Below are 288358 nucleotides of genomic sequence, written 5' to 3' on the forward strand. Positions count from 1 at the left end.
AAGGCTTTGACATTAATTCTTTGTGTGTAGGCTAGTCTTGTTGAACAAAATTATCTGAAGTAGGAAAGCAAAATATTTTCTATTTTGGAAAAATTATGCCAGGACTGATTCATGACTGATACTTTTCTCCACTTAAAAGCAAGTTCATCAACACTCAATGCCAGCAGGCCTAAGAAAGAATTTTTTTAATTCCTCTTCAAATGCCCTTTTAACTGAGCATAACTTGCATACCCCCCTGCTATTAATCACCGTCTCCAGAGAGAAATCAAACACGCTTACAGGCTTTAAAGTCCTCATTGTTTTTACTAAACAATCAAAGGCCCCTTGGTATGTTGAGAATCATATCATAAAACCAGACTGATGATTGATACAAGTCAAACGAATTTTTCACTACTTCAAGATTAACTCTCTAGAGTTTTATTAAGCTTTCTCAGACAATTTGACTACTTCTTAGGTATAATTTTATTGAGCCATAGATTATCACTTTTCTGAAGACATCCATTTGCTGTGCATCGAATTCGAGAGTTACTGTCGGATCCGCATGTCTTCTGTTTCAACAAGCAATTTAGCGATCACATAGGTTCTGTTTTCTTGGACAGATGCCACCTCGCTGAGCCTCGTGCTATCAATCCCGTCGAGTGTCCTGACTCATAATTATCTGAGGCTCTGTGACATCAGTTTTTCCATCTGCGGGAGAAAGTGACGATAAGAAATATATGCACGGATCCGGAGGTATGACACACTGAGTCTTCCCCCCAAGCCCCCAGTGTATGTGGATTCACTTCTCAGGGGAAATCGGACAGCATAGTTCAGAGGACACGTTTCGACCTAGGACGTTTCAGGATGATCTTAAGACTGCAGCTGAATGTTTTGGGATCAGGTAAGGTGCAGTCTTTTATTCATCCATTGATTTTCTTCCTTCAATATTAAACATAGCCGAAGGTTTTATGTGCAAGACGTACAGACAAGGGGGGACACACTTCCATGGGGTGTCAGTAGCACAGAAGCCAAGTAGCAGGAGGGACTCCGTTTTCAGTAGCCACTGAACGTGGCCTTGGCCAGTGAGCGTTCTGAGTTAGGAGGAGGGGGACATCCCATAAGCGTGTGCGCCGGGGGACATCTAGGACAGCCGGGAACTGGAGCCGGGTCTGATACGCTGGAATCTGGGGGTGCGATGCATAGGGCAAATGAGGGGAGGAGGGAAGACGGTTTGGGCATGGAAGAGCCCGTGCTTGTTGAGGCCGCGCGGCCGCCTGCTTGTTGAGGCCGCATGGTCAGCTGCTTGTTGAACCCCACAGGCCGCCTGCCTATCTGCCCACGGAAGCTGGCTGACCGGAACCGCTGACACCCCGGAGGGACCCCTGGATGCCGGCAGGAAGGGACCGGCTGGAGCCTCCGCAGCAGAGCCCCGCAGGATGGGTTACTAAGTGCGGTGCAGGGTTCGCAGAACAAGGCTCACACGCGTTCGGTCGGGGCCTTGGCCGCAGGGATCGGTTCGGGGCGATGGAGAGATGCATCAGATGGATCCGTTCAAAGCGAATCCCAGCAGTTTGTGCGGCGCGGGAAGACAGGCCCGTCTCTGCTGTGAGGTAGCTCTGGACCCCGGGAAGTGCGTGGGCGCTGGCCGGGGCTCCCCGAGCTCCTTCCGAGGTTGGGTTCGACGAGCAGGGGCCGCGCTTGCTCCTCGTTGCTTTTCCTCCGTTCCTGAGAGAGAAGTGCTGGACCCCAGAGGCTCCCGGCGACCCGGGCAGGGACCGCAAACACCTGCCCACGTCCTACTGATCCGTGAGGAAACGTGCGGGCTCTTTTTTTTTTTTTCTTTTTTTAAGATTTTGTATATTTGTCAGAAAAGGGCATAAGCAGTAGAAGAGGCGGACAGAGGGAGAAGCAGGTCCCGCGGAGCCCGGGGCGGGGCTCGATCCCAGGACCCGGGATCATGACCTGGGCCCACGGCAGAGGCTTAACCGACGGAGCCCCCGGCGCCCCGACCCGAGGAAGGTAACACTCACCTCGTCGACGCGGGTTCGTCGAGTCTCCGCCGCACGCGGCCAACTTCCCTCCGCGCGCTTCTCCCCAGTCGCCCCGGCCCGACCCCTCCCCCGGCCCCGGAGCCCGGCGGGTCAGCGGGGAGCGACTCCGTCCCGGCCTGTCGCTCGGCTGCGGCCGCGCAGGCTCTTCCCCGACTTCTGTCTCCCTCACACGCGCCTGGCCGAGCCCCGTCCAGCTTCTGCGCCCCCCGCGACGGCATTTGTCCCTCCATCACGTCGCCTGCACCCGACCTCGCCCCCACGCGGGCCGGAAGTCTCCCGAGGTGTCCCTCAGGACGTGTCACTCTCCATCGGGGAAAGCACCCCTCGAAGGGGCGGCTCTGAGGGCGCCGGGCGCGCCGTGCGCTCCCCCACCCGACGGGGCGCCCCGGGGCGCGAGGCTCCCTCCACGTGCGCGCGCGCCCCCTCCCCCGGCCCCGCCACACCCGCCCGTCTGTCTGTCCGTCGGCTGCCCGCGCACTGCAGGCGACTCCTCGACTCCCAGGAAGAGCTTTACTCCGGGGAGGGCCGGAGAGAGGTGGAGCCGGTTCGTTCTTACCTTTCCCGTCGGTGCCATCGTCAACTCAAAAACCAGGCAGCTTGGGCCTGTCCTTTTTCTCTGGTAACGGAACACCGAGCTTGCTCCAGAGTGAAAAATCCAGCAGATTCTGGCCTGTTTTCTCTTGGTGTCAACATTTTTATTGGTTTCTTTTCCATCTAAAAAACAGGGATTGCGACTGGATGGTTTTCTCCACCTGAATTCTCTCCTCTGTTCTCCCTTCTGTTCAAGGAAAGGGTCGGCGCGTTCTCCGGTCTCCAGGTGGGCTGGTGGCAGGGCTGGGACAGAAGCAGTTTAGAGAAGGTCCCGCAGGAAAACCCGAGTCTTAAGGAAGACTCTCTCCGCAGATGAGAAAAGGAGCTTTTGGCCTATTTGGAGAAAGAGGACAAGGGAGAGAGAACGCAAGTGAGCGACAGAGGTGAGTCTGAGAGACTGAGGGCCTTAAGCAGAGGGCACCTGAGCTGATCTTTCTAGAAGCTCTGAGGGGAAATGGCTATAAGGCGCATCTGGGCAAGGGACCACGAGCTTCTGAGCCAACATCCCCTGACCCTAAGCATGTGATGGAAACAGCAGAGGCCACGTGGCCTGCAGCCATAAACAGACAAGAACAATGAACATCAGATGGCCATGAGTGTGGACAACCAGAAGTTGCTTCCCTACCCTACTGCCTTGCCTTCCCGAGGTCTTGGAAGTTCGCAGAATCCAGGAACGATGGCACCTTGCCCTACCGAACTGGGGAGAAGCCCAAGAAGGACGAAGTTGTCAGAACTAGGCATCCATTTGTGCTTGTCGTGTCTTACACAGAAGCACCGGCCGAGGGGTGAGGGCGCAGCCTGGGCAACGTCTGTGTGTCCCCGGGCCCTGCACCCAGAGAAAGGGGCTTTTGTGATTTCTCCGCCCAGGGTGTGTTTTTTGATTCTGTTACCTGGAAGAGGGGTTTTTGGAAATTGCTGGCGAAGTTCTGAAAGTTTACTCCCACCGACCCCGAGTCAGAACTTAGTGTGAGCTCCAGACACGCTCTATCCTTCCGTACTTCTGCCAGAGATGAGACCCATGTCCACTGTGTGACATCCGCCAGGCCTACCTGACAGACTACTGAGAATATCAAGTGAGGTAACAGAGAGGGAAAAAGTGTTTGAAAGCTTGTGAAAGGCACACAAGCTTAAGGCACTATCATCAACAGCTTTGAATTTGGGGGCCAGAACACTTTTTGGTGTGGATTAGCCACGTGATCCGTTTAAACATTTCATCTCTCCTGGTTGCACCTGGAAGTGGGAATGGAGGGCTCAGCCTGCGCGACAGTGTGTGCGCTTCCTGCCGTCGCCCTGGGCTTGTGGGACGGTCATTCCAGGTCACTCACGACGGTGACGCTAAAGTTAAGAATATAAAGCGTCATGAAACACAATTACATTGTTCTTACAAGAATCTGAGAAGCAAACTTTCACAATGCCAAAATAATTTCCTCTGTTGGAGCAGCAGACCGCGTTTAAAATGAAAACATCGTATGTGTAGAAAACTACATGGTTTTGCCCTGTGCTGTCACAGTAAGATCTGAACCTGGGGGACTCTATCCTCGACACCGGACCCAATAAAACTTCTATTTTGGCCTCATAAAGGTCTTTCTCTCTTTCCTGTTCCTGTCTCCTTTTGTTTTTTAAACTATAACTAAAATTACTTAGTAGAAAAATGTTTTGAGACATGTGAATTCATTTAGAAAGTCATGCTGCTGTAAAATATCTTTCTGGCTTCATTTTCAATGAGCTCACTCTCCCCTTTTTCTTCTGTTTAAAGATGATGGAAACCCGTAGGAGGAAGCGCTAATGGCTGGGGGATGGCTGGAGCCCTCAGGACGGCCCAGGACAGGAAGTCCCAGGGGGACAAGCCCCAGTCACAGGAAGTGAGGAGTCTTTCTTCCCAGAGTCTCCTGCAGCTGTGTGGCGCGAGGAGGCCACATTCCTGGACCGACCTCCACTTAATTACTCGGACCAATAAAGCCCCAAACTTTGTCCTCAAAGCTGTAAGAATATTTTCTGATTTTTAAAAAAAAGCTTTTGACTCTTCAGCTCTTCCAGGCCGGCCACTGCCCTGGGCCCCACCCTCTGACGTGCCCGGTTCCCTCCTCTCCCCGAGTGGACAGTCTTCTGGGACTGTTCCCAGGCCCTGGGAGAAGAGCCCCGTAAGAGCAAATAGCCTTTAAATAAAGACTGTCGAACTGAGTCTGCCCCATTCTACACATTCTTATTGTCCTCCATTTTCTCTTAGCAAAAGTGTGAGATCTCAGGAGATTCCAACCAGCTTTGATAGAAACTTATATTATTATTTTTTAAATGGTCACTAGTTAGAGGAAAGGGAGGTTATCTAACACCCAGAATCTGAAGTTACCTGTATTTGTCGTTTTATTATTTGACTTTTCCAATACCCCGGACAGGATAAAATGTCCCAGCAAGGTGTGTTTGCCTTTGACCCACAGGGAAGAAATGGGGTTTGAAGCCTTTTCGATAGGAAAAATTCCTTGAAGCAAAAGGAAACATGTTATGTTGAGAGCGGACGTTTTTCAGGGCTGGGAATGGGATGCTCTTAAAGTTCTCGCCTTTGTTTCCTACATTACAGCGCTCAGCTACCAAATAAATCAGGGCCTTTGGGGAAGCCATAAAAACTCATCACTTAAAGGCACATTAATTCTTGTAGGTCACTGGGTGTCATTAAGTAGATCACTGGCCCAAAACATCTTAAGGTGCCTTTGGGGCCTGAAAGAATATATATGCTTTCCTGAAAGAAGAGGTCAGCCGCTGAGAGCCGGCCTGCCTGCCCTTCTTCCTGGGAAAGTCAGGACCAGTCTCCCGGAAACTCGTATTTAATTCTAGGAGGTGGCTGTATGTCAGGGCCAGGAGGCAGCGTTTGCTGAATTGCAGCTGTGGGTTTCGTCCAAGGGCTCGACGCACTGATCGTTCACCCTGAAAGTTTCCTAACGTTAGACCAATGTTTCTTGACCTTTCTTTCATTATTGCTCCCATAAGGAGCCCTTTTTGACAATTTTTTTTATTTGCTCCTCTTCTCCCCAGGAAATTAAATACCAAGGAACAAAGAAATAAGATTTTTTTCAGGTTAGGGTCAAGACATTGTAATATTTATGTTACTATCCTCGCTGAGAATATATGTTTTAGACCTTTTCTCAGCCTGGCCAGTATTGATAGGTGGGACCAGATGATTCTTTTTGTTGGGGGGTGGCCGACCCCCCCACCCCGCCCCACAGTAGGAGGTCTCTGGCTCTATCCACTGGGTGCTGTTCCCCACTCCTCTGCTTCAGTGTGAGACATAGACTAGCTCCAGACACTTCCAAATGTTCCCGGAAGCCAAAACTACCCCCATTCGAGAACCACTGCATTAGACACAGAAACAGGCAGGAGAGGGCGCCTGGGGGGCTCAGTGGGTGAAGCCTCTGCCTTTGACTCAGGTCATGATCCCAGGGTCCTGGGATCGAGCCCCGCGTCGGGCTCTCTGCTCCGAGGGGAGCCTGCTTCTCCCTCCACCTCTCCCCCTCGCTTGGGCTCCCTCTCTCACAAAAATAAATAAAATCTTAAAACACACACACACACACACACACACACACACACACACACAAAGGAGAAATGTCAATGTGTATGAAAAGTCAGAATAGCATTTTTGGCAAAATTCAGGAGAAACAATCTCTAAAGTGAGAACGAAGAGGAGGACGAGGAACTAGAGGGTGAAAGGCAGAGACAGCAGTGGGAAAAGCCGAGTACAGCGGCCGCGCTGGGGGAGGGGCGGGGGGCAGGGAGGCAGGGAGAGGGGGTGGTTGGGAAACCGGCGGCTGCCCGCTGACTTGACCCCGTCTGCCCCCTCTGCCCTCGGTCTCCTAACACAAGGAAGGCCTGGCGCTTTGTTCATTTATGTTTTATTTATAACTCTGTGGATCGGTTTCTTGACTTTTAATCATTAACTCTGCGACTCCGAGTGGCAGCGTCTAGGGGAAGTATGGGCTGAGTGTGTCCTGGACTGGAGTGAGTTGCTGGGCAGCCAGGCCTCGGTTTACAACTGCAGTTAACTGAAGAGAACAAGAGTCTTGACTTCTTGCCAAATCTCGCTTCACAATCTGTAGTATTCCTCCCCTAAGAAGTGATTCTCAGCAGTAAAGCCATGATCTAGACCAGTGATTTGGCCTATGGCCTCACCTGGCTTCAACGAGTACGATTGGGCTTTGATCTGTGTGAGGTATGCTCACGAGATTTTGATTTTATTTGAAGAAATAATTCCTCCACTGAACATGAAAGCATCGGTCATTTAGAGACAGTGTGTGAGATCTTAGAACCTCCCTTTGCAACGCAGTGCTGAGAGCAGGACTGACAACCCAGCACGGGCCCAAGGCCTTGCGGTACATCCGCCTTATTCCATCTTATCCAGGGAACTCCAACGATCTGAGAGACAGACACCTTTCGAAAGCCAGCAGTGAGATGGTTTTGTCATTAAGGAACCCTGGCACTGATGACAGACTCCCCCAGGGATGGGCATCAATGGCTTGGCGTCCCCTAGAGCAGCCCTAGTTCGATTGCTGAGAGTAATTTCATCTCCGCCTGTAAAAGCTAGAGAAGACCGAGAAGGTTTAGGAACATACAGCAGAAATGGGTAAGAAAGAAGAACCAGAAGGAAAAGATTTTAAAATGTCGGTTTTCTTGAAAGAGAAAGGCCAAGAGTTGATTTAATGTAGAAAGGGGAGGAAAAGAGTTAATCGTTTAAATGCTTTCTAGATATCATGAACCAAAATAATTTAATTTTTACTGTAAACTAGAGAGGAAGGCTACTGTTTGCCCCTAATAGTCACTCTTTCCTTCTGCAGTAATAAAATTTTCAGCAGGGCTCATAGCCCTCCAGATGTAAATACTGCATTTTTCCAGTCAGCTTGTATGTGGCTTTTTATCTGAGTTCCGGTGATCGGGATGAATATTTGCAGTAGACATTGAGCCTGCTTCTGTCTCTGCTTATTTCCTCATTGCTATGGGACAGAGAGTCGACACAGTAGCTAGAGCAGGAGCAGCCATCTTGGAACTTCAGGTGAACTTGGGAATGAAGTCTACAGACATCGTCGTGTGATGATAGCCTGGGCCCCTAACAGCATGGAGTGCCAGACCCACTCGAACCAACCTCCAGCCTTATACATGAGAGAAACTTCTATCTTGTTTGATGCTTTATTATTTGAGATTTTTCTGTCACTCCCAACTGTACCCAGTTTCAACTGATAATCCTAGATATGGACACTCATCACCTCAGGGTAGCTAGTCGAGTCTCAGAGGCGCTGATAACTTAGTGCCGTATCGCTAGTAAAGCTGTTAGTGCTCTTTGTGCAACACCAGAGTCTACATGCTTTGTATGACACTGCATTTCAACTGCCATGTAAGTTTAGTATTGGACAGGTCTTTAGGTAAAGAATAAAGATTCCTTATTTCTATTCTTCGTATCAGGACAGAAAGGATATTGGTTTATCTTCTAGTAAAAGCTTGGGAGACCTATCTTATTGCCTGATTCCTAATTAGGAGAAGTCAAACTCCATTATTGAATTTGTGTCTGTAGTTTTAGTATAGACTTGCTTGACAAAGCGGAATAATCCAAATGGACCCAATCATCTTGGAACAGATGTCCAAGGAGCGTCTTCTAACCGCCAGGCACTGGTGCTGGGGAGAGAGCAGTGAACAAAAGAGAAAAACTTTTTTTTTGCCCGAATGGATCTCATTTTTTTCTAGTGGAAGTATATAATCAACAAAATAGTAAAATGATAATATTTTAGATGGCGGTAAGTATTGTAAGGAAAGCGACAACCAAAAAAAGGAGATAAGGAATGACAGTGGTGCTGCGGTGTGCGGGGGGCGGCTTTCAAGTAGAATGGTCAGGGAAGCTGTCACTGAGAAGGTGACGAGTCATCCAGCCCTGAAGGAGGTGAGGAACTGTGCGGGGCGAACATCTGGAAGAAAAGGGGAAGAGCCAGGACGAAGGCGTTGAGACAGCACAGCAAGGAGGCAGGAGGAGGGACTTGTAGATCATTATAAAGAATTTGGCTGTTATTCTAAATGTAGTCATAAGTAAATAACGGGTTCTGACAGAAAAGTGAAGTGATGTGACCTAAATATTAAAACTCTACCTTGGGCTCCTGGGGAGAAAACAGACCCAAGGGGCAAGCATAGGAGTGGGGAGACCCATCAGGTGGCCACAGTCATGTTCTAGAAAAGAAATGATGCTGTGTTCTGGTTCTGGGAATGATAGCGGAACATGTATCATACTTAAGCTGTCATGGATAATGGTTGTAAACTCTGGACAGTTTTTTTTTAAATGTAAGACATTGTCAAGTGATCAGAAACAGGTAGAAACTGGAAAGAACTAAACCCTTGCAAGAAAAGAATCACAAGAAGTGAGTTTGTGGGTTTTCCCTGCACAGCAGTCTCTAGTCCGTATCAGGGGGCAGCTGGAACTTGCTCAGAAAGCCAGGCTTACTGCTTTGAGGAGTCACAGTTCAGAACTTGGGGACTGCAAGAGAGGCTGGAAATTGAACAGAAAAATCTGAGAAGAAAAGATTCCACAGATTGGGAAACCCAAAAATCTACATATAAATTCCATTCCACATCTTGAATGACCCTTGAACTACAAACATATGGAGTAAAAAATCCCAGGGGAAAACAAAGGAAGAAAACCATAAGAACTGATCAGAGAGGGTGCCTGGAGAGTTTAGTCGTTTAAGGGTCTGCCTTCAGCTCAGGTCATGATCCCAGAGCCCCAGGATCAAGTCCTGCATCCGGCTCCCTGCTCAGCAGGGAGTCTGCTTCTCCATCTGCCTCTCTCCCCTGCTCATGCTCACTCTCCCTCACTCTGTCTCTCAAAAATAAATAAAATCTAAAAAAAAAAAAAAATATATATATATATATATATATATATATATATATATTAAAGAACTAACCAGGAATGTTTACTACTCGCGGAAGGGGAAGCAGAGCTTAACATTTAAGTTTAGCCAAGTGAATTGTTTGCTAGACGAGCTGGATAACAAAATTCAAGAGTCTGTACAATGTATCATCCATACTGTCTAGTTGGAAATCCAAATTACTAGATGTGAAAAAAAGATGAATATGTGACTCATGGTCAAGAGAAAAAGCTCTCAATAGAAACCACCTCTGGCCAGATGCCGGAATTAAATTTAATGCAGCTACTGCATTAAAGAAACAAATTTAGTGCAGCTACTGTAACTATATTCGAGTACTCAAAGGAAAATGGGGCCATAATAATTGGCGAACCTCAACTGAAAAATGGAAACTTATTAAAAAGGAGTAAGTGCTAGAAGTGAAAAGTAGTCTCTCAGATGAAAAATTCACTAAATGGGCTTAACGATAAGCAAGCCAGCAGAAGGAAAAGTCTGTGACTTTCAAGATAGAAATTTAAATAGTCCACAAAATAGAAAGGAAATAATAGAAATTATCTAACCCACAGTGCAGAAAGAAAAAAATCTTTAAAAAATATAGTGTTGAAATGACCTGTGAGACAATGTCAACTGGTGAGTTATCCATACGCCAGAAGGTGACAGAGGACAGAACAGCAGACCCGCGCTTCTAAAATGACAATATATATATATTTTTCAAAATGAAGAGAAAGGACACCAGATGGAAACAGATTTGCAGGAAGGAACGAGAAGCGCTGAAATGGTAAACTGTCGGGTAATTATTGCATGACGGGATTTATGACATATGTAGATAGAAAGTGTGAGGATAATCCAATTGAGGATCAAAATATATACTAAAAGTAATGAAATGTAACACAATGGACATGTCCACAAGTTCCTACTGTTATAAACAAATAGGTAATACATAAATAAATGGGAAATAGGTAATTTCTTCTGCACAGAATGTTGGCAACTAGTCAATGAAAAGGAGTGGTGGATATTGAAAATCAATAGAAGCTAAAACTAGTGGTTGAAGATTTGATGAGAATACCATCTTTATATATAGTCTTAAACATCTCCTTCTGAATTATTTACGAATTATAAAGGTAAAAATTACTTATTAATTATAAGCTTAAATATAACTTCACACTGAAAAAACTGGTAGATGTCACTTTAATCGAGACTCAGAATAAAATATATGCATGTATACTTGTGTGTGTGTGTGTAGGACATGTTTGTGTGGGAAGGAAAGAAAGATGAGTGAATGTAAAGTAATTGGAGAAAACTAGAAAACCTTAATGAATCTGAGTAATGGGTATATGGAAGTTCTTTATACAATTTTGGCAACTGTTTAATGTGTTTGAAATTATACTGAAATAAAAGGCAATGATGACAGGCTCAAACCTCAGTGGTGGTCATGCATGTCTTCAGAAACGGTCAGGTTTCTGGATACATTTTGACAGTCTGAAGTATTTGATGATACATTGCCTGTGGGGTGTGAGAGACAGAGAGACCTCAAGAACGACCCCATAATCTGGGAATCAGGCCATTGGAAGGAAGAAGTAGCTCTCTGTTCAGATGGGAAAACTGTGGGTAGAGAAAGTTTGTGGAGGTGGAAATCAGAAACTTGGTCTGGGACATAATAAGTAGAGCTATTCGTGAGGCTCTTAGACTTACATGCGGACATCAGGGGAGAGGTCTGGGCTGCAGATACCTGTCACTCATCATCACTCATCATCAGTTTACTTAAAGCCATGAGATGCTGCCGGGGATCAACACAGAAGACTGAGTCCGGAGACAGTCCTGCTGAAGTCCTTCCTGCTCTCAATCTACCAACAGCATGTGAGTCCACGGTCTGTGCTTAACTCCACACTCATGACGCAGTGCAATATGTTCTCTTGTCTAACCTAGTCACTTAAACTTTGTGAAACAAACATTCATGGAGCATCTTCAGTATGCAAGACACTGTCTCTGCATACTTGTAGTTCAAGTACAAACACGTCTAAAAGAGTCCACCTAGGTAATAGGAGTTCGTAGGTAGCATAATAAACAATCCAGAGTCATGTGTCTTGTCATGTTGCCTAACTGATTCAGAGAAAATTTATTGCCCTGATAAATTACAAAGACGTTTTAGGTAATATTAGGCAATGCGTTTGCAAGAGAAAACACATAACTCTATTTTCTCACCACTTCTGGGAGAGCCAGGGACGAAGCTTATCACTGCCTTATTTACTTATTTTTAAAAGTAAACCTACTGCTCATGAAAGGTTACAATAAATTGGAGGAAACTTAACCCAAAGTCCCCTAGTAAGTAAGTTTTCTGTGTTGAATCAACTTATGACCTCTGTGAGGCATGGCCCTCCCAAACAAACAGCTGTGGAAAAATTCACTCCATCTTTTAGTTATTTTGTCCTCTTTCTTTTTCATTGCCTTTTCAACTTTATTGTGAAATAAAACACTAATACAGAAAACCACACACATCAAATACATGGCTTCCTGAATCATTAGGAGGCCAATACTTCCAGGGTCATGAAACCGGATTTCACCAGTCACTCTAGAAGCCCTTCAAAGTGTCCCACCTTTCCCCCACAAGGTTGAAAAATGGTGATGTCTGGATACATTTTTCATGTATTAATTAGAATACTTTCATTTATTAATTAGAATACCTTCATCCAATATTTGGTTACACAGCAAGACAGTTCATATAGAGAAGAGCGGATAAATGCTACTTCTCTAGCTCTGTATGCCAGATTTCAAGCTAATGATTTGGCTTCCTATCACCCTCCAAAAAGCAACAATTACTTTTCATAGTTTTATGAGATTGTAGAATTAAATATATTTGATGAATTTCAATCTACTGCCGTTACCATTATAAACTCAAAATTTTCCATCTTTGACCAATGGTAGCCTCTTCAAGTTCACTCCAGAGTCCTTAAGACATAACCCTCATCGTCTTTGACAGCTTCTGTGTCATCTAGTGTGACAAGATGCCCCAGGGTCATCTTGCTCATTTCCTACCTTACACTCAGAATCCGTTATTTCTCCAAGGAGACCCGGTCTCTTGTGTTGAAAAATGGTATTGTGAGACCACAATCTGCATGCTAGAGGTGCTCATTGCTATTGTGTAGTTTGTTCTAGATCTTTCCAATGGACATATCTGGAAGTAAAATAAGGTCAGGTACTTCATGGCTTTACACTGATAACCCCAATTCACTTTTGAGTTTACAGAGTTTTTACTTGGCCTCTTTTCTACTACTTTAATATCTTCTTTCTTTCATATCCAGACTACTGGTTCTCAGGGAACCAGGGATTAATGAGGTAATAGAATTGCTCTCAGATATAAAGGAGATAATAGGATTGAATCTCTAGTTAAGTACTCATTTGTTTTATCCCATATTATACACATAACAGTCTCAGGAGAGCAGTTACAAGACTAATACCAATGTAATTACTGAAACTATTTTCTTCTCCATTTTGAATTATTTGTGTATCTACACTATCAGAAGATTCTGCTCTGAACATTGTCTCTCAGCATTTCGTCAGTCAACGCAGTTCTAGGGAACCTCTATACTGAATGTTCACTAGAATTTCTCATATCAGACAATATCTATCTAGTTATTTTGTTGTTTGAAACTTATTTTCAAGAAGATTTCAAGAGCTCTTGGAAACAACTTGTAAGTTCTATCTGTCCATTATACTTGGAAGTTATGCTCGACTTAAAAAAAACTTTGGATTCACACTTGCTTCCTTGAGAATCTTAAATGTGTTAGTCCATATTTTTCCCACATAGAACATCAGTATCAAAAAGCATAATAGTCTAATTTTCCTTTTCTTATAAATTACCTATTTCTTTCTTTATTTTCTTCTTTTTTTTTTTTTTTTTTTTAGCTATTCAAGGGATATTTTCTTTTTCTTTAAAGAAAAAGTGACTTTAACAAAATTTTTCTTGCTGGTCAGTCGATACAGGTCAATATTCCCAGAGTAGATGGTGTGATCTTTCAATATTCAGTTTTAAGTCCTTTTTAAAGAATTCAGAAAAGTTCTCATACTATCCATAAGTTCTGTCTTCTTTGCCTATCTCTAACATATATCACATTTTCTCAAATCTTTTTATGTCTCTCATTTCTTTTTTCTCTCCTATTTAAAATAAGTGGAATTTAAGAAACAAAACAGATGAACATAAGGGAAAAATAAAATAAGATGAAATCAGAGAGGGAGACAAACCATCTGAGACTCCTACCTATAGGAAACAAACTGAGGGCTGCTGGAGGGGAGGTGGAGTTGGGGGAACTGGGTGATGGACATTAAGGAGGCCACTTGATATAAGGAGCACTGGGTGTTCTATGCAACTGATGGATCCCTAAACTCTACCACTGAAACTGATAATACACTACATGTTAATTAATTGATTTTAAATACAATTTTAAAAATATTTTTCATTGAAACTTTTTTCATTTTAGAGTGATATTTTGACTGAAAAGAAAAAGTTGCAAAAATTGTGCAAAGAATTCCTGTCTACTGTTCACCAAGTTTTCCTAAAAGTTAACATCTTGCATATTCATAGCACAAGGCTCAAAGTCAGGAAGCCAACAGCGGGATCACTCTGTTCTGTGGTCTGCCTCGCTTCAGCTTCCTCCATTGTTCCACTAATGTCCTCTTTCTCCCTGGGGATCCAGCCCTGCATCACGCCTTGCGTTTAGATTCTGCCTCTTCGGTCTCCTTCATCTTTGAATGGTTCTTCCAGGTTCTGTTCTGTTTTATATTTTTGAAGACTATTGGCCGGTTTAGTCTTTAGGCTGTTTCCAATCTGGGTTTATCTGATGGTTCCTTACGATTAAATTTGAGTCCGGATTCTTCAGTTTTGTCACCACTGACACTTTGAGCCACATAAGGCTTTGTTGTCGAAGCTGTCCTCTGCGTTGTATTCATTGTATGTTTAACAGCACCTCTGGCCTTGACCCACTCGATGCCCGTAGCACACATTCAGTCTTCATAATCAAAAAGGTTTCCAGACTTTTAAAAAAAACCTGAGTGAGACAGAGAATCAATTTCAGCCGAGAACTACTAATGTAAGTTACATACTTTTGGCAAGGGCACCACACAAGCGATAGCATCCCACAGGAGGCATGATATGCTCCATAACTGGTGATGTTAACTTTTGATCACTTCATTAAGGTAGTTCTGCCAGAATTTTCTAGTATAAATTTAATATTTTACACTTTATAAAAAAAAAATGTGTCATGTAATATCATGCAAACACAGTGTTTCTCATCATATTTTCACCTACTAATTCTGGCATCCATTGATTTTTGCCTGAAGCAATTACTAATACTATAGTTTTTGCCAACAACTTTTCCTTCTACATTTATTACTTATGTTTCCATTTTAAGAAAGAGCTTTCCCTTTCCCTCCATTTATTTCTTCATTCAATTCTTTATATGAGTACAGACTCGTGTATTCTTATCTTATGGGTTATAATTTGTTACTATCATCACACATTTTGTTGCTCAATTTGTCCCTAATATGGCCATTGGAAGCCTCTGAAATTGGCTTTTTTAAGAAATTCACTAATATTGTTGACATATAAAATGCAGTTCAAGAAAAAAAAAAAAAAAAGAGCAATTTCTCAATCTCCTCCTTCAGTTGCTCCCCAGTCTCTCCCATGTGGGCAGTCTGGAGCTGTTCTGCTGCCCGGCTGTGGGCATTAGAATTTATTCAGTAGGTAATGGTGATGAGAGTCTCTCTCTCTCTTTTAATGTTAAAAGCCAGTTGATCCGGTCTGCAAATGAGAAAACGTGGCTCTGAAACAGCCTGAAGTCGGAGACTGGAGGCAGAAAAGGCCAGCACACTGGAGCAGGGGGAGTGAGCCGAGGGAGAGGGTTGTTTTACAAGAAGGCAGGTACAATGAAGAGAGGTCTGTGATACCCCATAATGCGCAGAGGAACTGCACACAGACGTCTCGCTGTGCCCAGGCGCTCTGCCAAGACCCATCTCACCTGCTCCCAAGACACCTGTGAGCTCAGTACCATCAGCAGCCTCACCAACCACCACCCCCTCCGACGTTCGCCCCGGCACCCTGGGGGTTTTACCCCCAACAGCCGCAGATTCCAATGATCTCTAATAGATCTTGAACCTTGCAGTGCTCCCCAGAGACCCCAACTTCCATGAGAGTCTGGGTCACTGGGCAGGTTCGATGGCCACAGTATAGCTCCCAGAGAGGAAACGATATCTGAGGCTTTACCCTCTGTGGTGGGTCTTGCCTTCCTACTTCCTTGAATTTGCCTCTAAATAAAGGTGTTTGGAGACTGAGCAGTCAAAATGACTGCAATCATTTCAAATGACTACAAGTTTGTAATCCAAAATGATAGATCATACTGAAAGGAATAGCTTAATGCTTATTGCTTACAGAATGTTTTAGACTGGTATGGCGTGTTTTATACATCTAGATATACATAGATAGATGTAGATACACATATACATATATGTAAATATATGCCTAAATCTAGATATATGTAGATAGGTATGTATATGTAAATATAGATATAGACAGACAAATATGTATATATTTCCTTCCGAAAGGATTATACCAACTTGCACTTAATGTTTGACGTCATGAATCCATTGACTCACAGGACTTTTCAATCTCTTCCTCTCTTGCTACTTTCTACTACACAGGCTGGAAAAATAAAACACTTGATTTTTCTGGTGTTTTGCTGTTTGTAGTGACTTTGTGACACGATGTGATACCAGTAGAAGATTGTAGGGAGGACCTTGAATTTTTCCCTAAAAGATCTATGTATTCATTTGAGAGAGAGAGGGAGTGTGTGCACATGTGCACATGGGGGTAGGGGCAGAGGCAGAGAATCTTCAAGCAGTCTGCCTGCTCAGCGTGGAGCCTGATGTGTGGCTTGATCCCATGACCCATGAGGTCATGACCCCAGCCAGAACCAAGAGTCAGTACTCAACTGACTGAGCGGCCCAGGTGCTCCAAAAGTTTTTGTTTTCTTAATATCATCCCAAATTTTTTTCCTGTCTTGAATGCACAGATGGTGTCTGGGGATGCGGTATCCGCTTTGTAACTACGCGGCAGTAAGCATGAGGAAAAGGCCAAGAAAATCAGAGATGCTGCCATGACATGGTTTTTCAAAATAAACCCTTCTTAGTTTAATTTTCTATATAGAGAAACAGAGCCAATAGGAAATGTATGCATATAGAAAGAGATTTATTTTAAGAAATTGATTCACAAAAAAAAGCCAACCAACCAAACAACAACAATAACAAAAAGAAATTGATTCACATGGTCATAGAGGCTGACTAATCCAAAATCTCCAAGTTGGCCAGCAGGTTGAGGACCTAGGGAAAGGCTGCCATTGTGGTTCACGTCCAAAGGCCACCTGCTGGTAGAATTCCCTCTTGCTAGGGGAGGTCAGTCTTTGTTCTATTAAGGCCTTCAGTTGATGGTGTGAAGCCCACTCACATTAGGGAGAGCAATCTGTTCCATTCAAAGTCAACCAATTTAAGTGTTAATCTCATCCAAAAACACCCCCACAGAAACATGCAGAAGAATGTTGGACCACAATTGGTAACATGGCCCCGTCAAAATGACACATAAAATTAACCATCACACTCCGGCTAATTCAAGTGTGTGTTATTTGTAACCAAAAGCATTCCCGGCACACAGTGTATTTGAAAGACCAGCAATTCACATGCTTCTCAGCCTAGTTCACCTCAGTCCCAAATACACAAATTATTTCCCTGCTCTGTCTTGACTTTCTCTTCACCTCCTACCTTCTCAGCCAAGATCTATGCCTCTGAGAATCCCACCACTCCATTGCATATCCCATGGTCCTGGGAAACACTGGTAAATATCTACATATTTTTACACAGAGGATTAATTTTTTTTTCTCACTTTGTTCAAATATTTGCTGTGATATGGGCCTGTGATAATGTATAGGCTTCTCATACAGTGACCACTAGCTTCATGTGGAAATTGAGCATTGAAAATGTGGGTGGTGTGAATTGAGATGTGCTGTAAGTGGAAAATACACATTGGATTTTGAAACTTTAATTCCAGAAAAAAATGTGAAATACCTCAATAATTTTTTACACTGATTTCACATTGAACTTATAAGATTTGGGATACATGGTGTCAAATAAAATATATGAAATGTATTACTAAAATTAATTTCACTTGATTCTTTTTACTTTATTAACGTGGCTACTAGAAAATTTAAAACTACATATGTGAATTACATTTGTGGCTCACATCATATTTCTCTTGGACAGGGCATAGAATTTTCTGGAAAATTCACTCTCATTTTTGTAGTTAATTCATCAATATTGTATGTACATTTTATTTGGATTTAAAATTTTATTAAGGACTACAAATTGACTTATCTGTTTTATTTGTTTAAAAGACAGATAGCTGGAGCATTGTTCCAAGGTCAGAAGAATAAAAATGATAAGGAAAAATCCTGTGTGTAATGAAAGGTTTGTAACAGGGAATCAGCACTTTCTGTCTGAAAGTTTAGCAATTTTCCCAGCTAACTGAATTGTGGGAACTCAGCTTTTCCAGAGAATAAATATGCTATTTTTAACATTTTTATTATACAATTTGTCACAGGCTGTCTCATGAGAGTATCAACAATCAGTTTCAAACAGAATCCAACCACAAACACTTCTCCACATGTGACTTGGAACATCTGGCCCGTTTAAGCCCCATCTACATCAGGCGAGTGCCGGCCGGACTTTGATTCTTAGGCTCCTAAAATCCTTTGTCCCACTTCCCACACTGGGAATGAGGTGGGGTGAAAGCATCTTCGAGGGGCTGGCCTGAAGCCAGTCGGAGCGCTAGGCTGGCGCTTCCCCTCACTGAAGACTGCAGGCCCTTTCTGAGGGAGGCACGTGTCGCACTCCAGGGAGATCAATAATTTATGTGGCATTTTCCCTAATGGGTTGAGAGAAAACTTTTTAAGAAAAACCTTAGCCAGCACCTCCTAGCCAAAGAGATCACCTGCTCTGAGCTGAATGCTTTAAGCAGGAGGTAACAAGTCTTGAAAGGTATAGGGCTGCTCTGTTGACTACATTTTTAAGTAATGAAAAAAAAGGCTCATGACCAGAAAAATGAAGGACAATAGGCTCAGTTGGTCAGATGCCCTAAAGCAATGCAAGACACCGAAAGAGGGTGATCTGGGGGTGGGGTGGGAGAATTACATGAACGCAGGAGTCTTGCCCCCGCCCCCCAACCAATATCCGTCTTTCTGAAGGATGGAAACCCAATATTCAAAGTTCACTGATGTTGCTGGCCACCTATAGGAGCCCCATGGGAAGTTCCTTCCTAAAGGGAAGGAATCTTTAATGAAGCAAAGCTATCTGTAAATTGTGTTTTCCAAGTACAGGTCTCCATACCAGTTTTTCTTCAAACGAGGTGCATGTGTAGAAGACTCTAGTTCATAGAAGCAGGAGAGTCTTCGGAATAATGTGTATTTACAAGTCAATGCTTGTTTGACACTTACCCACAGTCAATAGGGGGACACACCACACCCCTCACACACCATGATCCGCACAAACATGTACACACGGAAGTGTTTGTTGCGATGATAACAAGCCTCGTCCAGCATTTGCCTCAGTTGGAAGCAGATTTCATTTTTAAGAGGCTCATTCCCAAAGGATTTGAAAATATTTAAGCAGAATCGATGTGAATAAAAAAACTGACTGTAGAATTAAGCACATTAGAATGGATATCTGCCATTTCTTCACCATCTTAAATATAGATACACGTGTCGCCTTTTGCCATACTTGTAACTGTGTGAAGTAAATGATAGAGAAGATAGCGAAAGTTTCAACTTGAGTTACGCTCAATTTCGAGTCTTTGCTACGGTAACTTTCACATCCAGTCTTTGAACTTCAGTGACAACAGAACATGCAGCATGAGGATATGTTTTGGACACAGGGCACGGTTTTTATTTTCACAGTCTTGTGGGGAGTGTTATGCACCTTCTACGTTGTTAACTAGTCTTCATAATCTTCCTCTCCGTGAGTTTTTGACACGTGAACAAATAAAAGGATGCAGAAGGCAGGAAAATAAAGAAAAGAAAAGAAATGCTGCAAAATCAATATAACATCTTCATGGGGAGAAACTGTTCACAATACGCCTTTAAATTTTAATACCTAACAAGAGTTCACATGACTTGATGGCAAGATTTGTCTCCTTTTCTAGTCGGTGAATGGCAGGCCACATCAACAGAGGTGACAGAAGTCGAGTTGTGTTCGTTTTTTTTCTTTTGAAGGAGTAGAAATCTGAGTCGTGGGTGACCAGTAACCTGGGAAGAAGATAGAACTCACACCATGCTGTAGGGTCACCATCGAGTTCCTCCCCATCATAATAATATTCCTGGGGCAATGCGTAGCTAAAATACTTGCACCCATTTTTTAAAAAGTCAGGTACTAACAGTCTGCAATGCTTTTTTCAACATTTCGTTGGGTTTTGCCCACGCTGAGATCTCTTCTACTCATGCAGATGGAGTGTATTTCTGGAGTTAAGTTCATTGTTAGACACATGAATATCTTCTCTTATAAAATGTTCTAAACGGCAGTTGGGTTCCCACGCTCACATCCAAAGCCTATTCATATTATAATGTGTCTGAAACACCTCACGTTTGCAAAGACACACGTTGGAAATAATATTATATAATATTAGTCATTAAGAGAGAAAAAGAATGAAGTAAAAAAAGGAAATATTTCCCCTTGAAAGCTGGCACATAGGAGAGTTTTAATTAAAAAAGATAAGGAGATAGAATGCTTATTTTTGAAGGATTTTAGAGCTTGATCATACCAGTTTTTTATGACGTTTATTTTTAGCTGCTTTTTCTTTTACTTAAATGAAGATAATTTGATGCATTTTTCAGTTAGAATACAAGCTTCTGTCATTATATCCCCAGCATCTAGGTCAGTATTGGATATATAGTAGGTGCTCAATAAATATTGCATTCGTCCATTCATTCAATAATTTAGCAAATATTTACTGATTATATCTCTGCCACGTGCCTGCCACTATATCAGAACTGGAGATATTTTTAAAACAGAGGCGTAAGAAAAATCAGTCTCCACCTTTACCAAGTTCCTCTCTTCTAGGGGAGAAGGAAACTCACGAGAGAATCTCACTAATGAACATAAACAGTTAAAGATAACTAAGTGCTCTAAAGGACATTAGCACACATTTTTGGCTCATAAATGTCATAAAGATGAAGAAACAACATAATTCTTCTACGCAAACTGAGAAGCTAAGGGATAAGAAGGAAAGCCTAAGCGTGTGTGCGAGCGGAGAAGAAAACTTCTCAGAGTTACAGTGAACCAGACTGAGCCAATGGAGAGACAGAGAGGAGACGGTATGATGTCACTGGGAAGGAGCGGCTGAGCGGCCGCGGGTGTGGCGAAGGGGATGTCCTCTCCAGGCACAAAGCAATGTGGCCCAGAGTGGGTCAGTGAGAGTCCAGTGGTGGGGGAAGGACAGAGGCAAGATACAACTTTATTCAACCATATACAGTGTTTTGTCCCTTGGAAACTTTCAACATCATCTTTCTGAAAATTTAGTTTTATGATTTAGACAAATTACTTTTGATCTAATAAAATTATTTGTTATGATTGAGTTCCGGAAGGCTCATTGGGAGGAGAAATGTAAGGTGACAGTTTACACCATTTATTAATTAGGGACTGTGGCGTCCAACTCGAATGGCCTCTGCCACCACAGCAGCATCTCCTCCCACTTGTCACCAGCCCAACCCTGCATTCTTATCCCTGGTTGCTGTGACTGGCCTGCCGCTCTGTTCACACAGCCAGGCCACAGCCCGCCCCTGTCTCCAAGATGTCACCCTTGCTTGTCCGTTCTATCCTCTTCTGTCCACTGGTTTGTCAGAAAGGCCTAGAGCCTCGCAGGCCAACACAGCAGTCCGCCCTGCAGAGAGCCACAGAACAGCTTTCGGTCTGCATGAAAGGAAGCTACATTTTTTCCAGTAGCAGGGAAGGAATTAACAGTGACCTCTAGGGGCCTGGCATCTGGGACTTGGGTCAAAGGTGGTGGATACAGTCCAAGCCAGCATCATGGAATTCTATTTTGTTCTCTTCCTTTTTAAAATTTTAACCCAAGTGTTATGATCTTTGAGGGACAGGACGTGTTGTTTTCAAGGGAAGCAGAAAGATGCAGCTTTATGTTGCAAAATAGTTACAAAAATATCTCCAGCACTTCCTGATTAGATCCATCCCAGCTGAGATCTGCCTGTTTGCAGGCTGAGGTCAAAGTGCAAGAAGCAAGCACATAGCAAAGGTTCTTTGTTTTGTTTCGCTCTGTTTTGATGTATACCCGGGTGCATAGGCCCGAGGGTGCCCCCCCGGCGCCCCATCCTCAGAGCTGAGGACTCTGGACACTTTGTCTTCCAGAAAACAATTCAGCCCCAAGCGAGACTGAATCAAATAATATACGTTGGATTGCTCATGGAACTCTACTGCTGAGTTGCTAAGTCAAGAAGGGCCCGTATTCAAAATTTAAATGCAAACGAGGCTTCGCTGTCGAGGGAGGGCCAGAAACAGAAGGCGGGCGAGCCTCTGCGGTTAGCCTCCCAGCTCCGGGCCGCAGGGCGCTCCGAGGGGACGGCAGCGAGCTGACCCCTGCAAGCTGAAACCGGGCAGAAATGAGGCTCTGCAGACGCGACGGTTTCTCTTTCTGGCCCGAGGCAGCAGCTGCGCGGGCCCAAGCGCCAGTCAGGGCGCGGGCGGCCGGTGGCTGTCGTTCGCCACGTGCTGAGGGACGCACTGACGCTGGGCAGCCAGCGTCCTGGGACCCCAGGCTTCAGGAGCCGGAGAGGCACGTCCAAGGCTGTCGCTGGTGCGTTGGTGGAGAACAGATACGGCCACATTAGCCTCATTTTCTTCTACAGCAGGGCTGATTTACCCGCGGGCCTCGGAGACCAAAGGGACCCAACCCAGAGAGCAGCCGCTTCCTCCTGTGCCCCCGCGCCCAGGCGCTCCGCAGGACGCCCGCGTCGCGACCCGACGCTGCTCCGAGAGCGCAGGCCCGTCCTTCTCAGCCCATCTGGGAAGGTTAGCGGGTTCGTAGGGTTCAGGTTTTCTTTCTTTCTGGTCACTTGTTCTTGTTTTTGGTTTTCGTCGCCCTGGAAGCGGCCTCGAGCCCCGCGCTCGTCCCGACGGGCAGAAGCCGGGGGTCACCGCAAAGGCCCGCGCGGCTCGGAGGCGGTTCACGGGGGCAGCGCCCTGCCTCGCGCGCACCCGGGCCAGGCCCCCCGGCACGTTCCGACGAGGACGCGGGGTCCCGGACCCCCACCTCCAGCAGGAGAACCGAACCGGTGCTGCTGCAGGTGGAAGACGGGCTCCCCAGTAGCTTTAGGAGACGAGCCCGGCGGACTTCTCGGCGGCGGTGTTCACGGCGCGGCTCTCCGAGCGGCCTCTTGCAGCGCGTGGTCCGTGCGCCGACGCAGCCCTGGCCGCTGCGGGTCGAGTCGTCCAGGTGCTGAGCGTCGGGTTGGCACGTTCGTGCGAGAAAACCGGGAGGAATCTGCCCCAGGGATTCGGGGCTGCCGCGGGGCCAGGGCGGCGACCGCGGGGCTCGGGCTGCACCTGCGCGGGGGGGGGGGGGGGGGCGGACGCCGGGGAGCAGCGGGGCCAACCGCGGTGCGGGGGGTTCGGCCTGAAGAACCCGCAAGAGCGGGCGCGTGCTGCGGGGCGCCGGCTCTGCGCGTGTCTGTGCGTCCGTGAGCCCGTGCGCGTGTCCGTGAGTCTCTGTGCGTGTCTGTGCAGCCATGTGCATCTGTGAGTCCGTGTGTGTGTCCGTGAGTCTGTGTGTGTGTCTGTGAGTCCGTGCGCGTCCAAGTGTCCATGCACGTCTGAGGGTCCGTGTCTGTGAGTCTGCCCGTGCGTCTGTGAGTCCCTGTGTGTCTGTGAGTCCGTCTGTGTGTGTGCGTCCGCGCGTGCGTCCGTGAGTCCGTGAGTCCGTGCGCGTCCGTGAGTCCGTGCGCGTCTGTGAGTCAGGACGAAGCCAGACGGACGGGCGGAGCAAGGGCTTCCCCGGCACTGTGCGCGGCTCTTCCCGCAGGCGGGACGCGCGGGGCTGCGGGTGGGCGTCGCGCTGTCCGCGCGGTCCCCTCTGCTGTTTTCCGAGGCGGCATCGGCTTGTCGCCGGCTCCGAACCGCGGTTTCCCGGCGCTTGCTAGGGACCCGCGGGGGCCGCGAGCCGCCACACTGCGTGTGCTGTGGAAACCGCGGCTGTGACCGTGCCCCTGCCCGACCCCGCCGCGCCGACATCCGCGCTCCGGACGGCGCCGAGCGCCGAGCACCGAAAGCCTCAGGCGTTCTGGGCAGCTGGACGCGCCTGTCCTCGCCCCTTCCCTTGGGAGAAGCCCGAGTGCGACCTGGGCCCGCGGGAAGGCCCGGGTCACCGGCCCCGCTCGGCCCCTCCCAGCGCTCCTCCTTGGCCATCTCTTGGCTTTTCCACGCAACAAACGAGTCCCCTGGGCTCAAGAAACCATTTCACAGACGTGAGGAAGGCGCCGAGGTGCTTCCAAAATGGGCGATGCCGCGGCAGGACCGTGTTAGCGACAAGATGAAAGATGTGATTTGGTTTTGGAATAGTCACCATCTCGGCGAGCTCAGCGTGAACTAGAATATTAGAAAGAATGGATGAAGACCAAGGGAAAACTTATTTCGTTGCTACTTTCCTTAGAACTGTGAGAGAGAAAGTTCCCTTCTGGAGCACTCGGAAATGAGTCCTTTTGTGTCACTTCGGTCCGCAGGCACGGAAGTGGGTCCAGTAGACGATTACTACACCGTTGGAGTGACGGAAGGTGGGGACAGTGGGCAGAGGTAGGAGTTGAATTATAGATAATTATCTTTGGGAAACGCAAGTTTGAATATTCAACTGTGTAAGAGTGAACAATGACAGAGCTTCAAGCTTGAGGGAAGTGGAGACTCAGGGAGGGCAGAGAGCTGGTCATGGAAAAGAAGTCGTGTTTCCATCTGCTCTATTTATTGAACAACTACTATGGGCCAGGCAGGGCCAGTTTGGGCTTCCGCAACGGGGTCCCATCTTTCCTGCGTACTTTTTGTAGTGTGACATCTTCGATGAATAGCCACCACGGTAAATTCATAAATGAAGACACAGGGGTTTGGGCATATTTTCCCAGTCCTGCTAAGGGAGCCTATGGTGGGGAATGGAAATACCGGAAGACGTTGAGTACAGTCTAGTTCTGCCAGTGACCCCAAAACGTCACACAAATCGCATCATCTCTCGGGGCCCTGACTTTTCTTACTTGTAAAGCAAAGGGCTTGGAGGATAGGGATACACAATTCCCAAACTTTGGTTTTTGCAAGGAATCTAGGAGTCCACATGAACCAAGCCTGTTTGTTGATCGTACTAATAGGACTTGCAGACATATGTAATTCTGTTTCGCAAATGTGTTGAGAGGTGCTATGATGAAGAAAATGCATATTTACTTAAGTCACGCACTTAGAAAAGTTATTGTATTTATCAAGTCAGAAGATGCTAAAAGCCTGTCCCCCACATGCCAGCGGTCATGAATAAATTCAGAAGCAGTCTTCATATTAGAAAATGCTGGGAACCCTAGATGACAGAGGTAATTTCTTAATATTATTCTACTGATATTCTTGTAATACAATTGTGTAAAGGAAAAATTTGGTTTTTAGGTGAGAGCTGAAAGTGTTTTTCCTGCACTGACACTTGTCATCCTCAGCACCCACGTTCGCAGTCAGGACGACAGCCTTTCAGACACACTCCAGGTGCCTTCGTGCAGGCCAGTGTCGTTTCTGTCATGCTAATGGGCAGTTTTGTCTAATGACACACACTGGACGAGACTTGTTGAAGGGAAGTCTAAGACAGAACAAAAGGGACCATTCCGGGATCTGACTTTGGTTTATAAAGCATTTCATAGTTGAATACTGAGTATATTGAAAGGATCGAGTGGTGATGTGGTGACGGAAAAATAGGTGACCTGATGACATCACAGTAGGACTTGGTGGCAAAATCAGAAACTCAAACCTCTCCCCTTGACATACAGCAGTTCCTACTACTAGAATGTACTGTGTCTCAGCAGGACGTCATTAAAGAAATGCTGCAGGGATTGCCTCCATGGTGAAACACTGGAGGACAGGTTTGTGGGGTTCGTGTGGGAGGTTAAGTGGCAACCATGTGGGTAGTGATGCCTTCTGAGCAGCCTTGTGCCAGTTTCCTAATTAGCCACATGTACCCATCACGAATGGCTTTTTGAGGGGGGGTGTGAATGGTGCACCTACATCCGTATGTATTAAACCACACTCGTAAACTCTTTCTCACAGACTTTGTGTGGCTGGTATGGTCTGATGGCAGTTCAAGACGCCACACATGGCATCTTCATCTGTGGGCGGTTTTCTAGTGGGAAGAACAAATTGGTGGGTGGATTTCCTTCCCCTTTTATAATGTTTCAGCAACAGCTCCCAAGTGCTTTTCATTTCGTGTTACCAGATCCCATTTCTTTTTCAGATCCGAGTCCGAATGGTACAAGGAAGTAAAGACAGCTGTTGCCAGACAATCCAAGACCATCACAGACTAAAGTCCAACTATTGCCATTTTCTGGGTCACTATCCTAATTCATGCCCTCTCTGTCTGTAACAGGACCCAGACATAAGAACTTTTTGCCCTGTTCATACTCAAAACTACATTGAAGTGAAGATGTGTTCCAACAGAAACAAATACCAAAATACCTAAGAATATCTTTCTTTTCATTTGTGTTTAGTCACTCAAAATCTACAAAATCAGGCTTAAAGTACAAATAAGTTCTTGCCTTTCCTATGCAGATGGTGTGTTTGAGAGCATTAAGCTGGTAAAGCCCTTTTTGAACTTGATTTTAAAAAATAGGTTGGTCATCTGAATAGAAGCTGATTCTCCCGCATCAGAAAGCATTAGGTCGTTTCATTTGAATAAAATGGTGCTGAGTTGAATCTAAGAGATACAGTCTTACAGTCTGTGAGCTTCTAGTTTAAAAGCTTTTCAAACTTTGGAAATTCGTTTTTGGTTCATTCTTGGGTGCAAAACCAAGGAGAGTAAGGGTTACTCTGCTTAAATGGGACAGTGCCCGTTCGAAGTTGGGACTTACGGATGCCTTCGCTGTGATGAGCACGGGTGTTGTACAGAAGCAACCAATGCCGGTGTAATTCACCTGGAGCTAATACGACACTGTCTGTTACCTACCTACAATTTAAATACAAACTTAAAAAAAGAGAATATATACTTGGGAAAGACAGTATCTTTAAAATGCAACATTCATACTCAATAAATATGCTGTATATGTAGATTTAATAAATGTTGATGTTGGAAATAGTTTCTTTAAAAGAAAAAAAAAAAAGACACCAGAACAGCAGTATCACCATATACATTATATTACCAAATAAAAAAGGAAAGTTGAATTTGTAGGTGAAGGACTATTTTTGGCTTTCTAAATGAAGGAATTTTGAAACAATTCACAATTCATTTTCAGACACAGTTGAAGCAATGTGACACATTGTGTCAACAAGACAGTCTGTGCAGGAGCTTAGATTGATACAAACGTACTTCCCATCTGACTTACACTGGCACCTTCCAGACAACTGATTATTATTGTGGCACATAACATGAAAGGCAAGCATGTTTTCCTTTGCCTACAGTTTGCCCCTCTAGGAAAGAAATGATGCGTGTCTTTAATGCTACTGAAAAACATGCTACTGGTCGCCTTTTCAGTGGTGTTCCTCTCTGTCAATTTAAATTTCAAGCTCAGGAAAGCTGTAGCAATCAGTTTAGAAAAGGCAATTCTGAATTTAGCTCCTAACTGCACACAAGGAATTGGGTGATTACTAGGACTTATTTAGAAACACTTTTTTTTTTTAATTAAAAACATGTGAGGATACTAGAAGACTTCACTTCTAGTGCCAGCTGGTCTTGTCTATAAATTATTATTGCATGAGATAATCAGTTGAAAAGACTGTAAAAATAGTGTGAAAGTTTGTTAAAGAATTAGAAAAACTATTGGAGTTCTCTCTCCACCAAAGCAACCGCATCTGAGGACAGGAGTGTTAGCTGAAAACAAAAGGAAATACTCACATGTGTTTCTGTAATGTAGTAATTTTATGAAGACCTGAGGGAAAACTTAAAATGGGGTGAGGAAAAATATGGAAACTACTGCATCAGTGGAAAACCAAAATAGTGTGTAAAGTTAGAAGTTACCTTACTTTGAGGACATATTTAATGTTCTCCCCGCATGATCCGTTAGGAGCTCCCATGCCCAAAGCCCTGCGGCTAGAGAAGGGCTGACCTTAGGTTCACATATTCAGGACTCTGGTGCACCATCACTACTCCAAATACCTGAATGCGTGTTTATTAGTTTTAATGCCTTACTCCCTGCTTTCACAAGAGTAGAGGACCTCTGAGTTATGAACTTCACTTCTAAGTGACCATCCCAGCAAGTTCTAGAGCTGTAATAATATACATGGTTTAGTAGTGACACAACAAAAATCAATTCAATAGAATAGAAAATCTAAAAACAGTGCAGTAGGGCAAGGATGGACTTTTCTTTTTTTTAAAGATTTTATTTATTTGTTTTACAGAGATCACAAGCAGGCAGAGAGACAGGGGCCAGGGGCAGGGGAGGCCCCCCGCTGAGCAGAGAGCCAGATGCCGGGCTCCATCCCAGAACCCTGAGATCATGACCTGAGCCGAAGGCAGAGGCTTAACCCACTGAGCCACCCAGGCGCCCCAAGGATGGCCTTTTAAATAAAAGGTGCCAGGTCCACTAGCTATCCATTTGGGAAAAAGGAAAAAATTTTTTGACTCCCTACTTTACACCATTCAAAAAAAAAAAAAATCAATTCCAGTAGACTAAAGAACTAAATATGAAAGGCAGAACAATAAAACTTCCAAAAGGAACCGCAAATATCTTTATAAGCTTGAGCAACAACTATTTCTTCAAAAGGACACAAAAGGTATGAACCATAAAGCAAAGAACAGGTAAACCAGACTCCACTGAAATGCAACATCTGTTCATCCAAAGACACTGATAAGAGAGTAAGATTACCGCAGACCGTGTGAAGGTACGTGCCACACAAGTATCTGATAAGGGTCTCGTATCCAAGATAGAACCACAAATCAAAAAGAAAAAAGACAATCCCAACAGAAAAGAAATAAAAGGCAAAGTACTTGAATAGGTACTACACAAAAGATGATGTGCAAATGGCCAATACCGAAAAGGTATTTGAGCTCATGATCATCGGGGAAAATGTAGATTAAAGCTAAGTTCCATTACGGGGACTGAAATGAAAGACTGGAGATACCAGGTGGGGCAGGATGTCGGACAGATGCAAGCCCCGCGCATGGCTGGTGGGACTGTCAACGGGTACTGTGCCTTTGAAGTCAGATTGACGCAGTGTGCTGGAGGTGAACCGGAGCTTCCCCCATGACCTGGCAGCTTGATTCCTAGGGACATGCTCCGCAGATACGTGGACGGGCAGTCACCAACAGACGGGTCCCAGCGACATCTGCAGCAGCACTGCGCACCACAGCCAAATGCCCATCAGCAGCAAAATGGATTACAACATCGCAGTGTCCCCACGCCATGAAGTATCGCACAGATAGAGCAAACTTCTACAAGCAACGATGTGAATGAACGTCCGTCCTAATGCCGACAGAAAAGGCCAGAAGGAAGTGCGGATATTGTATGACTTCATCCACATGACGCAAAAACAAACAAAACACAAAAAACCCCAAACAAAAAGGGCAAAATTAATATATGATACAAGAAAATGGGAGAAAGTTACTTTTGTCGGGACTTATGAAGGGGGTGGACAAAGGGGCTTCTTCTTTTGGGTGCTAGGAACACGGACGTGTCCACTTTGTAAAAGTGCTTTGATAGGTATGTTTACATTTATTTGTGTAAGTCATTAAAAAAATAAATGTTTTTGAAGAGAATATGCCAGATCCACTAATTAGTGAGAGAGAGAGGGAGAAAGAAAAAGAGAGAAAGAGAAAGAGAGAGAAAGGAAGGAAGGATGAACAGAAGAAAGGAAGAAAAGGGAAGTTGGGAAGAATATAAAGTAAGTGAATGACTTCGAGTCATCCTGAACCTTCTCATCACAAGAAAAGACAGACCTACGAGGTGACAGGTGTTAACTTATTGTGGCAATCGTTTCACTATATGCACATATATCAAATCATTATGTTATCCATCTAAAACTAATACGACATAGCAAGTCTATTATATTAAAAACTGGACAAAAGAAAGTATTTTAAGTAAGTGAAATAAGGTGGCTGGTTTCTTTCGCTCAGTACTGCCAGGCCTTTGGGTGAATACGGAATCAAATTCTGTTCCCAGTTTCCTCCGTAAACACCGAGAAGCTGACGGTGTTTTCCTTGGTTACAAAGTTAGATTTTTGCTGGGTTTTATGGCGCTGAGCAGAGGCAATCTGGCCACCATGGCGGCAAAAAAAGCTAATGAGGAAGAGTTTGTGGTTTATGCTGTAACTGTGATTAACTCCAGATTCGGAAAATGATCTTCAGACCAAAGAGAAGGAGGCAAACCATTCCAAGATTTGCAGGAAACCAACTCCAAAGCAATTAATTTTCTCCAGAGTGACTGTTGGAATGGAAGCTGATGAGACAGAAGGCGAGTGTCGGCCCATCAAGGCAGGGGCTCCCTCAGGTTTCGTGAACCAGAGCCCGAGGACGGACAGCAGGTAATGGCATCAGGAAGGGGAGACCCAAAGCAGCCGCCCCTCGGAATAGCATATTAACTCCTCAGCATTCCGTCTCCGAATGGACAATGAAAACTTACAGCCGGGGGGGGGGGGGTGGGGTGGGGGGGGGAAGAAGAGCAAACCGGCTGTCCTGCCTCCTCTTCCCCGTACCTACTGGTTTGAGCGAACTGGAGTGTGGCAGTTGTTAGCAGAGAGCCAACACCCAGCTTAAAAACAAAAGGCTCTTCCTAAAATGCCTTCCTTCTCGTAAAGACTTATATGATCAACACATTAGGAATTCACAAAATCCTACCCCAGCGGTATAAACCATTTTAAAGAGAGCTTGTGATTGGAGTAGCTTAGAACCTAAACGCCTTTTCTTTGAAAAATGGCATATGAAAAAGATGTTGTCTGTCATATTTAGACTAAGAAATTTGAACCGTAGCCTAATTACCATAATTATACTTAAGTAGATGAATTTGGGAATTCTGACTCAGTGCACTAATTGGGATGGCACAGTACAACCCTTTGTCCTAGATTTCAGCCAAATCTCCATCCTGAGGACGTGCCTCTGATTCTCAGAACTCTTGGCCTGGTGCTTTGGCATCCCAGAAATACCCCACAACCCCTGTGGTATGAGAGAAGGTATTCAAACTCGAGCTCAAGGTTTTACATCCAAGTACCGGGTCCAAGTTCTTATTCCAAGGATGGGGAACCAAAACTATAATCAGTCTATTAGAGAGTCGCTTTCCCATGTTGCTTTCTTGCCCCGTGGTATGTGAAGTCAAAGTCAAGGGTAGCATGTCAGCCACACTGCAAATTTGGCCAATGACCATGGTCTGATATTTAGTACTGATGGTTACTTTTTCCAAGCACATCTCTTCGTCCAGTCCTACAAGTCACTCCAGGGGCTGGGCAATGAAGTGGTGGCTAAAGGGCCCTGTGGCCAGGCCCGAGCACCCAGGGAACATGGGAGTGCCGCCAATACTTTCTCTATTGCAAGACAGTGACAGAAATTAAAAGGTAAGGAAATAGGGGATGCTCACCCATTATAATAGGGCAATGCCACAGTTTATCAGTAATGCTTGTCAGATGTGGGGGTGGGGAGTGGGCAGGGATCCTGGTGACCCTGGCCCGTGCTATGGGTGCAGCTAGAGGCACTCTGGGCAGGTTCTGACACCTGAGGGGTCCATCAGAATCACCTCCCAGAGCACTTGTTAAGACACATGGCTGTGTAGCTACAGAGCAGCCCTGGGATTTTTTTCTGGGTGGTTCTCAAACTTTAATGTGCTCAATCACCTGGTGATTATCTTGTAAATTTTAAATTTCAAGATTTTCAAGCTCTCTCCTGGAGATCCTGATTCAGTTGGGAAGGGGGAAGACCCAGGCATATGCATGGTTGGTTGAGTTTTAAAAACAAGCTTTCTTTGTGATTTTGGCCCCACTCTAATCTCATGATCAAAGACTAAGGTTTAATATTCTATTTCTGAGCTGAAAAACCTCAAAAAAATTGCTCGCAGCAGCAATTACATTTACCCTAATCACTAGTGCTTGTTCCCTATGGAAAAAAAAGAAGGCGGGGGGGGGGGGGGATGGGGTAACTGGGGGATGGGCATTGAGGCGGCACTTGATGTACCGAGCACTGGGTGTTATGTGCAACTGATGAATCACTGAATGTTACCTCTGAGACTAATACTATATGTTAATTAATTGAATTTAAGTTAAAAAAAAAAAAAGAGGCATCACTACATGTATTGAAAACATTAAGAACTCTCACTTCCAGTCTGTATTGCTCAAGGATGCTCTCCGTCTCTGTAGCATCAGTGGTTTGGTCAGTTTAGGAAACTCTGAGGAGGCACATTTCACCCTGGAGCGTAAGGAAGTTTTCTTGCTAAGGTTCGGAAAAACTTTATCAAGTTACAACCCACCTAGAATTAAGTTCCTGACCAGAAATTAGTATTTCAATGACAAGACCAGGAGTGATGGATTATGTGCAAAAACACTGTCACTTCAAACTACTTTATAGAGCTATTGTTAAATCCTTGCAGAACTTTTACCACAAAGTTTGAGATTAAATGGCTTCTCTATTGGAAATCAACTCTGGGGAATGTATTGTTGCTAACTGTTACTGTTTCTGATCATCATAGTGACCAATCTGCAGAGACCGTATTTGGGAGAATTTAACAAGTAGACCTATGGAATATTGGTCCTCCCTCTCCTGGACTTAAATTTCCATGTGGGAAACAACCCAGCGACGATCGGGAGGGGCCCGGATAAACAGATCCACACGACAGAAGTCTGTGCCGCAGTAAAAAAGAACCAGCAAGAAACACGAAGTAAAGAACAAAGTCTACAGAGCATTAGCTTTTGTCTACTAAAGCAGGAGGTAAGAATCTATGTTTATTTTGTTTTAGAAGCATATGCACAAAGCTGTGCGAAAGCGAGTAAAAACAATGGTTAACTTGGGGAGGGGCCGGAACTGAGCAGACAGGGGAATGACCGGACGGAGCACTTGCGCTGTATTTCTGTTTATCCTTACTCGCATATTGAACAGTGTGAATGTATTACACATTTTTTTAAACATTTTTTAAGAACATGTCTCAGTTCCAGATTTCTACTCACCTACTTCAGGAACCGTCAATCTACCGCTCTAGGTACATGGTACGCAACACAGAGAGAAAGTAATGCTCTCCTCTACCCGCACCAATAAACACTAAGGCTTCTGAGAATTTCTTTATGGGAGTGATATTTTTTGAAGTACAAAAATTAAAAGAAAGTCACCCCCCAAATACTTTCAATGAATGTTTCTGGTTTATAAAAGGTCAGTGGGATTCAATTACACAGAGGACACAAAATGTTTGAACGATAAAGCTTTTCAGTGTGGTATTACATTGACACACAATGTGAGAACACAGCTTGAAATACAAAAATACAGTTGTGATCCAGGAAATGGCACCAAATTAGAACAGTTTTATTATTTAACATACCAATGTATATACATTATCCTCCCAAAGAAGAAACAATTTGATTCCAAAGTTTAAAATATAGCTTCCAAAATGAATCCTTATTATGAATTTGGGGAAAAAGAAAAAGTCCTGCAAATTAGTATAAACAACTTTGCTCCTTGACTAAAATATGGGCCGTGTACCAATCACCTCTTTCCTACAACAAAATGTGTATTATAAATAAAACTTTCAGAGAAGATCCGGGATGTTCATTGCACATCGTACAGAATGCTGGCCACGATCTGAAAGGCCGTCAGCCCTTAACTGTATGAGCTGTTCAAAATACTTACTCAGACTAGGATGAAAACAACACTGCAAATATTCACTATGTAGGATCATACACAAGGTTTACCAGAAACAGGAAAATATAATCTTACAGGACTACTTCTGCTACTTTTTCTACGGTAAGAATGACTCTGTTTTCTACTGTTAAAAGCAATGATAAGAGCCAAACAAAAGTCCTACTGAAATGTCAGTTTTCTCTTTTCAAACAGAAACCACCTGTAGAGGCATTTCACTTGGTCATCGATTTCTACTTCTAGGGCCAGCCCTTCTTGAAGTGTAGTGGTTGAGACTGTGCTACGGGATTTGGAATAATGGTGTCTCCACTGGCAATAGTTACACTGTTTTGGTTTCAACGTCTTTGACCTTTCCTAGCCCTAGTCAGGACAGCACCAGCCAGAATGCCATGGCCTAAGAAACACAAAACCTTCCTAGTCCGTTTTTATGCCACCCAGCACCGTGCCCAGCCAGGGGGTGGCACTCAATAAATATTTGATGCATGAATACAATTACTTTTTGGGACCATTTCCTCTACTTAGAAATAGAAATGACTGATGAGTAATATGCTGATTGCGGGTACACAGATCTAACATGATGCTAAACAAAGAACACGTATGACATGGCACAGACACTGTTAGCTTCCATATTCCTGTGTATTTTAATAAGGGTTAAAACTATTCCAATAATAAAAATTGATTAGTCAAGTATTTTTTTATTTTGCCAAGGATCTCTAACAGTATTAGCCTTTGGCAACTCCCAAACATACAATGAACCCCAAACAAAACAAAACAAAACAAAATTGCACTATTACAACGAAACAAGTCCGTGAAAGCAGAGAGGAGGAGCCGGTTAAGGAACGGCAACTTCCAGGAGGCGGTTGTTTTTTCGTTTGCATGTTGGGACACTCCCGTTTTTCTGGTTGCCCTGAATGAACTTCACACATACTTTATCCTGTCTGAACTGCACCAGGAACCTAGAAGAAGAGAACAGGACAAATTAAAGTACACACGACAGCGGATGACGACACGAACACAAGCTTCTGTTTCTTCATGGATGTTGACCTTGACGAGCATTCCCGCATTCCCTCGGCACTTCCCGCTGTCACCACCACTTAGATCCAAGGAAACTGAAGTTCATTACCTCACCATGTTCCAGCAAAGTGAGAAGCGCTAAGAGGAATTATTTCCACGCTGCGAATGGAAAGCCCAGCGTGCGGTTCTCCTACTTTCCTCCATTTTTACAGAGCAAACATAGAAACGGGGGACGAGTCCTATTCAATTTCACAAAATGAAAGGAAAAAGGGTCTAGAGACCCTCCAGAGACCATGGCTTCCAAACACTGGTTAGTCACCTATTTCCTAAACTGGTTTTGTGTATCTACATACTGTGCTAATAGTCGTTTCTATCGTAAGTAAATATATTTCAAAAAGCAGTGACCTATGGAATGATACCATAACAACATCACAAGTTTGATCTGCCCTTATATTCTTCTAATATCCACCAAATGGATATTAAGAATATATATATAAACTACAGAGTTTACAAAATCTATCGGTGTACACACAAAGCCACCTCTTACCGGTAACTACCAGGAGTTTATGTGGCCCACCGTGGGAAACCACAGTCTAGTCCCGATCTTTCCTCTCACAGACCACCAGGGATCAAGTGCTTGTCCACAAGATTATTTCTCACACCCTCCTGCCACAAGCATACCACCTTCCTCCGGGGCTGGGTGCTGCGGAGGACCCCCAGATGTATCCCGTGAGGTCCCTGCCCACAAGGACGGCATCCCTGAGGAGGCAGGAGAGTGGCATGGCTGGTCTAGAACCCAGGCGCTCTCACCTCAAAGCCAGTGCTGTTCTCCCCACGGTAAGAGTTAGGACAATGTTACCACTTTCCAGTATGCTTCTCAGGGAAGTTTTCTGAGCTGCTGGCACACAGCTGAGTCATTCCACCAACCACACAGCAGATCACATGCTCACTGGATCTACCACACGTGCAAACATCAAAACAGCTATGTTCTGTGCACACTAGTCTCAGTGTCAAGGTCTACAGAGCCTGTGCTTTGCAGACTTTGATCTAATGGAGTGAAATGTGACACATAAACTCCTGATTTATCACTTGGCTTAACAGGATGGTCCGTCCAAGCTTCTAAATGGGCTGTTTCTTTTCAATGTGAAAGCACTGAAGAAAAGAGCTGTAGTTCCAAAATCGCATCACTGATACATAAGCTTACATCTACGTCCTCAAAGAAGGAAAGCACTTTCCAAGTCTAATGCCAATACACGCACTTAAAAAAATCAGATATGGGGGCACCTGGGTGGCTCAGTGGGTTAAAGCCTCTGCCTTCAGCTCAGGTCATGATCTCAGGGTCCTGGGATCGAGCCCCACATCGGGCTCTCTGCTCAGCGGGGAGCCTGCTTCCCTCTCCCCCTCTGCCTGCATCTCTGCCTACTTGTGATCTCTGTTAAATAAATAAAAATAAAATCTTAAAAAAAAATAAGATACTTGGAAATTTTAATTTTCAAAGACCACTTTTAGTATAATAAAAGTACAGGGAGTTCCTGTCCCCATAACTTTGGCATTGGCTGTCTTCATGTTCATGATTCACACGTGTGATTCGCTCCAGAATTGACGACAGCGAAGACGTCCGAGGTATTTGCACGCACTGCACTATTCCTAGTAAGACACGTGTGTTAATGCGACTTTGAAATAAACCTGCGGGGCAAGTGGTGTTATTTACTTCTACTTTCGAGAAGAATCATTCTCCAGAGAACAATCTTGTTAAATGCATCTTTCCACTGCATCAACGCCAGTCAGAACTTCACAGCAGAAAGAATGAGATGATTTGTTTGATTTGAAATGTTCACAAAACAACTGTCTACATTGAAATGACCATCATGTGTGTACGCATGTACATATACATACATGTGTTTAAAATACCTAACAGAACAAATTCATTTTGTTTTTTTCCAACACGTTCAGGACTTCATTTTCAGAAATTTTTTTAGAAATAGTACACATTTTATTTAACATCATCCTTAAAATGCAATGTACTTACGGACTAAAAAGTCTGGGATTTGAAGGGTTGGGAATTACAAAGCAGGTTAAAACCGCCCTAAGGAGTGAACAGAACTGTGACTCTCCTCCTGGAAATCGATATCCAGTTTCTCCAGAATGACTATGGAGACTGGGTTTATTAAAATAATTACTTCCTACTTCCGAGATCCTTGCTGAGGAAGGTTCAGTCACTGAACTGCGCTCCATTTATAATACTAAACTGTAGAGCCAGCAGTGAAATAGATTAAAGCCATTTCGGGTGAGAAAAATACATCATGAGCACCCCTGCCACTGACTTTGTCAAATTTTGTCTAAATTTAACAGGGTCTCCCAGGAAGTCTATAATCCCTGCCTAAGAGCTGTAGAGGTTATGAATCAGGCCTCCCCGGGCCCTTGTTCTGCCCGGGAGCTCCCCATGTTGCAGGGGTGCAGGGTCCCATCAGCTACTTCATTTCTATGAACCAACCACCAGTTAGGAACTGGAGAAAGAAAGCTGTTACAGACCCGTTTACGGCGCTCCTAGACATTCTGCTTTCTTCACATGACCACCCTTGTCAACTTGGTACCCAAGGATGTTTACTGCAAGGTGACACAATTCGGAACATCATACCACTGTCCTCCCTACCCCGTGACAAGGCAGGGTCTGTGCCACCCATGAGCGAGCTCTCCCACAGGCAGAGCCTCAGCCACACACCGTGAGACCCGCGGGAGGGCTCTGTGGTTGACCACGTACGAGGGCCACAGCTCGCACTCTCCCTCCCACCCAGCCCCTCCGGAGGGTCATGACGTATGACAGGACGGCGCATCTGGGAAGAGCTGAAGTAAGGAAGGATTATAAACGTCCACCGAGCACTTTCCTCAAGGCAGAGACAGTGTCCTTAGAACACCAGCTCGAGAAATACTGAACAGTAGCAATCCTTCGTGCCTGCATGTTCACGCGACTTTCTCTGCCAAGACAGCCTCGTTAACGCGGCGAGCCGGGGAGGAGGCTGCTGCATCCACGTGCCAAGGAGCTCCTGCCTCTGGAACACGGAGGACCTTCCCGGGGTCGGTGGGAACCGTCAGTTCCACCGACACGGAAGCCTGCCTCCCGAGCTCAGACGCATTTCAGCTAAAGGGAGTTTCAAGTTCTAACAGGCCCTGACAGCTTAAAACCTTAACTGACTGGAGCCCAACTGACCACTATATATTTTTTCCTAAGATTCTTTGTTTAATGAGAAAGGACCCAACGACAAGAAGAGTTATTTAGTCCAAACTTCAATTTCCAATGTAGAGGATACATAAAGGTCCATCTTCCACCAACCTGAAGTCGGTTTTAACGTACAGTGAGAACAGAGGGCTCTGGTGTTGTGAATCCCCAAGCACCAAGAAGACTTAGTTTGGCTTACACAGGGATAAGAATGGGTCTGAATTTGCTTTAGAAAGACTTCTAGAAAGAAGTGAAATAGAATACGCTGGTAAAACCTTAATGAGAAAATCAAGTCATTCTTGAGCAATCCAGTTACGTAAAATTCTTACTCTATCCACGCTAAGTATGTAAGCAGGTAGTAAAGAGTCTGTTGAAAAGCAAAGTAACCCATCAGGTATCAGCGTAGTGACTCAAATTCATTCAAGTGATATCAGATCAATAAATTTAGTAAGTGTGTGGGGTGCTCCAACCTGCATGTAAACGATCACTACCTATAATTAGAGTCCTACCGTGAAGGGGAAAAAAAGCAAAATTTCAAATTTATAGTCAACATGGGAAGCTTATTCTATAACTCTACTTCTCTAGTATGAAAAAAAGGCATCACAAATGCAGTATCGAAATCAATATTGAAACTTCAGAGATCTCCTCTTTCCTCCGTGTCATCTATTGCAGTAAATGGTACCACCATTTGGGCTCAGGCCCCAAATCTAACATCTAATCTGTTAATAAGCCCTCTTGTTTCCTCCAAATAACATTTGGAATCTGACTACTTCTCACTGCCTCCCACTCACACCCTAGCCCAAGCCACGTCATCCTAGACAGCTCCGAAAAGCTCCGAACTTTTTTCTGCTTCCACTCTTGCCTCCCTAGAGCTATTTTCCACACCGCAGCCAAAGCAATCTTTGAAAAATCACAAATCGGATCATGCCATCCCCTTGCTTAAAGCTCGCAATGGCATCCCATCACCCACAGTAAGTCTCAACTCCCGACCTCAGCTCCCCAGCTCTACGTGGCCCGGTCTCTGCCGGTCTGTCACTTTCGCTCCCATCTCAGGGCGTTTGCACCTGCTGCCCCCTGTCCTGGATGGCACGTCCCAGGTTATTGCCCGGCTTGCTCCCTTGATTCCAGTCTCGAGTCCAATGTCACTGCATCAACAAGGCTCCCTGACCTCCCTGTCAAATAGAGGACCCTCTGGCCCTCACCCTACTCGCTTCCCTCCACAAGCCCTGTCACGAGTCAAAGCTGCATCACCCCTTTCTTATTTTTGCGTATTTGTCTCTTCCACAGGATGTCAGGGACATGAAAGTGAGCACTTGACCCGCACCTCCACTGCCCATCCACCACCTAGAACCAGCACCAGACACACACTGGCTACTGGGAGGCAGGGCTGTACGCGTGGAGGAGACCGGAGCGCTCGACGAAAGCAGTGGAGCTAAGAGGGAAACGGCACAGTCACCCGAGGAAGCACATACTCATCCGAAATCTCGATATTGAGCTTCTGTTTGGTTTGGCTGAGGGTCGTCCGGTACAGCTTGGTGGCCATTTCAATCAGGTGATCGCTGCTGAAGAGAAAGTCTCCTTTACTAGCGGCCTCCGAGCCCTGCAAGGACAAAGCAGGAGGCAGACTGTCACAATTAGAGACAGCTCAGGAGGTAAGGCTTGCAGGCGGGGCTGTACAAGTGTTTGGTCTCTCGGAAGCATCAGCTATTGGAATTCACTCTTCCAAATACACCACAACAACCAACGCGGCATTTCTTCCAACCTGCCCGGAGCACTTGCAGAAAGGTTACCTAACCTTGTGCTGCCCAAAGCTGGTAGAGGCCCGGAGGCCCCATCAGCATCACCTGGGAGCTTGTTAGAAAGCAGAGCCTCGGGCCCCGCCGCAGGCCGGCCACACAGGAACCACGACAGGATCCCGGAGGGTCTGTTTGCAGTCAGGCTTGAGAAGCGCTGACCTAACTTGTAACTCATTCTGAAAGAGCTGTTGTAAGAATTCCTCAGTGATTTGGCTAAAAGAAAATAAGAACAGCAGGAACACTCCCAACAAATACGCGAGGGCAGCGGCTCTTCACCCAGGCAAGCCCGGGAGCTGGCAGAAAGGAGGGGTGTGCCCCACTCCAAGAAACTGAGGCGGTGGGACTGCAGGGGGAGGGGCGGGGTCGGCCTGGGCTTCGGCATTACAAAGTGTACCCGAGGTTCAGAATCACTGTCTTAGGGCTGGATATGCTCCTTTTAAGTTACGATCCGCAAGCGGGGCAACAGGTTGAACTGACTGTATGGGATTTTCCTAAGTGTAGAAGCCACGAGACAGGCTCCACCAACTAGACACACGTCTCTGAATATGATTCACATTTGCTGGCCCCTGCTTATTCAGGGACTATTTACTGTAGCACAGGCACTGCACACCGTGTCTCATTTAATCCTCACAACAACATTATGCAGTTATACTATTATTCTCTCCATTTTAAAGAAGGGAAGAATGAGGTAGGCCCATGAAGTTAAATGACTTAGCCAAGGTCACTGTAAACGTAGTGAGACAAACTCCAAAGCCTGCATTCTTAGCTACACCGTTCGAATCAGGAGGTCCTAGCTAAGCCAAAAAAGCACAGAAACGTTAAAAAAATCCTGAGGTCAAAATTACTAGGCAGTTGTTTTATTGTGGTTACATTCTTTAATAAAAAACTCACAAATTAAAGATGAACAAAGGAACATTTACGGAGTTGATATATAGATAAAAAACAGGAGAAAGCACAAAACACCCTGATATTTCCAAGCACTATTTTCAAACAAGTGCACGTCACAATGAGTGCACACCCAAGCTGTTCAGTGAAATTAGAATTGACGAACAAGTTAATAAATGTGATTTTATCATTCGACTTCAGTTCATTAATCTTAATTACTGAAAAACCAAGCCTCAGATATTACATGGGAATGAATACAGACAAAATCTGCAAATCATTAAGAAGTTTATACATTACAAACTTCACGTAATAACATTCTTCAGATGTGGAAAAATTTAATCCAGTGGCTCAGGGACTGGGCAAATGCAGAGACCTTTCAGTCCAATCAACAGGTGAACCTTTACCTCTTTGAGGTGGACGGCAAAGAAGCCATCGTTTTGGGAGCTCATGGACACTTTGGTCACATCCACCAAGGGAACCTCGGACTTGATCTGCCCCGACTTCTGATCGGCAAGAAGGAGGTTGTTGTTTGTTAAGAGGAAAATCCGGGATGTGCTCTAAAACAGAACAAAACAAAACAAATAAGGATCCAAAACACCCCAAGTGGCCCATGAGTTTAAAGCGTTTGTTATTTGTGGAAGAGCCCGTCTGCTTCTGTATCTCCCAGCACACAAACCCAGGTGAACTGAGAACACGCTAAGAACAGAGACACTAGATCAAAGTCATATAAGTTTCAGCGAACAAGCAAAATTCCACCTAAATCTAAAGGTAAGGGAAACGAGCTCCCTTTACAGGAACTCTGCTGAGAATACAAAAGCGAAGCCGACTGATCAGAAAGCAGAAGATGGCTGCCCCAACTGAGGAGGGTTTCTTACAGGCCCCCAGGGTGAGCATTTTTACCTTCCCATTGGCACGGTTAATTTTGTTCACAACTTCAGCGATGATAATCTTTTCTTCAATGGCATCCTTGAGTTTCTTATACTTGGGATTCTTGTTGATTTCCAGGTAAGCTCCCTGGAATGGCTGCCCAACACTACAGGAGACAAATTCCCTCACATTAGAAACGCTTCCTGATGAAGGCACTACTGGACAAAGGTAACACCGTGACAGCTGATTCTGAAGCACGTAACTTCATCGAAGTTAATTTTATCCATTTTATATGTCACTGATATGTAATTTGGAAATGAAACCTGAAACCTATTTCAAATATACTTTTTATGGGATCATGGCATTTTACAGGTAGGACTTTGATAAAAATTTTATCGTATGGAAAAATCGCAAGAAAGAGAGTCAAGACCCTCGTGCGGTGTCATGCGAAGGGAAGGGAGTTCCTTCTAATGTGCTGATGGAAAGTGAACAGCTGCCCACAAAGGACTTTTAGTGCCTTTAACAATATGTGGCAATGGAAAAAAGAGCACAGATCGTTACCATCACCTGTTTTAAAGAGAAATTTAATTTTTTTGGAGAGAATAAGAAAACCAAGAGCCCGTCTGGGGGAGCACAGACCCAGAGCGAGCACTGTACAAGAGCATTACAGAGCAGCACTACACTACCACGTAAGTCTGGCCCTCCACAGGCAGTGTCTGAAAGAAGAATCAGGCCTCTCCGCCAAGGACACGGCCCTGAACGGACAAGGTGACCACTGGGAGCCAGAGTGCTTTTCCTTCAAACCCCCTCTTGCAAGTGGCAGAGTTGTGCACTCAGATGCCCATTTCCCTAAAGGCATGCGTGGTGACACTTTCAGGGAAACCTCTTCCAAGACAGCCCAATCCCCGCAAAAAAAAAAAAAAAAAAAAACCCACACAGAAAACAACCACCTAAAAAAACAACTGTGGCTTCATCTTGAGCTATAAAGCTCTGTCAATTTGCAGATGCGACTTGAAAAGCCTGTGCTGTGGGTGGAGGAGGGTCGGGGAAGAAAAACCCACATAGGCGGTCGGTGCTTCTGGGCTCCCAGCATATTAAAAGGCCGACACCCGCCGTAAGGGCTGCGGCTCCGCGCACTGGTGGGAGGGGAAATTAGTCCACCCCTCCGACCGCTGCTGCCTGAGCGCGCCACCGTCCCTGAAAATGGGTAAAACTAGCCCAAAAGGACTTGGCTTGACATTAATAGATTTTTCCTGTTGTTCACATTCAAACATGTTTTCAATCATAAAAAGTGCTAAGAGCCTTTGAATGTTTCTTCACAGATGTATTTTTCTCTTTCCAGTTTCTGAAGAGTCATCAACAGGGAATGTTAATTAAGACAATTACTCTACAATTTAAAAATCTATCAAGAAAGTTAAATGGACTGGTTGCTGGAGAGAGTCTATAGGACATTTTCGTGTTTGAATGTGCTTTACAGAGCAGACACGCTGAACAACTCTGGATTTAGATACTACGTTCGACTTAGAGGGAGTGGAAACCATCACAAGCCGCCAAATCAGCTGACCCAGCAAGTTGGGTCATTTAAAATATTTAAACCACATGAGCCTGGCAACAATGTTTACTTCAGCTTTCAAAAGGAAGAGCCTTCCATTGTGCATAAAGACACGGAGAATATAAACACAGCATATAAAGACATGGAGAATATAAACACAGCATATTGTAATAATTGGGAATATACTTAGCATATAATGATTTTTCATCTCTAGGCCATCCTTTGGGAGAAGCTAAAAGTTGTTAGAGATTTGGCTTGAAACTGTCCAATCTAACTTTTTTTAGAAACATCAGATGAAAAAGGGATAGGAATTCTGGAGAAGAAATGACGAACTTGGGAGATGTACGGATATTCAAGGAAGCAGTCTTTACCGACAACTTCACTGCGCAAACTTCTGAACAGGCGTTCCTGCTTTTACTGAGCACTCGGTTCACAATAAAGGAAGGGATCTGACTGCACAGGCCACTACCATCATGCCCAAGGACTTAGCAAAGACTATCTCAGACCAGGGCTCTGGCAATACTCAGGAAGGGACAGTTCACTCTTCATTACTGTGCAAACGAGCCCCACCCAGCTCATTCACTGGAATGGGGTCCCAGAGGACTGCCAAGAGAAATTGATCAGGCAGGGTCTGAAAATGATAGAAAACTAAAAGGAATTAACAATGTAAATTTATCTTAATAGCCTACACAATTTGTATTTTAAAGGACAACTTCTAATTATTTAGTGAGGTGTTCAGGCTAAGGCCGAAAAGTAAACCAACAAATGCAATCTCACTTCAGCTACATTTGCCGTGAGAGAGCGCCACGGTGCAAATGCGCTTCAGTGTATTCATGTCCAGCCGATCATAAAATAATTCATAAAATTAAAAAACCTCTCATCTATTACTAAAATCAAACTCTGCTAGAAAGAGCCTACAAATATATTTGAATTATTTTTAAAATACTGACTTTTATGGGTAAAGCAAAAAGCCATAATACCTAGATGGGTATAAAGCCTTCTTGTCTTTGAAGAGTTCACTGGCTTCTAGTTTTTCTTCGTAAATAAGTTTTTGCTGGTCTGTGAATTGGTCCCTGTATTTTTTACACTGTGAGAAATGAAAAGGGGGGAAAAAGATAATCACTTATAGAAATAAATCTCTACTCAGTCTTAGATACACTAAGTCCACTCAACAGCATCAAGAACAAGACGAAATGTGACAAATGTGTACGAATGCCCATTTAAAAAACCAAGAGCATTTTTCCTTTCTGGATTTTAGAAGGTCAATCTTGGAAAATGTCTTAAAAACTGTTGTTTGTACTGTGGGACTCGGTATGTTTCTTCAAAACACACAAGGGCCTTGCTGCACAGGCCCTGCTGGGAGAACTGGTCCTCCTACTGCGATGTCCACGCCCCCTAATCCTTCAGTCCTCAGGCTGTCACACTCTTTCACAGACTCACAGTATGAACGACACTGTACATCACAACTCACTGCACACATTTACACACACACACACACACACACACACACACGGACAGCGGATTTAAAAGCTTCCCAAGATAAGACTTTCAGCATGTCCTGTACCCCATTATTTTCTATCCTACTGCATTTCAGTTTAAAAACCTGGCCAGTAATCCATGAAATTGATGTCATGACTCACAAATATGCTACAACCATTGGTTGGAAAAATCCTTCTCCGAATCCCCCATTATCTTCCTACAGGGTGGACATGGGACCCGAGAAATCTCCCCTCTACCTGGATCCTGAGTTAGCACTGGAGGGACACAGGGGTGGCTAGAGGGGCAGGGCAAGGTTTTTTGGACGAACTCAAAGAAATCCAGTTACAAATGTAGTTGAGAACCAATAACATGATCCTATAAAGGAACGCCAGCATTGCTGCCCACCCTCTCAGGAATGAACACATCACTCTCATTCCCCACCCTCAATGCCAGGGAGGTATAGGCAAGATTCAGGGGCTGGGAGAGAGCAGGGAGCAGAAGCAGAGCAGACCCCTGGCACTATAGGCTCCCCACCATTATTTCTGAAAATGGTTCCACCGTCAGACTCAAAAGGGGAGATGAGCACAGAGACATTGGTGAATCGCACCAAACGACTCACTAAGTAAGGGGATGGAAGCGAGAATCTAGTTCCACATGTTGAGCGCGTACCAATAGTACACTAATCGTGATAACGTCCCTCTGCATAGGTCATTCTGGTAAGGGACAGGCCTACGGTGGCCAGCAGGAAAGAGCTTGCTGGAAGATACATCCATCAATCATTCACTTTCTAAATAGCAGTCCTTCAATCAACGATTACATCATATCTAGTACTCGTACATGTTTAGCATTCAATATATGAACTGACTGAATTATTACAATAAAGTCAACATCTACACAAGTATCCCGTGTACTCACGCTGGGCAACACCTAAATACAATGTGATGTTTTCATCAAATTAAGGAAGCTAAAATATTAGGCACTACCAAATAGATTTTCAGCTTTCCTTTAATTCAGGTCGAGCGAAACCTGAACTTCTTGAATGTGTCGTGAGGCACTCTGAAGCCTTCTTTTCCAGTGCATCATCAGGTGTGCACGTCCTCATGTGTACGTGTGTACATGTGTACACGTGCAACAGAGCTCAGACAGTGAACTCCTAGAACCTGCAGGAATTCACTACCTTGTGCGAAGATGTTCGGACTTTATCGTCTCTACCTCTGGCAGTATTCTTTCAGGTTAACATGAAAAACAGAAACAAATCGAAACAAAACAAAAGCCTGAACTCCTTGAAAGCAGCGGGAATGTGGAATGAAGCCACGCACTCTCCCTTCCAGCCAGGGATGTGAGGAGACATTCCCGGGAACCGCCGGCCGCTCTCGAATTCTCATGGAAAGCGACGTACAGTGCATGATGCAAAAGTACCAAAGCCCTCAGGTACAGCTCCTCGAGGCTAGAGGAAGAATAGCTTAAAATCTGCTTTTACCTAACACTTCTCAAACACTCAAAATATGATAAGGAGTCTCTGGAAAAAAAAAAACCTAACAAGGCTTTTTTTTTTTTTTTTTTTTTTTTTTTTTACCCTCCACAAGTGGAAAATCCTTTTAAGCTCCTTGTGAGTAGAATCCAAGAATAGGTAAGGTCTTGGCGGCCAGTTCTTGTCTATTGGAGATAAGGAAGGCATCTTATTTTTCATCTCCAAGAAGTATTTTTGCACCTATGGTGGGTTTGAGGAAAAAAAAAAATGCTAGATGAGTAAAATATGCCTGAAAAGACACTGTTTTACATAAACTGGGATCAAGCAGACCAGTCTGTAGTGGAATTTAGCATGTTTTAGTTGATAAAATGTTGTAACTCCTCTGGAAAATCTCTTTTTTACTCTCTGTCTTCGCTGGGAAAATCAAAGCTCCAAGGTGGTTAGGAGAAAAGAAGAATGCTAACAGTAATACTAACTTTAACATTAACATGAATACTTAAGCCAACTAACACTAGAAAGCTACATGTTTAAGAGGTAGCCACCAGCCACGAGTGGCTGCTATTTAAATCATAATTAAAACTCCAGTTCATCCGTCATGTTCGTTACATTTCACGTTAGCCACACATGGCTAGAGTCCCCTGTCTGGTACCACGAGGACAGAGAACATCTTCATCACTGCAGAAAGTTCTACCGGGCAGCACACTGCTCTAGACTACCGGAGATGGGCCAGGCGCTGTCCGAGCTTTCATTTTACATTTACGTTACATTTCATTTCGCTCCATTCTACAGATGACAAAAGGAGGCTCACAGAAGTCATGCGCTCACGTCCCAGACCTGTATGTGGCAGAGCGAGCTGGCTCCAGGGTCCGCACTCTCGGGAATGCTGGAACCCGCCCGGGCTGCCAGGGCTGAACCCTCGGAGACAGAGGGGAACGCTGGCACAGCCTGGCTCTCCTCCACCCTCCGCCCCCGCCTCGTCTGCCACCCCCGGCCTGCAGCAGCTCCCGGCGCCTCAGCAGGACAAGATGCTGGCATTCCCCTCAAACCCCTATGTTGAAATCCTCACCCTCAACGGGACAGTAAGAGGAAATGGGACCTCGGGGAGGAAATCAGGTTATAAAGTCACAAGGGGTGGTGCTCCCGGGATTTAGTGCCCTTTTCAAGCAGACCCGGGAAAGTGCTTGCTTCTCTTGGTCTCCTCCAGTGAGGTAACCAGGAAAAGGCCCTCACCAGAACCAGACCGTGCTGGCACTCTGACCCTGGGCTGCCCAGTCTCCACAACTGTGAGAAATAAGTGTTTACTGTTTAAGTTCCCCGGTCTGTGTTATTTTCATTACAGTAGCTAGAACTGAGACCCCTGACTTGCTTGGGTTCACCTTCCCCAGACTATGTTCTGTCAGAGAAGAAGAACATGAAAACAGAATGGCAGAGGGGGAGGGAGAGGGACAAGCAGACTCCCCGCTGAGCAGAGAGCCCAATGAAGGGTCTCGATTCCACAACTCTTAAGACCATGACCTGAGCTGAAGTCAGATGCTGAACAATTTATTAATTATTTTATTGATCAGATGTGGGCCACTGATAACTTTCTGACACAATTCTACCTGAATTTGGGAGGGAAATGATAAAAAAGTCACAATCTCTCAGTGTCACACACAGCGAGGATTTAATTGTTAGCAAACAAGTTACTTATTCCTGAGGTGATGCTATTAACTAATTAATCCAATAATGCTAATTAGCTAATAGAAAGTGTAAACTTACAATTCTCTGAAGCGTAAATTCATAAATTTTCTTTCCAGCATTGGCTCTGAAGAATTTCCTGTACTCCCTGCGCACCTTTAGAAAGAAGCAGTGGAATACAGAGGTTAATGCCCATACAAAGACGTACCTCTATTAAAAATGAAAACAGGCGCAGAAGGAGTAAAATCTCTACGTGATTTTCTGGATATAGTCAAATAACTGAAACACACTGAGACAGTGGATTTTAAATCAGAGAAAAAGAAATTAAGAGATTCTAAGTGATAATACCAGAATGTTTTGATGTTTTAAATTCTCTCATCTAGTTTTTAAAGAGCCTGATGATTTGACAAGAAATGCTCTACAAGCTGCAAACTCATCACAAATCAAAATACATTTCATAAAAAAAATTATCTAAGGTCATTTTCACTGCAGATTGCTCTTAAAAGGTAAAACAATGCCTGAAGAACTCTACTGCAGTTTCCAAAAGCTCTGCTTAGTCCTGTCTTCCATACTGCACACTGAGAATTAAATGTGCCCAAAAATAAAAATTTGAAAAACGGCTTATGAACCCATTATCTTCCACTTAATTGCATTAATTTTTCTCTAATCTCTGCTCCTGCCCAAGTTTCCACTAAGCACTGTCACAGCATACGGCACATCAGATGACGGTTTAAGTTTCTCTATTTGCTCCTTGCTACGCTGTCGTATTCACTTGGCTTACTAACGTCCAACGAATAAAATAACTAGGTGAGGTGTTTACCAAATAAATGAGTGATATAGTTAAGTCTTGAAACTAGAGGAAAATATTTAAAATATTTATTACTATCCAGCTGTAAATGAGAACATTAGATTTTGGCAAAACATTAGCCTATTTGAGTAATTCAGACATTATGTACCTTTGGCTTTTGTCTTTCATTTTCTGGGTTTAATTGCACATGTTCAAAATATTTCTACATTAGGGGCTATAACCTAGCCACCTACTAACCAAATTCAGTTTGTAGAGAAATGTTTTATATGCTAATTTTTAAATTAAGAACGTGACACAGGAATTCAGACTGCAAAATTTCCTAAGCTCTAGCAACAGTGAGCCCGTTCCTACATAACAAGGCCTACATGGACCACAGGAGCTGTCGCTGCCTTTACGAGACAGGCCTGCTCCAAACTGCTCGAGGCCCCATCATTCCACATCCAGGTGGATACCTGTCCTCTGCGGCTTCCCTCACCTCCACGGCCTCCCTAGAACTTCGGGGCAGGTGAGCGCCAGACCCGTTCTCTACACTTGTGGATCACTAAGGTCTAACATGTTTCTGATCACCATGTAGGCAGTTCTTCTTTTGTTCTGACTCCAGGTTACTGGTTATCCAGTTTTTCTTTCAGCCAGGGAGCTGCTAGATTCAGAACCGTTTCACATCTCAGACTAATGAAGTTAGAAGGGACAAGGAGAAGAAAACTGAAAGCTATTAACTGGCTCCAGAAATTTTAATAGCGTAGGAAAGCAGAGCAGTTAGAGAGAGATTCCATGTGAACACATCCACAGAGATATGGTGCAAGTCCTACAACGTTTAGCTGAATGTCAGTGTAAATGAGTTCACTGTAAACATGCTTTCTGATATTCACAGGAATGTTTCTCCTGAAGTATTCTCTGGAATCATGGCTATATACAGAGAAAGGCCTGGTGATGCCGTGCCGGCATACGGAGTCGGTTCCCCTCGTGGGCTCTGGCAGGCCTGAAAGGATCCACTGAGCTGTATCGATTCCACAGGAACTTAACGACTTAAAAACAAAACTACTACTCTTATCAACATCATTCTTTAAAAAAAAAAAAAAAAAAAAGCACAAAATGATTATATTCTTGGACTTGAAAGAAGTTCCATCTTATTTCATAACAATGGTAACATATTAAAATAGTTCTGTTCTATGGGAAACTGGTGGGAAAAAAGAGTTACCTCTAGAGGAAGCCCAGTTACCTCCAACTCAAACCTATAATTCACCTACACACTGAATCTGATGTACAGTTGCTAACAGAAACCCCTAATATAAAAGTATTTCTGAAGCTGCTGTGTGCAATTAGTTAAACCCAGAAAACTAAAGATGAGTGTGGTGTTGCTGGTAGAAATCATTACACAGAATAAAAATCCTGACTCAATGTTTTGTTCCTTCTTTTTATGAAAATCAGAATGCAAATTAGAACAAATGAATAAAACGGGAAATAAGATCCTTTAAAAAAAGTAGTTAGAACTTGTTCACAATTCTTGAAATAGAACACCTTACATTCTTCTTAATTACTTTAAAAATTATTTGATGAGTATTCGGTATCATCAGAAAGATTAATTTACGAAGAGTTTATAGGCTCAACTTCTAGGGGAAAATGCAGATTATTCAAAAGCAGAATGTACAGATCCTGCTAATGCTGTTTAGATTTGGAGCCAATGGTTTCCTGGACGGCATTTCCATCTGAGAAGATGAATTGTTTTATTATTATAGCAAAAATAATAAAGAGGAATAGTGTCAAAAAGGGGCCTAATTATCCCCCAAGACAACAGGGATGGCGCCCCATGGCAATGAGTTACTGAATACAAGGAAGACACAATCTTTATGTACACTGCCTCAGAGCTGCTCTGAGTTTTCTGGGGCTCGGGTTGTATTTACTCAGGGTTTTCTGGGGCTCGGTTGTATTTACTTACATGCACTCTCTGAAATGAACCCTGCCCTTAATTAAATGGCATTCGAACCTGAAGTTCTCTTTAACCTGAATGACCCACTGCCAGTCTTATTTGTCTGAATCCATACTTCTATGCAGAATCCTTTGGGTTCTACCCTGAACGATGAGAACGGCAGTCGCTTTGCAGAAAGCTCTGCGCCAGGAGCCGTCACTGGAGCAGAACAGGCGGACAGGGGCCAACAGAGCCTGAGATCCCCCAGATGGCCACTGCAGGCCGTGGGTCAGCTTTCAGCTCCACTACTGTAACTGTGTCTCGTGCATTAAAAACAAAACAAAACAAAAGAACAAACTTCATCCTCATAAAGAGAACATTAAACAGAACTTGGATAACAAAGTGTCTTCTTAGATAAAATACGCTACAGGGCTAATTATGACTTTAAACCAATTGTTTAAAGAAATAAGCCACAATAAAATCAGCAAATATTAGTGCACAGGTTTGTTCTCAAAAAGAAACGCAATTAGGCAAGATGACATTGTAAAGGACTGTGCAGACCGTAAGCAAGCGTATCGATTGTTCTCTCGGGGTTAGTAAGTGCTAGGCTTCATGGAGTTCACGGCGGGCAGAGAGAAGGGGTGGGGAAGTACCTTCAGTCCAAGCCAGTAAGCCCAAATGACAGCGACTGCATGCTTACGCCTAGCCTCCTCCTTCAAGCGTTTCAACTCCCTTCGAGCCTAGAACGTTTTAGATGGTAAATAAAAGAGACAGCCCAATGCAGACAGCACAAATGACCAGAAAAAGACACCCCACCCAACAGAAGAGCCAATTTATGAATGAGGATTTCAGAATAATAGAGGAATTGGGCATAATCATTTAAACCCAAAGAACCAGCACAAGGCCAGTGTAGTCCTTTGACTTTTTAGTGCACGGAGTCTCTGTCCCAGAGGAAGGCGATCTGTGTGGTACCCAAGGTTAGCTCACTTCTGCCTCCTACTTCCATTTTTCCCCTTTCTCCTTCCCTGTTCTCTCTCTTCTTCTCCCACTTCCCTTCCTCTCTTTCCCTTCTCCAAGCCTTCAAACTGTGAGTGGCAGCTCATGCCTTCAGCAGATTTCCCTCTGCTGCCAGCGCACGGGGCTGAGGAGCTAGGAATTTCTGTGTTCATTCATTCGGATGTATAAAAAGACAGCTCTTGCGAACAACTGGTTGGAAAATGGAAGGAAGATGGGTTGTTTTCTCTGAAGTTCAAACAAAAAAATAAAACTCAAAATCCTTTCCTGTTAGAAAATCCGATGTAGCCCTGATCGAAATTCAGTGTGAGCTCGAGGCCCCAAACAGTGAAATACACGGACGATAAAAGTGAAACGACTTCTAGGTCTAAAAATCAATCTTAGGGGAGAGTCAGACTGGGGTGTTTTACTGTAAAAGATGAAACAAGCAGTGATTTCTCATTACACGGTAGTACTGACTGGGAAATGAGCTCAGGCAGCGGGGAAAGCCCAGGGATGACTGTCGAAGCCTCCCTCTGCCTCTCCTAGGACACTTCCCTCCACTTCCTAAAGGAACTTGTCTGTTCTGCACAGATTTTTCAAGGGAAAACACAAATGAACAAGTCTGGTGAGTGCTTTGGGCAAATTAGAATCTTTATACAGGCAAACACGGACTTTTCTCATTTTTCTCATAAGATGGGCTTCTAAAGCTGACAAGGTACATTTAAAAACATAGGACTCTATTGATATTTATGTTTCTAACTGGAATACACATTTTTAGCAGGGATGACCTTTGATTTTCTAAGTAACAAAAACATCTCAAAGCCTCGTCCCTTGGGGTATGTGAAATGTTCACAGAGCCCACGACTCTGCCTGGGGATTAGTGAGGGTATTTCAGGAGGCCTTTGTTTCTGAACACAAACAGCTGATGCTGAAATTCCTGGGATTCTTTGGGGGCAATTACAGCTAGCTTTGCATGAACACAGCTTTCTGTTAAATCACAAGTGATCATTCTTTCCACATACAACATTTCGCTTATAATAATCAATGGCTGCCTACGACACAATTTCATTCACGGATTAATATGTTTTAAGGCATGCAGTAAAGGCGGTCCTATTATCATCGTGTTGCGAAAGACCAACTGAAGCCCAGGCCTGAATATTCCCAACATGCTCCCCCACCCCCTACCAAACAAAAACAACTCAGGGAAACTGTCCCTGTACGTTGTGGGGTTGGAGGGAGGGAAGGGGACGAGAAAAAAACAAAACTAAACATGCATGTTACTTGAGAGTTATTCTGTGTGTGTGTGTTTTATTTTTTTTAAAGAGCAGCTACGCTAGTGCCTCATTAGCAAATCATTAGTCTTGCTGGCCTAGACATGCTTAGGGACCCTTGCGGGCAGCACGGACACACCCGCATCCAGGTGTATTAGATCCGGCCGCTGGGACATGCACCAGGGCGAGCCCGTTAGCTGGAGTCGTTCGTTAGCTGGAGTCGTTCGGCCCGACAGGCTAGAGATCCGACCTAGGGCGGATTCTGGGACGGAGGAACAGGATGTGCGAGTCAAGTACCTTAGATCCAAGCCAGTAAGCCCAAATCACTGCAATAGCATGTTTATTCCTAGCCTCCTCCTTCAGCCGGCTCAGTTCCCTTCGCGCCTGTGATGCATTTGGAAAGGAGTTACAGAACAGTTTAAGGCAAGAAAGGTTACTGCTGGTTCCCAAAGGGGAAGGCGGAAGAAAGACACCGGCCACCATCGGTCACCGTCACGCAGTTAACGCGAAAGCGTGTGCCGCCACCCCACACCACAACGTCAGAGAGACAGACAGGAGAAGGCGTGCTCAGTAGCTCAAGCCAGTGAAGCATTTCCGGCCCCCGAGAGACGGTCCGCGGCCCTGCTCGCTCCTCCCGACCCACTGCCTTCCCGGGGCGGCGTGCGGCCCACCTGGGTGCCGTGCCAGTAGGCCGCGATGGTGGTGACCGCCTCCTCGCAGCGCTTGCGGTGCTTCAGCTCCCGCAGGATCTTCCGGGCCTAAGGGGAGGAAGCCCCGGGAAGACAGAGTTAACAACAGCAATTCCCTAGTCACTGGGAACAATACCTCAAGAGCCAGTCATCGCGTCCATTCTCAAGTGAAAACTCTAGAGCTGAAAGAGAGGAAGAGGAGAAACTCAGTGACCGGGCCTCCCTGGATGCGGAGAAGGCAGTAAACGAAGATGTCCTCGCGCTCGACGGCAGGGCCCCCGCTCACACCGAGACGGCGGCTCCTGCGCCTTGACGGTGACAGGAAGAAAACGTGAGCACAAGCAGCAGAAGTCTGCGTGCCGGATGGAGGGCACGGATCTCAGAACGGGGTCTGAGATCTCCAGTGAGCCATCAAAATCCATCCATCATTTTATTATTGCTCTGTAGACGGCAACTGTAACTTGTGTTTTTTATTCAAAAGAGATGTTCAAAATCTTGCTAAAATAATCTCACTCGTCCAAAACCCATGCCTTCTTCCTAGCAGTTGCCAGAAACGGACTTTGTGGGGGCTGGAGAGAACGTGGTTTGGAGGTGGACTCTGAAAGTCTCAAGTCTCTAGTCATGGCCCCAAGGGGTCACAGAAGAACTGGTGGGAGGAACTTCCCTTCCTCTGTGCACTTGGATTTGTATTTTGGCATTTGCTGTGGGACAACTACCAAAGTGTCCCACAGGCCTCCACAAAGGTCAGCAGATGCTACGGAGTCCTGGCCCAGGGCTCTACCCTCTGAAGGGGCTCTGGGCCTGGGAACCACCTTAGAACAGGCCCTCTGGACCCAGCTCACTCCACGGAATCTCCCAACAGGAAAGTGGTCAGGACAGGCCGTGGAGTATCTTTGACCTAGAGCAGGGGTCAGTCAACTTTCTGTAGAAAGCCAGATGGTCAGTGTTTCTGGCTTCACAGGTTTTATTCTCTATCACAACTATTCAATTCTGATGTTACAGTGCTAAAGCAGCCACCCATGAGATGTAAATAAATAAGCAACGTTTTGTAACAATAAAACTTTATTTTATGAACTTTGTATTTATATTTGTATATGTATTTATACGAAATTTGTACCCCATATAATTTTTAACAAGTCATGAAATGATTCTTTTTTTGCTATTGTTTTAAACAATGCCAATGTTTTAAAAATATAGAAGCCATTCTTTGCACAAAAACAGGCATAGGCTTGATTTGGTCCAAGGGCTGCAGTTTGCTGACCTCTGAACCAAGCTTGCAGGAAGGACCTGGAACTAGGTGATGGGTGCACTGTGCTCCCCATTAGAATGGCCAGGGCTCAGGATGTTTTGATCATTATGGGGCAGTCCACAAGACGGTCACCAGGAAGTTACGGAAGGAGCGGGCTGGGGGTGCTGAGGTCCGGCAGGACACACAGGTGCAGAGGCAAGAGGGTGAGCGACATCCCTCCGGGCTACACTTCCCTTGCAAACAGGGGCAAGAGGATACCAAAATCATGTACAGTATTATTTCAAGGACTTCCTGCTCAGAGAACAAAGCTCTTGAAAAGAGAGCCGGTTGGAAGGACGCAGCCAAGACATGGTCACAAGGGCCCCCGTGTCGCCCATAATATTTATTCTTTCTATCTGACTGTTTACAGGGCAGGCAGGAGACGAGGAGCTCTCCCCTGCAGGGTGACCTTGAAGACATCATCCTTTGTGAAGAACCTGAAAACCCCAAATAAACAAGGCCCACTTCTCTTAAACTTACCTTCCAACCGCGGATATAAGACTGAATTACCAAGGTAGAACTCTTGATCTGTTGATACCTCTTTTGTTGCTGTGGGATAAAGGGGAAAGATATTAGCGGCTCTATGTACATATCTGTAATACACACACCTGCAAGGACTTGCTCACTTAGTGCAATTAACCCTTGATCTCCATGTTTCTTCTGGGAACCAATATGTAAAGAAATCCAAATATCAAATGACCCAAAATAATTACAGTTAATCCAGAGAACGCTGTAAGGATGCTACATGTAATTCAGTGATCATCACTTTAATGGAACTGTGAAAACAGAAATGTGATTCCGACCCCGCCCCTGCACTCAGGGACGTGCTGTGGACACCAGTCAGCAACGTGAAAGAGAACGTCTCCTGGGAGAGTCGAGTGAGCCCCAACCAGGTTCAGGTACAGCCACGGCTGCCTCGGGTGGAGGGGCACAGCAAACCCAGCGAGCCTCCAGCAGGAAGGCCTCAGATCAAATGCTGGCATGGCAGTCTTAGTGCCTGCGGGCCCTTTTTACTTCTAGGGCTGATGCCTCAGAGAGTGGAGGCCACTGCAATCCCACTGCTAGAAACATGAGCTTTGCCTATATTTCATGCGGAATAGTCACTGGCACGTGGGCATCTGGGGCAAAATTTCACAGCTTTACGATGTACTGATGTCATCCTGTGCCTCTTTCACTTTGGAAATGGCGGGGGGGAGACATGCCCTTCAGCACTCTAGACTGTATTTGGGAAGCTCAGAGGACACAGGGTGATCTTAACACATGAGCAGCAAAGCAAGAGAATGCCAGAGAAAAAGACCTTGGACAAGTCACCACCTTCTCTGGGTCTCCATTTCCTCATCTGTCAAATGAGGAGCTGGAAAACCTCCCAGATTCCTCATGGAGGAATACTCCGTGTTGCAGAACAAACTACACCCACCATCTCTGACCATCACTTCTGACATCTACTTAGTACCTCACTGTTCTCTTCTGAAATTCCTAAATGGCTTGAAAATAACTCTATCTCACTTTAAAACTCATCTCATAAAAAAACACAAACAAACAAAAAACTCATCTCATAGACGCATTAAACAGAAAATGGATTTTAAAATAATCAACAAATGGCGAAAATAGGCATGGAGAAGATGTTTGAGTTATCTGGTTGAGGAAAAATACTGAGTCTAATCACTGGCTTGGATAACATGCAGCTAACTGGTGGAGGTATTTAGCTCAAATTCTGAAGCAGATGTAATAAAATTAATATTTTCTCTGGAAGTTAGGCTATCATTTGTTTTTATTCTTCAAATCAATAGTCCTCGTAGCTCTCACCACTCTGATTTAATGATACGTTAACGTGGTGGCTCTTTTCATCGTTTGGAGATCCAACAGCTCCAGACAGGGAGGAAAGGTGCTGATGGCACCTACTCTTGGTCTGTTGCCTTGTCGGTTTCTTTTCAGCCTTCTGATGAAATGCCCCCTTCCCGAGGCCTTCCCTGACCATGCTGCCTAAATTTATATCCTAACTCCCTGCTCCTCTTTATCTCAGTAGTCTTGTTTCCTTCCTAGCACTGACTACAACCTGCAATTGTTCTGATTATTTACTTGTTTACACCCATATTGTGCCTCACTAGAGAGCAGCCCTAGGTCAGGAATGAGGCTGTTTTGCTCATGGTGCTCTCCCTCGAGCCCCACAGAGCAGGTATTGCAAAAACATTGGTAGGATTCAAGATACAGAGGAATTCACTACACTTCCAAACTTGGATTTTCTTAATGATCTCAAAATGAATGATAAAAAGGGTCCTTGAGGACTGGCGATTTCTCGATCCCCCTTTCTCTGGCAAATACAAAATAGAGCATTATGAATCTGCAGAAATGCCATTCTGGCACACAACGTGCCATTGTTATGTGCACAGAAGTGAACCCACCACAGCCCAGGGTGGTGACAACTGTCCTCTGCACCTCTGCAGAACACAAGGAATGCATCTACCATGGTGCTGGACAGGTTCATACGACCATACCCATGCTAGTGGTCGTACCCATTCAACTAGAGGAAGCAATTTTAAAGAAACTCTCTTAAAGATCAAGCAATTTTTTTCCTTTGGCTTAATCATTTAAGTAGCTCCTTAATTCCTCAAACTTGGACATATAATGCTAAGATGTACGACACAAGACTAGGTCAGCAACACTATGTCCTGGTTATACACTGCCTCCTAGTAAGGCATTTCTGTAGGAGAAAAACAGAAAACCCTAAGGGAGATCTGACAGCAAATTCCATTCGTCTTCCAACTCACTCTCTAGAGCAAATGTGTAGAATGAGAAAACATTTGGGATTAGTGTTTTTATCTCTAAAATTCATTTGTGAGAACACAGCCTTGGTTGAAGCCAGCCTTAAGGCAAACCTCCAGGCCTCCATCAAACATGTACTCTTTCAGTGAGACATCTATAATCAAGTGAGAAAGAAAATCCCCAAAAGAAATTCCACGTCCGTTAAGTAAACACACTTAATTTTTGAGTCTTTCCCCTACTTAGTAAGCTAGCTTTCTGAGGACTAAAGGAAACCCGACTCTCTCACCAACCCAGAATTCTACTCAAACGTGGCATCAGTTTTCTGGAATGAAGCCATTTTCAGTGCGGCTACAATACATGGAGAACGGCCAATTATTCTAGAAGAGTGACCCTACCGTCTGAAGAGAGTTAAATGACACTGCCCCTTCCAATCTGATGAGCAATTTCAAGATTCCAGTCTCCCACGACAGGTAACTGTAGCAGTGGAAGGCAGCGTCGTGACACACTAAACCCGAGCTTTCAAGTTGTCCTGGTGCAAACCTCATCTCTGCCACTTAGTGGCTGTGTGAGCACGCGCAAGTTCCTTAACGACTCATGCCTCAGTTCCCGTGTCTTTAACAAGCGCCACAAGAGCACTTGTTCCATGAGGTTGCTGGGGAAACTGAATACGTAAATATAACACATATAGTTAAGTACATAACAAACATTTGCAAATGAGCATCATTATTACAGATTTTAAAAGGTCGGAGGCTCTTACCGCGTATCTCCTGTACCAGGCAGCTATCACGATTTGGCTTTTTCTCATTAGCAGGAAGTGTGTGCGGCATTTCCACCCCCGATAAATTTTCTGAATGAGAGTGGCCAAGTCCTCAAGACGCTGCTTCCTCAGGTCTTCTAGTTTGAATAACTAATAAGAAACGATAGATGGATGTATCAAAAGTCTACCAAAACTTCATGACATGCATGAAAGACATCCCCAGGAGGAAAAAAGTCATGATGCTAAGTTAGGCACACTGAGAAAAAAGATGAGTAATTGTCTTAATTACAGATGAAAGTAACAATAACCCTAAGAAGATGGATTTTGACGAAATCATACAAGATCCACTATTTACAACAGGATGACGCAGAATTTATGACAAATCACAGAAGGGCTGCACTGGAAGCCCGCAATTCCCTTCCCACTCTCATGGGGATACAACTACTGAGGGCACGGAGATGCTGACAATGCTTCTCTCTTGAATAATTCATTTTCCAGAGTCTTCAAATTTCCAAATTACCAAAGACACTGCTGCGTTAATTATACTTCATGCCAGTCTATATTCATTTATGAGAAACATTCCCTTGGAGTTCCTACGTAGAACTTTAAGTGCCCTTAAAAATGTTTTCAATAGGAATGTTTACATGTACTTTGAATAGGGCTGTGTTTCCCAAAATTACTGCATAATTCAGCTATAATAAATATAGACTGAACTTACCCCCAATTCCTATGAATTAGGGAGATTATATCACCATTCCTTTAATAGTGTTGTACAATCTATCGGTTCAAAGACTCTGATGTTTCATAAAAAATACACACGTTCTTCTCCTGTCCCCTACTCTCTCATCCTCCTGGATGTCTGCAGAAAGAACAAGAATGTGCTCTCCTGGCTGCATCTTGGGTGACGTAATGAAGTTAAATATCCTATAAGGACTTGCCTATATGATTAAAAGTTCAGAGGCTCAAGCTTTTGGTTACATACTGTTCTTGGGTTCCGGATGAATATCTTTGATCTACCAAAGGAATATTCTTCCACAGGAATCTCTAATTCATTAAACAGAACCTCCACACCAGCCCTATAAAAATAAATAAAAACAGTGAGCTTTCTGAGTTGCAAAAAGAGGTTATCTTTAATCATGGTATTGGGTTCTCAGCAGCATGAAAAATAGCTTGATTTCCAAGCTCCTTCAGTAGGCAGGCTTTTGTCAAAGATTCTTCAGACTGAACTCCACAAATTAAACCAAATCCAGTAACGCCAAAAGAATAAATTTGGGTTCAGAACTACGTAGTCTAAGAAAATATGGTATTAAAGCCAGTATCTTGATTTCATTAGCAGAGGCAATCTTTGTATCAAATATACCCATGACAAAGCACCAACCAGAACCAAGAGGGGTACAAGAAATTCACATCCATTTTGAACCCACTCAGTTAATTCTTGAAAATATTTTTAATATTGTGATCGTGCCTCACAGCACAGGCAGAGCCCAAGAGATAATGCTAAAGGCCAGATCAACAGGGTGTGATGAAGCAGAGGCCATATGTGATGGGAGCAAGGCCTGAACTGGGCTCGGACTTCTCCAACCTGGACCCCCTTTCAACACCAATCTTTAGCCAAACTTCAACCCACCAATTTATGGACTAGGTGCCAGGCAGGGAGTGAAGACATGTTCTCTGTATTATATGGTAAATACGGACTATAATACCCTGGCAATTAGCAGCGGGAACGGCACCCAGATCTGACATTATCTGGGTATTGAACTGTGCATCAGAGACCGTATCAGATATCTGGAGTTCATCTCCTTGTAATACAGGCTGAGTGTCTAACACTATCAATGCTCCCCTTCCAGGACAGGTCCAGTGAGAATCTGGAGGCAACAGCAAGACGGTGAGAACAAATCCCTAGTTCCTGCAAAGGCCTGTAAAACAGACATGCTGGCCTTCCTGTGCTCGTCAGGAGAGCCTCTACCACTTGCAGAGAAGGGCCAGCTTCTCGGACTGGTGAGAGCGGAACCGGACAGCCAAAGCCTGCCTTGTCTTCTGCAGCAGCCCTCCAGTGGCATGCGCGTTCTCGCTGCATGTGGAGAGCTCACAGGGGCGGCTCCACGCGCAGGCCCTGCAGCAGTCCCGCGCTCTATCTGGGACTAGATGGCAGAGTACGATTCGGGGAAGATGGGCCGAAAGCGGCCGGATCCGGACTCTGCCCGATTCTCTAGTCCAGCTTTATCAGCAGTAACATTGGCTCTGAGTCCTCCCTGCTCCTGCATCTGTTTCTTTAGTTGGCGCAGACCCAGGCAAAGAACAACACCCACACCCCCACTCGCGGTCAGTCTTTAAAATTTTTAAAAGTCCAAGTTACAAATGTGGATCTGATAAGTCCTGTTTGGAACTTACAATCGAGGCCTCTATAATCAATCAAGCATTAGCACAAAATGATACCCTGATGGAAGAGTGCCCAGCACAGAGGATGCATCCGACTCGTAGAGAATTCTGTTCTACTAACAGCATGTGAGGAAAATAGCATGGGATCTGCATGCTTTAAAACTTCATTATTAAATGTGATCAGTGATCTTCTTACCTTGCTGGTCCTTTCCAGTGAGGCCACGTTTGTTTACAAAGCATTTTGTATCTTTCTAGGCACGGTTCATAGGCCTGCCTGAAGGCGTAGCCTGCCCTTCTCACTCGGACGTTCTCCAAAAGACCCAGGTACCTGATCTGATGACATACCAGAGCCTCACTGAAGATGTGCGCTGCTTTTTTATCATTTGGTTTGATGCACCTAAAAAATTAGAGATTTTAGGTTTTCAACTCTGTCTCTTGTGGATAGATCTCTGTTTCACAAAGTAGAGTATATAATTATTTTGTAATAATTATTCTTCTTGGGACACCTAGTCACATCTTTTGAAATTATTTTAAACCATTTTACAGAAACCTGAAAATGAATATGACACACGTGTCAGTTAAGAAAGAATATACTAATACATCCAATAAAAACATGGATGAATATCACTGACATTTTGTTGTCTGAAGTAAGTCTGACATAAAAGTACGTATTTTTAAATTCCATTTGTATGAAGTTCAAGAAAAACCTATGGTTAGAAATTGGTATGGCTGTTGCCTCTGGGGAGAGGTACACCTGGGACAGAGAAGGGGCACAAAGGAACGTTCGCGGATGATGGAAATGCTTTATATCTTGGTCTGGATGGGGCTGCGCGCACATACACAAAACTTCAACAAGCTGTACAAAATTAAGATTCATATACTTGGCTGTACTGTACGAAATAACTCAATGAAACTATTAAAGACACTGCTGTCTCCCGACTGCCCCGTATCTCCCTCCTTTCCACCAGGACGGTTTGCTGCCCAAGGAATGACATTTCCTAGCCTCCTTGGCAAATGGGTGTGGCCATGTGATCAGAAGTCTGGCCACTAGGATCACAACAGAATTAATATATGGCACTTCTCAGTGTGTCCCTTAAAAAGAAGGGACTTGTACTCCCCTTGTTCTTCTCCTACTAACTGCTGGCTGGTAATGTAGAGCCACACTAGAAAGCCATCCTTGACAATATGGATGAGGGAAAAACCTGGGAACCACAGAGCCACAAAACAGGAGAAGATGCTGGATTGGCCCTGAAGCCCTTGTACTTAGAAGTTACATAAGAAATACGTAAGTCTTGTGGAAACCATTGTTATGCCTGGATCTTAGGGGTGCAATCTCTGTATCTTAATTAATACACTGTTAAACATTTATGGTTAAATCTGCCTACCTACAAGTATTAAATAAATCCTACACACATGTAATATGTGAACAATTAAGTCTTACCTAGTTTGACTGGTGTTTTTATGGTTCTCCTTTTACATTTACAGAAATAATGCCTACCCTTTGGCTTAAAAATAGACAGCTGGATCAGTGGGTCAGCCTAGTGAGTTGAGACCTGGACACTTACACATGTGTCCAACTGATTTTCAATAAAGGCATCAAGATAACTGAATAAAAAAAAGATCTTTTTTCTTTTCAATATATGGTGCCAGAGCAACAGGGTATCTACATGGAAAAATACGGACCTTAATATGAAATCTGAAACTACAAAGACTTTAGAAAAAAATACAATATATTCACAAGGGGAATGAAGGAACATTCTGAGGTGATAGAATGTTCCTTAGTTGACCAGCGCTGGTGGTTGTCAAGTGAATAAAATGGTGAAAAAATAACTGAGCTGCTCACCTAGGATCTACACATATCACATCATATAAATTGTTATTAAATGAAAACTTTTATTAAAAGTCCACTTAATTGAGAATAACAAAAGCAACTGACCACAGAAAGTTTCCTGGGTTTTTTTTTTTTTCCTTTTTTGAAGGTAGGATCTTTACCTACTGTATGTTCCAACCTGACTGCAATCAAACCAGGGGGTTTTGACTGTTTATATTCATTACTAATATAAATATTAAGTGAACAAACCACAAAATAATGTTCTTCCCATAAGGCTCCTCACAACTGTATTTCCAAAGACAGTTATGGAAGGGATGTGTGGGTGTGTGCGCGCTATAGGAAACCTGACCTGTTAGACACACACCCCCCGTTATCTAGTTCACCAAATACACACACTGAAAACTCCAATCCTCATTGGTCTTTACTGAATCTTGAGATCTAAGGTACCTGGAAACAGGGAAAAAAGACCAGATGCTTCTGAAGGAATTCTTTCTGTTGCTTTGAAAAATTTTAGATTGTTTTGGGAGTCCTTCCTTTCTCCAAATCTGTAAAGTCTCACAGGGAAGAAAGATGTATTATCTAACACCAAAGTTGTAACTAAAGCCCCACTTGCTTTAATGCTGTACTCTAAGTTGATGTAACAAGATGAGTCCTATAGAAGAGTTTTCTGCAAAACCTTTACCAGAAAAATGCTTATTATGTTCCTGAACATGGCAGAAACAAAGATAGAAAAAGTGAAAACCCCTATGTGCCAACAATGCAATTTCACACACCCACTCTGTTTTAAAATTCCTTGCTTGAAGGCGTGGGAGGGGCACTGGAGTATTTTTAAGCAAACCCAAGAGACCACATTACCCAATGGGAAGAACTTGGGTTATTCTCCATGGGGGCTATACTCAGATTTAGGCCAACAGGGAAATGGTCTTCCTTGAATGGACCTTCCCAATGAATCTGTCAAAGAATTTCATGCGCCAGAAATACCTAATGTAGTTGGGGTTCTTGGTCTGGAGGTTTTTCATCAGTGTGGCCACAGACGCCTTGAACTGAGAGCCTGCTGTGGGAGGCCTTTTCAGGTTGATCTTGGCAGGGTTCCCTTCAGGAAACAAAGACTTGATGAGGGTGTGGCCAGCCTTCCACATGGCTTGGGACAGGTCTCGATAGAGAAGATCATTGTTCTTGTCAACAAATCCTTCCACCTGGTACAGCACCTGTGAGCAGCACACAAAACAGCTGATGCATCACACAACCCTGGATATGGTCCGCGACGATCCACAATGCAGCCTCTTCTTTCTCCATCAAGCCACCCCCCAACCCTGCACAGCAGTCACACTCCTAATACGGAATTAGTCTCCAAGTTTAAATTCCATCTGCCTAAATCACAGAAGAGTTCAAAATAAATTCTATTATGCTTCAGGATTTGCAAGAATAAACTCCAAAAATACTATCATAACATTTTCAAAGGATTTTAGGCTTTTTTGGTGTTGGAGCACATTTTTGAGGTTTTACTTTTCTTTCTTTCTTTTCTTTTTTTTTTTAGTTCACAGGTACCAATTCTAGTCTGCTGAAAAGAAGACAGAAGAAAAGAGATGGCACTGATATTTTCAGACACCATAAGCGGGCAGATAAACTGACCAGAAAAAGTATCTTTTAATAACATAAGCTAAGGAAAAAAATATAGAAGTACCAAGTTTCAACTTTTTGAAATTAACAGAAATTCAGATATTATATACTTAATTTTTACTAAATATATAATTAAGAATGTCTTTCTCTTTGGCATTTGCAACCTTACGTAAAAGAAAGGAGGCATTAACCTCAACTGATACTCTTTGACGACTCCAAAAATCAAGCTATAGTCAAAACTGGTTTTATCTTTATAGATCTCAGGTGACATAAAATTAATCTCCTCAAATATTAAGCAAATTACTAAGTTTTTTTTTAAAAGTAGGTATTTTCCCCACTGTTGTTCCAAAATCTCAATCTAAGAATTCAGTTTTTGCTAAGTGATCTGTGCTTGTAAAACCTTACTGTCAGTCTTTAGTGACTCCTGATTTTTACTAGCAAATCTCCTTTTATTTGTGCCAACAGATCTATTTTTATAGGATAACGGAGAGCCTGGAAACAATAAAATTGATTTTTAAGATACATTCTCACTCTTTCATTAAGTGCACTGGGTTTCCCTTTCAGCTCTCAGGTAGGATTAAGCTCAGCGTGGTCCAGATTCTATTTCTATTGGACAATTACTGATTCTGTGATTTTGGCAACTCATCCTCACAAGTTGGCCCTGGTCCAAAGGCCACCCCTGAGGCACGGCCTCCTCAAGGGCAGGACTGCAGGCCCACTGGGTGCCTGCGGCTCCCCCGCACCTTGCCAGCGTAGTGCTGAATTCTGAAACAGCTGTGAGGCAGGGATGTGTCGTTGAGAAACCTGGAGCTCTTGCTCATCCTGCTCTCAAAGTGCTGGTGGGTGGCGCAGACTTGGTTGAGCTTCTCCAAGAAGGTCTCGTCGGTGACCGTGCCAGGCCTCAGGCACTCTTCGTCCAGCATGGCCAGGATCCCGTTTGTGTTCTGAGAGAAAGGAAGTACAAAGGGTTTCCTTCCTTCCTCACCGTATTGTTTAAATAATTATTCCTAATTACACTGTCAAACACAATTAACTTAGTCACCAGAAAATTCTGCTCAGTTACAACAAAAAGCAGAGAATCAAAACCAGTCACAAAAAGCCACAAAAGCCAACCCCCTTCCGCGGTCCCAGGTGTGCGTGCCTGCTGGGGGGAGGAGGGGTCACTGTCAGTCTCCCTCCCCCACTCGGCCCCCACAGAACGGGACTTGGAAGTCACCTCAGCTACCTCGGCGGGCTGATGACTGAAATTCACATTGTTCAAAAAAGGCATATCAGACCTCATATTCCAAATACACTCAAACCCAAATCTAAACGTCAGAAACCAAAGGTGACAATGCAATGTCTATGACATGTGGTCATAAATCACAAAGCACAGTCTTCTAAAGCCATTACTGGATTTCATAGCTTGAGAAGGAAATTGGGTTCAGATGTTTTCAGATTGTTCCTGTAATCAAAATACAGTTTATATTTTCTAGTGTTAAAAAAAAAAATGTGATTCGGAATCACAGCGATCGAGCTGTTTCAAGAATATCTGTTTAGAATAAAATTCTTCCACATAAAATTTCGAAACGAATGTTGAACACAAGTGAGAATCATATTTATCCCAAGAGCAGTCAGCCTAGCTAAACTGAATCAAAAATCCGGAATCTTCTACTTTGCTAAATTAAGCCTGCTGTTCCCCGATGGCCCCTATGGGGCCCATACGTCTCCATTCCAAAGAAAACAATCCACTCTACCCACCACCAACCCCACCCACTTCCACCAGGCCAAAGCTCCCGGTTCCTTTCCCCTTCTCCTCACAAGGCCGTGACATCCTCTGACCAGCATTTGCTCATTCCACACAAAACCCCAGGGGAAGTGTGGACTCAGGAATCAAGTGTGTTCACGAGAGCCCCAGAGTAAACATCATTGTTAGGTAACGTTGGAAGGAAACACTTCCTTTATGTACCCAGGCTCCCGTGAACCTGAGTTTCTTCAGTCATGTATGCAAGGGGATTTGGGGCTGAGATCATCTAGTTAAATGGAGTGTATTACCATGGTTCTCTCTGTTTTTCCTTCTTGAAAGGAAACAATTAAGTTCAATGTTATATTTATGAAGGAAAAAGAAGTCGGGACTTCTGAAAGTTAAAGTTCTCACAGCAAATTACTTTAGTCATAAACTACAAGGAAAAAATTTTCAGTAAATTCACTGATTTTTTCCTGCATATTAGATTAGAGTTTTGAATTGCTTTAGGTGGAATGTTAGCATTCACTTTCCAACATTGTTCAAATATTTCAAAACAAAGTTTATTTATTAATAGAAAAACAGTCACACTTCAGAATATTCGATCTAATGTTCTATTTAACTCTAGGTGCAGTTTCAGGAATATATTACGAACTGAGGGAAGAGACACCAGCTGCTTACATCATGTCCGAAGGGTCTTGTTACAGATGAACAGAAAGTGACTTGCGGGACACGTAGGGCCTGTGATTCTATTTCAGCACTAACGAACACTACCACTGACAGCTAAAAAGACTGTAGGACAATAAAGTCTAGTCATTGTTTAAAATAAGTTTCAATAACTTTGATATCAAAGCCAAAAGTGTGAGTAATCTTAAACATTAAAAAAGGGTTTCCAGGTTTTCACATACAAATCAATCTTCCTGCAACCAATTCAATTTATAATAAGCTACAGACTACTATGTAAAAACAAAATATTTAGTACCCTTTTGGAATCTAAGATTTATCTAGTAATTTATCATACTTTAAGCCTTTTCACATATATACAGATGTAGCTAGTCACCTGGAAATTCCCATGACCCTTGGCCACCTGCCAAGTCACACACACACACACACACACACACACACACACATCCCCCACACAGTTGTCTGAACCAAGGCTGGGTCTATACTGGAGCCACTCCTGGGGTCCCACTTAGCTCAGCTCCCGTGACAGTCCCTTTACCTCCTTATCTTAACTCGAAGAGCATGTTTGTTTTTCTTTATTTACTTAGTTAAAAATGTTTTGTAGCTTTACTAAGATACAAATGACATAGAACACTGTGGAATTTTAAGGTGTACAAGGATATACTTGTATACTGCAAAATGATTACTGCCATACATAGCCCTAGTCAACACCTCTACCATGTCACACGGTTACCACTTCTTTTTGCAATGAGAACATTTAAGACCTTTTCTCCTATTTTCAAATATATAATACGGCACTGTTAACTGAAATCACCAAGCTATACATTAAATCTCTACAACTTCTTCATCTTGTAACTACCCTTTGATTGACCTCTCCCCAACCCCCACCCAAAGCCCTAGCAACCACCATTCTATTGTTTCTTTGGCTTTTTAAGCTTCCACATATAAGTGATATCACGAGGCATTTGTCTTTCTCTGCCTAACTTATTTCACTTAGCATAATGCCCTCAAGGTCCATCTGTTTTGTCACAAATGGCAGGATTTCCTTCCTTCTTATGGCTGGATAATATCCATTGTATATATACACCACAACTTCTTTATCCATTCATCCAAGTCGGACAGTTAGGTTGTTTCCATATCTTGCATATTGCGACTAATGCTGCAATTAACATGGGAATAAAGATATCTTTTCAAGATCCTGATTCTGTTTCCTTTGCATACATATACCCAGAAGTGGAACTGCTGGATAACACAACAGCTCTGTTTTTAATTTTTTGAGGGATCTCCATGCTGCTTTCTATTATGGCTGCACTAATTTACACTCCCACCCATCAAGCACAAAGGTTCCTTTTCTTCCACATCCTCAGCGTTGATTGTCTTTTTGATAGTAACCACTGAACAGTGTATTAGGAGGTTAATGGAATTTTAGAAACGAAATGGGTATCTGCTTTGGCAAAGATGTTTCTTCTGAGCCTCTGCTGACCAGTGCTCATACTCCCAGGAGCCACAGGCTGGACCTAGGCCGCCCCGCGCAGCGAGAACAGTGGCCGAGGGCATGGCATCTGAATGCCCGGCATGGGCTCTGTGATATGGCCACGGGCTGAACACCAGAAACCCCAGCCAAGTATCAAAACATCCAGCTGTCTATGTGTGTGCTGGAGAACTGTGTCTGGTCTCTGATGGCTATAATACCGTCTCCAGAACTCCATAGTTTGGTAAGAAAAAGTGTCAAAATAGCAAAAATGCTACAGCCTAACATTGAAGGCTGTGAGACCATTTTAAGTGGGAAATTATTATTAAGCAATTTTTTAGGAAACTGTACCCAATACTCACATTTTCTATGAGATCGCAAATGATAGCATTATTGAAGTAGTCAATGTGTGTCCATTCTATGCCCTGAGAGACAAAAGAGAACAAATCAGATTCCGTATGAGGAGACCACACGCCACCACCAATAAAACAGCCACTGCGCCATTCCGCACGCTTCACGTCCTCTCTGAATATGTCCTTTGTAAAAATCAGTGCTGCGACATGTCCTCTTCCGGTTCCCAAAACTTCCTTGACTTCAGCGGTCTCCCACTGACATGGTGTGACTGAAGTGCGTGCCCTTGACCTGCTCTGAGGCCGCCTCCCATTCCACTCTCCGTCTGTGGCAATTTCCCATGCACTTCGTCGGCCCCGCGCCAAACATTTACTCAACAGGCCCTTGGGTCAATATTACTTTGTGTATATTTACAATGTTTATAAGGAAGTAAGTCAGAACTTGATCCCAGGAATCCAAGGCCCACATTTTTTCTGTTCTTAATTTGTAATCACAAGGAAAAAAATAAATTTTAGAGTCAAGCCCATGTTGCAGGGCAGTTGACTATTTCAAATGTAAAAATATCCCACAAAATATTTAATATAAGACAAAATATTTCCAACGTAAAGACAGACACGAAAATCGACCCACTGCTTCTAATGCTAGTTACAAAGCCAAACGTGCGAGGCTGTCATCATTCTGCGTCTACTTACACACTGTCCTTAAGTGTAAACATTTATTTTTCTTCCAAGGGGAATTTAATTCATACAGCAAGCTAAGGAATCTTCCTTACCTTAGACGTGTTTTGGACAATCTGTACCAACTGTTTTAAGTTACAGATCAAAGTTCGGGCAATCTCTTTATGATGAGAAGACAGAAGAGAATGAATCTGGCTTTTAGGATGTTTACGTTAAAAATGGTGCCAGCCAAGTATGAAATGTTTCTAAAGCATGGTGATCATTCTAAAAGGATGATGAAGTATTTATGATCTAGCTTTCGAGTACATGGGTTATTTTAAGACACTGAGGATAACAATCACATTAGAAAATTCTGTACTGAAGCAAAAATAAATAAATAAATAAATAAATAAATAGGATTTGGTGTCTTCAATGATTTATAACACTATAGAAAATAAAGAAAAATAGGCAATACCATTATTAAAATATTAAAACAAATGAAACAAAAATCTAATATAGAAACAATACAATAATTCCTCCCTTTGTTTGAAATAATTTTATACTCAAACAGTATTTAAAAAATGAAAGGGTAAAAACCACATATGGTTTTATAATTAAGGATGAAACTTTATAAACATTACTTGTGATTATTTTCAAATTACATCAAGTGAGAGAATCCACACAAAGCACTAGTACAACACCTGGCAATACAGTAAGGACTCAACAAATATTACCTGTTTTTATTATAAAATTTTAAAAATCAATGCTTTTTAAGATTGAACAAAGTCTTCAAATACTTTCAAATTTATACAGTGACACTGACTTTTTGGGTGTACAGTTCTCCTAAGTTTGGGCAAAAGCATCGTGTCCTGTAACCACCACAGCCAGCCAAAACCCCCTCATGCTGCCCCTGTGCAGTCATACTTTCTTCACGGCTCCCAACACTGGGCCAGGACCGATTCTGTCTCTGCCGCCTGCCTCTTCTCGAACAATGTACCAGGGAACCCTGTAGCATGCGGACTTGTGGACCGGCTTCCTTCAGTCAGCACGCTGCGTCTGGGAGTCTTTCACCTTACTGTGCTTACCAACTGCTTGCTCCTTTTTTCTTCTTGAACAGTGGACTATTTTATTTTCTTCTTCCATTTGTAATGTTTTATTCTGGAGTAACCAAGATTAATACTCTTCAGATAAGCCCTTGATCAAGTATTTATTAGTTTAAAAAAAAAACTTCTTTCGAGTATAGCTGAAAAATTGTGTTTCTCAGGGGTACAGTGCAGTGATTCAACTTCTCCGAACCGTAGCTGTGCCCACAAGGGCAGCTCCCGTCTGTCACCACGCGACACGCTTACTGTCCCACTGACGGGATTCCCTGTGCTGCGCCCTCCACTCCTGCGACCGGCTCGTTCCATAACCGGAAGCCTGTAGCTCTCCTTCTCCTTCACCGGTTTGCCCACTCTCTAGCCCGCTTCTCTCTGGCAACCATCAGTCTGTTCCCTGTGTTTATGGGTCTGATTCTGCCTTTTGTGCATTCATCTTGTTTTGTGTTTTAGATTCCACATAAGTGAAATCACATGATATGAGTCCTTCTCAGTCTGCCTTATTTCACTTAGTGTAAAACCCTCTAGGTCTAACCATGTTGTTGCAAATGGTGATTGTTCCTTTTTAATCGCTGAGTGGTGGGCCCTGGTATGGATATGCCACTGCTGCTGGCTCATTCTTCTGACTCATTTTCTTTTTTTTAACATGCTATTATTTTATATCATTGCATTACAATCCACTAAGACTCAAGCCAGTCAATGGATACTTACTGAGAACCTACTGCATGCCAGACACTGTTCTAGGCATAAGCAGCAGAGCAGCAAAGATAATCCCAGTTAGCTTAGATGTCGAAACAAACAAACTTGTAAAAGATACAACACGATTAAACTTAGATAAATCTGATTTTAGAATCCTGTTTATATCGGCTTCTGAATTCACAATTTGTATGATGAGTAAAAAAGGAACTTTAAAAAACAATGTCTGGCGACATTACCTCCCGTACGTACTCCTCCTGCTCTTCTTTCAGGGTCAGTTCGATGAAGATCTGCTGCAGCTTCTCGTTACAGTAATTGATGATGAACTGCTCGAAGCTGTTATCCTACGGAGAGAACAACGAAGGCAGCCTCACAGACCGTGCCGTCAGCTCTCCCACGGCAGTGACACCCAAGCGTCTCAGTCCACAAGAAACACACACACACACACACACACACACACACACACGTCGTCTTGCAGGTTTCACCGAGGCCCAGCACACACGGGCGTGCACGCTGCAGGCACTCGAGAAATGGTTCATGAGTCAGGTGGGTGAATGAAGTACACACAAGTTATGCAGTGTTGGGAAAGATGAAGATTTTTAGCTGACAGAGAAGCACCCCACACACAGTTAAAAAATAAAAAAACAGTTTCCCCTAAAGGATCTGAAAAGGTACAATGAGATTTATAATCTCTGTCACCCAAGTTCGCAATCTGCCATTCTCAGGTGAAACTCTGCAGCTCGAGAGAGTCTTTCTCACCTGACCTCTTGCCCCCCCAGCCAGGGTCTGCATCCTCATTCTGACTCTGAGACACCAGCACTTTCTAAAAATCACACTATATGTACATGCGTGTGGGCCGAGGTATACGGTTACACTGATTAGTTTCCGTCCTGTCTCCTTAGACGGGCAAGGGCTGACCACGGGCCTCTTCTGCACACCAGTGGAAGCCCGTGCCCCGTACAGCACAGTGCACCTAGCAAGTTCTCCACGTGACTTGTGGTTGAATAAACAGCAAAGTGCCTAAAAAACAGAGATTCAAGGGAATCAGCACATCAAAATCATTTCCCTAGTGAGCAACTCTTCTCAGAAGGCTCCCGTATTTATCGCTTGTCTGGTCCTCAGGAGCTTCTCCTTCCTACTGGAGTTACTCCCACCAGCTCTGACGGAAGAGCCATACCTGAGTCCTCTCTGGGCCACCCACAGAGCTTCATGTGTCACAACACATACCGAAGGGAAAAAAATTGCATGTCTGTTGAAGGAGTACATGCCACCAGGAGCCACACCATCCGGGAAGAGGTAGATCTGGCGGTAAGACATGTTATTTTCACCTCTATCGTCTTTGTGGAGCGGAGATGGTGGCCACGGAAGCAAGGGACACACAACCCCACCGCTGATAAACCTGACTTCCTCCTACCGAGGCAGCCAGTCAGTCCTGGCCCTAATGAGCCACGAGCATCCCAGTGGGAAACTGAAGCTTGCGGTTTCTCCTGAATACACAGAGCAACTGGCCTTCCAATCTCTCCATAAATGATGGAAGCAAAAAAGTCACAGAGCTTTTTGAAAGCTAAACTTTCAAAATCAACTTTGCTCCTATGTAGGACAAATTTTAAAATGAGACTTACGATGCAGTATCTGACTACATTCTTTCCTGGAATTCAGCTACGGGTTTCCTATCACCAATGATGAACTCATTAATCAGGGAGAACTTTTAACTCTAAGCCATGAATGACACGTACACACTGTCACTGGCTAATCTTCTAATGTGAAGTCTGGTCAAAGAGTTTTGTTTTCTGTTTTTTTGTTTTTAATCATGAAGGTTTTTACTAAGAACACATTTATTTTCAATACTTTCAACAAACAGTCTGAGACATAGTACTCAATTTCATATAAAGTTTAAAAACCTCTGTGCTCCAATCTTTAGACCTTAACCATGTTGATTAGAAGCTGATGTCCATCTAGCCTAGATGCCTTATTACGATTCTGATCAGAAGGCCATTTCTCTACAAAGAAGGCTGGTGTTCCTTATAATATTACTACTCCAAAATAAACTTATAAATAAAATTAAAGTTTTGATGGTTTATTTAACAGTTAAAATCCCTTCTGTTATTTAATAAGCCTATGTTCATGGAGCTATTTAAACAAAATTATGCTAAATCTTCAAATGGTAACTAATGACGAGAGGCAAGAGGAGAAGTGTCCTTGGGCACGTGACACGGCTATGAGCTGCTGGAGGTGCGCTTTGCAACATGACTGTGAAATGCACACAAGCGGGTTAGAAATCAGAGGCAAAGCTTCACAATGACAACACAGCTTCAGGGGTAAGTCAGACCCAAATGAGATTTCCCCTCCACATGTAAAAGTTCCTGTATGAACTCTCTATTCCGTATCTGCACAGTTAATCAATAGCCATTTACTGCAAAATCCACACAGCTGGAGAAGCCGTTAACACAGGCGCATGCAGGAGACTGTCACTGCAAACATTTCATACTTACTGCATTCTGGCGCAAAAAGGGACAGATTACACAAAATGCAGTCAGTTCTTAATTTGCAATAAACCTCTAAAAGTAAATGCTTATTGATGGTTATTCACTGGTGCAAATTATAGATTTTACCATCAGGCTATGTTTCTATTGGCATAAACTTGAAATCAAGACACCTGTCCAATCTTAAAAACAAAAACAAAAACAAAAAAACAGGCTGCCGATACCTACACACGGTTTCTGAACTGTCGTTCTGCTAGGTGGGAGCTATGCAGGATGAAAACAGTTTGATTCAAATCATACCTCATATGAACTCACGTGACGTCCCAAGGCTTCCATACCTAACACTTCTAATTCTAAATTTTTAGGAACCGTAAATGATACATCCCCCTGCAAGGGTCAGAGACAGAGGTAACTGGTAGGTCACAAAAAGAGTGAAGAGATCCTGCAAAATCCAAAAGCACCTCCTCTTTCTCACCACGGCAACCCACCCGGGGCTGTCCCTGCAAGGTCTGCTGCCAAACATAAACCATGTGGTTAAGGAGAGAACGTTCCAGAGACGGCCTAAGAAGAAAACGTGCCTCTCCTACCTCACCCGGCTGTCTAAAGAACAGCAACAAGATACAGAATAGCACAATCATCAAGGCAGAAACCGGCTGACCTCCCCTCGGAAAGATCTCCGCATCAACTGCAAACACACCTTGCAGCCCGCAAAGCATGTCGGGAATCACCAGAGCAAGCACCACTGCCACCCGTGAAGGCAGCCCCACTTCTCAGGGTCTATGCTCACGCTGTTGACATCGCCCTCATGTTTTGGGAAACGAGACTTCACACATCCTTTAAAAATAACATGCAAACATTTGTAATCTGCAAACAATTAAGGAACAGCCCGGTACCAGTTTGTGTAGCTCTAACTTGCACAGGTCCAGAAGACACCTTCAGGTACACAGGCACGAAGTATCACCGGCTTTTCCATCGGGGTCCTTCCCCCCTTAGAAAATAGCCAAACTGGGTCTAGGAACCACCCTGTGAATCTAAAGGCCCCAAAGCAATGCACTATTTGGATACTTTTGTGTCGAGAACTGTGGGTGGCAGTGATCGCTGAGCCGGGCGCTGTCCCCCACAGGTCAGTCTCTCGGGAGGAAATGCACAGGAGCTTGACCGACTCACCTCCCCACTCTCTCCCCAGTGTTCTAGCCATGCCCCATGCATGGGACGTGTCTCTACTGTCTGACTCCTATTTAGCCCTAAAGGCGGAGGCTATGATAAAACTAAAACTTCGGGGAACATCTTTGAACAAGCATATCCAGAATTTTCCCTCATACAATCTCCCTGTGTGAAATCTAGAACCGTCGCCACCCTCACGAGACTGCTCTAGGGAAAACAGGTGCGCAGCAAGGTGTCTAGGTTCCATGCTGTTCTATGTTACATTCACCCGCTGCAGACTGGACTGGGAAGAGCTTGCCAGATTAAGAAGTAAAATAATAGACCGAAACTTTAAAATCTAGGGCTTCTTTCAAGAATTCCTGAGTTTGAGTCCACCTTCTTTCCACATCAAACAAACAGAAATCATAATCCCAGTGAGGGTCACAACTAGTATATATTCTCTTGAACTTTCCGCTTGGAAGGATTTTGAAAAATGGGTCAGAAATAATGGCCAGTTACTAACAGATCAGTATTTTCTCAGCAACAGAGGAGGCTAGTGATACCTTATGCTCTCTAAGACAGGTGGATACTTAAGTCTTGCACTCTTTAAATACATGAGAGTTTTCTTACCAGTACATATTCATATATGATAAATTTTAAGAAAAACAGCATTATTGTGCTCTTAATATAAAATAAGCTTTGATTTAAAAAGTTAAAAAGCAAGAGTAGCGATATACACATACATATTATGAACCATATTACTCCCTATCATTTCCATTCCAAAACGTACTTTAAAAATTCCCTTTCCTCATTAAGTTCTCTGGCATATTAAGAACAAAATTAAAGGAGAAAAGCTGGAACAGAAGGTATTGCCTATAACCAGAATCAATTTTCTTTTAAAAACAATTTAGAAAACAAATCTCATGATCAAGAGACGGACTTACCAGGCTACACTGACTCTCACTTGTCTCCCAGGTGCTTTTTTCTGGAACAATCATCGCACGCAGCCTCTCCTATTCTTACTGTAGATGGGTCCCTTCCAGTGAGGCTCACGCGGACAAGATGAATACGGCTGCCTGACTCAGAGTAACCAGCGCTTTGCCTGCTCAAAGCCAGCTCGACTGTGTGAAAGTGAGAGATCCAGCCTGCTCTTCTGCTTTGGTCCACAGCACATTAATAATTTCTTAGATTTTCCCAGCAAACTACCTGCCATGTTTAGTACTTCCCAGATAAGCACTTTGAAAAAGCTGAATCAATCTCAATGGCTCAACTTTGTTTTGAATTTCACTGAATTTTTTCATCTGTTGTTTCACAGTGAGGCTATAAATGTTTCTGAGATCAGTTATAAGAACATACAAATTTAATTATGTGGAATTGGAGTGTCTGGATTACAGCACTCTCCTCCCTTGCAAAACTGGACTTCCGTTCGACGAGGATTTTAGCTAGATTTTTCTTCTCTATGCATTTTTAACTCCCTTCCTCTATTTTTGGTATCAGTGTGTTCCACTAATCTGTTTCCCAAACTGACAGCAGATCACATGCGGCCAGCAAGGCAGGGTTATTCATGCAGCTGGCCCTGAAATGCTTCGCAGTCAAATCCATGGGTCATCATTCCATGGTCTAATGCATCAGTTTCTCTATTCCATTTAGAGACGGACCAAAATGAATGAAAGGTTTCCACCAGCTCAGCTGAAAAACGTTTTCATGGCAACTGTCAATGGGGTCATGAGCCAGAATGAGAAACATTAAAACAATTTTTTTCTGAACCTTCATGGTCCAATTTTTAAAGTGACGCCCGGGGTGTTCTAAAAGACAGAACCCTTAATTCCTGTAGTCAAGTTTCATGGAAAAACAAATGCAGGATTCTCTCTATTCCCTCAGTTTCTTTTCACTTGGGTAGACAACATCATAGAAATTTTCATTTGTGTACTGATGAGGATTTGAAAGACTTCTTCCCAAGTCAGACCCTGGGCTTCTAACTTCAGCTTCTGGTACTTTTAAGTCCTTATTTTTTAAGAAAATATTTTATTTATTTATTTGAGAGAGAGACAGTGAGAGAAAGCATGAGAGGGGGAGGGTCAGAGGCAGAAGCAGACACCCCGCAGAGCTGGGAGACTGACGTGGGACGTCATCCTGGGACCCTGGGACCATGACCTGAGCCGAAAGCAGTTACTTAACCAACTGAGCCACCCAGCGCCTCTTTTAAGTCTTTAATTACCGACTCCCTCATGTTCTGTATGACAGACTTTCTGATGTTTCCCTGAGTTCTAATTTTGCTGAGAAGCCAGGAAAACGTAGGATGGCACCTGGGGTGTGCATGTGAATACAGTTTATTAACAAACAAACAAAAAAAAAAAAAGCCTCTCTAATTCTATATCAAAAAGCAGGTAAAAGTATCTAGAAGAGCGCAACCAAATCTGTATTCTGATTTATCCCAAGTAAATTGACTTATAAAATAAATCATCAAGCAGATTATTAATAATAAAGGTATTTGGAAGATTAATCTGAGGTTTAGACAGAAAAAGGAAAAGAACAACTAGTTACAGTGAAAGACAAATCTTAGTTCTCTAAAGGAACTCGGGGGAAAAAATCAAAGCATTTACTGCATGGACAAGGAAAATTAATTTCTCACAATTTTAGAGGCATCATAAGATCAGCTATAGGCATGACTGGTTAGATTTGGTCTTGGTTCAAATTTCTGTTTTGAGGGTTTCTTTTTTAGAAAACATTTTTTTTCTATTTGAGGATAGTTCTGAGTATATGCAAGCAATTCTAACTCACAAACCTCAAATTCTTCTCTACAGCAAGAGCCCAGGAGCTCTCCTGAGCAGAGTCTGCTGAAGGGGTGCCCATACCAGCAGACACTATACTGAAGAGCATCTTCGAGGGCCAGGACGGGGTGGGGGGCAGCAGCCAGCACACGGCACCGATGTCCCACATGGGGCCGTGAGCACACCACCCAACCCCAGGGGGGCTCCCCATGCTGGCCAGCTCGGAATGATGACAAGGGCACAGAAACACAGGGCACCAGGAACTTACCACATTTGGGGTTTCTCCCTATTTCCAGGTACTGGGGGCCCTGTGAGTCTGGGGAGAAAAGTGCCCTGTGGGAGGTCCTGAGTTTGCCCTTTGGTGGCTATGTAACTTTGGGATAGCTATTTGACCTTCAGAGCCTCACCTCCCCACCTATAAAACAGGAATAACTGCAAAGATTTCATGACATTTTGGTGAAAATTAAATCAGATGACATACGCACCACTTAACCACAATGCTTACACACAGGTAGCACTGTACTCACTACAGACTGTGGTCAAGCAGGGAGAAGGTACGATCACAGAAATAAATGTTGTAAGAAAAAGACATTTGCTAGAAAGGCCGAGCTTAGCACAGGAAATGGCTGATTTTTTTTCTCCCTATTCTGTGAACCTAATAATTCGAAACATATGAAGGCTTTGGGTGGTCATTCTGGGCATGGACTGCTTATTTAAAGGAATTCACAAATTATTACTTATAGAGAGAATAAAGAAAGGAGGAGCTTAATCTACTTCTTATTTTACCAAACCAGACTAAAATACCACTCCAAAAGCAAGAGTAAGTGCTTTAAAAGGTCCTTAAAATGAGGGAGGCGGCAAAAATAAAAAGTCCTTATAATGGCTTCTGAACGTCAAAGTTAGCAAGAGGATAAATAGGAAATTCCAATATAAGTATATAATGTTTCAATACTTAATCTGTAATAGGCATGGAGTCTTTTAAAAAAATTCATTATGAACTTCCACAGAAATTCTTTCAACCTTTACAACAGACTCATGTTGAAAGATCGCAGCTGGATGAGACCCAACAAATCACCCAGTCCAGCCCCTCTCTGTCTGAGTCCAGCCGAGATGGAGTGACCAGCTCCGGCCAGGCCGCGGCCAGCTTCCAACTCTTCAGCTCCACGCTATCTCAGGGAACCATCTTGCTCCCCTTCTTACAAATGAACGAATGACTACAAGCACAATGTCCACATGCCTTGTTGGCAATTTCGCAGTGAGAATTCTGGATTTGCAATTACAAAAGTCAAATACTGATACCAGGAGTTCTTTCTCTGACAGCACTCTCTCCAAAATGCTGGCTCTCAGCATTCAAAACACACACACACACACACACACACACACACACACACACACTTTGTTACACCTGCAAAAAGCTTTCTTTGTAGATATAATTATATTAAATGCTGTCTGTAGAATAGACAATTTAACTTCCAACTGTTCTGCATTAAAAAAGATAATACAAAAGCTAGAAAAAAAGCTTACCTCAAAAATTTCAAAGCCATAAATGTCCAAAACACCCATGACCTTCTTTCTCACTTTGGTCTGTGCCTTAAAAAATAGTTTAAAATTGATGGGTTAATTTAGGCCTAAAACAGAACACTAAAAGCATACTAAGGAATATTGTAAGTTAATTACATTTCACAACTAGGAGAATAACTATAATTTAGTGTAGTTTTTTTTTTTTTTAATGTAGGAGAACACTGGTATGAAATGATACAGAAATTTAAATGGGTGACTTAATTTAAAGATGGTATTAGTAATGTTTTAATATAATAAAAGCTCACTCAGGGTTATGCTATAGGCAGGGCCTTTCAAAATCCCAGTACTCCAATCCCCTCACTCTCTTGAAGAACGCATCAGCAGCTAGAGAGGTCTAGTGGGCTTTCAGCCAAGTACACATAGCTAGTTAGATGAACGACAACCAAAACCTGGCATATTCTCTGAATAACTCTGCAAGACCATTAGACCACTGGCGGGTGAGACTTCTTAGGACACAATGGCAAAACAAAGTAAACAGAATCCTGACAAATTACAATTCTATGCAAGGTAAATTCTTCTTAAGGAACAACCTTTGTAAGTTGTAATCAATTATCTGACTATAAAATTAAAGTATCTTTAACTTACTGCTTACACTCTAAATACCATTTACGACAGCTGATTTATCCAGTGATTGAAACTCAGTACCTTAATGCTTTCATTGATTCGATTTACCAACCAGGAAAACAATCTGCTGTAAAGGTTTTTAGCCAGAGCATCACGAGCGTAATATGCCTATTAAAAAAAAAGAAGAAGAAAGAAAAAGAAAAACTCAGCAACCACAACTGTCACAATGCTCAATTTCAATAAGATAATAAAGGTATTTTTTAAATATTCAAAGCTCTTTTATCTGAAATGGGTTTTCAGAGCCAGTCTTCATTATACTCTGAACAGTCAAACCATTAAGAGAATTGGGCAAATTATTTATACCCAATTATTATGCTTTTTTGCATCCCAGGAAACTAATTCAAAATATTGCAAACACTTTCTCCAGAAAGATATCCAACTCAGTATTACAAAAGAGAGGAAAATCAGAGGCAATTTAGAAGTCCCACAAAAGGACAGTAAAATAAATAAATGAGCGCCACTGAAAGGGGAGTCACACAGTCACCACAGAATGATCATTACGAAAATTAGGTAATAAAATGGAAAATGCTTATGTTTTATGAAAATAAGAAACTGTGCATTTTATATGAAGACTCTACCTTTTTAACCCGTAAACATGGGAAAGTAACTCAAAGAAAAAACGTAAAAATGATTCTGACCAAGGTGATCTCTAAATGTTTTCCTTCACTGAACCTTCTGAACATCGAAGAAACAATATTCCGTAACAACTAATGTCCCAATGTGCTGTTGGACAATATGCTGGATAAAGTAAAATTCAAAGGTTTTTATTTGCTTATTTATTTATTTGAAGCTGTTCAGAGGTACTTGACAAAGAAGAGGCGGATGACCGAGTCTCGCTGAGCCGGGCCTAGGGTGCACACACTGGAGAAGGGAGGCCTGCCGGGGCGAACCCAAGAGCCCCTAAACGTATCGGGTGCCACGTGGGTGCGGCAATCATGGGCCAACGAGAGCTGTGTGACGCAGTGCTCCTGGGGAGGACTGCACACGAGTGCCAGCAGCCTCGGGGGAGCAGAGCTGCTGTTCCTGATGCTCGGGCCCTGTGTGTGCATTTAACTGCTTAGGAGGAGAAATGTGGGCATTACTATGAAAGTAAACCATTACACTTGTATTTTATAAAGAATTAGGTTATAGGAAGTTCTTTTCCATGTTTCTTTCTAAAGAAGTAACAACTTTAATCACACAGTCACCACGCTGGCAATGTACAGCAACTTTGGAGCACCTTTTTCTTTCATCTGACACTTCCATGCTATCCCAAATCTTTCTCTCTACATCTCAGGCAGCCACTCCAACGAGAGCTAGAAAATCCACCCAGAAGTTGGCACAAAGAACTCAAATGGCCTGCATTATCTTGGAGGGTGATGGAGGTTAATGATCCCACTGCAGAAAATGCATGGAAATGCTGAAATAGAGAAAGGAGCCTAGCTTTAGACAAATACTTTTTATCTACGCTCCTTCCTTCTAGGGTTTACTTTCTTAAAACAGGCCATGCACGTGCATAGAACAGTGCCTGGCACACAGCAAGTCTGAACATGTATTTCGTCATCATTTCTGGAGCCTCCTATTCCTTTCCCACTCATGAGCCCATGAAACTGTCTTTCATCCTTTCTGCTTTCTTCTTGTTGATCCCAGTCACCTCAAAACACCACATCATCTCCAAATATCATCTATTCGCAAACACCATGCCATTATAATGGCATCCGGCTTTTTAGTGGTATGCTATCTGCTTCCAACAACCTCCCAGCTCAACATGCAATTGAACTAACAGTGACGACTTGTTCTGGCATACTTCTCTATTTTTCCAAGTGTATTCACCGCCAGTATATTAATCTTCTTTGCTTCCTTCAAACAAATCATTTATTCCTGAAGTCCCAAACTCAAATGTTTCCAGGGATTGCCTGATAGCAATGAGTGGGGAGCAGCAGGATGCACAGGCATTGAAAGATGCGTTCCACCTTAAAGGTGCTCAAATTCAAATTTTAAAAAGCAAGCAAAATGAAACAGAACCACAACAACAAAACTACCCCTTCCTCAAGGACAATATGCCCATGAGCTCTCCCAGGCCCCCTGAACTGCCTATCTGCCCAGACTGATGTCCTAAGTCTGACTCATGCCCCCTCATTTCCACAATAATGTCCTCCAAGGTAGGGGAAGAAATGTTTATTTTCATGTAAGGATCACTACCGAGGTAGGTAGAACTAAGGAAGACACCAAGTGCAACGATTCACCATCTCGATTCTAAGCACAGTATGAGACCACACGTTTCTGCAGCTGCGTGAAGCTCACTAAGAAAGATGCCCAGTGGAATGGGCTTTGGAGATGCCTGCTCGTAGTCTTTGGCCCAGAAGAAGGAGATACACAGATATATGGCCATGTGGCCAAACCTCTAGGGGTTCAGGGCAGGGCGGTGGAGGTCAAACCAAAATGGGAGAAACAATCAGAGAGCAAGTGTCCAAGAGCCGGAGAAAAAGAATTCAGAGAAGGGAAAAAAAGGGGGCCAATGAGATCTAGGAAGGCTTCCTGGAGGAGGTGGAACTGGATGGACCATTCAGACAGGCAGGGAAGAATTAGCCATGGCATATGGGTAAGGGAGAAGTAGGAGCAAAGGCACGGGTAAAAATAAGAATGGCATTTAGAGAACTCAGCAAGGAATGAACTGAGATCAACTGTGCAGGGTCAGATCACCGAGGGCCGAGGGCCATGGAAGCCAGGGAGGGAGGATGAGGCAGAAGCTGCATGACAGCCCATCTTCAGTTTCTATCATTTCATATTATTTGCTGTATCTGAGGAAAGATCAAAATGCCTTGGGGAGAATGAGGAATGAGGCAATAAACATGATAACGGGGCCCACAAATCAAAGCTATGAGGAAATGTTAATAAAACGAATTACTTCTTACCAGAATTGAAACCTTTTAGATTGGTAGAACCCTAATACATTAAAAAATTAAGAAAAAAAGAACTTGAATGAGGAGCTGAAAAATCAAGGATCTTAAGCCAAATTCTTTTATGCCAAAGGTTAAGAATGTGGCAAAATTTAACCCAGGGAAGCAAGATGACTCCAGCTGGTAAGTCTGGGCACAGGATGATTAAAAGGCAAGAGTAAAACATACAGTAAAAACACAACATATATGTGTACAGATTCCGCATCTATGTAGATATTCTGAAAGGGCTCTCTTACACACAGCAGGCATCTTCTCTCTGCAACAGCCTATACTCAACAATCCCCACTCTGGCACTGAAAATGTCCAAACTCAGTGTGACCCTCAAAACACCCTCAAAACGTGGTCCCCGTACCAGCAGTAGCAGCAGCAGCAGCAGCATGGGAACTGTGAGACATTCTTCAGTCCTACCGCAGACCTGCTGAACCCAGAGCTTCCGAGGCATGGCTGTAGGACCCTCCAGGAGGTGCTGATGGGCACCCAAGTTTGAGAACCGCCTCCACACTCAACCTTTCCAGCCATGTTGCTCTGAACCTATTTCACAAGTCTGACTACAGCTGAGCCTGGCCGACCCTCCCCTGGATGTGGCCTCCTTTTCTCAATGTTTTTTTCTTGAAATGCAGTCTTGCCCATTCTTGATACATCTAAATCCTTGAAGTCTGGCTCAGAAACCATCTTCTCTGTGAAGTCTCCTTTCATCCCTCACGCTCCTGCTAATGGTCTACAGAGGGGCCTGTGCTGAGGACATTCAACCAATTTTTCTTGATGTAGTTAGTCGCTCACCATCTGACTGCATTAGTAAGCTGCTCTGGACAGACAGGACAGCAGAAGTAGTAACTTACAAAGAAGGTGGCACAAGAGTTATAGCTAGAAAAGTTACATATACATGAAGATACAGTATTTTTCATAGTCAGAACAGTTCACCTAAAATAAGAAATCAACACTGAAAGAGAGCTACAGACACAGGCATCCTTGGGTCAGCAGCAGAGACCCATGCAGAGCAGCCAAGACAGAGAGTAAAGCCACCTACTCTCTTACGGATGCTTAAGGCCACTTACAACGAGGAGGAGAACACAGGTGGACCATGGGATGAGAATAAAGTAGAGCTCTGTGGGAACAGTCCCAAACTAGTCTTTAATTCCAGTCCAGACCAGCATTAGCCAGTGGGAACATGTCTAAGCCACAGAACAAAGGGTTCCAGAAGTTGCCTGGGTAATAACATCCACACATGCCTCCATCCGTCCGTCCCTCTGTCCACCTAACCTGAACCAAAGGACCGAAGAAATAAGCCACTCAGACTGGGGTCTTAGACTTCCCTGGCTTCAGATGGACAGTAGACAAGAAGGCAGGCAGCGACGCCAAGTTGGCCATTCAGCTACACTGGCTTCCCCCATGGCGCTCTTCCAATCAGCGGATGGCGATTCTATTTCCCTAGTTGCTTGGGAGAAAAGTGCTGGGAGCCCTCCTTGACTCCTCTCTTTCTCCCACACCGCCAGTCACGCCGGCGGCACATCTTGTGGCCTCCACCTTCGAACGATACCCAGGCGAGACTGCTTCTCACTCCACCGCGACGTCCTGGTTAAGCCACCATCACTTCTGGGTTAGCACACGTTCCTCGGAGCTCTCCAGTACCACGAACGGCATGTATGTGTGGTCCCTCCACCCTCCCCCACTGCTATGCTCAAGCCCTCATCTCCAGTGGGATGGTATCTGGGCATGGAGCCTTTAGGAGACTGTCCGGTTTGGATATCAGATGAGGTCATGAGGGGAGAGTGCCCGTGACGGGATCAGTGTTCCTTACAAGGGGATGGGGATACCCGCACGCGTTCTCCCTCCGTCCACCCCAGCCGTGTGAACATGATACAGCAAGAATGTCTATCAACCAGGACGGTGGCCCTCAAGGAGAATGCTGCCAAGTTGGCCACCTAACCTCAGAATTCTGGCCTCTGGAACTATGAGGAATAAACAGGCTTAAGGCCACTTAAAGCCACTTAAAGCCTTAAGGCCAGGCTTTTTCGTTTAAGCCACCCAGACTACGGTGTCCTATTGCAGTGGCCCAAACTAAGATACCCTGCTTGGGCCCCTCCTCCCCATACCCTCTCGCCACACTGCAGCCCGAAGGACCCTTAGAAACACAAGGCAGGCCATGCCAGTGGCAGCCTTTCCCAGCTCACTCACACCCGACTGCCCTGCCCCAGCACTGTGGGTCTCCCTTCCAGGGCTCTAGGTTTCTCCTTGCTGGCAGCGAGGCTGCGCTATAACTTTAGTCACTGACCAGGTCGACTGGCCCATCTGAGTCTTTCTCCTGCCAAACTTTTAAGCTCCATGAGGGCAGGGATCCTTATCAGCTCAGTTTGCCGCCGTGCCCCAGTGCTCAGAACAGTGCCTTCAACCGTATGACAGCTCACGTATCAGCCTGCAAAATCAAATCTTTGACTTTATTTAAATAAAATGACAGGCTTTTAAAAAACTCACTTCTGGGTGTTATGCTTTACCCACCTGAGCCACGTTCAGTGTAGTCGAAACCTTCTCCTGCTTGGCCTCCACCGTTCGGAAACTGAATGCTCGTTCTAGAACAGACTGATCAATGCCGGTCAGCTCACAGATTTCCTTTAACTCTGTGGGGGAGAGACATAAGAGGTGACTGTCTGTGTGCTGCTCGGGTTCTTTCTAAATCACATTCAAATCAAACAGTATAACATCTATAACTCGAAAGACTTGACACTCAGCTTTTTTTTTTAAAGATTTTATTTATTTATTTGACAGACAGATCACAAGTAGGCAGAGAGGCAGACAGAGAGAGAGAAAGGAGGAAGCAGGCTCCCTGCTGAGCCTAGAGCCTGATGCGGGACTCGATCCCAGGACCCTGAGATCATGACCTGAGCCGAAGGCAGTGGCTTAACCCACTGAGCCACCCAGGCGCCCGACACTCAGCTTTAATTACAATTCTGTTCAGTTTCACTGGAAAGTGTTTTCGAACCCATGAGAAACAAGTTTTACTTTCGAGATTAAAAATTGGGCAGAAGTTCAAAGCAAGTTTGCTAAACAAGGCTGAGCTCCATTGACTTACCATTTTTGTCTTTGATTTTGCTTTCATCTAAACCATTCACTCGAGATTCGGGCTTGAACTCGATGTTCCCCAGTTTCAACACCGCAGCCACCACCTCCAAGACAGACTCGGCCTCGTGATCCATAAAACCCACAATCTGCATGGCATTCTGGTGGGGGGGCGGGAAGAAAAACAGCAGTTTTCTTTCTGTCATTCTTTTATCATTATTATTATTATTATTTTTACTGAATCTGATAACATTCATTTCTGAAAAAAACAACAGTGAAAAGACCAAGTGTCGGAGGCGAAGCTCTCCAAAAGGCAAACCTATTAATGGACCTGATGTAGCACCAGTGTGGAGCTCTAACCTGTTCAGTGATTTCACGATGTGATTCAAAGATCCCCGGGGAAATCTGCAGGCTCTGGCAAGGGGGTACAGGGGTGCAAAGAGGAAAACAGGGAAGAGGAGGCTGAGAGCTGGGCCTTGAATTTTATTCCATTTCATCTGCAGCAGCTCAGTGTGCGAGTGTGCGAGTGTGTGTGTAAGCACACTCACATGTGTATGCATGTACGTATGTCCTTCTTTATACTGGGTTCTGAGGTGCCTGGGTGGCTCAGTGGGCTAAGCCTCTGCCTTCAGCTCGGCTCATGATCTCAGGGTCCTGGGATCCAGCCTCGCATCGGGCTCTCTGCTCAGCGGGAAGCCTGCTTCCTCCTCTCTCTCTGCCTGCCTCTCTGCCTACTTGGGATCTCTGTCGGTCAAATAAATGGGTGGAATCTTAAAAAAAAAAAAAAAAGTGAATTTATACTGGGTTCTGATGCTAGAAAGGAAACCAAACATAAAGCTTTTTTATAACCTCCTACATAAAACCCTCCTCGTTTACTTCACCCAAGAAAAACTGGTTTGCAAAGGTGAAGTGCCTGACCCAAGGCATTACAGGTAACAAGGAACATTCCATTGGTCATAAACTTTGACTGAGTGCCAATGATTTGCCAGGCAAAGCATTACACAACTGGACTTGAACCCAACTCTTAAATCATGCCCCCAAATGAACAGGCTTCCCACACGAGGATGTTTACAGAGTTTTAACAAATTACACTCTCAAGGAAATACTTTTTTTTTGAGAATAGCCCAGCTTTCTTGTTTTGTTTGTGACGAGTCTACCTAGAGATGGGAGTCATGTGAGCTTTTTCTCATGGAAAATTTCAAACATATACAATAATAGAGCAGGAAAGAACCGCATGTCATTTTCACTCAGCCTTGAAGACGAACTGATGCCAGTCCTGTTCCAGCTGATCTGACCTCCTCCCCCGCCTCCTCACCACCACAGCTGTCCCACTGAGAAGTACAGTACAGTTACTACAGCATGTCCTACTAGGAGCAATTTTCCAAGTGCCACATAAACATGGAAGTTAGGATAGTGTTTAAGATAATTGATGGGGCGCCTGGGTGGCGTAGTGGGTTAAAGCCTCTGCCTTTGGCTCAGGTCATGATCCCAGGGTCCTGGGATCGAGCCCCACATCAGGCTCTCTGCTCAGCAGGGACCCTGCTTCCTCCTTTCTCTCTGTCTGCCTCTCTGCCTACTTGTGATCTCTGCCTGTTAAACAAATAAATAACGTCTTAAAAAAAAAAAAAAGATTAATTGATTTTCGGGGTGCCTGGGTGGCTCAGTGGGTTAAGCCTCTGCCTTCAGCTCAGGTCATGATCTCAGGGTCCTGGGATCGAGCCCCACATTGGACTCTTCCGCTCAGCAGGGAGCCTCCTTCCCCCTTTCTCTCTGCCTGCCTCTCTGCCTACTTGTGATCTCTCTGTCTCTGTCAAATAAATACATACTTTAAAAAAAGATAATTGATTTTCTAATGAACACAAAATGTCAATCATTCTGGCTTACATATGATTTTTGGAAAAGCACATACAAACATGACTTTCTTTCTCAAAAACAATATTGATTTAATGCTTTCTAGGACAATTTTCACAGTTGAACATTAAATACTAAGCTATGGCTATGAAAACATTGGATTTAAATACAGCATTAAAAGAGGATAATACACAAGCTCTAGGAAAGTGTGGGCCTTCACAGTATTGTATGATTTTAATAAGAATACAAGAAATTCTTGTACAATTCTAAAACCTTTGGGTGCATGAGTTAGCCCTCTGAGAAAACTCAGAATTGTTACCAATTTCAAATGAACAATGCGCAGTGCCCCCATTTTAAAGAGTAATGAAAGGCTTGTGTCTTGCTTACCCTGACGGTTCTGAAATTTGCTGCATCATCCACTCCATTAACTTTGGCCGAGTCCAAACTCAGGTAGTTATATCTGCTGAAATCCCTCTCGAGTGTAAGTTTATCTATTAAATCACACATATAAGTTGATAAGTTACTTCAGTAAATCGAAGCATCTTTAATATCCCGTTCCTTAAAACCTCCAGATAAAAGGACTTTTGTATTGGGTACTCAATCAAAGAACAAAAATTGATACCCAAATACTAATAGCATTTTTCTAAAGTTTACTTTTTCCACTGTTGTGCATATTTTAAATTGCTTTTCTTACATTTATTCATATAGTAAGACCCCTTCCATATTTTTAGAATTTAAACATCTTCAATGCACTATTTTATTATAACATATGATGTCTACCTAGGGGTCCCCATGTCACTGGGCAGGAGGGCAGTCACAGCCCTCTGTTCTCTGGATTCTTCTGAATTACTTCATTAGGATCTATCCAAAAAATGGTGTGCCTGGGCAGTGGGCTCAGATCACTTCGTGACTTATTTTGGATTGCTACCTCATCCCAGGAACAAGTCCTCACTTTGAAGCGACACCCACAAGCTGTAAGCAGCCCAGGACCCGACAACTTGGCCAGTTTTGTCCTGTGCCATGACTTTTGCTAACATGTACACAGCAAACGCAGCAGTGCTATTTCAGCTGATGCTTGTTCTTCGTTAGTGAGGATGATACTTCCCCAAATGTCATTTACTTCCCATAGTTCTCATTGGGACTATTTGTCCAAAACGCTTAACACTTAGCAATAAGCTTACTGGATACTACTCTGATAGCCTTAAATTAATTCCCTAAAAGAGCCAAAGGTCAGATTTTTAACTCTTTTATCAATTACAAAAGTGTTCCCACTACATTTTATTTTCACCGAGCAAATTTTTTTTTTAAAATAATTGTTCTCACCTACTACTCCCTGCTAATTTCCTCTTCCTGAGTGGAACAATTACATGCTTCCATTTTACTGTTTAAATTTCGGATTCCCTCCCCCTTACCTCCCTAACATTTTCTTAGCACTTCGAGTTAGCCATCTGAGACCTGAAAGCAGCCGGTAGGTATGGGGATATATGGCCAGCAAATGCTGGGGCAGGAGGATAAAAGCAAGAGACCATGTTCTTCCCCTCAACCACAGGCAGGGAACAATTTTAAGAGCATGAAGAAGAACGCTTTGGGAAATGCTGTGACACTGAGCGGTTAAAGCGCAGACACAGGCACGTACTGAGGAGCTCTTCAGAGGCGCCAGAGAGCAGCTGGTAGAACACATGGAAGTTCCTTTCACCTCGCGGCTGCTTCACAACTCGGGACTTCTCTAAAAGATCTAAGGAGGAGAAAAGAGTCAAATCGTCACATATTGTTAATTCTGCTTTCAAATCCAGCCCGGTTCTCCTTCTCCACCCCCACAGTTTCTGTTTCGTTTTAGTGAAATAGTAACCGAAGCTGCATCTTCCTTTCTTCCTTCAGGAGGAAGCCCAGCTCTAACCAAAATCACCGAATTAAACCGGGTTCTTTTCAAACAACAGTGAATACGCAAAGTACATTCAACAATACATTCCACGAGCCGAGGAAAGACAATACAGTCTGTGTATGAAGCTTCTCTTGGTTCTATGTAATATGTGATGACATTTAAGTTCTTCAAAACACAGCACTGCGAAGCGAAGCAATGGGCTTCAGCCATTCAGTTGTGAATCCACCAAATAATTACAGAGTTCATGTTTCTGGGACCTTATTATGTGTTAAGTAAGTGCTTTCTACCCCATTACCTCATTGAACCCTCGCAGCCGTTTTATCAAATATTATTTAACAGATGAAGAAAACAGTCCGAGTTTACGCAGGATTTGAAGTCAGGCCACCCGATCCAAATGCAAACCCCATCATGCGCACACACCCTCACACCGGGAATAAGGGAAGCACGTCTTCTGGATACGTCACTGTCTGAGACAAGGGAAGGGGATTTTCATCTCACGAAATCTGCTGTTGTTCTTTGGCAGAATACTTTCCTTGGTTCCAGATACTTTTTCAACCAATAATTCGATGTTTCACCAAGTTTTCAAACTTTCATCCAAAACTGAAGGATGGGAGGAGGAGGGAGAAAGAAGCCACCAGCCGGGAAAGAGGCACTGTGGCATACAAGAGACGCCGAGGAACCACGGCAGAGAGATTTCTCCTGCGGTCCTGCTTATCACCGACCAGTGATATAAAAGAGGGTCTGCATCTTGTGGGCAAAAGCCAAATACAGTTGTAAAATTCCCAATCAGTGACCCCATTATTAATTCTAGAGAACAGTCACATCTGATTTCGAATCCGGCTGAACTCTAAGTACTGTCAAAGGAACGGGGAAGAGAAGATGTGCAGTTTCTCTGGGAACGGTCCCTGAACCTCTCCATGCGCGTTTCGGGAATCCACACTCACAAGTAAAGAGAGGCTAAGGAGAGTTTCAAGAGTGCAGATCTGATGAACGAGAAGTCCTAGGGGCCTCCCAATACCCGAGGTCATTTTTAAGAACGAAGAGATGGGCTGCAGGGAACCATAAAATTAAAAAATGAGAACAAATATACGTAAATTCAAAAATGATAGGAACAGGATGCTCCCGAGTTTTAATTTTCATCTCCAGCCCTCATTTCATTTGGATGACAGCCAGGGCCCTCAAATCACACATGGAGAATAATGAAGACTTCACATTTAGCAAAAAGAAAGAAAACAGAAACTGAAAAGCAAGAGTGAGACAAAATTTTGGGAAAAAAAGGGATTGTGTACTATTCACCCTCTTTAAGGACTGCACATTCCAGTTCTAAGTGCACACGGACAAACAAAGCAGAAGACAGAATAAGAAGGAGAGACAAAAACAAAGGATGACTGTACTTATTAGAATACGACCAAGGCCCCATGGGGTTCTAGGGGTCCGGACACAGTTTTATGAGACTGACGCGCTACTTACTGCGCTAACGAGGCACCTCGGACCCAGTTTTAGAAGGAAAAAACCCACAGAGCGTGGGCAGACTCTTCACTGGGAAGCTAATCTTTAGAGGAAATTCCTCAAGTCTAGAAGTAACTCAACTGCATGGAGAGTACAAACACGCGGCAGTTCACATCATCTGCTCAGCCCAGATCCTTCGGTCGGGTCACGCACTGCTCACCCGCTTTGTGCACCAGAAACGGTCCGGAAACGCACCCAGTAGCCGTTACAAATATGAAGACCTTCTTCTTCGTGGCCTACGACGGTCACATGCACTCTGCTTCCCCCACCACCCAAACCAACAGGAGCAGCCCTTTCCAAGGTGGGATGCCCCTATAGGTCCTCAAGAGAGAGCAGGAGATCGGGGTGAGGGAGCAGAATGACCACGCATCTGGGTCAGAGCCCACATCCCCCAGGCTCTTCCCACAGCACGAGGCGTGCTGCTGCACACCTTGCAGGCACAGGCAGCCCGCTGCCCTGTTTCCTAGGGGCACCTCAATCATGAGGACGAACAACTGATCGACGGCACTTATCCAGTCACATTCCAACAAGCCAACCGCGGGACATGCAATGATGCCCACGAAGCACAGCAGGGCCCCACTGTGCAAGAGCCACACACGAGCCAGCCTCAGGTTTGGCACTTTCTGAACAAATGCTCACAGAGAGTGGAGAGTCTGAAACGGCAGTGCTGGAAGATTCAGCAGACAACAGCCGCCAGGTGAAAATAAAATACTTGTGTGTGCACAGCGTGGAAAGGAATGCTGGCCAATGTACTTCTTGAACCACACGTGCTGATATGATCGGTGAGGACGATCACATTCAAATGTGAAGCTAATAGGATGTGTGTCCCTAAGGAAAGGTGCAGAGGGGAGGAATGGAGCTTTCACTGAACACCTGCTAGGCACTGGGTGCTTTTCATTCATTATCATATTCGGCCCCAAACACTGGCCCTGAGGTGGGATTTGAAATCCCTGTTTTACAGATGAGAAAACGAGGCTCACAACACATTGCTACCAAGTGACAGAGCCAGAATTCAAAGCTTTAGGCGACTAAGATACCACATTTATGCTGTTTGCACTTTTCCAGCAATAAGAATGCAAAACGCATAAACACTAGGAAAGGCTGTACTTTACATAAAATGTATGACTTCACTTAAGCACCCCAATCACAAAATGTGAAACCTTTTATTACAAAGCAGTTGAAGGTTTTAGCACCTAAAAAGCTTCGTCTATTTCTCTAGAGCCTCCCATGTCTTGATGAACTTTCTCTTATGTTACAAGCTTTCAGGTTGCAGAGTAATCAGGGAAAAGGTTTGCCCCAAAACAATTTACTAATGTTTAAAACCATTCCTCATTCATTTTTAATGGGCATGCAGCAACATAATCTAAGAGTGTGAAGCCGTATCAAATAATTACTCAAAGTACAGAACACACAGAGACTTGCCACCTGACCATTTTAATTCACTGAACATTCCCCTGAATTAGTCAGAGCAAACATGGGGTCAGCCTTCTCTTTGGTTTTCCATGCTTCTGCCACCACTGACTGAGCCTCTGCTAACAAGATCCAGTAAAGAAGAGCGCAGGATAGGTGGACTATTTAGTACAGAAGAGAGGATAAGTCTCTGTGTGTACCAATGCAGACACATATCCCCTCTCAAAATATAAATTTAAGTTCATATTAAATTTCATTCCAACTTAAGTTTTAGGGCAGAAGACAAACCTATTAAGCCATTCGAAAGGAGAAAACCAACGGATGGGAAGAGAGAAACTCTGGAATCAGAACTTCCCCACCTACCCCACCACACCACCGCCACCTGAATGTTACCAGAACCAGGCCATCCCTCGGGGCTTTTCGAGTTTGGACTAATTATCAGTGAGCTGAGGGCGGGGACATGTGCCCATGCACAGCATAGGCCGATCTCACGGTACTGGATGGGAAAGGAGTAAATGTCCATGTATGCACCTGCTGGAAAAGGAAGTCTTTTAATTGGCAAAGGGATAGTAAGAAGATAAAGTAGAGGTTGGGAAGAAAAAAACTTAACATTACTGTGGAACATAACAGATTAAAGACTGGATAGTTTGATCCAATTTATTTCATGTATAGTCTCCCCTCATGGAAAGAAAGAAAGAAAGAAAAAGAAAGAGTGAGCCCAAGCCCAAGGCTTAAGGAATAATCAGCTTGGTCTCCGTTTTGCCCGAAGACCAGAATGACAACAGAAGCGCCAGGATGCACGACTCTGACCAAGCCCCAGAGATCCTGTGCTCCTCTCCTGCTGCTCAGAGATAACTATAATAGAAATAGGTGTTTGAGCAGCATTTTGGCCTTTCCAATCAATTTATGCCCCTTCCTTGCTGCATTTAGCAGTAACGATGGGCCCGCGATCTCAAGTTACTAGTGGGTTAGTGAGCACAGCCCACGGCAGTTTCAGTGCAAAATGGACAAGAGCTGAAGTCTGCTCACGTACGAGGGCATCGGTGCCAAAGCCGACCCTCGACTTTTTCTGGAAATAGACAACAAAACCCTCAAGGTTTACAATCAGGAAGTTTCACTAAGAACAAATTTCAAAGTCAAAAAGATGGGGTGGGGAGGCCTGGGTGGCTCAGTTGGTTAAACATCTATCTGCCTTCGGCTCAGGTCATAACGGGATCGAGCCCCACATCCAGCTCCCTGTTCTGCGGGGAACCTGCTTCTCCCTCTCCTTCCCGTTTGTACTCTCTGTCTCTCTCTCATGAATGAATGAATGAATGAATGATTAATACCACCTTAAAAAAAAAGAAGACGAGGCGAAGGTCTTACAAAGCTCTCACTGTGCATGTTTGTTACGGTGAACCAGCGCCCCTGTGAACAGTTGCCCCGGGTCTGGGCCTGGCGAGGAGCTCCATCTACCCGCCGGTCACTGGCCTTGGGGCATGTGAACCACCTAGCAAGCTGCGATGCTACAATTTTTCCTTACCTCCACTGCCACATGGGAATTTTTGAGAAATCAGCTTCAAGTTTTACTCAAAAGTCAGTATCCTAAAGTTACAAAATCAGCGCTAAAGATATTTGGACCTGCTCCATGAGAAGCTGTGAAAAGGCGTCTGGTGTCCGCACATGAAACATTAATCAGGGCTTTAAAACCCAGGGAAAACTGGGCTTGTTACTTACCTAACTAGCTAATGCTATCCATTGGGATCTGTTTATATACATAGAGTATATACATATATATATATGTATTTTCACAACAGAGTTCTTCCTAACACAAATTTAATATTTATAAAAAATTTACTCATACATGTACAGATCTGAATCTAAAATTCCACACCCAATCCTGAAATAAAATTAATGAAATATAGTCCATGATATCATATTATTAGATATACTATCCCATTAACTTAGATATATTTAACATCTGATGTCTTCTGTATTTGTATATAATCTTGTTTAGAGGTAAACATATAGTCTTTTTTCACAGTAAACATATTTTTGTAATAGGAAAACCACGAAAGTAAAATTGAGACGAAGGAAAGCATCAATTTTGATTACAAAGCCACCCTCTACAGAGTAACAGAATTGCTCTTTGAAATTTGTTTTCTTGCTATGGATACTTCCCAACCAATGGTGGATTATTTCTGTCTTCTGAGTATTAATGCGCTCTGAATACAGAAGCACTGAGAGAGCCCCGCCCTATGTTACAAACTAGACAATGCAATGTCTTCATTTTTGGTGAATTTCGATCCTGAAGAAGACAGATTAAAAACAGACATTGTTTATTGATGCGTGTTCCTTAGCTTTTGAGAAGGGACTCATGTTTGGGTAGTCTGCACCGTTACCGCGATCTCTACATATTCTCAGAAAACAAAGCAGTGCAGAGTTCCCTTTAGAAAGCGTTACAGGCCGTTTTGCCCCTAACTTGTCATCAATAACATCAAAGATATGACATAAAAGGAAAAACAAAACTATAAATCTCAAACCATTTAAAAGAGCAAAATTATATTCCATATCCTACAAATGGCACGGTTGTGTCATATATAAACATGTCATGAGACAGATAGCACATAAAAGTGTGTGCCAACTGTATCATAAATTCCACAGAAATACAGACGAGGAATTCAGAGAGATCTGCTCCATCCCCCATCTGCCCTGTGAGGGGCTGGTTGCTTCCTCCTACTCTCCTGATTCCTGGTGGGACAATCTCAGTTTAACTCCCGAGCCTCTCTCAGCCCCTTACTCACTTCTTACCTGGGCAGGAGGAAGGACGTCTCTGAGTCGGGAGGCTGAGAGAGGGAAATGATCAGGTGTATACCGTTCGGCCCTCTAAGTCCCCACACTGCACTCGCATTCAGCTCTGCTCGCCAGTGTGGTCTAAGATAACTGGGGCCATGCACACGCAGAGAGGCCAGAGGCTGCCTGATTCTGTCAATGCCGGCCTAACTGTCAGGCTGCCAGAGGACTTCCTGAGGACTCCTCCCAGAGGACTCACACCTTCTTGGGAGAGAAACCAGATGCTACTTTCTCCAGCCTTGACTAATGGTAATAAAGCTGCTTCCTCTCCAGCTTGATTCCTGTGTCTACTTCTCAGGATGCCACATGGGGTGGGGGAAAGTAGATTACCCATTACACCAACGGGTCAGTTAGTTCTTGCTGCATAACAAAATGTCCTGACACTCGGCAGCTCAGAATGACACCGTTGATTAGTTCATGAGTCTGAGCTTCAGCTTGCTAGTTCTGGTGTGAGCCAGCCCAGCTGACCTCTCCTGGACGTGCTCATCAGCTCGTGACCGGCAGCTGGCTGATCTCAGGTGCCCTCATTCCTAAGTCTGGGGGTTCCCTTCATGTGGTCTCTCACCATCCAGCGGCCTAGCCCAGGTTCGTTCACATGGTGTTAAGGATGGTGTTCCCAAGAGGAGCACAAGATAACAAGCTCCAACATGTAACCAACTTTTAAGTCTCCTGCTGTGCCTTGTCTAATAATTGTTCTATGGACCAAAATAAATCCCATGGCTGAACTCTTGAGGCACTGAGAGAGAGGGCTACCCAAGGGTGTAGACACAAGGGGACCATTATTGTGACCATTTCTGAAGACAATCCTTCAGATTGTGGCTGTTTAAAATGAAACGGTCACAAATTATTTGATACTCTTCCCACTGAGTGGTGGAATCTTTGTGCCCCACCGTGACTCTGGGCAAGCTTGTGCCAATTTTGACTTAACAGAACATAGCAGAAGTAACACTGTCTGATCTCCCAGGCTACTACAGGCTTCCTCTTGGTTCTCTGTCAGGCTGTTTCCTCTTGGAACATTCTCTCTCAGAACCTAGCCATCTGTGAGAAACCCAAACCACATGGAACCACATACAGGTTGCTCTAGTCAACAGTCTGAACTCAGCACATGCTTTGAATCATCCTAGCCCAGGAACCTGGTATGTGACATAGGATAAAGCTTCCAGAAGACTCCAGCATTCATATACGCAAGTCACCCCCAGCCATATGTCTTCTCTGCTAAAGCCCCATATATCATGGAGATAAGCCAACCCTACTGTGCCCCACCGGAATTCTTGACCCACAGTATCCAACAGGATTTAAGAGAGCCATTGTTTGATCCTATTAAGTTTGGGGTGGTTTAATGGGCCATAATAATAGGGGGATCATACACTAACTTCATCACTTGCTTTACTTCATTATTCAGAAGATATTATTTCTTTCAAGCTGAAAAGAGAAGGCAGTGACAGATGAAGTCTGAATACTAATAATTCTGCTGTCTTTCTGGGATTTAGAAAAAGCATTTTAAAATGATTCGCATAGAATATTCAGACATATAAAATAAATCAGTCATGGGGATGTACTGTGTAGCATATCAACTATAATTAGTAATATTCTGCTGCATATTCGAAAGTTGCAAAGAGAGTAGACCTTAAAAGTTCTCGTTGCAAGAAAAAAAAGTTCCCAACTATGAATGGTGATGGATGGTAACCAGACTTATTATGGTGATCGTTCTGCAATGTATACGAATACAAAACCATGATGTTGTGCACCTGAAACTCACATCATGCTGCACATAAACTACACTTCAATGAAAATTGTTTTAAATGTTCAGATAAAATTATCCAATAAGGCAAAAGTTTTATTTCTCAATAAAGTTTTCTATGTCACAATTATGTCACTTATTATTCATTGTGTACTTGTGTAGGTACTAATAGTTCAAGAAACATATTGCAGGGGTCAGACACTATTTTTGTTGCTGTCATTCAACAAAGACCCACACATACTAAATCTCTGTCCCTATAGAACATATATTTGGCAAGGCGCTGGAGACCATAAACACGTAAGTATATAATAATGAAAAAGAAGCCAACATTTATTCATTGTTTACTAGGTACCTGGCACCATTACAAGCACTTCAGATGTAAACAAATAATTTATACCTTTTCATAACCCTGTAAGATCAGCCCTATTATTACCCCATTTTGAAGACCAGCAAAACGAGTCCTTTGCTATCTTGTTTAGACATTTAAAACCCTGTGGAAGAGTTACTTATGCAAGTCTTCTACTATGCATTTAGGTATGCCCCAAATAATGGAGCAGGGAAAGGGAGGGCTTGCCTACACACCACCAATTCCAGCCCCATCAGCATTTACTGAGCACTTACTGTGTATCGGGTGTCCCACTAGGCTCTGGATACACCACCATGAACAGGAAAGCCGTACCTCCTGCCTAAACTGTAAGGACAGGTATATATGCACACCTGAAATCAGAAGCCTTTTTCACAGCATTTCTGCCTCCGTGCTGTTCTCTTTTTAGGACATAAGATCCCTACAGACTTGTACCATGTTTTCTCCACAGTGAAAACTACCGTCAAGTGCCACAGCCATCAGAAAGTGCCTGCGACTATAAATCAAGGCAACAGGTGTCCAAGGTGTCCAGCTCATAGCGTGAGGCCCCAAATCCTCAAATACAAACGCACATATCTTATGAGACTTATAAGCATTAACAAAGTAGCAGCAGTATTATCTCACAGAACCCAATACCTGCTAGATGTGTTCCCCATTTTATCTTCTCTACTGACGCGTGCATGCCGTTTTCTATTTCCGCTATACCCCTGGCCGAAGGAGACCAACCTCAGGGATATACGGTTAGCAGGTGAAGTCCAGACTCTTTTCCAGCATACCTCTTTTAGAAAGAGAGAGAAAAGTTCCTGGGCTTTCTCTTCTACTTACTGGGAACCCAGCTGGCTTGACTGATCATGTGTCTTCTTCCAGGTGATCAGTACAACTGACAATGATCAATGCTGTTACTACACGGTGCTAGAAACTGAGGCAAAATACGCTTCCCACAATACGGCAAATCCTTTCTTCTTTTCTAGACTCCAAGAGGCTGACTTTTGGCAGTGTGGAGAACAAGAACGGGTCTGCCCATTGCTCTACACCCTTGAAGCCAGCAGCCTGCAACTCCCACTGACCACCCATGAGTCAGTCCTGTATCTACACAGGGTGAAATTTCCTGCTCTCACTGTGAACGTATTCCTTTCATTCCCAAAGCAAAGGGTACTCTAAAATACAGGGTGTTCCCACTACCACAAATTTCCATATAATTTCATTGTGGGAACAAATGGTAACGAACACCATATGAAATCCATTCATGATGATATTTTAATCTTAACTGGAAAAGAACAGAGTGTTTAATATTTATTCTCCATGGATACTGCAAGAATTAGTTAAGGGGCAGGAAGACATTTGTACTTGGAACTTAAACTTTAAAATGTAAGACCCAAGTTATTTTCTAATACTTAAAGTAATCCTTACATATTTTCCTAGAGTCCTCAAAAGCAGTTTTGATTCAATCATTCCACAATGTTTAGATGCATTACCTCATTTTAAAACAGTGTATTAAAGTAATAAGGAGAGCTAATCCCTCTTGCAAAAAGTAAGTGCTAACGACTTACGAGTATCTTTCAGAATAAAAGCTAATCCTTCGTCAAAATGGTGTCTTAAAACTGAGGCCCACCTCTTTCCTCACACTTGATCATTAGCTGCCCCCAAACCATGCAGGAAGGTTGGCGGGGTGATCCTTGGTGCTCTGAGTTACGACAAACACGGTGTGCAGGAGAGCTTTTCCTTCCATATTTGACACATAACCTAAGCAGAACCACCCCAGGCAATTTCATTTCATAATAAAGCTTTCTCTTCAAATTTCTCGAATAATTATATATTTTTACAAATATGGCTAATCCCAAAGCATGGCACACAATGCAGAAACGAAAATGGAAAAACTATTTAAGAATTACAGAAGAGTGGAAACAGGAAGAACCACAGAATTCATCCAGTTCAATCCCACTGTTTCAGAGATGAGGACACTCTAGCCCTAGGTTTCTCTATGAATTGTTTTAAAAACTTAAAAAAAAGTCAGCTGCATACTTGCTCCAAATCACTTAAAACACTGATTTTCAAATGGCAGTCCTCTATTTCTAGAGTTCATCAGCAAAGATCTCAGGGGCCCCCTGGGGGCAGAGGGCTTCTGGCTACTCATCTTCAACTACGTCAGATCTTGTTTTCTCCATTTCCTCTTTGGGGTTCAGCATGAAATTTCATTTGAAGAAGGAAGGCCACTGCTTTACCAAATCTAATAAGCACTGCTTTAGATACCTGAGCCAATCTATTATTTTCTTTCTAGTGCAAACTTAAGATTTTTTTTCGATCCCAACAGCACCACTGGGTGGTGAGGAGGCCAGAGGTGATGGGAGATTCCATGGTGTGGCTTCAAGAATCGCAGGAGAATTCAAGAGGATGACTAGGCTGTGGTTCCAGGAGGAAATGCACAAACCTTAAGATGTCATATTCGATCTTCTAAACAATCAACCACAAAATCAACATGAGCAGAAACAGGGCGGGCTATGCATAGTGCAGGTCCAAAGTGCTAGTGACGGCCATTTTTACAAATACCATCACGCCCACTTTAGAAAACTGGACCTCAGCTCAGAAGACTCACCCGACACTGTTCATTCTTTCAACTTTGACAAGAACATTTCATTTCCATAACCACCAATCACGACTAAAGGAGACTAAGAAATCTGTCTTTCTACCTACCAGGTTTATCACATTTCAATGATGTAAATATACCAAGACAAAACTTCCCAAAATAAATTGTGAAATACAGGTCTACTCATTTTATTGAGTATATGTTACCCAAAAAGTTACTAAAAAGTTATCAAATTAAAATAAACTATTTATATTTCATTTTTAATCATAAAATAATTTTGTTAAAGAAAATAACCACTGGAGGATCCTTTATTAATGAATTGACTTAAAAACCTACAGAATATAAAATACAGTTGGACTAATTCTTATTCATTTAGCAAACCTTTAAAGATTTGCAATGGTAAAGACTTAAGTGATATTTATTTATTCATTTTATTGTGTTATGTTAGTCACCATAAAATCTAGTCACATCTAGGAGGGGCACTTGGGTGGCTCAGTTGGTTAAGCCTCCAGCTCCTGATTTCAGCTCAGGTCATGATCCCAGGGTCATGAGATCAAGCCCTGCGTAGGGTTCTGCGCTCAGCAGGGAGTCTGTTTTATGTTCTCTCTCCCTCTCCCTCCACCACCCACTCATGCACGTGCTCGCTCTCTCTCCCTCAAAAAAAAAAAAAAAAAGAAAAAGATTTAGGAATTATAAAACAATCTGTAATCATAACCTAACATAGTCTGAAACACATTATCTAAGAAAAAGAAATTGTAGTGTTATGCTTATCTCTTAAAGACTCAGGTATCTAAAATATTCTAATATATGTTTTGAACTTCTTGAAAAGGATTCAAGGAAAATACTCACAGTTACTTATCACTCCTCCCAGTGGATCGCCTTTAAAATCAAATTCAATATCCATATATTTGCCCTGCCAAAGAAAGATTTCGTGAGTTTTCAAGTTCACCTCAAAATAGTCAGTGTATCTTCTTAGAGAATAGCATGCTAAGCCCTTCATACATTTGTTTAAATGTAATTAACACATAATTTATGTAACCATGAGGCAAAACAATATGCCTCCATAAATAATTCATACTAAGTACCACATTAGCTAACATATCATGTTGCTAATTCAGGAACAGATCTCCTTAGCCAGCATGTGACTTTTTCATTTCAGTTACCTATTTCAAGTGTCTAAAGAGTGTGTGTGTATTCAAGAATTAAAACTGGGAAAAGTTAAGTATTCCTTGTTTATGCACTAGTTGGGAATATAAATTATTTCATTTTTATAAGCAAAATGTGTTTTAAGCCATGGCTAGAAACTCCAAGTATACTGGACAGTGGACAAAATGGAACACGTAAAGTCCTATTTTTGTGTCCACTCAAATCAAATGCGTGATTATATTTTGTAAATGATCTGGAATTAAAGACTGATCATTATTACTCTCCGTGGCTTTTGATCTAGATTATACAGCAATAGACATATCCCAGGTTCCTATTACACTTTATAGATAGTATCGTTACACACAGAAACACACATGGAGTTTCATACAGTGACTTTTAAAGAATTGGCCTATATCTGTCTAGTTAAAGAGTAACAGGCATTAACTGAATAACCCAGACAGCTGGTTTTTGTTTGAAAATGGTGTGTTGGTCTAGTAAGTGGTCTTTGCTTTTGTTTCATGTTCTACTTCAGTAAGAGTCACATAGATGGCTTGTAAATAAATCTCCCAAAGAATGACTACTTTAATGCCTTCTATTTTCAAAATAATAGAAGAGGGTCAGAAACGTGATCAGAGGGCTCTCAATCAACAGTGCAGTCTGTGACTTTTCACTAGCTTATACGTGCTCTCTTGCCTTTCCTTTCTTGTCAAGGGTCACCTGGCCCTTTTAAAAGTCTTCTCTCATTTATTAAGCAAATGTCTATCGAGCATTTCTTAGATACTAATGTAAGGCACAAGGAAAAGCAAGGCATCGTTCCTGCCCTCAAGGAAGTTCCAGCCCGAAGGGAGTGGAGCCAGATAAACAGTACATTACTGTGCACGGAAACATATTCTACAGTGGGGCAGGATGCTATGCACCAAGAACAGGAGACAAAAGCTGAGGTCGGCCCTAGATCAAACGTGAAGTATCAGGGTTAAGACACGGAGCAAGGAGGCGAGAGAGCAGGGAGGAGTGGCCCTACGAACAGGCATCTGTGAGGCTGGTGAGGGAGGCTGGCACACCTCATAGCACCGAGACACTTTCTTGACAGCAAAGTCCTGTCATTAAAGATTTCTTAATAAGAAGCCATGATCAGACCTGCGTATTTACAAGATCACCCTAGGTAACGTGGGATGGACTGGAAAGGAGCAAAACCAGACAGAGTCGACAGGAGGCGGCAGGAGTCATGGGAGAAATGCTGATGGCTTTGAGCAGGAGTCCGCAAAATCGGGAAGAGTAAGCGAGCTGAGAGCTCCGAGAGTCACCACGACGGATCCCGGGTGCATGTAGGCCGTAAAGAAAGGAGGGCAGTGATTAGAAAGTCCAGGAATGTGGCCCAGGCAAGCGAGTAGATAGCTGTGCTCTCCACGCTGGCAGGGACAGCAGCCGTGCAGCAGCCACAAAGGAAGGTGAAAGAGTAACGTCACAGGAGAGTCAGAGGTTGACCACAGGAGAGGGGGTGATTTTGATGGAAGGTGCTTCCTGACACAGGAAGTAACCAGATCAGAGCGCAGGCGGAGCGATCAGCGAAAGATGCGTGACAGGAGGGTGTCTCTACGGATTCTGGGACAGGTGAGGCCCCAAAGCTGAGGATGCAGATGAGGAGGAGGAGTGAGGTGATGATGACAATGACCTCCAGGAAGTAACCAACTTGCCCTCAGTTGAGAGTAAGGGATGGGATGGGGGTCTGCGGACAGTAGTAAACCCGTGCAAAGTGGGAAAGGAAGCTGACCAGGGATAAACGAAAGGACAGCGCTGACAATTCAGGTGACCTTGGTGACCAATTCTCTTCGTTAGCTCATCATGAGTCTACTCAGAGAAGACCAATGCCTCCCACTACCTAGAAAATAAAGGCTAAGACCATGAGCCTGATGATATTCCAAGCCTCCAGGTGAGGCCCTGAACCATCTCTCCAGGCCTTTGGCCCACAGCTCCCTTCACAGACCCTCTCGTCCAGCCCCTGACTCGGACAGGAGCAGGCCCACTCTGGTCTCTTTCCTCGGCTTCCCCACGCCAGCTCCTCCTGCTTTCTACTCAATTTTGGCACATTTCAATCTTACAGGCCCACTCAGAACTGTCCCCTGCCCCAGACTCCTCCAGCTTTGCTATTCAGAATGTCCATAAAGCGATGTTGGGAACTTACTATTTTCTGCCTTGTGTTATAATTATTTTTGAACAAGTCCATTTTTTATGACTTGTTTATAAGCTTCTTAAAAATATTCATTCATCAGTGTTTTCTGAGTCTCTACTCTGACACCAGGCACTCTTCCAGGTCCTGGGGTCACCACAGTGAACAAGGCCGAGCTACTTGCTCCTATGGCTTCTCCTCTCTAAGGTCCATGATCAGAGAGAAACAGAGAAGGTGAGTATAATCATTCCAGAGCCTAAGGAACGCCTGAAAAAAGTAAAAGCACGATGAAGTCAGAGTCTAGAAAAGGCATCAGGAAGTGACATTTGAGGAGAGAGGTAAATGACGCGAGGCGGTGGCCACGCAGAGATCTGGACGCGAGCACATCGTGCAGAAAGACGAGCAACTTCGAAGATCTGAGGCAAGCGGGCGCTCAGCAGCCCTGCCCATGGCAAAGGCCGTGCTGCGAGGCCAGGCAGGCCAGGGCCCGGAGCAGGCCGCAGCTCACGCCGGCAGGCAGCGGAGGCTTCGGGAGGGGCCTCCACTGCACTCCAGGGGCAGGGGGAGCCACTGAGGGCTTTCAGCTTGTAAAGACCGTTCTGGATGCCAGCAGGGAACGGTCTGTAGGCTGCAAGAGGAGATGCGGGGAGACCCGTGCTGAATTAACTATTAAAAAAAAAAGAAGAAGGAGGAAAGAAAAAGAAACCAAACCCCAAATCAGAGATTTCAAACGAATACTTCGGACGGGCGTTTTTATTGCTCCGAATGAAAGGTTCGTAATGGAATTTTCGGGACCCTCTGCGCGCTCCTAGCTGGGCTCTCTGCAGACAGGACGGGTCCTCGGGGCTCCCTCATCTCTCCTCTTCCCCGCCCTGAAACCGTGGCTGCGAAGAGCCACTTCCACCGTCTTGCGGGTCTCTTTTCAGCAGAAGTTCCGTTTGTGAAGCTAGAGGGACTTGGGGCAGGGCGCCGTGCGGGGGCCGCCCCAGACCGCGGGCCGGGTTTGGCGGCAGCCGCGGGCGCGCCCAGCTACCCCGCTGCGCCGAGCAGCTCCTCGGACCGGCCAAAGGACTCGCGGGTTCCCGGCGCGGAATCCGTCTGCAGAGACCCGCGCCACGCACGGCGCCACGCACGGCGCAGCAGCGGCTGTGAACGCGGCAGTCGATCGAGTGACGGCGCGGCGGGGGAGGTCGCGGGTCCGGGCGCCGGCGAGCAAGCAGAGTCCCGAGAACCGGGCTGAAAGGACTCGGCCTCTGGCCACGCGTTCACCGCGCCCCGACGCCCACTAAGGGGACGTCTCCGAGTCACTCGTTCAGGCCAATCACCCGCCAAGCCTTTCACTAGGTCTCAGACCCCGCAGAGTAGTAAAGACTCCCGAGACCCGGTCTCCCGCATTCTTACAGTCTACAGACTAAACGTATTCAGACATTTTCTAAGTGTACGTGTATAACCTGCAAACAGCAAGAAAAGAAACAGGCCCCATAAAGGAGCTGGATCCCCTGGAAGGACTCCTACCTGCCCGCACCCGCTTGTTTCCGTCATGAGATCAGCCCGTCCCCACGACAGGAAAGGGCACTGCTCAAACCCGCGTAACCACGGGCGGGGCTGACCCCACGGAAAATCGCACAGCCTGGAGCCTGGAGCCAGGAGCCTCCCACTTCCCAGGCTACCAGAACCGCCGCTACCTGGGTCACGGTCCTGCCGTGAGCCCTGGACGGCGCTCACGAGAGAAAAGCGAAAAGCGCGACAGAAAGACGTGACGGGGAGAAAGGGGGGGGGGGTGTCTGGCAGAGAAGCACCAAAACCTCCCAAAATCGTCCCAAGGAACGTATATGAGGAAACTGCTTATAAAATAAATAACCTTTTATGAAATTTGTAAGACTGGTTAAACCCTACAAGAAAGGGACCAATTTCGAAACGTCCCCATCACGCTCAACTCCCTTCCCCGCGGCCATCGGGTAGCGTCCGGGTCTCCACAAAAACGACAGGCAGGCCGGCGCCTGCTCAGCTGGGGAGACCACAGCGGGCCTCCGAGTGCGGGGCATGCCGGGGAGAGCCGAGCGCGGGGCATGCCGGGGAGAGCCGAGCGCGGGGCATGCCGGGGAGAGCCGAGCGCGGGGCATGCCGGGGAGAGCCGGGAGATGAAGCCAGGAAGGCGTGTCTTCTGCCCTCAGCACTTTCCGAGTGAGTGAACCAAACTCGAAACCTCAATTAGCAGCAGTTTTTACTATTACTACTACTGGTATTACTGGTACTACTAGTACTACTAGTACCTCCTCCCCACCTCCTGCCAACGGTCAAATCTAATGATTCGCCTCTGTGAGGTTTCAGCGGACCCTTGCGTGGCTCCTCGTCCCACGGGATGAAGGGCAGAGCCGTAGTTTGTCCTCCCTGCCCCGTCACCGCGGACTCCTAACTGTGCTTCCTAAGTTTAGCCAAAACTCAGACGAGTGAAGAGCTCTTCCGAAGACTCCTTTCCACAGCCCTCGGAATTCGGTGGGTGACAGATGACAAAGTACGAAAGAAAAGGCTATCACTCCAAAAAGAATTAAAAAGAAAAATCCCAGAAAGCAGAAAATAGTTCTTAGAGAACGTTCGGTGTCTCAACAGCAGCGCGTTCTTATTTTCCAAATGTGTGTATTAAGAAATACTAAACATCTACTGGTTGTTTAAACACACATGAGCTAAATATTAGTGTTAGCACTTACGCTTATACAAATACTTACAAATCTAGAGGAGTTGTCGTTCCTTACAGTCTTGGCATTTCCAAAAGCTATGAAGAAAGAAACAGATGCATGGGTAAGATTGACAGAAAAATCACTTCAAGCAGAAATCTAAAGCAAATGGAATATTTGATAGCTATAAATCCTAGAAAATACAACTTGTAGCAGTGACATTTCTGTCCAAGCTTCCCATAGAAACATACTGAGTGCAAGTCTTAAGAAAGCTTCCATGTCTTTTCACAGGTTCATAGAAAAAGAGTCATTCCTACGATTTGTGGAATTTTTAAAAATATTACTATAAATGTAATCTTGTCTAATCAAATACCTTTTACTGTTTTAAGAGTAGTCAGTTGGGTGTACAGCAAGCAAGCCTTGTATTCTCCACCATTATTATCAGTGTAAATATGATTATTTCAGAAATGACTACTTAATATTATCAAAGGCTTCATGGAACTTGATGAGGTTTCCAGATGGAAAAAGGCACACGAAACGTTAAATTATCTAATTAATTTTAAAATAAAGCCACTAAAATGTGATTACATATGTAACTGTGAAATACAGAAAGAGTAAGAGATTTGGAAACAAACAATTTCCAATAGGCTAAAAATACTACATAGTTTCTTTAGCTTATCCCCTCAAACCTAAGTGAAACTTTCCAGAAAAGAAAGAAAATCAAACTGGCACATAATGCAGAATCCAAGTTTATTCCAAACTGAGCTGCAGTGAGGAGCTGAGTCTCCCACAGGAGTCCTTTTTAAGAAACTGAGGGCACCTAAGTACCATGAGTAAGGCCATCCTATCCCAGGGACAGAATGTTCCTCTTCAATGTAGATATTTCATGGTGTCATAAAGAAAAAGGTCTGTTTCACCAAGCTTGTGCACAAAGTAGGGGCAAACTAATCTAGGCCACCATAGTAGAAAATTAAGTGGAATAAATATAAGACTATATATAAGGAGGAAGGACCCCTGTTTGATGCTTTAGAAGGAGCCCATCAGTGTACCCCAGACCTCGATGTGCAAACCAGTCACCCAAAGATCTTGTTCAATGGGTCTAGGGATGGTCATGAAATTTTGCATTTCTCCCAATACTCCCCACCCCACCGACCCTGTTACTAGGATCCCTGGGCCAGCTGCAGCTCACAAGGACTGAAATAATGTGGCAACCAGAAAAATGAACCTTGAGATTAAGAGGCCAGGCATCAAATCCCTGGAGGCCTCCATAACTTCATAAATTAAACAGAGGGAACATTCGAGTAAAGAAGCTCAAATGATTACTAAGGGCTAAAGGCTGATCCAGGTTTTGAAAGCAGTCACGTGATCAAGGCACGACAGTGGGTTTCTGTCGATGTTCACTTGGGATATTCAGTAGCCAAACCCGATGCATTGTATTTCTCCTTAGCTGGCTTTTTTACGGTTTTGATTTTTTAAAAATAGTTGGTCCCAGCTCAGTTCAGTTGAAATTTACAAAGTCTACACAAGGAAATTTCTCTGTATCAGCGATTAGGCCTGGGAGGGGTGCAGTGTGGTAGGTCCCTCATGCCAAATTCTCTCCTTAGTAGAAAAGTCAACTGAGAGACTCTACGGAGTGCGGAAACATGTACACAGGAAATACTAAAAAAGGAACCTTACTGAAAAGGCTCACATCATCCTCTAGCTCCGCCGCCAGCTAAGAGGTTTCAACAAATGCAACCCTGAAAATGCAGTGTTGCCCCAACGGTCATGAAGACCATGACATTTCTCGTGTTTTCACAGGCTAGTCTTCCTGGTGGGTGTGAACATGCTGGGGGTCCAAGTTAACTAACTTGCGTAGCCTCGAAGTCCAACTTGAGATGCTGATGCATAAAAGACAGTTTATTGTGGCTTGAAGGTCAAGGGCAAGTGAAGGAATTGCTTCAAAAAAACTTTATTCAGGGCGCCATTTGCACGCCATAAACCATCTTTTCATCAAACAAATCTCAGTTGCACACACACAGCTCTAAACACTGAAGTCTTTTATTGTGGGCCACGGAATCAAAAACAAGTGTTTCATTATAGAACACTTGAGACACATTCCTCAATTGTTTTTTTAAGCTCATTGTTCTCAATGTTCATTTACAGTAGCAGTTCCAGTTAAAAAGTAAAACATTCCCATAAAAGATAATACATGACCACAGCAGACATTTCTTCCATTTCCTGCACTGGGGCCTAGTTCCAAATACCATCAAATAAAGGGCCAAATTCTCATCGCAGATGCGAGAGCATTCCACAGTCCTTCTCTAGATCGCAGCATTCTTAAAATAAGCATATACAGAAATACACGTACAGTGCCCTAACTCAAAAGCAAAAGACAAACTAAACAAAAAGTGAAATACTGGGGCAATAAAATGAAGATACAGCACTTTCTATAATAGCTTCCTTCGTCATTAAGGTGCCAAAGGGGACAAAAAGATTGGTAACAATGGCATAGATGTTTCAGCCTTTGCTTTTTGCAAGTTAGAGTATTTTCACTTGTTTTATCTAACTATCTGGGGGATGAAGGAGGGGCTAGGTCTAGGTAACACGGGCAGCAGAGTTCTGTCCTTCCACACTGGGGGGCAACCTACTCACCCCAAAGCAGCTCTGTTTCAATCACCATTAAATCTTGACCTTCCATGACCTTGAATAAAGAGCTAAACTACTCTTCTAGACCAAAGACTCTAATCAGGGCTGGTCCTGACTCTGCCCTACCAGGGACATTTGGAAGTGTCCAGACACATTTTCAATATTACCAACCAGCGGCAGGGGTGCCTTTGGCAACCAGTGGGAAGAGGCTACAGATGTGGGTAAACATCTCATGAGGGAGGCACAGGACAGCACTCCACAGCGGAGATTCATCCAGTCCAAAATGGGGTCGAGAAACCCTACCCTACCCCAATGACTGCACAAGTGACAATAAAGACAGGCTTATAATATAAAGCAAAACTAAGGGCTTGCCATCAATAGGGAAAGGCTGACTTCCTGTTTCCGAAGGCAAAGAATGGTTAATGCCTATGGGTTCTGCCAACCTCCATGGCATTAGGGGGACTCACCTCTGGCTTTTTCTGATGGTGCTATGGACTACATGTGTATGTCCCCCACCAATTTTTATGTTGAAGTCCTAACCCCAGTGTGACTGTATTTAGAGCTGGGGCCCTTGGAAAGTAATAAGGGTTCTATGAGGTCATGAACCAACGAGGGTTCCTGCCCCCACCCACCACACACAAAGAACAGGTGATGTGATCACATAGCAAGATGGTGGCTACCTGTAAGCCAAGAGACCTCCCTTGCCAGCATCTTCACTGAAGGCTTCTGAGCCTCCAGAAGAGTAAGAAAATAAATTTCTGTGATTTAAGGCAACTGGCCTATGGTATTTTGTTAGAGCAGCCCAAGCTAGCTAACACAGATGGCCAACCACGGAATCGGAACTCCAAAGTCAGGTTTAGGCTTTCTGTGACCCTGAAAAAGACTGTCCTTTAGGTGTTTTTCTGGCATGGCCTTTCTGACAACAGAAATAAGCAGCCAGAGGTGTTACCTGAACGATAGACTAGCATGGCACTCACACGGCACCTTTTCTCCCAGTTCTTCCTAGCCATCAAATCAAATGCAAATGTCAAGTGATTATTTTTAGGCAAAATTAGAGTGATTCAAAGAAAAATCGAAAGGGAAAAAAAATGAACATAAGCAGGAAAGCTCCTTTTAGATGAGTGAACTCTTTCTTCCTTTAAGCACCTGAAGGCAAGAGTTCTTACGACAGAGCTCATTTGCTCAGCATGTCTGGGCCTGAAGCCTCCTTCTTTCCGGCTCCCCTCAGCCCCACTTCCAGCCCACCAGACGAGCTCTGCAAATAGATCCATTGTACGAGTCACACTGACCCGAGGCACACAGGAAATCCTACCTTCCAGGACTGGGTTGGACTGTAAAAGCTGTTCTTTGACTTGGTTCACTTCTGCTCCTTTTCCACAAACGGCTGCTACGTAGGACATAACAAGCTTGCTGGCCTCTGTGAATGAACAGAGATCATACCGATAAATCAGACAGACACCTGGAAACAAATTCGCGGGGAAGGAAATAGGGTACAGGGCGCAGAAGATCCACTCATAATGCTTTCGAATGGCTTCGTACCTGAGACCAAATAGTGTTGAGGAAAGCTTTTAACATACGTGTGCTTTCTACCAGTCAGAACGGCTAAAATTAACAACACAGGAAACAACAGGTGTTGGTGAGGATGCAACAAAGGGGAACCCTCCTACACTGCTGGTAGGGACGCAAGCTGGTGCAGTCACTCTGGAAAACAGCATGGAGGTTCCTCATGAAGTTAAAAACAGAACAACCTTACGACCCAGCAACTGCATTACTACGTATTTCCCAAAGGACAGAGAAACCCTGAATTGAAGGGGCACGTGCATCCTGATGTTTACAGCAGCAGTGTCCACAACAGCCTAATTGTGGAGAGAGCCCAAGTGGCCACTGACAGACGAATGGATAAAGAAGATGAGGTGTATACACCCAACGGAATATTACTTGGCCATCAAAAATAATCAAATCTTGCCATTTTGCAATGACGTGCATGGAACTGGAGAGTATTATGCTGAGTGAAATAAGTCAGTCAGGGAAAGATAACTACCACATGATTTCACTTGGATGTGGAATCTAAGAAACAAAACAAATGACCATGGGGGGGAAAGAGAAAGGAAAACCAAGACACAGTCTCTTAACTACAGAAAACAAAGTGACGGTCACCAGAGGGCATGGGGCTTAGGTGACGGGGATTAAGGAGTGAACAGGTTGTAATGGGCACTGGGTATTGTATCGAAGTGCTGAATCACTAAATTCTCTACCTAAAACTAATATTATACTGTGTGTTAACTGGAATCTAAATAAAAACCAAAAAAAAGAAAAAAAATTTTTAAGTATTTATGCTTTCTACTCAATGACATGTCATTAATTCAGATGTAATAGGAATGGTGCTTAAAGATTAGCACCAGGATGAAAAAAAAAATTTGCTGCGTAATATAGCCAATAACATATCCGGAGAATGATCTTCTTAAAGCAATCACTCACACGTAATTACAGTATTATACACAGATAATTCCAGCTAAAAATAAGCTGATAACCTGGTAACCTGGGTAGCTTTACGGAAGTATTTTTAAAGCTTACAAGAACTGTCCTTGTCAAAAATACTTTCTAAATCAAACCAGTTTGCTCACAACTACACTAAATTAGTTACTTTTCAGCTCAACTGAAAAACTAAGTGGCTAATGTAAGAATTCAGTCCTTCTTCAGGACATAGTTGTTTCCAAAGGTTTCACTAGTAACTCTGAAAGGTAAGCTGCTAAAAGTAGATGGCCGCCCGAGGCACACAAAGAATTCTTAGCTCAAAGGCAGGCAAGATTTGGTTTGGTGGTTTTGTCTGCTGGTTTCCATGAGCCCTTGTCCCCTCTCAGCACCTGCCTCTTAGGACCTGAGCTTCGGAATACTGCCTTCCAAGGAATAATAGATATTCAGGGAAAATGAGGTCCAAAGTCAAATGAATTAGAAGAAGTGAAATAGGTTTCTTTTTAAAGGGCTTCTGGGAGGATCCTGTATGTGGCAGAATTCTAGAAAAGGCTCTAGAATGCTATACTTCTCAGACGGGTCTGCCATGGAACCTGTTTCTCATTGAGTTGTCCTTGCCCTGATTTTCCATAACCAGGGAAGGGCTCGACGGTTAGCTGTCGGCAGAACTGAACTCTCACCTTCATTTGGGCAGTCGAGGTAGGGAGACTCATTACAAATCTTTCTTTCTCTAAAGTCTGTGCACGGGTATCACCGTCTGAGAGCAAGAAGCCTTCCTCAGAGCTGAGTGCGAATCCCTCTGCCCACAGTCACAAGGGCGCAGATCCCAACACTGCCATTTCTCACAGAGACCTACAGGGAACTTCCAGTCCCACTGCCCGCCCCAAAAAGTAATAAACGAGCAACTGGAATGCCACCTTGGGCACACGGCCCGACCCTTGCTTTAGGGCTTTACAGCAACCCCGAAGCATTGACTAAATGAGCCACTGAGCACCAAGAATCTACACAACGTCACATACGGTTCTCCAAGCCTGACACAGGAGCAAATAGGGTATAGGGGGAGGTAACAATCCCACGGAGCTCTGAGAAATGAGGTGGGAGGCTGGGTACTTCGGCAGCTCAGTCCTCCTCCAACGTGCTTTCTGGGTAATGGAAATGAGTCCTCGCAGGTTCTCTGGTGGTTTCTTTTCTGTTGTCTGTGACTTTCTATGGCTGATTTCTGTTGTCTCCTTTTAGGGACTGCAACTGAGAAGTGCCAATCTTTTCATTTTTGTGATTCCCTTCCTCCAAAGGGCACTGCCCCCTTCATACAGCTTCCACTGTGTGACGTTTCCTCAGTGCATTTCCCATGGTCCCCAGGGTTTCAGTGTCTAAAAGCTGGTGAATTATATATGGGCAAAGAGTTTACATGCTTTCACATGTCATTCAACTTCCTGGCGCCACAATTCCCTATCCATGGGTCTGCGCTAGAACTCTTCTTCTGGTCACCTCAGAATGTTTCTTTCTCAGCTCTCTGGCTTTCAAGTCCAGGTGAGGCTCCCCCCCCCCCCACAGGAAAGTCCCGGCATGCTGTGCTGTTGGTCTCCAACTCTGGGCCACCTCTCCTGAGTTACCCACACATCCCGACTCCGCAGTCCGGCCTCTGAAGCAACTCATCCCCAGGCCTGCTTTCTCACCACTCCACCTTCTCACAGGCACCTCCGCTCCCCACCCTCTCCTCCAGCTTCACATGTTATCATATCCCTGACGAGAACATCTGGCCTTTCTACCCATTATACTATGACAACAGTGAAGCATTTATAAGCACAATAATGGTCTTAGATAGTGGCAAATACACACACACACACACACACTTTAGGTGAAAAGGTAACTTTCCTTTTAGGTAAACTGACAATAAATATCAAAAGTCCAGGCCAACCTGTTTTGCTTATTCCAGTGACTATGGGCCTCAAACTTCAGACACATAATGATGCTGAGATCTGGAAATTCTGTTCTGGACTAGGATGGACTCAGGGACAAAATGCTGGGCGTGGGGTGGGGGTGGGGGCAGGAATCAACTGAGAATCAACATTCTCTGGCAGCTGCTGGAACTGATTTGGCCTCTAAGAGACTTTTAATGGTCAGTATGAAAAGAGTCAGTTTTCTCAGTGTCAAGCCTGTGTTAAAAACGGTCTAAGGAGGGACGCCTGGGTGGCTCAATGGGATAGGCCTGTGCCTTTGGCTTGGGTCATGGTCCCGGGGTCCTAGGATCGAGCCCTGCATCGGGCTCTCTGCTCAGCGGGTAGCCTGCTTCCCCCCACGCCCCCTCTCTGCCTACTTGTGATCTCTGTCAAGTAAATAAATAAAATCTTTAAAAAAAAAATGGTACAAGGAGCAGATCTTTAGGAATTCGGATTGAACTTATATCTGGCTGTTAAAGTGCATATAATCCCACATATCTACGGAGATAGAAAGAGGGAGTTAACCTGGTTGAAATTAGGAGTGATTTTTATTAACTTTATAATCTATTTAAGTAATTCAAATAAAATTCTTTTTTTTTTTTAAGATTTTATTCATTTATTTGACAGACAGAGATCACAAGTAGGCAGAGAGGCAGGCAGAGAGAGAGAGAGGAGGAAGCAAGCTCCCCGCTGAGCAGAGAGCCTGATGCAGGGCTCAATCCTAGGACCCTGAGATCATGACCTGAGCCGAAGGCAGAGGCTTAACCCACTGAGCCACCCAGGCGCCCCTCAAATAAAATTCTTAAATATAGTTCAAGGATACTTATTCCCAAATTGTTAAAAAGTTTGTAACATTCGATTCTTCAGTATCTTCAGGAAATCTAATCCTGGATTCATTTTGATAATTCATTTCTGGAAGCCAGGATTAAGACTAGTTTTCTTTCAACAGTCTCATTATCTTAAAGAGACAACTCTTATAAGTTTTTTCCCCTGACATAATACTTGACCTTTAACTTAAGCATCTCAGGAGATACTCGCTGCTTTAGACACGGAAGTAGAACAGTGAGGATAAGCCGCAAGGTCCAACACAGCTCAGAGACTGTTCTCGTAATGTTGCACCTTGCTGGAAACAGGAGATAATAGTTATCTCAAGAAGCTTTCTGCTTCATTTCCTTTTGGCTCTTCTGTGCTAAAGTTCAAATAAATTTTTAACTTTATTCAAGTATTTAGATACTTATCCAAATCAAAACCTCATGTAATGACCTCTATGAATGAAATATATTTCTAAGAATCAAGAATTATCATCTTCCGTATTTCAAAGTCCAGCTTTTGGATTATATTGACTGTTATAGAAACCAACTAAACATGACCTTGGCAATCACAGCACACAATTATAAGCACTTTCCAAAACAACACTCTTGAACAGACTGTGGACTGGTGACAATGCCTCTCATGTACATTGTAAAAATAGAAAAACGATTCTACTTGAGACAAAAAGGTGTATTCTTCATGTGTACTCAAATCTTTGAAAAGCACAGCTGGTTTAGACCTAAGAACACCGGCATTTAAAATTGGCAAAACATAACAGCATTTGCTTAGAATCAAATCTTAGTTCATCATTTTCTCTCTTATAGATAGTACACATATGTGAATTTATGTACACGTATATGTTTGAATGTAACGTGAATCCTAAAATTCATCAACAGCCAAAAAAAATATTAAGTTTTCCAAGTAAAAGTGTTTTCTCTTCTCCCCAGAAAATGGTAGAACATCCAGGGTTTAACAGAGAGTCTGGGCCATGGGCAAACGGTGGTCACCTAATACTTCCAAATCAGAGTGCCTAGATCAGAATTCATTCCAACAAAGAACAGACAGGGGTTACAGAAGATAGATTCTGGGCATTTTAAATTCCTGATAAGGGAAAAATGAGAACTAATTTAACTCCATATTCTCTGGTACCGTGTAAAGGATTGTGAACAATATATATCATGTTATTATGCAATTATTACATAATCCTATAATCCCATAGCAGTGTTTTTTATGAAAGAAAGCACTGCAAAGTAGCAGAAGGTGAATGACAAAGGAAAAACAAACATTTCCGTGAACAACAAACAGGATGGGAAACTTGCTGCTAAGACAGTAAAAACGATCTTACTGTGCGTGTTAACTGAGCAGGCTCCCATGGAGTCAATCACAGTATCAGGAAAAATGCCCAAAACGTATGGCTCTAAGCAAGGCTTATTCGCATTTTCTTCACAGAACGCATAAATGTATCCAGGAGTTAAAGGCATCTGTGTATTCATTCAATGCCATCCATGCCCTGTACAGATCATACAATACACACATGTATGTCATGCAGCAAATATAGCCACACACGTACACACATACACATACTGACATATTTATCTGCTTCTATACTTCTCTCTCCCCTTGGTTAAACTATCCAAGTTTTGCCCAGATGGGTAAGTAGGTTGAACTTCTGCCTTCAGCTCAGGCCATGGGGATCCCATGTCCTGGGATGGAGCCCCACCTCAGGCTCCCTGCTCAGCGGGGAGCCGCTTCTCCCTCTCGCTCTGCCCCTCCCTATGCTCATGCTTCCCCCGCCCCAAATAAATAAATACAATCTAAAAACAAAAAAATCCAAGTTTTTTTAGGGACTGCACTTATAAGGGTCTCACAGTCCAGAGACCTGAAGGGTAAGACTGCCTAAATCAATGAGGCCTCCTTTGGGTACAATGAAAGACGGATTTTGCAACACAGAGGAACAGGCTTTCTAGCAGCCGCAGTCTGCAAGGCCGTGTAGTAAGCCAGCTGCACCATCTCCAAATTCATCAGACAGGTGGCCTTAAACTGCTCCAGTCGTGGTACAAAAAGCCTGGGTCTCACAACAAGAAATGCAGCATTTACTCCAAGAGGAGTCCTGAGGGCTGTGTTTTTACCAAAATACAACACTATGTACAAGCTGCTTTGCTTCTGAAAGTTGGCCACGAGATCCCTGATAATTAATATAAAACATGTGGATCAAGAGAGGCCTTTCTCACACGGGGAAGAAACAAAACAAAAGCCCACTCTCTTCCGGGCTTCCGTGTGCTTAGCTGTTCTGCTTCCCTAGGACACCGCTGTAAGGAGACGTCAAGTCGTACAAGGTCATTTGGGGTTCAAAACCAAAGGTCTTAATGAGCACGGCAGGCTTCACAACAGTCTTAGCAGATAGCTAGAGAGTTCCCAGATACTGATGTTACTGTAAAATTAGAAACCAAAGAATTTATACCGTTTCCTTAGGACAGGATCATCTTCGCAGACCCACAGATTTATTCTGATGTCTTTGAAAAAATGCCGTTCTGATGGGTCCTTCATGTTCTGCCTACCCTGCTCCCGTCAGCGCTTGAATGATTCTCCACAAACTATCTGTATTCACAATAGTGAATTCTGAGTTCACTGCCTAGAAATACTTGGGCACTTTTATGAGGCATGATGAATTTTTTATTCAGCACAGCAATAATGAATTAAATAGGACCCCAAAGGACTCAAAGAGTTCACGCCTCTCCCTGAGCGCCCACATTACAGAAGCACACGGCAGAAGACTATCTCCACTGCTTAAGGCCAATAACATCATCATCTGCCAAGGGGGTTTACAACCTCGTTAAATTAATTACTTCTTGTAAAGTAAGCCCTCTGATCCTGCAGGGTAGTCCTGTATAAGCTACCAGGAAAGGTTCTTACCGAAAGAGATACTGTGTGCAAACCATTCAAGCACATTCTGAACCCTTCATAAATGTCACTGTTCTTCTTTCATTTAATCACCAACAAAATCTTTAGTAACGATGTTAACTCAAAAACAATTTCAGTGGACAACATAATGCGCCATTGCAAGTGGCCTGGCATCCCTCCTCCCCACAGAACTGACGAAACCCCCTCCCAATTCCTCCCCTGACCATGCCGCCATCTCCATATTGTTTTCCATCATTTCATTTTCCCGTAAGTAATCTCCATGGAACGGAGACATTAATCAACACACAAATTCTATGCTTGATCACATGGAGAGTCTAATGACAAAACCGTTAATAAAACCTGAGGCAACTTTTGTATCCCTGTTTTTGAAATGAAAGAAAAGTAGAAAAAGATGGAATAAGTAAGTGAAGCATGAAATGTCCCTGGAGAGAGAGAGAGAGAGAGAGGCAGGAGATGCTGCTGGGATCCATAAATGAATAGGAAGAACTTACTAGCAGCAATCAGAGAGTAACTGAGCAGATATTCTAAAACGGCAGTTCTCACTCAGGACGAGGGTCCACTTCCCAGCACTAGGGTTAATGCTAATGGACAGCTGAAGCGCCACAAGTTTGGGAATCACAGTGGCTCAAAAAGAAGACAGATGCATCGAAAGACCTCGAGCCAGTGCTGTTCAAAGTCAGACCCAAAAACCGGAACCACCCAAAGCTGATAGGTCCATGGCCTACTACCAGTCTACACATGAAAATAGGCTTTTATAAGTTTTTTTTATAGCAATTTGGTCATTTACCTTGTCTGTTTAAACTAAAAACAGGGGCATCCAGGTGGCTCAGTGGGTTAAGCGTCTGCCTTCAGCTCAGGTCATGATCCCAGGGTCCTAGGATTGAGCCCCACATCTGGAGCCCTGCTCAGCGGGGAGTCTGCTTCTCCCTCGCCTCTCCCCCCTGCTCGAGTTCTCACGCACGTGCGCTCTCACTCTCACTCTCTCAAATGAGTAAATAATACCTTTTTTAAAAATGTTAAAAAATAAACTAAAAACAACTAGAGATTGGTTGTTCTATGTCTTCCTTTCATTTTTCTGGTATCAGTCAGGAACAGGTTTGGGGAGGAGAGAGACTGATGTTTCACGATGGAAGGTGTGAGAAGCACTGGTCTAGAGTGGCGATGATGCCCTCCTCCAGCCTCCCTCCTGAAACAGCACCTAGTCTTGGGTGCCTTAAACACAATGGCCCTACCACAGGGAAAAAAGCAAAGGCCGAGAAGTAGCTGTCCATCTTATGACCGAGGGCAAAGGGATCCTAAGAAGGACAAAATCCGGGGAGGATGAGAGGGAAAAAAGGATTCCAAGTAGTGAGTGGTCTACTGAAACCCAAAGGCCACATTATTATGTAACAAAATATCAAGAGAAGAGAAAACTACAGGAAAGAAGAATGGACTCCATCCCACCAGATTTCTACCAGAGGAATGAGGTGTTTTTGTTTTCCTCAGAAAAACTGAACACCAACCCCTCTGAAACAGTACCAGCAACTTCCACTTAGCTTTTCAATATGGAAGACACGTGAGCCCCCCAGGAGATGGACTCTCACTGTAGGAGGGAGCAGTGTGGTTTGCAACTCTGTGAGAAGGAGGTGGCCATGCACTGACATGGCTAATTAGTGGATGCGCTGTCTTCTTGGAATGTATGTTCCGGGGGAGATGAAGACGTGGCCAACACCAATCAAGCCAGTGACCACAGCCCACTTCTGATGACTCACTGAGGAACAAAGTGATACAATCAGACCCTCAAAAAATGTATCGTTAGTCATGATGAAGAATGAGTAAAGCCTAAAAAAATTAATAGCCATAGGAATAATTTCATCTAGTCCTCCCTCCTGCTTAAATAAAAAGGAAGGTGTGAAGTGACTAGGCTGGTAGGTACAGTCGAAAGGACCGGAGTAAGGAGTACGGGCATGGGACACACAGATACAAATGCCTCCTGTCAAGGGACATAGTTTTTAACTTGCCTTGCTACCATTTCCACTGGTCAGCTTGGAAAGAAACAAGAAACTGTACTACTTCTAAGAATTCAATTATTTCACCAGAAAGAACTGGTTAGTGACAGAAGAGAGGAAAAAACTTGCTCACAAGACACCAGTGTCCCCTTAAATTACCTACTATAAAGAGGGAGTTGTGAATAGTGAAAGATCTCCCAAATTTCTGAGCAAACAGAGGTCTAGAGCCCACACCCAGAGATTCAATGAATGCTCTAAAGAGGGATGGGAAACTAAACTATGAAATACTGTCTACAAATAAATAGCAGAAGCTTTCATTTAAAGTAGCCCAAGCTGGGCGCCTGGGTGGCTCAGTGGGTTAAGCTGCTGCTTTCGGCTCAGGTCATGATCTCAGGGTCCTGGGATCGAGTCCCGCATCGGGCTCTCTGCTCAGCAGGGAGCCTGCTTCCCTCTCTCTCTCTCTCTGCTTGCCTCTCTCTCCATCTACTTGTGATCTCTCTCTGTCAAATAAATAAATAAAATCTTAAAAAAAAAAACAAGTGAAAAAAAGTAATTAAAAAATAAATAAATAAATAAATAAAGTAGCCCAAGCTGCGATTACTGGACTGGAGAAAAGCAGGAGAGCGGGCTCCAGAAGCAGGTGGGGACCAGATCACACAGCACCTACGCCGCAAGCACAAGGGACTTGAAATTTATTTTAGCGCAAGAGAAACCAGTAAAATGTTTATATAAAAAATATCCTGAGACAAATGAAATCAGAAAAACAATATATCAAAACTTAGGAGATGCAACTTTTAGGAGGAAAGTTTACAGTCACAAATGTATATATTAAGAATAAAGAAATATCTCAAACAAACCTAATATTACACCTCAAGGAACCAGAAAAAGGAGAACAAACTAAGCTCAAAGTTAGCAGAAGGAAGAAAATAGTACCAATTAAGGCAGAAATAAATGAAACATAGAACTGGAAAATAACAAAAGATTAATAAAACTAAGAGATGGTTCCCTGGAAAGATAAACCAAATTGACAAACCTTTAAACTAAGCAAGAAAAAAGAGATGTCTCAAAAAAATAAAATTATAAATGAAAGAGGGGACATTCAACAAATACCATATAAATACAAAGAACCTTAAGAGGTTACTATGAACAATTACATGCCAACAGATTGGACAACCTAGAAGAAATGGTTAAGTTCCTAGAAACATACAAACTACCAAGACTGAATGGTGGTAAACAGAATAGTAACAAGGAAGATTCAATCAATAATCAAAAACCTCCCCAAAAAGAAAAACCCCAAACTAGATGGATTCACCATTGAATTCTACCAAACATTTAGGGGAGAATTAACACCAATCCCTCTCACTCTTCCAAAACATTGAAGAAGAGGTAACATTTCCGAACTCCTTTTATAAAGCCAAACTTACCCTGATACCAAAGCCAGATAAAGATACTACAAGGAAACTACAGATCAATATCTGTGATGAACGAAGAAGTTAAAATTTTCAATAAAATACTACCAAACTGAAATCAAAGGCTTATTCAAAGGATCATACCCTGGGGTGCCTGGGTGGGTCAGTCAGTTGAGCGTCCCACTCTTGATTTTGGCTTAGGTCATGATCTCAGGGTCCTGGGATCAAGTCCTGCATGCACAATGGGAAGTCCGCTTCAGGATTCCGTCCCTCTCTTTCTGCCCCTCCCATCCCCCTGCTCACAGAAATGTTCTCTCTCTCAAAATAAATAAATCTTAAAAAAACAACAACAGGGATCATACTCCGTGATCAAGTGGTATCATCCCTAAGATGCAAGGATGGTTTAACATACGCAAATCAATAAATGTGACACATCACATTAAGAGAATAAAAGATAAAAATCATATGAACATCTCAACAGATACAAAAAGGCATCTGATGAAATTCAATATCCTTTCGCGATAAAAACTCTCAACCAGCTGGGTAGAGAAGGAATGCACCTCCACATCGAAAAGGACATAAAGGACTGGCCCACAGCGAACATCATACTCGGTGAAAGGCTGAGAGCTTTTCCTCTAAGATAAGAACAAAGCTGCCCACTCTCACCCTCCTATTTGGCATAGCAGTGCAAGTCCTAGCCAGAGAAACTATACAAGGAAAAGAAATAAAAGACACCACAATCAGAAGTAAAATTGTCTGTGTTCACAGACTGGAAGAATTAATACCATTAAAATGTCTGCACTACCCAAAGTAATCTACAGATTCAATGTAATACCTAGCAAAATTCCTAAGGCATTTTTCACAGAAAAAGACAAAAAAATCCTAAAATTCATACAGAACTACAAAGAGAATGCAAATAGCCAAAGCAATCTTCAGAAAGAAGAATGAACCTGGGAGTACTACACTTCCTGATTTCAAAACACTAAAAGCTATAGTAATCAAAATACTATGGTACTTGGATAAAAACAGACACATAGACCAAAAAAACACAATAGAGGAGAACTGCTAACGCAGTCGACTAACATTTAACAAGGGAGGCAAGAATATTCAGTGGGGAAAAGACAGTCTTTTCAATAAATGGTGTTGGCAAAATGGGGTACTCACATGCAAAAGAAAAAAAACTGAACCCTACCTTAGACCACTCAAAAAGTAACTCAGAGCGGATTATAGACTTAACTGTAAACACCTAAAGCTATAAAAATCCTAAAAGAAAACATAAGGCTCTTGATATTGGTCTTAGCAATGATCTCTTGGCTATGACTCGCAAAATACAAACAGCAAAAGCAAAAATAAATAAGTGGGATTGCCTCAAACTAAAAAGCTTCTGTAGAGCAGAAGAAACAATCAATAAATGAAAAGGCAACAACCTTCAAAATGCAGGAATACTTGACAAGTCATGTATGCGATAAACTGTTAATATCTAAAATATATAAGTAACTCATACAACTCAACAGCAATAAGGAATGATAGTAATCAGATGTAAAAATAGGCAAAGGACTTGAATAGACGTTTTTCCAAATAAAACATTGAAACGGCGAACAGGAACCTGAGGATGTGGTCCACGTCACCAATCATCAGGGAAACGCAATGCAAAGTAAGTGAGCCGTCACCCCGCACTGGCGAGGATGGTCATTACCAAGGAAAAGAGATAACAAGTGCTGGAAAAAATGTGGTGAAAAGGAAAGCCCCGTGTCCGGTGGGAATGTCAGTTAGTACAACCACCATGCAGAATAGTGCAGAGGCTCCTCAAAAACTCAGAAACTTCCAATGATGGGATTAGTGTCCTTATCTTGCTCTGACTCATTTTCTCTCCATGTGTGTCTCTGTCTCTCCCACCTGAGGACACAGATAGGAGGTTTTCACCCAGCACCAAGTCAGCAGACACCTTGATCTTGGACTTCCCAGCCTCCAGGACTATGAGAAATAAATATCCATTGTTTAAGCCCCCAGTCTATGGTATTTTGTTAAATCGGGTTGAACTGATGAAAACAAGTGGGGACTCTAGAGCTTAGATATATTACCTATGTTCAAAATCCCAGCTCTGCCACTTGCTCACTGGGAAGTTCGGACAAGTTGGGTTAACCTTTCTGGGACTCAATTTTCCCATGATTAAAACGGGGGTAAGAAGAGTACTTATGCATGTAATTTGCTAAAGCACAATGCCCAGCGCAATGTGTACTTATGTCGGGAGCTACTGTTTTTTTGTTTGTTTGTTTTTTAAGATTATTTATTTATTTATTTGACAGACAGAGATCACAAGCAGGCAGAGAGGCAGGCAAAGAGAAAAGAGGAAGCAGGCTCCCCACAGAGCAAAGAGCCCAATGTGGGGCTCGATCCAGGACTCCGGGATCATGACCTGAGCCGAAGGCAGAGGCTTTAACCCACTGAGCCACCCAGGCGCCCCGGGAGCTACTGTTTTTACCCAACGGCATGGCAATGGTTCTGTGGGAGGGAAGAGAATCAGAATTTGTCAGTTTCGCAAGAGGCTCTAACAGTGGTGTAAAATTTATAAAAATAAGTTAAAGATTCTAAATTTAAGCTTACAATAACTTGGTCGGACAATACTAGATTGAGCGTATCTGACCCAACAGAAGTAGACATACAAAAGACCTACAATCCTTGCTTGGTGAAAAGACCGGAATGATTCCACAGACGTGTTACATTAACTGAACCCTGGTATCCATATGAAGAGGGGGAATCGTTCCAACACAACCAAGACCAAACCTGGAGTATATACTGCATCTTTCTCTCTTCTTGGGATGTAATTTTGTGAGGCACATAGACAAAATGGGATCATTCCAGAATAAGAGGACCATGACAGTGAGGGTTTGGGAATGAGATCCTATCCTCGTACACACTGTGAAACGCTGTATTTCTCCTTCACGACACTGAACACTCTGTATATAAACTACATGTGTACATGCAGACATACAATACAGTGTCTGTGTAGTACACATTCCATGCACATACATATAAAACACAGAGCTACTATCCATCTTCTCCATGAGTCTACAAATTCTGTAAGGACAAGGGTGGTATCTGGCTCACCAGTATATCACCAGTACTTAGTACAGTACCTTTCACCTTATTAGTATTCCTATAGGTACTCAAAAATTATCTCCTGAGGGCTCACAGGTGGCTCAGTCCATACAGTGGCTGACTTGGTCTAGGAGCAGGGAGCTGGGCCCCTTGTCAGAGAGTCTGCTTGAGGATCTCTCCTTCTGCCCCTCCCTAGACCTCTACAATAAATAAATACATCTTAGAAAAAATTATTTCCCGGATGAACGGATAAACGACTACGCATGACACAGGAAATTTTTGAAGACAAGGGAGGTTTAGCCCTAGGAAGGTACACAATGGTGGCTTCAAATAACTGAGTGACTGCCCCGCAGAAAACAAAGTACACTAACTGGATAGGGCTCCAGACCGCAGAGGTTAAGATCACTAGGTAGAGGCAGAATTCAACTCTAGGTAAGAAAGAACTTGTGTTGGTGAACCTGTATGGCGAATGTAGCAGTCGGCTTTCCAAATCTGTGAGCTCACCATCAGTACGAAAGAAGGCAGTGTGGCTGCTCCATGATATGATATGGAACATATCATATGTTATGATATGAGAGTATACTTCATATACTTTCAATGATATGAGAGTATGCTTCCTGTTACTCTCCATTCTTTTTTTTTCTTTTTTTTAAGGATTTTGCTTATTCATTTGAGAGAGAGCAAGTGAGCACAAACGGGGTGGGGCAGAGGGAGAGGGAAAAGCAGGCTCCCCGCTGGGCTGGGACCCCCGACACTGGGCTCCATTCCACGACCCCGGGATCACGACCTGAGTCAAAGGCAGACGCTCAACAGACGGAGCCACCCAGGCACCCCCGCACTTTCCATTCTTACACGCCAATCAATAAGACTTTAAAGGCACAAATTTTAAGAGGGGCTTATGAACAAAATATTCATTTCAGTCAGTTGACTGAAATATCCCTGGGCAATTTTCTTCTCTTAATAATCAGAGGCCTGAGGTATGCTAATCTGATCACTTAATAGCCCAGCAAAGTAGGAAAGTTTAAATTCCTTTTTGGCAAACGAGTAGAATCATTAGAGTCTGGTGTCTACAACAAGAGCATTTTATAGATAAAATAGCTGTGGAAATACCATCTCCCGCCTCTCCTCCTCCCTCGGGGACTTACCGTTCCATCAAAGAAACTCAGTTAAGAAATTAACCTGCCCAAGCGTGGACTCAGAGAGCACAGTTCTTCTCAATTTTTTCCCAGTTAGCTGGGCATCATGTGCAAAATCATATTTTTACTCAAAAGCATCATCAATCATACGAATTACCTTTATTAAAAGCACAAGGAAAAAAAAGAAAACCTCTCCATTCAAGGGTCTGTTTTATGGGGAGGTTGCTAGCCCACCTAAAAATATATAGAAAAATCTCAATTCCTTAGGCTTCAAAGACTAGAGGGAAACTAAACATTTTTTCCTCCTCAATCTTTAGCTGAGGTAAGATGTGCCTGTGGCCTCTCAAAGCCCAAACAATTTGTCATTCATCAAGGAAATGGTAAGACCTCACAGGTCCGGGGCCTTGGAGGAAAAGTAAAAGACCTTGAAGTAGATCCGGAATCCAGAAACAGACTCCCATATTGGCTGAAATCCCGTTTCCTCATGTGAGAGATGTTAAGTCCTTCCCAGAGAACATTCTGTGATCGGAATCAGCAGCCTCCTGCGAAGGAGCCCTCACAGCGGCCTGTGCAGCTGCGTGGTAGTGAGGCCCCACCCGCCCTCTCTCCGTCAGCATCAGCATCAGCGCAGAGTGTACCTTCCACAGAGAAGGAAGGTTGTCCCAGGCTGGCCTTACCTGTTTTTCCTGCTCCGCTCTCCCCGGTAATGAGAATACACTGGTCCTTATCTTGATCTCTTAGGGATCTGTATGCTTCATCGGACAGGGCAAAGCTGCAGGGGATAATGGGAGAAAAGTCCTTAAAATTCAGCTCATTTTCATGTGTTTATCAGATGTAGCCACAGGCTCTTTAAAGGATTGGGAAATACTTTAGATAGGAAGCTGAGACATCAGACTTTATTTCCTTCCAAGTCTTAAAGGAAATAAATAAACCCAACCATCCTTGTGGCCCATGTAACTTTTTCCTTCGCATTCTCTAGGAAACAAAATAGTACCAATTTACGGGACTCTGAAGATTTGCTTTATTAAACCCAATGTGACCCTTAAGGTTCATCGTATTAGAATCTGGGAAAGTCAGAGAACCAAGGAGAAAATGTCACAGCCCATGTCCAAAACTGGGATGCAGAGGTTTTTAGAACAATACACTAGTTTCAAAACAATGAGAAAAAAATTTTTCAAACGCTATCTGAAAATCGCTATCTGAAAAACGCTATCAAATACCAAATAGCTGGTGTTAGCATCATTCAGCTAAAGACAGAACTGCTGTCTTCCCAGACAGCAAGTGAAGCTGTACCACCACCCGAGGCCCGCAGTATCACGTGTCTGCCATGGGCCTTCTCCAGTCCCTCAAGGTCCTCACTGGGCCCTGTGATGACAAAGGACCCCCCATCAAGACCAAGTCGGTTGGCAGGTTGATCTTCCCTGCCTTGAAGCTTACAAACAAGGTAAAATGTGCCCTGAGCTAACTGAAAAATAATTCTGACAATATGGTCCTGTGTTTAAAATAGGTAATTCCTTTGTCAACAAGGACTTACCGAGAGTCTATGTCGTAGAAGGAACATGCTGGGAATGGAAAGGTAAGTCAGGCTCGGCCCTGGCTCAAGAATTCTCAGTCAAAAGCAGGGGAGGAAGACAGGAATAGAAAACAGCAACTCAACAGGTTAAAAGCAAGAGAGAGATCCGTGCAAACACTGCAGAACAAGACAGAGGCCTCGGGGGACGGGGAATGGAAGGGCACAATCTTCAGGGGCAGAAAAACAAGTCCTAAAGAATATAGTAGCAAGATTAAGGGCTTCTAGGCAACAAAGGAAAAGACAAAATAACCCAGAGTGCAGGGTGGAGGGGTAGCCACGAGCCACTGCTCACCGTAAGAAGGGACAGATGAGCGATAAGCCAGAGAAGGAGATGGGCAGACTCGGAATCAGAACAGAGCCGGTAAGGGAGCCACACTCCAGGACGGTAAGCAGGGAGTGGTAGGATCAGGTACGAATTAGACAAAAATAGCAACATCTACCAGCACTGTCTCCAAGCCTTTCCTATTTAATCACTTTAAACCTCAACAACAAAACTACCAAGAATAAATTATTATTAATCCCATTTTCAGACGATGAAACTGTGGCAGGGAAGATGTGATGTGCCAAGGTCACACAGCCAATGGGACACGGCAGAGCCGGCCTGGAGCCCTGTTACTGGCCACCAGGATACGCGGCCACTGCATGTGGTACAGGGCCAGGGAGTACACAGGAGACCAGGCTGGAGACCAGGAGGCCAGGGCAGGGCGGGGCTCTAGGAAGAGGTCAAACTTGGCTAACCAGACCACAGACGGCCTTTCATTCAATGACTTTGGCTCTTCTTGAGGAAGTGTGTCGCGCCATTCATGCTGACAATTTACAGAGCTGATGTGCCAGGAGGAGATGCTCACATACTCACAATCAGATCTGACCCTTCCAACAAAGGTTAGCCTCCTCAAAGAAAAATGACCCAACTCAGACTGAGACATGACATGACATGTCTGTGAGCCCTTTCCCAGGGAAGGCGTAACTCGCACCCAGAACAACCGCGTACCACATTCTTCGCCTCCTGTCACATCCTCTTCGGACTGTAATCTTGTCTTCTGGCTGGACTACTGTGGGGCCCTCAAAGAGCCACCATGAGCCTTACTCTAGAACCGTGATTTTAACAAGCCCAGTGCCTAGTCCGTAGTAAGTGAACCCTACATCCAGCTGCTCAACCAATGCATGAAGAAGACAGAATGGAAATATCTAGCACAAGGGGCTTTTTTCTGTGACCAGCGCACAGTGATCTCCTTCTGCCCACCAAGGTCTTACTCGCCCCTCAAATCCTTCTCAGTCGTTCCCTGTGAACCAGCACCTTGCGCACCCACCCCCCAGACCGCTCAGCATCCTTCTCTCCTGTTCTCTGATGCCCCCGGGTGTGCACGGCTACATATCAGGGCAAGTGTGGGACACACCCTGGGCTGGATTCTCTACCCGGAGACCCACAGCTCACCACCGACCTGACCTTGAGCCTGCCGCTCACCCCTGGCCGAACGGCAGTTTCTTCCCATATCGACTGGGAGTGGAACCACATCCTTGAGCTGGCCAGCTGTAGAAGAGCTCTGTACGTGTTGTAAAGCCCGAAATAAATGTGTGAAATCTTTCTGTGTTACAATCAGTTACGCCCACATCTTCTTATCCCTTCCCCGAAGGCAAGCTCCTCTAGGGCAGAGTCTTTCTGTCTAGTTAATCTCTGTGCCGTCCTGCATAGTTATAAACACAAGACCCTATAATACCAAAATACGAAAGAATGAAGAGTGAATTCTCTCCAAGCTTTGACAAAGTCACTACTGGCGTGAGGCCCATAGAACAGTAATTAGGAGATTTGTTTCTTCGTTTCTTTTCATGGATTTCCCGCGGGAAAGAAAAGCGACGTTTCGATTTCTCACCTGCCTCACTAACACATCACAGCAAATACAAATGAATCTTTCCCAATCCATACGCTGACTGCTCGGGTGAACATACACCTTCCCTGTGCTCCTGAGACCACCCGTTACTTATGTGCCACACCATTCACAGACCCCGAGTGATGAGGAAGTACTCCTCGCATGAGGAACGACAGAAGACTGTGTGTGTGCATGTGTATATGTATACTGCACACACGCGCACACACAAGGCTTTAGAAGATCACCAAGAGACCCCACCACGGGTTTACTTCACATCAAAACACTGACGTTAAACACTTGGTTTTACTTAACTGCCGTCTCCCCAAACTGGGCTTGATTCATCTAGTGCGGTATATTTTCATGCAAGATAAAAGCTAAAAGGGAAAGCTATTCTTTCTCTGGACAGCTACGGAGTTCAAAGTGCCCTGAAATATACCAGCTGAGGCACGTGAGCACGGGAAAAACTGGGTCGGACATACTGACACACCCGACCCCAGCACAGCACCCCCGTGATCATCCGCTGACCTCGTATAAACTCAGATCGGGACTTGCACTTACTCAAAACAGTGACGGAGGGGCAGCCACGAAGGACGCGCGCCCCGCTCCCGGTCTTGTGCTTCTCTCTGGCAACACCGGCACGCACCCGGCACCGAGGCCAACACTTACAACTACAGACTGAAGCCACATGCCGGTCCTCCAAACCACTCTGTAATTAAGGAACCTAAATAAATCTTTAGAGAAGTTTTTACTTAAAAACCCTTGCGATCCATATGCTTTGCATTATTTTGTGAGTATGTCAGCACTTGACTCACCGCATGCAGAAATGAACGGTTTATTCTAGCGGCGGGGCAAGCACGGGTTCTAGGCCCCGCCACATCAAGGGCGCGGTTTTCTCCACCTCTCTGTCCTCTAGTTGAGCTCTAAGAATAGAGACGGCCTGACATGTGAAAGCCAGTCTTGATCCCCCTTCATTTCCAGATCAGCTGCACGGCTGTTCTGCTCGTGGAGTGAACTTTCCTCAGCACCAGGGATGCTCGCTGCATCCCCAAATGGCTGTTATCTAACACTTTTCAATTTTAGGAGTTTGGTTTGGGGCTCGTGTTATTTCCCATCAGTGTAGAATGTAGGGCTGCATGTTCACAATTATCTAACCAGTATTCCCGTTCCTCCCCCACCATCTTTCTGTTCAGAACGTTCATCACCCCAGCAGCTCTGCTTTCACGGTCATCAAAGGTGACGGCAGGGCTTCTTTGCCCCAAACTCTGTGCTCTCCACGTCCTGCAATCTCCTTTCTAAGTTTATTTCATCTACGACGCAAAGTAGGAAAGACGACAGCAAATACGTCGCCACTACCTACAGTGTATGTGTTTCCCAGTAGACCTCAAGTTTTCACTCACTCTGGATCTCCCAAAATGAGTTGCTTGAAATGTTCCCCACGAGCAGGCTAACCCACTTTATTAGTCTGTTATCTCCACGAGCCAAAGTTTAACAGAACAAAATCTGTCGCAGGAAACTTCCCTGAATTTAGGTAACTGTTTCTAACAATTTATTTCATGACATTTTTCTTCAAAAGCTCTCAAAATGGTATTGCCTTTAATTCAATCCTGAAATCTAGAATATTTTCTAATCACACTAGGGAAATTCTGCTTCTGACTTTAATCCTCTGAGGATAGTCAGCCTCAAAATTCTCATCTGCAAGTCAGATCTACAAACCTCCGCTATTTTTTTTTTCTTTCTAGGTCTGGCTCAGCCCTAAAAACTAGGTTTTTCCAAAATCAGGTAACACACACAACAAAGTGCTTTTCAAAAATTCCTAATCTCCAAGTGTTCCACCAATTTCTAAGTTCATTTGAACCTAATCAAGGGCTGAGAGAGTCCACAAGAAGGACAGAGAAGAGAAGGAAAAAAAGGGATAATTATGTATGGTGTGTTTGGCGTGGAAACCAAGAGGGTTGTTTATTTGTCTGCTTATTTTTAAGGAGAGGCACAATGTTGGTCTTCCTTGTAAAACATTATTGCAGGTATCTGTACATCAATCACAGCCTCATATTCCTAAGTCAGAAAATGTTCACCCACTTGAAAAATATTACCTTGTTAAATTAGTATTATGCTCTACCACCAGACATTCACTGTACCACATCTGAAGGGAAAACTTCAGGGAAAGTAAGTCAGAGAAAGTCAGAAACTATACCTTTTTATCCTGGAAAGCTTTATTGCATTCTTCTCCTATGCTGGCATAAACATGGTAAATTAACACATTTTTCACAATATTGTTATCCCCTCACAGCCACATTATTGGTAAGCATTTCTTACAATCCAAGCCTCAGAGCAACAGAAGATGGAGAACAAAAATAAGTTTCTCCTCAAAATAAACATCAATGAGCAAGATGGTCACTAGAACACAATAAGGGAAGACTATGAAAATAAGCATAAAGAACAGGATTGAGGGGAGAGGGATGGTAAATGGACCTACATTTCTTCAAGATTCCCTTATTTTATAATTAAGTGGGACAAAATTAACTCAATAAAGGTCCTGAAAATTATAATACCTGGAATAAGACAAGAGCTACAAAGTAATTAAAATAGAATAAAAAAAAAATCCAGGAAAGAAGAATAAACACAGAGGGAACAAACATACTGATAACTACATTAAATATGAATGGACAAAATACTCCAATTAAAAGGCAGAGGATGTTAGAATGGATATAAGAGCAAAATCCGGGGCGCCTGGGTGGCTCAGTGGGTTAAAGCGTCTGCCTTCGGCTCAGGTCATGGTCCCAGGGTCCTGGGATCAAGCCCCACATCAGGCTCTCTGCTCAGCAGGGAGCCTGCTTCCTCCTCTCTCTGTCTCTGCCTGCCTCTCTACCTAATTCTCTGTCAAATAAGTAAATAAAATCTTTAAAAAAAAAAAAAAAAAAAGCAAAATCCAACTATAGGCTGCCCATAGGAGTCACATGTAAAATATGAAAATATAGATAGGATGAATGAAAATAACATGAAAAAAGATATACTAGGCCAAAATGACTGGTTAAAAAAATGACATCATACTTTTAAAAAATACATTTAAATCTGAAGAAGTTTCTAGTTGCCATATAAGAGGGATGCTATGTGGTGACACAGCATATGGCATGGAGCAGATGAGACTTAATTATCTTAAAAAATGAGCTACAATCATTTTTGAATATTATATCAACGTTTAATTTTCTAAATTCATAGACATTTGTATATCCTAAACAAAAGTAGCCACACTGCTTTCTTTTCACTACATAATTGAAAAGGGCTTGTTTCTATTAGCTACAAAGCAGAAATAATCTCATCAGGGATGAATCATTTTAAGATGACATCTGTTCTGAAATGACAAAAGTAAAGCATCAAATAAAGCTCAAAAGTCAGGCTTTAAAATAGGGTATGACAAATACGCACAAAAAGTTTCTTCTTCCTTTAGAATTACATTAGTTTTTGAAAAACAGACTCTCACACAGTATTTTTGTGAAATTCCATAGACTGCCTGCATCAACTTCAATGTATACCCGGCCTTCAATATTTCTTAATGTGTCACTCAAAAATATTTTTTAATCTTTAACAATCAAATGTAACCATCAGGGTGACAAAACTCACAGTATTTAATGTTTTGTATATATAAAATCATTTGCTTGTGTTATAATGTTTTAAGGAACAGTAGAAATCTCTGTGGACAAGAAACTCTTCCTAGAACTTACAAAGCTCTTTATTTCAAATGTTCACATGCTAATTATGAAATATAATCCAAAACAAACAGCAAAGAGCACTGAAGAGGTCATCTTTCAAGATGTTAGAAATCTTATTTATAATCCTCTTGTGATGAAGAAACTTTGGAGTGTACCCAAATTCTCCTGACCCTATGCACCTGACCATTATCAAAATCACAATGGAGATCCCACGTGCACCCCATCCCGGGCCAGCCAGCCGAGAGTCACTTCTTCTAGAAAGCGCTATCAATGGGGACTGGGCCAAGAGGTGATACTTTTTCAAAGGTGGGTTGCCAAAGCCAGGTCCTGGAGACATGCATTAGGAAGAGACAAAAGGTTTAGAGAGACTAAATTAGGCCAGGAAGGAAAAGGACCGGACTCAAGATACGAAAGCAGCGAGGAGGAAACATCTGCTTTCAGGGCCTGGAAGCTGCTCTTTGGAATTTAGCACTGATCTCTCATGGGGCTCAGGACTTCCTTCTGAAAATGGTGCCCAGAGCATGCGATGCCACAGGGGGAAAGCCCCGCAGCTGCGCGGCATCCTGCCCGGGGTTTGCAAGTGTCCAGAAGCAAAGAGGCTGACTCCAGTCGTGAGTGTTTGCTGCTGCAGGGCCTCAGCTCACAGAGTAATGAAGAACGAACGGCTTCTTCCCGTCGAGATCGAATCGGTCCCCTAATAAGTAAAATGGAAGAGTGTGTGGAGGATAGAAAACAGCCACAGGCCAGGGCTCCCAGGGAGCTCATGGGTACCCGGGAGAGAAGAGACATACTCTTGGTGTGGGTTCTGAGGGTGACGATTAGGAAAATCTGTCCTCTAGAAGCTTAACATAAAGTCCCCCAAAACGGAGGTAAGAGAAGGTAATGAACACATCTGCAATCTACAGACATTCGGAAAAGGAGAAAAATGACTTTTATTGAGAAAGTTATGTCACGGGAAGGTGCAAAATTCCACAGCATAAGCAAGGGCAGAGGCTGGGGGCATGCAGATGGCAAGGAGGAAATTACGATATTTCCCCTGTTCAGTAATTAACAAAACACACCTGATTTGGAGGAAAGAACAGAGACAATTGGGCTTCTAATTCAAATTCAGTAAGCCCTTTAAGTATTTTTAGGATCCCTTTTAACAAAAGAATACTAACAATCCCCCAATGCTCATAAAAATAATTACAGTCATAAATCTATAAAAATAGCCTTTTCTGCTCAAGAGAAACGCAATTTAAACAAATTCCCAACACAATGGTTTCCAAGCTTTTTGGAAAAAATAGATTATTTCAACTAATTTCATAGTTCTTTTTTTTTGTTTGTTTTTTAAAGATTTTATTTATTTATTAGACAGAATCACAAGTAGTCAGAGAGGCAGGCAGAGAGAGAGGAGGAAGCAGGCTCCCTGCTGAGCAGAGAGCCCGATGTGGGGCTCAATCCCAGGACCCTGGGATCATGACCTGAGCCAAAGGCAGAGGCTTTAACTCACTGAGCCACCCAGGTGCCCCTCATAGTTCGTTTTTATGACTTTCTTACAAGCAACCAAATTCTGGAAAAACGTCCCCCAAGGGAAAATATTCCAAAGACCTTCCCAATTACTCTTAGGACTTCACGTTTTACTCATTAAAGTAAAAAAGAATGACTTCAAATTCACATGTTGCTGATTTTTCAGGTAGATGTTCCTTCCTGAGTAAAAGCCTGAAGACAGGCCACTTCCTATGTGGCTCCGTGCATCTTTGTCTGGCTCAGCACAGATATTCTGATTTAAGGTACCTCACATCGACATCCCGCAGAGGTAAGTCTGTTCAGTAAACGTAACCTTTCAGGTTTATGACCTTTAAATATAAACCCGTATCATCGGACTTGGCTAGCCCCTCATTGCCTGCCCTGTGCGCGGGATTCCATGAAGCTGACCCCAGCCTTCCTCCAACAGAAGGCAGAGATACGTGATGCTGGCCCGCAGGAGAAGACACTGGACTGGGGACCTCAGTCAAGGAAGGGCAGAGAAATCTGCCTGCACTTCTCACAGAAGGCATGGAAATGGGAACCCTAAGGACACCCTGCTTCGGTTTATTTATTTATTTTCATTAATGCACAAAGCAGAGGGAGTGGGCAGTCGTGGAAGGCTAGTACCAACTTCTTCCAGCTCTGGTCTGTGCCTGCAGTCCACGGAGCAGCGAGGCGGCGGCTTACACAGCACCGTGTTTGGGGTCTGACATGCAGCAGGTACTTGACAAGGGACTGAAAGGCCGGCGGGCCGAGGTCTGCGCAGTTACGTTACAGAATCAGGGTCACGAATCAATTCACATCCTGGGAAGTGAGATCTGCCACCATGTCACAGGGTGGATGCAGAATTCAAGGAAATCAACAGGATTTCCATTTTAACAGGATGCCTGATAATAAGTAGACACGTGCACAGAGGCACACACACAGACACACCTCTGTGTCTACACAGTGCAACACTATGGACGGAGGGAAGTGACCAGGGAAAAAGAAGAAGAGGAGGAGGAGGAAGACGAGAAAGAGGGTGACTTCGATTATTAGCTAAACCCACATAATGATTCCATAAGAGAAACATTTTGGAAATAGTTTTAAGAGAATCCAGTATTCGTTTATTCAGTAAGAGCACTCTGTGTGTCCGGCAGAGGAATACAAATGATTCTGTCCCCACCCCACACACCCAGTGTAGAGAAACCGTGTACTATCTAACTAGATAATCATCCAGTCCTGTGAGGACAAGTCCTGTGGTCTGTGTGGCTTGCTTCAAAACAACATAACCTTCCCCTGAGACATGGCGGGGACTGGTACTAGGAAAAAACTTTTGAATCAAAATTTTGCTTGACTCTTTCATCCAGGTACCCCATAGCTTTCAAACCCACCCCTTCGTCTCCTCCCCATCCTCAGTTTTTTACTGTCTTAGACAAGTTCCTCAGTCCTGGTCCGAGCTTCAGAAACTCTTAAAGGGGTCAATATCCAGGCAAGACTTTTCATGAGTAATCTTAATATAATACTGTCAAAGTACAACGTCATTTTTTTGCCATGACTCTTTCTCCATCCCTAACCTTGGCCTAGCTTTAGCCAGATTTGAGTTCTTGCTTTTATATTACTGTAACAAAGTTTATTAAAACCTGCTTCTGTAAAGAAAAACTTGTGAAAGCTCAAAGCACGGTCCTAGATTCCGGTCTTCCAAAACTAGGGTTCTATAAAATACTTTCAATTTTAAGTATCACACACTTAAAGTGTTCAGGCATCAGAGAGAAATGTTAGACACGTGTTCGAGGATTTCCTAGGGGACTGGATGGAACTGAAGTGATCCTCGTAGCCCACAGGCTCCCCTCCCTCCCAACTCCCCCCACCCAGGGTTTTAATATGGGGTTGAAAATCTATTCAAATGGGGGTGCTGGGTGGCTCAGTGGGTTAAGCTCTGCCTTCATCTCAGGTCATGATCTCAGGGTCCTGGGATCGAGCCCCGCATCAGGTTCTCTGCTCAGCGGGGAGCCTGCTTCCTCCTCTCTCTCTGCCTGCCTCTCTGCCTACTTGTGATCTCTATAAATAAACAAAATCTTAAAAAAAAAAAAATCTATTCAAATGAAGTTTGTAAATTCAGGACATTGATAAAATGCAGAAACCTTTCCTCTCAATTTCCCTAAAGAAAACAAATAAGCCCATTATTACATAGCCAAATCCTTGTCTTAATTTAAAAAAAGAAAAAAAAACTCAGTGATTGGAGCACTGGGTGGCACAGCTGGTTAATGTCCAACTCTTGGTTTCGGCTCAGGTCATGATCTCGGGGTCTGAGACAGCCTACTCTGGGCTCTGCGCTCAGGAGTCTGCTTGAGATTCTTTCCCTCTGCCCCTCCCAGTGTACTCTCTCTCCCTAAAATAAAGAAATAAATCTTAAAAAAAAAAAAAAAAAAGGAACTCAATGATTGAAGGGAACAAGTCAGAGGACTGCAAATCAGACCATGGAGATAGAAACCCCCCACCCCACCCACCTCCCTTCCAACCCCTATAATCCAAAGAGCAGGCTCTGGGCTTGGGATGACTGACAGCCCTCTCTGAGAAGACGGAAGGATGACTTCTTCTTACTGGGTGTGTCTTCCAGATGGTTCTCACTCCCGCTCCCTCCCATACCCGGGTTCTGTTCTTCACCCAAGGGAAAGGACTTCATGGTAAGGTCAGGAAAGCTCAAGATGCCAGGAGGGCTGTTTTGTACAGTAGTTACTGCTTTCTACATGTTGTTTGTTTCTTTTAATGTGAAAATATTTGCCTTTTTTTTTTTTTTTTAAAGATTTTATTTATTTATTTGTCAGAGAGAAAGCGAGCGAGATGGAGCACAGGCAGACAGAGTGGAAGGCAGAGTCAGAGGGAGAAGCAGGCTCCCTGCAGGGCAAGGAGCCCGATGTGGGACTCGATCCCAGGACGCTGGGATCATGACCTGAGCTGAAGGCAGCTGCTTAACCAACTAAGACACCCAGGCGTCCCAATGTTTGCCTTTTTAAAATGGCTTCAAAGTGGCCCCATAAGAAGGGGTGATCCAAAAATACCAAACGCCACTCAGCCCGCGGCCGGCTTCCCTGCAACCCTCCCGCGAATGCGCCACTCCCTCCTGGACAAGCTTCCCTGGCTCTCCGCCACCGGCAGAGCGTGGCCCAGCACTTTCGCAGGAAACGATGCAACAGCAAGAAGATTCAACACTGACCCAGAGAGAGGGCCCTGAGGCTCCAAAGGGCTCTGACCCGTCTCCTGTATCATGCCATCCCAAAAAGCACAACTCCAAGGTGACCTCAAAGACAGAGCACTCAAACATATGCCTTCAAGCACTTCAAGCCATTTCACGCAGTCGAGAATGGGCTGCAGGGAAGCGGCTGCAGTGACACGTCACATGCACTGATCACGTATTTGAGAGAAAGAAACACTCGGATCTTTGAGCGGGAGGGGAGTGTTTATTGCCAAATGTCCGCATCTGACAAGGCATGGTCCTTAGAGACCAAACTTTGAGAAACTAAGAATAAAGTCCTAAAAGTCAGCAGTCACCGTCCCATAGGAGCTGGGGAGGGGGGAGAGACCCCACAGGAGAACCCACTATGCGGAAGACACTCAGGATACAAACACGGGTCCCTGAGAACGAGGCACAGTGCCGGTGGATGTTTTTGCTACAGAATGTAAGGCCAAGACCAGCTTCTATCTTCAACACAAAACCTTCAACTCAAAAACTTCCTTCATGTGTCTCCTGACTGGTTCCTGCTTACCCCGAGAAGTAAAAATAAGGCAGGCCTCACACAGAATGCAGTCTCTAGGAGCTTGCTTTCTCCCGGGTGTGCTGCTCGTTACACACCAAGCAAGGCTCGTTCCAGGAGCGGGTATAGCTCTCTTCCCTGGTTCATCTCCCTGCCGGTTCCCCTCCGCTTCGCTGCCCCCACCAAACACCCTCTTCCCTCGGAGCTCCCTGCCTACATACCTTTAAAATCCCACTCACACGTCTATTATATCCCTAGCATATGGTCTTTCAATTTTTGGACTTTTTTTTTTAAACTGCAGTTTCTCTCCCTTGAGAGCAGGAATTATGACTCACCATCTCCATGCCTGACATATAAATTTCTGTAATGAATCCTAACAGTCTTTTCTCCTGGTCATGCAGGAAATTGACAAAATTAATTTATGGTGTTTTCAAAGCCTGTGTTTGCTTACCAACTATTTAATTAAAAAATAAATAAATAAACCTAATAGTGGAGAAATCCAAAGAAATATTACGACTCAAGTATGCATATGTAAGTACGCATTCATTTATTTACAAGAAAGAGCTCCACGGATTTAAAATACTCAAAGAAGAAAGTCAAAGAGAGATAGGATTCTGCTTTACACTTGCTAGCTGAAATTCTTCCTTTAGGTTATGCTTTAGTATTCAGCAATTCTCTCTAATGCTGGTCTGTATATGTTCTATTTGAAGATACAGGCAAATGATCACCTAAAATCTTCTGCCTTAGAAAGGCTAAGTGTGATGGTACTTGCACTAGTAACATTCCAGATCCCTGCGAGTTCCTCAACGAGGAGGCAGAAGCAATTAGTCATCTCCAGGCCCGGCTGCTGAGAATATCCCGCCCCCATCCTTCCTAGAGACCCACCTGAGACAACCTCTCTTCTCCAAAAGAGCTTTACAGGCACTTCTCTGCGTTCCCAGAGCAAATTATCGCGTTTATCCTTAATTTCCTTCCAGAGTCTGGTAACCCCTAGCTCTGGAGTGCCTACAATCCACCCGCCGGGAACCGGCCTGGCAGCAGAGGGTGTCAGAGCGAAAATGAGGCTGTCTCTGTTCTCCGGACTCTCAAGTTCAAGCCCCCCCCCCACGGGCTTGTAAGAGTCACGCTCATCACAGACCCCTTATGCCGTGCAAACCAAAACCTCCGCCTGCAAGAAGGTACAGAGTCAATGTCCCGCAATCTATGGTCTTCAGGACGGATTTTCTGCACCAAGAAAATCACTGGGACTGGCAGAGGCAGGGCACGCGACATTTTTGTCAGATGAAACCAGTACATCTCCGTAATTCAAATGGATAAAAACGCGGCAACAGCCCTCTGCTCCGCGCCCTATGTCTTTCTCACCCAGGCCCAGCATGCCACGGAACCCACCTGCTTCATGACAGTTCTAGAATCACGCCCGGTTACCGTCCCTGGAGTTTCCTATATGCCAGGACAGGCCTAGTGGTAGATAGAGAAGGAAAGTCGACAAAACTTGGAACAAAGGCGGACTTTTCAGTGGTTCTAGCACGGAGCACTCACTGGAGGAGGATCTCCCCGCAACCCAAATAAAACAGGCATTCGAGTAGGGAACCCTGAATCCCAAAATTACCTTCTGGTTCCTAACCTTAGTGATAAGGTTTTAAAAAAAGAAAACACACACATGTGCAGATGCATATATAACTGCTCTCCCCTAACGGGCGTTCGTCAGAGCCCTGCTGATTGAGAAAATACCAGAGTCTGCAATCGCTCCCCAGGTGACAGACGGGCCCGATGACTGGGACCATCCCCTGCCCCACATAACTGCCTAATCACCATGGTAAACTAGCGCAGGTCCAGAGAATCGTCTTTTTTTTTTTTTTAATTTTTTTAAACTTCTTTTTAAGATTTTATTTATTTATTTGACAGAGAGAGACAGCGAGAGAGAAAACCCAAGCAGGGCGAGTGGGAGAGGGAGAAGCAGGCCCCCCGCTGAGCAGGGAGCCCAAGGCAGGCTTGATCCTGAGCCTCAGGCAAATGCTCAATGACGGAGCCACTGCGCTCCCGAGAATCTTCTATTTATCTCATCTTACGGCCCACATCTCTACAGAGAGGAGGGGGCCGTCTATTCGAACAAGTCTCCATTTGCTGCATTAATATTCTTAAATTGATGAGAGCCCCACCCATCACTCAGTGGATTTAAAATTAAGTCTCTGGGGACGCTTGGGTGGCTCAGTTGGTTAAGAGTCTACCTTTCGCTCGGGTCATGATCCCGGGGTCCTGGGATAGAGTCCTGCACTGGGCTCCCTGCTCAGTGGGGAGCCTGCTTCTCTCTCTCTCTGCCTGCTGTTCCCCCTGCTTGTGCTCTCTCTCTCTCTCACAAATAAATTTTTTTTTAAATCACATAAATTCTTAAAAAAAAAAAAATCAAGGCTCTGTCTTTTCTTGATGACAGAGTATGGACTCTAGGACACATTCAGAGAACACAACCTCTAAATGTCAGCAGAACACCTTTCATTCAAAGCCCAGTAATGAGGAAACAGAAACCAAACAAAGGGAACACAAAAAACTGTCCCGGCACGATCACCGGAAGGAGAAAGTGTGCTCTCCCTGTTCCCTGCGCTCCCTGCGTCAGCACCAGCCACCAAGAAGCCAGGTCCCCATTCCGCACTTCTTAACCTCCCATGCACACGGGGGCACCCCCGGCGCGGATGCCTTGCTCCTCGGTGCCCCACAACTCCACGGGCTCCGGTCAGGTCCACAGTGGTCCCACGGAGCACCCAGGATGACAACCAGTGCCTTACGTGTCCCATGGACTTCCTCTGGCTCACCCGTGCTCCGGGTGGGACCCTTTAGAGGCTGAAGCTTCCTTAGCTTCCAGGCAAGCAGCATAAAAAGCAGCGATATAAAATTCCCCGCCCTGTTTTCTGCAGAGAAATTTTGTTGTTCAAGACGACATTCTTGACGTGCTCAGTTCCAGAAGAGAAATGTCTTTCAAATCTAACCGGTAAGGCAAACTTGAGCAACTCAAGTGCTTTGATCTTACGTGCAAAAATGATTTTGCAACTGATATTTTCCTTTTGGTTCTGACTACCAGGAAATGAAACTCCAAGTTCAATAACCATACAGGACATCAGGGTATTAACTTTTGCTTGGGTTTCCTTTACTTTGTTTCTTTTACTCTGACTTTAAAAAAGTTAGTCATTTTATAGTATTGCCTATAAACTGGTAAGCTGTCTCCTGTCAACTTCCAATGTGGGGAGGGATATAATAATTAACTCCCAGTCATATTCCTCACACATTCCTGAACTATAAAAAAGCCAAATAATGCAATAGTGTAACTAAAATTGATGCAAACAGTAATAGCTCTTCTTTGGGTTTTGTTCTTTTTTTTTTTTTTTTTTTTTGATGGGGGGAGATGATACATTGATGGGTGGATGGATAAGTAGTTAGGTAGACAGACAGACAGATAATCTGCTTCAGAATATATGAGCCCTTGGGGTGCCTGGGTGGCGCACTGGGTTAAAGCCTCTGCCTTAGGCTCAGGTCATGATGTCAGGGTCCCGGGATCGAGCCCCACATCGGGCTCTTTGCTCAGCGGGGAGCCTGCTTCCTGCCTCTCTCTGCCTACTTGTGATTTCCATCTGTCAAATAAATAAATAAAATCTTTTAAAAAAAAAAAAAAAGAAAGAAAAGAATATATGAGCCCTCTTATAAGCACAACTAAGAAAGGCTATGTCTCAGAAATTTTTCATGTATTCACTTAAAACTCTGACATTCAAAACTATTCACAAGTCTTCAGCATCAAGCAGAACAAATTATATCAACACTGAGTGTAGAGAAACTTCGAAAGGATTTTGCTCTGCCACATGTTTTGGAAACAGGAATTCTGAATGCACGACTGTTGACATGGATTCCATATCTGCTGAAATCATTCGCACATCCCTAATTTTGTGCTTTCTCCCTTATTCCTCACCCAACTATATGAAACCTCCTCAGCTTTTCTGTAAAAATCCAATATTCTTCTTTCTTGCTCATTCCAAGAGGACTCTTGCCTTAAATGCTTTTGTGAAGATACTAACAAGGACACATATACTTATGCAAATGTATCATCCTGTTCACTGAGATCTCCAATGTAAACCAACTCTCAGCTACCAATAACTCAAAAACAGTGAAGATTTATTTCCAGAGAGTCACCTCTAAAAAGAGAACTGGAAAATACCTGCCTTCTCTTTAGTGTAAATAAGACCTCTCAGTTATATCTCCAAGTTGACTGAGGAGTTTCTGTCCCAAGTGCCCAGTGGATAATGAAGCTGGAAAAGGGCAAACCCAAGCTTCAAATCTAGATTTGTTGGCAAACTTTGATAATTCTAATGTAGATCAGGACCTCTAGTGTAGAAACTCCAAACAATGAAACGGCCCCACATATGCACCACGAACTATTCAAGACAACTGAGGCAAACCTTACATTCACTAACGTTAAAAAAATATTTCTAGCAACTTGTTTTCCTAAAATATCCCCGATAAAGAGAATCATACACCCATAGGATCTTCCACTTGAAAGGAACCCTAGAATTAAATATTTCCCATTCATTAATTTTTTGTTGACATCCACAACTCAAAGAGCACAACTGTACTGTCGGTACAAGTTAATCTGTGAATATTCTCAACATACACTCAAACCTCATCCTTGGAAAACTTCATTATTTTGTTCTCTATTTTGACTATTTAATGGAGTTGTTTCCTATATTGTAAAAACTGTACTAGGGGCGTCTGGGTGGCTCAGTGGGTTAAGCCTCTGCCTTCGGCCCAGGTCATGATCTCAGGGTCCTGGGATCAAGCCCCGCATCGGGCTCTCTGCTCAGCGGGGAGTGTGCTTCTCCCTCTCTCTCTGCCTGCCTCTGCCTACTTGTGATTTCTCTCTGTCAAATAAATAAATAAAATCTTTAAAAAATAAAAATAAAAATAAAAACTGTACTAGACCATCTGGAACTCCTCCCTCCTCTCTCCTCCTTTGCTGGCAGCAGTCCCTAACTATCAAGCTAAGACAAAGTCTTTACAATTTGGCTTCGTCTTTTGATATGAATTCCTGGAACATGAGGTATTTTTTAACATGTGATTAAGGCTTATTGGACCTAGTTACATGATCTTACAGACTCTGCCACGGACCAGCCGCTGCTCTGGGCACTGGGAACGCACTGAACGTCTGCGGGGCGAGGTGCAGGGGGAAGGCAGGCCATGAGGAGAGTAAGTGAATACCGCTCGCCGGGAAGGGGTGAGAAGAGAAAGAAAGCAGGGAGGAGGAAGAGCAAGCGCTGAGACAGGGCAGAAGGGGAGAAAGGGGTGCAGGCTGCAGCCCTTGGAGAGGACCCAGTGAGAGGGTGACATCTGAGCCAAGACCTGAAGGAGGTGGGGACGGAGGCCGTGCGGAGACGACAGACAGGTAGGGACATCCCAAGACAGGTAGGGAGATGGGCAGAAGACTGACACACCCACACCCACACCCCCACAGGGGCTGAGGGGCTAGGACGTTCCAAGCAGAGAGAACACTAAGTACGAAGTTCCCAACATCCAAGTGCGCATCTGGCTTAACAGCCGAACAGAATCCTGTTCTAACGACGTGGTACGTCACTGCTCTGGTTCATGCTTTCCAAAGAGCTGGTTGGCAATGATTTTTTACCCATATTAATAGTGACAATGAGTGAGATACTTAATTTGGCGCTCTTGTACCATTCAAAGGCAACCGAAAATTTAGTCTACTCCCAAAAGGAGATATTGTGCTGTAGGTAAAACACAATGTGCACACATGAGATAACCTGCTTCTTTTTAGTAAGTGCTTAGAGATATATATATAAACTGGAGCTTGCTTTTCATATTCAATAAAAACATTTACCAAAAAAGGGGGGATATTTTTCCAGATTAAGAGGATGCAAGAAAAGTATATAAAGGATATACTTCAAATATGTTTACAAGTACTTGATGAGGACCAAAATTAACAAGAGAATCGTATAAACTTGGAAGTAAAATTCAGAAGTAACGTACTATCTACATTATATAAGATGAAAATACAGAGTGACATTAAATATTGGGGGTGAAGAGGTAGGTTTTGGTTTTCCCACCATAAAAATTAAGATTATTGCCTTAAAATTAGAATTTGGTGATCAGAAATAATATTACAATACTTCTGTAATCATTTCTAAAATTTTAATACTTCTTCACCTTCTATCTTTGACTATATCCACATTTGGAAAAAGAAATTAACTAAAATTGTCCTTAAGCATAGCTTAAGCTCCCCAGCGTGGGGGAAATTCAGTTTTAGTTATTCACCACCCATCTGGGAAGGGTTGAATCCAAAAAAATTAACATTGCACTGGCTTAAATTTCAAAGCTGTTTAGAACTATTTTGCCACAATTCCCAAAAGATGAATACGTAAATTCATACAGATGAGGTCACCATCAAATTTTCTAAAACTCCCAGTAAACATGTTGTTTGCAAGAAAATCAATAATATGGGAGTTGCACCAAAAGCAGATATATTGCCACAAACTATCAAAGCATTTAAACGCATCTTCAATGTTCACATATCAACTACTCCTGTAAACAAGAACAATGAAATGTGACACTACTGAAACCTTTGTTCATAATAAACCAATAAGCGACTAGCCTCTATGCTGAACAGCAGTGTGCAGAAAAAATAAACAATAGAAACATGAAAAATGAGTGAATGGTTTTACTCTTTTGTTTTAAAAAGGATCTTATTTATTTATTTATTTATTTGGGAGAGGGGGAGAGAGCACTCAGGAGCGGGAAGGCGGGGTAAATGGAGAAGGAGAAGCAGACTCCCCGCTGAGCAAGGTACCCCATGCTGGGCTCAGGGCTGGACCCCAGGACCCCAAGATCATGACCGGAGTTTAAGGCAGACACTCACCAGAATGAACCACCCAGGCGCCCTGAAAAGTTTTACTTTTATAGTTTAAACTGCATTCAGAGGGGGAGATGGACCATGAGACTATGGACTCCAGGAATCAAACTCAGGGTTTTCCAGGGGGGCAGGGAATGGGTGAGCCTGGTGACGGGTATTAAGGAGGGCACTGACTGCAGGGAGCACTGGGGGTTATACACAAATGATGAATCATGGAACACGACATCAAAAACCAATGATGTTCCCTATGACCCTGCAATTGCTCTCCTGGGTATTTACCCCAAAGATACAGATATAGTGAAAAGAAGGGCCATCTATACCCCAATGTTCATAGCAGCAATGGCCACAGTTGCCAAACTGTGGAAAGAATCAAGATGCCCTTCAACAGACGAATGGATAAGGAAGATGTGGTCCATATACACTATGGAGTATTGTGCCTCCATCAGAAAGGACGAATACCCAACTTTTGTATCAACATGGACGGGACTGGAGGAGATTATGCTGAGTGACATAAGTCAAGCAGAGAGAGTCAATTATCATATGGTTTCACTTATCTGTGGAGCATAACAAATAGCATGGAGGACATGGGGAGTTAGAGAGGAGAAGGGAGTTGGGGGAAATTGGAAGGGGAGGTGAACCATGAGAGACTATGGATGCTGAAAAACAATCTGAGGGTCCTGAAGTGGCGGGGGGTGGGAGGTTGGGGTACCAGGTGGTGGGTATTAGGGAGGGCACGGATTGTATGGAGCACTGGGTGTGGTGTAAAAACAATGAATACTGTTACAATGAAAAGAAATAAAACAAACAAACGAACAGAAAAAAAAAAAACAGTGATGTACTGTATGGTGACTAACATAACATAATAAAAAACATTATGAAAAAATAAAATGCATTCACCCCACAATGAGTGTAGAGATTACTTAAAATTTTTTAAAAAATTAAAAAAAGAAAAAAATCTTTAATAAAGTTAAAATGCATTCAAATAAGAATAGTGAAAGTACACTGTGATTACAGTCATGATGAGGAAAAAATATCTGAAAGTACTTCACGAGGACCTTTTTTCTTTCAAAATTACACTACTGACCTCGTGCATAAATTCACGCAGAGGCGTCCTTTACACAGCACCGCGGGGCCCAGCAAGCAGGAGGCCCTGCAACACACGGACTAAATCCCCACTCCCGTCCCCTGCCCCGGCACGAGGGAGCATGTATTTCCCAGCAACCTCTGCAGTTGGCTTGAGTGCACGTGACCTCGCACCGATCAGAGAACAAGGCCTGACCACGCTCTCTGTTCACCTGCAGAAGCAAACCGAAAAGCCATGTGTCACAGTGATTACAACTGCGAGACAGAAACAGCTGGGGTACGTGTCACACCTTGGAGCAGAGCCTCTGAGGAAACCGATGTGACCCTCATCAGATTGTACCATCCGGAAGAAACAAGCCCTCAGGTAGCCCACCTGTTGATGTAAAGGCTTGTTACCCCAGCATGACCAACGTCGATCAGCCTCTGATGATTCAGATTTTCACCGGGACAGCCAGAAATGTTGTTAGCAACCAGCACAGAACTGCTGAAGGTTAAAAATAAGTGTTTCCTGGGGCCCCTGGGTGGCTCAGTGGGTTAAAGCCTCTGCCTTCGGCTCAGGTCATGATCCCAGGGTCCTGGGATCGAGCCCCGCATCGGGCTCTCTGCTCAGGGGGGAGCCTGCTTCCCCTTCTCCCTCTGCCTGCCTCTCTGCTTACTTATTCTCTCTATCTGTCAGATAAGCAAGATCTTAAAAAAGAAACTTCTTTTTTGAGGTCCTTATTCATCTCCCCCCCCATGCTTGTGTATATTTTATGATGTGCACAGTATATTACTGTGCTATTACTTGAAGTTAATTATAAACAAACACCCTGGACGGACTTTAAGAGCACTGAAGTCTGAAGGTAACAAAATGAGTGTAACGTAAAGCTTGTGTCCCAAAGATGCTTCCTCCTGCACAAATCCAATCCAATTAATGAAATCTGTAAGACAGCCCGCGGTGCCATGGCAAACAATCGTGACATAACACATGCTATGGGAAATATGCATTAGGGCCATGAGGGGAGCTGCTGGGAAGAAGCTTCAAAATGCGGGTGTGCGCCTCCGACCCGCGCAAGATGAGAAGCACGTGAAGAGCTGGTGGAGCATGGAGTGCGGGACAGCATGCAAGGTCGGGGTGGGGGGGTGTGAAAGAAACAGGGGAGCAGGCAGGAAGGGGCCAAGCGGAGAGAGCTCACGCCCAGCGGGTCGCCAACTACAACTTGACACCACTTCTCCATTTCCACAGCCAAAGTGTTTACCTCGGGCTGATTTTAACCCTATAGCCCCTGAAAGTCCTATTCAAGATCCAGGCCAGACATACTCAAACAGCCGCAGAAGAGTTCAAGTCCCTACATATAAAAAAATGACGGGGATTTCCAAGTTTTCAGATTCCTTTATGTTGCCATTAACCAATCCAGCAAGGCAAAGAATGGCGTTCACGATCACAGACACAAGCCCATGATGGTGAACATCGTGTCACAGTATGGAAAGGAAACAAATATGCAAAGCATGACACAGTGGTTTCTATTTGTTTTAGGAACAATGCCCAACAAACACCCGTACACACGTCCGCACTTCCTCCTTCCTCACAGCCGCGTCCCAGGTAAGGAGCCACCAGATGGCAATGCCTCACCCGGGTCCCTGTTGTCTTAAATAACACATGTGCTCACAGTGTCAGTTATGTCTTAACATCCTGATACCTCAGGAACACTTTTTTTAAAAAAGATTTTATTTATTTATTTGACAGAGATCACAAGTAAGCAGAGAGGCAGGCAGAGAGAGAGGGGGAAGCAGGCTCCTTGCTGAGCAGAGAGTGGGTGAGCCCAAACCGACCTGCTGAGCCTCATGTGGGGCTCGATCCCAGAACCCCGGGATGATGACCTGAGTCGAAGGCAGAGGCTTTAACCCATTGAGCCACCCAGACGCCCCCCTCAGGCACACTTTTCATACAGTCCTGTGACCTCTGAGGGGATTCTGCCATCTTCACGTCCTTCCTGGGTTTTATCAGTAATGTTATTCCCGTGAGCAAATTGTCCTTAATAGTGGCCTAACCTACCCCTAACAGTGGCCAAGGTAATTATAAACACAGACAGAATGGGAGGGAGGGTCCATGAGTACGAGAACGTCTTCTGAAAGCAATCACAGCAACAGATTAAAACCAAGCAACACCGAAAGACCATCCAAGGGTCCTCAGAGACGCGTACTTTGTGAAAATAGAAAATGAAAGTGCGAATGGGCTCTTCCGATGGCAATGTTAGGTCTTAGGAAGGTCCAAAGCACACGCCTGTGCGCGCTGCCCAAAGGAAACCAAACAAATCCTTCCCCTGTCCAGGTGCCTGCTTGTCTTTCGCTGTTGAGGTGGACTGAAGGGAAAAGATTAGTAGAAAACATGCATTCTAATGTATTCTGCTGCTATTTTTTTTTTTAAATTAGGCTGAGCCATCTATAAGGATTAGGATGTTGCTAATGTAACTGAGGATGTGATTTGCAGACCTCAAGCTGAACCCCCATGCATCCAGACACCGAACGCTATCCTGAGGGAAGGGCTTCCAACCCAAAGGAAGTCAATACCGGCCCCAAATCGCTATACTGATTTTGATGGAATCACACGTTCCTCTTCCCGAATAACCCGATTCATCACCAACAGCAACGGGAGGTTCTGTCATAAAACATAATGAATAAACATCTGTTTCCACTTACAAGTCATTTCAACATTCAGTCATTCACCACTCATTCATTAAAACATTGCATTCAAACACATACACATTTAGGCATATTTAATGAGTCTGAAATTTTTTCCCAGTTGGTGACTAAAAACGCAAGGTGACAATTTTCCTGTACTTACAAGCTTGGGATCTGAAGTGCCACCCGCACCTCAAACTCTCCTCCTATTACGTGGGAGTAACCTTCATAATCCTTCAGTCCTCCTACGAATTCAAGGACGCTGGTATCTAAATGCTTTATTTAGGAAAAGAAAAAAAGTTCTCTATGTAGCTCTCCTCTCAAGTGCCTCTTCCCCCTTCCTAAGAGTCCTGGTCCACTGGGCTGTAGCCCAAACCGACCTTTTGCTGTATCTTCTCCATAGCCGCTTACTACACCACAGCAACCACCTATTTCTGGAATTTCCTTCCTAAAGACTCAGCACAGGAGGTGCCTTCAGCATCTCCAAACCCACCAGTTCTCCTGCACTTCTCGGTCACTGCAAGGATGCTCTATGAAAATGACCCATTTATGTAGCTATTCCCTGCTCCCTCCAACTAGCGCGGAAAACTCTTGAGGACAAAGACCATGGGTGTCTTTCAGACACAGCTTCTGCACAGAGTGGGCCCCCAAATTCATTCACCCAACAAATATTTATGGAGGGGCTGCTCCCGGCCACGCATGATTCCATCGCGGTGGCTACGTGGATATGCCAAGTAAACAGAGCCCCTGCTCTCATGGAGACGGCAGTCCTGTCCAGGGGGCAAATGGACACCAGTGAATGAACACGCAGAGAAACATCAGATAACGACTAACGAGGAAAGTACAAGTCTAGAGATGATGCGTGACCCGGGCGGGGTCTGCTAGTTCAGGCAGTGTCGTCACTGACAAGACATTCCCCCGGGCGCCTGGTGGCTCGGCCAGTTAAGGGTCTGCCTTCGGCTCAGGTCATGATCCTGGGGTCCTGGGATCGAGCCCCGCATCGGTCTCCCTGCTCCGTGGGGGGCCTGCTTCTCCCTCTGCCTCTGCCCCTCCCCCTGCTTGTGCTCGCTCGCTCGCTCTCTTTCTCTCAAATAAATAAAAAAGTTGTTTCTTTAAAGGACACTTCCTAACGGGAGCGAGAGAACAATCTCATCGATGCGAGCACAGGAACGCAGCGTCCGGCATGCTGGGGGGCAGCCGCGGGGGCGGTGTGGCCGCAGCCGAGGACGCGGGGGGAGGGGCAGCCGGTCACGCCCGCAGCACGGAGCCCGCAGCACGGGGCCCGCAGCACACGCGTGTGCCGACACCGGCTTTTTTTTTTTTTTTTAAGATTTTATTTATTTATTTAACAGGCAGAGATCACAAGCAGGCAGAGAGAGAGAGAGAGGAGGAAGCAGGCTCCCTGCTGAGCAGAGAACCCCATGTGGGACTCGATCCCAGGACCCTGAGATCATGACCCGAGCCGAAGGCAGAGGCTTAACCCACTGAGCCACCCAGGCGCCTCCAGAAAGCCCAATTCTAAGAAAGGGTTTCAGGAAGGAACTGGTCGTGCTGTCAAATGTTACCGATAAAGGAAGAGAAGGGCTCAAAATTGACAGCGGCATGGGACAACGGAGGGCACAGGTGATCTTGTCGTTGAGTGAGGAGATAAAAGCCCAACATGACTAGGCTTTGCAACTTTTTCAGAGTTTTGTAATCAAGGGAAACAAACAGTGATGCCTAGGAGACATGGAATCAGGAGGAGCAGTACAGCACGCATGTCAGTGGGAATGGAAGAGGGAGGAAAGAGAATACAGTGGAGGACGGAGACCACGGCAGAGTGAGAGCCTTAAGGACCACAAGAAGGGCTGGATGGGATCCAGGGCCCATGTGGAGGGGGTACCTAAGAGGGGAGCTGACAATCGGGTCTTTATGACACTCAGTGTTTACTGAATTGAACTGGTGAACTACCCTTAGGATAGCTCTGGGAAAAAGGAGGCCCACTAGCTCCGGTTTCCAGTGCACCACACAGAAACCCCAACACTAACTTGGCTTCAGGAAGCTAACACTCAAGAGTGAAGTGTGCACGTGTCCAGATCTGTGGTATAAAAAATGTACTGGGTCTCTGTGTCAGACTCCTACCAGAGAGCTCCTGAACCCCTTGGAATTTCCTGAGTAACAGGAATGTTCTCTGTTCTTCCTAACAAGTGCCTTTCATGCACACCTGAGTCTTTGCTAGTGAGGCGACTCATGGCGGGACCCCTGCACGGTGCCAGGATGAGGGCTGGTGACGAGAAAGACCAAAGGCATGACTACAGAGTGGGAACTTCCAGTCCCATCTCCCCACTCCCAGGAAGGGAAGGAAGAGCTTCTGAACGGATTATAAAAACTTTTGAACAAGGAGATTCCAGTGAAAGCAGCGAAGGGCCGGCAAGCTGGCGTACCCAGTGCCCAGAGAGGGCCGGGGGCTGTGCGCCCCTCCTCCCCCACACCTAGCCCTCTGCATTGCTTCCATTTGGTTGTTCCTGAGTTGTAGCCTTTATAATAAATCAGTGAATGGAAATAAGGTGTTTTCCGAGTTCTAGGAGTCATTCTAGAAAATTACTGAACCCGAGCAAGACTGTGGGAAACCCCAAATTTGTAATCAGCTGGGTAGAAGTGTGGGGCGCCTGGGCACTCCGCTCACTGCAGGCATCCAGAGCAGGGCCGTCCGCTGGGACCGAGCCCTTGGCCTGGGGAATCTGCACCAGCTCTGGGTAGTGTCAGAACTAAAGAGAATCGTTGGACACCCAGCTGGTGGCAGAGAATTAGCTGGTGTGAGGAAAACACACACATCTGGTGTCAGAAAATGCACAACATCTGCTCTTGAGCCAACGCGGTAGAAAACAAACAAGAGATAAGAGACATGGAAAATGATGGCAAGAGTGAATGTCTCAATGTTGACATTTTAAGCAATCAGGTTTAAGGAATAAAAAACAAGGATTCAAAAAAAAAAAAAAAAAAGCCAACTGCACTCTCTTAGCAATATACACATGTAGGGGTTCCTGGGAGGCTCAGTCGGTTGAGCGTCTCTTGATTTTGGCTAAGGTCACGTCTCGGGGTCATGGGATGGAGCCCCACATGCTCAGTGGGGAGTCAGGTTGCGGATTCTCTCTTCCTCGGCCCCTCCCCATGCCCCATGCATGCATGTGCTCTCTAATAAATAAATCTTAAAAGTAAAAAAATAAATAATAGGAGACATATCTACCCAAGGACCCTGAATACAGGAAACATGCAAATTCCGCATGCAAAATACATAACATAACATAGGGAATTAGCACAGAGCAAAGCTGCTCTATCTGCTCCCCAAATCTTCTTTTTTTTTTTTTTTCTTTAAGATTTTATTTATTTATTTGACAGAAAGAGAGAGATCACAAGTAGGCAGAGAGGCAGACAGAGAGAGAGGGAGAAGCAGACTCCGGGCTGAGCAGAGAGCCCGATGTGGGACTCGATCCCGGGACCCCAGGATCACGACCCGAGCTGAAGACAGAGGCTTAACCCACTGAGCCACCAGGTGCCCCTCTGCTTCCCAAATCTTAACCACCTGAGGAGGAAGCTCAGAGCAGAGTGACAGAGCAGCCAGCTACAAGGCCAGGACAACCGGACACAAACAAGTAATTACCTTAAGAATACAAGAGCTATGCGGTGAGTTCACACATTCAGGAGGAATTCACATGTCACCTAGCACCTTCCAGAACCACTTTTAGAAAAAGTCAATGCTAAGTGACTGCACATGAGCAGAACGAATCCAGTACTGGGAATGAGTGCTTAGACACACATTGTCCTCCCTAAACCCACACGGGCCACTCTGTCCCCACACTGGTAATTAGGGAACACGGGAGTGGCAGAGAGGAAGCCCCGTCATTCTCCAGAGCATCTGTCACAATCTGAAACACCCTTTATTTTAGTGACTTCTCCTGGTTACTGTTTGTCTCCCTTTGGGAACAGAAGCCCAGCAGGGCTTGGACTTTGCACAGCACCTGAAGAGCTGGTACTTGGCACACGGCAGCACTCATGGAGCAAACAGTGAACGAAGGAATCAGTACTGCCTCCTCTGATGGGAAAATGATTTCCTGGGCCTCGAATCCTATTCCTTATCTATACGGCCAATTCCGCATGCAAGACTCCCACTGTCCCGTCTTCGAGATCCTCAGAAACGGCCACACACCCTTCCCCAACACACCCAAGTGCCTTGCTCACGGGGACCCAAACTCAGACACCTCTGGAAATGCAAGGGCACTATCGATAATTACACGCCTTCAATGGGAAGCCGGCTGTCCAGGGCAAATTGTAACATGTGCTCTTTCTACATCTCCCTCCTTTTTAAAAAAATAAGTTATCTTTTTTAAGAGAGAGTGGGGGAGGAGTAGAAGGAGCAGGAGAGAATCTTTTTTTTAAGATTTAAATTTTTTATTTAATTATTTTTATTAACATATAATGTATTATTTGCGCCAGGGGTACAGGTCTGTGAATCGTCAGGCTTACACACTTCATAGCACTCACCATTGCGCATACCCTCCCCAATGTCACCCCACCACCCTCTCCACACCCCCCTACCCCCAGCAATCGTCAGTTTGCTTTGTGATTAAGAGTCTCTTATGGTTTGTCTCCCTCCTGATCAAGATGGGATCGGTAAAGATTTTATTTAGATTAAGATTCAATAGAGTGGGGAGCACGAGCAGGGGTAAAGTCAAAGGGAGAAGGAGAACCAGACTTCCCGCTGCTCAGGGAGCCCAAAGCAGGACTGGATCGAGAACCCTGGGTTTATGACCTGAGCCAAAAGCAGACGCTTAACTGACCAAGTTACCCAGGCGCCCCAGGAGAGAGCGACTCGTAAGCAGGCTCCACACTCAGCACGGAACCCAATGTGGACCTTGATCTCACGACCCTGAGATCATGACCTGAGCCGAAATCCAGAGTCAGATGCTCAACCGCCTGAGCCACCCAGGCGCCCCACTATATCTCCCACTTCATCAGGGAAGTTCTCTCCCTTCTGTAGTTAGTTACTGGTCTCTCCCCCACAGCAGGCTGTGGATCCTCAAGGACAAATTCAACTTTGTATCCATAGCACCTCACACATATTGCAGATGCTTAAAAATGCAGACTAAATGAATGAACCATCACTTCCACATGGGCTCTGGGATCCCTGAGACAGGCTGCAGCTGGGAAGAAAGCTATCTTGGGCAAAGTGGGCAGCAAGTCCCCTCCTGAGGCTGGCACGCCAGGGCCTGTTCCCTTTTGTATGGATTTCTGTCCCAAGACAGCCCCAGGACACACTCCTGCTTCTCCAGCCTCCTAAGTCTGGGGCCCTACAAGCTTTACTGAACTTGTGATTTCCATTCTCTCTGACTTGGCTAACTGCCCCAGACTGGATCAGGACTAGTATTTGCTGTTCCCCATTCAGACAGACTCCCACACACCCCCTTTCCCTAGTTACCCTGTCCTACTGCCAAACAAGTCCCAGCAACAGACCTCAGCCATGTTTCTTACTTCAAGAACAAAGGGGATGCCCCTGGCCACGGACCCTAAACACAGCCTCTCTAGATAGGGCTCCCCACATGGGTTCCAACTATCGTTCTCTTGCTGGAGATGAAGTGTTAGACAAATCATCTTCAGGGCTGAGGCCTCGTTGCCACTCCTTTGGATGAAATGGGTCTGAATGTTGCAGAATTTCTCGGGGCCTGTCTAAGACCTGTAAAATCACGGCAGGAAGAAACCTATTTAGCTGAGAACCAAACTTCTCCCTTTAAGATGGTATCACTGAAATAACTATGTATTAGTTATTCATACTGTGGTATGAACGTGGGCTTGGCATTACAAACGGACTTTTCAAAATAAACTTCCAAGTATGAGATGTGCATTTTGTGAGAAGGGATGTAAGTGCTCACGGCAGGGGCAGGGGCGCCTGGGGGGCTCAGTTGGTTAAGTGTCTGCCTTCAGCTCTGGTTCTGATCCCAGGGTCTGGGATCAAGTCCCACGTGGGGCTCCCCCCATACTCAGCGGGGAGCCTGCTTCCCCCTTTCCCTCTGTTGCTCCCCCTGCTTGTGTTCTCTCTCTCTTTCTGTCAAATAAATAAATAAAATCTTTTAAAAAAAATTCTCAGGGATCTATAATTAGGATCTGAGACTTCTCAGACACACAGAAACACTTTTCATTAATGAATGTATTCTCATATCACAATGAGCTTCATGATAAAAACATTATGGTCGCAAAGAATCAACCTTCCAACTTTAGTTTAAAATGGTTCATAATCAGAGGGCACCTGGGTTGCTCAGTCACTTAAGCATCGTGATCCCACTGCCCTGGGATTGAACCCCACATCGGGATCCCTGCTCAGCGGGCTTCCTGCTTCTCCCTCTCCTGCTCCCCCTGCTTGTGCTCTTTCTCTGTGTCAAATAAATAAAATCTTCTAAAAAAAAAAAGTTTGTAATCTGAAAGAGAAGTTGCTGAGGTGTCTTTCTGCCAAGAATATAGACCCAGTAAAACAATAAAATGAGAATAAAAACTTGAGAGTCAAAGGCAGTAAGTTCCATCCAAGGAGCTGAACACGCGCCGGGCCCACAAATGTTTCTTCTCACCGCAGCCCTAGGAAGCCTTCAATTTAATGGCTGCCCTTCACTGCCACATCGCCACTGCCCAGCTACAATCAAACTCTCCTCCCCCTCCTCCTCTGGCAGTCCCTCCAAATCAAGAAGTTTTCCAGCCCGTGGTCGTCCAGAATCAAATATCTGCCAAGACTGAAAGCAAACACGGGGACTGCCGTCTGCTTATTTTGACCCTTAGGAGTCACACAGAAAGATGAAAGGCAATTTCAACTCTTTTCAAGACGGTGTCATTCCAACAGAAAATGTTGGCTTAAGGAGTCTACACTGGGACTCATGGCATGTGGACTCTGTCCTGAGCAAGTCACTCGTCCAGGTCAGAGGCCTACAGAGATGCAAAACCTCACAGACCACAGCCTATCAGCTCCTGACTCAAACCGCAGGAGACAGCAGGCATCAATGGCGCTTTCTAAGATAACCATCGACCTTCATGTTGTTTTCACAAAAGCTTCCCTCCCTTTGTCCACCCTTTCCCTCCTGACTGGTGGTTGGAACAATCTTGGTTTCTGTATACTTAAGTTAGGAGAAGACAGTGTCTCCATCAAGAAGACAAGAATTTTATCTGCTTTGTTCACAACCGCACCCCAGGGCCTACCAGACAGCCTGGAACGCCGTGAGCACTCCACAAATACGTGCTCAGTAAATGAGTAACTTTTCTAAAGCAGGAAGTAGAAAGCACGTTAGATGGGAAAGCCCGAAATCTGATTCTGCAAGTGAGTTTCCGAGAGGTGCAGAACCCATCAGAGGCTCAGTTATTCCGAAAACGGAGAGGAGAGGAATAAGACAAAAGCCTCAGCAAGGGAACGCCCCGTCCCCTAACTTTCTCTCTTTCTCCCTAAAAAAACGCTTTCATACTCCACTATACAAACTACTTCTCTGAGAATTCAGGGTCTAACGGTCATAAGAGTTCTCAAAAAAAAAAAAAAAAAAAAAAAAAAAGCAATTTTCCTCAAAGAATTCCAACTCTGCTGTAGAGAAAAATACAGGTATCACAAAGGAGGACATCTGAATCGTCTGTCCTGGGCCTGGGCCCCAAGCTCCAGACAGCCACCGCTCTAGCACATCTTGAGATACAGCCGGAAATATTCTTTGTAACGTTTACCTGGTTTACCTTCCAGGAGGATGACAACGGGAGTAACAAAGACGTACAACACACAAGCCTTCCAGCAGTGCCACTCTCTGGACAATGGCATGTGGCCCTGCAGATCCATCTGGCCCAGAATTAGGAACCAAAAGGTCCCTCATGACAGAGGACTCATGTCTGGACCACTGACATGAGCACTGTCCAAATCCTCCCATTAATTACTTTCTCATTTTTAGGTGAGAATAGCCAAATTTTTCAAAGGCACATTCCTCAGTTTTTAAAACTTGTTGCAGGGTTTTTCCTTTACTAACAGAGAAAGACTGTGTGCTTCACATAGTGCTCGTAATGCCTGACGGAACACGGCGACCCATTACATCCCGAGCTAAGGACACATTTTAGCTGGCTCTTGGGCTGCGACCACCAAGAGGGGACACTGGTCACAACACACTCTTCCTTCCGTGTCGCTGTGCTCCGTCGGCTAGACACTCTATCAGATGGTAAAGGTGCTCTAGATCACGAATAAACGGAACCTGAACATTCAGGATTTAAAGAGCACCAGAAAATGATATTAAGTATTAACTTTCTTTTTTATCAGAAGGAGAAGAAATTCTCATTATACGCCATGAAATTTTTAATTAACACTGTAAATATCCTACTAAGAACGGTTTGAGTTCACTGAAATACCAGCAATGAGATAACACAGATAAGATGAAATGAAAAATTATTTAAAACCGCTTTTGTTCCGTAGTCACCGAGCTCTTAAGAGAAAAGCAATGAAAAAGCCACAGACGTATGCAGGGGAAGGATCCTGACCCACAGAAGCTTCCATCTCATTAAAGAGGATGACACAGAAACACAGGGGGGAGGGTTCAGGTAACTCAGGCGGAAGTCACGTGTGCACTGAGCTTTCAGAACAGCCCTGAGGAGACTGGCAAGGTTTTAACCGTAGAGACAGGGTATGTAGTAGGAGTGAAGAAGACGACGTAAAAACACCCTCGAAAAGGAATTTACATACGAAATCACTGTTTATTTTCATTTTATTCATCTATACACGGACACTATCTCAAAGTCATGTACCTACATGAAATGTAAATATTTTTCAATGATCTGAAATTTAAAGAGAAAGATCATTTCTGGACAACTTTCAAAAACACATGAGCTATAAAGGAAAGAACCTGGGTGTTTTTGAAGACTAACAGTCAACACCAAGTCAAATTAAATTCCAAATGTCATCTGGGGTAAATTAATTGGCAAAATTTTCAAAGTATACATGGTCTGAGCAGCTATTTACATTTTTTATTGAAATTGGGATCAAGTTCTTGAAACAGTTATGGTTACAATACATCAAAAGCCTAAATCATCTACCTTATTATACTGCAAAATTCCTATTTGAGAATGTCAGACTAGGTTTTAGTAGGAAACCCAGCTAGCACTGACCCCATTTCAGACACTATCAAAGTTGGACACTTACAAGGAATGACTCAGGAAAAATGCTTTAAAGGGAAGTGGAGGGGCGCCTGGGTGGCACAGCTGGTTAAGCATCGACTCTTGGTTTCGGCTTGGGTGGGGATCTCAGGGTCCTGAGACTGGGCGTCGTGCTCCCTGCTCAGCACCGAGTCGGCTTGAGATTCTCTCTCCCCCTCCTTCTAACCCTCCCACACGAGCTTTCTCTCTCTCTTGCTCTCTGAAATAAATAATCCTTAAATAAATAAAGGAAGTGGTAAACAGCCCACGATGGAGGAGAAACTGGTAAGAAAGGGCATGTTAGGATGCTCGAAATGTGTCCTGTACTTCTCATTATTACAATAACTACACTTAGCCCTGGTGAGCGCAGCTGCTCTCCCTTCCTAGAGGGCTGTGGTCCATTCCAGACTAAGCACCTGACCTATATCGGGTAATTATATTATCTAAATAGCTACTAGGTATCTACCCCTCCCAAGAATCCTAGAAGTTAATCATTATTTTCCCACTGAACAGAGCAAACTGCTTAAGTTCTGAGTTGAAGTGGTTTTTTTTTTTTTTTTTTTTTTCCAATTTGCTCAAGATTACATAGCATGTGAGTGGAAGTGCTGGGACTGGAACCCAAGTCCTACTCAACACACTCTCAGCACTTAACTTACCCTGAGGTGCTGATAATGTTACGGTGAGCCGCACAGCAGCTGAGGCTGACGCGAATCAAAAAATCCCATAAAGCAGCGTTCAACTGCAACTGTGACAAGGGCAATGCCTCTGACCTTGGCCAGAGGGGGCGAGGGACCGCTCTTCCCTGGGGAGGTCTAAGGCAATCTGAGGACGAAGGAAGAACAGGAGTCGCCCTGGGGAAGAAGGAGGGAAGAACATTCCAGGCAGAAGGCACAGGATGTGCAAATAGGACCGGTGGGACGGCGGCGGCGAGGCCGTGAAGGACGAGGCGAGATGGGCAGGACCGCCGGACTCAAATCTGGCGAGTTCAGATTCATTACGTAAACTTGGACCTTGCACGGCCACCCCAGGACGGTGTTTCAGAGACTATGGTGAAAAGTCTTGTTGCCTAACTCAATCTAATAAACATTTACTGAGTAAAAGAAAAAAAAAAAAGATTTTGTCTTTATTCTAAGCACCCTGGGTATTTATCTTACAGCTGACTGTCGCTGAAGTTAGGGGGCATAGGAGGATAGCGTGCCACAGACTCGGAAATCTTCCCGGGGTGGGGATAAACGGCTATTACAGAGCATGAACTTCTGTGTTCTAGAATAGACATCTGTTCCGTATCTAAACATCCCCAAACTGGAGATCAAGGCTGCGACGGAAGAAAGACACGCTGGCTGGAGATAAAGTGAGGCACCACTAAGGTTACCTTGGAGGGCCTGGGATGCGGACAGAGACCCAGAGAAGGAGCCCCACCAAGACAACGACAGAGCCCGTTTCTAGCTGAGGTGCGCAGCCGATGACTGTGTCCATAGCCGGGCTCCCCTCCCGTGAGCTGCGTGGCTTTGGGAAAATTTCCCCATTTGTAACCGTCTTTACACCTCACGGAATTATTTTGAGAATAAAATGAGTTATCATGCATGTAAATACGCAATAAATACAAGCCATTATTACATTATGAAGATTCCTTGCAGGAATGATCATGATTTGCTACAAGCAGTGAAGGGGGGGCCAACGCCGGTGACCGCCTACCGGAGGCAGCGCGCTCTCAGACCCGCGTGGACGCAAGGAGCACCCGGAAAGCTTGTGAGAAACAGGATTCCCGGCTTGTTAGAGGTAAGCCTAGGAGACCAGAGGTTGCATAAGCTCCTGAGGGACCCTACCACCCTGATCTAAGCATCTGACTTTGGGAAGCGTGGTTTTAAGGCCTTGAATTTAAGACAGAGATTCAGTCATCAAATAAAGGATTTCATTACAGTGACTTAACTACAACAGAGAGAATTTTATAAAACAAATTTCAAGAGTTTATTTTTCTCCAGGCAAAACGAAACAAGATGACTTGCAAAATCTTACTCGTAGAAAAAAACCAGAACAATCAGAACCCACTTGGTCGGCAAAATAGACAGTATTTAGCTTTCAGCAACCGTGCTCAGGGAGTCCTTACATTTGTAGTTCCAAACAGGCCAAAAATGTCAGGATGTGCCATGCTATCAAGAGAAACATCTAAGACTAGGATATCCATATGCTTTAACTATTAAGATTTTATTTTCTGTCAAAAATAACAGCTCGTCTTCAATCAGAGAGAGAAAATGCTGTTCTGCAAGACCACGGCCAGAAGTCTGCGGGCTCTTCCGCTTCCGTTCAGGGCTCTTCAACCCTGGTGCTATGTAATTACTGTCGATTGTTACTTACAGGAATTCTTTACACTAACGAGTGACCTTCAGGAAAAAAATCAAACAAGCAACTGGCTTCCGGGAAGGTGAAACCGTGGGCCTCATGCACACATTTGGTGAATGATGTCAGAGTCTGTGAAGATTACTAACCGAAGGTATGACTCTCTCTTTTCACTCAAAACCATTACACAACCCAACACTCGGGATCCTTCCTGACCTACCCCACGAAAATGCTGCCTGGGCTCTTTAAAAGAATAAACAATGAGCATTCCTGTTTTATTTGCAAAAATAATTAGCAGCAGCTGCTACTTACATATAATTTGCAGCAGAACATATTTTACATACTGAGCCCAAATATTTCAGAACTTAAAGAGCCTGACGCCAAATGAAGTATTCTGACTTTTTTGAAATTTAAAATGAGGGCCTAACAATTAACTTTCACATTCCTCCATCTTATTTTTAAAAATGACGAAAACATTTTCCTGAGACTCAAAGGAAACAGCTGGACACATCTGTCCACTACACGTCTCTGCAGTGAAAGAGAAACTCGATGCTTTAATCCCATACTTACATGTGAGGGCTCAGTTCATAAAAATTCCTGTTCCTGTAATCTTCTACTTTCTCTGGTGAATAAATGGGCAAGGACCGGTATGGGTTAACGGATATAACCACGCTTCCAATGTATGTCTGCAAAAGAGAGAACAAAAAATACCCTCATTATTACACAGGATGTGTTTTAACATCTTAAATCTCAGCGACTCATGGCTTCACCCTTTTAAAAAGAAAACTGGTTCTACTGCTTGACCATTCATATTTTTCAAGAACACTTAATATCTCCAAAGACAGACGGTCAATAATGTTTATTCATTTTGCTGATAAATGGAAGGCACAGATTTATATGTTGAAAATACCTTTCAAAGTAAATCTCCAGATTAATTTATGATCCTGGATAAGAGTTCTCCACAGTCCTGTCACACTTGCCAAAAATTTCGTCACCACCACAGCTAATTTTGAGCAACAGCTATGCTTTCCCTTACTCCGGTTAGAACCGGTGCCTCCTTCTCTCATCTCTGCCCTGCTGTTTCAATCCACTGTAACCCAGGGTCTCACGCCGTCTGAACCACATCCAGACCTATCAGCCAGACCCTCTACTTTGGGGCTGGCCTTACCCCAGCCTGTCAATCTCTCCAGTGGGCGCAGACAGCTTACGGCCCCATATGACAGCCATAGTTATCCCTTGGGTGTTGGAACAACATAATCTCATATTCTATCTAACATATTATAACATCAGAATTTAAATGTATTTTCTAAAGGAGAATCCATTTAATGTCAAATTTAAATTCAATGTGGAATGCAAATGGACTTCTGAAGGGATCGATGCTGTATTTTCGCAGACAGGAACCCTCTCACACTACAAAGTGGAACGCTATTAATCTTCCCTTTCATTTTGATCTGGATTCCCGGCAGCAAGAGTAGTCTGGTTCAGCTCATTCTGTACAAAGACTAGCAGGCTGTGAGCAAAAGTCACGTAACTGGAACTCATTTTAGTGGCTTCGTTTTTCCTTTCAGTTTCAACATCATGGGTTGGGGGTAGTGTGGAGACATGAACAGTAATACCTAAGGGATTTTTTTTTTTTTTTTTAAAGAGAGAGGTGAAAGAAAAAAAGAAGGGAAAAGAGTCAGTTCTAACTTCCCCACCCTTCCAGTGTCATGCAACAAAGGGTGGCATTTTCAGAGCAACAGGTTTTTCCCATATTGCCACCACTGGATTCAAGATTGTCAGATCCTTCTAGAAAACTGAACAGAATAGAAAACAGAGCAGTGTGAGTGTGCTGACTTTTTTTTTTTTTTTTTTTTTAAAACATGGGTCACAGTTATTTTAACTACAAAAGACTTTCTCTTCCAACCCAGAAAACTGAACAGGTCATCTCTACACATACTTTTTCATCCTGTCAAGCATAGGCAAGGCCACTGTTGTGAAAGAAAACTCTGTTCCCACGCAATTTTCTACATTTATTTCTGACATTCATTTCTGACATTCTATCAGGAGGACCAATTAATCTGGCCTGACAAGATTCCAAGTTTCCCAACTTTCCACGTTTTCTAAAAGGTTTCTTCCCACTCCAGCCTACCTGGGCAAGTAAGTGGGAGATGCTGGAGACTGAGTAACGGGCATAATCGCTTCTAACGAATATACCAGAATTAGCAACACTGGTATATACGAAAATGTAATGACCAGTTATTCCTTTAATATCTGTTGATTAAAAGATCGGCCTTCTTCAATAGAAAAGCACAAGACTGCCCTTTTTTAGGTAATTTCTAGAATATAATAACTGAGACAAATATTTGCTGTTGGCAGAGAAACCAATGGTCAAGTTGTTCTTTAAAACCAAACTTCCCGGTGGCTAAATTCTTGATAAAAATCTGCCTCCGTAGCATTCTGACAGAGAACAACTTTGCTGCCTCAAACCCAAAATCAAAAGCCACACAACTGGGTTATAAGCTTCTCTTTGTTACTTGTGAATTTTATACATACTGAATTAGGAATTCTCCCCGCCCCCCCCACCCCGTTCTCTCCCTGTCACCTCAAAAAGGCCTGGCCCACTGAGGATGCCCCGTCGAGACTTGTAAACCGAATGATAGGCTTTAACGGGGCCGTTTGTCACTAAGAAAGTCACTCTCCCAGAACTCTTCTTCTGCTCAACTCTAGTCGCAAGTACACTGTTTCCAGTGCCCGATATGTTATGAAACCTCCATGCCACGTGTTGCCACCAAACAAATCCTTACTCTACCGTTTCCCTGCAGGTTCCCACTGTGGGACACTGTTTGCAAAGCTGGCCAGAACAACCCTTCCACCCTTGCAGGCATAACCCTCTGAAATCTAACTTTGCCACTCTTTCTATCAAGAGATAGTTTATTCCTCCAGCCTTCAACTTGGACTTGTCCATGTGACCTGACTATCCAATGTCCAGCGGGACATTACAAGATGACACACAGCAGAGGCTTGAAAAGTACTTGCGCAGGATGAACCCCTATTTCATGGCCGTGACTGGAAGCCAGGATGTGAATGGGCCTGAGCCCCACGCATGGCTGGGTGCCCTGAGCTGCAGAGCCTGGCGCCCGGCTCGGAGCGAAGCCATCCCAAGCCAACCAGCCCCAGTCAGGCCACCAGAGGCCTCAAGTCAGACGCATGATCCCGGCTGAGACCGGCAAGAGACAGAGCAAGCTCAAGTCCACCGAAATTGCTACCCCAGAGAAAGGGGCACAAATAAATAGTTGTTGTTCTAGGCCACTAATTTGGGGAGCTGGTTTGTTACAGCAACAATTACCGGTACCCCAACATGGCTCAGGACGAAGCAGAAAAGCAGTCAAGCAGGACAAGCTTTTATCAACCTAAAACAAGGAAACAGGGCGAGAAACGGCACTCTCTCTCCTCGCTAGTTTGTGTACATGTTCCAGACACCGAGCCTCTAATCTCGAATGCCTCACTCGGCCTGTCCTCTACCAGGACGCCTGCCCTTGCTGCTTGTGGGTTTCTTCCTTGAAGGGTCTATGTGCGTTCGTCAAAGATTTAAATGTTCCCACTCTGTGTCAACAGAGTAACTCCAATGTTGCGTCACAGTCCGACTTTCCGGAGACACAGAAGGGTTCCTCACTGCAGCTGCCCGGCCGCGCGGGGCTTAGGATTCCACGCTGGCCCTGGCAGCTCTGCACTTCACATGCGGGCACTGCGGTACCGGACTGCACCTCCTCTCCGGGGATCAGGACAACAGTACCAGCAGTTCATGTTCACGTCAATTAACATCTGGGCTTACAAATAAGAAGACATTATTTTTCTAACAAGCCACGGTATATTATTTAAAGTTGGTATCTGCTTATTGCACCGGGCTCTAAAAAGAACTCTGCACTAACTCATTCAGCAGCCGTTGGCATTAAGAGGTTGGAGACAGGACACAGGGTTTCTTAGAGTCCAGTAGTAAGTATTAAGGGCTGGGTGTGTCCAGTTTATTCTGAATATGTCACGGAGAAAAAAAGGAGGAAAAAAAGCAAAGCTTATAGATCTTTACAAAAGGGAGCAACAAACATCATCCCCTGTACCCCACCCCCCGCCCCGAGTTCCACTCACTCACTTGACTGGTAACGTGTGTGTCACCTGTGTCCAGCTCGGACAGTGCCTGCACCAACTGGGCCCACAAAAGGCCTCCCGCGGCTCAGTTCATCTCTCAGCAGACCACTTCGATGGCTGCGCTCATCTCTCAATTTCGTCCCTGCGGCCCCAAAGAACCCAGAGAAACTCCGACCAGAATCCGGATTCTCCCATTAAGCAGATTACAGTGCAAGGGACTTCTTCGCCGTAAGGGCCCAGACTATCTCCCAATTAGGTTCTATCTCCCTTCTCTAACAGAGACAAGCCTGGTTCTCATTTCCCTAGCATGTATGTATGTATTTGCTCAATCAACCTCCTAACCTCCTCCTAACTACTCTCCTAACCGTCTCCGCCACGTCCCGGCTCACCACGTCCACGTTCCCAGCCCCTGGCGCCCGCAAGGACTCAGGCACACACACACTACCACCACGACACGGGAAAGCCCCCTTTAGTCCTGCTGCCCTGTGGGACTAGCCTCTGCCGCCTAGGAAGGAAAAAGGAGGTGAAGGGGGGGAGGGGAAAGGGGAGAGGAGGGGTGGGGTGAGGAGGGGTGGGCAGGAAGAAGGAAGGTGGGGGTGGGGGAGGGAACGAGGAGGAAAGAAAAGGGGAGAGAGAAAAAAAGCTCTAACTTTTTATAAATGGCACATTCGATTACCAACTTTATCTTTCATTTCTCAAGGGCAGACATTAGATCAAGAATACACAAACACTCCTAAGTCCAAACAATCTCCGTCTTCATATTTCAGATATCTGCAGCATTCCAGAACACATGCCTTGTGAATAACCAAATAATACTCAAGAGTATTCCTATGGGGCGCCTGGGTGGCTCAGTGGGTTAAATAAAGCCTCTGCCTTCAGCTCAGGTCGTGATCTCAGGGTCCTGGGATCAAGCCCCACATCAGGCTCTCTGCTCAGCAGGGAGCCTGCTTCCCTTCTTCTCTCTCTGCCTGCCTCTCTGCCTGCTTGTGATCTCTGTCAGTCAAATAAATAAATAAAATCTTAAAAAAAAAAAAAAAAAAGAATATTCCTATTGTGATCACAGAGAAAACTATTCAGGACCCACAGAACCTTCCTGGAGGACTTGCACCCAGCAATTCAGAACGCAGAAGAAAGGCCCCCAATATATGTAACCCAAAGATCAGGCATTTGCATCTTTTAAGGTCTCCCCAGTTGTGGCTCAATCAGTTAAGACTCTGTCTTTGGCTCTGGTCATGATGCCGGGGTCCTGGGGCTAACCCCGTGCTGGCCTCCCCACTCAGTGGGGTGCCTACTTCTCCCTTTCGCTCTGCCCTTCACCACCCCCCTCAACATCCCGCACTGTCTCCTGCTTTCTCTTGCTATCTCTCTGTCAAATAAATAAATAAAATCTTTTAGAACAATTTTTTAAGTCTCCCCAGAAAAAGTCACGTGTAACCACAGGTGAAAGCCACAGCGTGTGGTCTTCCCCTTCAGGACCCACAGAACCGTGTTTTAATCATGGTGGCAGCAACCGTGACAGTGTCTCTCCAGACCCACCCTTCTATCTTACTTTCTTCTCTAAATATTCCAAAGTAATCAATTCTGTAAACATTTCTAAAAGGAGAGAAAATCCTTCTGGCCTCACTTACTTTCATCTTAGCCACATTTCTAATAAACTCAGCACACTACAGAGGAAGAGCAGCAGCATCTCTAAAGTGGGGCCACTCTGTAGCCGTATGTCTCAGACGATCAACTGTGACTCACCGTAAGAAATAAATTTTCATCAAGATGAAGTGTGTGTGTGCTCGAGTGCATATTATATACACGTACACACATATGTATGAAATCCTGAATACTCTTACCATCTGAGACACACTGATAGTATTTGTTCAAGTCTAGTCATTACAGTTTTTTTAAAAAAAACTGCTGGTCCTAATCCACCAAGTGGTTTTTTATCACACATTAACAGGTTGAAACTTACAGTTTAACAAATACTGCTACAGAGCAGTTCTTAACCTTTTTCAAGCTGTCAATCCCTCTGAAATGCCAATGAAAGCTATGGGACTTACAACTTCTCCCCAGAAAAAAACATAAATGTGATAGGTTTATAACAGTTTGCGTACAGTTGATAAACTGAGTTGGGAACTCCTATCCTTCTAGATCTTGGATACCAGCCCTTTGTCCGTAGTGTCATTTGCAAATACCTTTTCCTGTTCCAGGGGTTATCTCTTAGTTTTGTTGACTGGAGCTACCCTATGACCCAGAAATTGCACTACTGGGTATTTACCCCAAAAATACAGATGTAGTGAAAAGAAGGGCCATCTGTACCCCAATGTTCATAGCAGCAATGGCCATGGTCGCCAAACTGTGGAAAGGACCAAGATGCCCTTCAAGGGACGAATGGATAAAGAAGATATGGTCCACATATACAATGGAGTATTATGCCTCCATCAGAAAGGATGAATACCCAGCTTTTGTATCAATATGGACGGGACTGGAGGAGATTATGCTGAGTGAAATAAGTCAAGCAGTGAGAGTCAATTATCATATGGTTTGACTGACTTGTGGAGCTTAAGGAATAGCACAGAGGACATTAGGAAAAGGAAGAGAAAAACGAAGGGGGGTGGGAAATCACAGGGGGAGATGAACCATGGGGGATTGTGGACTGAGAAACAAACTAAGGTTTCAGAGGGAAGGGGGTGAGGAGACGAGTAAGGCCCGGGACGGGTACTAAGCGCACGTGCTGCATGGAGCACTGGGTGTTATACGCAAACAATGAATCACGGAACGCTACATCGAAAACTAACGGTGTACTGTAAAGTGACTGACATGACATAACATAACATAATAAATATATAAATAAATAAATGACAAATAAATCTTTAAAAAAAGAACTCCTACCCTAAGGGAAGAAACAATGGTCATTAATGGAAAAAGGAAGAGACAGAGGGGAAGAGAAGCAAAGCATGAAATTTTAAAAAGGAGTAAGAGATCAAAATAATTCTGAAAGCATCAATCAAAATAATTCTGAAAGCATCAAAACAAAGAGCTATTTAGAGTAAGAGCCAACAGCCCGGCTCAGCTGGCCAGAGTGCTTTATCACCCAGCACCGGGCCAACACAGCACGGCCATCAAAGGACAGCATGAGAGACAGTGTTCTGGTTTGGATGACAAGGATATACACAATACATTTTGGAATGGTATCTAACCAAAAGAAACCAAAGAAAGTTTCAAGTTAAATAGTGAAGCACAGTTTGGATATTCTTCAAGTCTCAATTACGTGGCACTGTACGCACGTTCGACCACAATGCTAAATGAACCAAACATCAGTGTACGTACAAAGAAAAGTCGGAAGAGTTTCACATCTTTCACATCACAGTTCTTCCCCGGGCAACATTAAGATCTTTAGAAGCCCTAAATTCTGAAAGTTTACATGTCAACTCTCCATATGAAATTGAAAATAAAATTATAATTAAACCATAAAATACACATATGAAAACCTCACAATGACTTGTTTTCACCACCCTGACTTCTTGGATGCTGCTTTCAATATTGATTTCTTTCAAACTCTGTTTTTAAAGCCCCTGCTTTGCGGAGGCTCTAACCAGGCATCCCCATCTGCCTATCTACCAGCTTCTCTACCAACTTCAGAATGAATTTTAGTTATCTGTGTTCCAGTCTCCACAGTTCCTGAGCAACTCATCCCCAGACCTATTAAAGTGCTCACACAGGGGCGCCTATGTGGCTCAGTGGGTTAAAAGCATCTGCCTTCAGCTCAGGTCGTAATCTCAGGGTGCTGGAACCAAGCCTCACATCAGGCTCTCTGCTCAGTGGAGGGGGTTGGGAAGAGTCGCTTCTCCCTCCCCCTCCTCCCCCATCTGTGCTTGCTCTGCTCTCTCAAATAAATAAAATCTAAAATAATAATAATTTAAAAAAAGGTGCTGGCATAAAACATGCACTTAAACGCCTTTTTACTAAACTCTCCCTCAGTCACCCCGACACTCTCCATCTTACTGCCCATAACAACAGAATACAAAGAAGTTAAGTGGTCTGACACATTTTCTACCACAAGTGCAGCTAGGACAAGGAGCCACGAGTCCACTCTCTTTTCCTCAGAGCACACCATCCATGCTATTTGTTAGGCCTGCACAGCTTGGGGAAGAGGGACCAAGCAAAATGCCAAATTGTAGAAACCCGGGTCGTCCAACGACTTCCAAGAGCATCTTCACCTTTGTATGACAGAGGGCCTCTCTTGGGTAGAAGCCTCCTATCTGAGGACCTGAGGACGCCGAAACCCTCATGCCACCAGGGTTAAATGAAGAAGGACAAGGGAGAGGAAAGTATGTAGTTACAGGAAAATTTCTTATCTCAACAGAAAAGTTTTTTTTTTTTAATGTTTATCCCAGCACACAAAATTTGCACCTCCATCATGAAGACATGCAAGACACTGTATAAAAATCACCCTTGCACATCAGAGAAATAAACCAGGAGAGTGGCAAGGCAACAGGCAACATTTCATGAATTATCTTACTTAGTGCTAACAAGTTAGCCTAAAATGGTCCCCCCAAAGTATTAAAGAATGCATAAGATTCCTCCAAAACCCAGGATCCAAGCCACTGTCAACAGCACAGCGATAACACTTCAAATCCAGCATGGGTCAGGAGCCAGGTAAAAATGCCCCTTCCCACAGAACTCAGGCTACAACCTCTGAAGAAGTGAGCAAGGCAGTCACTAAGGGCCTTCTTTATGCGCAACATCGGGTGAGGCATAGTGGGAACTCAAAGACGCGCCTGTGGTCTGTGCTCCTGAGTGGCTTATATTAGAGCTTAGGGGGTGAGACTGACAAGGTAAGACTTCTGTATCATCAAACATAAAACTTAAAGAGTTGTCGAGCCACAAAAGGGGATGAAATAAGATTTCAGCGATTCCTGGCTAGATAAGTCATTTGTCTTCTTATTGCCTAGGTGAGTGCTTTGGGTCTACGTGAGGGAACAGTCCCTGTGAACTGCAGAGGTCCAGAAACGATCCAGAAAGTCGAAAGATGTGAGCAGGTCTAAAAGGATGGGCATGACCAACATAAAGTAATGTTCCCCCAAAGAGTGGCGTAAGAGAACTCAGGTTTTAGGTAATGACTGAACTCCTCTTTTCAAAAAAATTTCACAAAGACAGTTGTAGTCTCCAAAAAAATTTTTTTAGTAATATGAATTGCCAGAGACTCAAAATGGTTATCTGTACGCCCAGGTCCAGCACAGCACTGACCTCGCGGCAAAAGGCGGAGGCAGCCCAAGTCCACGGGTGGAAAAGTGGATAAACAGCAAGAGGCAGAGAGAGACACTGGCATATGTTCAGTCTTGGACATTCTGGCAGATGCTCCAACACGGATTAAAACAGAGAGAGAGGCACAAAGGCCTACCCACCCAGATTTCAAAGACAGGAGTGAGCCGGCCTGCCTAGAGCACAGACCTCCAGTGAGTAACAGCCCAGGAAACGAGACTGGCTCCAACGGCAGAGAGCCTCAAATGTCAGGGTGAGGAGATGAGTCCATCGAGTCTGAGACTAGTTCTGAAGTCAGAGTCCGCGTGCACGCTCTCTCTTTCTCTTGCTCTCTCTCAAATAAATAAAGCTTTAAAAAACGGGGTGCCTGGTGGCTCAGTCAGTTAAGCATCTGACTCTTGATTTTGCCTCAGATCCTGATCTCAGGCTCATGAGATCGAGCCCTGCATTAGGCTCCACGCTCGTTGGGGATTCTGCTTGGGACTCTCTCCTCTGCCCACCCCCCCACCCCAGCTCACAAGCATGCACTCATGCTCTCTCTCGCTCTCTCAAATAAATAAACAAATCTTAAAAAAAAAAAAAAAAAAATAGAGTGCGTGGAGTGAGGGGGTTAGACGCTGAAACAGACCGACTTATTCTTGAGCTCTTCACACAAACTCTACGTCATACAGAACTTAATGCTTCAAATGCATTTGAAATGCTATGTGAACCTTGGTTCCAAGTTACCAGGCAGTTTTTCAGTTTTGTGTGAACCTGGGTAATATATCTAACTCCTCCGAGCCTGTTTCCTCACCTGAACAAGAGGGAGGACACTGGTTCCTCCTTTGTCTAATTTGAGAGTTAATCGGGACTCTGTGTTCAACCAGGAAACAGAGCACCCGACGCACAGCCAGTGTCCCATAAATCCCACCTATTGTGATCACAGAAACTACCAGTTTGGCTCTGCTGGAACCTGCTGGCCACCGTGACTAGCCAAGTGAGGCTTCAAAAGCCTACAATATCACTAATGTCTCAGCGAAATTCATAAAGGGTCCTATAATGCTGAAGTCTTACAAAATGGCCTTTGTATACAGGGACTTGAAGAGTTACCAGATGAGCACATGAGGTCCGTCTCAATGAAACTAATATTAAAACCCTAGGAACCCAAGAAAATGATTATACAAGACAAGCTGGTCCAATCTTCAGAGATGACAACACACTATTTACTTCATGAGGAGGAAATGGCCCTTCTTGGGTCTCTCCGACCCTGGGAATCTGATCACAAGACATTATGTGCCACAGTGTTTTCAATTACCCATTTGTAAGATTTCCCAGATTCCCTCGAAAAGGACTTTTGTCTTGTTTGTTTTTCTTAAAAACAGTTTGGTCTAGCAAACACTCTAGACACAGTTCAAAATTGTGAAAAAATGCCTGAGTGAAAAAATTACAAGTGTGAGGTCCATAACCAGTGTAGCCTACAGTCTGGGTCTTCTACCCAACACAGTGGCATTCGTGTGTGCGCCTCGCACACAGCTCTAGGAACATACCTGTGATACTTACATAAAATATATATATAACTCATACTAATAATAGCCTATTTTCACAGGAGGAGGAACCGAAGGCATTCAAAGGTTTTAAAAACATTCCCAAGGTTGGGGACTGGGTTGCTCAGTGGGTTAAGTGTCTGCCTTTGGCTCAGATCATGATCTCAGGATCCTGGAATCCAGTCCCACATCACCGGGCTGCCTGCTCAGCAGGGAACCTGCTTCTCCCTTTCCCTCTGGCTCTCTCTTTTTCAAATGAATAAATAAAATCTTAAAAAGAAAAAAAAGACTTGCCCAAGGTCTCACCATTAGTGATAGTTTCATGCCAAAGTCTGTGACAGTAGAACAGAGATTCCTTCAACTGCTCAGCACAGAGATGCGTCAAGTTGCATCAAGCACCGAGTTCTGCTGCACTAAGAAACAGCCCAGGAGTCCCTGAGTAACCCGTCAGCAAGCTACAAGCAAAGCTGGGACCCCAGCGTGAGTCTGGGTGGAAGGTGGCATCAGGCCAAGGCAACACAAGACAGTGAAGGCTTCCTATCTGGTTCCACTATCCTCGTGCTCATCCCCTGCCCATGCTTCGGCTTCTTCTGGGCCTGCTACCAACTGCTGTCTCCCTTTCTACCCCACAGCTGGTCTACTTCGAAGATGCTTATTCACAGTTTCTGCTCACAACGGGGCCATCACGGCCTCACTACACCATGACTGCCAGCATCTGCTTTCACTGATGTTTTACTTTTTCTGTAATTCTCAATCCTAAACTTAAGGAAAGAAATAAGTCCTGCTCCTCTTTTTATCTCTGCTGTGCCATAAGTCACTGCTCTTAGATCCGGAGCCCATACGTAGGCCAGAGGCCACCCAAACCATGGCTGCCAAGGGAGGCCAGCAAGCTGGTCAGGCATGGTCGCTGTTAGCCCAAGGCTTGACGAAACTACCATCATATTATAATCCTCTGTTCCTGTGCTGCCAGTCATTTCAGACTACGAATTAGAGAACTATATATGAGTTCTATGCCACGCCGAAGTACTGGCTAAAAATACCATCTCAGGCAGCCTTTATTTTAGAGCAGAGTAACACAATACTATAATATCACTGTTGAGATAAACTCTATTATGAGACAAGTATTTTCCAAATATGTATCGTTCTCCAGACCTAATAAAAGCCTCTCAGCTAAGGTACAGAGTGGTCCTGTGCTACAGGTATATGACAAGCTGAGAACGGTATTTGCAACACAACAACAATGAAAACTGTTCAATGAATACCAAGATGAGGGCAGGGAAAAGAGGGAGGAAGAGCATGGGAGACAGGGAGGTTAAGAGAAAGACTATAATTACAAGGAAATCTCAGTGCCTGAAACCTTCAAGAAAAGTCCTCTGGGTTTCCAAGGTTTATAGATGGTCATGGCTCCTGCCAGGCCCTCCACACCTGCTGTGTTCCAGGCACCAGGCTGAGGCCCCGTAATCCCTACCGTGACTCAACAAGATGAGCATCGTGATCCCTGCTGAGGGGAGGAGAACTCACACCGCCCACAGTGGTTGTGAGCGGCCAAGGGTCAACCTTAGGTCTATGCGTCAAAGGCCTGTGCCTTTTCCAACATGCCGCATTGTATCGCAGCCTCCCGCCCTCCAAAACAGTCTAGAAACGCTTTAGAAATTAGGATGGCCATTAATATAGATCTGTGGTATAGATGTCACACCAGAACTAGGTGCCTTGCGGGGAGGGGGGGCAAGATGAGTTGGTCATGTGACTTGGCCACATGCCCCTTGTGCTGGTCTGCTCCCTCTCCTCTATTTTATGCTCATAAAGGTGAAGGACCTCACGCAGCTGTCAATCTCCTGTCATCCAGTGACCATGATGAAAACAACCTCCTCCCAAGGCCTCCCCCCATCTCCCAGAGGGGCAAGCATCATCCCAACAGCTGCTATCACTTTGCTTGGACTATCAAGTGCCTGCGCCTTTAGAACTGAACACACTCCCCGTCAACCTAGTTCACGTCACTGTGCTGCTGAACACTAACTCAATATGTGGCAGGAATGCCGTCACCTCAGCTATGTGTCTGGATTGTTGAGACTACCCTGTTCCAAATCTACACATTCTTCAATTGCACACTCGATCACTTCGGATAGCACACTGCAGACTGCGGATACTAGGACATCAGTAGAATCGCTAAACGTCCGCAGCAATCATGTACTCAACAGGACTAATGTTCAAAGCATGAACTCTGGACCCAGACGTCCTGAATGTGAATCCCAGCTTGACCACCTACTTGCCGTGTGACCTTGGACGAGTGACAAGCTTTCTGAGCCTTAGTTTCCTTCTAGTAAAATCCCACTGTCCTGGGATTGAGCCCCACACTGGGCTCCCAGCTCAGTGGGGAGTCTGCTTCCCTCTCTCCCTCTCCCTCTGTGTGTATGTCCTGTCTCACTCTCACTTTCTCAAATAAATAAAATCTTAAACAAACAACAACAACAAAAAGAATAGCACACAATACCAGTAAGACTTAATAAATGTGAGTCATTACCATTTACAATTTTAGCAATAATAAACCAGTCTCCCGGGGGTTAAGGCACTTGTCCTAGGTCTTACAGACAATAAGTAGCAGAGTCACGACTGGTGTTGTACCCACCACACTGCCATCAAAACATACCACCACAGGGGCACCTGGGTGGCGCAGTGGGTTAAAGCCTCTGCCTTCGGCTCAGGTCATGATCCCGGAGTTCTGGAATCGAGCCCCACATCTGGCTCTCTGCTCAGCGGGGAGCCTGCTTCCTCCTCTCTCTCTCTGCCTGCCCCTCTGCCTGCTTGTGATCTCTGTCAAATAAATAAATAAAATCTTTAAAAAAAAAAAAAAAAAAAACAACAACAACAAAAAAAAAATACCACCACTGCAGGTCCAAGGTCAGGCCTTCATTTCCTTCAGCTCAAACCTCAAATATGGTTTTGACTGAACATTTAAATTAATATATTAAAAATGCTACACAGTTATACAAACATTTTAAGTACTGCAGAGCGCCTGCATAATAAAACCACTTTGTGCCCACTTTGCAAGCTCTGAGAGGAAGAAATTTTCTAATCACCAAAGGCTTTAAGATAGCTGAGGCAGGTTGACACTGGAGAGCTGTCACCAAGAATCATTGTTTGGAAAAATATGACAAAACTGTCCAAGAGATACTGTGCTCAGAAACTAGACACAACATTTCTCCTCAGCCCCGTGGTTCCTCTTCTTTAGCAGCGTCATCCAGCCTTCCGACAGAGCCTTCATCTCTGTTCCAGACAATCTGGGAAACACACGCAATGTGAGCGTCCCGTCTCCTGCAGGTCCCTTTTCAGGGAGCCCGGGACAGTCCGCTCCCGGTGAACCCCCCGTCCCCTATCATGTCGAGGCACCTCATGGACCAGGTCAGAGAATCCCTCCTCCTTTCTCTCTTGGTCCAGGTGGGATGGAGGGTGACAGTAAAAATGGATTTGTTTTTCACTCAAACATTTATGGGTCTGGGTTCTCTGGGTCAAGAGCCATCTTCTTCCAACTGTAGGAAAAAAATTGATTTGTTCATGAAGCTAACAGAATCTGGAAAGCGACCCACCACTCTCTTAACTACGATTACTTCTAGAAATGAGACTGGGTAACCGGGCGGAGAAAAACCCCATTTCTATGTTATGCGTGCCTGTACCATCTGAATTATTGTTTCCAAAAGCGTAATTCCAAGAATTGCAAGAAAAGGATATCCTTAAAGCAAATTTTAAAAAGGAGAAAAGATCGGAGAACGTCCCAGGAGCAGGAACGACATTAAACTGGACACCGGCACACCAGCCCCGCTCTCGGCCAACGTCCCCGTGAGCCTGGAAGAGAACCCAGCCTCCCGTGAGACCTGAACAACACAGCCCAAAGAGGGCCCAGGTCAGCCCCGCCCCCAACACCTGACCCACAGAAAAGATGAGATAAGAATCATATGTTACGCCAAGTTGCAAAGTTTGGGGGAAATTTGTCATGCAGAAACAGAAAACTAAGAAGTCATTAATGCCAAATTCCCATGAATTTTCCCCTACCCCTAAGCTGTGTAAGTGGAAAGTGTTTTTGAAACTTCAAGTAAGTATATATAAATGTTGGCGGGTATTACTGTTCGTGTACTTTGCGCTACTTTAAACTGAGCCGATCATGCACTCGCAGCGGCTTCAACACCACTATGAAAGTAACTTTGATTTCCTCCTTGGGGGACCCTAAGTCCAGCACTAACTTCGAAAAATTCAGACAATCTTTACTAGACTTTCAAAGCAGTCACTTTTACATCTACAATTAGTTCGACTTCAGATCCTGAATCTGAACTAATTCAGTCCTCCCTATCCGGATGATCCCCAACCAAACAATTCAGATGGAAAACAAACTAAACTGCCTTGCCAGCACCAAAAATACTTCTTGTCAGAGAACAGACACCTTGGTGCTTCGGTTTCCAAATTTGCCCTGGGCCTTGTTCTCACCTAAATTGCAGCTTTCCTGTTCCTGAACAGAACCACAGTCCTGACCAGCCACCCTAAAAACAGAACCGTGTCTGGGTGGGTCTCCTCCACCACAAGTCCACATGAAATCCTGCCACCTTAAGTCGGGCCAGGGCGGGGGTAGGGTGGGGGAGGCAGGAAGAACGGACAAAGGCAGAAAGAGTACAGAGGAGTGAAGCTCAGTCCTGCCACAGCCAGCATTTCCCAACACTGACCCCACACAGACTGCGGGACCGAAAGGCACGTCCTGCAACTTGTCTTGTCCCAGCCGGAACCGAACTCTGCCCAGAGGGAGGCGTAAAAGCAAACAGAGTCTCTGACCCTGCCTGTTACCCCATTGGGCCAACGTTCCCTCGCTCTACTCTCACCTGATCCTCTCCGTGTCCAGCTGAAGAGCTCTTACTGCAAAGATCACACCAATGTCTGCAACTGTCCCAGATTCCGGAACCCTGCCTGGCCACAAACGGGATGGTGAACCAAACAGGATGGTGAACCAACGCATGAACCCACCTCAAGACAAAGCAAAGATGTTGCTGAACATGCCCTCGAGTATCTTCCATAAAAGTATCTGATCCCATCTGTATGGGGATCCCGATTCCAGCCCTAACTTGGAAAAATGAAGACAATTTTTATGAGACTTTCAAAGCAGTCACTCACAGTTACAATTGGTTTAACTTAAGATCACGAAATTGGACTAATTCAGCCCTCTACATCTGGATGACCCCCGATCTGACAATTCAGATAAAAAGCAAACTAAATGTACTTGTCAGCACCAGAAATATGTATTACTCAAAGGGCTGCAAGGAGTATAATGGACAAAATCCATATGCATTACAGGACGGAATTAAGTTGAATTACTTTGGAAACAAATATTTCAACAAAACTTCTCTGACATGGATGGACTTCAACTATGTTCCCCGAGTCCCTGGGGCACCTATTTACTCTTCTCTGCCATTAGAAATTCTTTGGGAGAAAGTCTGAAAAGCATGCCTTCGGGCACACCTGAAGCCCAGAACTCAAATGATTTACGCTTTCCATGGGGCATATCCTTTTGGTACCAACATCCACAAAGGCACTCACCGCAAACTCCCCATCAAACATGGGATGGGTTTACAGCAATGACCTCATCCGCACTGACTCCTCTTTCTTCCCTTCCGCTTCTTTGAACAGGGTCATCAACACATCTGGTTGGGTATTCACCCACTGACACACACCGCATCTACTCTGGAAAGAGCTGACCCTACACCAGTCTTAGGGGTGGACGTCATTTTCTGAAGCCACCCAGTTCATCCTGGTCACCAGACCAGTCAGTGGTTCAGGGGTATGTGCGTAAACCAACAGTCCACCCAGGGCTTCTTCTGATTTATGACAGGATCACAAGGGAGTCTACTGCCAGAGTCAGGGCGCTGGAGATCCAGAAAATCACTAATAGTTATGAATGATCCAGAAAGTTGAAAACTTCTATCTAGAAGCCAACTAGTCCCTTGTGAGAGCTCTGTGACGGCAGGGACTATTTCTTATCCCCAGATATTGGGGGTGTGGGGGCGAGTGGATAGATGGCAGGATGGAAGAAGAAGGTCCCCTGATCTTGAGCTGGTTCACGAAGGAGCCTGTTAAGTCTATACAGATACCCAGAGTCCCAAAGTCTGAGTCAAGGTCTTTCCATTCACTGGCCCCGGTACCAACCATGGCTTCTGAACACAAGAACAATCATTTTTGTTCATACGGTGGATCGTGATGGACCCATTTCTACAGTATAAAACTATGAGACTACAAAAGAGATTTAAAAAAAAAAAAAAAAAAAAAAAAAAAAAAAAAACCCTGTACTTTCATCGTCCAGGAAACAATTTAAAAACAAGGTGAAGTACAAGACAGTAAAACACCATATGTCATATTAACTTGGCCTCTGGCATCAGGCTAACAATCCTGCAGCAACCTATGAACAAAAGCAAAGCAGGAACAGTACCAAAATAAGAGCCAGAAACAGATTTCTCAAGGGGGATATACATGACATATGGGGTTACAGAGGTATAATGATCAAATTTAGCGTATAGTATTTTTTTTTATTACCAAAAACAATACATGCTTGACTTAATGAGTTCTATAATATGGAGATCTAAAAGGGTAACCCTTCCCTGTCCCCCATATCTCATTCCGCCCGACGCCCGAAGTTACCATGCCTTTCTCGACAAACACGTGTGCACATCCGCAAACCCCTCAATAAAACAAGGATCATACTATACACAATTCCTCTGTAACTTTTTTTTTTTGCTTCAAATAGAGAACGCCCAACCTCCCAATATTATGTATGTTTTGTTGTAAAATGAAGGCACACATCTCACGGAAATGGCAGCCCTCACATACCTCAGAAAATGTTAACTGATATGACTATCTGGAAGCAGAAAGCCATTTTCTGCTTCTGTTTTTGTTATACCAGAAGGGCATTCCTCAAATGGTTAGAAAATAAAATTAGGTAGGGCTGAAACCCAGACATTTTGTCTGCTGAGGACCCATGAACATTAACATTTGGCATTTTGTTAAAAAGGGGATTATATTATCTCAGTCGGCACAAAAAATCAGGTATGTGAACGCCTGTAACGTGCTGCTCTCCATCCCATTTTCAATCCCACTAAAAGTGATCTGTGTTTCTTCGAGCCAAAAAGAAAAATGATCAGCAGTGTTACTTACGATAGAACTGATTGCTCCTATCTCCATCTCAAAGACCAGTGTTTAAAAGTCTGTCTTTTACTGGCTGTCAGACTGTGCTTTCAGTGAAAGCCGCAGAGCCCGGCACTTTCCCACCTGAAAGCCGAGCCGCTCCGCTCTGCGGGAAGGGGACGCTGGCCTCGCTGCCAAGCCAAGCGGGACCTCCTCCCTGGCCGGCAGCAGACTTTATACCTTTTCCATTTGCATCCGCAGTCTCCATAACTCCATCTCTGAACTTGGGATCTGGTTATCACAATAATATTCTGCAAGCAGTATGTGCGTATCTCAAGCGATTGTCAACCTCACCTACTTTTAGCAACACAAATCCTGAAAGATAAAAAGTTCAAGTTCCAGATGACAACTACCATTTCCTTAAGAAATGAATTATCCTAGGGCATCTGGGGGGGCTTAGCCGGGTAAGTGTCCAACTCTTGATTTCGGCTCGGGTCATTATCTCAGGGTTGTGAGATCGAGTCCCTCATCAGGCTCCACGTTGTGTGTGGAACCTTCTTGAGATTTTTGTCTCTCCCTCTCCCTCTGCCCCTCCTCCCTCAGCAAAAGAAACTAATTATCCGAAGTCATCCCTGAAACATAACTGGCTAACTGGAAAGGAGAACTGTTTGTGGCCTAAAATAATTCAGCTTTGCACATCACTTTTTAAACTATATTCATCCCACAAAAGTAATAATTGATCATACTCGTATCGTTTACAAGGTCTCTATTTATATTTCTTCTTACTGCTCCCACATTGACAGACAGAAAAACATGAAGCATGTCCCAATAATCCAACTCATCTCCAAACAGACATGCTACAAAAAAGAAGGAAAGGACTCGGGAGCGAGGCGGCATCTAGTGAAACCACTTCCATCCATGCGTCCTGTTTCCATCTCAGCTGCTGGGACAGAGGATCGGCGCCCCATCCTCTTGGCTTAGTTAACAACACAGCTCTACCTGAAGAGAGGCAAACTTCTGGGCTTTATCCAAATTCCTAAAAAGTCACACGTGCAAGTATTTTTTACTCATGTTTTAAATATATGTAAGGAACTCAACAGTTAAACTCACAGTATGAAATCCTTTATAAAGAATTTCCAGTACATAAACATTCTATTATCGTCAATCTTCATGTTTTCATTTTTGTACATGACCCTACACTTCCATGTAGCGGGACAGGACTACTCCGAAATCTCCAGGGAGCAAACATATATCCTTATCTGAGAGTCTGCTTCTGTCTCTCGACTATCGACAAATGTCAACAAGTTCATGTCCTTCTTGACAGTCACTGCCTTGCATTTTAATGAGCAGCTTCCCAGAGGATAAAACCCTCATTTTCTGAAGGCATCCAGGAAGATGCCTATGGATGTTACAACTCCTCCCGAATGTCTGTTCCTCAGGACTGGAGCTCAGTATTCCACTCGCTCTCTGACGCCTCCAACACCCAGTGCGATACTCTGCACACAGTAAACATCATTCGGAAAACAGACTCATTGACTCTAATCAGTATTACTCATGTGCCAAATGAGCAACCCAAAACTCTCTGTGAGAGTAGAAACAAATTCCTCTGGACTCTACCAAACAAAGAGAAAAAAGTAGAGTCTGGAGAAGAGAAGCCAGTTCTTGGCCACGAAACCCCAGGTCTAAGCCCCACAGGCGACCTTCAGCGTATACTCACATAGATTTCATTATGGTCAAAGCGCTTCTTGAGGTTGTTGATGAAGGTCTCCTCATTGAGAGGTTCTAAAAGAACCATATCTCCAACCCCAATCATATTGTCCAGAAGTGACGTTTTCACCTCCATTTTGGCCATTGTCTCTTCCTGGAGGAAAGAGGAAGAAAAGGGAAGATTTAAATGGTCAAAGTTATTTCAGATGGGCTCTTAGCACCACTGGAGAAATGAAACACCGGTAGTTTCAAAGGGCACTCGTCTGTCTCCCAAATGCTGTCACCTCCCCTCCAACCTAAGCCAGAAGCCCCGGAGCCAGCCACAGTCACTGCCAAGCCGCTAGAAGCCCCATGTGCTGGAACCTCCCTCCCAAATCACCACCCCAGGCTAAGTCCATCTATAGGAGGAGCCACTTGGATACCAGGGTCTTCATTTTCTTTTTCTTTCTTTTTTTTTTTTTTGTTTTAACTGAGGTATGGCTGACGTGCAATATTCTATTAGTTTCAGATGTACAACATGGGATTCAACACGAACATACATTACAAGATGCTCACCGCGGTAAGGGTTCTTACTGCGTTATTATCACGTTATTACAGCATTCTTGATTACATTCCCTATGCTGCATTTTTCATCCCTGTGACTTTATTTTGTAAGTGGAAGTCTGTGCCTCTTTAAGACCATCCCCTCCCCACAGAGGTTGCAAAACTCTAGCAAGAGAACAAACCCAGCCTTTTCCACCAGCCCCTGCATACCAGTGTCAAACATGAACCTGTAAGGACCTGCTTCCCCCAAGATGGCATCTCTCAGTACTCCACGATGAAATTCAGAAGGCATTTTCCGGGAAATAATGGTTTTAAGGTGATACTAACATTTGAGGACTTGCTACACATCAGACACTGTATCAAGAACTTCACATGCATTCATTCATTTCATCTTCACAAAAACTCTATGAGGTAGATACTAGGATCATTATCCTCATTTTAAGATGAAGAAGCTCAGAAAGGTAAGAAATTTTGCTTATGATTACTTAAGTGCATTACATTTTGTGTCAAAGAACTCAGTCACCACTTCTAACACGGCATCTACAGCGGGGGGATATGGGGGGTTCGCTCCAGCCATCAGCACTGACTCATAAAGGAACATACGCTGCTGTAAATCAGAGGTCTCCTCTATCACCTGCCAGGACTGACCTCAATGTTCTTCATCCGCATCCCAAGAGACCCACCACAACAGCTGAACCAAATGAACATGAAACGAATAGACTAGAAATACTACGGTTTCCCTCCGGCTCAATCTGAAAGTCTATCACGCAGAAAGAGAGGCACACTACAAAGGCAGCATTCTTACCCGCCCCACTAATGTGAATGATGCCTCCCAAAAGTAGAATGTTAAATCCCCAAGCCTTCGTATCTGATTGCTGACAAGAGTTCTAAAATTCTTTCAAATATATGAGCATGGAAAAGTAGAGTGTGTTTTGTTACTTTTTCTAATATTACCAGGATGTAAAACCACATTCATCTAAGATAGTTTCTCTAAATGCTTCTGATGCATAAGTCAATTTTGTATGCTTTCAGTATACTACTACTAAACAATACTTCAGGAAACTAATAAATACTCATATATTCATGCCCCTAAGACTGAGGGGAGAGTACATTTAATTCTTTTCATTAAGGAGTCACCCAGGCATATTACATCTTATACAAAGGCTGGTCTGCTTACTTAGGACAGCAATTTAATTAAATGTCCTTCCTATTCTAGCCTAGAACATCTAGTAGGTCTCCTAGACGCAACAGAAACTATATTTACTTGGGCTGTTTGCAAGAGAACTGAGAAGGGGTAAGAATTATGCAATTCTTTCCTGTTAATTACTATGATTCATATGAATCCACAAATACTCCTTTATATCTGACCTTATTGGAACAATATTTAAGTATACACCGAAAAGCCAGAAAAGAGAGACAAAAAGAAGTAGAGAGAAAAGGTCTCTCATAAATAAAAATAACCCACTAAGAAAGTATTTAATATTCAAAAGAAGAAAAATGGAGTCAACTTTTTAGTGTGTGTGTGTGTATATATACATATATATATTCTTTTTTTTTAATTTCATGCCAACTACACCTGGAGTAAATGGCCATAGGTATCACTAAAACCCAACAATAGAATAGCTTCATGCATTCTGAACTAGGCTAGACTCTTGTTTTAAAATAATCCGGGTGGGAGGGGGCACCTGCTGCTCTCCGGGGATGCAGCAGGAACCGGGAGAGCACCCAGTCTCATGCCAAGTCCACGGACAGACATGCACAGGAACAGGAACATAAGCACCCAACCTTTGTCGCAATAAATTAACATTTAAATCAAATTTCAAGTTCTCAGACTCATGAAATGCCAAAAGCACTCCAGCTCCAGTGCATTACATATAATTTGGCAGATGAGGGTAGAAGGTTTAGGGATTAAGGGGGAAGTCAACCTGAGAAGGGTTTCAAAAATAACCCCATCAAACCAGCAATTTAAATTAAGCAAAGAGGCTGAAAGGGAACTATGCCCTGGGGGCTGGGTCTGAAGTCTATTTATAGAAGCCTCTGCAGAAAGACAAGGACCTCGCTGCAGGTAACAATAATTAAGCAATCTGCCTCTGTAATTAAACCTGCTTTACCATCATTTCAAATACAAGTTTCAGGCAGGTTTGCATGGGTTCTAGTTTTTACACTTCCACCCCAACTTCATAACCCAAAGTGGGGAAGAGGAGGAAACAAATGCTGAGCTACAACAGGGAGTCGGTAAAAGTAGAAAATTCTGGAAACACAACCTCTGCAAACTATATCACACCAATACAGCACACCCGCTGAGAAGCTGATTTCAACATTCATTTAGCTATTCAAGCATCCTTTTGTTCCATTTCGGGTTTATTTTGTTTTGTCATTTTTAGCACCCAAGTACTTTGGGGTTGGAAAGGGTAACACCCTCATCCTCAGGGTAAAGAAGGACAGGGACAAACCGGGCACAGAGGCACTTCCCTTGCATCCTACAAATGGACTGAATCCCCTTACCCTGACTACTGGATTCAGCCTGGGTTTGGTTCAGAATGACTAACTGGAGATTTCCATAAACTGTCAGAGTTTATGGAAGCATGGGAGCTGGAGCTCACCTGGGAGCATCCAATGAGCACGGACGTAAAGCACTGAGGATATGTCTTATTTGACACATTTATGTCTACCTTCGCCTTCCCAAGACCCCCATGGAAGCCCATGTTGTTCTAAGGAGGTCCATTTCATCCCATGTGCCAGCACGTAGCACATAATCCACCTAGACTAAGGCAACCAACATGACCAGCTTCCAGCCACTGTAATCGGTTCGGGGCTGGTCAAATAACTAAAACCTAACAGCTTTTAAAACTAAAACTAAAACTAAAACTAAAGTTTTTTAGTTTTTTTTAAAACTAAAACTAAAGTTTTAAAGTTTTTTTTAAAAACTGAAAGTTTTTAAAACTAAAACTAAAACTAAAAACTAAAGCCTCGAGCTTTAGGTTGGTGTCTTAGGACAAAGGTTCCATCCACCTCTGGAGGGCAGGATTTAAATTTGATTCGTGGGACTGCCATGGTCATGTCTACTTTCAGGGTGGAGCATGGGAGAAGGTTAGTCTGAGGAGGACGGCAACACATGGAGGAAAGTAGGGCAAAACAAATAAATAAATGAGAATTAGCACAGGAGCCCTAACAACATCACAAACCTCTAGATCAAATTGCAGCTGAAACTTGTCCCACAGCTCCTAAGTCTACACACACGGAGGCTAATTAATTCTCCTTCCTGTCTAAGCTGTTTGAGCTGAATTTCCTATTATGTGCACCAGAAAACATCTTAGCTAATAGAAGAAGCTGGTACACGGCAGCAGAGTGTTGGAAGGAACCCACGGCGGTGCTGGGACTGGCTGAGCCAAGGCCACAAGGGAGGGGGTGTGCAGACTTTACCGTCTTGGACCAGCAGGATGATCACTCCTCATTCGTCATAGTAAACGACTGATGACAACTGTGGCCTGTCATGCCTTATGCCTCAGACCTTGTGCTTCCAACCTGACAGAATTTGAGAAAACTTCGAATGCTGGAATCTGTGTTGGCTACTGAAGGATCTACAAGAAGACAGGCTTGCTGTGACTCTGGATGGTCTGACAGCCGGGGCGCAGAACAGAAGGGGCTGCTAAACACAGTCGCTCTGGCGGGAGCTGGGAAATACAGAGGGAAGGGGACCTGTGCTAAGCGCCACCCATTCTGTCTCCAGGGCCGGAGGCGGGGAGAGTGCCCCCAGCATGAAGATGTAGCACAGGAGAGGCATCAAGCACTCTACTGTTTCCTCCACTTCCTAACTGTCCCGGGGAGGTTCTACTAAGCAAGAGCTAAGACACTCTCCACCACTCATGGCTAGATCTCACTGCCAGGAGACAAGTTCTCAGAACAAGTTCAAGGTCCAAACCCTTGGGAGTTGGCAGGATCTCAGATGTCGGTTACCAGTCCATGGACGCAGAGAAACCTTAAAAGCCAACATACTTTTAAGGGATCTGTGCTGCCGAAGAAGTCTGGCTGATGGGACTGAACGATGACGTGATCCTTAAGACAGCCTGCCCCAAGGGCTCCAAGTCTAAGAACCACAACGACAGAGCGGTACGACCCGCAACCCCTGCCAGCGCCATCTTGCCCAGTGCTCACCCCAGATGGGCCACGAAGACAGCGGGCAGAGGAGAGCTTCTGGAACAGCACAGCCTCTGACCAGGGTGCGGCTGTGCTTCCAGCCATGCGGGGGCTAGCTGCACTGTGTGGGCCGGGACCCGGGATTCTCACACTCCCAAGTGTGGTGAAAAGAAAAAGGTGTATGTGAACACTGGGCAGCCAAAAGGGACAGCCCCTGTAGACCTCTGTCTCTCTTTCTACAGGGACACTATCCAGTGCACAGGCCTCCTCCTGTTGGAAACTGATCATCCTTCTGGGGAGTCCCCACTTACCTTACGATAACAAGGAACATACTGAGCAGTAGCACGCAGGTCCCACCGCAGAACTCAATGGCGGCGGCCCTGCTCTCTCCCCGCAAGTAATGTGGCTCACACACAGCCAATCACATCATCCTGGGGTCGGGAGTCCTGGATGATGGTCAAAGCTGTGGGTGATTGACGGCAGGAGGGAATATCCACCACTCACCGCAGCTTGAGTCCCAGCACGAAGCCTGGCTTCGTCCCCACTGTCCCCACTGCCTGGCCCTCCAGCCTTTCTGTGGCTCCTGCCTATCTTCCAAGCCTGTATCCCTCCTGGTCTGCCACGCTCTCAGCAATTCTATGAGTCTCTACATCCTTCCTGCGTGGCACGCAATCAAGATCCCTAACCCACAGAACACTTGGTATTGTACCCAACATGCGGGATTATTGTCACAGCTTCATTATTATGTAAAACCGAACCTTTTCCTCCCAACATTGGTGAAAGGAATGCACAAAATACAATCATGGGGTAGCCTCTGGAGGAACCACAGGGGAGTCTGGAGTCAGGGTCTCGTCACCTATGGGTGCTGATCTAGCCCAGAGATCAGCCCACAGACTGCCGCAGAGACTCCACGGCTGCCCCACCTTTCCACCTGCTTGTTCAGCCAAGAAAAACAAAATATGTGATTGCAAATGTTCTTTCCCTGACCTACTCTCACTCGTAAACTTCCAAAGCTACTACTTACATTTCAGTGTGTACTAATGCATTTACTGGCATCTTTCTCAATGAAAAAAATATCAAAATATTGAAAGCATCATTTCAAAAATTCCTCGAGAATGCAAAAGAAAATGCAGCATGAACATCCGACAGCATCTTAAAAAGGCCACCTGGAGCCTAATATTTAAATACACGTAGTCTACCTCAGTCACCAATCTTAAATTACTAGCCACCTACAACATTAATGTCATCTGTGCTCAGGAGTCAAGACCAGCATTCTCCAAGATCCCACACCCAGACACAGCCAGACCAGGGGTGGGGGGTGGGAGGGTGTGCACCTGTGTGAAATGCATGGTCATTCCATTCTATATCAAACAGCAACAGTGAAAAGCTATTCCAAGTTAATAATTACACAATTTACTAACAAGTGAATAACAGCTCAGAAAAGATGCAGGATGAGCTAAAGTACAGCAGGCAATGGTCTCCCATGTTATTCAAAGTTCTTAGGGTAACGCAGATGAGAACAAACTTTTTTTTGAAAGATTTTATTTATTATTTACTTGATACAGAGATCACAAGTAGGCGGGGGCGGGGGAGGCAGGCTCCCTGCTGAGCAGAGTTCAAAGTGGGGCTCAATCCCAGGACCCTGGGATCAAGATCTGAGCCAAAGGCAGAGGCTTAACCGACTGAGGCACCCAGGCACCCTGAGAACATATTTTTAAGTTGAAACAGTTTTACTGTAAAATCAGAAAGGACATTCAGAGCTGATGATGCGATGATTAACAAGGATTAATATCAAGTCATTAGCATCGTTTTAAAGTTGAGGGGACTTTTAAAGCAGAGCCATAAAATCCAACTAGTGAGTTGGAAAACCAAATGCAAGCACACCTCTACTGCTCTGGCAACTGAAAGCCAGGACGTTGAAAACACATCTATTACAGTGTCGTTAGCAGTACACATCAAGGCAACACCTTCGGGGAGTTTTCTTAGCATGACAACAATTGTTCGGCTCGGACTCCGGTTCCACTCCTGACCTCCTTGCAAGGGGTCATGTGTGCATGATAGCCCCTTTTCCGGAGAATGAGCACACTGGTGTCAGCAGTCACAGAGTATTCATCTTTATTTCCCCAAAGGCTGAGGGCACTGCCTTAGCACATGGTAGGCATTCAGAGAAATACAAAGGGAGAACAAGTATGCAAATTTACGACTGACAACTGAATCCTTCCGTAATGCAAGTTCTTGCAGCTGCCATGGCTGGTCAGACCAGAAGGCAAAAAAATGCTTGCAGCTTCAAGCCACTTTGATCCCTTCCTCTGAAAACATCAGAGGACAGGACAGGAAACAGAATTGAGCCATTGGACTCCCAAAGAGATCACGAAAGCTTTTAAGAATAACATGAGAAGCACATTTAAGTAACCAAGCTGGGCCAATGTGGCAAGATTTCATGAGCAAAATAAATCTCAGCAAATCCTGGTGGCAAAACAAAGGCAAAAGAGGGCCAGCTCTATAGGACGTGGTTCAGGACCTAATACAATGAGCTTAAATGACCAAGAAAAACTGGAATTTCCTTCCCCGATCTATTAAAATAGCAGCATCTCCTCTCTGAGAGCGGTTAGATTAAATTTCCATGCAATGTGGCTCAACCACCACGCACAGTATTGAACCCTGTTGGTCTCTGCCTTGTGTGAGGTGCTCTGGACACACTGTGAATCATCAGGGCACGTCCCCTCCCCACACCGCCCCCTCCAGGAGCTCACAGTCCAGTAAGAGTCAGGAAAATAAAATAAACCACTTTTGAAATTTCAAACAACGTTTTAATGATTAAAAACAACCCATATTCACTATAGGGGGGAAAAAAATCAGAAAAGGCAGTTAAGCAAAATCCAGCCAAACTCAACACCCTCCACATTTTCATCTACATCCTTTTGAATTCATGAGAATCCTGAAGAAACCTGATTTTATAACCAAAGAACGGGCCATCCTTTCTGGTTTGATAAACTGTGATGTGAATTTTGTTTCTAAATTTTGACAGAGTCGCCTGCCCCCAGGCAGCAACGTGAGACCCATGCGAAAGGACACGGGTAAGGTCCCCACCGCTTTTCAGTTCAAGGTGCCTGACCGTCTGCCCTTCTCCCCTCCCTCCGATGAGCCAGCCCGCGGACAGCCTGACCCCGGCCATCTCTCCCACCCCTGCTGAGTCCCACAGCGCAACCCATGCCCCAACCTTCGACCTCCTGCCATCCTATCCCAAAATACCCCCCCAAACCCTCCTCCCCTCGCTAGAACGGCAGAGTCACGACTGACCCAGTCTCTCACCCCCGGCCTCTCCCTGTCTCTTACCCTCCCCTCCTCTGCCCTGTCCGGCCGCCTCAGCCCCTGGCGCCCGCCTCCTTCCCCCTTGTCCGAGCCACACTTCCCAAGTGGCCGAAGTCACAACCTGACCGGGTACCCCTCGCTCGAAGGCCACCGACGACTCCCCGGAGCCCGCATTCCAGGTCCTCCGCAGACCCTCCAAGCCGTAAAACACCGCCTCGCCCGGGCCGGCCCTTCCCCGCAGGGCGCGAACGCAGGGACTCCAGAAGGTGCGCGCACCCCGCACCCAGGGCCTCCGCGCTGACTAGTTACACGCGGGAAGGCGCCGCCCGGAGGAGCCGCAGACGACGCGGGGTGCGCGCGGGCAACGCCGCAGCGGCGGCCTCGGAAACGCGGCGGATGGAAGACGCCGGCGACAGCGCGCGGCGGAGCAGGCCGGGGTCGGCCTAGGCGACGCGCTGGAGTCGCCGCACGCACAACAGTCCCTTCTCAAAGACGAGCCTTCGCGGCCTGCGCCCGGCCTTGCCCCCCAGCCCCCTCCCCGGCGGTGCCCCCCGCCTGCCACAGCACGCGGGCACTGAGACGCCGAGGTCCGACGGCTCCTCCGGCCCGGCCGCCAACGGCGCTGCGCATGCGCCACCGCGGCCTCCGAGGACCCGGATGGAGGCGGCCGTGAGTCGTCAGCGTGGACCCGGCGGACGGGGCGTCCCACTCAGGGGAGCCTCTGACAGACTCTGTTCTCCTCTGAAGCCGATCCGAGAAGAGGATGACACGCATGCAGGGAAGCACTTGGGACCCCGCGGGACAGAGAGAAGTGCTGAGGTCCTCACGGCGGCTCCGGTCGCAGGCTCCCGAGGGGTCCGGCCGAGCCTCCCGCCTGGAAGAAACCCCGCCTGACGGGGGCCGGCGGCCGCTCCTCTCGGGCAGCGCGCGCCGAGCAAGCCGGGGGGCCCCGCGCGCGGTGTGTCCGCTGGTCGCCCCGTCCGGGAGCACCGTGAGTGACCCGCACTGGCCGGCCGGGGCGGGCGCCCAGGACTCTGCCGCGGGCAGCACAGGCATGACCGCCCGTCGCCGACACTGCGGCTGCCGTCCACGCGGCCCTTCCCGTCCCGGGCACGGCGGGCGGAGGGTGACCGAGAACTTCCTCCGCGGATGAACCAAGACGGCCGCAGACGGGGCAGACACCAAAGGGCAAGACGGTTTCTCCGTATTGACCAACCTGCAGGGCGCGGGTTTCCGTGAGGGCTCAGGGCTGCGGACCCGCGCGCGGACGCACGTCCTCAGGGCGCGCACACGGGGCCGAGGCGTGTGGATTCGCAGCATTTACGCCGTGAAATCCCGCTGTCCGATCTCCCAGGTCACCCCACGGCTAAGCCGCTTCATCTTGAAGGCACCCCCCCTCTCTACAGCCTTTTCTTGTGAACGTCTAATGCACTGCTGCTGGGATGGCTGTTAGGATCTTGGATTCAGGAAGAAATGGGCCCCACTACAAGCAATTTCCATCGGGGAAGCTGCTGTCTTGTGCTCGAACTCTGGGTCATACAAAGAACATTAAATTATCAGACCATGACCAGGGGGGCAGATTGGGACAGGGACGGAAAACATCTAGCTCAAAGCATATGGGAGCCCACGAGGCACGAAGCCAGACTCTGATCCTAAGAAGCCCCCAGACTGGGAGGGGCAATTAATTCAACCTTCTGGTGCTCTGAGAGTTAACACCCCAGGGCGGATGGCCCCTTAGGAGAGAAGGGCCAGGAACCAGCCAGCGTCAGTCAAGGTTTGTTTCTGTCTGGCTAGAAAAAGGCTGGCCTACCAACAGACACAGCCAGGAGCTCCGCTACCTCAACCCCAGGAACAGGCCAGACTTCCCGATTCGTAAAGTCGCGGGTTAAAAACAAAGTTTTTTCCAACTGTGAGAATGGGGAATATATTATCTAGACTAATTAGAAGGATTTTTGAGTCAAACAGGACCGTGGCTGCCATGGCAACATTGAAGGTTTCGGATTACAAGCCACAAACTATCTCTTCTGATGTCTAAGCAAAATGTGTTAGGATCCCAGGCGCCTTTCCGGAGGAGAGAGAAATGGGCCCTGGGGGTGTGGCACGACTGGTTCCTGGAAGAGGCGGGGCACGGAGGAAGCTATTCCTGACTGCTCTCAGTGGCCTTTCACACCTATCACACCCATCAATCTCATTCCCAAGTCAGCAAACTCTTTGCAACACACCGCGTTTTTTAATTTTTTAAAAATTTTTTAAAGATTATACTTATTTATTTGACAGAGACACAGTGAGAACGGGGGGAGGGGGGGGGGGGGGGAGAAGCAGACTTCCCGCCAAGAAGGGATCCCAATGCAGGGCTTGATCCCTGGACCTTGGGATCATGACCTGAGCAGAAGGCAGACGCTTACCCACTGAGCCACCCAGGTGCCCCTCCACACCCAGTTTTTAAAAGAGAAGCTTCACTTCCACACTGAGAAGAGTCATTTTCTATAGCAGTTTGGTAACAAGAGTATATCATGACTGAGAATTCCCTTTTGATCTGCCCCAAGATGGGACAGCACAGGCTTCAGATCACAGTCCTAGGCTCAAGCCCAAGGGAATTAATTCATCTCTGGAATTTTAATTTCTGATCTTAAAAACTCAGGGTTGGCAACATCCATTCCCCAGGGTTATTAGGCAGGCTGGCTAAGAAAGCCAAAGCCCCTAAGAGGGCAGGATCTGATTGGATGTTTGCTCCCTCCCTTCCCCATGCCTATTTCTTCTGACCCTGAAGAGCTCACCTACTGGCATGTGTATCTGAGGTTGATAACCTAGAGAGTTGCCTCATTTGCAAAAGTCATCCCATGGGGTTCAATACCCTGAGGAGCAAAGGAGGCCAACATCACTGTCCCCAACGTCATTTCCTGGAGGAAGCTCTGCAGAGTCACGGCAGGAATGAGGCCAAAGGGCAAGGCAACATCAGAGAATGCCGTCCACCACCATCAAACCTGGGTCCGAAAGACACCCCCCGCCCTCCGTCTCCACCCTCCACCCAACTTGGCACCCCTCACCAGCCAAAATCCTTGAAGGTCTAGATGCACAGCAAGCAGTCTGGCTTTAGGGGGAACCTATGGCCACGCTGTCTTACTCACACCAGCTCCTAGGAGAATTAATGAGCTAACGTCTGAAAAGTCCTGAGTTCCTCCGGGACAAGGTAGCCAAAAACCATAAACCTCTGCTATTGCCAGAAACACAAGCCCAGCTGCACGTGAGATGTGCTAATTATAACACATAGACTTCTCACTGTATTCCCTTAAGGTAGACGAAAAAAATTCCAAGAAGCCAAGTGTGTTTAGATTGGCAAACCTGAGGACCCAGGACCCCCAGGTGAAGGTAAAACTGCTCGAATTTAACTGACACACCCGGCAGCTCGGACTTGTTCCTGGCCGGGGCACAGACACCAAGGGCAACCGGTTAGTATTAAACTGAATACAACCACCCAGGGAAAACCGACTTTCCTTCCAAATGAACTGGCTTGTTCATCAGAGGGTCCAGATCTCGTCCCACATGCTATGAGCCTCACCAAGTCATCCTGCCCCTTGCCCCCTAAACCTTCTGGCACTGCTTGTAGACTCGTTCTTTCCGTTCTCTTTATACATGACCCTACCATCCCATCACCCAAGGCACTCCCTTGTAATCAGAAGTCCAGTGCGTTGCACCTGGTGGGCACTCACAGAGGATTTCCTGCACCCCTCAGTTTGGGAAGTCCCCACTGATCAGTTTTTTAAGACATCTGGCTGATCAAAACAGCCCAGGGCACCCCACAGCAGACATTTATTAAGACATCTTCCCATCATTCAGGCTCTTTTAAGGGACAATAGAGGGAAATGTATTTAATTTCATGCACTTGTTCTTTGGAAAAGGAAGCAAGTTAGCTCTCAGGGAAACGTCAGCTGTTGCCTTCTGCAAATCTGAAGTCAGAATAACCACTAGAATGGCTCCAGGAAAAACAGCCAGAAGATCCACACTGTAGACTCAGCTCTGCAACTAGCTCTGACTGAGTCCCTGAGCACACTGCCAATGCCGAGCCTCAGTTTCCCCAAAAAGGGGGAATACATCATCTCCTAAGATCCTGTCCCAGTCCGTCATTACCAGTTCAACAAAAAGAGGCTCAAATCTGGAAAGACTGAATTCCTTAATTTTGTGGTGAATATTCATCCTGTGTCTGGTTATAAAGAATGTTAAAGGCCAAGAATGCCAGTCCACAAGAATCTTTCTCAGTGACATTTACTCAGAGATTAAGGAAAATAGCCTTTATTCTGACCTCACCAGCGAAAAAAAAATGTAATAAGGATCTAACCATATGCAGCACAGAAGGAAATACAAGGAATCAACTGCATCTTAGGACTACAGGCCTCGGGGCCTGTGTGAACGCGTTCTGTTCGAAACTAACCAGCGAGCTGCAAAAGGGCGCTCTACTTTAATGAGCTGATCCACTGTGAAAGCAAAAAGGGGTCTAAAGATTACAAAATTAGGAAACCTATATAGTAAAAGGAGAAAAATATGCATTACCCAACACTGCTTCTTCGGTAATGTCTATACTTGTGGTTAAGAAAAAGTTCTTTAGAATAATAAAAATTCAGAAACTTCCTCAAACAGTTATCCACTGAAACAAAGCCTAATAAATAAACTATGTAATCAAAGGGAGAGATGTTTATACATTTACATTAGGATTTCATGAGTGTTTATTACTTGAGAATTGATCAAACAAAAATAGCTAAGATGTTTCCAAAAAAGACACTGATGATGTAAATTGAGAAGGCGGAACTACTTTGTCATTAAAAAAGAATTCTAAAGAAAATAGCTAAACTGCAGTGGGTTAATTTACCTAAATTGATTAAAATCAACAATCAGAATTGGGAGGTATTTTCTGAGCCGATGTTTTTCTAATTTTTCTCATGTTGCAAGCATTACTGAATTTAAAGTCAAATGTACCATAATACATACCTTAGATATCTCTGAGTACATTCTAATGTATTTATGAAGAACTATATACAATAAATCAACATATAAGGCATGTCATAACATTAACTTTTTTTTAAGTAATAAAATGTTTACCAAAATTTGTTTACTAAATTTAAACTTATAAATGTTAATTCAATTTGATTAATAGTTCTCTTTTCCTGCAGTTCTGTAAGACATAGCAATTTTCCATATATTTACATGAGGACACAAACATACAAATGCCCCCCCTTACTTTTTTTCCCCTTGAATATAAGCACACACTAAACCTGTAAGGCTACGCGAAAATCAATTTTTAAAGTTAATCAGTTGGGCCGTGTATAAAATAAATTTTCATTAAATTTTCCCAAGGGAAATTTGGATAAGAAATAAGATATTCAATAGTGAACTATACTGTATACTGATTAAGAAAAATTCATTTCCCTCTACCAGTAATTTATCAAAATATCACATTATTATATAGTAAGTTATCAAATTAAAAGGCATAAAAACTTAAAATTCACAATCCACCCTAATTATGTCTCTCGGTAAGTAGGCAGGCAGGCAGGCAGATATATATAGATTAAAGGGAAACTCTAAAATTCTTTTTAAATGACTTAATTGTAAGGCCCCCTAGTTTAGGAATTAAATAGAACCGCTTACCAACTCTTCTGCTCCATTGTTTTTTCCACTGATTTCACTAGTACTTTAGCATTCCATTGGTGTGGAAGGAACAGACAAACATTCGCTATGACAGGGAGAACATCCTAAGTACAACAAACATTTTGCACAGAGATAAGAGGAAAGTAGGTCAATATCCTGAGGCCGGGAAGACGCAGCCTGAGCTTCCATGCAGAACTGTGTATGATTGACTGGACAGGGCCCTCTTCTCTCCAGGGTACTGCTCTGACCTGTGTGCCTGGGATACACAGACTCCAGGAGAAAGGAATTAGAGACCCACCTACTCCTTCCCAGCCATGGGCAATCTAACTGGGGAAAGAAAACAGGTAAGAGCCGTGTAACTCATAAAATCAGCGCTCACACAGGGCCGGCGATTCACCGCAGAAAGAGGAGTACAGACACTCGTGTTTATGATTAGAGGCAGCGCTATCGTTACGGTACAGGAGGATGAGATGAGGACGGCTGAAGAGGACAAACCTGACCTTGCCTTTCCGAGGATAAGCAGTATGTGGTCCAGCAGAAAAGCACTTTAATGCAGGAAGAACAAACCATTCAGAAGACAGTGACTAGGCAGAATGGCGCGAAAGACAGCTGGGCTGTGGGCTGTGAAGCTGGGAGGAAAGGTAAGTTGAGACAAGACTGAGAGTCCAAGCTAAGGCGCTTACAGCTAGGAATGAGGTGGGAATTGCTGGGAACAGGTGGGAGGGGAGAGAGAAGAGTATCTACTGGGTCTGTGTTGCAGTCAGTGCATCCAGAGGGCCACGAGTATGACCGAGAGTCACTAGTGACAGTATGATGGAAAATACGATTGAAGATAGCCATTATAGATGATGGGGAGTCATCCAAAATGTCTTGAGAGCAAAAGACAACAAAAAATGTAAAGGTTTTTTTACTTAGTCTAATTTCATTGGGAGAGACCTGAAAGCAAGAAGCAAAACTGCTCTGTACAATTGTTCAGTCTGTGCACTGTATAAAAAGCCAAGGGGGAAAGTGGGCAGTGACATCAAGTGGAGCTCTGTGGGAGAGTGTTTGCCCTGAAGGGTACCTTTTGCCACTGTAAGGTAAAGGTACCATACCGACTAGCAGCAGGGAAACCAGGTGGGGCATGAATCTAGAACTAGGGTAGAGCTAATGGAAATGAAACAAGTGGGTAAATGCAAGAGAAGTAACAGACGACTCTATCATAAAAGGCAGAACACTAACTGATGGAAGGGGAAAGAGACAGGAGGCTTTGAGACTAAAGTAGGCTCTCTCATCCAAATGCATAAGGATTGAACTCAACTGCTTGGTTTGAAGGGAAAAAAAGTCAAAGTTGAAAGTCGTTTAAAAAGGTAAATATCAAAACATATTGTTTTAGATTAAACCCTATCATCTAATATTTATTTGCCTGTGTTTTGCTGTAATGCGAGGCCTTTCCTTCGAGTCTCTGTCCACCGCCTGCAGTATCCAGCGGTGCTTTATCAACCATCTCAAGGCATCACCCTTTAAAACGTCAAATTTCTTTTTAAAAAATGGTGAGGCTATAAGGACACCAGAGAAACAGCCCAGAATAGACCACATCATCCTTGACAAATGCTCGCCACTCCTTGGTGGGAAGGCTAACCCACCCCCACCTTGTCCAATGTGGGCAGTCTTTCCCTCTGCCCCGGGAGTCAGCAGGGTTCCAGGGGGGCTGCTTCATGAGTATGACGAGTATGATGTGGAACAGAGCCGCCACCGGGCCGACGGTGGACGCACCGTGTGAGCATAGATTACTGCTCTGAGCCACTAAGATTCTGGGTCTTCCATAATCAGAGCAGAACACACCTATCCTGAGTGGCTCAAGTATCCACGGGAACCATCTTCTTTTAGGACTCCCCAGCTCCTTTACAGTTGCCTCAACCTCTCTAAAAAATCAGCCACCACTCTTTTCTAGAAAATTACTTTTTATCAGGTGCTTTCCAAAACACTTGAACAAATTCAAATAGTCACAAAAATAGCTCTTTTTACACATATATTTAAAATCTTTAACTAAATAGAGTAAGAAGTACAATTGGCATAAACAGGTTTGTAAAAAAGAAAACACAGTTTTCTAGATATGCACACATGTCCACTGGTGGGAACAGAAACCCAAGAGCAGGGCTCGTGAGTGGCTCAGTAAGTTAAGCACCTCCCTTTGGCTCAGGTCATATCCCAGGATCCTGAGATCAAGCCCTGCTTGGGGCTCCCTGCTCAGCGGGGAGTCTGCCTCTTCCTCTCCCTCTGCCCCTCCCCCCTGCTCATGCTCTGCTTTCTCTTAAACAAATAGAATCTTTAAAAAAAAAAAGAAACAAACAAACAAACAAAAACCTAGGAGCACACTACTGGAGAGCCCTCTAGCTTTGACCATTCAGTGTGTTATGGGCATCGGTTGATATATGATTTATTTTGCAGAGGAGAAGAACACCAACTAATCCAGCACGTCTGGAGGTCGCTAAGACCTTATACCATTTTCTGAAGCTGTGAGCCTAGAAAATTCTAAGAATGAAGAGTACTATCGTATTACCAGGTTAAAAATCTGGCTGGTTTTTCAAAACTATATCCAACTGCCATATTTTTTTCTGTCCCAAATGTACAGTCAGAAGTGCTTAAGTCGTTTAAAAGAGCACAAAAATAACGCTTCAAACCCAAAACCAGACATAGAGTCAAGAGTACAAAGCCACATGTCATTCCATAACCCAGCTCTTAAAGATAGAACAAACACATAAGTTACTATTAAAAACTAAAATTGAGTTGCACACTTTAAAATTACATACTGCTTTAAAATTGTCAACGGAGATAAATGTTCCTCTCAAGGTTGCCCAGCAAAATCTGGGTGCTTCCATTCTGAGTGGCCAAATGGTCCATCTATCCATAATTTACATACTTTAGAAATCTGATACTCAGCCTCTTCAATAAAAATATGAACTTCTACACAGAAATCATATTCATATATTTCAATAGACTACTGAGAGAAACACTATGTAAATAAACACATATACACCGGAAACCCCAAAACAACCAACCACAGTTTAAATAACATCCTCTACAAGTCAACCTTGGCCCCTTCACCAATACGCACGCGAAGGCTCCCCCCTCAGCAACAAATAGGATAATCTTAATCTCTGTAGCTTTAAAAACAAACCAAAAAGCCTACATCTGGAGAAAAAAGGCAGTGATATTGTACCTGCCAAAATAATCCTCCCCCAAACTCTACTGAGACAACAACCGCTCAGTCTTATTTTAACCAAGGCAGACCCTTGAAAAGAAAGGAACCCAAAACCAAACTCTAGGGAGAAAAACACTAATTTGTGAAATACGAGGTGAACTCTAAAGTTTTCCTGAACCTTGACCTAAATCAATGTTCCCACAGTGTTGTTGTTGTTTTTTTTTGTTTTTTGGGGGTTTTTTTGTTTGTTCGTTTTGGTTTTTTTTTTTTTTTCAAGATTTATTTATTTATTGGACAGAGAGAGATCACAAGTAGGCAGAGAGGCAGGCAGAGAGAGAGGAGGAAGTGGGCTCCCCACTGAGCCGAGAGCCCAATGTGGGGCTCCATCCCAGCACCCTGGGCTCACGACCTGAGCCGAAGGCAGAGGCCCAACCCACTGAGCCACCCAGGTGCCCCTTTTTTTTTTTTTTTAAGTGAGATAAGCAACCATGAGGACAGGATGACAAAATGGTTTAGTCTTTTCACCAAACCAAACATCAGTCATCCTCAAATAAAACAAGAGTTAATCCGACACCAGTAAGGGGGAGCGCTCTGCTATAGGACCAGAGTTGCCGCTGAGGACCTGCAGACAGACGGAGGAGCCTGACTTCAGGAAGGGAAGAGGGACAAGGCCCAAACCCTGCAGGATGTCGACACCCAGGGACCAGGAGGAGGGAGGGTTGAGACCAGAGGAACACAGGCCACCGAAGCCAAGAGACAAGTGGGACAAGAAGGAGCAGATGAGGAGGACGGGGAGCACAGGACAAGGAAGGAGAGAGGGGGTTTTCAGGCCTAGAAGCCATGTGGTCGGGGCTAAATTGTGTCCCCCTTCCAAATTCATATGTTGAGGCCCTAACCCCCAAACCTCAGGATGTTACTGTACTTGGAGACAGGGCCTTTAAAGAGGTGATTAAGGGCGCCTGGGTGGCTCAGTCAGTTGGGCAGCTGCCTTTGGCTCAGGTCATGACCTCCGAGTCCTGGGAACGAGCCCTGCAACAGGCTCCCCACTCAGTGGGGAGTCTGCTTCTCCTTCTCCCTCTGCTGCTCCCCCTGCTTGTACTCTCTCTCTCTGTGTCAAATAAATAAATACAATCTTTTAAAAATAAATAGATAAATAAATAGGTGATAAAGAGGTGATTAAGTGAAAACTAGGCCATTATTATGGGCCCTTCCCCAATACAATTGGCGTCCCTCTACACAGAAAAGACAGGGACACAGATGACATAGATGGAGGAACAATCAGATGAGAACACAGAGAGAAGGCAGCTGTTTACAAGCCAGAGAGAGGCCTCAGAAGGCTCTAAAGCTGCTGACACCTTCTTGGACTTCCGGCCTCCAGAACTGCGAGAAAATACGTTTCTGTTGTCTCCACTCCCCATCTGCGGTATATTGTTATGGCGGCCCTAGCAGACTAATAAACCAGCCTACGACCCCTTCTGGCAATTGTCGACTTCCAGCCTCTTCCTCCACACAACTAAGGTTTCTGACAAGGCCTTCCTTTGACCCTTGCCACACGCCACTGAAACAGCCTCTGATAAATGTCCCTGCCTGTTTGTTACTGCCCACTGCACTCTCTCCTACCCCGGCTTCCTCGGGGCCATTCCTTCCCGGCTGCCCAGGTCCCACCTCCACCACTCCTCATCCTTAGAGGCCTCTCCTTCCGGCACTCATCACAAGACGAGGTTCACCGGGGTTCCACCACCCACCTTCCTCTCTCGCCATTCCACCCTCCAAGCAAGCTTAACGTCTCCGACCGGATGCCGCAGTCCCTTTCCTTGAGGTTCCTGGACCTCAAGCCCTGGCTTGTCTCTGAGCTCCAGGCCCTGTATTTCAGGGTCTGCCAAGCCTCGCTCACTGCCCTGAGACCCCATAATCCAAACAGAACCCATCCCCTCAGGCCTCTGGGTGCCAGCCACTCCTGACCTCTCGCAGGAACTGGGAAGCTCTCCCACACTCCAGCTATCATTGTTCTCAATGTCTACTGTCGGAAAATAAATATTCAAAATATGGAAAAGGTCCTATGTACAAAAATGTGCATCACTGCATTATTCACAACAGCAAAACAGTGGAGGCAACCCAAAAGCCCCACAGTAAGAAATGTGTGAGGACATTGTGGGACTCAGTGGAATAATTCACAACTATATAATTTATTTCAAAAACTGAGCAGCAACACAGATCTTAAAACATACACATAAAAAGCGTGGAAAGGAATATTCAGAAACAACCATAGTTGATAGTTCCTCCATTTTCCAAACTTTCTGGAATGTTCTTAAGATGATTCTCTAGTACGCAATGTCCAAGCGAGAGTTCTAGCCATTCTGGACTTTCCCAACTGCTTGGCTGAAGGAGACATGGGAGGTTTGCTCCAGAACCGCGCTGCATCTGCGGCAACACCCAACACAAACTCCCATTACATAAAGTCCCCTTCAGTCCTACTGTGCTTGTCGCCCGCAGCACGAGATCCTACAAAACCCGATCCTTTCAAGAAATCCAACCAGACGTACAAACAGCTGTACGACTGCGGAGCTGAGCTCGCGACATCTGCGCGGTTACTAAGTGCTCCAGTCAGGAACCGTCGTCACACGCAAGCTGCGGCCAGGCCAGCGAGTGTCAAGCCAGAAGCTGTAGCACAGGCGGTGAAGCCACCTCCTCGGGAGCGTCTGCCCACCCGCCTGCCAGGGAAAGGGGCTTCTCCTCCGTCCGAAGAGGAGGGACGTGACAACTCATCCATCCGAGAGTCCATGAGCTGGAAAGGTGGTCCCCCCCAAGGACGCGAACTGCTTCGTTCCCTGTAACATCTTACCCGCACCTTTTGGGTTGTTTTCTACGCTGGCGACAGATGGGAGGTATTAAGACAGGGCTGACAGTTCTACCTTTATTTCCTCAACCCTCACGCCCTATCCTTGGAAGCCTCCTACCAACCAACTCAACAGATTCCTCCTCCTCCATTTTTGGTGTAAATGAAATGAAACCGGCAACAGCCACAGAAATCACGCCCGCAGCGAGGGGGTCCGCGCCAACACCGGCGCCCAGCACAGGTGCACGTGCACACACCTTCCCGGACCGCGGCCTCTCTCACAAGCAGTGTATGCGGCCTTTCCGATTCAAAGGGTTCCTACGATGAATCCTGTGGAAAAAGAAATACGAGCTCCCAGTTACGCCCGTTCTGTAAATCCAGGTTTTACTGCAATTGTGTCGGCCTTCCTCCTCGCGCAGAGAGAGAATGCTCATAAATATTTACATTACACTCAAGCGGGGCATTTGTGGTTAGAGATGAAAAGCATTATAAATTGTGGAATAAGGTACAGGAAAGCATCACCTGATTTAAATCCCCTCAACCAGATTTCACATCCAATTGTGAACTGTCACTGCGATCAGCAATATTTCTCAAGGAAAACAGCTCTTCTACTCGGCCCGGGCAACACGGCTGTCGTATCCTCTCGGAAATCTGTGTCACTATTAGAGGATGCCACCGCTTAAGGTAAATTCCTGCAGATAAAACGAACTTAGCAGGAAAGCCCATTCCTCCGTCACAATTGTACGAGAGAGCAGGAAAGGAAAGCTGGAAAGCTCACTGAACTTTTTAAAAAGTAATTAAAATCAACAGGCTTTTGAGGAAATGTGTCAGATTTGGCAGCGTTTTCTTTGTAAAAACGCATTTTGGTAATTTTCCAGAATTCTGTTCTTCCAGTTTGGAAACGCTTAAAAATTCTGACACATAATGAAATGGTAACAATACGGATCAGCCTAAGCAAAATAAGGAAAGGAGAAAAATTTAACTTCAGCGTTCCCTCAATCTTCCCTTGCTCTCAGCCCCCCTATCCCCCAAGATTCCTGGTGCTTTCAGGAGCCACAGAACCCCCTCCCAAGAGGTTAGAGAGTTAGTTAGTAAATCAGTCAATCAATTAATTAATTACAGGTGTGAGTAAACAAAAGGCAGCTCAATTAAGATTTCTGAGGGCAAAAAGTTACATTTAGTTTTACAATTAACAGTAAGAAATACAGTTTACCCTTTGAATTATAGAAACACGTGCATCATTTCTGCAGGGCAGCAAGGGAAGGAGGAAGATGGGGGGTTAAACGGACCGATAACGGGGAGGGGAGTCAGAGGAGCCCAGAAGAGAGTCAGTGACAGGTGGCTGGGGCCACTCAGGGAGCGCACGAAGGAAGGAAAAGGAAAATAATGACAGAAAGAAACAAAGAATAAAGGGTTTCACAAGGAACTGCGTCCCCCCTCCATCTAGTGTTTTGGGATAACTCTACCAAAGACTTTTCATAAATCCCGTTGTGTGTCTGCAACAGGAAGCATTAGCGGGAAGTACTCGGTCGCCCTGTGTAAATGTAATCCGAGCACTGGAACCCAGGCGTCCCCCTCTCCGGCCTCACCTCAGCGAAGCACTAGGGCAACTGCCAGCCTGGCTTTTTTCCGTAAGATTTTATCATATTATTATTTGTACAGAAGTTACATAACAGATCACAGAAAATGTGTAAAATCTGAGGGGTACCAGCAAGTCAGCACAGTCTACTGCACTCCCACAATCACTGTTGCGGCTCTGGTGTATTTCTTGGCCGTCCTGACTCCCACATCTTTTTCAGGGGTAACCAAAGTCCCGTATCAAATCATGAATTATACGCGCGGCTTGGATTCAAAAGGATCCGAGCGTCTGGCCGGGAGAAGGAAGCAGCCCAGGAATCCATTTTCAGGAAAGACCAAGGAGGAGTAACTAAACCTTACGTGGAGTGTTTGCTGACCCTCTTCTAGACACACACACATTAACACGCGGAATCCTTGGCCCCAAGAGAAGGCTGTTATGACCCGCCTTTTGCAGATAAGAAAACAGGAGGCAAATGAAGCTGCATGCCCCAAGTCAGGGAGCACTGGGCAGAAGAGTCAAGTCTCCAAACCAATACTTGTCCAGAGCTGGCCTATAACCACGACACCACCCCGCCAGGCCCCATCGCCCTGACCCTGGTGCAAAGCCACAATGACCAAAGAACCGTTATTCCAGCGGAGGGAGGTGTGTGTAAGTCATATGGGAGCCCTCCCGAAGCCCCTCCCCAAAGCCTTCAGTGTGTATTTGGAGAAGGGGCAAGGCGGGGGTGGGGGCAAAGGAAGAGCCAAAGGTAGCCCTGCTCAGGATGCCTCCCCACAAGGACACACAGGGCCTCTCCAGACTGAGAGCAGGACCCCCGTCTGAGCAGGATCCCGACGATGAGTGTAGCAGAAGCCAGCGCGTGGGGTAACAGCACTCAGATGGGGGGTTGGGTAGGGAGGACAGGCAGCTGCACAGCCCAAGCCTCATCACAGACGTAGTAGCTCTCTTAACTCGAGCAGTTTCATTCAAATTTTCAGTTAGGAAGGGAAACATCCTGATCAAAAATAAATATTTTCATGTCACCATACTTTACACACTAGGTAATACCACTATGATGATGGTTTACTAAGAAGCAATAAGTTGATTTAAGTCGTTGATCACGAAAATTTCCATTAATCTACCACTTGCAGCAGAGCCCCATCTCGGGCCTTCTGAGCTTGGCTTTCACTGCCTGGAAAGTTCTTCAGGTTTCTCTTCCTCCATCAGCACCTCATCTCAGGTGGCTGCACGCATGTCCCTGTCCTCGGACAGGCAGTCCCCGAATCCGCAATCTACTGGTGCCTCTCCCCACCCTTCTTATACTCAGAGGCGCCCGGTCCTTTTCCCTCACAGCACCCATCACAATTCATAAGTATGTCACAGATAGCTGTGTTCATTTCTGCAATGTCTCTCCCCCCTCATACACCGTGAGAGCAGAAGCCACGTCTGTTCTACCACCATTGAAGACTCTGCACCGGTACAGGATCCGGCACACACTAGGCACCCAAACACGGGAGAATGAACACACGCATACACTATAGAACGAAAACATCACCTCCCTTTACTTCGAAAAGTGTTACGTAATTTTATTTATTTTTTTGAAGGAACAGTTTTTATTTTATTTTTTTAAGTTTATTTTATTTATTTTTTATTTTTTGGAATCTCTACACCTAACATGGGGTTTGAACCCACAGTCCTGAGATCCAGAGTCTTGTGCTTTTCTCAGTCAGCAGCCTGGCTGGCGTCCCTAAGGTAATTTTAAAAATGGAGTGAATTGTGACATTTCCGTTACAGGTTGGTATTTTGTGCCCTATTAGATAAGCCACCCAACTCTGGGCTCTAAGAACAAACACAAGTTTAAATGTAAACTTGATCAGCCAAGAACCATCTAAAAACAAATGCAAAATCAACACCATTCCTGCACACCAGTCAGAAACATGACACGCAATTCCCAGGACCATTCACAAGGACCACAAAAACCATGAAGCACCTTGACACAAATCTAACAGATTTTTTTTTTTTTAACATGGAAGATTATAAAATTTCACTGAAGGACATAAAAGACTTAGGTAAATAGAGAGGTACATCAGTTTGCAGACGGCAAGCCATGAGGCCCCAAAGATGGCAATTCTCCCTGAAGACTATCTAAATGCAAATGCAACACCAATAACACAAAATTTAAACACAAAAACAAAATAAGCCACATGCTCGGATAACATGTACAAGTTTACCTGTGGAGAAAGAGAAGAACTCAGTGTGTGTGAGATACGTCAACAGACACAAATATGGAAAATGTCATTTTTGCAAAATCCAGCAATGTAACCATGACAGGTATGCAATGTTACTTTCAATGTTTTGACTGAAACAATAAATGCTCTAGGTTCAGAAGAGCAAGGGTCTGGGGGATCTTGACAAAGACGCTAACACGAGTGGGCTGTGAAAGCTGTGTAACAGGCAGAGGGGGCTTCCAGGGCAAGGAAAGATCCAGGAGAATGGATGAGGAAACAAGCACAAGACATATGTGAGAGTGAGCCGAGTGGGGCTTACATCACATGAGTACTCTCACAGAAAGTCAGCTAGGAATGGACTTACATGGCTCCATGAAGGAACCACAGCCCTGTGATCCTATAATGGGCCCCGCCCAAAGTGGTCAATGCGCACCCAATGGGGACATGTGCATATTCTATCTCTCTGGGATAGCCAAAGTCCGAGGTCAAAACAGAAGGCCAAGAGAAGCCTTTCTGCAAAGAAACTTACTTAAAATGTTGTTTAGCCAATACCTATGTCTCCAAAGATACCTGTTTTCACAGCACACCATCTACTCACTTTATGGGTGTTTCTTTCAACCTTCTAACTTTTTATGGAACAACCCACTTTGGAAATTGCTACATTCCACTAACCCAGCCCTTTAGAGGTCTGAGCCAGAATAGAGGCTTAAGGATTTGGAAATAAAAGGCAACAATCAGCCAAACATAACAACTGACCGGATGAATGCATGGGTCACAGAAAATAGAGAAGTAGGTAATGCTTCTGGAATCTCCAGCCCAGATGACGACAGGAATGCTTTCAGCGCAAACAGTGAAGTCAAAAGAGGGTCAACTATTAGGTATCAGGCACTACGCTTGAATTTAGATGGGTTTGGGGAGACAGTGATATAGTCCGCTGGAAGGAAAATTGAGCAAGAAGTTAAGAGACTACAATCAAGTTCCCAGATCTATCCCCAGCCAATTTTATGAGCCTGAGCAGGTCTCAAATACGAGGCAAGGGTTACAGCAGTGACCTTTAAGCTCTTTCAAATTTAATACTCTACCATTCTAAAATCGGGCACTTGGAAGTCGAAATACCAATACTATCAAGTACAAATACAATACTATCAAGTTCTGCTTTTAGAGGTGTGGAATGTATAAAAAACATAGAAAAAAATAAACAATTCAAGAATTCGAATATATGAACTTAAATATATCAATGAAAGGCTTTTAAGAGATTATGCAATTAGAGATGTTTAAGAGATCAATGAAACCTACAAAGAAATTTAGGATGTCTCACTCAGGCCCCCTCTCCCAATGTCATGGAATACTTAGCATCTTGGTGCTGCACAAGGCAGATGCTTGAATCTGACCCAGTGTGGCAGTTCGTATATTTTTACGAGTACCTCTCAACACCCTGAAGATTTCAAGGCAAACGACATCTTCCTAGATGGTTCACCACATCAGGGGAGGTCAAAACTGTGGTCAATGCACTACAACTGTGACCAGAGTGCCAGTAAGACACTAGCCTTGTGTACTGGCCTAACTAAGCCCAGGGTTTATAAAAATTAAAAGCTTTTCCTAAGAGCACTTAGTCTGGGATGCTAAAATGAATGAATTTGTGATGATCCTTTTGAAGTAACTTCAAGGGAAAAAATGATCAGCTAAGAACTGCAAATAGCATTGCAGAAACTTAAAAGGAAGCAGCTCTAGGGGAGGAGAGAGAAGAGGTATTGGAAAGTGCATGCAGGGCTGACCGGGATTTTTTTTTAACCAAGGCTGAAAAGTTTTTCAAAAACACCAAGAGTTTTTGTTGTTGTTGTTTTGGTTGAAGTGTATGAAAAATGCTTTCATGAAACCAGTAGGAAAGTGACAGGCACACACAGTTAACAAACGTCAACAGGTAACAATCTGTTCCATTGTCTCTTCAATTCCATTTTCAAAAATCTCTTTAAGGATGCTGAATTCTTCTTCTTCTTCTTTTTTTTTTTTTTTTAACAAGTTTAAAACCGTGTAAGATACAATCCGGAATTGTATTTTCATATTCACAAGGCAAAATGAAGACACCTGTACAATTTCCAAGCCTCCTGAGCCCACGGAGGGTCGTGGGACAGTCCCTGGAAGGCACAGGCCTGGTTTCCTCTTGGCCTCTCGAGGTATCTGGTAGAGCCAGGCACCTGGTATTTTTAGAAGGTCAGCGTTGTTTATCTGATCAACAAAGGAAGAATGTCAATTTTCCCTTTTCTCTAGACTTCACCTTCCAAAACTGCCTATGTTGGAGGAATATAAATTCCATAGCAACCCTCCTCTTCCCCACCTTGTCCACAGTCTTACTCCCTGAGCCCCGCTCTGCAGCGGTGCGCTCACCATTCCATCGCATCCTTCAGACCCTGAACTGCCCCTGGATGCCCCGCGGCCTACATACTGCTCTCGGACAGACTGCAGACCAGAGGACCCGACAAAACCCCTGGAAACTCCCAGATGGCCATCTAATTCCTGCAGATAAGGAAGTGCCAGGAGAGGGTAAGAGAGATCACCGGGCAAGCTGTTTCCTCACCAAAAGGCTGAGGCTGTTCACCAAGTCACCCTCATTGGGGGGAGAAATGAGGCACAATGGGAGAGCCAAGCACAGGGCCCAGAAAAGGACAAACGGAGAAGCATTTCAACCAACCCACCCGGACACCCACAGGAACCCTGACTCCAGGTCACAAAGGAAGCAAGCCAGGAGGGAGGCTCTCACTCCAACTCCATAAAACAACCTCCTTAAGAGTGGCCCAAAGCTTCAAAGAACACCACGAGGCAACACGTTCTGGAAAGCATACAGTGTAGGACTTAATGTCTACCAGCCCTGGCAAATTACTCAGTTCCCTCAGCCACACATCCTTCCTGCTGAAGAGCAAGCAGCAATGCGGATGACACAAACAAGCTACAGAAAATGCCCTGGGCAGGGGGGGTGGCGGGGGCGCCTGGGTGGCTCAGTCGGTTAAGATTCAGACTCTTGATCTTCAGCTCAGATCTTGATCTCAGAGTCAGGAATTTGAGCTCCATGCCGGGCTCCTAACCTACCTTAAAAAAAAAAAACCAAAAAAAAAAAAAACAGGAAAACAAAGTACAAAGTACCCAAGATGAGGGCCGACACAGAGAAAGCACCTACCACTTCACTAACAACAGCAGGAACATCATACAAAACATTTTGAAAGAAATTCATTCATTTCTTGTCCACAAGGCAAACACTCTGAAGTCTGCAGACAGCCTTAGTGCGGCTGGACCAGCCAGGCTGAGCGCCAGCCGAGGACAGGATGCCCGCAGGCAGGGAAGGAAGCGGGAGGCACCGAGCACCTACCCCTACCGGTGCCAGAGCCTCCCACGGGACTCAGCACCTGCTCCCGTGGAATGGCCCTTTGTACATCCTCGGGATCCAAAACGGGACCCCCCGTGCTCTCCTCCGGGACGCTGCTTCCTAACCTGCAGACCAACCCAACCTTCCAGAGGCAGGTGTTTGGAGACCTGACCCCTTCCACGCCACCGGAGGCTGGAGGAAATGAAAGTGCGAGGACAAAGGAGTGGGCACCGCGCTGCGTCCCCTCCCACTCCCTCGCTTTTGTCTGTTGTCGGCTTTTGTCTGGCCAGCGAGAGGTGGCGTGGCCTGGTCACCACAGCTGTCACAGCCATTCTCTTCGTTTCCCCAACATCCACTCCGCGCACGGTGGCCTGCCCGGCTGTGTCCTTTGAGGCACAATGGATTTCCTTCATTGCTCTTTAACGCACGCCTCCCTCCCATCAGCCGTGCGCTTGACAAAATGTGAATGGATGAGGAAGGTACCGACAAGGGAAAAGAAAGCCAGGAAAGGTTACAGGAGCGACATGCCATGGCTCACCCTTCATCCCGCTCGGGGGCGAGCCGGAAGGTGCACCGTGACAGAGCTCAGCAGACCACAGTCTGCCTCCGTCCACATACCCACTGAAGGGGAACTTAATGACAAGAGACAGAAGTGACTGCACTGACACCTCAGTCCCTGAAGACCCTAAACGATGTCCCATCATTATTTGAAATAATTAAACAAGATAGAACTTTCAGTCTTTACAGTCTTATCTTAGAAACAAACAAAATAAAAAACCAATATTGACTTTTCCATTTGCCCAGGAGCATTCTGAGAAATCCAGACCCAGTCGATGATGCCAAGTGTTAAATCCATTCCGCTCCTGCACTCAGCGGTCGCTCGTGGGGCAAGGTCAGGCGTCTCCTGCCCGTGACCACCCTCCAGGCCTCCCCAAGGGCTGGGTACCATTTCCCTTCCCTGTTCACGGGGACACCTAAGCTCACTTCCCGTCTGCGGAAAGGATGAGCCTGGAATTTCCGTGGAATATGTGTTCCCATGAGCACAGAAAGCTGATGTTCTCAGAGGTATTGTAAAGAAAGACCCTTGACACTTCCCTAAGGAAGAATGTCTTCTGCAAAAGGCGAAGGCCAGGACCGAAAGCACATGCTGGGAAAATCCCCCCCTGCTCTGCGTGTGTTTCCAATTCCAATGTCCCACTTCCTCTTTATAACCACATTCCTTCCCTCCTTGCTTCTCCTCTAAAAAGACACTCTGGCATTGGGTCTCCAAAGTATGCTGCTCTATGAAAGGCTAAAAGATGAAAAGAGCTAAAACGGATGTCAGTGAATACAAAATGCTTAAACATTGGGTAAGATCTATTCCATTCCACCACTTTTAAATGTTTCCAAAAAAGAACTTATTTTTAAATATTGGCTGCCTAACTTCTTAAACATAAAGTTTCCTTCACTTAAAGCGTATGCACACAGGCTATCACACAGCATAGAGCTTTTTAGCAAATACACTTTTAAGAGCTGTGATGTCACTAACTGTGCCTTCCAAACCTCACAGGGATTTCTCTCTCTCTCTTTTTAAGATTTTATTGATTTATTTGACAGAGAGAGAGAGAGAGAACAGCAGGGGGAGGGCAAAGGGAGAAGGAGAAGCAGACTCCCTGCTGAGCAGAGAGTCCACCCAGGGGCTCCATTCCAGGACCCCAGGATCATGACTTGAACCGAAGGCAGATGCTGAGCCACCCAGGTGCCCCCAGAGGTTTCTGAAAGGATCATTACAGTAATATATAAGAAAGTGATAAGAAATTTGCAAAAGGCAAATTAAATAGTTATTTGAGCTACTGTTTTTCCCATTCTTTTAAGATCTCATACCTTACAGTGTTTCCTTAAAAAGAATATGGACTTTCACCTCAAGTGAAAGTAGGGTGTAAGAAGCAAGCTAGTCATCTCCCTAGGCCTCCTTTCAACTGCAAAATGAGTAAAATACCCACTTTAACAAGTTGTGAGGATTCACGGAATAATGTATGCAAAACCCATCATACACAGTAAACACTTACTAAATGACAGTGACAATTACCGTTAGACTATTTAACAAAAATCCAACTATCCAGCCACTAAAAATAGTAGAAGGGTGGGGGGAAAGGGGAGAACCTCACAATGGGGGGGGGGGGGCAAATGCTAAAAACATGGATCCCACACTCTGAGGATCCCCTCTTCAACAAACCACTCCTACCCCCCACTCCTTCCCCACTGAGGTCAGAAGCTCCTCCTTGCTTTGCATAACTGTGCAGCAACCCAGGAGAGTGAGTCTTTAACACCAGGCTTGACAAACTGATGATTCATCCCAACCCAGGAAGGGGGTGCAGCCAGCCTCACCACACAAAGGGAGATCCATGGGCAGCGCTTAGGGCCAGAGACAAGCCCTATAAGAGCCCCCCCAGCCCCACCCGCGTCTCCAGCAGCAGCTAACACACTCTCCGGCTTCCTTGTTAGTGTATATTCCGAAGTGTAGCTGGGAGGAATCCAACTGTGCCACATCTTACAAAGCAATTCCCAACATAAATGAAAAGTCCAAAATGGCAACCACAACAACAATAATATGGAAAAAGTCTCCCTCTGTCCCCTCTGTGTGCTGCCTGTGGCACCACATTTTGCCAGGCAGTGTGTTAGTTACAGCAGCAAACAGCTTGATGGCTGGACAGCATCCCACTCCAGCTTCACAGCGTGATAGCTCCTGAGGACAAGTCCCACTGCTTCTCAGCTTGGCCTAAGAATATGACCACATCCCCCTTGAAAAAGACAAGCCCTCAGCAGCAGCTTACACAGCTCTTTTCCATTACCACTTCGTGGGCAGGAAACATTTTTTCCCCCTGGAGTAAGCTCCTAATTCCCCTTCTAAGGTTAAGAGGCTTTCAAACTTGGTTGTCTTAAATCAAATGCCCAGTGGGGTGGTTTAACCGTGGGTCTGCAGAGTTGTCAAAGAGGCAGGGCAGGGGTCACCTGCCACCTCTGGTCACTGGCCATCCCTGGATGTCTCCTCAATTATCCCACAGTAATTCTAACCTTGGGTGGGACTTTGGGATCCTTCCACCAGGGTCCCATAGGCACAGACCATGAATGCCTGGAAGTGTCAGCCTCCTCCCGGAACAGTTTCTCTTGGAATACCCCATTCAAAAACACTCATCATTTGATGCCTCCAGCTCCCTTACCAGGTCAACCTTTCCTCCTGGGTTTCTGGATTTCAATCTAGAAAAGGATCACTCAACAAACGTCCACCATATTAGATTTAATTCTACCCCTAAAAAATAAATAAATAAAAATCCCATTGGGCAGGACGGTATGAGTTCTCTTAGTCCAGGTGGTCCGCACTGGGGGAGGGAAAGCCCAGAAGCAGTGGGTCCTTAACTCAAACTCCAGCCACCGGGGTGTGTGGGGTGTGTTTTCTGGGAAAGCCTGCAAAAGGGTTTTTCAACTCCGGGTTACATAACCTGATTCATTTATTTAGCAATGTCTAATTTTATAGTGGTTTCCCCTCAAACATTCCTGGAAAACTGTTATACTATATTACAGTGGAGAAAGCTGTTTTATGTCAAAATCAGTTCTATAAAATGTGCCTCCTTCGCACTCATGCCGATACCCACTGGCCACACACACACGTCCACGGCACACAGCGACACACAAGGACCCTGATCCCTCACCAAGAAAAAGTCTTCCCAAGTAACCACGATTCGGTTTCAGCAAAGCGACACTGGGAGCGCCTCGAACTCAAGAAGTGCACAACTTGTTGCGGCCACGACTTGACCGCGGGCGAACAAAGCGCGACAAAGACGCTCGGGAACCGCGGCCCGCGGACGACAGGCGTGCGCCGGGCCCCCGCTCCGCTCCGCAGCGCGCCCTCTCCGCCCCTCCCCACCCTCTCCGCGGCGCCAGCGAGCGCCCTCCGGGACTCCGGGTCCTGATCTGGTTTTCATTGCGGCGCCGCTCCCTCCCCTTCCTCCCCAGCACCGTGAAGCAGCCCCGGCCCCGGCAGGAAACGGGACCCGGGGCAGCCCCTCGGCCGCGGCGGAACAAAGGAGCGCAGCGCGGCCGCACGCGCGGGACGCCCCCTCGGGTCCCGCGCCCCGCTCCGCCGCCGCCGGGGCGCGCCGCACCTGAACCCCGCTCCCGGGACGCCCCATTGTTCTCCCCGCGCTCTCCCCCCCCCCCGGAGGCGCCCCCCAGCCAGGCCGGGCCGCGGAGCCGGGGCCGGGCACCCGCTGCGGGCCGGAGGACGGGACGGGCGTGGTGGGGACGAGGAGGACCGGGGCTCCGCGCCGCCCACGGGTGCCGGGAGGATGGGGCCGCCGAGTCAGAGCAACTTTGCTCCCAAGCCGCGTCGCTCCCGCCCGCCCCAAGCAACCGCGGAGTCACGACCACCCCGGCGACCTCCGGCGTGCGCGGGTTCTCGCCGCAGCAACGCCGCGGCCCCCGGCGACCTGTGCCCCGCGGGCTGCGGCAGGGCCGCGGGGACCCCGGGCACAAAGGCGCGAGGCGCCCCCTCCGCCGCCCCCGGAGGGCCGCGGCCGGAGCGAGCGGGCGGGGCCGGGGAGAAGGGGAGAGGTTCGCGCTACCTCGCGGGGCGCCGCTGCGCCTCCTGGTCGTCCTCGCGCTCCGGGACGCGCGCCGGGCGCGAAGCTGCGGGGCTCCCGCGGCGGCTGCTCGACGGAGGCTGCCGGGCGGACGCTGTCCCTTCGCGCGCCCCGCGCTCCCGCACCGCCTCCACGCGCCGCGCCCGGGCTCCCGTGCGCGCCCGACTGCGGAGAGCGGCTGCCGCGGGGCGCTGGGCTGCGGCGGGAGGCGCGCGGCCACTCCCCTCTCCCCCGCAGGCCGAGGGGCCGGCCGAGGGGCGGGGGCGGCGACCTCGCCGCCTGGGATTCGCCCCTGCGCGCGCCGGCAGGGCCCGGAGCCCCCGCCCCCGAGCCCACCCTCCCCGGCCTCCGGGCGCGGCCGCACAGCGCCCCCCGGTGAGCGCGCGCGGAAGCCTGCGCGGGGGCAGGTCGGGACGCGGCCGAGAACGCAGAGGCGAGCACTGGGGGCGTCGCGGCCGGCGGCCACCGGGAGCTCGGGCCTCGCACCTGCGCGCTCCGCCGAGCTTACCGGCGCCCGGCAGGCCGTGCCGCGGCGGGCAGCCCGGGGGCAAGCGCCGGCGGACTGGGAGTCGTGCCGCTGACGCCTCTGCCCTGCACGCAGTCTGGCCGCGCAAGACTAGCAGGAAGGATGAATTCGACCGAGAGAGGAAGAGGTGCTTCAGTAGCGAAGTGTGCTTTTATTTGCAAGGTTCCTAACATCTCCCGCCAGGCTAAGTAAACACTGGTCAAATTCTCTGCTGCAAAAATACAAGATAGTTTACAAGAAATTTCAAATACCCGTACGTGGCTGTGTCTGAAAACAGCGTATCAATAGCCGCTGGGGAGTGGGCAGCGGCGGGGACCAGTCCGCGCATCACTCGCGCGCGTTGGAGGAGACAGAGTCAGGACCTCTGGCCTCCCTCTCCAGCCTGCCTCTTGCCTCTCAGCGGAATCCAGAGCGAGCCACCTGACCCGGGCCCGGTTTCCTCACCCCAGAGGAGGGCAGGGCGCTCCTCCAAGCTTACTCACTGGGTGAGGCGAGGATTACCTGGCGAAGGTGTTCAGAGCAATGTAGGCACAGTAATTATTACTCATGATTCTAACTACTTTATCCTAAATGAAATAAATTGCCATAAATGGGGCCAGGTTTAAATGGACTGACCTATATCTGGAAACTGTCACTAAAACGAGGTGAACCAAAGAATTCATACCATATATAGTAACTCTGTTCCCGGAGACGTAAGAACCACAGGCACTGGGATTTGTCAAATGTCACCAGCAGAGTTTGGAAAGGTGGCAACTGCCCAGACTCTACCTGCTTGGGACTGTATCGTCATGGGTGACACTATGTGCATCAAAGTCTGATCTGCAGCAGACACGATAATGGGGTGGGCTAAGGCAGAGCGACTCTCCGGTACTGATCCGGTACTGATTCGTTCTTGCTCAGTCTTGTCCGAAACCTGACGTAGGTTTCTTTCTTGTTCTTATTTTACAGACAAGGAAAGCCGACACCAAAGAGGTCTTCCAGCTAAGAAGTGACGGCAGTGGTTTGAAGACCTGTCCGCAAACTCTCTGACCCTCACCCGTTAAAGAGTAGAGTCTAGTTGCCTTCCTCTTGAATATGGCTGAATTTAGAGGCTTGATTCTAATGAGTAGAACGCAGCAGCAGTGATGCTGTATGACTTCTGATTCTAGGTCGTGGAAGGAGTTAGAGGTTTCGCCTGGCCCTCACTCACCCTGGGAACCGGGCTCCCATGCTGTGAGCAATCTCAGTCTGCGTGGATGGTCAAAGGCAGATGTTCCAGCTGATGGTGCCAACGGAGAACCCAGCCGGGAGCCAGATATGTGAGTTAGTGAGGCTTTGAGATGACTCCAGCCCCAGTCACCGACTGACCACAGTTCATACGAGACTGCTGCAGAGAAAACCTAACTGAACCTAGTCGGTGCCCACCATCAGGAAACAGTAGTGAGAGACTGTCTTTGGAGGGGCCACTACATAGCAGTTGACCCTGAGACAGTGGCAGAGATGGGATTGGAACCCAGGCCGTCTGACTCTGGTCTCCACTGCAATCTCACTGTCTTGGACCTTGCTAACCTAGCCTGGTGGATACCAGCTTTCACAACAGCACATGGACCTGCCACCCGAAGACACACTGAGACTCACTTTTCCATTTTGCCTGTCTGATTTCAGGTTCCAAACAGATCGCTTATAGCAAGTTGGCAATAAGGAAACCTCTGACCTCTCTTTCTGGTCCAACTTTCCAAAAATAACAAGTTCAAATGGCAGGTCCACACGTACCAAATATAAACAAATGGTTTAAAACAGTGGGGGAGGGGCGCCTGGATGACTCAGTGGGTTAGCCGCTGCCTTCGGCTGGGGTCATGATCTCAGGGTCCTGGGATCGAGTCCCGCATCGGGCTCTCTGCTCAGCATGGAGCCTGCTTCCCTCTCTCTCTCTCTGCCTGCCTCTCTGCCTACTTGTGATCTCTGTCTGTCAAATAAACAAATAAAATCTTTTTTAAAAAAAAGAGTGGGGGAACTCTGCCAACTTTTCATCTCCGAATAGGGCAAGTTTTCTTTAAAAAGTAGGTTTGGGAAGAGTATGTGCTGATAGGACTCCTAAGAAAGCCACTCAGGAAGATTTTGGAGCTCCTGCCCCAAGGAAAAGACAGGGAATGTAGTTATGTGGAAACAGTTCCTCCTCTAGAAGGACCTAGCAGAGTGGGGACATTTAAGGCTCTCTGCCTGGTTTTCAGCAAATTCAGAAAAAAAATAAAATACTAGAAACTGTTGAGCTCATCCTAATAATCACTGAGAAAATGAACCAAGAAGCTATTAGAAAGCCGAAAGTGTTTTTAGGGCAAAGTTCTGCTTCTCTTTCAAAAACACCATTAACCTAGTTTTCACAGATCTCAAAATCCAAACTTCTGAAGACATACCATGAGGTTTTTAAATACTTTTACCTTCTTGGCCATTCTTTTCACAAGTCAATCAATATCAATCAACAACTTCTGAATTTAAGAGGAACAGATTATAGTTCTAGTAACCGTCAAGAATGGATAATGAATCCACCAACTACAAAAGCATTTTTTGCCTTCCCATCAGTCTATTGAAAGGAAGTAGAATATATGAAGAAGCAGAAAGACTGTTATTATGATTTTAAGGTGAAAAACATAAGTTATCAAATTGAAGGAGTAAAAAGAATACAAAAAGTGTACTTTAGATCAATAAAAACATGGAATGATTTAAATAAAAACAAAAGAAATCCTGCCAACCTTGCGGGAAAATGTAGATATAAAAGCACATTTGTGTGTCCCAGGAGGAGAATTACCACTAAATGTGTAATTTGTTGGGTTTTTTTTTTTTTTATCTTAGGTGTTTTTAACTTGAGCCTATTTTATTTTACATTATTTTATTTTATTTGACAGAGAGAGCATAAGCAGGGCAAACAGTAAAGAGAGAGGGAGAAGCAGGCTCCCCACTGAGCAGGGAACCCAGTGCAAGGCTCCATCCCAGAACACTGGGATCATGACCTGAGCCAAAGACAGATGCTTAACCATCTGTGCCACCCAGACATCCCTACTTGAGCCCTTTAAAAAAAAATTAATACAACTTTTGGGGAAATAAACAACAAAAAGTCCACACGACCTGCTTCTACCTCATGTTGGTGTAGCAAAAGAAATAATGAGCTGGAAGTCATAATTTTACATGTTCTCACTGGGTGTATCTGCAGCTAGCTTTAGAATTTGAACCAGAAGTCTCATGCTGTCTGCGCTTAGTTATTTTATACCATTTTTAATGTGTTAAGGGTCTCCAGTTCTAAAATAATCGGAGTCTTTTTTTTTTTTTTTTTTTGGCCATCTTTTCTCTCATCTACTTACCCAAACACTTAGTTTTCACTCACTTTACTTATCCTTTGAGACAAAACTCAGTTCTCACCTATTCCTGACCCTCTTCTTCAATTGGATTCTACCTTCTCCTCCATGGAAACATCTTGATGCCACAACCTCTCAGCACCTGTTAATCTGGTCCAGGTTCTAAAATCTTTCTAGTTGTTCTCTTATAAATGTTTGGCCTCTCCTACTGCCTGGTGGATTCCTATATTAAAGAAATAATTCAGTTAGAAAGCACCAGGTCCATGAAAATAAGAAGAATCTTTGAGAGTTTACTCTGTTTTCAAGTGTTCTCAGGGAGCCTGGCTGGCTCAGCTGGTTGGGAGTCCAGCTCATGGTTTTGGCTCAGGTCGTGATCTTGGGGTCATGGTTTCAGGGTCATGGGACTGAGGCCCACGCCGGGCTCCTCACTTACCTGTGAGTCTGCTGGAAATTCTCTCTCTCCCTCTTCCCCTGCCCTTCCCCTATCTTATAGTCTCTCTCTCTCTCTCTCTCTCTCTCTCTAAAATAAATAAATAAATAAAATCTTCAAATTCAATAAACACAGTATTAGTGCATCTTACATAGTTTCATGCAAAAGAAACCTTTTTATGTATTTAAAGAGTAGTTTGAAAATAAATGCTTCATAATCCGCCTTCGGCTCAGGTCATGATCCTAGGGTCTTGGGATCAAGCCCCATATCAGGCTCCCTGCTCAGTGGGGAGTCTGCTTCTCCTTCTCCCTCTGCCACCCAGCCGCTGTGCTCTTCCTCTCTGTCAAATAAATAAAATCTTAAGAAAGAAAAGAAATGCTTATAAAGTATTATTTAAAATTCACATTACGTATTATAAGGGATATTTCTTTGGCATTTTCAACCTCCAGGACAATAAGCACTGCTCTTACTCCAAGTATTTAAGAAGCTATAGACCGAAAGTGGCTAGGAGAGGGTCACCTGCATGGCTCATTCAGTTAAGTGTCTACCTTCGGCTCTGGTCATAATCCCATGGTCCTTGGATCGAGCATCAGGCTCTCTGCCCCGTGGGGAGCCTGCTTCTCCCTCTCCATCTGCCTGCTGCTCCCCCTGCTTGTGCACTCTCTCTCTGTCAAATAAATAAATAAATAAATAAACAAACAAACAAAATCTTAGGAAAAAAGAAGAAGAAGAAAGAAAGTGGCTAGGAGAGTGGATCTTGAAAATTCTTAACAGAAGAAAAAAATAAGATGATTTGTAACTACATATGATGATAGATATTAACTGAACTATCAACTGATGATCACTTTGCAATATATACAAGATATAGAACCATTACAGTGTCCACCTAAAAGTAACATAATGTTAATTACACTTCATTAAAAAATAAAATTAATTCAAAAAAATTAAAAATGGTACATAAATGTCAACAAGAATCTTAGGGGATAAAATGGATGATAGAATTTCTCCCAGGCAGGAAAATTCACCAAAGCTTTCTGAAGATAAGAAAAAGAAGAATTGGGCACCTGGGTGGCTCAGTGGGTTAAGCCACTGCCTTCGGCTCAGGTCATGATCTCGGGGTCCTGGGATCGAGTCCCACATCGGGCTCTCTGCTCAGCGGGGAGCCTGCTTCCTCCTCTCTCTCTCTCTCTCTGCCTACTTGTGATCTCTCTCTGTCAAATAAATAAATAAAATCTTTTAAAAAAAAAGAAGAAGAAGAAGAATTCAAAGACCTCACAGATAGGGTTCCTCATAGGTACTGGCCTATGGGAAGATCAAAAGCAACCGTTCTTTATAAAAAATAAATAACAATGTAATTGAGCGCTAAAATCAGGCAGGGAAACTCCAAGTGCAATTTTTTCCTCCACAAAATGCATATGTCTACAGCTCAGAATACTCTGCTTTTTCAAATATATGATAGACTCATTTCCAGGAAATTTAAATTGCCTGCATTTCCCCCACCCCCAACATTTTATAATTTTGCATTCTTTCATTTTAACTAGTAAAATAATTGTCTTTTTTATTTTGTCTCAAGCTATAGCATGTTAGTACCATTATGGCAAAACCTCACTGTGAAACAATAAACAGATATGAAAAATAGCTAGACTTTTTTCCAATCTTTTTTAAAAAGCATTTTCATTTTTCTAATGATAACCTGGGAGCTTGTCAGCTTGTTGCTGAGGAGACTTGGGGAGGACTGTAAGAAAAAGCAAATATTATGGCAAAGGAGAAAAAAATACTGTCTATCCCAAATGAAGAGCCATTTCGCAAACAGACAAAATAAGACTCAGTTTCTGCTGCCATCCCTAAAACTAGATGTCCATTTATTTGAGTCTAGAATATACATTCATCACAAGTGTTAGTATAGGAAAATGCTGATAGAGAAAGATAATTGCTTAACAAAAAAAATTTAATTCATTAACAACCAAGATGACATATAATCCAGACTGAGGTGCTATTGACTAAATCAATCAAAATTTAACCTAGAAATATGAGCCAAGGCTTGGTAGTAGGTTTGCTCTTTGTTTCAGCAGTGTTCTCCATCTTAACATCTTCTGTACAAGATGAGAAACTCCATGAGGGCAGAATTTTTGTCTCTTTGGTTCACAGTTGTATCCCCAGAGCCTAGGAACATACAAGATATTCAATAAACTGTTGAACTGGTGAACAAATTTCAATATTATTACTTTAAATAAATTCAACTGGCCTATCATCTCAGTTATTATTTCCAGATGGATCTTAAAACAGTTTTAAAGACTTTCTCAGCAAGGTAGAACAAAACAGGTCCTATGATGACTTCATAGTGGTGATCTACTTCAATTCCAAATAAGGCTGGAAAAACTTCAAAGAGAGTAGCATCTAGGTAGAATCAACCTTATACAGAGGAAGCAGTGGACCACATGAGCCAGGGCATTGAAAAGTTACCCAACTTCCAAAGCAAGCATAATTTCTGCTGAAGACATACATAACCTCCCTTCCCATCAGACACACAAAAATGTGGGTGTTTCTCCCCAAATCCATACATGTCAATATGACTGAGAAGGGAGCAGATGTTTATGTCTTTGACCCCCTGGGGCCCTTTTGCCAACCCTGCCTTCACTTGCCCCAACCCCTGTCTTAGCAAGCAGGTGCTTGGCAAGCTCTCCCCAAATCTTAGATGACCCCAACAGAGCTCAGGGTCAAATGCCTTCCTCGAATGCCTTCCCCTGGGGCCTTGGGTTTTTAAATTTCTTCAAAATTTCCTACTCTCCTAAGGTCTTCTTAAAACTCATCTAAAAACTAACATCTACTCTGGGAGGGGTCCTGCAGGGTGTAGCATGCTATACAGGTCCACAGTTCCATTAAATTGGAAAGCATTTTAAAACCTATTTTTATTTTCTTTGTGAATCTTTATCAGCCTAAGGCAGTTATCACTACCCAGATTAAGCTTGGGCATGGAAAAGAGAATCTATTTCTTGGCACATGGGCTCTTCCATGCCTAAATGTTTTGGTCCCAGTGAGTGATTTTGATAGGCGTATAATTACTCTAGTTTATCAGCCATAGAAGAGTTTCAACTTTGGGGACTCCCATTCCTACCTGCGGCCAGGCATCATTACCCCAAGGCCAAAGAGTGAAGTAGGTGACACTTGACCTACGTGAAGAAGTATTTGAGTGCCTACTCAGTCCTATGCTGGCTCTATCACTACCTTCCAGGAAGGTAGTCTAGCTTCAGGTCTTTGGCACCTTCATCTCATGGATATAACTCCCCTTTTCTTTGTAATGTCCTCCAAGTCCTACAGACAATGAGATCACTCATGCTGCCCCTAGACACCCTTAGGCCTCAACATTAGTTTATCAGCCTCTTTCACTACCCTGAGACAATCTTGAGGACAAAAATCACATCTTATTATTTCCTTATTCCTATGTTTAACATAGTAGGTATGTTAACCAGAATATAGTAGGTATTCAACAAATAACCAGAATATAGTAGGTATTCAACAAATTCTTGCTGCATGAATAAATGAATACAGATTTTTTCCAGTACCTTCTTTCATGGGTCCTGCATAGTTCTTATTGTTCAATTTGAAAGATTACCTCTTTCTTCTTATAGCAACCTCCCAAAATTTAGTCTATTATTCTCTTCCAATAAGCTCAAAAACAACAAATAGCTATAAATGGTTTTTTAAATGCCATTTTAAATCCATCTTGGAACTGACACCTCCTATACTTCTGGTATACATTTTCATACTTTAATGCTAAAGGATTCTCATTTCTGTAGAAACAGAAACCCCAGGCTGATCTCATTCAACTTACCACGAATGTGCCCCACTGCCTTCCATCTCTACTGCAGAACCAATGTATGATTTCCCCAGCCTTCCTGCCCAAGTCAATTCATAAATATTTTTAATCTATGAACTTTTAAACTCAAAAAGATTTATTGGGCCACTTTAAATACTTATTTCTTGCTCACATGGGACTGAAAGATCACAATGGCTCAGGATCAATTGCTTTTCATCTTTTCAGTACTTATTTCACAGCTGAGCACTTCTCAGAGTTATGAACATGAGTCCAATCCCTGACAAGCCACAGCAAAGGCCAAAAGAATGAGCAAAATTATCCATCCCGGAACCCACATGGGATAGCAGGGACCGAATAGGCAGCGTCTGCTGTGACTTATTACAGCCTACATGTTACACGAGGCCCCAGATCAATCCCCAAACAGAAGTCTTATGTTATGGGTCTTTCACCACAGGAAAGTAACATAAACATACATTCAGCAATAACACTCCATAAATCTCTACCCCAATTATAGAACTTTATCTCTTCTGGTGCCAATAAGAAAGACAGATATCTCAAAACAGCAGGAAGAAGTTACTGTTTCATGTGCAGAAGCATTAATATCACTGTGGAGAAATCTTTAAACATAAGTCAGACGTGGAACTATCTATCCGCCTCAGGATAAATCCAAAATAAGGAAGACTCTCTCCAAATAGAGTCTAATAAATTTTTGTCTTTTTAAAAAACAGATGATTGGGAAGAAAAGAAATGATATCTAAAACCACAGCCACACCGAGGGTTCTTGATTATGGATAAAAGAGTAATATGGGACCAATAGGTGCAGGGGGGGAGAATGAGAGAGGCTTAATCCAGCATAAATAATCCTCCTGGGATTCATGTCAAAGTGTGTGTGTGTGTTTGTGTGTGTGTGTGTTTTGCATGTGAACTTGTATGTAATGGTTGCTTACAATTGTCGCACGTATGCATATCTCTCTGGGTGGAGGAGTCTACCAGTATTAAGATTCTCCCAAAAGCTTTTGACTTCACCAAGAGCTACCAGCCATATTCTATAGCAAATATTTCCCAGATTCATAAACAAAGATATGTTACTATCAGGTGAGGTGCAAGAAGACTGCGCACAGCAGTGAACGAAACCCCATCACTGGGGTCTGAGGCCGTGGTGCCCAGCAGCCCGGAAGTGCCCACTCAGGTGGGAATGAGAATCCTACTATCACATTAGTCTAAACATGTTCACCTGGCTGATTGAGTTATACACAAGGAAGATTCCATTACCGCCGTAAATTTGATAACCTCATGAGTCCAAAAATCAATTAAAATTTGCATATGTATTATAGGATTATTATTTATGTAAGTTACACTTTCAAGATTTAAGCTGTTGCTTAAGTATTATCTCTTTTCCAAGGACCCCTCACATTCCCCTCTGTAGAGTTACATTAGCAATCGTACATAACAAATGGCCAACCGCATATACAGTGGCGCAAAGGTAGTGATTGTTTCTTTCCTGTGCATGCGCCCGTCTGAGGTTCCTGTTCAGTGGGCTGCCCTCTGCCGTGTGTTCATTTAGGGTTCACTCCATCTTAAGGCTCTGCCCCTCTCTGACATCTTGTCATCCGCATTCAGCTTATGAGGACTTTGTAAGACTTGAGATCCGAGAGATTTAGAGAAGGTTATAATCTTCTTAAGCTGATTTTAGATTACTGGTTTATTGTAAAAAGATATAACTCAGGAACAGCCAGATGGAATAGACACGTGAAATCAAATATGTGGAAAGGGGCGCAAAACTTCCATGCTCCCTCCAAGCATGCCTCTCTCCCAGCACCTCCACGTGGGTTCCATGCAGGAAGCTCCTGCTGTTTATTGTTTTTAGAATCTTGGGGCGCCTGGGTGGCTCAGTGGGTTGGGCTGCTGCCTTCGGCTCGGGTCATGATCTTAGGGTCCTGGGATCGAGTCCCGCATCGGGCTCTCTGCTCGGCAAAGAGCCTGCTTCCCTCTCTCTCTCTCTCTCTGCCTGCCTCTCCATCTACTTGTGATTTCTCTGTGTCAAATAAATAAATAAAATCTTTAAAAAAAAAAAAAAAAAAAAAAAGAATCTGGAGCCCCCTGTTCAGAAAGGACCCAGATGAGAAAACGGAAACCTCTAGAGGTGTTTCAAATGAAGGGATTTTAATACAGGCACTTGATATACATGTGATGGAAGAACCAGACCCGAAGAGTTAAGTAGAGATGGTGAGGATAACCCAAAGATGAACAAAACTCAGAACCCATCGACCCCCTAAGGCTGGAGGAACCCAGGGAGAGAGTGGTGTTATCAGAGCCTGGAAGATGGAACCATCACAGAGAAGTCAGAAGCGCAGAGAGGATTTCCTGGCAGATGATGAGACCATGAAGGGAGGGGCTATCTGACAGCAGGAATCATGAAGAAGCAACCACCCCAGGAGAAACCACTCAGAACATAAGGAGAGGAGGAGGAACCCCAGCTCTCCCTTCCTTGCACCCCTCAACCTTCTACCCATTCCTCCCATTGGCTCACCTACGTGGAGGCCAGAAAGCAAGCAATCTGGAAAAGGTAGTCCCCTATGCTAGAAGACAGAACAAAGGAAATGCCAGAGAACCAGGCAAATGACCAGCACATTCTTTTCTTATGAAGATGGTGCTGAGTCTGAAGAGAAAAGCCATGTGCCTATGGAGTTCTTTGTTGATGGACAGAAAGGAAGCAAGAAAGGCAGGAAAGGAAGGAGGTAGCAAAGATTGCAAGTCAAGAAGAGACAGAAGGAAGAAGAGCATCTCTCTCCAAGTCTGCTAGAGCAACAGCCCAGATGAGAGTCTCGATTTGTAACCTCTCTACAGTGGTATCCAGAACCGGCCAACCAGAGAATTACAGAGCCCTAAAAACCAGTAAAGGACTAAAATCCATACTTTGATGTCACTGAAGTTTGTTTGGACTTAATACATGACGGATTGAAATTAATGTGAATTTAATTCTTTCCTGTCAACATGGAATTTAAATATCTTTCGAGAGACTTACAAAGCGATTTCAGAAAGTCAAACTGCTTCAGGTCCTTGTGTTGAGCACAAAGGCAAAAAGAACTGAGAACAAACAAAGCAGCAGAAAAAAATGTGTGTGGGGGAGAGGGTGTGGGAGAAAGGAGCCCAAGGGATTTCTTTAGTAATGTTTGTTTATTGCTGTTTCAAATTAGGGAGCTAATTTTGGACTGGAGAATAAATAAAGAAGTTCCTTGAGAAATAGAAGACTCAGGCTAAGAACACAGCACTGCCTGTAGTGAAGTGGGGGAAGAAGTGTGTTCACACTCGCACCTGGCTTGTTTATTTTGTGATGCTAATGCGCCTGTGAAAAGAATCCAACTCACATTATTTCTCTTCTAAAGATTTTCGTAATTTGAGAGAGACGGTGAGAGAGGGAGAGCAAGTGCGGGGAAGTGTGGGGAAGGGCAGAGAGAAAGAATCTCAAGCAGAATCCCCGCTGAGCACAGAGCCGGACCCGGACCTGAGGCTCCATCTTACCATTGGTGAAACCAGCAGTCTAATGCTCAACCCACTGAGCTACCCAGGCACCCCTCGCATTATTTTGCTTAATGCTTCCTGTTTATTTCCTCATGCAGATAAATAACTGGTACCTCTGTCTTTCCTTACTCAGGTCCTTGTTGAAACCATCTTTGAAGAAGCAAGAGAGATACCTCTGGAACATGTATCAGTTTGGGGGGACTCCATTCAGGAGCACTGCTCAGCCTGGTACTGGATTTCTGGTCCTGTAGCCTCTACCTCATGGGCTGATGTATGTGACTTTTGCCAGATGAGCAAAGACATCTGAGCACAACAGTATTCTGTGGTTAAGGGCCTTGTAGAAGGCCCATGTGACAGGGTTTTGAAGAAGGCCATGTGTCTGGTGTGACATAGCACCTCAAAAATTGGGAAGCCAGAGCACTGGGCAGGGCACACCTCGGCTATAGGCTTGCAGTTTGTACAAATTTCACCCCACTTCTCTTCCCTGGGCCATGCTCATCTGCGTAAGAAAGGAAGCAGAGAGGGGTGCCTGGGTGGCTCCGCGGGTTAAAGCCTCTGCCTTAGGCTCAGGTCATGATCGCAGGGTCCTGGGCCCCGCATCGGGCTCTCTGCTCAGCAGGGAGCCTGCTTCCCCCTCTCTCTCTGCCTGCCTCTCTGCCTACTTGTGATCTCTGTCAAATGAATAAATAAAATCTTTAAAAAAACAAAAAAAAAAGAAAGAAAGAAAGAAAAAGAAAGGAAGCAGAGCCTGCCAAAGCTCTAGCGTGACTTATAAACGAATTCTGCCAGGATGAAGACGTCAACCAGAAATAGTTTTAGTTTTGGGTGTTTGGTTTTTGAGCCACTCAAGAGACTATTGCTATGGGAAGTTCCAAGTTAATATTCAGCCTCATCAAGTGAGTTTATTAATAGAAAGTAGTTCATGGCAACCATTTCTAAGGTACTGATAAATCCCTTGAGTTAAAACAGCCAGTGAGAAATGCTGATCTTCTTATACGGATTTTCTTAAAATAGCAGCTCTGGTTCTACCTTCAACAATGTTGAAACCATGCCATTTCTGAAACACGTCGCCTTGGCCATTCTTGTTGTGGTTTACAAGACACATTTTTAGAACTCATGAACTTATGGGTTCACGCTAGGGAAAAGAGCTGTTGGTAGCACAGAGAGCATGAGAGGCTATTCCTACCATAAGCAGTTTCGGACAATCAGCTAAGTCACCAACCTGAGTTAGGGACTCAGTGGTTCTTTTCTCTTCTCCACCCCTAAAGTTCCTTGAAAATGTTGTCATGACATCTACAAGTTCCCAAGTGCCTCCTATAAGCCTAAAGTATTTACCTCATTTTGTCCTCACTGAAACCCTAAGTCGAAGGTAAATTAATCATGCCCATTTTAGAAAAATGGACATTCAGATTCACAGGTCTTAAGTCATTTCCCCAAGAGTAACACAATTCTGAAGTGGTGGGGCTGGGCTTCAACCCTTGATTTCAAAGCTCGTGCTCTTCACCACTAAAGACGACCTCTGCTTGTGCACAGGGACTGACACCTAGAAGGGAACTACGCTTGCTTTAATGCTCTGCTGTCACTGGCTGGAAATTCTTAATCATTCTTAAGTGGTTCTGCATGTTTATTTTGCTCTGGGTCCCCCAAATCCTGCAACTGGTCCTGAGTATACTACATTTTCTGACATACTAGATGAATACTGTATGTAAGCTTAAAATTCTTCAGCAGTTCCCTCTCTAAAAGGTAAAACCAAATTCCCACTCCCTGCTTGACTGTGGACGGGTATTAATCACTCACTTCTAATGAAGAGAAGATAGCAGAAGTAATGATATGTGTCTTCCTGATCAATAATAAAAGGCACTATGACTCCTGACTTATTCTTCGTCACTCGCTTTGGGAAAAGACAGCTGCCATGTAAGGGGACATTGGAGCAGTCCTTGGAGAGGCCCGTGTAGTGAGGACTGAGGCTTCCTGCCAGCATCCATGTGAGGGAGCCATCTTGGAAGCATCTGAACAAGCATTCAGATGCCTACAGCCCAGAGCTGCTCGGCAGCCCCGTGAGAGAGACCTTGAGGTAGAGTCAACCAGATAAGCCACTCCTTGATTCCTGACCCTCAGCAACTGTGTGAGACACTTCTGAGGTTCTAAGCTAGGAGAACTTTTCATGCCATGATAGATAACAAATATGCCACATAATCTTAGAATCCAAGAGATGAGAGTAAACCTTGATTAAGAGGTGAATGCAAGCATCCAAATTTGGTACAACATTCAAATGGCTCTTGTCTCTTCTTGTTTTATCCTAGGGGACATAACAATGATGCTCTCCAGTGAGTGTTAGAGGGTTTCTTTCCACATGATCATTGTGGAAAGGCCTTCCTTTAATTTGGGGGCACAGCTTTTTTTTTTTTTTTTTAAGCTGAAGGATTTTTTTTTTTAAAGATTTTATTTATTTATTTGACAGAGATCACAAGCAGGCAGAGAGGCAGGCAGAGAGAGAGAGAGGAGGAAGCAGGCTTCCTGCTGAGCAGAGAGCCCGATGCGGGGCTCGATCCCAGGACCCTGAGATCATGACCTGAGCCGAAGGCAGCAGCTTAACCCACTGAGCCACCCAGGCGCCCGCAGCTTTTGATCATAACTCTTGATCTTCTGTCCTCATTTTTAACCTGCAGACTACCACACATCTTTCTTCCACAAAGGCCCTGCCCTCCTGATGAAGATCTCTCCTGCTCTTGGTGCTCCTAGTCCTGCCACAATTATGCCATATGCCCCGGAGTTGTCAGGGTGTCTGATGGCATTTCTTCCACCTGCCTGGCAAGGAATCAGGTGCCCTGGGCTTGTCCCCCTACAGCTCCCTGGTTTTCCTGCTGTCCCCGGACTCTGCACGGTCCTGCCGACGGCAGTAATCAGGGTGTAAGCTGTCCCTATGTGCTGCTGGACTGGTTCCATTCCACACCCTCATACTTCAGGATCCAGTCCCGCAGGTTCATGGGAAAGGTAACAATGGCTGGCACATGACCACAGTGGACCCACTTGGAAAATAATCGCAACACCATCAGTGCAATAACATCCAAACATAGAGTCATACATGTGAGCTCTGATTCAACAGCCCGGACTTTTCTAGTCTGAGGCTAGAAGTCAAGCAATCCGGTTAGGGACTTCCTACGTGGCCATCCTTGAGGGGCTTGCCTGTACTAGAGCCACTGGCAACAAATGAAACCAGACTTTGGTTCCCTCCTTCTGCATGGTAGGAAACTTTCATACATAAAAGGCAAATTATGACATTTTCATATGGGAAATTAGAGGAGTACCTTTTTTTACAGAGCCATAAATGACGTGAAGATTGTCAGGCATCAGAGGATGATGTGGGCTAGCCTTGTTGAAAATGTAGACTCCAGACCCTGCTTTTTACTCGGTTATGAGGGAGGATGGTGGGGATAAAGGTGGAGAGGAGTGGCGGTGAGGAAAAACAGGAGAATTGTATCATAATCCCTGTTCTGTAGAACCAATCATATATCCATTGTCTTCAGGGACATCTATTTGCTTTAAAGTGACTGCTTTTTCTGGGATGCCAGGGTGGCTCTGTTGGTTGGGCATCTGCCTTCAGCTCAGGTCATGGTCCTAGGATTGAGTCCCACATTGTGCTCCTTGCCCAGCGGGAAGCCTGCTTCTCCCTCTGCTGCTCCCTTGCTTGTGCTGTCAAATAAAGAAATAAAATCTTTTTTAAAAAGTGACTGCCTTTTCTGATGGAAGATGCAGCCATGTAAACTGAACCCTAACACGCCTAAATGAGCATTTTTTAAAAAGATTTTACTTACTTATTTGTGAGAGAGAGACAGATAGTGACAGAGCACAAGCAGGGAGGAGAAGGAGAACCTGGCTTCGGCTGAGCAGGGAGCCCAGTACAGAGCTCAATCCCAGGACCCTGAGACCATGACCTGAGCTGAAGGCAGATGCTTCACTGACTGAACCACCCAGGCACCCCTAAATGAGCATTTCTTAAGAAGGCAAATGAGATTCATTTATAATCCTGACAATTTTTTTTTTCCCCCAGTGCAGTACTCTCTTCTGATTTCAGTCTTTTAATTGAGAGCTTCAGATGATGAACGTTGAGCCACTCAACTCCCTAGGAAAGGTCCAGAGCCTGGAGCTCCCAAGAGAGGCCATCTTCGCTGCTCCTCATTTCAGACATGTCCTAACTTCTGCACAGACAGCATCAGAGCCCCCAACACTTGTACGGTCTTCTGAGGTTACTGAGTAAGGTTTTCTTTCTTTCTTTACTTTGCTGTCTCTTAGGATCTCAGCTCTCTAAGAGCAATATCTATGATGTTCATGGCTGTATCTTCAGTTCCCAGGACAGATCCTGGCGCAGGGCAGGCATCAACAGATGAATGAAGGAAAAATGGAAGAACAAACCCATACCTAATGAGAGTAAATTAAACACATGGCTTCTGGATGTCCCAATGGCAACTCTAATACCCCAAATAGCCAGTAGCATTCTCCATCACTTATTCATCAGACATTTAATGAGTACCTTGACGGAAGGCATTATCTGCCACCTTTAGTATACTATTACACTATGCTTATTTCATCCATTCCGATTATTATCTCCCTCCAAGAGCTGAAGCCAGAAGCAATCCCCGTCTCGATTCCAGGACGGAATCATAATATTTTTCAAACTATTTTCCAGGGAGGGGCTACCTATTTCACCACAGAAAATGCTGCTGAGCAGACACCTTTATGACTGAATTGATTTCAAAATTCAGTATATATTTCTGATGTGAATTCTTAGTAGTACATCAGAAGATAGTTTCAGTCGATGGAATTCCTTCTCCTCCTTCATATGTTCAAGCTTACTAGTAGTAGTAGTATGAGAATGTTAGCAAAATTCCTATTTCAGGGAACTCGCTGATTTTTCCCCCGTTCCTTTTAATTAATTTATTTCCTAAGCAAAGAATAACAATTGATCTCTATCTAATGTTGTGGCCTCTGCTATTTCTCTAATTCTGGAAGCAAACTAAGGCCAACTTTTGAAAGAATAAATATGCCAGGCACCACGCAGTTGTTCTCTTAAAAGTGACCTCTTATTTTGTTTTGCTTTTGCATCCCTTACTATGTATGTGAAAGGAAAATCATGTAATGCTCTCCAGAACCACATTTTATCTCTCATATAGCAGATGTTAGTATGAATGAAGAAAGTATGCGTAGAATGTTTGAAAAGTTTATTCTGAGGCATCTTCCTCCTCTTCCTGAGGGGCCCCTCTCGGCACGCAGCTCCGCCATATCTTTCAGGCAAAGGGAGGACTCCTTTGGGACTTCAAAAATGTTTCCCATCCTAACGCAGGTCTTTGTAGGACATTGAGGAAAGGCGGAGAGAATTAAAAATATTTTCCCAAGTCAGAAGACTTCTGGTCAATAGAAACAAATGTGGAATCTGGACAGATTCCAACCAGCTTCCTTGAGGTAAAATAATTTCAAGGTTTTCCTTATTTTTGAAACATCGTTCACTCCTGTAGGCAACATGAACAAATAATTGATAGATTTCCTTAACATGAATCACACGGGATAAAATATTCTCTTTGAGAGGAAGTTGTTTTTTGAAAAATTCTTAATACCCTCCAATCTCAGTTTTATTTAGCTTATTGATAGTTTTACGATCACACGGGAGATGTGGTTGTTTTTATACACATAGATGGGATATGAATTATTGTTATTATTCCTATTTTAATGTATTGGAAGTCTATTTCAAACCTGTATTAAAAAATTAATTACCATTTGGGGTACTCAGTGGAGCTCTGTAGCCTTTATCAGTGTCCCTACAGGCTCTGCAGGGAGGAAATCCTGCCCAGACCTCCACAGGAGTAAAATCATGAATGAAGCAAGAATTTCTTTTGTTTGTTTTTTCAGAAGAGACAAGGGACTTCAAAATAAATAAATTTTTTTACTAAAAAGAAAGAAAAACATATGGCTGCTTCTTTTCCTCACTGCTTTCCTAGGTATTCAATTGAAAAGAGAGCCAGGACCTTCCTGAGGACCTAACAAAATCTCAGAAATCACAGAGTTCCTGGCACCCATTCCAGGCCTAATGGTTCCTCATCTGTTAAAGAAGAACTAACACCTACCTCACGGAGTAGCTTAAATACAGGGTGAACAACCAAGACAAAACTTACTGAACACAGTAAGTGTTCATTAAATGTTAACTCCTGTTAAACACCGACACAACCCAGTATAAGAGTAATTATAAGAGTCAAAGGTTTAGGGACACCTGCGTAGTTCAGTTGGTTAAGCATCTGCCTTCACCTCAGATCATGATCCCAGGGTTCTAGAATCTAGCCCCACATTGGGCTCTCTGCTCAGCAGGGAGTCTGCTTCTCCCTCTACCTGCTGCTCCCTCTGCTTGTACTCTCTCTTTCTCTCTCTCTCTCACTGTCAAATAAATAAATAAATAAAATCTTAAAAAAAAAAAAGAGGCAAAGGTTTGTAGTTGGAATTGCTTCTAAAAATCTCAGTTAGTGTACAGAACTTATGAGGATAAAACATTTGGTCAGGCACTTTCCATGGCTGTCTTATCTTCCAGCAAACACATATGGATTGCTTATAAATATGAGCTACACTGTTGGGAGTGAGAAAGGTCAGGCCCAAGGACCTGCTGCCTAATGTTCACATCAAGGGACAAAAGCAGTCCTAAACCAGTTATTGCAATGCAATAAGGCAAGTTCTGTAATAAAAAATAATTATACCTATTATTTATTGACTGTGTTTTGGGGTGGATCAGCATGTTGCAAATACTGTCCTATGTGTTCTCACAACAATTCTATGAAGTAAGTGCTATTATTCCCATTTTGGAGATGGGACACAGGTTCAGGGAGGCTAAGTAGTTTGTCTAAGCTCACATAGCTAGCAAATAATTAAGGCTAGACTTTGAACTTGGTCTGTTTAAATCCAAAACCTATGTTCTTAATCACATATACTTAATCAGTATACTTCTCTCCTAAAATGTAGTATAGAAAAAGCAGTACTTATTATTTGTATAAAAATAATGAATATATTGTTAAATACAGATAGTAATATTTGGGAGCACAGAGGGACTAGTTGGCTAACTCTGCGAGAGGGAAGATGGGAGAGCCTCAGGGAGGAGGTGATATTTAAGTGAGCCATCAGAGCCTTTTTCCTGGATCTATCACAGATTAGATTCAATTATATGTTTTACTTGACTTCCTTCCATGCATCTACCAGAAATCTAATTTTTAACTTTTTCTCATCAGCAATACATTTTTTTAAATTTCTTTCATCAATACACTGTGTCTAGTCACTAAATACATTTAGTCACTGAAACTCTCCAGTACCATCATCCCCTTTTTAGGAGAAAGCATAAATCTCACTCACACACACAACCTAATGGATCAGGGATTTCTTAAACACCCTCCAATAGATAATGAAACATTTTAACAATGCATACATAGTGATATACATCAAAATGTTAACTTTGACTACTACTTCTTTCTCTCTCTCTCTTTTTTTTTTTTTTGACTACTTTTAATTTTACAAGTTCTGAGTTATTGGGCACAATTTTTTACTTCTAAAATTTTACAAATTTTCTCAGATAAACATTTGTCAGTTTTGCTATCAGATTATACATGTATTTTAAATAGCAGGCAACTCAACCTCCCAGGTGTTGTCCTAAAGTCAATTCTTGTTCAATCCACTCAACTACATCATGTCTGCATCCCGAATAACGAGCTACTTAATAACCAGGACTGCACCCCATGAAGGGCTATGTTTGTGTGTGTGCAGTAAAGGCTTGACAAGTATTTGTTATCTCTTTTATTTTCTTCTAAGATTTTATTTAAATTCAAGTTAGTGAACATATAATGTAGTAATAGTTTCAGGAATAGATTTTAGTGCCTCATCACTTACACATAACACCCAAGGCTCATTATAACAAATGCCTCCTCAATTCCCATCATCCCTTAAATCCATCCCCACCCACCTCAGTTTGTTCTCTATAGTCAAGAGTCTTTTATGGTTTGCCTCCCTCTGTTTTTATCTTATTTATTTTATCTTATTTTTCTTTCCCATCCCCCATGTTCTTAAATTCCATATATGAGTGAAATCATATGGTACTTGTCTTTCTCTGATTGACTTATTTCACTCAGGATAAGATACACTAGTTCCATCCATGTCATTGCAAATGAAAAGATTTATTTTTGATGGCCAAGTAATATTCCATTGTGTATATACCACATCTTCTTTATCCATTCATCAGGTAATGGGCATTTGGGCTCTTTCTATAATTTGGCTAGTATGGGTAGTGCTGCTGCTATAAACATTGGGATGCATGTGCCCCTTTGAATAAGCATTTCTTAATGTGACAAATGAATACTTGGGAGAACTTACAAATGGTCAGAACTGAGAGACTCTTGTACTGATACTCTGGCAAAGGATGTGTAGACAGAATGGCCCATCCTATCCCACAGCTGTTCTCACAAAACTGGGGCCTGCTATGCACATGGTGCTGAGCAGGAAAAAAAGGCCAGAAGGAACTACTTTTTAGCCTTGAGTATCTTGCAGTCCAGTACAGAGACCAGAGATGAATGCAAGAAAAGATAACAGGCAATATGCGTGCTGAAAATGCATCTCTTTTCACAAACTCAAGTGTGTAGGAAATCTAAGTTTTATTTTCCAATGATAATGAAAAGCTACCTTTCTTCAATTGATATCAGGTTCAGATTCTTCTAAAAGCAGAAATTTAAGTCCTACACAATGCAAAGACCTTCTTTACCTTTGTCTGTGGTACCAGCTCTAAGTTTGAGGGAGCCAAGATGGTGGAGGAAGCATGGGGGAATAAGCAGGTGCCCAACATGGCATCTGCTGAGGTCTGTTTTTTCATCTGGTCATTGGGAATAGGCTACTATTGGCCAGACTTTATTCCTATCCAAGGGGCCCCTCATGCTGGGTGACTGTTCTTGCTACCACAGCTCTTCCTGAGGCCCCTGTGTGTCAGGGTGTGTGGCCTGGGAGGCTGCTCAAGGTTCCTCCTAGCAGTTCTGTGCTCTTGAGGAGCAAACTGGGATCATTTCCCAAAGCCACATCAAGTTTGGACTGGGGATGCTCTCTGAGACAGCCTCAGGCCTATAAATTGAGACTAATCTCATTGGCAAACTGTATAGCCATTTCTAAACTAACATCTTGAAGCTTCTTCAAGCTCTGTGTGTAACCAGGAGAAGTTACCTATATTTACCTGGGATTTCTGTTGTTTTTCAACCAACAGTGAGGGCAGGGGAGATGTCTTTTTTTTTCTAGGAACAAACTAGCAGCTCATGTACTTTGTTTCCCCTCTGACACTCAGGGAAACTTACCACTCCTGAATTATCAAGCAATCCTTGGGGCAGAAAATCCTGTTCCTACGTCACTGTGTAGTCTCTCAAATCCATTAACTTCACCTGAGAATGCCTTGTTCTCTGTGGTGTTTACACATTTGAACCCAAGTCAGGAAAATATTTATTTTTTCTCTGAGTCCATGGATGGCCTGCTCTCTAAGTGCACAATGAAAGAAGGGCTGTAGGGTTACAAGAGAATACGCGAATCAAATTCTTGGGTAACAGGTCAGAGTATCTTGCTATCAATTGCTTAAATGAATGCTCAATATAATAGGGAAAGAGATGGGCAAATCTAGACCTCAGATGGGCCTGGGGCCTACTGGGACACACTCCTGGGAACCTGACCTTCTCTTTGCTCAGTTTGGCAGCCAAGACTCACACATGCCAGTGGTTGTCTACTTGCTCCTGGTGAGTAGGCATGTAGGTAGCTAGAACTTCCACAATGGTCCTGTAGGAAGAAAGATCAGAAGAGAATAAAGATGGAAAAGGGACCATTTTGCTCTATTGCAACTGTCATTCTGCAGGAGAAACCCCAGGGAAGACTCCTGGGTATCAAACCTTCATGCTGTGTTATCTCTTGTTTTGTATCATACTCTCTAAGTTTTTGTGTTCTTTATATTTAGTCGTGCCTGTGGGTGTCATTCACCCATTGTGCCACACATGTAAATGTTGTAAGCTATAAAATTTAGTGAGCACATTTTATAAATATTAGTATTGTTACTCTTAGCAAGTCCAACCAATGGCTTTGCACAAGTCAATCTCTTTATCCAACTAAATCTTACTATGTAACAAAATTTAGTAAATACCTATTATGCAGGAGGCAAAGGACTCATGGCTGGCATATGTGAGAAGCAAAGCATGCATAGCTGCTACTTTCATAGGGCTTATGATTTGGTGGAAGAGACAGAAAAATAATTTTTTTAAAGATCACATAAAATGTGCACCTGGTGGCTCAGCTGATTAAGTGTCTGCCTTCGGCTCAGGTCATGATTCCACCGTTCTGGGATCAAGTGCTCCACTGGGCTCTGTAGTAAGCATGGAGCATGCTTCTCTCCCTCTCTTTACCCCTCCCCCATGCTTACTCTCTCTCTTTTAAATAAATAAAATCTTTAAAAAAATAAAGATCACACAAATTCATGATGATGCATGATAACGCCATGAAAGAAAACCTCATAGAACTAGTCTGAAGGCAAAACGGGCTCTTTATGAAGCAAGGACATTAAGCTATACTTAAATATTAAAGGTTGAGTAGGGGGAGGGGCGCCTGGCTGGCTCAGTCCACCGATCAGGTGACTCTTGATCTCTGAGTCGTGAGTTTGAGCCCCACCTTGGGTGCTGAGTAGGGGTTAACTTGATAGACCTTTTGAGGGTTAGGCGAGAGTGGGAGGTCAGGTTAAAGAAACAGCATTTTTCTTTTTTCAAAAGATTTTATTTATTTATTTGAGTTGGAGAGAGCACGAACAGGGGGAGGGGCAGAGGGAGAAGCAGGCTCCCTGCTGAGCAAGGATCCCCGCACCGAGGTGGATCCCAGGACCTGGGGTCATGACCTGAGCCAAAGGCAGACGCTTAACTGACTGAGCCTCCCGGGCACCCCAAAACAGCATTCTTCAAAGGCCCGGAGGTTCAAGACCAAAGTGGCTGGGGGGAGGAGGTGTCTGAGGGGAAACCAGAAGGCGGAGGCAACCCCTACGGACAGCGTGAAGAACTGTGTACTTTTTTCCTAAGAACCACCCAAGTTTCACGTGTCAGGGTGACATATTCAAAGTCGTATGTGGTCACTCTGGCTGCTGCGACGTCATCTCCCTCGCCTCAGCCTCGGCGAGCCCCGTCCGCCCTTCACGTCGGTCCCTCACAGACGTGTCTCTGGCCCGGCCGCTGCGGTGCAGCGAACACCCGGGACGCACGTGCTCCGTCACCCCGGGACACCCGCGGCTCACTGGCTCTGCTGTCGCGTATTCCTCGGCCCCTCTGTCCCCCACGCTCTTCCCTGTTCTGCATCAGAAGCCGCCCCACAGACGTGCCGCGCCGCTGCGGAGGGTTCGGAGGCGCGCGAGGAGCAGCACGTGCCCCTCAGTGCCGGGTAGTACGGACGTGACCGTCCCCGCCAGGCGCCGTGAGCCGGGGGAGGGGCGCGCCGCCGCGGGACGCCGGACCCGCATGCGCAGACCGCTCCCCCCACCCCCGCACCGCCCGCTGCTCTCCACGCGCTCACCCGCCGCTGTCCCGCCGGCCCGGCCCGGCCCCGCCGCTCCTCTCCGGCTCCTCGCACCTCCGCCGGGCGCAGCTCCTCCCCGAAGGGCCCGCAGAGCCGCTCTCGGGACTCAGCGCCTTCGCTGTCGACGTCGGGTGTGAGAAGACGTCGGGTGTAAGAAGGCGCTGGCGCCGCGGGAAAACGCTCACACCAGGTGACACCGCGTGCTCTCCCGCGCCTCCGCCTCCTGTCAGGCCGGTTCCCAGGCCCAGCGCAGGGCCTGAGGAGGGAGGAGACGTGTCCCCCACACGCAAGGCCCCCGGGGCTCCCGACTTACCTCGGTCTCACAGACCCCGGGTCAGCTCGCGCGCGTCTCCCCTGCGCGCGCCCCCGCTCCCCGCGCGACGCGGCCGGACGGGCACAGCGCACATGCGCAGTCGGCGGCGGTGAGGGAACGCGTCCCGCGCTTCGCGGTCTGAGGGGACGTCTAGGCCGCAAACCGCCGCGCCTTCTGTCTGCAGCGCCGTCGCGGGGCCGGCCCCGGCCGCTGCTCTTCGGGCCTGGTCGCCCTGACACCAGCTCGAACCTTCCCTCCGCTCCCGCCTCACCCTCCCGGCCCCGCCGCTGGCGACGCCCCTTGCGCTTGGAGACGGTCACACGCACGGTGTGGACACGGCACCAGCCTCCGGCTGCGGGTCGGTGCTCGGGACAGTCCGGTTCACAGGAGGAGGCGCTCCTTCCTCCCGCGGCCTGATCCCGTCCGGGCTTCGTTCTCTTGCGCTGTCGTCGGCGCCTCCTCCTACCGGGTCCGCGGGATCCGCCTTGAAAAGGCTCGCGTTCGTCCCGGGAAGCCCTCCCCGCGCTCCGTCTCCCGACCTGCCCCCGAGAACGCGCCCAGCGCATCTCCCCGCCGCTCCTTCGCCGCACACTTAGCTCCTCAGCGCACGGCCCTCGGGCTTCGGCCTCCAGCCGCCTGGAACCTGACCCAGCAGCGCCACCGGCGACCTCCTGGCGGCCAGATCCAAGGACCGCGTCCTGGTCCTCCGCGTCCCTGACCGCGCAGCAGCTGTCGGTGCCACCGACCTCCGCGCCTCTCGTCACCCTTTCTGCGGGAGGGGAGCCGGGCCTGCCGGTCCCCTCTGCCCCTCTGAGCTGTCTCTGTTTTGTGGCTGGCGATTGACTCCTAGTCGTCCACCTTGGAGAACGGCGGCCCCCTCGAGTGCTGTCCCGGGACGCCGTCCCTTGTCACCCATGACTTCCGGGGCGCCCGGGCGTCTCAGTCGGCTCCGCGTCCGACCTTGATTTGGGTTCAGGTCATGATCTCAGGGGCTCGGGATCAAACCCCACGCCAGGCCCTGCCCTCGGTGTGGAGTCTGCTTGGATTCACGCTCTCCCTCTGCCCCTTTGCTCACGCTCTCTAAACAAACAAACAAAATATAAAATCTTTAAAAAAAAAAAAAAAAGTCCCATTTCCCATTCGTGTCTCCATTCTATCTGCATGCTGGTCGCCCGAACCCTTTCCTCCAAGCTCCACACAAACCTGTGCTTTTTTAACAGCTCCTCCTGAGCTTGGGTAAGTACCTCAGACTCAGAATATCCTGAAACGAGCACAAGAACTTTCCTCCAAAATGAGTCCCTCTCTCCCGGTGATTTCTGCCTTGCGAGACGGCAAGATCATCAAGCCTCTTGTCCGAGCCAGAAACCTTGACTCCCCCAGCTCACTTCCTGCCACCCTGGTTCCGGCCGCCACCATTGTTTGGCTTTCCCCAGCCCACCGTACCTCCTCAATCCAGCCTCCCCAAGCCAGTCGTAGCAACCTCTTAAAACAATCGTTTTAAAATGTTATCTTTTTTTCTATCTAAAATCTTTTAATATTTCTTTTTGCCAAACAGGTGACCTCTCCAGCTTCCAGCCTCTCTGACCCACTTTTTCTCCCTTTTAGCCAGATACACTGGAATGTTCTCAGGCTATTTCCCACTTAGGGGCCTATGCAAATGTCATTATTTAATTATTTATTTATTCATTCATTCATTTATTTACCTGGAATGCTTATCCCCCCTTTTGGCTAATTCCCTGATTACCTTGTTCTATCACTTTCTCTTTGAAGCTTTCCCTGGAGCTGAAGACTAGGTGAGGTTCATCTGTTTTACATTCCTGTAAGACTTTGCACATTTGTAATATTGATTTTTGTGTGGTTATTTGTTTAACACGTATCTTCCCTGCTGGGTTAGAAGCTACATGAGGGGGAGGGTAATACCTGCCTTGCTCATCTTGGTGACAGAAGTACCAAGATGTACCAAGATAGAGGAGTGACTGGCTCATTGCAGGTGCTAAATCCGTATGTCCTCGTCTAGTGACCATCTTACATCTAGTAGTCAGTCATAGCTTTACATTAGCATTTAAGGCTGAAACTCATCTTAATGGTATATTGTGAGCCAAATAAAATGTTGATTACATTTAAGTGCCCAGCTACTGAAAGGTCATATTAATTCCATTTCATAGAACAGGCAGTTGGGCCTTCCATGAGCAGAGCAGTTACAACCCATGATGCGGAATGAAGTAGGTACCACGTTTGTCCTCATTTCACAGATAAGGATCTTAGAACACAGAAAGGTTAAATAACTTGCCCCAAGTCATACAATAGTAGCTAGCAGGGCTGGAATTTAAAGAAGCCTGCACTTGAATTTGGATTTGAAACAGACCTGCATCTATCCACTACACCCCAGTGACTATGCACCTGAGAACTTCCTCCTCTGAGGAGAGCAGAGTGCTCTGATGTTTGGCCGCTCCTCAGCCATGGGTACAGAGCTGTGGGCCCGGAAACCCTAGTCTTTCTGCCCAGCGCTGATGGAACAGAAAAGTGTGCCCAGGCAGACCCCACGTTTAGAGGCGCGAGTGCCACCTGGTGGACACAGTGTGCTCTCTTGGATCCTTGTTTTTTTTTGTTTTCGATTTTGTTTTGTTTTGTTTTAAAGATCCTCCACTTAACAGTTGTCTCTAACACAGCTCCACGTTCACGTGGATTTTAGGAACTTAATAGAGCGTTCTACAATGATGTACTTAGCTACTATCCTAGGCTTCCTAGGTCTGAATTCCTCTTTCTGTCTTTTTGTTATCGTATTTAATTTTTTTTGAATCCACACTGAAGTTTGACAAAAACAAATAGAAGAGAGTTCTTTGGGGAACGTCCGGATGGCTGTGTCAGTCTGTTAGGGGTCTGCCTTCAGTTCAGGTCATGATCTCAGAGTTCTGGAATCCCGCTTAGGGCTCCCTGCTCAGTGGGGAGTCTGCATCTCCCTCTCCCTCTGCCTACAGCTCTCCCTGCTTGTGCGCTCTCTCTCTCTCTCTCTGTCAAATAAATAAATAAAATCTTTAACAAAAAAAAGTAAGTTCTCTGTCATTCAGCACTTTTTTATCATAATGAGAAAAGCAAAATTTGTTTACAATGAGACTTAAATTTTGTGTCTTTTTTTGTTGTTGTTTTTGACGTGGTGATCATAGTAGCACTTACCTCAGAGAGCTGTGGTGGGAACAAAATAAATTAATCAGTAGGAAGTGAGAAGACAGTGTCTGGCACTTGATCGGCCCTCAGGAAGTGTTGTCTGTTATTTGTATTATCCCAGAGGGAAATAGGATATTTATCTTTTCTAGAGGATTAAGACAAGGAAATATTTCAAATCTGGCATGATCCAGAGTTATTCTTTTTGAAAATGAAGGTGGCATAAGAAAGAAGTTTAGCTATTACATGTAAGAATACGATTGTGGATTCAAGTTTTCATTCACATTGCACATATTTCCTGAGTGTCTACTGTATGCTGAGGAGGGCAGGAAAACTACGGTAAGGGGCAAGAGTCCTTGTAGAGTCTAGGGACAGAATGTATCTGTGGTCTGACCAACCAAATAATCCAAGGGTGGTGGGTGCCCCATCCAGAAGCAGAGGCACCTGATAAGCTTGTCCCCTGGAGAAAGGGACTCTGTTTCTGGTAGCCCCAGTGAGCGCTCCCTCCCCTCCTGGAGGCTTCCTCCTGCTCTAACTAACTCTCTGTATCAGCTTGAAACTTCTTTTTTCTCTCTTTTCAGGTCACTGCCAAGTACTACAAGCTAAGATGTGAACAATCACATCTTCAGCTCTTGCCTAGTAACATAGTCCTTCCAAGAGATATGTGCATTTCAAGGAAGAACTTTAGATCTATTCAAGCCCCAGGACAAAATGTCACCAAATGTCCTCTTTGATCCTAAGATTCTTAGCTAAACATAGTTCAACCACACAGTCTATAGAATGATGGCCCAATGACCATCAGGAAAAAGAAAATTAACAATGGATTTCAGTAAGTAACACAATTTCATGTTCTAATAGATTTGATGGTGCTTTGAAAGAGACAAAAAACACTATAGACATATGAGACATTGGGTTCCTTGTGTCTGCACGCTTACTCCCTCATGCCGTGGATATCAAGGGGCTCCATTTGGGAATATATTTCCGGCTTCTAGGTCCAGACATCCTGGTTATAACAGCTGTCACAGAGATGAGCTCCATAAACCAGGGCTGCCTGACTTTCTGAAAAGATCTCTCTGGATGAAATGTTGAGTTGAAAGACTTAATTACATCTGTGCTATTCTTCAGTACCAAACAATATCACAACTCATAAATGGCTTTTTGTTCTTCTGACTTAACATTAGAATCCTATCTTGTCATTTTTGTCAGCTTATCTATCTGCTTCCTGTCTCATCCTTCCCCTCTCCATCATCAATCATCAGGATATAAAAAATAAAAACAAAGCTAAACTCTCTGGTTCAGAGAGGAAAACTCCAGAATATAAGTATATACTCAAATAAAATTAATGGCTGGGTGAACAGGAATGAGAAAGAGATGTATTGTCGGTCCATCAAGGTGGGGGCGCAAAATCCTGAGTGTATCATAGTCTCAGAATTAGGTTACTGGGCTTGAGCTAGCATTAAATAGTAGGTCCTGAGATCTTACCTCCCCAAATTCCCAAACCACCAAATTCCTTTCTGCACTAGGCTTCCTGCTTCAAGTTTGTCAGAATTTCCACTGGGGTGGATGGAACAAGAGAGCCGCTCTCCTCAACTTCTCCATTCCCAGTGACCCATACGCACACTCCCTCCTTCTTTAGTCTGCCTAATTTTTGTTTTGAAATGAATAATACCACTTCCTCAGAGTGAGATAGGGGATCTTATTATATAACTTGTTTGAGATCTTCCCAAGTTGCCCAGTTCCCTTAGAAAAATAATACAGCATTAGCAAGGTGCCAGGAACAAAACTGTTACATAATAGTTACTAAATAAATGTTAGTGTAATTGAATTGAGTAGTCTAAAAGGGCAAAGCCAAGCAGAGGCACAGGAACCACTGGAGACTCCGAATCCCACCACTGATGAACATGGCTAATTTATCCAAGATGTTTTTCTCCCAGTAATTGACTTTCCTAGTCTATCCATTTGTTGAACAACCAGCCTGGCTCAAATTAAGAAAAGTGCTTGATTAAATGACTAGGGATGTGGGAGGAGGTAGGGACCCTCCAAAGATGACTTAAATTAACCTGACAATTACTGTATTCTGCCTGTTTTGTCACAAGTAATCACTCTGTATTTCTTACACTCCCGCTGTGTGGTTTTTCCAGTGAGTTGAACCAGTTTCCCAGTCAAATTGGTACAGCATGAGTGTCCTGCTGGCTAGAAATGCTGCTTCTGAGCCACTCTGCTCTGCTCAAATTGCCCAATGCAGGTCAGGGTGAGGACTTGGGGGAGTACCTAGACTCCCTTTCCAGTGAGTGGTTGTTTCGAGCCAGCCACAAATTAGAAGTTAATTGCTCTAGTCTCAGTAAAACTGGCTAATTCAACTTCTTATTTTAAAGTCAAAAATCTCCCGTAGTGTAGACAATCTTAAATTAACTACAGTTTGCAAATATTGCCCAAACTGTTGGGTCTTTCCAAAGCTTCTCTGCAAACAATAGCGATGTTGTATGGACAAATTACAAAAAGATAGTGAGATTTTTGTTTAAAAACAAATATGGGGAAGTCTGGGTGTGGTGAATTACAAAGCAAATTTAAGACATCATGGCCTAGAGAGGAGAACTTGTTGGGGAGTTAAAAAATGAAGATCTGAGGATGGGTTCAGCTGCCACAGTGCCACACTTAAACACCACTCAAAGGCACAGGCTTTTATTTAATGACCTTGGAAGGTTACAAAGCAGACCTTCTAGGAAGGAGGCATATGGGTTTGCTTTTCCCTGTCCTCTGGAAACCATAGGAAACCACCAGCATATCAAGGATCAAATACAAACTATTTCTATCAATAACTTAAACAAAGAATTTTGTATTTCTAGTATTAGAAATATCACAAAGGGCAGGTTTCTAAAGAAGCTGATACTATATAGTTCTCTATATGCTCCCTTGGTTTCAGCAGTCTTATCTTTGTAATAGTTGGTGTTGACCCTTCCCCTCTGATGCTTTATTCCAAGTTCTCATGACCTCTTTTCCAGATCATCACGAGTATCTCTAAATGGGTTCCCCACCTCCAGATTCACTCATGTCCAATCTTGCTTCCACAAGGTTGTCACAAAGCAGAAGCTAAAGCTCAAAGCCAAACAAAGCTAAACGATATGCAGTTTATGTCTCTACACATGGGAGATAAAATTCTTCAAAAAGTAAGAGAATAATGAGCACAAAATACAGAGTAGTGGTAATCTCTTGGGGGAGGCAAAGAGGTGACACACGGAAGAAGCATATAAATGGAGCAATGGAACTGGAAATGTTTTACTTCTTAAGTTGGATAGTAACGTTTACTTCTTATATTGAATAATGAGTTCACAAGTATCCATTCTACTATTCTGACTCAGAATTTATATATGTGATTATATGTTCTCTTTTAAGTGATCAAATACTAAATGATAGACTATTTTAAGTAAGGTGAGTGAAATTTGATTTAAAGGAAAGTATTAACTGAACATGGACACAGGTATTATATTTTAGACATGGTGATAACATGAAAGCGATGGGAAAATGATTAATATATAGAAAACAGGGGTGTATGGAAACTAGTCCATATTTCTTAGCAGATCATCAAAAGTACAAATGGGGTCATGTTTACTTCTTTAGCAATTTCTTCTCACTGCCTCCCTCCCAAACCTACCAAACAAACCATGATTTTTTTTTTTAAGATTTATTTTTTTGACAGAGATCACAAGTAGGCAGAGAGGCAGGCAGAGAGAGAGGGGGAAGCAGGCTCCCAGCTGAGCAGAAAGCCCGATGTGGGGCTCAATCCCAGGGCCCTAGGATCATGACCTGAACTGAAGGCAGAGGCTTTAACCCACTGAGCCACCGAGGCGCCCCACAAACCATGATTTTTCATGTTCCACATCATTGCACGTCCTCTTCCGTCCTGCTGAACTCTCTTTCTACTGTCTCTGCCTGATGAACTTACTCATTCTAGAAAACCAAGCTGAGATGTTCCCTTCCCAAGGACACTGTGTGTCTTCTTTAGGCCAGGTTATTGCCTCTTTACTTTCCGGAGCATTCCATCTGTTCCCTATCCTTGCGATCACACTCGTGCATTACATGTTTATTTTTTATCCATTCTTCTAAGTGATGAATTTCTTGAGACGAAAACTTACTCAACGTTGTACAGTTTCCAGGGCATTACACGACATCAAGAAATACCTGAGAGACTGCTCACAACAAACGGAAATGTACATGAATAAACCTGCTTCCACTTGAGTTGCACTGTGACCTCCAGTTTACTCAGACTCCCGAACGATACAGCAACTTGAAGACTAATTCTGTAATCACTGCGTGGTTGAAGACAAATAAGCCAACACAGTCAAGAGAGGGAAAGTTACAGAGGCAAAAATCACTGAGCTGAGCGTTGTCAATGCTGGGAACTGCATCAGAGGGGGACTGAGAAACTATCATTTAAACACATACATATCTCCTCCCCATGGATAAATATGCATATGGAAACTACTGTTGTCCTTAGCTCACAGAAGCTTCCAGAGCTTCAGTGACTGAGAGAGGCTGACAGTGGCATACGGGATTGGCAGAGGAATACAGCACATAAAAAGGAGAAGCATGAAGTCTTACAGGAAGTCCCATTGAACATGCAGTCTCCATGGCAACTCCGGGAGAGGAGAGGTTGGCATGAGCTATAACCGCATCAGGATCACTGACCTTAGAAGCACACGACCAGAGAACGGTGGCACCTGCATTAAGAGACTGCAATGAACAGTGCTGGATTTCAGTTAAAAAGTGGATCAAGAGCAACTCGTCTTGGAGGCCCTTCCATTTACCTCCATCCTTCATTCAACCATGACTTTCTAGGCACTACTCTTTGACAGGCATGGTCCCAGCTGCTAGGGGATCACAATGGTTATTACAGTTTAGTCCTTCCCTTAATGAACTCACAGCCAACTGGGTGGGGGGCAAAGTGATACATGTGTGAACACAATACAACACAAATTAGAATTGATAATTATCCTATGTGAAGTATAAATCAAGACATGTGGAAACACAGAGAAGAGAAAGCTAACTCTCAATTGCATTGATAAGGAAAGAGTAAATAAAGGAGGTGATTTATCATCTGAGTATTGAGGAAGGACAGAAACGAGATATGCAAAAAAGAAATAATCTGGGCATGGAGTGAATTCTAGAAATCTAGGGCATATTACCACCCTTTCGTTCTGGAATAATTCATCAGAAGTCTTTGATTCATGTCCCAAATAACAAATAGTCCTTTGGCATCTCATACCTCTTTATAATACTTAGGAGAGTTAGGCTACAACAGAGAAAAATAAAGGTCAGATGCCAGCACCACAGCCTTGCATTGTAGCGACTGGTGTCTTCCTAATGGACCTGGGCTTTCAGCACTGAGGGCAATAACAGACAGTATAGTTGTGGAATTGGGTTTTTTCAATTTATTTTGCCAAGGGCCTCAAGGTTCTGGGACTGAGCTAATCATAATTCATGGTTCATCATACTCTCTTCCTTGGTTAATGCATGGAAACCTTTATTTATTTGCTTGTTGGTTGGATAGTTGTTTCTATAATGTAATCAAATTTCTGCTTTTGGCAAAAAAAATGACAGACTAACTGGTACTGAACTTGTGCCTTCTCTGTAAACCACAGGAAAATTGCATGAAGTGTAGGGAAAAAACAAGCTTTCGGATATTGGAAAACAAGTAGTGCAGGGAAGTGATTCTTGAGGAAAGGGACTCAGTCCTATGATCACTCTGGCTCTCTAAATGGAGGCACATTCTAGACCAGGCAGGAAAAAGGGGGACCCAAGCAGAGTACAGAGAAGTCACCGAGGTGAGGACACAGAAATCAGAAGAATGACAAAATCCAGACATACAACAATGTAAAATGACAATGCCCAGCATCTAATAAAAAGAAATAGTAAAAAGAGATCATCTTTTGGATAATATGGATGTGACAGGTAGTATAGTTCTAAAAACAGTAGAGGCAGGGAAATGTGACTTTTAATCAGGAGAAAAGTAAGTAATTAGGAGCAAAATAATAGTTAATTTCTTGTCAAAATTAACATGAGCCAGCACGTAACAACATTTCTAGTACATTGAAAAGCAAAATATGTTTCAGCTTGCTGGAATTCTATACCTACCAAAAGTATCTTTACGAAGGGCATGGCCATTAGGGACTTGAGCAATAGGGAGATGATGAGCACTGAGTGACATATAGACTTGTTGAATCACTATATTGTACACCTGAAACTAATACAACTAATGATATGTTAATTGTACACACTTCAATAAAAAAAGAACAAAAGCAAGTATGATTTAGACCTTGCAGTCTTACAAGATTTCTTAAGAATCTTAGGATTTCTTATGCAAGTTTTTTTTAAAGTGTCTTCTATAGGGGCGCCTGGGTGGCTCAGTGGGTTAAAGCCTCTGCCTTCGGTTCAGGTCACGATCTCAGGGTCCTGGGATCGAGCCCCGCATCGGGCTCTCTGCTCGGCGGGGAGCCTGCTTCCTCCTCTCTCTCTCTCTCTCTGCCTGCCTGACTACTTCTGATCTTTCAAATAAATAAAAATCATTAATTAAAAAAAATTAAAGTGTCTTCTATAAACATTGATAAATTATATTAAAATTAATATATTTTGTTTATCAAAAGATAGCTTAAAGAAAAGGAAAATAAAAGAAATGTGAAATTGAGAGAAAATATTTGCAATACACACATGATTAGTATCAAAATGACTACCATCAGGAATAATTTCTAATAAGAAAAATACCTAAAATTAGGATAAAGAACAAAAGAAATTAATACATTAATACATACAGGAGAAGCACATAAAGCCAGTAAACATGTGAAGAAATGGTCAACATCATTACTGACTTGAAAAATACAAATAAGGAACCCAATCAGATGCCATTTATACTTATTTGATTGGCAAAAATACAACAGAAATGTTAAAATTTCAAACAGTAAGAGTCAAAAGTATTTGAGTTTGGCCAAAGGGTAGATTGTGTATTGCATAATAATCTTACAAAGGTACATTTGAAACTAACCCCTGGAGGGTATTAGTACTAGTACTAGACTAGAGTACTAGTCTAAGTAGTTTGATTTACAGGTGTCCAGGGCTGTAAGGTGAACTGCCAGCCACTCAGACCTTCTCAGTGGGGTGAGCAATGCTCTTGCCCAGGGCAGTGATCTATGACTCAGCCCTTGGACACAGCTTCCCCGTTCTCATCACCAACCTCTGGCCACAGGTTTTATCCCACAGAATGCAAGGCATGAAAGAAATTTTCTCCTTTTCAAATAATTTTTTATTTTGATATGATGCTTTCAGTATTCATACCAAAGGTAGGAAGAAGATAGGGATTTCAGATAGCTGGGTAAGTAGGAGAAATTTTTTCTTGTTTGAGTAAAATGGATACCTTTATTGACATACTGAAGCTTTTAGCCTCTCTCTCAAATGCCTGGAAAGACTCATAGGAAATAGTGCATTCAATTTAATCATTTTAGATGAAAAAAAAGCTGTCTAAAAATCCAAGTTACAGAAAGGATAGCTGTGATTAAATAATATGAATGAATAACAATAATGCTTTTATTCCAAAATGTAATACTTTCCTAAAACACCCTCGTGTATTGTTTTATAGTCACAATCCCAAAGATGAAATGACTTGACCTAAAACGATCGGCCTCTTAAATGCTAATGCCAGCAACCAACTCGCTGGCCTGGTCCCGCGAGCCCCTGTCGGCAGTCTCTCTGTTCCCTCTACCCTGTCCTCTTTCTTCTTTCTTCCCTTCCACTCTCTCTCTTTTGTCCTAAATATTAACTTTAATAACTTGTTAAAGTACATATTTACTGTGAAGAAGTTAGAAAAGCATCCAATAGAAATTAAAATCACAAACAATCCAACCATTCAGATAACAACTATTAAATATTAGTCTGCGCTTTTTAGTCTTTTTCTTTGTGCATCTTTATTTTTTGAATAGGGAGCACACTTAGAGATACCTTTTGTCACATGCTTCTTCACTTAAGGGGATAGTGTAAATATTTCCCAAATTGTTAAATATTTTTCAAAAACACAAATTTTATTGGCATACTACAATTTATTTAAGCAATCCACTCTACTGTTGTAGACCCTTTTCTCTTATTTTTAAAGATTGATTTAACAGAGATAGAGAGAGGGCAGGAGAGAGAGAGTGCCCACAAACAGTGGGGAATAGGAGAGAGAGAAGCAGCTCCCTGCTGAGCAAGGAGACAGATGTGGGGCTGGATCCCAGGATCCTGAGATCCACTTAACTGACTGAGCCACCCAAGTGCCCCTTTGTAGGTTATTTTCAATGCTTCCCCATTAAGAACAACAGAGTCCTGTACGTATATATATAAATAAATCTTTGTGCACATCTCTAATTTTTTAGTCATGATAAATTCTTAGTAATAGAATTTCTGGGGCATTTCTTTGTACTCTGAAACATGACCATTACGGAGTAACAGTGACTTGATGTGCGTTGGCATTTTGGATTTCAGAAACGAAGTGGTTTGGGGTTGTCTAGAGTGTGACCATGAAGGCAGGTAAATAAACTGGAAAGTAGATTTTTACAAAATAGGATGATAGCATTCTATACATTGCTTGTGGAGGTAGATGCTGCGCTTTGTGAGGAGGCAACTGGGCAAGCTTTAAAAATTAGAAATACACATGTCTTTGGATTTAGCAATTTCCCTTGTATTTATGTGATAGATTTCCTTCTGCACGGGGGAAATGATGCACAGTTATTGGCTGCAGCATTATTTATAAAACACTAGAAACAACCTATAGATTCATCAATAGGCATCTGGTTAAAAAGAATGTTACAGTTATTAAAATACAGAGGTAAGTTTTTTAAAAAGACAAGGAATAAACAGCAAAATAAAATACTACCACTTGTGCAAAGACATGGTAATTGGGAGGACATACACACACAGACACAAATATTTAAGTATGTAGTTCAGTTTACATACACTGGCTATAGTAGTTGCCTCTAAAGAACTGGTAGGCCGAGAGAGAGTGGAGGGGAAAAGCCCACTTTTCACCGTCTGTCTCTCGCTGGGGTTTGAGGGCTGTTGGTTTAGTTTAGTTTAGTTTAGTTTTTTGGTTTTTTTTTTGTTTTTTTTTTTTTTAGGATGTGTGAGGAGAAGGGGCTCCTTGTGGGAGGCGGGGAGGACGGTCTCTCAGATCCACTGCATATACCAATCCCCATTTATGCTTCCCTGCAACTTTGGCTGTAGATCTTAGGAAAACAAGATCCAAAAAGGAGAAATAATGAAGAAGGGGTCATCGGCACTGAAGCTCTGGTTTGCTTCTCCTACCTGTGGGAGTTTTGCAAATAACGAGAGTGGGAAGAATATTCTTACCTCTCAGGGTTGTTTTGAGGAGCTGGTGAAATCATGAAATGCTTCAGAATGGCAAAACTATATTAACAAGTAAAGTGTTTATTCAACAAAGATTTCTGGAACATTACTGTGATCCAGGCCCTGGGTTAAAATGGTAAGTCCTTTAGTGTTTTATTAATAATTTTTCTTGCCTCTTATGAATGTATGCTTGTCATTGTTCACTTCTATGGTTGTTTCTTGCTAAAAGTCAGTTTGCCCATCTGTCTGTGTCCCTAATTCACCCCCAAACGCCCACCCACACCTGTCTTTTGTTTATATTACATTAGCTGGGACAGAGATCATCAGAAAGCCCAAGGACCTGATTTAACCTCCAAACATGTTTTGTTTACCTGCCGAATGTTTCAATATTTTTGAGATGCTTGACTTTATTTTTTTAATCAAGAGCTTTCAAAAGTCAGATATTTTACTTTTTTAGAAAAATCAGAAGATCTGGCAACAATTTGGAAAACAGTATGGGGTTTCCTCAAAAAATTTAAATTAAAACTACTGTATGACCCAGTGATTCTTTTGGGTATTTATCCAAAGAAAGTTAAAACACTAACTCAAAAAGATATGCACACCCTCACGTTCATTTGCAGCATTATTTACAATAACCAAGATATGAAAACAATCTAAGTGTCCATCGATGAGTGAATGGATAAAGACAATATCATATATTATTATGTATTATACGTTATATATAATGTGATATATATCTCATATAGAATGGTATATATATATGAAACATTACTCAGACATAAACAAGAATGAAATCTTGCCATTTGCAACAACATGGATGGAACTTGAGGGCATTATGCTAAGGGAACTAGGTCAGGCATAGGAAGACAACTACTATACGATTTCCCTTATATGTGGACTCGACAAAAACATCAACAACAACAACAACACCCCCCAAACCAAGCTCATAGACTCAGAGAACATATTGGTGGTTGCCAGAGGCCGGGAATAGCCGTGGTGAAATGGGTGATGGGGGTCAAAGGTACAAACTTCGACTTAAAAAGAAGTCGGTCACGGGGATGCACTGCACAGCATGGTGACTATGGCTAAAACTACCGTATTGCGTATTTCAGAGTTGCTAAGAGAGTCGATCATGAAAGTCCTCACCACAAGGAACAGCATGTTTGTCCTCTATGGCAATGGAGGCTAACTGGATTTATTGAGGCAATCACTTTGCAATGGATACAAATATCAAATCATGTTGTACACCTGCCACTCGTATAACGTTATACATCAATTATGTCTCAATTAAAAAACAGTAATAATGCAGTCAATTAAAAAGAAAAAGAAGAAGAAGGCCTGGCAACAATAGGCCTCAGGGCAGGAGGCGTTTCTGGGCTGCCCAGGGGCCTGGCTCCTGTGACACGGTCTTCCCCTGCCCCACCCCGCGGGATCGCTGCCTGGCCCTGGGGACAGCAGTTTCCTACACCTAGAGCAGGCAGGGACTGCTCACTCCTTTCTTGGCTTCCAAGCGCATGTGGAAACAGAGGGGCTTTCCAGTTCCCCCCAGCGCAGCCAGGTCGCGTCCAAGGCCCCAGTCCAGCCCCCACAGGTTGTGGGCAGGAGAGCAGGGAGTGCTGCCAGGGCCCACCAAGGCGAGCATGATTAAAGGGTTGGAAGACAGAGCCTCTGAGGCCAGTTTTAAGGAACTGGGCTTTTCCCCTGGCACAAAAAAAGGACAAAGGATGACTCAGTTGTCATCTTCAAGGATCTGAGGGGTAATTATGATGGGAGTCATGCCCAGATGCCCTCCCTGCCCCCCACCGTGTGTATTCCGTGACAGGAGGAAAACAGCCAAGCTGTAAGGAGCTTTTAACTTTTTATTCGAGGCCTTTTTACTTTTTACTCCAGCCTCAGACCAGGCTGGACTTTTCTTTCCAAAACAAAAAAATCAGCTGCGTGATTCCTTGAATTCTTTCCCAACTTCAGTTCTTTATGTTTTCCTCTACCATATTTTCTCTTATCTCCAGAGGCTTATCAGAAGAAAGTGAGGGAGAGCTTTATTGAATAAGGAAGCACAGTATGAATCACTGTAAAATTCTCTTTAGCAGCATTCAGCCTTGAAGTTACCACAGTAAAAAATGCATGGATACTCTTCCTAAACATACAATTAGGACACAGCTGGGAAAGTATTTAAGATTCTTTTCCCAAGTTAACTTTTTACCGGTTAGATTGCTGTGGGTATGGTTTGTTCAGTAGACTCAAAGAAAATAATTTGGAGGACTTAAGTGCAAGTCCTATTAAAAAAAATATTTCTGGGCGCCTGGGTGGCTCAGTGGGTTAAGCTTCTGCCTTTGGCTCAGGTCACGATCTCAGGGTCCTGGGATCGAGCCCTGCATCCGGCTCTCTGCTCAGCGGGGAGTGTGCTTCCCCCTCTCTCTGCCTGCCTCTCTGCTTACTTGGGATCTCTGTCTGTCTCTCTCTCTCTCTGTCAAATCAATCAATCAGTCTTAAAAAAAATATTCCCTAGACTGACTATTCTTAGTTGCTTTTATTTAGTTTTAAAGATAATAGCAGGTTTTTGTGTCTCCGCTCATTGTGAATTCTGTGAGTCTGTGCAAAGGGGCTGGAGGGATTTCTCAAGATGTTAAACCTCCTGGACCGCATCTGGTCCCCAAATTAAAAGCCGTACTCTGAGAGATAACAGTGAGCAGAGTAACAATAGCTACCATTTGCTGTGAGGCTAGTGGGTGCCAAGTGCTTTTCACGTGAATCTTCATAATGATCTTATGAAGGAGGTATCAGTATGCTCATCTGACAGGTCAGAACACAGAGTCAGAGAGATGAGGTCCTTGCCCAAGGTCACCTAGCTAGCAAGCGATGACCTCCAGATTCAAACCCAGCTCTGCTTGACTTCAAGTCTTGGTTTACATACCGCTACCTGGCTCCTGGTTTGAGTGTTCACTTTGTGAGGATGTACTAACCCCCAGCTCAGGTCCATGCAACTTCATGAGTTATTTAGGTCAGTCTTCTGACATCATTACTTGGCGCATGGAGAGCACTCATTAGCTCTCCAGGTCAGTAAAAGCATGGTTGGCAGGGACACCATAAGTAAATAGCCTCTCCTCCTGCTGGCTGTTCCATTCCCCGTCCTCTCCATGCACTCATTTGTTGAATTCCTTTGGGCTGCAAGTTTTTTTTTTTAAAAAAGATTTTATTTATTTATTTCAGAGAGAGAGAGAGAGTGGGGAGACGCAGAGGGGCAAGCAGACTCCCCGCTGAGTTCAGAACCCAACGCAGGGACTAGGGGCTCAACTGGAGCTGCTCCATCCCTGGACCCTGAGAACATGACCTGAGCTGAAGTCAGACACTTAACCAACTGAGCCACATCCAGCCACCCCAGCCGTAAGTGCAGCCCTCCCTGAAGATTCTTTCAGCAATTCTGGCTCTAGGATTTTGCTCCTTAAGGAGTGGTCAGCGGACCTTCTGCAACAACGTCACCTGGACTTAAGTGCTGGGCCTCACCTTGGATCCACCAATTCAGATTCTCTGGGGGTGATCTTTATATGTAATGTGTACTCCAGCTCATGTTTTTACATGCTGCAATGTGAGAGGTACCGCTCTTCGTGCAGTGGTTCTTAACCTTGGACCGATCGTGTAATCATTTGGGGAACTCGTGCCGGAGATCCCCGCCTCGGGATTCTGATTTGTCTGAGGTGTCACCGGGCACCAGATTTTGGGACATTCTTATATCCAGCCGAGACTCAGGATCACTTTCCTGGACCTGGAATGCATCTTCTCACACATGAGACTCTCCTGCCTCAGACTCCCCTAGAGGGCTTGCTACGGGACAGAGTTCTGGTTCTGTGGGTCTGGAGTAGGAACTGGTACTTTGTCTTTCTAACAAATGCCCCAGTGATGCTGCTCCCAGGACCGTATTTTGAGAACCACGGTTTAGAGACTCTTGAATATTAGCATGCATCACTGCTAGGTTTTAAATAATTAAGGAAAAATCTTTCTGCTGCTTTGAAAGCTTCAGAGACACCTTTCCAGGCCTAATTTAAATAACTTTGCATATGTTAGGTCTGCCACAGACTAGATCAAGTTAGCCTTATAAATAGAAGAATTATTAACCTATTCTCCTCCCCCCCACCCCTGGAGATTTAGATATTCAATAGAGTGAGATTTAAATATTCAAGTGAGTGACAGCAGCATTTAGCTAGAATAAATACATCTCTTAGGCACAGTACCCCTTGCAAAACTAGAAGAGATCTGATGAATGGAGATCCATGAAAGTACTGGTCACTTCCAACATAAAGGGAGGTACTAGAGCAATAAAGTAGTACAGAAAATAAAATTTTTGTACAAACACAGACACAAAACCTTGACCTTGTCATTATTGGCCCTGTTTGCATTCCCACTATTGTCAGAGATGTGGGGTACATTAACTGATTCCTTTGGGACTCAGGAATCACTGGGTAGGGGCTCTCTTCAAACAGACTTGGGGTCTTGTGCGCTGTGTGATCCCAGGGCACCATCCATGTAGGCTTTGGGGAAAATTGTACCCTCTGGGGCTGTGTTACCTGGCAGGACTGGAAGACATCCAAATCTTTTCTGGAGTTCCAGAAACAAGAGCAATGTCACCAGGAACAGGGACCTAGAAAGATTTATGACACATGCCCCAGAGGTCAAAGTTCAGCCATTGATTTTCCCTGACCCCACCTGCTTCTCCAGCTTCCGAGTGCTGGCCCAGTATTTGTTCACATGGATAGAGATGTGGGAAATGTGGTTGAGGAACCCTGAGTGCAGTTTTGAGAGCCAAGAAGGCCCAGAAAGAAGGTGTCTGGGTGAGGTGTAGATCTTGAGCACACAGGCCCTAAATACATACATGTGAAGTGCAAGTCCTTCTGAGACCTGTGGATGAAAGCTACATATAGCTTTTCAGCTGGGTTCCTTTTGCCCTCACTTCTTCCCCTGCTGTCTCCTGCCCTAGAGCAGCCATGTGCTATGCATTGTCTGGAGGAATTTCAACTTCGAATATTTTTATCCGAGTCTGGATTCTGGATGTCTGCCCTGCTTTTAGTCCTGGAAATGTGGTCATTCTTAACTTCAGCCTAAAAGACAATCAGGATGTCCCCACCTCTACTCCACTCAGGCACTTACCTGGGTCTCTTCTGGGATTCTACCATTATCCAACCACCCAAAGGAAGTACCGTCTTGGTGGAGCTTCCAGTCAAGGAGGTAGGGCATCATGCCCACGGGAATTACTCAGGGGAACAAGTCACTGGTTTTCAAGTAAATCTTCCAGACAACAAGAGTGAAATTTGGGACTTCCATTGCCCCTCCGAAGTGTTTCATCTCAAATCCATTGTTGCAGGCCAAATGTGTCTCCCCCCAATCTGTATGTTGAAGCTCTAACCCCCAAGTGTAATTCTATTTGGAGTAAGAAAATAATTAAGGTTGAATTAGGTCAGAAGGGTCTGATAGGATTTGTATCCTTCCAAGGAGAGACACCAGGCAGCTTGGCGGCCTGCTCTCCCAGCGCACAGACTGAGCTTGTGAAGACGAGCAAGAAGGTGGCTGCCTGTGCTCAGCATCCAGCAGACTCTCCTCTTGCAGGAATGTGTGAAAGTCTGGGCAGAACACACCGTGGAGGCAGATGCCCGCAGAAGGGGCACGAAGAATGTGCCAGAGCCATCTTGTAATTTTACCTTTCCCTCTTAAGGGTAGATCAAGACACGTTTGCTCCCACTGCTAAAGCTTAAAGTGAATGTGTTGAGGCCAGGAATTGCTGAAATCCTGGAGTGAAAATAGTGAAGACAGAGTCAATGATGGCAACGTCCAACAGGGAAGACAAGGATTTCTGCATCACCCTCCCCAGCTCAGGCCCGGGGCTCCTCAGGCGTGGCCGCCCATTGGCAGACTCCTGCACTGGTGGGCAGCTGGGGGTGCAGAAGACGGCATGTGGGGTGGAACTCCAGGAGGGCTTGAAATCTGGCATTGGTGAGTCCTCGATATACGACTGGGAAGATCCAACTAACAAGGACTTACAAGTAAGTGTCCAAGGAGAGACACCATATCTCTCCGACTTACAAGGAGAGATATTCAAAACATCAAACACCAGGTAGAACTGTTGTAAACCACCAGTGTTGCTGTATCTGTGCCGAGCAGCCACCCATCAGCCCAGGGGCAAGCTGACGCTGTTTCCATGGTCCACGTTTGCTTCACAGACAGGAGGCACGCGTGCGTGCACAGCTTGCTCAGGGCAGTGCGAAGCTAGCCCATACAATTCAGCAGCACAGTATGTGTGTTGTCATAAGAGTTACCCAAAACGCAGCATCACTCAGGTTGGGGGCACGAGATCCAGTTCTGAATCAGCTCATGCACATGTTGTTTTGATTTTAAACTGGACCTCAGAGAACCAAAGAAGTAACATCCACGGGCATTCTGCCAGACACAAATATGCTAAACAGACTGGCATCCTACTTCATTGTGTCCTCAACCATCTTCACCCAAAGCTTCGCACATCTCAAGGAATATATTTAGAGAAACAAAGCATAAGGAATAACCCAAATCAGAGATTTTGTTTATACTCTACAAATTGTGTAATGTGAAAAAATCATTTCTATTAAGTCCTGGCCTAAATTCTGTGAGTCGAGAAACAGGGATAAGTGTAGTAGATATGACAGAATGTGAGGTTCCAATCCAACATAAAAAATTTTTTTAAATTTTTTATTTATTTAAGAGAGAGCACACACAAGACAGTGCACAAGTTGAGCAGGGAGCCCTACAGGGCTGATCCCAGGACCCCAGGTCATGACCTGAACCGAAGGCAGATGCTTAACCTACTGAGCTACTCCGATGCCCAGCAGTGTACAATTCTTGCATGGACTCAAAGCACAGACTTTGAGAGGAAACACTATATTGCAGTGCATTTATGCAGTATGGCGAATTAGAATTTTTTGAATCCTACAAATGAATTTTATATATAAGTATTCTCTTCAGCCACAATGTCTCCTCAGTTGTCCAAATGGCCTTTAAGTAGCAAATGTAGTATGCAGAACCCAGCTGAGAATCTGGAAAATTTTCAAAGACCAGGTAATGATGAATATAGATTAAGTCTATGTACTCAGTGCCATTCACTTTACTTCCTAGGAAAAACCTACACAAAATCTCTACACAATTCAAAATCTCTACACAATTTTCTTATAGGTTTGCATATTTGGTACTGGAATGTGGCAGAGATTGCTAGCTTTTGACCATGACATTCTTTCTTCCATTTCAAGACAGCTGAAATGCAAGTTTGTTAAGGGAGCTTATGCACCCAGATAAAAGCTGCATTTCCTGGTCTTCTTGCAACTGTAAGTGTGCCAAATTTTTGGCCATTTAAATACAAGCAGAAATTTTGTTTTGTAAAGCATCCAGGAAATAGCCCATAAAGGTAAGACCCAGCCCTCTGCCTTCCTGTTTCCAGTGGACTGACTGGACTCCTGATAGGATGGCTTTAGGAGCCATCTGGAACTGTGACAAGAAGACCTATGTCCTGAGGATGTGACAGTGGAGATCTAGCAGGAGCCCGAATCCCTAAGAAATTCAAGATGTGTTGTAGGCATCTTTGACCGCCTGTCTCTGTAATTTCTATGCAGGAAAATCTAGCTTGCTTTAGTTGCTATTAGTTTTGTTCTAAATGTTAAATGCATCAAAGTTTATCCTAATAGCTATGCCCAAAATAAAAAAAATAATAAATTTTTAGTTTTGTGGTTACTAGAGACAGATAGATACATTTTACCTGGGAGAAGGAACTTCTGACACCTCTAACAATGAAGGAGACACCAAAAAAAAAAAAAAAACAAAACAGACACTTCTCCAGTGAACACATACAAATAGCTAGCAGAACATGAAAAAATGTTATCGTCATTAGCTATCAGGGAGATTAAAATCAAAACCCCATTGAGATACCAACTTACACCAGTTAGAATGGCCAAAATCAACAAGATAGTAAACCACAAGTGTTGGAGAGGATGTGGAGAAAAGGGAACCCTCTTAGAACCCTCTTACATTATTGGTGGGAGTGCAAGTTGGTGCAGCCACTTCTGAAAACAGTGTGGCAATTCCTCAAAAAATTGAACATAGAGCTTCCCTATGCCCCTGCAATTGCACTACTGGATATTTACCCCAAAGATACAGATGTAGTGAAAAGAAGGGCCATCTGACTCCAATGTTCGTAGCAGCAATGGCCACAGTCACCAAACTGTGGAAAGAGCCAAGATGCCCTTCAACAGATAAATGGATAAAGAAAATATGGTCCATATATACAATGGAATATTACTCAGCCATCAGAAAGGAAGAATACCCAACTTTTGCATCAACATGGATGGGACTAGAGGAGATTATGCTGGGTGAAATAAGTCAAGCAGAGAAAGTCAATTATCATATGGTTTCACTTGTGGAACATAAGGAATAACATGGAGGACATTAGGAGAAGGAAAGGAAAAGTGAATTGGAAGAAGTTGGAAGGAAAGACAAACCATGAGAGACTATGGACTCTGAGAAACAAATTGAGGGTTTTGGGGGGGAGGAGGTGGGAGTATGGGTGAGCCTGGTGGTGGGGATTATGGAGGGCACGTATTGCATGGAGCACTGGGTGTGATGCATAAACAATGAATCTTGGAACACTGCCTCAAAAACTAATGATGTATTTTATGGCGACTAACATAACACAATTTAAAAAACAAATAATGGGATTGGGAGGGAGACAAACCATAAGAGACTCTTAATCTCACAAAACAAACTGAGGGTTGCTGGAGGTAGGGGGGTAGGGAGAGGGTGGTGGGGTTATGGACATTGGGGAAGGTATGTGCTATGGTGAGTGCTGTGAAGTGCGTAAACCTGGAGCTTCACAGACCTGTACCCTTGGGGCTAATAATACATTATATGTTAATAAAAAAATAAAAAATTAAAAAAAAACAAATAAAAAATAAAATCTGTAATGTGCTTTCATGTAAATAGTTTTACATACCTATTGAGATAAATTGTCCTAGACCTCTTGGATAGGCTTCAAGGGCATCAATAAGCTACAGAAAATTAGGATCATCTGAATTAATAATTATGCCTGGAGTCTTCAAGAAAAAAATAAATTGTATTTAGTTAAAGAAATAGGAAATACCACAGAAATATTTTAAATCAAAATAGCTTAGTCATTTTTTAAAAAGTTTGTTCACAAAAGAGAAAGCCAAAGTTGCAAGTTTTTTTGGAAATTCTATAATATGGAATAGCACATAATTCCAAGTTGCCAAATAAATGAGTTGCCCTAGGTACAATTCTGTTGGTTTGAACATGTGCTGATTTTACATCAAGAATCATTTTCTCAAAATAACTTTACATTTAAGAATTGGATTCATTTTATTTGGTCAGTTTTCTTTTCTTTTCTTTTTTTTGGATTCATTTTATTTGGTCAGTTTTCTAAGTAGATCTATGTTTCCCCCATGAAATAAAAAAATTAAAACAACAGAAAACTACAAAATGATAGAGAACATAAAATCTCAATATGGAGCTTGGCGTCCACAGAATAAAGAAGTTATGGCTTTCCTGCTCCCTTTATTTCCCGGAAAATTTTCGTGTTTCTATTCAAATTGTGTGAATTCTTACCTGAGGAACACTGCACACAGATGGGTGGGAAAAGAGCCAGGTCTTTTCTGGCAAGGAGCAGGAGCAGCCCTAAAGGCAATTTGATCTTTAAGCCAAACCCAGATAAATGAGAAACCTATTACAAATGGGAAATCTTCCGAGAACTTGCTGGCTATTTGCCATTCTCCAAACACAGCAAAAGATAGCAATGGTATAAACAATGGAAGCAAAAGGTTAAAGAACAAAAATATTTAGATAAAATCCCTTAATAGTGCTCCCACTTGTGAAAGGTAATTGGAACTCTCTCCTCCTGTTGCTTTACCTTCCAGGAGACAGGTGCTCCCTTACATCCCCAACTTCCAGAATTCTTCCCATCTCTCATCAATTATTACAATTTTTTTCCACTGACATCATTAAGTACATGAAAGCGAGGACTACATCTCTCTTAGTCACAGTGTACAGCCCCATTACGTACATAACAGAGCCTGGCAGATAGTTAGGTGCCCATTCAGATGCTGGATGAGTAGATGAATGGATGAGAGCAAGAACTTTGGAGGAAGGTATGATCAGGCACATTAAGAGAGCAGAATTTAACCAAAAAGTTACCTTTAACTCACACACCCTACAATCTAACCTACAAAAATGTCAGCATTTATTAAGAAAAAGGGAAGAGAAAATGTAAAGAGGAAAGAGGGGAAAACAAGATGGTAATGAGACATAAGTTACCCTATGGAAAAAGTTGACCAAATTGGTTCTTTAGTGTTCATCCTACAGACACACACGTCTAATACACACAGCTGTCTGACACAAGGCAGATATTGTCACAGAGAATGGTTAGTTTGAATAAACTGTGTAAATTAGATAATAATCAACAATATAGAAATATCTGCACCCCTGAGCTTGACAATGAGCCCTGAAGAAACTTTCCTAGGTGGATCTTTCTGGATCTTTCCTATAAGATCCAGAAACTACCTTCGAGGTGGACGCATTTGCATTTTATACATGACTTTCCCTCTGGCTCTTTAGCCCTCTGATTGCTGAGTAATAACAAGCCTAGAGGATGGACAAGAAAAGCAGGAAAAAGAGGAAAAGAGGCTTAGTTTATCCAGAAACTGAGTAATACACCTGTAAGAGCATAGATGAAACCATAGCTTTATATCTCATTTCCTTAACTAGGAACACACAGCTCAGCAAAAATAGAGCCAAAGAAAGAGATGAATAATCTGTGGTAGATATCACCATCCCTCGTCAGTGCGTGGGTTACTCCTCTCCTAGCTCCATACAGGACTGTGGTGACTGTGTCACCATCTCTGCTGAATGTGGATGTGGCCATGTGATCTTCTATAGTCAATAAAGTGTGCGTGCAATTGATATAGCTCACTTCTGGGTGAGGCGTTTAAGAGCTGGCTCATGACTCTCCATGACTTTTTCTCCTCATGCCAGCTTGGTGGGCGGCACTCCCAATGACGGGAGTCTCCCCCAGGCTTGGTGCCGGAGACAAGATGATGTAGAGTATGAATCCACAGACTACAGCCTCTTGTTTGGCTACCTGCTTTTATAAATAAAGTTTTATTGGAATGCAGCCATACCTATTTGTTTATGTATGTTTTCAAGCGACAATGGCAGAATTGAGTTGTTGGAACAGAGACTATACAGCCTGAAAACCTAGAATGTTTACCAAATGGTAATATACCATATACCATTTATACCAAATATACCAACTCTTGATAGAAAGCACTGCTCTCCCACCCCTATTTATTTGAGGAGGACGTGTACGTTGAAGGGAGATACAAGTCTCTGTTATTTTAAAACAACAGGAATTGGGGTTTTATTTGTTACTCATATATAACCCAGGTTATGCTGACTGATACAAAACTCTCAAAAAAGAAAATCACTCAACTTGTGTGTATGTCAGAAATATCTTGTTCAAGCAAAGTACCTGGCACAGAGTGAGCACGTGGAAGGTGTAGCTCCTCTTCTCTCTGTTGGGCAATCCTCACTGAAAAGGGAGGTAGAGCATTGATATAACCACAAGTGGACAACATGTCAGCTCCCTGAGAACACATCGTCTGAAAGTGGTGGCTTTTCAACAGTTCTTAGAGAAAAGATGTTGACATGACAGTTATTCGGATGGTTAAAAGAATACATTAGAAGAGGCAGAGTGAAAGCAAAGGTGAGTCGGTTCAGCACAGGGAGGAACTACCAGCTGTCAGAATACAAAGCATGTAGAGGAAGAGGCAGGGAGGACCCTCCCTCTGTCCTTGCTCCTGGGCGGCTGGAACCTGGCTACATGTTGGAAGCAGAGGTGACAAACTTGAACCGGACTCACTGGCTTCAGTAATGAAAATGATTTCAGGTTTTGAATGGGAAAAAGGAAGTTTCTTTTTTTAACTCTGTAAGAAAGTAAGGTAAGGGAATGTTTGCTGAGTTTCTGGTAATACCAATAAGGAACACAGTTCTAGTTCTTGTCAGGACCCAGGCACTGTTCTCAGCACCTGACACATTTTAGCTCTTATGATTTTCACAATCCTATAAGTTGGTTTATCATTATCGTTAGCTTGCTAATAACATGGTGAAGCACAGGGAAATTAAGTAGCTTACCTGAAGTCAGCTGTTAGAAAGAGGTGAGGCTGAATTGCAAAGCATGTGCTCTGGGCCCAGGGCAATGGCTCTTAGTCATCTTGCTCTGCTGAATGTCCAAAGACTCTGGACCTAGGACAGGGTATGAAGGCAAAGACATCTTGCAAGGCTGCTGTGTTTAATAGGGTACTTTTAGCTCCCTATAACAGAATGCCCAGCTCAAACTGGCTTAAACAATGAAGAAATGTATTATTTCATGTAACAGAAATCAGGAGGGGCAGTTGCAGAATTGATCAAGCCACCAGTTCATTGACGTCTCTTTTGCTTTCTGATTCTGTTGCCCACAGGGTTGACATCACCTGAGGTCGGTGGTCTTTGTCATCACTGATGGTCACCAGTAGCAAAGGGTGCATATGTGCTTCTTTGTTGCCTCCCAGCTAGAAAGAAATTCACCCATTGTCTTCCATTCTTTCTGGGCCAAATTAGGTCACATGTTATATCTAGGGGTCGAGGGGAAAGTTGACCAGGGCAATGACACCACAGTTCTACTTAGAAAAATCAGGGTTCTTGGAGTGGGAGAAGGGGTCATGTCCCCGGAAGCCATCTGGCTGCATGACAAAAAGACTTAATACTTGGGTTTGTTTAGGAAGGAGGATGGGGCTTGGATGGGTCAACAGCCAGTGGTGTCCTCTAGCTGGTATCAATTGAAGACCACCAGATTGGGCAACTTGGCTCTTTCTGCCACCCTTTCCTTGGCGATCCTTCCACAGAGACAGTATACTGAGGCAGAAAAATTCAAATTCTCCTTCTTGTTGAATCTTAATTCTGTTATCAGCCCATGGACAAGTTGTTTAAACTCTTAAAAGTTGTCTACGCAGATGAACAATGGCCAGACAACATATAAACACAGAACTCTGATCAATAGCCTGCAGCAATTGGCCCAGAGAGCCGACCTGTTGCCCACAGTAACTAGTCCGGGAAGTCAGAGCATTAAATCTAGCAACCAGTTCATGAAACCAAATAATACCTCTGAAACAATTGGCCTCAAATGGTCAGGACTTGGTTGAAGACTGACAGTCTCCATAATTTTTGCATCTACTTCCAATCCAGGACTAACCAAAAAAAGTCAACTAGGCTCCCATAACCAGTGACACAGGATGACCTGCGCCACTTAGCCTGCCCATAGCTTCCCTGTGCCAACAGCAGCCAAGCAGGGCAGACCTGGAACCTTCTCTTTTCTATACTAGGGAGTTTTCCCACTTGCCTGCTTAGTGTCTGCCAAATACCAGTGATGGGGGCTGACTCCTTTGCTATAGCAAGCTCTGTGCTTGTTCCCATTGGCTGACTTCATTTGTTTCCTCATGTTCTGTGCTCCCATTTCCTATCTATAAAGTGGGGATAATACTACTAATACTGACTTCAAGGGCTGTGAAGACTAACTTAGATTATACATTAAAGCCCTTAGCATGTTCATTATTGTGGGGCAGAAATGAACTCTTGAGAAATAATCCTTCATTTGACAATTTGATGGATAGGTTTATAGAGCCTGAAGAATCAGCAAGTATCACCATAAGGCATGATTCAGCTAAGCCAAATACCGTGCTGTCTAAGCAGAAAAAGCCCAGGGTTATCAGGCTGTTTTCCTATGAGAAGCTTTTGCCATATACTTCACGTGAAGTGTCTCGTGAGTGAGTGAGTCTCTGTGTCTTCGTCGACCTCCATATGGGCTTTTTAGGACAATGCGACTGGCCTGGATTGGGAAGAACCAAAAGTGCCCAGAAAATTGCACTGTGATAGCTTTCACCGTTAGCCGTAGTCCTTCCGCATAGTGGGTTTAGAGTAAATGATTGTTAACTGACCAATCTAATAGTAAGTGCTTTTTGCCACTGCCAAAAGTTTGAGAATTAATTTGAACTCTTGAGAATTAATGTGAAACTATTTCCATGTGGTCTAAGGAGCTAGAATGTCAAGGCCCTGTGATGGAAACTCTTACTTCCATCCTCATAAATATTTTGCAGCCCAGAAGTTGTAATTCACGACCCCTACTGAAAGGAGGAAAAGAAGAAATACGATGAAAATGTCGTGAGGAGCTGGAAGACACAAAGGGAGAGAGGGCAAGACACACACACCCAGAGGATGAGATTTTTTTCCCATTTGTGTTATGAGACACATGAAAAGGAAAGCAAGATGCTCCCATGGGAAAATGTCAAAGGACAGGATGGTATGAATGGCTTACACAGAAGGGGGAGAGGTAGGTAATTTATTCCCTTAATATTAATTAAGAAAACTTCTAAATATTTTTTGTGTGCACTGGTCCATGTTGTAGGTTGATCTGATTAAAAGGAGTGAGGTGCCTGAAGGGAAGGTGGAGAGCGTACAGGTGGAAGTAAGCGCGGTCAAGGCAAATTCAAGATCACAGATGGCGTATCCCTCGAGGACCTCTCCAAATGATCAAAGAATGTGAACAATTGTAAGGCGAAGTTCTGTTTAGCATCCTTACTCCGAGAAAATACAGAGACATCTGCACGAGGTAAACCGGGTCAGAACTAGGTTCCTTGAACATGATTCAATGGGACCCCAGACTCATGGTGACCTGTTAACATGAGAAAATCTGAGCGGCATCCCGCTCGGCCACAGTCTGGACACTGGCAAACGCAAGAGCAACACGGGGCTGAGGGGAAAAACCACTACTTTGAAGGTGATAATGGTAGCCTCTGGCGAACGCTGGAGCTCCAAGAGATATCCTGAAAATGGGGCTTTGATCATCTGTAACAGAAACTAGTGAAGAGCCCGTTTCCTTTAGGTGATAAAACAGTAAGAAACAATAGGAATGCAGAGAACTAGCCAGTCTTCTGCTGTCTGCCTCAAGCAAGAGGGATTTTTTTTTAAAGCTCAGACCTGATGTTTCAACAATTGCCGGGCAGATGTTTCCTCTGCGGGCCAGGCTCTGTGCTCACTCACCGAGTCTCCATTTGGCTCTATTACTCTAACAACCCCTCAGAGACCCCTCTCCTTTCATGCACAGTGAAGCAGTAACTCCTCGTTCCCCATCTCTCCACATGAAGTGGCTGCTGTGTCAAAACGCTCTTGACACCCAGGAGGAGACCCACACACATACACCTAGCTGATTTGTGACCAGGGATCAAAAGCAATTCAGTGGAGACTGGAGAGCTTCCCAATGAATGGTGTTGGAGCAATTGGACATCACAGGCAAAAAGAAAAGACAAAAAAGAAAGAAAGAAGAATTGGCTTTGACCTAAACTTCACACTCCATATAACAATTAACTCAAAAGGGATAATAGGCTTAACGTAAAACATTAAACCATAGAACTTCTAGAAAAAAATGTAGTAGAGAGTGCTTGGGACCTAAAATTGGGTAAAGGGTAAAGCGTTCTTAGATTCTGCACCCAAAACACAATCCCTAAAAGGAAATATCAACAAACCAAACATGATAAAATTTGAAACTTGTGTTCTGTGAGAGCCCCTATGAAAAGCATAAGAAGAAAAGCTACAGACTGGGGGAAAATATTTGCAAAACCTGTACATAGTAAAGACTGCTATCCATAATGTGTAAAGAATTCTCAAAACTCAAGAGTTTAAAATACAAACAATCCAATTAGAAAAGGGGCAAAGACATCAATAGATATTTCACCAGAGAAGATATGCAGAAAGTAAGTAAGCACATGAAGCTGTTCACATCATGGGCCATTCCAGAGGTACACTCCGAAACCACAGTGAGATCTCACACACTGATCAAATGACTCACGTAAAAAAGTGATAATACCGAGTGCTGGGAAGAATTTGGGGAAACCGGACTATTCATACACTGCTGTCGGGAATATGAAATGATACAGTTTGGAACACAGTTTGGAGATTTCTTATAAAACTGAACATACGACTATCTTAATCCAGCAATTGCGCTCCTCAAGTATTTATTTCAGAAAAATGAAAACATATGGTCGGTCACACACAAACCTATACACAAATGTTCATAGATTTACTTGTAATAGCCCAAACTAGGAATCAACCAAGATGTCCCTCCACAGCTGAATGCTTAAACTGTGGCCCATACATAACACGGACCACTACTCAGCAGTCTAAGGGGCAGACTTCTTGGATGGCTACACCCCCTGGGGCCAGTGTCTAGGGATTTCTGCTGCGTGAAAACAGCGATCCCTGGAAGTTACGTAGCTTACGTTTATATAACATTTTTGAAATGACAAAACTTTAGAAATGGAAACAGATGAGTGGTGCCAGAGATGAGAGACTGGGGAGATAGCACAAGGGAGATGAGTGTTAAAAGGAACAACAAACGGGACCCTTTTGTGGCAGCCACACTGACATAAGCGATAAGACTGTGTAGAACTTAATAAACACACACACACACAAACACACACAAATGAGTCAAGCAAAGCTGGGAAAATCTGAATGAGACTGACATTTTGCATCCATGTTAATATTCTGGTTGTGATAAAATATTACTTTATAATATTATTTATAGTTTAGCAAAATTTTAACCAATGGGAGAAACTGGGTAAAATGAACGAGGGATCTTTCTGCCTTGTTTCTTAAATTGACATGTGAACATCTATTGATCTTAACTGAAAATATTTGTATGTACACCCGTACAGCATTGGCGGAGCAACAACCAAGCTAACAGCACATCCCAGCAGACCGAGCCAGGCCATTCTAAAGGTGACTCTGACCCTTCTAGAGATATTTGTATGTTCACTTTCAGGCTGTGTTCCTATCATTCCTGAAGGAAAATTTTCTTTTCTTCTTTTAAATGGTTTATATTTTTATCATAAGGGTAATATTTAATTATAGGAAAATGAAAAAATATAGAAATAAAAGCAAGGAAAATAAAATAAAGATCGCTTTTAATCCCACCACCTGACAATAACTTGCCGAGTATGCCTTTAAGAGATAAGCCATATAGAATTTTTTTTCCTATTTTAAACTATAATTAGTGCTTCCATGCATATACTTTCATAAATATCAGAGGCTTTATTTCTTAGAATATACCCTTTTTTAAAGAATTCATATTTTCTGGATGATACCATTGCTAGACACATAAATCAGGTCCGGAGACCGCGTCAAGGTCAATACCGGGTTACAAGAGTGCACTCAGGTCTGGATTTGTGCAGACACGTAAAAAGCAGTTCATCTATTCTAGCGCAGAGCACTCATGAACATTCCTGCTCCTTGTGTTGGTTATAACTCTGCATCCACTATCATACAGGAGGTCGGCCCCCCAGTTTCTATTCTAATCACAAGAGGCACCCGGGGGTATCTCTAGTGCTGTTACTTCGATGGTTCTGCCAAGCGTGTATATTCAAGGAGAGGCAGAAAACCCTTCAATATCTACTGAAGATGGGGAGGTTGTCCCTCCCGGGCTTCTCTGGGTTTCCCCACACCTCCCAGGTCTGAGAAACATGTGCATTCAGCAAACGTTCTTAATATAAATGGAAAGGGAGAAAAAGCCCAAAGCGCAGGCTGGCAAAGGGTCCAGTCCCACAGGCCTTGCTCCGTGTCCGTGAGTGGGTGAAGTCTTCTTTCTTGGCTCCACTTGTGCGAGTCTGTAATGGATTTTCCTGGGCAGGAGGTAATAGACTTGACATTTCAGAAAGCCTCCAAAGGAGAATTCACTGGAAAGAACACCCTGCTTAATTCAGGAAACAGCAAAAGGAGTGTATGGTTATATAGTTCTCAGTCTGCAGCATCGGGGTGCCCAGAAGGGCAATGGTCTTCCCCATTCTAAAAGGGGTAAGCTAGGAGGCTCCGCAGGCACGACAGTGAGTGTGCTCTGGCTCGCTTTCCAGGAGAGGGTTTTAGCACTCAGCATAGCACCTGGCAGGTCTTGCAAGCGAGCAGCCTTTCGGGGGGAACGCTGGCTGAAATGCTTTCCTTGCCCTGCTGATGTGACAGCCTTGCCTGGAAACGACCTTTGATTTTATTTTTTTTCCACACCTCACCAAATTGCATTTCATCTGGGTTTTTCCTGCGGCATTTCCGTGGGTCCTTCAGTGGTGGAGAGGGAGGAAAGGAGAAGCGCTGACAGACTGAAGAGACGCTGTTGTCCCCCGTCTACGGCTGTCTTCGCGTTCTGGGTTTGGGTCGCTGTGAAATCAGGAGTGAAACGGCCCTTGTCAAAAAGCCTCCGGAACGAGCGCCAGGACACACCGAGGCTGGCGTCCACTCGTGGAAATTCAAGGCCAGCGCGTGGGTCTCCTCCACAGAGCTGGGGCAGACACGCCAACAAATCAGTGCCAGGCTAATTAAGACATGATAGGAAACAGCTTTTAGCAAGCCCGAATGATTTTTTTTTTTTTTTTTTCTCAGACCAGAAATGAAAACAAAGAGCTAGGAAGCGACTGGGACCAGAAGCAGCAGCAAGGACATCAGAGCATCCAGGGCCGCTCTGGTGACCGTGGAAATCAAGGCTGGCGGGAAGGTGGAACTCAGGCCTTCCTACCGTCGGGGGGCAGGATGCTCCAGGTGACCCCGAGGTCAGTGTGTCCACCCAGGGTAAAGCAACTCGGCTGCAAGAAATGGGGCTATGTTCAAGGAACAATGGGTTTCTGCTCTCTTTTCCTTTATGTGTATTTTCCTTACCGACGGCTCTGAATGCCCCTCCTTGGCCCTGCCGACAAGGGCACCGGGCTCAGTTTCCACTTGGGTGTGAACACAAGATCCCAGGAAGGAGACTCCAAGCCAACCCTTCAGGGCTGTTCAACACAAAAGATATTCACAGACGGTGCCCAACGTATGATGGTTTGACAGATTTTTCTGGTGCCAAAGCAAAATATATTCCGCAAAAACCGTATTTCGAATTTCGAACTTGATCTTTTCCCAAGCTGGTGACCCGACCCCCCACACAGTGCCCTGAGCCCCAGCTCTGGGTCAGGTCAGCCCCGGGACTGCGAGGGTAACAGCGGACGGGCTCATGCCCCTTCTGTACCCAGACAACACAGACAATTCTGCTTTTGACGTTCAGTTCAGTGTTCAATACATTACACGAGCTGTTCTCACCATATCGCCAAATAGGTTGGGTATGAGCCAATTCTGCCCAACTGGAGGCTAATGCGTGTGTTCTGAGCACATTTTAAGTGGGCCAAGGTAAGCTGTGACACTTCATAGGACAGGTGTACTAGGTGCCTTTCCGACCGGCCGTATTTCAACCTATGACAGGTTTATCGAGATGTAACCCTGTCATGAGCCGAGAACATCTACAGAATTAAAGAAAGGCAGCAGCTCTATCTGACACACTCACCTTCGTGTAGTGCACTGCCCCTCTGCTTTATATTCTATTTCATTTCCAAAGATGAGGTCTTGCCTCTGGAAATGTAGATTCTCAAAAAATTCACTTTGATTCAACCACAACATGGGCGAGGGTTATTTAAAAAAATTGGGTTCCAAAATCAACAATATTGCTTCAAAATTATGTAACATCTTTTCTTGAATGTTCTTAAAATAGCTTCAAGACATTACCTCACAAAACCAACACCGTCAAAAATATTAGATAAAGGCAAAAGTGAGGGGCACCAACTACTCTCCCCCTTCACCTGCCTTACAGTATTACGGCATGAAGCCTGAGGAGGAGGTGGGCCGCCTCTTTTCTGCTTGCCGTTTGACCTGAGAGTGTTACCTCAGCTTTCTAATGCTCATGCTTCTCATTTAAAAAATATGGAGGCTGAGCCAAATGATTTACACAGAACTTTCCAGTCCTGTGTGTCTGTAAAATTTTGAAATGAGGAAATGTTCTCATTAAGAGAACTGTACCAGCTTACTGTACCTTGGGGAAGTGGGTTTAACTTTAAAATCAAGCTTTATGTTCTTGAACGGAGAATGAATATACTAGGCCCAGTTTATGTGCCACCCAGATCCACTCATTCTTGCCTATTTCCTAAAGCCCAACTTCAGTCATCAGCCTTCTTCCCCGACCAGGAAGGTCCCAGCAGCTGCCCCTCCGTTCCTGGCAGTCTTCTGGGCTGGCGGCTACTGCCAGAGCTCCTACTGCAAATTGAGAAGCTCCGATGGACACAGCCAACTGAGGGAAACAGACGCCGTGGCTACATGGTGCCTGGATTGGACCTTCAGAAGCTCCAGAGGCTTCTTGGAGGCAATATTGGAGCAATTTGGCTTGGGGAGAGCTTGAAAGCAGGGGTGAACTCTGCCCCACGGGAGAGAAGAAATGAGAGACCCTTGGCACACAAACTGTGTGGATTGGATTATTTGTTCTTTGGGTGTTGAGTTTGCTAAGCTCTTTATAGATTTTGGATACTAGCCCTTTATCTGATATGTCGTTTGCAAATATCTTCTCCCATTCTGTCAGTTGTCTTTTGGTTTTGTTAACTGTTTCCTTTGCTGTGCAAAAGCTTTTGATCTTGATGAAATCCCAATAGATCATTTTTGCCCTTGCTTCCCTTGCCTTTGGCGATGTTCCTAGGAAGAAGTTGCTGGGGCTGAGGTCAAAGAGGTTGTTGCCTGTGTTCTCCTCAAGGATTTTGATGGATTCCTTTCTCACATTGAGGTCCTTCATCCGTTTTGAGTCTATTTTTGTGTGTGGTATAAGGAAGTGGTCCAATTTCATTTTTCTGCATGTGGCTGTCCAATTTTCCCAGCAAAATTTTTGGAGAGACTGTCTTTTTTCCACTGGACATTCCTTCCTGCTTTGTCAAAGATTAGTTGACCATAGAGTTGAGGGTCTATTTCTGGGCTCTCTATTCTGTTCCATTGATCTATGTGTCTGTTTTTGTGCCAGTATCACACTGTTTTGATGATGACAGCTTTGTAATAGAGCTTGAAGTCTAGAATTGTGATGCCACCAACTTTGGCTTTCTTTTGGTTCTCTGGCTATTTGAAGTCTTTCCTGGTTCCATATAAATTTTAGGATTACTTGTTCCATTTCTTTGAAAAAAAAATTGATGGGGTTTTGGTAGGGATTGCATTAAATGTGTGGATTGCTTTAGGTAGAATAGACATTTTCACAATATTTGTTCTTCCAATCCATGAGCATGGAACATTTTTCCATTTCTTTGTGTCTTCCTCAATTTCTTTCATGAGTACTTTATGGTTTTCTGAGTATAGAGTCTTTGCCTCTTTGGATAAGTTTATTCCTAGGTATCTTATGGATTTGGGTGCAATTATAAATGGGATGGACTCCTTAATTTCTCTTTCTTCTGTCTCTTTGTTGGTGTAAAGAAATGCAACTGATTTCTGTGCATTGACTTTATATCCTGATACTTTACTGAATTCCTGTACAAGTTCTAGCAGTTTTGGAGTGGAGGCTTTTGGGTTTTCCACATATAGTATCATATCATCTGTGAAGAGTGATAGTTTGACTTCTTCTTTGCCAATTTAGATGCCTTTAATTTCTTTTTGTTGTCTGATTGCTGAGGCTAAGACTTCTAGTACTATGTTGAATAGCAGTGGTGATAATGGACATCCCTGCCATGTTCCTGACCTTAGCGGAAAAACTTTCAGTTTTTCTCCATTGAGAATGATATTTGATTTGCAGTGGGTTTTTCATAGATGGCTTTGATAATATTGAGGTATGTGCCCTCTATCCCTACACTTTGAAGAGTTTTAATCAGGAAAGGATGCTGCACTTTGTCAAATGCTTTTTCAGCATCTATTGAGAATATCATATGGTTCTTGTTCTTTCTTTTATTAATTTATTATATCACATTGATTGATTTGTGGATATTGAACCAAACTTGCAGCCCTGGAATAAATCCCACTTGGTCATGGTGAATAATCCTTTTAATGTACTGTTGGATCCTATTGGCTAGTATTTTGGTGAGAATTTTTGCATCTGTGTTCATCAAGGATATTGGTCTGTAATTCTCTTTTTTGGTGGGATCCTTGTCTGTTTGGGGGATCAAGGTGATGCTGGCCTCATAAAATGAGTTTGGAAATTTTCCTTCCATTTCTATTTTTTGAAACAGTTTCAGGAGAATAGGAATTAATTCTTCTTTAAATGTTTGGTAGAATTCCCCCTGAGAAGCCGTCTGGCCCTGGGTTTTTCTTTGTTTGGAGATTTTTGATGACTGTTTCAATCTCCTTACTGGTTATGGGTCTGTTCAAGTTTTCTATTTCTTCCTGATTCAGTTGTGGTAGTTTATATGTTTCTATAAATGCATCCATTTCTTCCAGATTGTCGAATTTTTTGGCGTAGAGTTGCTCATAGTATGTTCTTATAATTGTTTGTATTTCTTTGGTGTTGGTTGTGATCTCTCCTCTTTCATTCATGATTTTATTTATTTGGGTCCTTTCTCTTTTCTTTTTGATAAGTCTGGCCAGGGGTTTATCAATTTTATTAGTTCTTTCAAAGAACCAGCTCCTAGTTTCGTCGATTTGTTCTATTGTTTTTATAGTTTCTATTTCATTGATTTCTGTTCTGATCTTTATGATGTCTCTTCTCCTGCTGGGTTTAGGCTTTCTTTGTTGTTCTTTCTCCAGATCCTTTAGGTGTAGGGTTAGGTTTGGTACTTGAGACCTTTCTTGTTTCTTGAGGAAGGCTTGTACCGCTATATAGTTTCCTCTGAGGACTGCCTTTGTTGTGTCCCACAGATTTTGAACCATTGTGTTTTCATTATCATTTGTTTCCATGGTTTTTTTTTTTTTCAACTCTTCTTTAATTTCCTGGTTGACCCATTAATTTTTTAGAAGGATGCTGTTTAGTCTCCATGTGTTTGGGTTCTTTCCAAATTTCCTCTTGTGATTGAGTTCTAGCTTCAGCGCATTGTGGTCTGAAAATATGCAGGGAATGATCCCAATCTTTTGATACTGGGTGACCCAGGATGTGCTCTATTCTGGAGATTGTTCCATGAGAAGAATGTGTATTCTGTGGTTAAAAGAAAGCTTCCTGTGGGCAGATTTCAGAGCATACACCAACGCTAGTGAAGAAGTGGCCTGCGGAAAGGGTATATACGGATTCCCGAGCAGTGGAAAGTGACTGGATGAGATGGTCAGTGCTTACGAGGAACAAGGACAAAGAGGAGGCAAGAATGGCCTCAGAACGTCCGCACACCTTGGGGGAGCGGATGGCGCCGAAAGATCCGTGATCGCATGTTAAAACCTACTAGAGATAACTATCATTTTTTCCTTTTTTCTAGAGACCCCCATCTCATACAACGTTTTCCAGAGTCAGGCAGACACTGAATGGTGCTCAGCTTCCCTGAGTTGTCCACTGTTTTTGCCGCGGGGCAGTGAAGCCGTGGTGGCAATGATGGAAACTAAGCGTGGATCCAAACCCACGTGCTCCTCTCACCAAGGCTGGCCTAGCTGCTGCCGCTACTGAATTCCCTCCTTCTGGGATCAGAGAGTGATGCTGAGTCTTTGATCCAGCCTCAACTGGGAAGGCCTGCAGGTCCACTGGCGCCAGGTAAGTCACATCCCACCCCTTCCACCTTAGTAAAAGCAGCAACTCACACCTGCCTAAGATGATGCCCTGGAAACAGGTTCGCCTTCCTGCTCGCGCTACCTCTGTCAGCACTGCTGTCTAAAGGACCTGCAGAATGTCTGTTCTACTCACACAGAGGTGACTTTCCCTCAGAGCAAAGGACGTATTTTACAGCAAAGGAAGTAGAGTAACAGTCTCTTGACTATATAGTGCACTAGTTTTACAATGTGGTCTGTCACTCAGAAACAACAAACTTGACGGAACAACGGAATGGCAGATAGAAGTCTCTGCTAAGGCGCCAGTAAAAGGACAATAACCGTGGGCTTGGTCCTTCATGGTGTAATTGATCAGATGGATAGATAGATAGATATCCCATATGGTGCTGGATTAACCCTGTTCCACTGTCAATCCAAGTGACCCACAAGTAGAATTGTAGAGTTTGAGTTTCTCATCCCCACAAACTTAATCTCTGCTAATTTAGAGGTCTTAGGTCTCAGGGCCACAAGTTTCACTGAACTGGGGGCTGCAATGGCCACCTGGCCCCAGTGGGCTCCATATGTCAGTGAACCTACAGGGGACAAGAGAAGGACTTTTAGAAGAATTGACTCATGCAATTGTGGAGATACAAGCTCAAAATCTGCAGCAGGACAGCCTGGCAGGGTGGAGATCCAGGGAAGAATTGCAACCTGGGTCCAAAGGCAGTCTATTGGCAAAATTCCTTTTTCATCAGAGGGTGTCTTTCATTTTTCTTTTAAGAACTTCAACTGATTGGATGAGGCCCACCTCCCCTCCGCCCCCCGCACTATGGAGGGTAGTAAGTTTTATTCAAAGTCTACTCATTTAAATGTTAATCTCATCTAAAAAATGCCTTCCTGAAAGCACTTGAATAATGTTTGACCAAATATCTGGGTACCATGACCTAGCCAAATGAAATAGAATTAACCATCACAAAGAGTAAGTAAATACTCAAACACATTTAAATGGATTATAAAGTTGTCTCTTTGCATTGAGATGGTGAATGTATTTATTGAGTCTGGAACATAAATGCTTTGACTTGGTTGTTTAAGGCTATACTTAATATACATCAGAGTGATTTGTTCTTTGTGAACCCCAAAGCAGGGTCTGGCTCTAAGAATGGTCAATGAGTGCCTTAAAGTTTTGTGATGCGTTGGGATTTGAAGGTGGTCAATTTGTCCTGGTTTTCCCAGGACGTTTTCAGTTTTGGTGCTAAAACCGCACTTCCTCAGAGACTCCCCAGGACACCAGTCCCCATAGTGTGCTGGGCTTAAAACTCCCTTACTTCCCAGAAGGAAGAAGGACTTAGGGGAGGCTTGTGCTGGCCATAAAATAATTGGTATCTGACAGTGTGTGAGTTACTTTATGATGCTTCCCACTTCCTCCTTAGAAAGGGGACCAGCAGTGGGACGTTGCCTCTGGGTGACTTAATCATTTATGGGGCTAACTGGGGTTGTCACGAAGGATAGTCTCTCATCCAAAGGTTTTGCTTCTGTGGCTCTGAGGGCCTCTCTAAGGAGGTGGCTGCCCAGGTGGTGGGCATTAAACTGGACCTGTGATTGGTCCTGCCCTCCCCTAGGTCATAGGGGCCCCAGTGACAACACAGCAGTGGGTCCGTCGGGGGGGCCAGAGCCTTGCTGCACAGACACATCATTCCACCTTGGCAAAGACACACTTTGTCACCCACCTATGGCACTTGACTGCTTCCCCGCTCTATGGGCTTGAATGGTTTGTAGAACAATGTTCAAGATTCTAAAAATTACGGTGAGCCACCGGGGTCTTGCATTTGGGGCAAACAGTTGAGAGGAGCGACGGGAGGATGTTGGCTTCTCATTGATCTCCCACCTCCAGGGCCCTGAGCAACTGCCCTTTTATTGACTTTACATTCTGGGCGCCCACACCGGGTTTTGTTTAATGACAATCGTCTCTACACCGCTAAGATGCTTGAGAAGAACAAAACTATGAGATACAGAATATTTATAACATTTACCCTTCCAGATATGATTATGAGTATTTTAAACCATTGAGCGCTGAAATGACCCTGTGAGGCAGTATCTTGAACCGCACCAATATTTGTGTCTTTTTCTCTCCTTTCTAAACACAGCATTCCTCTGTCCCCCTGCCTTGCTTACATTTTAGGGCTGGGAATTTGCATGGTTAGGTTCCAGTTCCAGCTCTGCTGTTTTCTAGCTTTGGAATGTGATAAGGAGATTGAAGCTACTCGAGCCTCTGTTTCCAAGGCTGTAACACGAGTGTAATAATACCGACCTTTCGGGGGCCATGAGGATTAAAGGAGGCAGAGAACATGAAGTGCCAGCTCGTAGCTGCTTCATAAATGGTAACTAGCTTTCTAATACACTGACTGTGAAGCCTCACGGTTGAGCCGTTGCATACCTCTGCAGTCTACTGTCTCACCCCCTGACAGTGCCCTCCACCCCCTGCCCCATTCTGGCTCAAACAGCCCTCCAAGTCCTGGCAGGGCCTTAACTGACTTCCAGGACAAAGAAATTAAGGAGTTGTCGGTGTTTTGCTATACGTTTGAGAAGGGTGGTCAGTGATGCTCAAAGCATGACTCTATCAAGCCATTCTGCCCTAAAACCTTCTGTGCTTTGGAGGTGCAACTCTCCTCTGTTTGCGGTCCTCTGTCTCATCTTCAGCAGACTCCCCTAGGCTTCAGTGCTCCCCCAAGCTTCAACTTAGGAGTCATGTCCTTACCGCTTACTCCTCCCGTCTAGGTTAGGGGCCCCTCCTCTTCATCCTACCACAGAACCCATGAGAAGCACAGTAAATGTGTGCTTCAGCATTGGACCCCCTCACAAGCCCGTCACAGCAAGCACGTCTCCTTCATGGTGCCTGTGTGACCATGGCTTAGTCCACAGACCTGTTCCTACTCACAACCCCTGCATGGCCATGTCTGTACTGTGTGACCCTCCAACCCTCCCCAGTCAAAACGAGAAGAGTTATGAGCCCCTGGCTCAAGGCCAAGGTCTCTGCTGTGAACTATGATCTGGGACTCGTCACCTACAGCGGTGGGATCAGGCCTATTTGTGCATCAGCATCAGCCCTGGAACGTTAAGACAAATGTGTATTCTATGCTTTTCATCCCCAGAGATTCTGATTCAGTGAGTCCGGGGTGAGCCTGTGCACTGGAACTTTTCTTTAGGTCCTTCAGGGTATTCTGATAAGCGTCCAGGACAAGTGACCCTCTGCGCTGGTAGCACAGAAAGAGCAGGTCTGATTCGATTCTACTGCAAATGTGAATGAGGAAAAATGGAAGGAACTTTTTAACGAGCAGTGCAATGGACAGTGACAGAAGTCCATGGGATTGAGCACTGGTTATGGAAAGGCACAGGCACTGCCATCTGAAGTTCCCAGGAGTGGAGCCCATGAAGATGGTGAAGAAGCTGGTCATTCGAGAGGAGAACAGAGCTGATGTGGAGAGAGAAGCCGGCACCTCAAGAGACGAGAGACAAAGACAGAGATAGAGAGTCACAGAGGACGATGGGGGTAGACGAGAGATGGGACAGAGGTGGAGAAAGGGAGAGGCTGAGAGAGACCAACAGGAAGAGAGACAGAGAGCACGGGCACAAGATGACCCTCCTTCAGCACAGCTGTCATCACCTCGTCCCCCAGACTAGAAACCCCTCTGCACTTCTCCCTCATCATTGACCCCAGTCAGTCCCACCTCAACAACAGCCTCTGAAATGGCTTTTCCCCACGAGTCCTGTTGCCACCGCCTTAGTCCCAGGCTCCATCAGCACTTGCTGAGACCTCGGCAAAGCTGTCAATCTGGCCTCTTGCCCTCTCAAACCCGCCTGCCCGGGGCTATCCCCAAACTGTCGCTAACACACCACATCCTCCTCTCTGGATGAAACCACAAGCCTTCCCTGATTCAGCCAATATGCATTCCCAGGTCTACAGGGTCCGCCTTCCTACAGATCTCACACCCCTTCCAAGCAAATCAGGCCCTTGTCTTTGTAAATGCAGTTTCCTCTCGTGTTTGCAGCAATCACCCACTCGACCTTCAAAACCCAGCTCTAGAATCACCCCCGTGATGCCTGCGAGATTATTACAAAGCTCCTACCTTCCCCGTTAGACCATGAGCTCTTCAAAGGACTCTTTTCTTCTTCTTTTCTTTTTTTTAAGATTTTTTATTTATTTATTTGAGAGACCGAGCAGAGTGAGCGAGAACATGAGTGGCGGGGAGAGGCAGAAGGAAAAACAGCCTCCCCACTGAACAGGAAGCCCAATGGGACTCCATCCCAGGCCCCTGGGATCATGACCTGAGCCAAAGACAGACACCTAACTGACTGCGCCACACAGGCGCCCAGAGAAGGACTGTTTTCCACTGATCTCTGATTTCCCAGGGCACAGGAGTCCCTCCAGGAGTGTGTTGTCAGTGACTGAATTTGCGGAAATGCAGGTAAAGGGAGAACAAGAGTGACAGAGCCAGCCCTGTGTAGCGCTCCGAGTCCCTGGACGGTGCTGCTAGGTTTTCAGTGTCTTACCTGCGCTTACATCCACAGAGCCTTTGGAGGGCCCCATCAGGTTTTCCCCAAAGCTCCTTGGAAATCTCAGCAGAGGTGTCTCTGGAGGTGATAGTTCTGGGATGCAAATAGCCGGTCGTGCAAAGCTGCCTTTTGTCCATATAGAGATTTGGACTGCCTGGATGCACAGAAGAGCAGTTTTCTTCCTCCCTACTTGGAATCCTAAGAAAATGCCTAAAGGAAAATTGAAGCTTAATTTTGAAAAGGGAGAAGAAGGAAATGTGAATGAACTCATTCTTCATGACCTGAGCCACTTACAGGCTTCAGTAAAGCTTTCGAGGCGCTGTGGGGAGGCAATCCGAGTACCATCGATGCTGTAAACAATCCTTCTGATGCAGAAACGCACATACAGAGTGATTTCTGGCCAGATTTTGCATAACTATATAAAATTGATTTTGCATATTTTACCCCCTCTGACAGTGATGACAGAACAAGATTTCTGCTCAGGAAAGCAGTGGCATGCATCAGGGCAATTAACTTGGAAGTTTCTAGTGGATAAGCATGATTCTGGAGCTTATTGAATGTCAATTCAAGGACTCTCATGAATCCCAGCTCTTCCATCGGCTGGAAAAAATACTTGAAGATTTTGAATTGTGTGCTAAACGTTTTCAATTTGCTCATGACTCCCACTTGAGTCACTTGGCGTTCAATGGAACGCCGGCTGAAACGAGAAAGGCCAGTCTGGGCAGAGCGTTCTGTAGGGAGCAGATCTGAGTGTAAGCCAACTTCTTTAAAATCCTCATTCTTGTAAACTAGCTCATGGCCTCTCTGTAAAGGGGAGGAGACTCGAGAGGTCCATATTTGCCATCTGGAGTGGACTGCGCAATTCATCTAGAAACCTGCATGACCGTGAACTTGAAATTAATCACAGTGATGAACAAGGAGAACATGCCAGGGCAGAGAGGTCAGTTTCATTTGATAAGAACGGGACGCGTGGTCTAGCTGGGAATGTGCTGACATCCATTACCTCCCGGAAAGTCCTAGACAACTCCTCCCTCTGGAGAGGATTCCTGGGAAAGAAAAGAGCTCCCTGTGACACTGTAACAATGAGAACTCCCTCCAAACCATGGCTTTGGGTGGTGTTCGGAATCACAACCATCCTAACACCATCAGATGCTGCTCTTTTCCCTTCTGGGAGAGGAGACATCGCTCCATCCACACGTACAAGGTTTCCTGGGTTTGCTCAAAGCATGTCAGAAATAGAATGTCTAGGGGTGCCTGGGTGGCTCAGTGGGTTAAGCTCTGCCTTCAGCTCACGTCATGATCTCAGAGTCCTGGGATTGAGCCCCGCATCAGGCTCTCTGTTCAGCAGGGAGCCTGCTTCCCTTCCTCTCTCTCTCTCTGCCTGCCTCTCTGCCTACTTATGATCTCTGTCTGTCAAATAAATAAAAATTAAAACAAAAAAGCAAAAACAAAGAACTAGAATGTCTAGTGTGTTATCAAGCACCAAAGCTGGGGCTATTTACTACCCAGCGTGTGGCTTTAATGTTGCAGCTCTCTGCTCCACTGTTCTTCAGCGGCACGAAGGGCTTGTAACTCCACTAAACTGCGTCTCCTGCTTTGGCTTGGGAAACTAAGAGCAGATCTGGCTTAAATGTCAAGCAGGCAGAGCCACGTTTTTTGGGTTTTGGTTGCTGCTATTATTTGTTTTTGAAAGAGGCGTGGACAGAAAAGAGTGGGGATGGCGTCTGAAGTTTGCTGCCGTGCTTTAGGGAAGTGGGCGCCTATCTCTATAAAAGACATTTCCTTCAAAATGTGAAAGAATTTCCCACTGTTTCAACTTAGCTCTTGAAACTGAAATGTTTGGGGAACAGTAGAAATATGTCAAGCAATCAGAGACTGCAGGGGGTCAGGGAAGAGTTGAAGTCCTGATTGAATTCCTTGCTTTAGGAAGGCCATAGTCCGAAGTTTCCTCTTGCAGTGACGCAGCCTGGAACTAGGTATTGTGGGTGAGTCTAAGTCCTTATACGTCGTAGAACCCTCAGTCACACATCCTACTCTCGTGTCTCTGAAGATGGCTTTTGAGTCTGTGTGTGCCGAGGGATTGGCACCAAACAGGACTGGGTTAAAATCACAACTTTGCCCCTTCACTGCTGTTTGACTTTGTTAAGTTACTTGAACCCTCTGACGCCCAGTCTCCTCGTCTGTAATATGGGGATTGTGATAACTATCTTGCAGAGATTATTTTAAGACTAAATGAGATTATGCTACTGTCCCTATTTGGATAATACACACAACCCCCTTAAAGTAAAATAATTAGGGGGCACCTGGGTGGCTCAGTCAGCTAGGCGTGCAGCTCTCGGCTTTGGCTCAGGTCATGATTTCAGAGTCGTGAGATCAAGCCTCAAGTTGGGCTCGGGGCTGAGCAGAGAGTCTGCCAGGGTCGTGAGATCAAGCCTCAGGTTGGGCTTGGGGCTCAGCAGAGAGTCGGCTTGAGATTCTGTCCCTCTCCTTCCCACGCTGCCCCTTCCCTGCTCATGCTCGTTCTCTCTCTCTCTCTCTCAAATAAAGAAATAAAGTCTTAACGTAAAATAATTACGTGAACTGCGCTGTTTACTCAAATTACTTTTATCATCGTGTGACTTCAGTGTGCACATATAAAACTAGGTTAAAATTCCTTAGGATATATGCTCCTCTCTACTTTCCACCAGGTACAACACAAATGTTAAGAATGAAATTTAAATGAAAATATAATCTATAACATTCAAATTAACAACACAAATTTAATAAAATGGAGGCTTTGCTGAAATTAAATGCATTTACTGTGTGAATCTGACACAGGTAAGCAAAGGTACATTTGAGTTCAGTGAGGCTGTGTCCCAGGAATTCGGTCATGCCCTGGAAGCTCCCCCAGCCCTTTGCCATGACGTGGCAGTGGCCAGGCATTGCTCCCTCCCTGTCTGAGACTATCGTTTGGGCTAAAGGGGGCTCTTGTTTAACCAGCTCTGTACGAGCTCCCTACAAGCCCAGGCAGGGCTGCCGGGGACCCTACCAGGCCAAGGTCAGCCAGTGGGAAATTTCCTCTTGGTGCTTAGGTGTGAAGAGTCTTATAGACACCCTCTCCTGAGCAAGCTGAGGGACTCGCACCCTCTAAAACGCACCAAGAATCTTCAGCAGAGGAGCTCTACATTAGCTTTATCTTTTAGATTCACTTCAGCGGAAGTTTTGAGGATGGGTTGGAACATCTGAGAATGAAGTTAGGGGAGCACAGTCGGGCCGTCGAAGCACTCCAAACTCACGAGCTTGACATTCAGAACACAACAGCACTCACTGCTTGCTGGCTTTCCCCACTTCCGTTTGCTGATAGGAAGCTTTTGTTCCTGCCAGTACGCCTCACGTTACCTGCTGAACACAGTGTTTTTCTGTCCATTCGGCTTGTACTCACACCTTCCTCTTCACTTAGAATGTGTTTTCCCAGTCCTCATGAGAAATCCCAACCCCACCATTTAGGGTCCATCTTCTCTGCCCAGTCTTCTCTGGATTGTTCAAATTACCTGATACTCACCACAGATTACCCATATGGAGGTATTTTGGTTCAATAGTAGCATTTGTCTCTTCCAGCAATTGGGATCAGATTTGATGTCAGGGATATGTCTTGCACATGTCGACATCTCACGTGATTTTTAACTTACTACAGCTCATTGCTTACTGGTGGCTCCCAGTGATTTACTGAATTAATGGAGGTATATAAACCCACCCGCTGATTTATCTTAGGGACACCTGCATATGGTTGTAAGGAAATTACTTAGTAACTGCTAAAAATGTTTTGTGTTAAGTTCATAATGAAAAGTGAGTTCACTTAAGCTTGTCAGAGATCTTTAAATAAAGCTTATCTGATGACTTATTTTGCAAGAGAACATGGACAATAGCGAAACGCCACAGAAAGTGTGTGTGAGAGAGAGATAGAAACAGCGTTGTAAGAATAACAGTTTGCTGATTTATAAGAAAAGCAAAAATAGAAGTGAACAGTGAAAAGTCTGAAATAATCTTTCCTCCATATTTTTTTTCATGTTTGTTTTGCTCCTGATGGAAAAAAAAAAATTGTGGATAAAAGAGAGCACTTTAGCTGGTAAGAGCAGGGCACTGGTTGGTGACACATTGAAACTGTATGAAGCAACATGTTTTAAAAAGTCAGAAATCTGGGATTTGCAGACAAGGCTGGAGTGATACTTTCAACTGTAAGATTTTAAAAAAAGAAGTTAGGGGTGCCTGGGTGGCTCAGTGGGTTAACCCTCTGCCTTCGGCTCAGGTCATGATCTCAGAGTCCTGGGATCGAGTCCCGCATCGGGCTCTCTGCTCAGTGGAGAGCCTGCTTCCTCCTCTCTCTCTGCCTACTTGTGATCTATGTCTGTCAAATGAATAAATAAAATCTTTTAAAAAAAAAGAAGTTAAAAAGGAGCCAAGTTGTAATTAAAATAGCTGTTTAAGACATTGATTTTTCTTTGAATTTTTTGTCCTAGCTTATATCAGATTTTCCAAGTAATGGAAAAAGTAATGAAGACTTAGCTACATGCTAACTGTTATTCTTTTGATAATCTTTAGAATAGAATAGTCAGTACTGATGAGATCATCATCTCGTCTCCCTGATGCAGCTGGTCTTGCTGGGGAAAAACCTCACCAACCGTTTGTCATTTTTATTTTCCCTACTCATAAGATGCCTTGCAAAAACAAGGGATTTAATAAGTGTTTGCGAGTGAGTGCGTGAGTGACGAAGGAAAAGATAATAATGTGCAGGGCAGTCATCTAGCGACAGCCCTTTGTCTCAAAGGAACTGAACAATTCCCATAGACCCCTGCTTGAGTACTCAATGCTTTAAGGACATTAACTGGCATAGCATCTTTGACTGTCTTAATGTCCTTGGTTTGAGACCCCTGGCACAAGTGTGTCCCCAGCTCTGGTCTCTACCTTCTTTACTCTGAACTTGAGAGCACGGTCTTGCCCTGGCTTCTCTGGCTTGGCTGTGGCATTTGTATCACCAGCCCCAGCTCTGATACAAAGCTGTAATTTGCCCCATCATTTGTCAATAGATTAAAATATTAGATTGGTCTGGAGGAAAATGTAGTTCATGTAAAGTCAATACCTCATTCTAATTACATTATTCACTGTGGCAATTTTTTCCCTTGCAGTACAAGTTGAGCTTACAGGTCTTTAATTTTCAGAATGAAACCTTTTTCCCTTTTATTATACAACCATTTTGTGTTGGCTCTTTTTCCAGTGCACTGGCACTTCCTCAGTCCACCGCGAAATGTTAAAGAATAACAGATGTAACCCAGCAAAACTTTGACCAATTCAGCAAGTTCACTATGAAGTAAGTCATACTCCTTGTAGCTTGGAATACAGCTTCTTTATAAACAATCTTCTGTCAGTTTCTGGTTCCTTTTCCTAGGGCTCTCTGTCCTTAATTCTATATTGATATACTATATATCTATATCAATATACTATATTGATACTCTATCAATTTATTGATACTCTATTTTGATTTATTGTTTATCAAACAATTTATTGATACTCTACAATTTATTGATACTCTATTTATTGCCTGATTGATACTCTATCAATTGATACTCTATCAATCAGGCAATAAATGGTTGCTTCTGATAGAAATTCATCCGCAAGTTGCTTAAGGGGGAAAAGAAAGGAACTAGTTCCCTAGGTTAAGTGGGAGGTCCAAGGGTCGGGGGTCCAGGACACTTTGGACACATCTGGACCCAGGGACACATGTTGTCTTTATTCAGTAACATCTTCTGTAGATAGGAGAAGAGGCCACTGAAAATTCCAGGCTTCCGTGGTCCTTACCACTCACCATTCCCGAGAGAGAGAGAGAGAGAGAGAGAGAGAGAGCCAGAGAGAGTGAGTGCCCTGCCTGGGGTCCCACCCTGGGTCCAAGAGCCTAGGTCGCTCTGAGGAATAGAACATTGCTGGAGGGTCACTTCTGTGTTCTTCACAACAAAGCCCCCAGGGAAGCGGGAATCTCGCAGCCAGTCTGGATAGTTCTGCCCTGCCCCCTTCCGCGGCTGTTATAAAACCCACTTAGAGAATTTGAGTTAGCTATATATTCGAACTTAAAATATACTTAGGAACAAGGCAGACTCTCCAGTTGATATAAAGACCAAAGCCTCAGGGTGAGAAACCAGGCATGTCAGCTGTGCTATCAAGTAAACTCAGGTGAACAAACAAGGCAGAAACAATAGCCCTTCCCGAGCCCGAGTTTACACAATGCAGGTACTCAGTGAAGGGGAAAAACTGTCCGGACGGGAGGCCTCTCTAGGATCCTTCCTCTGTGCTGGACTTGCCAACGCATTCTGGGTGGTAACCTGACCTTGAGTTTTGCGCAGACATCATCCACAAGAGTTCAGTACCCCCCACCAGACAACATTTATGCCATTGGTTATCTCCAAAGAAAAGAGCAGCATGGGATTGGAGGCTGCCCTCAACGGAGTTAGGGAGGCCAGAAGGGCAGCCAGCGACACCACCTTCGAGCTCCGTCAGGATTGCCAGAGGAGACAACGAAGTCACTGTAGCTCTTACTACTTGGCCATTTGCCTTAAATCGAGTGTTAGATTCCCTATCTGGGGATTCTGCCCTTTGCTGGAAAGACGAGTTGACTGGGCGATCTAATTGTTTTCTCTCCCTTTGCCAACCACTCTATGAAATCCATTCTTCTCGTTATTGAGCAATGCCCAGTGGCTCTTTCTGGACACGGCACAGGAAGCTGCAAATGGACGGGGAAGAGACTTCTGCTATGATTTCTGCTTTTATTTTAGTTTAAACATTCTTAGAGGATAGCCCAGGTTAAGCCAGACATCCTGTTTACAGTGGGGCAGTACTGCAGAGTGTGGGCGGGAAGGGGACAATGCGCTCACGGCGGCTTCCTGCCCCGTCCGAAGGGGCCACACAAGCTTCGCCACCCCGGACTGCAGACTGAACGCCGCTGAAAAGGGGGTTTGAGTAGCTCTTCGGTACATGGATCTCCGTGTTTATGGGGATGAATGTTATTTTGTGTAATAAATGATTATGAATTATTTATATCACAACAGTCCTTGCTAAAGATGACTACTTCTCTTGTGATTTCCTTGTGAATTTTTCTACCCCTTGTCACAAATAAGGATGGGAATACGAGGCCTTGCCTTCTTTATACACGAAATCAATGGGATTTTTAGAGAAACTTCTCTGGAGTAAACCAGCCAGCCAACCAACCACTAAGCAGCAGTGACTCTGGCATTTCCCCCAAGGAGAGAACTTAGAAGTGGCAGCTAATTTGGAAGGGACAGCCAGAGGCCTTGTCTGGAAGGTGCGTGTGCACACGGAGGTCGCCGTCTTTCTTTAGATGACACATGTCGGCAGGTGACACGGCCAGGGCTGCGGCGACGCGGGAGATGCCGGCTACCTTGGCATGCCCGCACGGGGCAGACTTGACAAACCCAAACAAATAAAGTGCAAACAAAGGTTTTATCTCCCTTGACCAAATTCCTGGCTCAGATCTCACCTAGATAGGAACCTAACAATGTCACCATTCAGGTATTCAGGTTAAGCCGAGCCGAGAACAAATCGCTGCGGTCTCTGGACCTAAGTATTACTGCTCCCCTCCCCTCCCCCTGCTCCCGCACCCATCCTGCTGCGCAACGCTGCCTGACACCTTGGCCAAGCCATCGAGCAAGTCAGGAGGGTCTATTTTTCAGTTCTGTAAAGCCTGTGACATCGCAGGGGCAAGACCGTTACACAATCCCAAATGACAAAAGCCTAAGAAAACCAGGTCTGTGTTTGCCGGAGAGGAGCCCAGAAGCCCGCGTCTCCCGCGAGGTGGCGTCCCCACAGCGCCCTCTGGTGTCGACGGGCGGTCCCGCCGCCAAACCAAGGGGAAGAAGAGCCTCGCAACTTGGCCAACCGCGAAGGATTTATGTAGTAGGACTGACTGTCCTTAGAAGAGCACTTTTCCATTAAAAACCGTGTTGTTCCTAGCGCGTTACACTGTCCCCCTTTCCTCCAACCTAGCATAAAAGCACGCAGGAATTTGGCAGTCCACACAGAAAGATGAAGGCAGGCAGCAGCCCGACAGGTAAGACATTTCTCGCGCTCATCAGCAACGATGAGAGAAGTCAAACAATTCTTAAGAGAAAGAAAATGGCAAACCCATCATTTTTAAGACTTAGCTCATTATTTTTGCTCAGTGGAGCGACATACATAGGTTCGCCTTCTGTGGGTCTATGTAGGTGTCTCACTTAGTTTAGCTTACTTTAGTGGCTTTTGGGCTGCACAGTCCTCAGTAATTTCAATCTACGGAAGAAGGGAGGATTTATCGTTCTCATGACAGTTTTTGCACAAATCACTTGTTTGTTACAGGTGGTTATTTGCTTTGGGGATTTTTTTTTTTTTTCTCATAACAAGGAATTCCGAGCTGGGGACGTTCTGCTAGAGACTTTTTCTGGAAAGATGAGTCCTAAGAGTCCCCCCTTCTGCCAGTTTCCAGGTAAGGATACTAGTATGAAATGTTGGTGATAAAACTAAACAAGACGCCAAAATTCCAACCAATTAAGTCTGCATCTGGTTCCCTCATTATTTAGGAAGATCAAAGTGATGAATGAGAAGAGGAGAGAAAGTAGCGGTGTTGGTTCACATCTTCCAAAAGACTTGCGTTCATCTTCTCTTGCTATATAGAGCAATGTTTGCCGTCATTACCCTCGGACTCCCCCCTTCTCTTTCTCTCCTTTTTTTGGGGTCCTTAAGAGATCACATAGCTAGCGCGTACCAGGGTTTAGGGCTGGGAAGTAGTGCTTTAGGACAAGACGGCACATGAGGCCCATTCAGGTCTACAGATGGTCATTACTTGCTTAGGGCAGTGTACGTTGACACTGTGTTTTATGAGATGTAGATGGAGACGTGAGTTAAATTTTTTAAATTATGCCAACAATTGAGATTCAGTTTTTCCTTAAAAATCTTGATTTTCAGCTTCTCCTGAAAGATTTTCCAGAGGAAAAAGATTTTCAGGTACCTGTTAGAAAAGTTCTCCACAAGACCCTTGTCTGCCTGTTCCAGGAGGCCTCTAGTCGCCAGCACTGGCTTAAGTCATCCTTCATTGGACGGTGTCTGTTAACAAAGAGATGACTTGATGCTGATGTTGAACTTCAGAGAGGTTCTATCCAAAGCCTTATCTGCTCTGGCTTTCTCACCTACTTTGCTCCCCCAAACCATAAAATTAAATTTCATTCTGTCTCTCCCCAGTCTTTTTTTTTCTTTTTCTGCTAATTACAAACAAAGTACTACTTTTATTTGGCTCGCGTCTCCATTTATTAGAATTACCACATTTGGAGAGGCACAAAGCACTTTAAGTTTTACATGACTACAAAGTTATCACAAATCCCAAACTTTTTAGCCACGGATATTTCACTTACTCCATTTAAAGAAAAAGCTTTCAAAACATCTGAGTTAGTTCAGAGACTCTGAATATATGGGAACTACAGGTTTTTAAATGCTTGTGCTTTCTGTTCTAACAATGTCTTCTTTAAATGGAATCCAGCATAAAAGGGATTGAAATACATAAGGTCATGATGCAAATGCCTTGGAGAGACAGTGAAATTCATCTGTACAATGCGGTAGAAGCTGTCGCGCGCTCACTGAGCCATCTGCCCCTCCATGGCCTGTGCTGTCCACTCTGGCGCCGTTTGACTGATCTTCTCCAGCAGGTTATTCACTTGGAAACAAAGGGACTGGATCTGTTTGTCCCATATTGGCAGGGCTTCCCATGTTTCAAAATGAACTATTCCATCAATCTGATCAATAAATCCATTCATACGTCCTTCTGTTATCATTTGTGATGCTATTTTTTCTGCCTTAGCTGCAGGGATCTCTAAAAGAGCTCCAAGTTCTTCAAAGGTGATATTATATAATTTGTTTGCAGACAACAAATTATGTTCAATAACAGCTCTGTCCAAGATGCTAGAACCATCAGTGGTAGTTGCTTTTTGGTGAGACATTAGCATGGCCGCAAACTCTTGAAGTTGATTTCCTCTGATGATCCTGTCTAGGTACATTTTCTCTAGGATCCCATAAGCAGCAAGTTGCTGGCACCTTTCATCCTTAAAAAGAGTGGCTAGCATCCGCTGCTGTCCTGCTGATGCCAAGATGGTACAGTACAAAGCATGTTTCAAGGCCTCTAGTCTTGTAAGACTTATTGTCTTGTAAGAGAGCTCATTGTACCTTGTGCAGCTTCAATGAATTTTCTTCTCTAATTGAGAACAGGTGCATAGCATACCTTATAGTGTATCTGTAACTGCCCATTGGTGGATTCATTCTGAAGCAATGATGCTCAATTTATGTAAGCCTCTGCCTGGACGGGATCGTCATCTTCCAGCTATAGCCTCGCAATCTTCAGGTGAGTCTCCAGTTTATAACCTACATTGTACTGCTTTTGTCCTGTTTCCAAGGGAATTCCCACCAACACTTGGGCTGCATTTCTCCAAGCTTCTTCTTTCTCATATATGGATGCACGATGCTGTCTTATTGACGCAACCTGCTCCTCAAATGAAATGACTCTCGGCTGGATCTTTTCCAAGGTGAAAAGATAGATTTCTTTGGCTGTGCTGTCAGGCAGGTTAGGGAGATGTGTACAGAAATCAGTTAGCAACTGTCGAGAGATCACGAGACTGACATTCTCACTTACCATTGCTTCCACAAAAGCTTTCAAAGCTTCTAGTTGTTCTGCCCCAGATAACGGAACGGCTTTTCCCGGGATCTGACAGTACTTGCCCACCGGATCTTTGTGAGAGCCGCTCGAGTTCAGGAGCTGGGCTAAGTCCTGCCGCACGGCTGCTGCCCTCTTTCTTCCCCTCAGCAGAGGATGCTGGGCCTCGCGCCGCCACCCAGAAACGAGTGCCTCTCCCCAGTCTTTTTTCCACAGCAGCCCACTAGAGCAATGTCTGTAGCTCGGATGCTGCACCTTCTAAGATCTCCCCCGATTTTTTTCCCTAGTGATGCCAACACTGCAGAATCTGAGTCAGAGGTATAGAAGTAGTTGCATCGTGACTCCTCAGAAGGGAGATACGAAGCTCCCAGCCAGGACCTCAGATGTCCCACAAAGCGACTTAGAATTAGGAGAAAGCATCTCTTCCTCCAATTGGATGAGGCCCTGCATAGACCTCATGTCCTTGGAACAGGAGCAGTTTAAACTTCCCTCCTCACTCATCCTCCCAACCAGGCACCTTTGTTTGTTTTGTTTTGTTTTTGTTTTTGTTTTTTAATTTTTTAAAAAATGTTTTATTTATTTATTTGACAGACAGAGATCACAAGGAGGCAGAGAGGCAGGAAGAGAGAGAGGGGGAAGCAGGCTCCCCGCTGAGTAGAGAGCCCGATGCGGGGCTCGATCCCAGGACCCTGAGATCATGACCTGAGCTGAAGGCAGAGGCTTAACCCACTGAGCCACCCAGGCACCCCAACCAGGCACCTTTGTGCAGTGAACAAACTGAACAACTGTTCCCAGATGTAGGGTAACAACTAACCTTGTTTATCATGACCTGCCCAAGGCATCTTTTCTCTTGTTCAGGTTATTTTCCTACCTGTCTGAAAGGATGCCAGTCTTAGTTCTCTATCAGTTTCTTAGCTTCTTTAAGCAGGCAGAACATACTGTTCTCCTTACCCAAAACAATTCTTTCACCCTTCACTCTTTCTGTGAACCATATTGCCTTTATTTTCTGACTTCAACTCATTTTGGCCTTTAACACTTCTGAATTCCTGTGACATTTACACTTAGTACTATAGGTTAGCTGAGCATGTATAGTTTCATATGCTTATCTTCCCTGCCAATTTGGTATATCCTCAGGAAGATTCTTTCCTAAATCTTTATTGTGATCAGCACATGGTAGGAGCTCGGTAAATATTTCATACTGGATTGAGTAGATTTCCAAACAAATATATAGCTCTGGCACTTAAAAGAGTGTCTGGGGACTTCTGCTTTGAACATGATGGATTTAACAGGGGTTAGAGTTGCCAGATACAATCCAAGAAGCCCCACTCAGTTTGAATGTCAGACACATTTATGCTGTAAGTATGGGTCATCTACACACTAATAAATACTTGCTGTTGACTCAATGTTCACATTTAGCTGGGAGTCTTGTTTTATTTCTTGAAATCTGGCAGGCCTCCCAGGGGTGGATTTACCCTTCTATATTAAACAAGTTAAAAAAAGAAAACATAAAAATATATGAAACAATGGTTTTCAGGCATCGGCAAACAGAGTTCGTGTAAGAGAATGATCTCTGAGAGAAGTAAAGAAATAAGTCCATCTTTCTGCTCCATCTTACGTTCTGGAGAAAGTTTCCATGATTCAGCACAGAAGGAGGGAACTCAAGCATTGCCTGGCAGTGTCCCACAATGAGAAGACAGAGTTGAAAGTTTGGGGAAGCCACGTCAGCTAAAATTCACAGGGCAGAGCACCGGAGAAGAGACAGAGGAAGACGAGGGGAGTCCCTCGATTCTTCTGCTGAGTATTGATGAGTGCATGTGTGTGAGGGAACTATCCAAAGTTAGGGGGATAAAACCACTAGAAAGGAGTGGGTAGAACATCTAGAGCCCATGTAGACCTAAATATAATACATATTTTCAACAACCAGAGTACAGGAAGCTTATTATACACAAGGAAGGCAGAAATCATCAAATTGGGTGAAAAAGTAAGACCCAATTATATGCTTCTACGGGAATCCCACATCAAATATAAAATAAATAAAGTGAAAAATAAAATATTGGGAAAATGATATACCATTCTAACATGAATCAAAAAAAGCTGAAATGGATATATAAGTGTAAAACAAAATTGACTTTAGAACAAAAAAAAATTATCATAGTTAAAAAGGGTCATTTCATAATCACACACATAGATGAAAAATCATCAATTAGACAAAGAAATCCTAATGTTTATGCACTTAAACATAAAGCCTCAAAATACATGAAAAAAAAGTGATGGAAGTGAAGAAAAATTCAGAATTATAGCTGAAGATGTCAACACTCCTTTGATAATAATAATTGAATAAATAACCTAAAAATCCAGAGTGAAACAAAAAACCTGAATAACACTTTCAACCAACTGTATCTAAATATTGACAGAACACACTACCCAACGGCCAGAGAGAACATATTCTTTTAGGTGCATCATAAACATTGACCAAGATAGGCCATATTCTGTATCATAAAACAAGACTCAATAAATTTAAAGTAATTCAAATAATAAAAAAGTATATTTTCCAACCACAGTAGAGTTAAGTTAAAATAAATAAAAAGATAGCTAGAAAAGTCTCCAAATACTTGGACACTAATTGACACACTTCTAAAACAAAAGCCATGCCCATACATCATAGAAGGAATCACAAGGGAAATCAGAAAAGATTTGGAAGAAAATGAATGAAAATTAAACTCTAATATATCAAAATTTGTGGGATACAGCTAACTCTATGCTAAAGAGGAAATATAGACATGCTTATGTTAGAAAAATCAATGACCTAAGCTTCTATCTTAAACCACATGAAAAAGAAAAACAAATTGAAACCAAAGTTAGCAGAAGGAAATAATAAAGGCAAGAGCAGAAATCAATGACACAAAAAGCAGAAAAACAATAGAGAAAATCAATGAAACCAAAAGCTTGTTCTTTCAGAAGATCAATAAAATTGATAAACTTCTAGTCAGATTGTCCTGGAAAAAAGAAAGCAACAAATGACCAGTATCAGACTGAGAGGGTTGACATTACTACAGATAATTAAAAGAATAAAAAGAATTAAAATGATAAAAATAGAATATTATTATCAACTTTATGCCTACAAATATAACTACTTAGATGAAGTGAATAAATTCTTTGAATGAAACAAACGATCAAGCTCACTCAAGGGGAAATGGGTAACCAAAATAGTTTTCTATCAAATAAAGAAATTAAGAGAGTAGATCCTAATAGTCCTCATTGCAAGAAAAAAAAATTATAACTATGCATGGGGATGGATGTTAACTAGACTTATTATGAAGATCATTTTAGCAATATATACAAATATAAAATCATTATGTTATATACCTGACACTAAGATAATGTTATATGTCAATTATAACTCAGTAAGAAAAAAGAAATTGAATTTGCAAGGATAAAATTCCCCATTAAGAAAATTTCAAGCAGAGATTGCTTTATTGGTGAATTCTTCCAAATTTAAGGGAGAAGTAATACTAATTCTACACAATCTCTTCTAGAAAATTGAAGAGGAAGAAACACTTCTCAACATATTCTGAGATCAACATTGCTCTAATAACAAAATAAAACAGACATTATAGGAAAAGAAAGCTATAGACCAGTATCTCTCATAAAAATAGAGCTGAAAATCCTTTTAAAATAATAGCAAATTAAATCTGGCAATACATACAAAGGAATATACATTGCAACAAAATGGGGTTTATTCCAAGGATCTAAGACTAGTTTAACACTTGAATTCAATGTAATTAATTATATTACAAGGCTAAATAAGAAAAAACATATGGTTATATAAACAGATGTAAAAAACCAAAAAACAACAACAACAAAAACCCCTGTATTTCCATACTTGTTCATGATGAAAATTCTAAAAAACCCCACAAACAAGCAAAAAGTAAGGAATAGAAGTGACCTTCCTTTACCTAATAAAGAGTAAGTTTGAAAAACTTATAGTTAATGTACTTAAGGGTGAGAGACTGAATGCTTTCCTCCCAAGTTCGAGAACAATGCAAAGAGGTCTTCTCCCATCA

At 44.5% G+C, this 288358-nt stretch overlaps 1 protein-coding gene, 2 long non-coding RNA genes and 1 pseudogene across 6 annotated transcripts; 2 read left to right on the forward strand and 2 right to left on the reverse strand.

Annotated features, from left to right (window-relative positions):
* Nucleotides 1-23298: 23298 nt before the first annotated feature.
* Nucleotides 23299-26886, forward strand: LOC131827653 (uncharacterized). The gene is made up of 2 exons (XR_009352106.1): nucleotides 23299-25698; nucleotides 26067-26886. It is a non-coding gene; the product is annotated as an uncharacterized LOC131827653 (long non-coding RNA).
* A 6347-nt stretch (nucleotides 26887-33233) lies between these two features.
* Nucleotides 33234-209518, reverse strand: MYO1B (myosin IB). 3 transcript variants are annotated; one of them, XM_059168553.1, is made up of 31 exons: nucleotides 209387-209518; nucleotides 178000-178143; nucleotides 158800-158915; nucleotides 124369-124463; nucleotides 109228-109332; nucleotides 105339-105385; nucleotides 100149-100212; nucleotides 88614-88712; nucleotides 87365-87468; nucleotides 85140-85287; nucleotides 84569-84687; nucleotides 79155-79241; nucleotides 78453-78518; nucleotides 70771-70875; nucleotides 68094-68156; nucleotides 64597-64797; nucleotides 63215-63441; nucleotides 60599-60799; nucleotides 59006-59099; nucleotides 58024-58173; nucleotides 54984-55052; nucleotides 53198-53284; nucleotides 52824-52910; nucleotides 50913-50999; nucleotides 47627-47701; nucleotides 45974-46108; nucleotides 43899-44005; nucleotides 41400-41532; nucleotides 40904-41056; nucleotides 39291-39418; nucleotides 33234-34543 (listed from the first exon to the last, which is right to left on the reverse strand). In XM_059168553.1, exons 2-31 carry the CDS (start codon nucleotides 178132-178134, stop codon nucleotides 34420-34422), a joined length of 3411 nt encoding a protein of 1136 aa, XP_059024536.1. In that variant the 5' UTR covers nucleotides 178135-178143; nucleotides 209387-209518; the 3' UTR covers nucleotides 33234-34419. The 3 variants fall into 3 exon arrangements, with proteins under 3 accessions (XP_059024536.1, XP_059024537.1, XP_059024538.1); XM_059168554.1 differs by lacking the exon at nucleotides 52824-52910; XM_059168555.1 differs by lacking the exons at nucleotides 50913-50999; nucleotides 52824-52910.
* Nucleotides 209519-268504: 58986 nt separating this feature from the next.
* Nucleotides 268505-280644, forward strand: LOC131827654 (uncharacterized). 2 transcript variants are annotated; one of them, XR_009352108.1, is made up of 4 exons: nucleotides 268505-268619; nucleotides 268768-269036; nucleotides 278832-278924; nucleotides 280291-280644. It is a non-coding gene; the product is annotated as an uncharacterized LOC131827654 (long non-coding RNA). The 2 variants fall into 2 exon arrangements; XR_009352107.1 differs by having other exon boundaries at nucleotides 268505-269036.
* Nucleotides 280645-283224: 2580 nt separating this feature from the next.
* On the reverse strand, nucleotides 283225-284795 carry LOC131827982 (COP9 signalosome complex subunit 4-like; annotated as a pseudogene).
* Between the last annotated feature and the right edge of the window lie 3563 nt (nucleotides 284796-288358).

This window comes from Mustela lutreola, chromosome 3 (assembly GCF_030435805.1).
Source record: "Mustela lutreola isolate mMusLut2 chromosome 3, mMusLut2.pri, whole genome shotgun sequence".
In the NCBI taxonomy this organism is placed as follows: Eukaryota; Metazoa; Chordata; class Mammalia; order Carnivora; family Mustelidae; genus Mustela; species Mustela lutreola.

Coding starts and splice junctions, on each gene's coding strand:
- MYO1B (XM_059168553.1), bottom strand. CDS start 178,134: ATGGCCAAAATGGAGGTGAAAACGTCACTTCTGGACAATATGATTGGG. Junction 109,333..124,368: donor GAGCGGAGCAGGAAAAACAG/GTAAGGCCAGCC, acceptor GTTCATTCACAG/AGGCCAGCAAGCTTGTTATG. Junction 105,386..109,227: donor GTCCAACCCAGTCCTGGAAG/GTAGGATTTCCT, acceptor CTTTCTTCATAG/CTTTTGGAAATGCCAAGACT.